This window comes from Acomys russatus, chromosome 25, assembly GCF_903995435.1.
Source record: "Acomys russatus chromosome 25, mAcoRus1.1, whole genome shotgun sequence".
NCBI classification, from domain to species: domain Eukaryota; kingdom Metazoa; phylum Chordata; class Mammalia; order Rodentia; family Muridae; genus Acomys; species Acomys russatus.
The window spans coordinates 4,047,737-4,333,230 of NC_067161.1; the positions used below are offsets into that span (position 1 = coordinate 4,047,737).

A 285,494-nucleotide genomic window follows, 5' to 3' on the forward strand; every position below is an offset into this window, starting at 1 on the left:
GCCTTGGCACAGGCACCCCACAACTGCAGCTCCAAACAAGTAGGGGTAAGCTAAGCAAAGAAAAACACTGAGGCCTTTGTAGGAAGCCATTGCACGGGAGTAGTCTAGTCACTGGCCAACATGGTAAGGCTCCCCATGCCCCTCAGATGAACAGTAACCAATGGAGCCAGAATCCCACCAAGCCAAACACTCCAGAGGAATGGAATCACGGAGAAAGAAGGCTTACTCTGCCACAGCTCTGGCTACCACGTGGCAGGGACACAGAATAAAGACACACTCTTCCTTGAGACCCCACTAGAAGCCTGAAGCAAGCAACAACTGTGCTGCCTGTATTTCTAGGGAGCAGTCAAAAGGATGGAGTCAAAGCTGCCAGAAAGAGAGCTCACTTCCTCTAAAGCAGAAAGCAGGCAAAGAGCAATCAGCTGGGGGATAGGGCACTGCATTTGTATCAGCATCACTACTACCCAAGCAGATGGCCATTTCTGAAGTTAGGAACCTTGGCAGAGAAAAGCCAAAGAGAAGGTTCCAATGGGGCCACCACTAACAAACACCCATTACTGACATTTGGGACTTACCACCTTTGCATGGTTTTCTCTCTCTCACTAGACAATCTAAAATTTGTTTACTATCCTTCTAGAAGTAATGTGTATCAGGCAGGTAAGTAACAGCTGGTGTAGATTTGCTTTTACATTATTCAAAGCACTTATTCCATACTTTACTGGGTACCAATAGGAAAGCCACAGTGCAAAGTCCAAGCATAATAAAAATCTATGAACCCATCTCAGCAGAGATCCAGAACACACACAATGTTCCATACCGCCCCTTATGATGCCATCAAAAACTGACTTTAGTGGGCTTTTAACACACCTTATTTTTTTGTTTTTGTTTGTTTTGTTCTTCGAGACAGGGTTTCTCTGTGTAGCTCTGGCGGTCCTGGAACTCTCTTTGTAGAGCAGGCTAGGCTAGAACTCATAATAATCCACCTGCCTCTGCCTCTCCAGTGCTGGGATTAAAGGTGTGCAGTACCATACCAGTTCATACCTTAGTTTTTAATGGTTTCCTTTAAAAACACTTTACTGAAGTCATGTCCACAGGTGGGTTTAACAGCCATCTGTCAGATCCAGCCCAGCTACTCCCCAACCCAGAGAAGGATTTGTGCATATGAAACTGGAGACTAAATCTAGGGCCTCATGCGTGTTAGGCCTCACAGCCCAGCTAGGGGGGTACTTCCCCAGTGCCCATCTGGAGGCATATGGGAAAATTCCAAGTTCCCACCATCCCGAACAGGCAGGCAGAATGTTTTGCAGCCTAGGCAGGCCTAAGTGCTGCTCTTCACTTTTCCTAGTGGAAGGAAACACATGCTTCCTTCGTCACCCTGTTTCCCAAGGAGACACCTGGAGCATTACTTACTCTTCATCCGTCTGCACACAGTTATCAAGTTCGATCACGTGGCTCCCAATGAACCAGACCAAATTGGAGAAATACGGAACAGCGGTTTTGTCTCTGATGTAGTGCAGCATGGCCTGGTTATCCACTGAGAAGATGCACGAAAGAAGAAACAGTGAGCCACCAAAATAAGTCAGGGACAGTTTTAAAAAATAAAACAAAACACCCAAACAAACTAAAACCACCATGAAATAGCCTTGCTACCATCTGAGACTCTCAGTCTTTCCTGTAAATACTTGGAAATAATTATCTTATTTATCAAACAAATCAGTACTAGTGCTATTCTCCCACTCAACACTCCACTGAGAGGCTACCTATCAGCACTGGGCAAGACCTGACTACATTGCAAATGCCGCACTCTCAAAGCAAGTCTCCTGAGTTTACTTGTAAGGCAAATTCAAAAAGAGGAAAACCAGAGGTTAATAACTTACATGACACTGGAATAAGGAACAGGAATCGGCATTGGAGGAAAGGCAAAAACAGACAACAGTTAACAGGGTTAGGAACTGGGAAGGTGAGACAGCGGCCCAGAGGGACAGAGCCTAGGCAGGTGGCATCTAAACCAAAAGACACAGTTAGAGGAGAGCAAGAGAAAACAGAGAGCATAGGGCAGTGGAACTGATTGTACAGGCCAAGGTTGCAAACTCACAAGTCTGCCAGGCCAATCGCTGCACAGTGAACCAAGTCCAAAGGCTGGGAACATAAATTAGGGAGTTGGAGCCCTAGCACAGAAAGGAGCAGCGGCTTCCAGCATTTGACCACTTACTTCCCCATGGGAGTGTGGCCCAGAACAGCCAGATGCACATTGCCAAGTCAGAAATGCAAGCAGTGTGAAATCTCCAAATTTTAAATTATGGGTGTGGATGGGGGTGGGGGTGTGCATGAGCACGCGCACTTTTTATTTTATTTTATTTTTATTTTTTGCGATAAGCTCGCTCCTGTTTATTCTGTATACCTTTTTTCCAAGACCATCTAAGCTAACTAAAACCTGTCTGAAGGCTGGTTTGGGTCTACAGACCCTCAGTTTACAACCTCTAGCTGAACCCCATAAGGTTCTGAGAAAGGCTCTTAAATTTACAGTAATAATAATCTTAGGGGACCTCCCCAGCCCCCAAGTGGGTGCCGTCTCAAGCACCACCTTGACTCATGAAAGTCAAAGCCACTGAATGGCCAAGAAACTAGAGGTGTAGTGCCACTGTGGTCACCACAAGGAGATGAACCAGGGGCAGTGCCAGCTCCAACACCTGCGGGCAGGCAGCCTGCGTGGCAGCACAGGCAGCACTCCTGGAGAGGCTGTCTGCTGGAGACAGTGTAGAGCATTAAGTACATTGAGAGGACGAGGAATCTGCTAACACTGGCCTTGGTGGCTGGCTGGGAATACAATACTGCCTCCTGCTGCTTATGATGTGAAATGCTCTCATGCATATTTAAAGATAAACTATAAAACAAATAGCTGTAAAAGTATATTTTATAAGCCAAAACACAAAATTTGAGAGCTAAAATTTTCATGACAGTTTTGCTTTATCTAACTATCCCATGGCCACTCTAAACCTCACAAAGACTCCTCAGGATAGCCTACTGGGGCAACAGCAGGGAGTACACAGATTTCCACAAGGGAACAGTGATATGCCTGCAGACCTACTGTGAGACAAGCAGCCATGAGTCATACTCGGCAACTCTCCAGTGATTTGGAAACCATGCTTAGGTACATGGGGGCCAGCACTTGGCCAACACCTGAGGCCCGAGTACATGAGGAAACTTACCTTTGTAGACGTTCAGGGTGATGGTTCTCACAGCAATTCGAACCATACTCTCAGGATGATTGAAGAACTTGATGGCTTCTGTGTACAGGGCAAAGTCATTGGTGTGCTAAAACAGGAAGTGGACCCAAAAGTTAAAAACCCCAAGACAGGCCTGCTCCCGAATCTTTCTGAAATTAGTCAGAGACTGGGATAAAAGAAACAACAACAAAAGGTGTTGCCATGGTGGGCGGAGAGGAAGCCAGGGGAGAGAAAAGGGTCCACAGAATGTCTGACCTGGCCTATCACATTGTAGCTGTATGAGGAGGTATTTCCAAGCCCGTTTCTTCATTTATAAAATGGGAGTTCTAGCACCCACTTTCTGGCCACTAGGATGAAATGAGGTCATTTCTGGTCCAGTGCTCAGCCCAGCACTTGATATCTACAGCACAGAAAATAGTGCTAGTTGAGGAAAGACCAACTTGGACAAAGTTCAGAACTTGTGGCTGCTATACCACTCTTCATTTGGAAACACTAAGGGGAGCGTTATCATGGAGGCAGAGAGTATCAGGAGTCTCCTGCTGTTAACACATTGAATGGCTCAGAAAAAGACATCCACTCACTGCCTTAGCCTGAGAAGAGAGGGCAGAAGCCCTGGGGCAGTGGACTCCGCTGCCCTCCTGTGGCCAACATTTCTACATCATTGAGAGATCCAGCCTGAGCATCTCAGTCAGCTCTAGGCTCCTGGAATGGAGCTGGAGACTCAAAGAAATAACTGTCTTGTAGGTGCAATTCCATTTTGAGGACTAGCAATCAAGTATGAATTTTAAAAGTGGAAACTACTAGCCTGGCTCAGACTACAGAGGACACTAAGCCCACCTTAAACACATACACACACACACACACACACACACACACACACACACACACACACGTGCACACACACGCACACACATGCACGTGCACACATGCACACAGCTCCTGGGATGAGCAGCTCTTCTATGTCCATGGCTTCTCCTCTCCTACCATGACTCATAAGGCACCTGGGCAAAGAATACCTAGGCCCTTGCTCTAGTCTACGTTTTCTTCCACTGGGAGAGCCTCTGAGTGACAGCTGTTCCCTGAACGTTTAACAAGCACCTACTATGTGCCAGGAAAAGGACATACATGTTTTGTGGCTCTTGGCTAGCATTTCCTCCTGAGAGAGACTACTGAATCATGAAAATCAAGGTTCAGACTGTTGCCATAGCCATGAGGGCTGATGGATGTTTTTTGCCCAAACTCAGAAAAAATCTTGGGATTGTGGTATGACTTCAAAAACAGGCTTTGAGCATGTGTGACACCCACTCAGGCGATACTTGCCACACAAATAACATGTGGCTATATGACAGCCAGCCTCCAGGATGGCCCCCAACCAGGCTCACCACCTATGTCACACTCAGGCTGGACCCACCCAGAGAGAGGCAGGTCATGCCTGTGTGAGCAGAGTATGGTAGAAGTAAGTGTGTTACGCAAGGCTGGTCACAGAAAGCAGCACTGCAGTGGTCTGTTGGTCACTCTCGAAAGTAAGAATGTTGGAAAGAGGTCCCTGAGAAGGAGCTGTGGTTTCCCATGCACAGCCAGCCTCAGGTAACCAACCATGACCATGAAGTAGAGCCTCCAACCATATTCCAGCTTTCAGGGGACATAAGCTTCTTGGGCACTATGTAAAATAGTCCTACTAAGCCAAGACTCAAGTCTAGACACACTGACAAGAGTGTACTGCAATTCTAATCAGAAGACAAGGAGAAATCTGGGGAGACTTCTGAGAGAGTTTTCTCAAAAAGGACACAAAAAAGGAAGTGATATCAGAATTCTGACTGTAGCATGTGACTGAGTGATGTCTGGTGCTGCAACAGCCACCATGACCATATGGGACAGAGCTTAGAACAGGTGCCTGTTGCAGTTACTGAGAAGGAAGTTGGAAAGGCCTTGGCCCTTGATCTAATGAGCCAGCATATAGACTGGGCCCAGCACAGCTGGATCTGTACTTTTAACTGACCTTATCCTCAAGCTCCTTGGAGCGATCAGAGTTGAAGTGATTACTTTATGTAAGTTGTTAATAGCTCTCCCAAGGAATGTGAAGGACCCAGGCCCTCAAAGACAGCAGGCATATTGCTTCACACAACTCTAAGATATCTCATTTAGTCCAATCCCAGAAGCTATATACCTATAGCCAGGTATATAGTTTTACCTTATTTCTCATAGGAAGGAGCTCAGAGAGGCCTAGGAGTTCTCTTATTACCCTGCAAAGGGTAGAAAAGCTGTGCCTAAACAGAGTTTCTGCTGTTTCCAACAACATAATTGCTGGATATTTCCCTCCCTGGTAAACTGGATTTTACATTAAAAATAGAAAGGTAACTTGTCCAATTAAAGGAAAAAGTTTATGGGGCTTAGCAGTTGAGAACTCGTACTATATAGTCATGAGACCAGAGTCCCAATCCCAGCACCCACTTAACAAGCCTGACCTGCTTCACACGCCTGTAACCCCACAACTGAGACAGGCAGAGACAGGGGGCTTGCTGGCTGCCAGCCTACCTGAAAGACACAAGCTCCAGGTTCAGGAAGAGATCCAAAGGAACAAAGCGGAGAGTGACAAAGGAGGATTTTTCAGAGGCCTCACTTGGCCTTCACGAACCCAGACTACACATACACACATGTGCACATTCTACACACACACACACACACACACACACACACACACACACACACTTAAAAAGAGAAAATTATTTGCAAGTATGCCAAAGCCTGTGTTGAGGAAAGTGCTTTGTAGACACACTGTTGACCACGCAGAGCAAAGGCTACCATGCTGGGATTAGCTTGACACCACCCCACGCCTGCCGGTCACCACTCACCTCATTGTAAAAGAAATGGACAGTGTGGTTGTTGAGCTTTAATGAAAGGGTTTTCAGGAACGATATGTAATACGCCATGATCTCCTCGTCGGAAAAGTCGAATTTATGGACAATGATCGAATTTACGTAGTTATTAGACAGCAAATAATCTAGAAGAGAGAGAACACAGAGGGAGGCTGGTGAGCTCATGCTGGAGGGAAGGAGTGAAGGCTGCCGGGTACTGAGCATAGGAATATGACTAGCTGGGCACAGGGCAGCTTGCCCTCATTGCTCCGAGAGTCACACACTGGGCAGGACCACCAGCAAGCACACAGGCCCTTCCAGGGAGAAGCCTGTAGCCTCCTTTGTGAAACAAAAGGGACAAACCCATGTATGTTTTCTGTTCTCTACTAGCAAAATGCAGTGTGGGGCTGAGAGGAGGAAAAACAGGCATTGGGTTCTGGTACAAGCCACCTGCAAATGAGGGTAAAAGGTGCCTCATTGTGTAGAAAAGAGCTGCCCCACATGGCCATCAAATGACACTGTCACGCCTGTATGCCAGAAGGGGCTGCCCGTGTCTTTAATCTTCCTGTCTACTGACAATTTCATGAGGGTCGCTGCATCCGCACCATGTGTCCAGCAGCAGGTTACCCACCGCAGGTCCCGATTCCCCAACTGACCTGGTTCTGAGGGAAACTGCACTACCCACACCCCTGGCTGAAGATGTCCCAGCTCTGCTGGGAAAGCTGGCCTTGTTGACAGAGCAAACCTTGCCAAGGGATACACCTAAAGTGTTGAAGGTGTCAACACCACTACCACTCACCTAGCCAGCAGGATTAGCCAAGCCCACCCTAGTGATCAATGTGGTGAAAGATATTGTAGGCAGACTGTCCTCACACCACCCCAGACACCCAAGGCAGCGCTTGCAGCCAGTTCCACAAGAGGCCACGAGGGTGGGGTGGGGTCCTAAAATCTTAACACATTGTAAAATGAGTCCTGGTTATAAGTGGTACAGGTGACCTTGCTTTATGTGGAAACGGAAGTGTGTATAACCTCACGTTCCTGCACATATTTAACACACAAGCACATGACCTTCAGGGTATTATACAGATCCACCTGCCTCTGCCTCCCTGTGTGCTAGGATTACAGGCGTGTGCTGTCAGCCTGGCTTAGTATTCCATTTTTTTAAACTGTCCCCAACTTATTTATCTACATTTGGTTTACCATGTAACATTAAACCTTGGTGTTTCAGAAAACTGGAACACTTGCCATGATGAGGCTAGGGACAACTGGGGAGGAGCAATGGGCTGACAGGAGAAGGGATGTAGGACATCTTAGTCAGCCCTGTATTTATAGGCCAGTAGCTCCTGGGCCACAAATGGCACACAAGATAGCAGCTTCAGGTATGTTAAAAACAAAAAACTAAAACCACATTTCTGGCTACATTCTACACCTGGAACAGCCAGAGGGTTCATCTGCTCCCCGTGGGGACTTTTCTAAGTCCTCTAAAAGATGGCTCTGTGGGGGTTAGGGATCAGTGACGGGCCTGTTGTGTGGCTGGGATTTTTCTACTACCCCCTCACTTGTGGCTGACATTCTGTGGTAATTCTGTTATAATAAACCTGGGAGTCAGTAAGTAATCTCAGTCTCTTGGGCCTCTGTCACTTAGGTCACCAAATAAACAGGCAACTGTGGCCTCTGTGCAATGGCTGCCTGTAATAGTGTAATAGCGAAAACCTGGAAAGCACCTAGACGCCCAGGCAGGTTCATTTGGTAACAGTGCAGCTGTGAGCCAGGCCAGGGAGAGTCACTTGCAGGAACAACAGGCAGTGGGATGGGATGGAAGTGGTGGGGAGAGAGTGACCAGCACAGCCTACCATGGCTGAGTTATATAGGGTGGGAGGCTACACACAACTAACTATACTTTTGTAATTAAGCTTTGTTGTTTTACAATGACCCCCCCCCAAAAAAAAACCCTGAAAAATAAAAATAAAATCAGCTGGGCATAGTAGCACATAACTAACACTAGAACTTAGATGCAGGAGGAACAAGAGTTTGAGGCCAGCCTGGACCACTTAGAGAGAAACTGCCTCAAAAACTGTTCTTAATAAACTGTCCAGAAAGACAGAAGTGTGTGTCGTCAGGGCTTCTTGGGCAGGGCACCCACACCACTCCCAGTTCCTTTAAAAAACATACACATGTATCTTTTTTTTTTTTTTTAAATAGAACTAAAATAGTTAACACAGATGCAGAGAGCAGAAAGGGTCATTAAGGCTGTGTGTGGAGGAAGCGGGGGAGGCTAGCTGATGGTCACAAGACCTTTGTGAGGCAGCTAAGTTCTCAATGCTCAGAATGGTGACTTGTGAGGACCACTAACAGCCCTGTTCTAGATGTCTTGAATTACGATGATAATATCCTAGAAGGTGATGAGTATGCCAGCTGGACAGCAGCGACCACTTCAAAGGATTCATGTCAGATCTTCAAGCTACTATACTAAGAAGCTAACACTTTTAAAGTACCAATTTTTAAATTCTTAGCCCCAGATGGACTGCAAAAGGCTCAAAAGAGATAAAACTCAATGGATGCCATATTAAAGCTCAAGACTCTGGAATTGTCCCGGCGGCCTGAGCAATATCCCTGGGTATGCAGTTCCGGCTGAGCCCTGAGCCTGCACCTCGGAGCTGGATCGTCCCCTCATAGCTCAGAAACCACACTTGTTTCACATCCAGCGAAACAGAAGGGAACCCTGCGAACCACGCAGGGAAAAGGGAATTAGCTCAGTCTGTCAGACTGCTGTGAGGGGAAGGAGACGGTCCCTGTGGCTGTAGCACCACCTAGTGGCCACTGCTGAGGTCACCACACAGCAGCTGGCAGGCCCCATAGAAGGGCTACTGCTTTTACCTAAGAGACCCTTCTCCAGACACTTGTCCCAGGAACTCAGCACCTGCCTTTGCTCTGGACACACCACCATTTCTCTCTCCCTTGAGAGCAGGGCTCTGCTGCATTTGGAGTAAGTACACTCAAAAGCATGATAAGCACGGGTAAGGGTCTGGTCTAGGTAATGCGTTGCTGAAGGTCTGTCCTAGGTGCTGCAGGGTGTTTAGCAGGCCCTGTATTTGGATGGACTATGACAACCAAAAATAGCCCCAGATGCCAGCAGTGTACCCAGGAAATACCAGCACCCCACTGAGCTTATTCTCTTGGGCTCTTTGGGCAGCAAAGCTGAAGCAGAGGGGTGGGGGCGAAGACCTCTCTGGTCTCCTCCAGGGCTCTTGAAAGTGCTGGATGGAGTGACTGTGGGCTACTCAGCCATTAGGCCTTTAAAATTGAACCATACAGAGGGAATGCAGCCCACCGCCAAGCGATTCACTCAGCAGAGGAGACCTTCATAGAGCCCTGCTCGCTGCCCCACCACATTCAAAGGCTGCAGTGTCACTCTCAGTGTGATAGGGCTTTCAGGAGTAATTAAGGTCCATTGCCAGTACAGTGAGAGGTAGCTAAGGTCTCATGTGTCCCCAAAGTCTCATGTGTCATAACCTCTATTCCTGTAATGAGGCAGTGTTAGGAGGTAAGGCTTAGTGAGCGGTACTTAGTAATGGGGTGGGTTAATGTCTTTCCCCCTTTCCCAGCTCTTAGCTAGTTAGCTATCTTAAGAGCAGGTTGCTGTGGGTGGGCAAGATAAAGGTTCTTGCCACCAAGCCTGCTGAGCAGTCCTGGAACCCACAAGGTAGAGGGAGAGAACCAACTCCCGTGAGTGATCTCCTTATTTCCACATACACTCTACATTATGTGTGGACACTCAAGTACATATATGCACACAAATTAATAAATGCAATACAACTTTTTAAAGAGACATGTGCACCTGTGCAATGTGAGGGTTACTTACACTGTAAAGCTCACAAATTGAAAAAAAAATCAGATCACCATGTGCTTAAGGAGCAAATACGTGGTCTCTGTCACACAGCCTTTCTGGCCACGAGTTGAAGCAGCAGGTGGCCCTCATGAGGAGTGGATGTCTATTTGAACTTCTTGGCCTTCGTATCTTAAGCCAAAATAAAGCTCATTCCTTTAAATGACCTAGTTTCTCAGGGATGGAGAGATGGCTCAGTAGTTAAGAGCACTGGTTGTTCTTCCAGAGGACCTGGGTTTGATTCCCAGCACCCACATGGTAGCTCACAACCATCTTTAATTTCAGTTTAAGGGGTATGCAATGCCCTCTATGGCCTCTGAAGGCACTAGACACCCACACGGAACACAGACATACGTGTAGGCAAAACACACATGTACATAAGAAAGAAAATATTTTTAATTACCTAGCCTCAGAGAGTTTGTTACAGTAACAGAAAAGAGACTGAGACAGTGGCAGTCTACAAGCTAAGAAGAAAGACCCAGCCAGAAAGCAGCCCTGACTTCAGCTTCAAAGTGGGCATCCATTCTCCAGAACCCAGAGCAAATATTCTCTATTGTTCAAGCCATAAGCCTCTTGGGGTAAAGCCTGAGCAAAATAAAACAGTGGGAACTGGCATGCGAAACCACCTGACACCTGGCAGTACACAGGCAAATGGCAAGCAGTGTCCTTACAGAGCGACGTCTCATGGCTGATGTTCTCAAAGAGGATGTTCAAGGTCTGCAACAGCTGAACACACACATAACGGCCCGACTTCTGCCGCAGAATGTTCAAGAAGAAAACAAACATATTCTTCTCCAGGAAGAAGCTGGGGAGAGAACAAGAAAGGGTCAGTGGGCGATACAATCACAGCTCATGTGTCTAGACTGTGACACTGGCCTGTACAGCCTCAGTGCCATGATGCCATCTGCAGCTGAGGACACACGGCACCCTGACTCTCTTCCTGTCTCAGCACACAAGGCCAGTGCTGGTTCCATGAAATAGTGAACTAGATTCTGACAGAAGGGGGATGCTCTTTACCTGCTAAGTGGTCACAAGCAGCCTGTGCCAGTGTGCCCTATGAGCACCACTCCCCAGCACATACACAACCTGTATCCTTAGTTTCCCCAACAAACCTATTTCCTTTGCACTCCCGTGTTCAGGGCAAAAACACAAGCACTGGGCTTCCCTACAGGGCCACAAGATGCTGAGTGACAGCAGAGCTTGTCACTTCTGTTGTCAAGTTTGCAGCTTCCATATCTCTGGGCAAAGAACTTGAAGAAAGGTCAAGACACTAATATGGTGGAGGGACCCTACAGAGTCCCCAGGTCTGCTTCTGCCTTTCTTGTGCTGGAAGGACACGTGTCTACACATGGCCAGGAGCACTGGCCTGGCAGGGGAGGCGGTACATGATGAAAATGGGACCTTCACTGCCTTCCTTTAAGAAAGAACATGTTGTCTCTATTTATTGTTTAGTGTATTTGAGCAAGATCAGTTTGGGATAGTCAGCAGAAATCTCGGCAGCCAAAGGCTGGGGATCCGGCTGGCTCCGCTTATATGTGATATAAGGCAAATGCGGGGGCGAGAGAATCAGAAGCTCATGGTTACATTATGAGTTCAAAGCTAGCCTGAAATACAGAAGACCCTGCCTCTAGAAAAAAAAAAGAAAGAAAGAAAGAAAAGAGAAGGAAGAGTCCCTGCAGTGACATAAGTCTACTGGTTGACTCAATTCTAGGTGCCTCCCTCCCTTCAACTGTCAGCTCCATAAAAGGGCAAGTGAATGATAAAATATGACCTTAACAACAACAAACCATAAGTTCTTTCCCCACTCTGACTCCAGGAGCCCATCTGCCTGTACACACTGCTCCTGCTGGCCCCAGAGCACTGCTGGCACCTGACCTATTTTGTCTGCCTCCACTTTAGGTTATACAAAGCAGTGACTGCAGAATCAGCACACTCACCACCACAGGGTGGCCAGTGGAGGGAGCCGCCAAATACCTGAGCCTGGATTTTGCTACAAGGGTGACTTAGTAATCTAGTGTGAGATTCTCAAGACCAGTGTTTTAATCTTTGTATGCATGCTATGTATGTCTGGGTTGGGACATGTATATGGCATGGCAAGTGTCTGGAAGTCAGAGGACGTCTTTGGATGTTGGTCCTTGCCTTCTGCCTTGCTTCAGACAGGTGTCACGGTTGCTGCGTATATCAGGCTACCTGCCCTGCCTTCTGTCTTTCAGGGATTCTCCTGTTTTGGCCTCCCACCTCACCATATGAGCACTGGGGTAACAAATGTGTGCCACCACACATCGCTCTTACATGGGTTCTTGACATTCGAACTCACGCTTGTATGGCAAGCATTTTCATCCTCCCAGCTTGGTAGACTCGGGTTTGAGAGGTTCTTTCCCTGTCTACCAGCTACACAAGGGAATACCAACAAGGCGTCCATGTGGGCCAAGGGGTAAATTTGCTAGACTGTCCTCTCAAAGCTCAGCACTGTTGCTGGCCCTAAGTAAACACACTGGGGACCGGGGAGACAGCTCAGCGGGTCCATGCTTGCCTCAGAAGCATGAGTTCAGATCCCTAGAACCCATGCAGAAGCTGGCTGGGTCTGGCAGCATGCCTGTAGCTCAGGCTCTCAGGAAGCGGAGATGGGAGCCCGAGGACAAGATGGCTACTTGGTCTAGACCAGCAGTTCTGAACCTTCCTAACACTCCAACCCTCTGGTACAGTTCTTCATGCTGTGCTGACCCCCAACCGTATAATAATTTTTGATGCTTCTTCAAAACTGTCATCTTGCTACTGTTATGAAGCATAATGCAAACATCTGTGTTTTCTGATGGTTTTAGGAGACACTGTGAAAGGGCTGTGACACGGCTGGGACCTTGTTTTAGTAAAGTAAGTGGAGAATGATAGAGGAAGACACCTACATCAACCTCTGCTCTCCACACACAGACATATGTGTGTGCACGTTTGCACACACACCACCTTTATATATGCCCACATGTGTTCCAACATCCATACATACCACGTACATACACATGCAACGCAATAAACTAAAATAAAGACACTAAATGCTGGCCTTAAGCAACTCTCTCAGGGCAGAACCTGTTCATTTAGAAGCTAACTATGCAGGACAGTGCTCTTGCCCTGGGGCAGATGATGGGCACAGCTTGGAATGCTGTCCACAACATGTGCAGCTTTTCTAGAGAAGCTCATTCCCACAGCTCTTCCATTTTTGGCTTGCACCTTTACATTCTCTCAAGGACACTTGATATAGATATTCAGGCAAGATAGAATTAGCATCAATTCTTGACTCCATCAGGAATGACTCATGGCGAACACTTGGAAAAACACTCAAAGCAAGAGGAAGGATCAGGAAACGGAAGCACTACAAGTCTTACTCAAACACAGAGCTGTCATTTTGATCGCCCCAAATCAGAATCTCAGTGATGGAACGGATGGTCTCCACCAGCAGGTTCCGGTTCTGTTCGGTGACGGTGGTATTTTTGGTTAAAACATGATACAGGTACCTAGAAGAAAGGGAAGAAAGAGGAGCTTACACAAACTGATGTGAAAGTCACGCCGAGGCCATTGGTAATGCTCATAGCACAGTGGTGGTGAAGTTTCTGTTAGCACAATTTCCCATTCAGTAAACAGACAGGAGATAGAGGTCACCACCCAAATGGCAGAAGCCAGGGACACATCTGCCCAAACTGAGGCAAGAGTGCTGGCAAGCCCTTGAAGGCAGCAGCCAAAAACTTCAGGGTGCAAACAAATCAGAGTTGGCAAAATCAGAGGGTGCTGGAGTGCACTTGGGGATTCCGATTGAGTGGGGCTAAAGGAAGAGCAAGCGTGACCAGAGACAGATGCCCAGGGAGACGGCAATTGGTGCTAAGAACCTAACACAGGACTCAAAGCAAGGCTGCTGCTGGGATCCCAAGAGACGGAGTCATAGTTAGGGACAGTGGGCCCTATAGTCAGAGCTTAGGACACGGGACACTGCTTTTGGAACGCCCACAGGTCCCCCTGCTGCAGCACACTCATGAAAACTAGGACTCGGAGGGGGACAGAGTAAGTACGTCCTGTCCAAGGGGAACAATCTCAGCTACTGTACGAAGAGTGAAGTGGGTGGGGAGAGTAAAGACCACGGGGCTTCACCTGTCAGAGCCTCAGGCTTAATTAGGAAGAAAAAGTAGGACCAAAAGGAGGACCATCTCTCAGGGCCACATGCAGTTTCTGAGTGGGGCTGGGAGAGCACGAGAGTAAAGTGACTCTCTCCTCTAGTCTAGAAAAGCAGGGAACACAGGCAAAACCATGAAGGTAGAATAATTTGTCCTACCTGCTCCCAGCGAGGTCTACATTTTAAAGACAGACTCAAGTGTTTAGCAGTCCATGTTGTTCTTACTCTGTTGGACAATGAACCTATTGCCTCAGATATGCTAGACAAGGCTCGGCCACCAAGCTACAACCTCCCCCTCCCCCCTGCTTTTATTATTATTATTATTATTATTATTATTATTATTATTATTATTATTATTATTATTATTATCTTTTATTTTGAGACAGAGTCTCAGTAATTTGACCCAACTGGCCTTGGACTGGCTCTGTAGCCCAGGTAAACCTAGAATTTGTAATATCATCTTGGTCTCCCATGCAACTGGGATTATAGTCATGTCCAGGCTACAATACAATTTTTAACATGCAACAAGTAAGAAAAGCATCCAAAAAGATAAATCACCCAACCTCGGGACGGGGGTCTACCCACAGTGGGGCATGTGAGGACACAAGTCCACTTTCCTTTTCAGTGAAATAACCCATCACCTGAACTGCCCTGGAACAAACTGTAGAGGCCTATGTGTCCACCGTGATTCCAGTGCCGTCGCGCAGAGGCTCAAGGAAGGCTTTTCCACACTGTGGTTCACAGGCCTCCTGCACAAGCCTTACCTGTTTGAGTTGTCCCTTATACAGCGCCTGTGCAGCCCTGATGAATTAGGCTAGTGGGTGAACGGGTTAAAATGGCGTGTGCATGTGCATGCGTGTGTGTTGTTGCGGGTCAAACCCAGGGCCTCTTACATGATAAGCTTGTGCTCTGTAACAGAGCTATATCTTCCGCAAAATCTGATGGCTGCTGCACCATTCCCAATGTGGCTATCAGTGACATTCTCCATAGTCCACAGGATAATGGACACTCTCCCAGGGACAAGGTAATGCTGGCAGCAGGGGTGGGGGCGGTGGCTGGGGGGGGCGGTGGCTGGGGCGGAGGTGGAGCGGGGGAGCAGGCAGATTCTTCCCACTCTGGAGATATCACACAGACATCCAGGAGGATGATATACATGCACTGGCATCACACACCACACTCCTGGCTCACTGGGAAGCAGCGACGTGAGTGAGTGCATCTACTGCAAGGGCCTCCACTGTAAGAGTGGCGTGAGTGGGCTGTCTGAATACACTGCCCTTGCTGCCCTCTCAGGCAGCAGCTGCTGCTCATACTTCAGGGCTCGGCCTACCACCTCTCAATAAAGCTTTCTTTGGAGGTTTTTTACCTCCAAAGGTCTGTCTGACTAAACTGGAACCTCCAGGTCAGGAAAATCATAATAATGATCTTGGTGACTCGATACATTCAAGAACATCTGGAATGCAGCAAGATAATATACTCAGCATATTTCAATATTTAAAGTAGCGAGGACAGTCCCCACTAATATGAACTGAGTATAGTATACAGGACTAGGTAAAGTAAGGCACAGGGCTGTGATAAAGAGCTCATCAGGCCTTGGATTCCAACAGTCTTGGGTATGACCCTGGCCCTGGCACCTCCTAACTGAGGTCTAGGACAGGCATTTCACCTCACCTCTCTGCAGCTCCATCTAAGCACAGCAGTTAACCACAGTAGTAAACACAGAGGACGTTTAACAGGGTTGTTTGATTAAATATGGAGCTACGAATAGCCAAGCATGGTGCCTGGCACACACAGTGTACCACACACAAGCCACCTTAGCTGCTACTGCTATACTGTGGCCGTTATGACGGGGATGTTATGAGCATCCTTCTTAGACTGTACAATTCCAGAGGCATCAGGCTGGCCCCAGATAGTCAGAGAAAGAGTACCTCAGGGGAAAAAATGAGGTGGGAGAGGTCCAAGAAACCTGGAGAGGAAGTGGAGCTTGTGGTCACTTCTGAGGAGGCAGTAGAGTATGTGGGGTATTAGGGATGCCTGCATTAGCACCCCTAGGTCTGGATATCTCCATCACCAATAGCCTGGTGGTCCTGAGCAGGCTACCTCACCTCTACCTTAGCGACCTCCCCTGTAAAATGGGAGCACTTGTTCTTGTGGTTATATTGGGAAGAGAAGATTAAGTAAAAGGAGAGATGACTGAGATGGGCATTGTATGTGCACATCTGTAATCCTAGCACTAAGGAGGCTGAGGCAGGAGGACTACTTTGAGTTCAAGGCTAACCTAGATGGACTACACAATGATACCTTCTCTCAAAGTTTTAAAGGAAATCCCAACATTCAGGAGGCAGAGGCAAGTGGAGCTCTGTGAGTTCTAGGCCAGCCAGAGTTACATAATGAGACCCCACCCTGTCTAAAAAGCAAGTGGGGGGGGGGAGGGGACAAAGTGCTAGTATGAAATTGCTTTTTGAAAAGTCCTATTAGGGAACTTTTCTCATCTGAGCTAATGGTTCACTTCCAAGAAGCCAATGACCACCCTGTAAAAACTCCAATTCCAGACACGAGAAACATTCTTTTGAGTTGCTGGCCAGGGCTATCTAAGAGACTACCAAAACATACAGCCTGTTGCTGTTGCTCTTGGTTACCCTGAGAGGTGGAAGGTATTGCTGAAGATACCATGCACTTCAAAAACAGGGTCCAAAACCCGTGAGCTGGAACTGCCTGAATGCCTCCTCCCTGAGAACTAGCTTCTGCGGTATCAGAAAGCAATGGAGGGAGCCATCCAACAGTCCCAGCAGCTCTGCTGCCTATAAAGCACATCAGCAGCTACATGGGCTGCAGAAGCAGCACACATACCTCGGTGCTAACTAGCCTCTCTCTAATTGGAATTAAGATCTGCTCAACAGGAAGACCATGCCTGGTACTACAGACCTAGCCAAGTGCTCAGTGCTAGTGAAGCCAAAGGCATCGGAGAATCTACAGCCACTAAGTTATTAAGCCAGCTTAACCTCTAACAACAATTTATACGCACTGTTCTTGTTTTGTTTTGTTTTTTGTTTTTCTGAGACAGGGTTTCTCTGTTAGCCTTTGCTGTCCTGGACTCACTTTGTAGACCAGGCTGGCCTCGAACTCACAGCGATCCGCCTGCCTCTGCCTCCCTAGTGCTGGGATTAAAGGCGTGCGCCACCATGCCCGGCTAAGCACTGTTCTTATACCCACAGATAAGTATAGTCTTCACCCCTAATCAAGGAAATGTCTCTTCGCAACAGAGGAGACCACTACAAAAAATTGCAGCCAATCAAAATGGAGAGTTTTGACACCCAGGCCTAATAGACACATCAAGAAAACACTCCTACACCTCAGGCTCATTGCGGAAGAGCAGGTGGGAACAACATAAGAGCCCAGAGGATGAGGGGTTTGCTGTGAGGTTATATCTCCTAGTAATGCCAGAGGCTACACCCATAAGGTCTCACCAGCACAACTGCCCAACATGACCTGAACAAGGATGACACCAATGAACTGGATGAGAAAAGCCCATGAGGCCTCAAGCCTGCACAAAGAACTATAGCAACTGAGGAAGGCTACAAGCAGGAGAGGTGGTCTTCTGGCCAGAGAAGAGCACACCAATTGATTGTCTACTGCCAAACAGCCCTGAAAGCACACATACAAGCAACATTACACAGACTGAACACATTATATGTAGCAATACATATGTATTTGCATGCAGTAACAATTAGTGGGAAGAGGCCATGAATTTGAAGGAGAGAAGTTTGGAGGGAGAAAAGAGAAGGGAAAAAATGTTATAATTAAATTATAATCTCAAAAGAAAACAAAAAGAAAAAGAAGAAATCTTATTAGAAGGCTTTTTCGGATATGAAGAACAGGTCAGTCAGTCGGCCCTTTGAGAAGATTCTAAGAGCTCCTATGAGCCTGGCACCAAGTGAAGGTTTCACATGACTCTCGGATTCACCCAACCACAGCATGTGCCCATTGTTACCACTGCAGGGACCAAGGCTGCAGCACATGGGGCTTAGGTACATCCATCTAGCCTGGGGCCAGCCCCATGGCTGGGAGGCATGCTCAGAGTTCACAGGTCTCACAGCCTCTCCAACATTTGTTTTCAGCTCTGTGTGTATGTGTGTGTGTGTGTATGTGTGTGTGTGTGTATGTGTGTGTGTGTGTATGTGTATGTGTGTGTGTGTGTGTGTGTGTGTGTGCACACGCGCGTGCTGCAGTTCTGCATGGTTTCATGGTGTCCTGTGAGGGCTTTACTTCAGGAAGATCAAGGCTAGCTACGCCTTCTCTTACTTGTTTGTGGGAATTTTGCATTTCACTTTGGGGGCAGGGCCAATTACAAGACTTGCCCACTTTATTTATCCCTGGTAACTTTTATTTATTAATGGAACCCTTTATTTATCCTATATATGAATCCTTTACTTATTCAATCTATGTACACAACCTTTACTGGATAATATATATTGCAGCTGTTCTCCCCAACTTTGGTGCTGTGACCACAAATTTAAGATTGACTTTACTGAAGGGACCAGGAATGAAGAAACTACAGATGTATGTACAGAAAAGCCAGGACTGGGTGGCCATTGCATTCTGATGGGGCCACACCAGCAACCAAGCATTACACAGCTGAATGAGGAAGGAGGTTAGCTAATCTTGGTAGGAGATCTCTGTAGGGCAGCAGTCTCAGGCTACAGTTAGTTATCTGGGAGGAGAGAGCTGCAGCAAATACTTTCTGCACACGCTGTTAACACCTGAACTCAAGCTTTGCCATTCTCCTACGCATGACCCAGGGAAAGACTTGCTATTTCCATTGGTTTGAGGCACTGGGGTCCTTGACCTGTCCATACTTATGTCCTGAATGCTCATGCATACAGGGATACACTTGATCCCTAGACTGGCTTGCCTTTAAAATTGTTTCATTATTTGTGTGTGTGTGTGTGTGTGCGCGTGTGCGCGCACGCGCATACGTGTACATCATAATACCCACGTGGAGGTCAGAGGATAACTTGCAAGATCAGTCCTCTCGTTCCACACTCGATTCAGGGATCGAACTCAGGTCATCAGGCTTGCACACAAGTGCCTGTACCTACTGAGCTATGCCACCAGCCTTCATTTTAATAAAGTTGAATGTACCAATCCTTCCTTTAGACGGCACTTTGAAACATTATTTGTTTACTTATTTCATTGTGTATGTGTTTGTGTGTATACGCATGGGTGCATGTATGTTATAAAATGTGTGTGGAACTCAGAGGATAACTTTAGGGAGCTGGTTCTCTCCTTCCATCATGTGGGTCCCAAAGCTCAAACACAGGTCATGAGGCTGGGCAGCAAGCACCTTAACCCACTGAGTCATCTTGCCGACCTCCAGACAGCACTCATCATGAGGGTCTTCAGAGATCCGTACTTACGCTAAGTTACAGAGGGTGCTACTCTCTCGGATAGTCAGCTATCAGCCCTCACTAATAGAGAGCCCCGTCGGCCCACCATCACTTACTAGGTCTTCATTCTCTACGTGCTCCAGTGCCACCTTTTTCATTAGTCAGGCGACCACATACATGAGTCTCTGATATTGCTCTAATTCAACTGATCAATTTGTCTACCCAATGCCAATCTGATGCTGTCTGATACTGCAGCTTCATGGTCAATCTTGCTCTGTGGCACTCTATGTCTTCCAGTTTCTTGCCTTCCATTCTGCCAATATTCTATTAGCCATTCTCAATCTTCTACATTTCCACAAATATTTTAAAACTGCCCCAATTTACACAAAAGTGCTGCTAGGATTTCCCTTGACACTGCCCTAAATCCTAGCTAAATTTAGAGAGCTGATCTCTTTACAACAGTTGGACGTAGCCTCACATGTCTTTTATTAGACTTACGCCCAGATAGTTGCTTCTTCTTCCTCCCCCGCTCCCCACTTCCCTCCTCTTGTTCCCAAACTCAGGATGTGCACATCAGTCACACACCCTGCCACTGAGCTACATGGCATAGTGTTTATGTACTGTTTAGCATGTCCACATCCCACATGTCTGCTATGGATACAGAAATGCCCACTAGATTTCAAGTGCTAAAGCCCTATGATGGCCACACCCGTACCCTGCACATCTTTTTGACTCTGCAGTACCTAGCACACTGCTTTGGGTAGTGCGTTAGGAAGAGACCCTCAAAATATGTAGTAGGGGAGTAGTGGGGGAAGCTGGCTAGATTAAATCTAGGACTTCAATGTTGCATCTCATTCCTGCATTTTGAAAGAAAAGGTTGTTAAAGTACTTTAGAAACACCAAGTTTAATAACTTCCTATTTTGCAATGTAATATGCATGTTAGGGAGATTGAAAACCTTGAACATAGGAAAAGAGAAGTGGAAACTGTCCATAGCCGTGCTGCCCGGGGCTGACTACTCAGCCCTGGCCTGAGCCCTGGACTTATGCTAAGTCCATTTTGTGTCATCCCCCACTTGGTGAAAACAAGAGTATGTTTACTACTGACAACTGCTTATGAGCACCTAATGAAAAGGATGCCACAGCGATGTGTTCTGCTTCTTCCAGGAGCATTAAGTCTCCCTACTCTTAGACGAGCATGGATGTTGCAGAGACTTCAAGGGCCAAGCTGAGTCCCTATCTGGTCAGTTTCAGAAGGCCAAATCATAACTTTCGGCTTTACCTACAGCAAATAAAGATGACTCTTTTACAAAGATAACAATGATGTGTGCCCATTAAATTGTGTATACACTTGAATCCTATCATTCTAAAGACAAGTATGTTTACTATTGCAAGCTCTGCACGTGACTCTGGAGTTGGTTCTCTGGGGAGCTGAGAAAGAAGCCTAGGGGCCCCACACCATGTGGGTGGAGTCATGATCAAAACCAGACAAGTGGATCCTGCTCTACTAGAGAAAAATACAAGTGATGGCTGAGTCTGTAGGTCAGTTGACAGGGTGCCTGCCTACTAAGCACAAAGCCTTCAGGCCCATCTCATCATAAAACACAAAACATAGCGATGCTGGCACACACCTGCAATCCCAGCACTTGGGAGATAGATACAGGAAGATCAAAAGTTAGAGCCATCCTCAGCGCTACATAGCAAGTGAGGTCAGCCTGGAATACACAAGAGCCTGTCAACAAACAAACAACAGCAACAAAAAACAAGAAGAAAAACTCAGGGAATAAAGTAAATAGAAAGAATATTTTTATAAGCAATGGCTTTGCATGGACTTAGGAGGGCCAAACAGGAAACCAAATACATAAAAGTCAACACAAAACAAACCCATGAGCTATGAACTCCCTCCAATACTCAGGAAACATCCTAGAGGATGGAGATTCCACGAAATGCTTTCCTGGTTACCGGCAAGAGCTGGGCATGGTGGCACCTATAATCCCACCACTCCAGGAGGCAGAGGTAGGTGGATCTCTGTGAGTTCGAGGCCAGCCTGGTCTACAAAGGGAGTCCAGGACAGCCAAGGCTACACAGAGAAACCCTGTCTCAAAAATAAAATAAAATTAAAAAAAAATTAACCCACAAGACAGGTCAGCATTCCAGCTGGTAGCACTAACTGGATTCAGTAGCTTGCAAAGAAAAGGAAAGAACACAGAGGCGAGAGCGGCTGTGCTGGGGAAAGAGGAGGGTGTGAGAGGAGGAACTCAGGAGCGAATAGACTCAAGATGCATTGCATGTAGGTATGAAACTGCCAGAGAATAAAGATAGTCAACAATGAGAAAAATAAAAGAAGCATGAAAACAGTATTGGATGGTATGGAAGGGCCTTGGGTAAGGAAGGTCATCAATGGCCAAGAGAAGCCCAGCAGACGTGGATCTCGGTACCAGATCCTGCACACTGGCAAGCTTGCAGCGCCTAGTCTGAAAACGTGTAGCCTTCTGCCAACGTGCACCAGAGGCTCATCACCAAGGACTATAGATGCAAACAAATCCGCCTCCTCCCCAGACCTTGCTTTCCCAAGAGTCTTATTTCACAAGTCAAACCACAGCAGTTAACAAAGATCTGTGTCGACGGAAATCAATCGTATGTCCATTTCAGAGAGAGAAACCTGAGGCCCAAGTTCTTTTTAGCACAGTTTCTGACGACATGTGCTCTGCATGCCTCTGGGAAGTTCCTATTGGAAAATATAAAAATTCCTCCATAAGCTGGACAGTGGAGAAGGTGTATGCAGCATGTCAGGAGGACTGAAATCCATTCCTAGGTCACACTCACCTGCAGATCTTGATGTCTTAGATATGAGAAAGATGTTAGGGACACTGTTTGGACTACTGAGCAGCTGAGATTCCCAAAACAGCCCCCAGAAAGCCTCATTCTGGGCCTTGAACTCATGTGGCTTGTGTCCAGCATCCTGGCCAGCAGGACCAGGAGGCACCCCACTCAGTGCGGATCATACTGGAGGGTTAGGGGAAGGTGCTAAAAGTGTGCTTCTGGTGAATCACCCCCAAAGATATCAAACCTAGCCAGATGGCAGGACTGGGTCTAGGATACAAGGCATGGGTGTAGGCAGGGCCATCTGCCTTAGAAAAAGCCATGCTCCTGCACAGACTCTACTACAAAAAAACAGACAGGCAGCCTCTTTGGTTCACACTATGACTTGTACTTGCTGACCACTTACTAAGTGTCTGACTCTGAACAAGGACTGGACAATCCCCCAGCTGGACAAACCGGAGTCCTGCTTTCATGAAGCCATGTGCACATGGAGAAGGACAAGCAGACTACACAAGCTAAGGCAGTTTCTTAGGGCAAACCACAGGGCAAAACAACAACCTGTGGAACCCCGGCCAACTCCCTGGGGGTCTCACTCAAGATCAGAAAGAAGCGTGGAGAATCCACAAGACACGGTAGCTAATCCAGTCCCAGAAAGAAGCAGCCAGTACATAATAGCGCGAGACTCTCAGTGGGTAAAGGCCTGGGGCAAGTTGCATCAAAGCGGGAGTAATTTAAGGCTAGCGATAGGTATGTGGATGGGCTGGAAGAAAAGAAGGGGAGAGCGGAAGTGGAAAGAGCAAAGGCTGAGACAGACGGCACACAGAGATGTGCTGCCCAAGTGTGGATTCCAGCCGGTACTACAGTAACCCACCAGGGCGTTGCTGACCCTCCAGGTCAGCCCTTCTTTACCCTCTCCAGCTCTCTACCTTCCTTGATGATAAAGGGCCCTTATTGTTTGCAGCATAAAGTCTCAATTCCCTAGTGTGGTTGGTTCACAAGGCCTTAGTGCCTAGGGTCCTAGACCTTACTGGACAGTTGGTATTCTGCCAGCATGAGCTATTCATCCAACCTCTCAGGAGGCTCTCTCAAGCAGCCTCCTGGGCCTGAGACATCCACTCAACTTGTTCCCAGCTCTGCAACCCTATTACCTGGAAATAACCACCCATTTCCTAAGATTCTGCAGTTCTGTATTTTGAGGGGTCTGCTCAGCAGAGACAGCCCTTGCCTGTTCTCCCAGGCTCAAGGGGTTGGGGCAGAGTCTAAAGTACTTTGAGACCTGCAAGAATTTAGCCCTTATCCGGATGAGACCTGACAGGCCGTGCCATGTGGTGGGAGAGGGGGTCTCCTTTTGTTAGAAGTCTAGGGAAAGGGAATGGGGTGGAAAAGAGAGGGAGGATAGGAACAGGAACAGGAAGACACAAATGAGGGAATGACAATCGGGATATAATCTGAATAAATTATAATAAATTAAAAATTTTTTAAAAAGAAATTAGTCTTTACATAGGATGCTTGGCTGGCCTGACAACTGAACTCCCCAACCTTTCACTGCTTTCTTGGCCAACAGTGAATATCCTAGGAACAGATGAGGGGCTGCTGGCCAGTGCACAGCTTTCTGGGTGGGGGACACTGCTTCTCCAGGGGCACCATCCTTGCTGGCATTCTCTGTGCCCTAGTAAGAGTGGAGCAGGTCCCACCTACGGCTCCAGGCCATGAGTGAGCAGGCAAGGCGAGTGTGCAGGGCTTGAACAATAAGAATGACACATACTCTTGACCTTAGCAGAGATAGCTTGAGCCCCAGGTTGAAAGGGACATTCTGGACTTCTGGCAACACTGGAAAAGGAGATCTTACTGGGGAGTGAAAAGGATCACAATGCATGGATGAAGCTGACAAAAAGAAATTTAAAAAGAAAAGGAGCTCTTTGTTCCCATTTGGATGGCACAGCTGGCACAGTGGTGCCCTGAAAATGCCGGGAATGAGACCAGAAGGAAGGAGGCCGGTTCCTGACAGTCTAAGCACCTGCTCTCTGCCGTGGTACAGCTAGGACACACCATTCAGTATCGGAAGCTATTCAATGGACGCCACTAACACTTAAGGCAACTTAGCAGGATCTGTTACTTGGACCAAGAATCTTGACATCACAGAATGACTGGAATTAAGACAATGATATAACAACCACAGTTTTATCAGTTTGTGGGCTTACTGCCCCCTTTTCAAAATGACATTTAGATAATATTCAAAGGACTCCACAAGTAGAGGTTCTGCTTGGGGCAACCATTTGTCAGTTAATGCCACAGCCTTGTCACTAGTCTGGGCAATACTCTACCAATGGTGTGTCCTGAATAACCACCTGACTATTCCATCAGCTGCCAACTAGATGACTGGCCCAACCGGGTAGGTAAATTACTCAAGTATAGTTTTTCACTATTTAGCAAAAGCAAAACCTCATGTAACAGGAAAGTTTCTTTCCAGTTTGTAAGATGGAAATGCTGTGAAGGAAAGAGTATGTTTAAAACAGGGTTGAGCATGTGGATATAGTGATGTGTATCTGTAATCTTAGCCCTTAGGAGCCAGAGTTTGAGGACAGCCAGAGCAAGCCTGACTCACCCCACCCCCCTTACACCTCTGTGTCCCCTGCAGAAAGAAAGAAATTAAAAAACAAACCACTAAAGAGCCCTATTCTCAGTCTTCCCCCAACACTGTGCTAGGTCGGGGCAAGAACGAATTAGAGGCCAGACAAGATGATGCCTGCCTAGGATCCCCTGACATAGAGACACTAGGCAGGAGATCATGAATTCTAGACCAGCCTAGGCTACAGCAAGATCATAGTTTTTTGGCTTGGCTTTGTTTTAAAGGATTTTGGGCTGTCACTTAATAACTAGGAAGGTGGTTTGTTCTGGTTTGCTTAAGACTTTCCTGGTTTTAGCACTGTCCCATGTCCTGGGAATCCCTCCCATCCCCCTACATGTCAGATAAAACCCTTCCCTTGTCACAGCCTTGCTTCCTATAGCAGCTACCAATCCCCACCTGGACCTGCCAAAACCCTGACTATGGTGCCCCAACTTGGCTGCCATATGATGACACTTCCCCATTTGGGGGGAGTCTGATAATAGTGTTGCCTCCTCCAGAAAGCTTCTAAGAAGAAATTCCACAGACCCTGGACCCGCTACAGTCCTGATATATGGCCCACTGCAGAGTCCTGACTCCATTGTGGTCTCCCAGCAACAGCCAGCAGACTCCCCCAGGGAACTAGCTGCTCTGCCCCAGAGATGCTTACTACCATACCCAGCTGAAGGGCAGCACAGCACTGGGGAGGGCACTAGCTGTCTCTGGCACCCTTTTCCAAGTCACCTTGGATCTTCTGAGCCCCGTTACCAATCAACACCGAAGATCCTGAGGCTGTGAAAGGGATTAAACAGCTCAGCCTGAACCAAGGCAGGCAAGCTCTTTTTTCAGTGACAGCAACAATGAACCTGAGATGTCCCCAGGATACTGGGAAGGAACCCCAGAGCCCCAAGTACGCACTGATTGGCCAGCGAACTGTACCACTGGACATGGCATGCAGCCTAGTCAAAAGTTTCCTCAAACTGAGAGGTTTCATCCAGAAAGACACTATAACAAAGAAACTAGAGTTGAGACCAGCCCCTGGCAGTCTTCAGCTGTCTCACCTTGGGGAAGATGACTTAAACTCCCTGACTCTTAGCCCCCATGTCTATATAATGGAAACAACAAAAGGTTCCGGAACCCATAGACTTGTGATAACTAAAAGAAAACAGGAAATCCTTAGCAAGACAACGTATGACAATCAGTGGGAATTTAAAGGGGCTACAGTTCTGAGTTAAGTGGGAGCCGGCAAGGGCGTGGGCTGGCAGGAGGCCCAGCCTCTCGGGATAACCACTCCCCTTCACAACCATATCCATGCACACACTGCTCACAGCCTTCAGCCACTCACCCACACCCGACTCCCTTTCTGGGCCATCTGCCATCCCGCTTAAACTTTCGGAATCCCTACCAATCCCCCTCCCCCCGCCTGCCAGTCTTGCCTTCTACCTCTTTCTTCCCCTTGTCGTCTCTCTCCACCCCAAAACCATCCTGCTCTCCACCCTTGGAGAGCCACAGACATACACTAAATGCTTGCTCCATGACAGAAGGCATTCTACACCGAGGACCAAATGACAAGCCCCATCTAAGTTTTAGCTTACAAATCCTTTCGAGAGATCCCCGTCTTCCATTCCATTGGTACTCCACCATCCTACCAGCCCCATCCCTTTACTTAGTATTAGAAAGCTTGTGAGGTTCCCTCTGAAAACAAGCTGCTTTCTTAAGCCTTTCTGGCGCCTCCACCTCCAGTATTCTCCCAGAAGCCTCTCCCTCCTTAAAGGTCCTCTAACACTCAATTTTGCCACCCTCCTCTAATCCTGAGAAACTGCTTAGGTCCTGGAAATACAACTGCAAAGAAACCAAGCAGGATCTTACGCCTTGGAAATATCCAGTTTAACAAACGCTAGAAAGTGAAAACAAACAGGACAACAGAAGACAGCAGGAGGATAATGAATCAAAGAATTGGGGTGGGCTGGGAAGGCTCGGCTACGATTGACCACTTGCTGTGGATCAATACTGGGTCAATCACTTTGCATGCACGGCATCGCCCAATTCTTGAACACTTCATAGTTCCCAGCTGGTTCTGTTTGAAGGACAGAGAGAGAAAATATGACCAAAGCTACACAGTCATTAAGTGGCTGAGTCAGGTTTTGAACACAGGTCTAACTCCCAAGCTAACCTCTTCTGTGTACTTTCCTGCCTCCCCAGGACTCTGTAAGCCACCTGTCCTCTCTCAAAGTGCCACTGCTGACTGTCTCTCTAGATTTCCTTCTGAAAATACTTTGTTCTTTTAATCACTGTTCTTTTTAGAGCATTTGTACATGTTCTGCGCGTTTTTTCATTCTCTTATCCAACCAATACTAAAAATAACCACAGAAAGTAGTACTGTCACTCTACTCACTTTACAGCTAAGAAAACTGAAGCCTATATGCATGCTGTTAACTAAATTCGAATCCAGGTCTGGGCCTCTGGCCTCTAAACTATGCAGTTCCAAGATGTCCCAACCCCGAGAAGCTCAGCGGCCACTACCGCTCCCCATCAAGACAACTCCAGTCCACAAACCGAAAACTCATCGATGCCTTACTTTTCAGGTTGGGTGGCTGGAGATTGAAAAATCACGCGACTTGTCCAAGGTCACAGGGCCAGGAGCGACAGGGTCAGGGCTCGAAACCAGGTGCCCTGACTCCAAAGCCTTGCGGATAACCAGCACACTACCCTCCCGCGGCGTCCCCTGTCCTCCTCACACCTCCGCGCCCCGCAAGCCAAACCCGCGTCTGGGCGTCCGAGCCCGACACCGCGGCCTCCCCGCCGCGCGCCCCGCACACTCACTTCAGGTGGTCCAAGGAGTGGATGTTGCGGGAGGACTTGCCGTGGCCCCCGCCCACCCAGCTCCGCGAGCGGCCAAACATGTCCGCAGCCCAGCCCCGTCGCCCGCCTCACGGTTTCATATCCGACCCGCCCAGCGGGCCGACGTCCGCGGCGACATCTCAAACCCAGCCGGCAGCGGCGGGGGCGGTGGAGACACCGCCAAGCACCTTCCTCCCCGGCCCACAGCCCCGCACTGACATTCAGCCGGAACCGGCCGTTCGACCGCCGCGCTTTACGGCAGCCGCCGCAATGAACTCTGGGAAATGTAGTTCTCGAGCGAGGCTCCCGGCTACAGGACTCTGCGAACGGACTACAAGAGCCTGCATGAGTCGCGCGACCGTAGAGATGAGGCGGGGCAAGAGAAAGAAGAAGGCGGGGCACTGTCGAGGTGGGCGGGAACGGTTTGCTAGAATTGGGGGTGGCAGGTGGGAGAGACTGACCTTATTGATTGTTAGCTCTGTGATTAGGAAAAGAAGAGCACGTATGGAAGTCGCTTTCCACCATTTGTGTTCTGGGAGGTGAACTCAGGTCTCCAGTTTTGCCAGCAAGTATCTTTTAACAGTTGAGACATTTTTTTTTTTTTTAATTTTTTAAAGAGTTAGGAATTTGGCTAATGCATTATGGGTTCAACCTTCAATATCACATTAATAAGAACTAAATAAAAATAAAAATATGAAGTGATGCAAATTATATGTCACTATCCTAAGCAATTTTCTACTTAATTCTCACAATCCTATGAAGTAGACGCTGTTATTAACCTTACTTTACCATCCAGGAAACTGAGTCACAGAGAAGTCAGCCACATGACATGTGGCAGAGGCAGAGTTCAAGCCCAGGTGTCTTTATTTGCTTCTGTCAACAAATTTGTTACATCCTTGTTTGTCTTTAAAACCTTTTCCTTTTGCACTTCGGTCTTCAACCACCTTGGAAAGATGCAAGCAGCAATGTGCGAAAGCTAACCACAATGCACTTTCTGGTCTTTATCCAAAACCCACGCCATTTTCTAAACTAACACACTAAGAAAGAAAGGGAACTCCAATATTTCCATATGAGCTTACATACACCTGCATTTCTTTCTCAGACTGGAAGTGGGAGCTCTGTGGAAAACAAGGCTTTGCGGCTCGGAGCCTACTTCTTTACTCGTTTTGATACCTCGCAGCTATTTAAGCCCTGTGGCAGCCCTTTAACGCTCCGAAGAGAGAATTGAGGCAGTGAACAATGTTCTCTCCAGTGCCCAGGACAAGATTTAGCACACAGTAGGTCTCAAAATAAATCCTGATAGAGTGAATAAATGACGGTTTGCATGGCTTTCAAGAATAAAGGAATAGAGGCCAGTGTCCTGTTAACAGTTTCCTCTGTGACTGAGCTAGAGAGGCAATAAAAGTCACGGAAGAACAAGAACAGGGTCTGACCTCCAAAGAAAATGGCCCAGGCTCAGCAGGTTTGAAAATCCATTTCTATGGGATTTGTTTCCTTGTCTGTGAAAAGGGAACATACTACAGTGCCTTGTTCAGCTTCTGTGAAGCAAAGCGTGACCTTAGATTAAAGGCTTATTAGGAGCTAAGGACAGCCCCAGCATGGTGGCAGAGGCCTTAATCCCAGCACTCAAGAGGCAGAGGCAGGTGGAACTCTATGAGCTCCAGGCTAGCCTCCTCTATAGCCAGTTTCAGGCTACATAGTGAGTTTCTGGTTTTTTAGTTTTGGGGTTGTTGTTGTTGTTGTTGTTTTCAAGAGCTGAGAATGCAGCTCAGTGGTAGAGCTACATCTTGTTTACATCTTGCACACACAAGACATTGTTTTGGTCCCCAGCTCTTTAAGCCCCGATGGAAGGCACCTTTGGCAAATTCCTCTTCCTTAAGGGAGCACAGGGGTTGTCTTTGACGCAGGAATTTGAACAGATATTTTCAACTACTTAGCATTATTAGTATTTTTTTTTTAAAACATGGACTACAAAGTAAAAAAGAAAAATTAGCAACCTTACTGGCAGAAGATTTGACCTGTCTGTAGTGCTCTCCATCTGGGTGTCATGGCAGATCTTCTGGCAGCTGTCAGAGACACTCACCGATTGATTTTTCTTACCATACCGTGGAAAAATAATAATAAAAGCGCTTTGGAAATATCTAACATTTTCAGTGGAATTGCGGCATCCCTTCTCCATCTGGCTTCATTTAAAATGGGAAAACCAAGTTCCAAAGAGGCACTATACTTAATAAGTTCTAGGTGCAGAATCTAGGGAGCCCATACTGCAGGAGAGCAATTTAGAGACTGGAGTACCTCCCATGGGGCGGAGCAAAGGAGTATCCGACCCCGGACAGCTCGAGCCAATGTGCGTAGAGTATTGAACTAGCCAATGAACGCGAGCGAGCATGCGACTGGCCAATGAGCGCAGAGCCTCTGGGTAGGCGGTGCTGGGAAATAGCAGAGCGACAGGGCGGCTGCAGAGATGGGCATTGAGCCTGCGGGGGCGCCGACAGGGCTTGAAGAGAGCCTCGGGGAGACGGCTGCGGCGGGGACCCGACCTCCACTCTGAGCTGCAGCGGGGGCGCACGAGCGTGCTGCACCAAGCGAGCCGCTGGCCACTTCTAGGGGACCCTGAGGGGCAAGCGGCCTGTGTGGGCCGTATTCGGAACCCGGGTCTCCGCGACCCGGCCCCGAGCATCTCGGGGTCCAGGCGCGTCTTCGGAGGCCGCCCGGGGCCCAGCGCTGCCGCCACCGAGCCCCGGGGCGCCCCCTGGATGGCCGAACTGCCCCCTCGCCGGCCGCCCGGGCGCTGCAGCGGCTGAGGTCGCTGGGATCGCCCGGCCGCCGCCCCCACTGCCGGCCCCTGCATGCCCGGCGCCCGGGTCGCAGCCCACCTGGACGCTCTGGGCCCCCTGGTCTCCTACGTGCAGCCACCGCTGCTGCCCTCTATGTTCTACGTGGGCCTGTTCTTCGTCAACGTGCTGATCCTCTACTACGCCTTCCTCATGGAATACATCGTTCTCAACGTGGGCCTCGTCTTCCTGCCTGAGGACTTGGACCAGGCGCTGGTGGACCTCGGCGTACTCTCCGACCCCGGCTCTGGTCTTTACGATGCCGACTCGGAGCTCGACGTCTTCGATGGGTATTTGGAGTGAGGTCTTAATAACTGTTCCCCACTTGCCCTCCACCATCGGCAACTCTTGGCTTGGACCAGCCGCCCATATCAAGCCACTGCCACTGGTTGGGGGCTCCATCTAAACCGGGATGGGACCCCAGGAAGAGGCCGGTAAGTACCCTTGAGATGAGAGTTGTTGCAGAGAGGGAGAAAAAGGTGGTGTGTCCTCAAGGCAGACTAACATCCTTTCTCCTAGCCTCTGATTTCTCTGGCCACCTCCTTTGGGTCTAACTCGAATGCTAGGAACAGCAGTGTCTGGAGAGATTACCCCCAAGGAAGGGGACCCAGGGCCTACATTAACATTTGGAGTGATCATGCAGTTTAACCCCATGACATGTGCAAAAAGCTTTGTGCCCAAAACCTTTTGAGGTAGAGCTGCCTGTCAGCTCCTCCCCCAAATCTCAGCCTGTCTTGTTGGTGACCTTGGGGGTTTAGGAAATGCTTCCTTGTCGTGGAAGAACAGTCTTGTGTGTCCTAAGAGGCACTGGTCACTTGTGTGCTGCGGCCTCGGAGGTGGGGGGTGGGGGCTTCAGGCCAAGGCTGTGAGAGTGGAAACCTTCAGCAAACAGCCGCACTTCCTTTTGGCAGTGCCTCCGCTGCTGTATTTGGAGTCGGGTTTCAGGGATCCTGGGTTGTTAGTGCCGCAGAGGCTGTCAGTTTCTTAGGGAGCAGGCAGGCATGGGCTTGGAGCTGGCTTTGCCTGCAGCATTTGCGAGGCCTGAAGGAGCCTAGGATCAGCAGAAGGAACCACAGGACGGTTGCACTGAAGACCTGCCTTTGGCCTCCTGCCGCGAAGCTTCCTTACATGCTACAGTAGGATACTGCGAATCCTAGGAAGAGTGAGACTGGCCTAAGTCTCCCAACAAGGACAAGGGGACCGCTGGGCTGTGTGAGAGAGAACATTTGTGCCAGGCAAGCTGTTGGGGCCAGTGAGTTGTCATGAGGTAGGCCTAGCCCTCTCGCTGGGTAATGCTGGAATTTGGTAGGGCATAGCGCCTGAGTGCCAATGAAGGGGCATATGGTAACAGATACTAATGTCACCCCAAAGAGGCCACTGCCCCTCCTCTCCTGTTAGTTGATTGCCAACATTGCCATAAGAGGGTGTCTTTGTTTTGGGTACTGTGCCCAGAATTCCATGGCTCAAACAGCAAACATATCATTCTCATAGTTTCCCAGAGGGCACTAATCCCATCAGAGGGCTCCACCCTCATGACCTAATCACCCCTAACTCCATCACAGCAGGAACAGGCCTTCCATCCACCCTGGTGACCTAATCGCATCCAACACACAGGCTTTCAACAGTGGGCTTTGGGAACACAGTCCGTCTTACAACGCAAGCGGGAGCTACTTGGGGACGGAGCAAGATCTCTTTGAAGAACTCTGAAGTAAGTTTAGTGATATCTAAGGCAGGGCACGGGCCAGCTGCTCCACATTCCAGCCAGCCTGACATCCATTCTTTCCTTGAGCAAATGCCTATTGGTTGAGCACTTGGTGAGCAAAGACAGATGGAACCTGCACACGGGCCTTCTGTGAGGAGCACAAGTGGGCCCCCAGAAGCACAGTGAGAAGTTTAGGGGCGCTGCTGCTGTTTGCACGGCACCCCTGCTCCGACAGATGATCTGTGTCGAGTGACCATGAGAGGAGAGGAGTGAGGGCTGCTTTAATTAGGGTCAGAGAAGGCCTCTCTGAAGGGATGACAAATATGGACTGAGGCCAGAATTGAGAGAAGGAGCCAGACAGAGCGAGCACTGGGGAGCAAAGCACTCTGGGAAGAGGGGATTCCTAAAGGAGGCTGGAGACAGGGAAGCACGAAAGAGGTCCGTGGTGGGACCTGAGTGACGTGGCCAAGAGCACTCAGCACCCAGTAAAGGTCCTAGGCAGGATATGACACATCCAACTCATGTTCTGTGAGGATGACTGACAGCTGTGAGCAGAATGGGCTACAGGGGCAAGTGTAGAAGTCCAGAAGGCCAGGACAGAGGCTGTTAGTTGTCCAGCCAGAGGTGACAGGGGATTTGACAAGACCAGGCCAGTGACAAAAGGGAACCAGACACACTGGGAACACCTAACAGAGATAGAATCTTCGGGATCCATTCAGAACCTGAGTAGAGACCACGCACCACTCCTGGTCCTAGGCCTTCTTTGTGTTCGCTCATGTAGTCATTCAACAAACACTGGCTAGGCCCCTTTGAGCCCAAGCTAAATCTCTGTCCCTGAGCCAAATAGATTCTCAGACAGTATGACGTGGTGAAAATGTCTTATTTTACCTTTTTACTGTATCAACAGAAACACTCCTGCTTCCAATGGAAAACATTGGCATATTCTAAGCTGAAAACCAAAGCCCAAATGCTTTGACATACTTTGCAGCAAATGCTATTTGAGCAGAAACACCAAGAAGCATTTCTTCGGGACACTCTTGCCTGACCCAGAGGGTAGGGAAGATGAGAAATATAGAAACCCCCCTCACCTGGGGCTGGATACTATTGAATCCCACACAACACACTCCCCCCAATCTAAGCTAGAAGACTTTGGTCACAGGGCCAGGAAGGCCAGACCCAGAGGATGCTGGATGCAAGATGACCTGGAGTGAAGTGACCCACCCTTGCCTCAGGCCCCTTTCCACACACAGAGGAGCCCCAGGCCAGGCATGCCTGTTCCCACTCATGCTCACAGACACCTCTGTTCTGATGAACCAGACCAGGAAACACTAACAAAGGGCAAGCACACAGGACACACCAGGAGGTGGGGTCTAGGGTGAATCTCAGCAGGAAAAAGGACAGGTCCCTCACACTGGTGTCTACCCACATAATTCGACTTCTCACACATTTAACTAAGCACCTATTTGTGGAGTCGACATAGAGTCAAGGTTAAGAGCAATGACCGTAAATTCAGGTTGGCTAGATTCAGATTGCAGGCCTAGCCAAGTTTGGGGAGTGCCGTTTAACTCCACCCCTTAGTGGCTCTTTTATAAAGCGGGTAATGAAAATCTGCCTTGTTGAGAGAACAAAAAGTTGGACCTCCCTGCCTGGTAACTGGCCGTGAACGTCAGGCACTGCTACAGACACGAAGTGCAGTCTGGAACCAACTGCTCTTGCCTGGCCTGTGCATGAATACTCATGGCCCATGACTAACAAAAGGACCGTCTCTGTGAACTCAGGGAACATACCCATTGGTGCACACACGCATGCGCATGCACTCCTACCTCTGTCCTCCTGCCTTTTCCTCATGCCCATAGTTGCCAGGGCACTGGATCTAGAACTCTGGAGAGTGGCCTCTGCAGTTTCTCGAGTGTTCAGTGTGGCTCAGGGGAGTAGGGAATGGAACTCCTTTGCTTGCTGGGTAAGGGACTGGGTGTAGGGCCCAGGAGCCTTGGGTATGAGTATCGGGTTGGGGTACCGACAGTCCATTTGCTAGGTTAGAGAGGTACCTTAGCCTGGTTGATGACTTCAGAGTCCTGAGAAAATGGCAGGTGCCTATTAGCCCTCGCTTGGCACATGAAGTGCTGTGGCAGTGGCACTGTCTCTGGCCTGGGAATGGGGGTGATGCCCCCAGAGTATGTGCAACCTCGTATAGTGTGACTGTAGAATAAGAATGGCCGATCCCTCCATCTGGCTTACTACCAGGCCTCAGGTGGCTCGACAGGAGACCACAGCTGCTTTCCCAGCCTGAACTGTCAACAGGATACCCAGCTGACCAAGCCACCGCCCATCGGGGATACCCACCCCTTCCATGGGGACACCCATATACTCAGGTTCCAGTTGTGGCAGACCCACAAGTAGCCTGTGGAGCTGGGTCAGGGCATGGGAAGGCGCAGGACAGCAGGAAGGCTACAGCTGTGGGAAGCAGGTGCACGGCCCTGGTCTGCTGTGAGCCCTTCGCCCAGCTGTGGGAAGCAGGTGCACGGCACTGGTCTGCTGTGAGCCCTTCGCCCAGCTGTGGGAAGCAGGTGCACGGCCCTGGTCTGCTGTGAGCCCTTCACCCAGATGTGGGAAGCAGGTGCACGGCCCTGGTCTGCTGTGAGTTCGCCCAGATGTGGGAAGCAGGTGCACGGCCCTGGTCTGCTGTGAGCCCTTCGCCCAGCTGTGGGAAGCAGGTGCACAGCCCTGGTCTGCTGTGAGCCCTTCGCCCAGATGTGGGAAGCAGGTGCACAACCCTGGTCTGCTGTGAGCCCTTCGCCCAGATGTGGGAAGCAGGTGCACAACCCTGGTCTGCTGTGAGCCCTTCGCCCAGCTGTGAGAAGCAGGCATACGGCCCTGGTCTGATGTGAGCCCAGAAGGGCTTCTGGGTCACAGTGCTTCAGCAGTCCTGGCCAGCCCTTTGGGAAGAAAGGTCTCCAGGCCAGCTGAGATGCCAACGCCTCATCCCCTTGGCTCTGAGCTAACACAGACTGGAGATTTCAGCGAGAAAAGCAGGGCCTAGGCATCGCACTGTCCTCCCAACCCTGAATGAGAAACAGGAAGGCTTCTGTCAGACATTACTGCTGCCCCCATTCGGGAACTTCTGAAAGCACCAGCTGCATTTGGGAAACCAAGATCACATTGAAAGAGACAGCCCTCCCTCCCTCTCTACCACTTCCTCCCTCCCTCTCCCTCCCTTCGTCCCTCCCTTTCTCTCAGCAGGGCCTCACTATGTAGCTCTAACTGGCCTCAAAACTCAGGGCCTTCTCACTCCTGCCTCCTAAGCAAACTAGAAAGCGAGGGGCCCAGTAAGATGGTCTGTCTCCTGCACAGCACAGTGACCACCAGGGAGCAGAAGAGCCTTCCCTGAGGGCCTGTCTCTCGGGCCCTGCCTCTCCAGGGCCATCTCATCTACGCTTGCTCCCTTTTTCCTGTATATGAAAAGGGGCCTGGAGGCAAGGATGGGTCACTTCATTCCAGGCTGCTACCAGTCACCCTGCATTCTGCATCCTCTGGGCCTGACCTTTCTGGCCTTGGGACCAAGGTCTTCTAGCTTGGATTGAGGGGAGTGTGTTGTGTGGGCTTCATTAGTGTCCAGCCCCAGGACTGCAGACTTTCCACAGAGTTGCGAGGAAAGTACAAAGAACTCCTGTGCTCCCATCACCAGCCAGCCAGCACCCTGCTCATGGCTCAGTGCAAGCCTATGTTCTCTGTGCAGACACAGGCATGTACATGCGCGCGCGCGCGCACACACACACACACACACGTGGACAGTCATGTGCTAAGCCATTTGAGAGTACATTGAATGCATAATGCTTTATATTGGTCTATATTTTCCTAAAACACTATCTGTAGTACTCTTGTCAAAGCCAGGAAAATGTCATTTTTGAGATGGGTTCTTCTGTAACCAAGACAGGCCTAGAACTCCTGATTCTCCTGCTCTGCCTCCTAAGCACTGGGATTATAGTTGGGTACCACTGCATCTGGCTGAGATCAGCAACTGGGACAAGGATACAACCCTCTGAGAATTCTGACCTATGGCTTGACTCACATCTTATCTTCTGTCCCAGGAATGTCCTTTAAGGATAAAAATGCAAGATTTGAGGTCACTGCTTTCTTTATTCTGGACTGACTGCCCAGTATGTCTGTATCTTGGTATGATGCTGGCACTTTTCAGGAGGCTAGTGTGGCATTTGTGGGGTGTCTGTGCCTGGGCTTGCCAGGTATCCGTCCAGGCTCAGGATTCTATTGAGGTGATGTGATTTTGACAGGAAGACTACAGTGTCCTCAGTACAGTGTTTTGCGAGCTACAGGTCACACACCATTGCTGGTCCTGTTGACTTCGGTGATGTGAGGCAAGTCTCTTCACTTGCGTTACTGCTTTTCCTTTTGTAGTGTCAGGTGAATAATACCAGTTTTAGTGCTTCATTTGTGAATAAACTTACAAGCTAGGCACACCTTCAATCCCAGCACTTGGGAGACAGAGGCAGGTAGATCTCTGGTTCTAGGCTAGCAGGATTAACAAAAACCCAAACAAACTAAAACAACAACATCCCCCCCACCCCAAAAGTCTGTTTTTTTATGTGGACTTGTTTGCTTGTTTTTTGAGGGAGGCTGGCTTTGTACTCACTGTTTAGCCAAGGGTGACCTTCGACTTCTTACTTTGCTGCTTCCACCTCCCAAACGCTGGGGTCATAGTCATGGTCACTACACCTGCTTTATGCTCATCCGTGTGTGCACAGTGCCTAGTTAGGTGGTGCCGGGGAGGGAGCCCACTCTGCCCCCTGAACTGCAATCCCAGGCCCTCCGGACTGTGTTTCACTTTTTTAAGGTGTTTCTGAGGATCCAGCCTCACACATCCTACACATATACCCTGCTGCTGAGGTGTGCCCCCAAGACAGTGTGGACCTATGTGTAAACAAATGCCATGTCACCATGAGAAGGAGACCACCCTCTCCTGGCATAGGTGAAAGTAAGTGTCAATGTCATCAGCTTCTGGCCAGGCAGTAAAGCCAGCGAGTGGCAAAGGCCACTGCTTTATCTGTCGAACAAGTACTGCTCGATGAAGGTTCCTGGCACCAAACTGGAACTGTCTCCGAGAAGTCGCAACGCTTGACCAAGAGCCGCAGAGCAGTCTGGATGTTTGCTATTGGAGGTGTGATGATTCTAACCAGATCATGTGACCTTTAAAATTGTTTTCTAGAGCTTTTGCAGTCACACACATTTGGAGTTCAAGCCTCAGTACTACCTACTTCTTAGATAAGTGACACCACCTCCCCGTGCCTCAGTTTCCTTCTCTGTAAAATGGGACTAATGGTACTGGTCTAGGGGGTCGCAGTGAGTCAGTGGGTTGGTGACTGCTGTATAGTTGACTTGTAAATGGTGTGTGCAGCACCCCGTGATGTATTAGACCCAGAGAACCCCTAAACCCAGGAACCTTTCCCCCTTTACTGGTATTCCTTGCTCTTCTGGGGCCAGAAATCAGTAGAGAGCATCATTGTGAACTGCCTGTGAACCAGCCTGGGGGTAGTGAGACTTGGTACCCACTGAGTGTCAGCTGATGCTCACCTTGTAGCTGAGTGTCACCTTGTCGCTACTATCCCAGGTTCCCAAAAAGAAGGCCTCTCCCACATAGCTTCCCCTGAGCGTCACCTTGTGATGTTGACTGGGAAGGGTTCATTAACTAGTGAGGGAAACTGAGGCTTGGGGCAGTCCGGTGACTCACTTTAGATGCCCAGCTATGAAGTAGCATCACTGACCCTCAAGCTATTCACAGTTGCACAGAGTTTCTGAAGTGGGGTGTGGAGCTGGAGGAATCCCTAGGAGGCACCAGAGGAGCGAGGCTCATGATGCCCTGGCCTTCCTGCTTTTTTCTTTCTCCAGGCATGGAGGCAGATGTGCGGCTTCCTCTTCACCGTCTCTTTAGCATTACCTCGTTACCTTCTTTTCATAGTTACGATATATATATTTTCTTTGAAACTTGTAGTTACTGTGGCGTATGCCAGTAATCCCAACACACGGGAGCCTGAGGCAAGACGATCACAAATTTGAGGCCTGCCTGTGGTTGTAGTAAAAACCCTACGTCAAAACAATAATAAAGATACTCTGGAATTGGGCCAGGGAAAGTGGCTAGTACCTCTAATTTCAGCACTGGGCAGGCCAAGGCAGGAGCCTTAGACGTGTAGTCCAGCCCAGGCTACACAGTGAAACTATCTCAAAGGTGGGGGGGGAGGGGAGTTGCAAAAACCTGCGTTGTTGGGGTTTGTGAGATGGCTCAGAAGGTAGCCAGCCACTTGCTGCCAGGCCTCATGACCTGAATTGGAGCCCCTGAACATACACGGTAGGAGAGGCCAGACTCAGGAAAGTTGTCCTCTGACCTCCATACTTGCGCCATGGTGGGTAGATGAAGTCCACGTCAGACCTGCATCAGTTCCTCTGGCCAGGTATTGTAGATGGGGGTACCCAGACCGTCTAAATAAGTAATGTCGAGGTTCTGTGTGACAAGCTTCAGGAGCTGTTCAGCAGACAAGTGCAGGGGGATCAGGGACCGCCACGCACACTATAGATGGCCCGATGGCCCTTAGTGATGAGCATTCACAGCCGATGTGGGGTTGCAGTACAGGCCCAAGAAGCCGGCTCTCAGCTGGGACTGAGCCTTGTGGAGACAGGAAACTTCTCTCTTCTGTTCTTGCAGCTGTCAGGGAGGTGGCCAGATTGCCACCACACCCTTGGGCACGAGCCAAGTAGCCTCCTGCTGCACACTCTGCCTCTAGCAGAGATCCCAGGTGTCTGCAAAGCTGGGCAAGCCATGCCTTTTGGGTATGTGGAGAAGGTGGGGTATGCTGTGGGCTTCTAGAAGGTTGTGTGTAAGAGAAGTGCTAAGCCCAGAGTTCTGAGAAGGCTCTCTCTGCTTTCTGTCTGCCGCATCTCTTACATTTTACATTTATTTGTGCGTGCAGGGGTGGGCATGGGTATGCCATGGTGCACATGTAGAGGCCAGAGAAAATCTTGTAGAAGTTTTTTTTTTTTTTTCTTTTACCACATGAGTCCTGAAATCAAACTCAGGAAGTCAGGCTTGGCAGCAAGTACCTTTATCAGCTAAGCCACATTGCTGGCCCTTGAATTATTCTTTATATAGTTGTTTTCTTTAAATCAACTTTTTAAGACTTATTATGTTCCTGTGTGAGTCCAGGTGCATGTTGGAGACCATGGAAGTCAGCCCAAGAAAGCATTGGATCCTCTGGAGTCATAGGTAATTCTGAGCCATCATGTGGGTGCTGGGAACAGAACCAGGGTCCCCTGCAAGAGCAGCAAGTGCTCTTACCCACTGAACCATCTCTCCAGTCCTTAAGTTAGCTTTTTGCTTGTTTGTTTGTTTGTTTGTTTCTAGAAATAGGGTTTCTCTGTGTAACAGCTCTAGCTGTCCTGGAACTCACTTTGTAGGCCAGGCTAGCCTCAAGCTCACAGAGATCTGCCTGCCTCTGCCTCCTGAGTGCTGGGATTAAAGGCGTGTGCCACTACCATCACCCTGCCTGGCCTCTTAAATTGCCTCTTAAGAGTTTGAGGTTTTTTATTTTTTTTTTATTTTTGGTGTTGTTGTTGTTGTTTTTAATGCTTTAAAAGGAGAGGAACTTGTGTGGACAGGCACCTGATATCATTAGCTATAACTGAGAGATTCAGCAAATGTACTGGAAGCCAGCAGTACCCACCAAAACCAAGGACAAGGTGTGGGCACAAGGATGGAGCTGGGACAGCAGGCTCAGTCAGACCAGCAGCTGTGGAGTCTGTGTGTAGTCACTAGGACTGGCAGGGAAGTGAGGCCTCCTTGGTGATCCTCCTCCTGACCACACTGGGGCTGCCCTGCAGGAGGCACCCAGGAGGGTGGATCTCCATACATTATTCTGCCTCCGGCTCCTGTCTGTGGGAACCAGCATGCTTCCCCCAGAGGGAAAAGCAACCACCAGTGGGCTCTGGTGTGATGGGAGGAGAGTCTCAGAAAGCCTTTCTGGAAGGCCCAATGTAGCCCTAGCCCCTGCTTCCCATAGGTTGGGGGGAGGGGTGGAGCGCCTCTCTGGGGGTCAGCAGGGACCACAGAAGGTTCCTAAGCCACGGTAGAGTGTATTCCCAGCTGTCCTTTAGTCTGATAGGATGGGAGAAACTTCAGCATATGGCTCCAACCCCTACCCTGTTCAGAACTGCAGGAGACAGCTATGCCTCGTCTCTCCATGGGCACCCTTCCTGTGCAGCACAACCTTGTGTGGACCTCCATCTATGCTCACACCTCGTCCCATCCTTGGGAGGATTACTCCAAGCTAAAGTTGCTCACATTGGCACAGTGCCTGGCCCCTGTCTTCTATTGTGGGGCCCAGCACGTTAAACCCTGGTATGCGAAAACTGAATAGGAGCTGATGGTACATAGCACTTGTTTGTGGAAATAGGCTCATACCAGATGGCCCAGCCTGGCCTCAAACTCACTCTGTCCTACCCTGTAGCCCAGGCTGGCCTCTAACCTGCCAGTCTCTGGCCTTGGCTTTCTGGTGCTGGACTCACAGGGCCAGGGCACCACAGCTGGGCAGATCTCCATACTTCTAAGCTGAGCATCTTTCAATGAGTATCTTAAGCTTTCTAGGCCTTGATGTCCAGTGGACATAACAACATCAGCTATGGGATAGTAAGGAGAGTGGAGATGCCCATGAGCCTGCATGCTTATTTGGGAGATCTCAGGAACTCCATGTGGAGAGTGGAAAGTGAGGCTGACAAGGTGGACCAGGTGGACACTCAACAGGTTCCCACTGTAGTCTGGAGCGCGAGCCTGTCAGATGCCCCAGGAGCCAAAGTGGGTATAAGAGGTGCCTCATTATCACCCCAGGTCCAGGTGACGGGTCTGGGGAATTGGTACACTACCTTCCCGGCAGTCCCTGGCAGGAAGCAGCTTGCTGTGGAAGGCATTAGTGCAACCCTGTTCTTGCAGTTGGGGGCCAGGCATTCTCTGGAGACAGGCAAAAGTCACAGGATCAAGGCACCCAGGGCTGGGAAAGGTAGGTGGAAGGAAGGGACGTCACATGGCAAGAGCACTGGGTGTGGTGGCCACCCAGATTGTGATTGTCCCCATTTGTTACTAGCACAGTGCCAGCTCTGCCTGCCCTACTTTTGCAACTGCGGACAACACCCTGCCTCTCTGAGCCTCTGTTTTGCAATCTATAAAATGGGGAGAGGCACAGCTCCTGGTAGAAATGGAAATAGGTGGGGTACAGGTTTAGCAGCCATGGTGACTAGAGGTGCCACAGCTTTTGCTGGTTGGGGGCCAGGGCCACTGCTAAGTAAGCGATGCCTATGATAGCCCCACACACCCCTGAATGTTACTCAGCAGGACACACTGCGTGTTTCTCATACACCGACTGTTGCATCTGACGCTCGGTTGTGTTTGTAGAGGAAGGGTCTGAGGGGCCTAACGGGAGGGGGGAACCTCACCGTTGCAGAGATGCTGGTGGCAGCTAAATATGGGACTGACGGGAGTGGAGGAGAGAACGTGCCACAGTGCCAGGACTTACAAGTGACGCTGTGTCATGACAAGAGGAGCCAGGTGGGGACACAGAGTTGACCAGCTGCCTTCCTGTAAGCATGGTGCACTCAGAGTGAGATGGGAGGCATTGCCCAGTCCCTGAGCTTGCTCAGCTGCCCCTGCTCGATCCCCCTCATGGCTGAGAACCTCCTCCCAGCCCTAGCAGCTCTTTCCCTCTCCTGATCACCCGTGGACAGCCCTACTCCCTCATGCAAAACTAGCACGGTTCCCCAGACTCTCACAAGTGAAGCAAATTCATTGCTAAGAACTTGGAACAAAAGCTATAACTCCGATGGTGGAACGCATGCTCTGTGCGTTCAGCTAGACCCTGGGTTCCATCCCCAGCACCACGTAAGGTCCCAGCACTTGGGAGGTGGAGGCAGAAGAATCAGAAGTTCAAGGCTATCCTGGGCTACCTACATGAGACCCTGTCTCAACAACAAAACCCAGCAGGAAATGATAGGAGATAGGGTGGGGAAGAGGCTATTAGTAGGTCAGTGACTGCTGGGGGAGGGGTCGTTTTCTTCAGTGGTGTGTAGCTACTAGTCAGTTTCCTGTGTTTCTGTAAATAACTCCTCAACCATGTTCATGCGGGCAACCCCAGTTAAACTCAATGAGTCATTAAAAAAAAAAAAGACATTAAAGTAGGAGGCAAAAGGAGTCCAGAGTCCAGAGGGAGGACAGGATCTGGAAGAGAAATGGGGAGAAAATATCCTAGTACATTGTATACACACATGAACTTGTCAAAGAATTAAAACTCATTTTTAAGAGGAAGGAAGGAAGGAAGGAAGAGGAGGAACAAAAGTATCTCCCGCCTGAGCATGAGCTTCTGGAGACTCCCAGGACTTGAGGATGCGAGCGAGGCGTCCTTGCCCCACCCGAGCTAGGGTGGCACCCGGGCCAGTGGTGCCATGGCCCCTCCCTGATGATGACTGTGCTTTGTCTTCTTGGTTAGGCCTGCTGGTGCCAACAACCGGGTTCCTACCCCAACCCAGAAGTCTGCCAGGAGAGCTGGGGACTCAGTGCCAAGATGGGGGAGTTGCCAGGCCCTACAGGAAGGAGAAGGCCTCCAAAGACCTCACCTACCACCCAGTCCTCCACCATCCTGGATCTGGCTTGTGACTCTCCGCCTTTGCAATGGATGTTTACAGGAACCCAGCCAGAGGTCGCCTCTCTGCACCTTACCCGCAGCTGCCACCCACCTCCCCCACTTGACCTCTGGAATGGACCTGCCGAGCTGAAGTGGGATACGAATGGGCTCATGCTTAGGCCGTTCCCTCCCATGCGGTTTTATGCGGGTGAGCCTTAAGCCTGGGTAGAATTCAGACTGTCGGTCACAGTCTCCGGGGGTCACTCTGAAGACGACATGCGAGGGCCCAGGGCAGGTTGACAGAACTGAGATACCACACTGGGGAAGACCATGCTATCTCTGGCAAGAAATCTATTTTTGGAAGTGTGACTGCTGTAGAAAGTGTGAGTGATATAGATACTTGATTTCCACAAACCTGTAAAAGCAATACTTAGAGGCTGATTTATTTCATTAAAAAAAAAATGTAAGCAACTCCAATCCGCCTGTCCTGTCTGGTTGCTGGGTTTTGTTTGTTTTGAATTTTGGAGAAGGGGCATCATGGTTGACGGTTTGCAGATAAATCAGATGGCCCAGTCTAGAGATGCAGCGGGGACTTGGGGACTCACTCTAGAAGACTGCTTCCTCATGCCTTCGGAAAGCTCAGGTTATGGTGGGAAGAGCTGGGGGGGGCACTGGGGAATGTGGGCCCCCACACAGAGCATACAATACACCTCCATTAAGAATGGGGGGACGGTATGGGGCGTGTGCATGCCTGTAATCCCAGCACTTGGGAGGCAGAGGCAGGTGGAGCTCTGTGAGTTCGAGGCCAGCCTGGTCTACAAAGTGAGTCTAGGACAGCCAAGGCTACACAAAGAAACCTTGTCTCGAAAAAAAAAAAAATGAGGTGGGGAGACTGGGTGTAGTGAGTGGTGCACACATTTAATCCCAGCACTCAGGAAGCAGAGGCAGGCAGAGCTCTATGAGTTCAAGTCTAACCAGCTCTAAAAGGTGGGTTCCAAGCCAGGCAAAGCTACAAAGCAAGACTTTGCCTTAAAAAAAAAAAAAAAAAAAAAGGAGGAAGAGACTGGAGATTTAATTCACTTGATAGAATGCTTGCCTGGCCTGCACAAAGCCCTGGGCCCCAGCATGATGTAAAATAGGCACAGTGGTGTGTGTTTAGAATCTCAGCATTCCGGAGGCAGAGACAAAAGAATCAAAAGTTCAAAGGTGAAAGCAAGAAGATCAGAAGTTCAAGATCATCCTCAACTACATGTCCAGTTAGGGGCCAGCCTGGGCTACATTGGATCCTGTCTCCAGAACACACACACACACACACACACACACACACACACACACACACACACACACACACACACAAATGCAGCCTCTTCACAGGCCAAACTGATATGTTGACTCCTTCCCCATAAACGCCAAGTTTCTAATGTGGGACCCACAACCTACCCACCTCGTGAGATGGCACCATGCTAATTACCAAAAGGCTCTCTAAACGGGTGCAGTTCCACTCCGGGCCACACTAGTGCGTAACCTTCATCGATCCACTGTCCAGGAGCCTTTGTACAGGGCACAGCCTGGCCAGCCACACTTGGCAGCGCTGTCCAGGAGGCATCTTAAATTTGCTAAGACACAAGACTTCCCGCACAGGAGCCTAGAGCATCTTATTCACCCCTGTGTCCTCAGTGTCCAGTTGTAGAATGACTAACGTGAGACTGTGCTGAGGGCTAGCCATCCATCCCATATTGACTGAGCACCTAACTGGGTGTATGGCACACAGCAGTGATCAAAGCAGACCAGCCCTCTGCCCCCCTAGAGCTCACATCCCACAGGCAGAGCAGACAACAGAAGCTCAAGTTGGAGGGTGGGGTACAGAGGAGTGAGAGACCAATAGAGCTGTCAGAGGAACTGTCCCTGCAGAGTCTTGTAGGAAGTCAGCCACGTACAGGTCTGGGAAGAACGTTCCAAGCAACTGAGGCAGGAATGAAACACAGAGTGGGAGAAAGAATGCGAGCCCCTGCACTAAGCTCTGTGCCAGGTTGTTGTTTGTTAAGACAGGGCCTTGCTTTGTAAATCAGGCTGGCCTTGAGTTCACAGAGATCTGCCTGCCTCTGCATTCCAGGCATTGGGATTAAAGGTGTACCCTACCACACATGACCTCTTGGGTCTTTTCAAGTTTTATTTGTATGTATGTTTTGCCTATATGTGTGTGCACCAAGTGCATGCAGTACTCATAGAGTCCAGAAGAGGGCATCAGAACTCCTGTGCCAGGCATTGTTTTTAACTCTTAATTTTTTTTTTTTTTTTTTAAATGGGCTGGAGAGATGGCTCAATGATTAAGAGGGCTTGCTGCCTTTGCAGGGGCCTGAGTTAGATTCCCAGCACTAACGTGGAGGCTCACAACCACCTGTAGCTCCAGTACATGCACAGTGCACAGAAAGTTTCAGAAGACAGCTTGGAGTTCATTCTCCATTCCACAGTGTGGTCCTGGGGACCAAGTTCGGATCACTGGGCTTGCGTTACCCACTTAGCCATTTTGTTGAACCATTTTAGTAACATTTTTGCTTCCACACTGAGTCTTCACATAACTCGAGAAAGAAGATACCGTGACTCTGCCCATTTTCCAGACGAGGAGGCTAAGGCACAGAAGAGACCTGCCTGCGTGTGATGAGATGGAGCATGAGACCAGGCAGCTCAGGCTAGAGTTGAGGTTGTAGAGTCCTAAGCCAGCTCCTCTTTGGAGCCAGAGGGCCTAAGATGCTGCCCAGCACACAGGATCCAGAATCAGTGAGGTTTATTGAGCATTTACTATGTCCCCGGCACTGTAATGAGTGCCTTATATAATCAACCCTTTAATAAATGGCAGCTGTCAGCAATGAGTAGCAAGAGACATTGCTGGCGTCTTCAGACAGACCAAAGGCGGAGGTACAGGTCTACCTTCCTAACTGACAGGTACAACAAATGCCTGCCTTCGTCGGAGAGTGCCTCAGTGCTGTCCCCTGGGCTCACACAAATGGGACTTCCATGTACTACCCCAGAGCCTGATGCCCTAACAATTCATAGTGTAAGCCTAAGCCTCGGCACAGATGCTCTCTGCAGCTGGGCCTGTCTCTTCAAGAATTGCCTGCACACAGCCATGCAGACCACCTTTCTGGGTCCTCTAGCCCAATTCCCACTTACTGGGATGCGCCAGTCCTGCTGACATCAGGGCTGGCGTACTGGAGCCACACAGATGGCTCCCTCTGCCAAGACAAGAAAGCAAGCTGTCACTGTCCCAGCAGAGGGATCGATGGTGCCTGAGCTCAAAGATGGTGCCCCCAGGGAAAACAAGATCAGCAGCACTGGTGCTGCCAAACCCCTTAGGGCTAGCTGCAGCCAAGGCCGGCCAGCTGGGCTCCAGAACTGCTCCCAGGATGCAACAGGGTGATAGAAGGGAACACTCACTCCCCTTTGGATCTGTGCAGAAGTGGACTGTCCGTGCACATGGGTGTATGGGGAATGTGGTAGAAACAATGTTGCGTGGCATTGAGGGCTATTATGTACAGCGCGCAGACTGTTTCTGGCCTGTGGCTCCTCACTTTCTCCTCTCTGGTCTCCCTCACTGGGTGGTCCCCCTAAAATACAGCTACAATGCTACAAGGAGGGCAAGCCAGCTCCCCTTGGAGTAGTCCCCAGCCAGCTGTCCCATTAAGGTCTCAGAACTCCCAGCCAGCAACCTGTGTCACACGCCAGACATGCATGACAGAGAGCCTTCAGATGATCCCAGCCTGGCTTCTAGCTGCCCCAACTGACTCAGAGGGTTGGTGGGGACAGGTGAGCTGTCTCATCTGAGCCTGCCCGAAGGGCAGAAATGTGGGTTGTTTTAAGCTGTTGTGGTTTGGGTGGTTTCCTTTGCATGAGATCAGACGGAAGGCATCCCCAAGACGGGACTTGTGGGATAAACCAAGCCCCAGAGCTGCAGTGAATGTAGCTGGTGTGTTTAAAATGTAGTGAGGAGGCAGAACAGCTCCAGCCTCAGCCCTGTAGTGTACCACTCCCTGGCTTCTGTCTCACATCCGGGATATGGGCCAGGCCTGGTTCAGCCTTGACATAAAGTTTGTGGAAATTTCGCCACAAGTAGACTGTCACGTTTAGAGGTCTGCAGGCTATGGTTAGCCTTGGCATCCTCAGAGCTGGAGCAGGCACTGTTGGGAGCGGCCAGGAAGACACGCCTTCTCACCAGGCTGGCCTGGCGTGGACAGGCAGGTGCTCAGTTGCGTCAGTTCCTCACTCTGGCCTGGAATGCAGAAGAGAAGGCCTTCGGCCTCCTGGGTGAACCCACCGGAGGCAGCCCCAGGCCTGTCTGCCAGTGTTCACAGCCGCCGGATGGGGCTGGCTTCCTACCTGGCACTGGAAGAGCCTGGAGCTGGGCAAGACATGCGTCCATCCCTCACTAGGCGGGGCCCAGCACCAAGCCTGCAGCGGCAGGGTGACGGATGCTGACGCTCATGGGATATGGTTCACAGAAGAGCTGAGTCCTCAGTGCCCACTTCAAGGCCCAGCGTAGTCAGTGTCCCCAGAGTACATTCTGTGGGGATCAGGATAGGCAGGGAAGTCAGTGAGCTTCCAGAGTTGCCTCCTTGCCAGAAAGTTAGGGGCTGTCACGAGGGGGGGACTAAGGGAAGGGCTGGAGGACAACTGTGACACAGGCCAGGGGAGAGAGCAACAAACTAATGTCTTCATGTTGCTGGCAGGAAATGTATTAATTTCCTATGAAAATGAACCCAAGAGAAACAGCAGCAAGAAAGACTTTTAAGTTTCAAAGGAAGGACTTCCCAATGCCAAGCATGGGGATTATAGGTGACTGGCTCAGCCTGTCTTTCCCAAAGTCTGGAGGACACCTGCCAATTTAGAGACAGACTGACTCCAGATGACAAATGGACTCAAGAACCAGCCTTGCTTGATGCCCTCAGTCACACCTTCCCAAGGACACTGACCCACATGTCCCTGAGTGAGATTCTCCCTTCTGTGGTCCAACATGGCTACCTTGTCCAGGGCACAGCAGGGTCATCTCAGGCTGATCCGGGCATCCAGCTGCTGCAGGTGTTCCTGAACCCCAAAGGGGATAGTGGGTGTCCACATTCTGCAGAGGGGGACATGGGACCCCAGGGCCAGGTTAGTGGGAGTGTAGCAAGTCTCCCGAGGGTAAGCCGCACGCAAGCCTCACCTCCCACTGTCTAGAGCATTAGCCACATCCCACTAGGCAGGAAACAGACCAGCATGGGGGAACAGAATGCTGGGAGACCCCTGCTCAGTACGGATTTGCTGAGCGCCCTTGAAAGTGTCTACTCAGTGCATATTCCTCTTCGCTGTAAAGCGGATCCTATTTTGATCTCAGTTTGGCCTGTCCTCAGCAGATTCATGTTTTGAATGCTCTCTTCTTAGGCTGTGACACTAGTTAGAAGGCTGTGGAATCTTTAGGAGGAGGAGCCTGGCTGGCCAGAAGGAGGTCGCTGTGGGCACCACAGTCCACCTTTGAACATGATAGCCAGGCCAGTTCTGGCAGCTAACTGCTCCCTGGCAGCCTGTGAGAAGCTGTGGGCACCAGCTCCTGCAAACAATACCTTCCCACCACAGTGGGGCCCGTGTGGCCATGAGCAGGAAGGCATCTTTCCTCCACAGCGCCCCACCCCCACCCAGTGCGTGGAGCCAAGAGCTCAATGCCTTCCCACCGCAGTGGGCCCCGTGTGTCCATGAGCCCGAGGGCGTCTTTCCACCTTTTCATTGCCTCTGTCGAGTATTATTGTCACAACAAGAAAGGAATCGAGAGACGCAACTATCTATCCGAGAAGACGGACACAACTGTGCCGAGGAAATACACGTGAAGAGCAGAAGACTGGATCAAACATCGCAGTAGCTTAAAAAGGAGACATTTAAAGGTGGGGCCCAGTGTGTGTGTCTGCAGTGCCCGTACTCAGGAGGCTGAGGCAGGGGGATCGTGAGCTCAAGGGCAGTTCCATTTCAAAAACAAAGAAAAAAAGTGAATTTGCTATTTTTATGTTCTAAGATGATTGGATTAGGCAATTTTGTATGATTCATCCTGTTCAAGTATTTATTGAGTGCTTTGGTTAGCAGCACTATGCATGGGGACATGGCTCAGGTAGTGGCCTGCTTACCCGGCACATGCCAAGTCCTGGCTTTGGTCCCCGTTGTCACAATGAAATTGGCCATGGCGGTGCATGCTTATAATTTCAGCATTTGGAGATAGAGGCAGGAGGGTCATCCTCACTAAATATCAAGTTCCAGGCCACCTTTGGCTACATGAGATATAACACAAACACACACACACACACACACACACACACACACACACACACACACACACCTTTCTATTTCCTGACTAAGATGAAGTCAGAGAAGACTAACATAAGTCTTCTCTGCAGATTTCACCATCCTTATCTCAGAGAGAAGAAACAGAGGCCTATGGGGCGAATCAGTTGCCATCTCAGGATCATATACTGCTTGCAAGGCTGAGATTTGAGTTCTAGAGACACCCCCGGGGCAATGCCACTTACGCCAGTGTTTCCACTTGAGGGCACTTCTGAAGGCTGGAGGCCAGCTGCTGGGCACCGGCAGCCGTGAACTTGTTGAACTGGACACTGAAGAGAGAGAGAGATCCATCCTGAGGCCTGGCTATGCCCATCTCAACCCTTCCCATGATGCAGGTGGGAGACCCTCTGCCTCCCCAAGTACCACTCAACCCCTGCACTCACTCCATCACCCGCAGGGACACCATGTCCGGAAGCACTTGTGCCAGGCTCTTGGCTCCTACGTCACAGATGCAGTTGTTGTACAAGCTGTGGGCAACAGAGGAAGGAAAAGGCTTTGGGGTGCTGGATCAACATAGGCCCAGGTAAGAGCCACATTCAGCTGAGAATACTGCTCCATCTTTATCTATCTATGTATCTATGTATCTATCTATCTATCTATCTATCTATCTATCTATCTATCTATCCATCTACCTATCGACAAGGTCCCATGTATCCCCACGCTGGCCTGGAGCGTGGTAGGTTCTCAGAGATGACCTTGAGCTTCTGATTCGCCAGCCTCCGCCTCCCAAAAACTAGGATTAAAAACATCACCTCCAGCTTATGTGCTGGGGATGGAATGAACTCGGGGCCTCATACGTACTCTGCCAAACGAGCTGTATCCTGAGGCAGGTTCTACTGTTCCATTTTACAGATAGACTAATTGAGGTCCAGAGAGTTGAGGCCACTTATCTGTCATTCCACTGTGTGTTTGAGAAAAAAAAAAAAAAACCCAGCATGGACAGAAAGTTGTACACTGGACTTGGTGGCTTAGGGCTGTGTAATCCCAGCTACTTAGGAAACTGAGGCAGAGGGATTACAAGTTCAGGCCAACCTAGGATACACGAGACTCTGTCTCAAAATAGAAAGCTTTTTAAAAATTTTTATTATTTGTGTGTATGGGTGTTTTTGCCTTCATGTATGTCTATATTTCACATACATGCAGTGCCTAGGAAGCCGAAAGAGGACATTGGATCCCCTGGGACTGGAGTTAACAGATGGTTGTACCATGTGGTACTAGAAATTGAATCCAAGTCTTCCACAAGAGTATACAGCATTCTTAACTGCTGAGCCATCTCTCCAGCCCCTCAAAATATAAGGTTAAGAAGGCTGTGGTCATAGCTCAGTAGCAGAGTGCTTGTCTGGTGTACATGAAGCTGCTCTGGGCTTCGTCTCCACTTACATGGGCACGCGCGCACACACACACACACACACACACACACAGGGGTGGAGGGAAAAGGAGTAGAGAGGAAGAAGGAAAGAGAGAAGGGGAGATGGGGAAAGAGAGGGAAGATAGAAGAAAGGAAGAGCTGGGCGGTAGTGGCTCACACCTTTAATCCCAGCACTCGGGAGGCAGAGGCAGGCAGATCGCTGTGAGTTCGAGGCCAGCCTGGTCTACAAAAGGAGTCCAGGACAGTCAAGGCTATGCAGAGAAACCCTGTCTCAAAAAAAAGAAAAAGAAGAAGAAGAGGAGGAGGAGGAGAGAAAAGGGAAAGAGGGAGGGAGAGAGGAGAAGGGAGAGGGAAGGAAAGAGAGGGAGAGAAGGGAAGAAAGAGATGAGAGAGGGATAGAGAGTGAGGAAGGGGAGAGGAGAGAGAGGTGTTTCCCAACCCAAAGCATGGAACCTCTTTAAAGATGTGCCTCTTCCTATCTAGGTGCACAGTTTGCTCCCATGCCGTTGTTTTCATTTGTGAATGGGTAGGAAGGCGTCACTGTAGGGCGAGCAGGTGGGTTCCTGCTGGTTTATGCAGTGGGCCACATGTTAGCCAGGGTCTCCGTGTGACACACTCTCAGAAACCACTGAGGGCCACATGAGACACCACAGAAGGGGTGACTTGTGTTGGCCATGGGAAGAAGAAAACTCAGAAACTGTCAAGACTCCGACAGGGACTTTGAAGTTGGAAAGAATGGATTTTGGATACTGAGGTAGCTATAAGCCATCTGTAACTCTGGTCCTAGGGCATCTAAGATCTTCTTGTGGCTTCTGCAGGCATCATGTGCGTTAACACATGGGTATATATCGAGACAAAACACACAAAATAAAAATATTTTTTAAAAAACTTAAAGGAGAAAGCTGGTTGAGCACCGACATTCATGCTTTCTGCCTCTTGACTACAGATGCGATGTCACCAGCTGCCTCCTGTTCCTGCCACTATGCCCTCCCCCACACGGTGGACTGTTCCCTCACACTGTGAGCCCAAATAGCCCCAACCTTCCTCATGTTGTCTTTGTCATCTGGTGGCATCGACAATAGTAGTCAGTAAGCTTGGCTGGCCCACGAGCACCTGCCCATATGATCTGGATTTTCCTGACCTCTGACCCTCCCATCTCACCTTCCGTCCCTCCCTCCATCCCCAAGGACATCCCATGGTTTGTGGTAGGGAATACTGTACACTTAGCACAACTTGTAGGTGTAGGGTAGGTATCAAGTACATACACCATGAATAGTGCACTGCACAGCCCATTTGTCTGCACAAAGAGGACCCGGTTGGAAGGATGTGGGAATAGCTGCCTCAGTATAGATGGGCAGAAGCCACCTTTCCTAGAACATGACTTGGGGAAGGAAATTCTCTCATAGCTGGTTATCCAGGAGTTGGTAGTGCTGAGCTGAGTGACTGGGACTCTGGTCCAAACTCAATTCCCAGTTCAACCCCTAGCACCACACCAAAGACATGCTGAAAGGAATTCAGAAGTCGGAGATGCTATACTGAGGCCCACCAGGAGGTGGCAGTGTAAGCCCTGAATGGAATGATGATGGAACTCCCAGAAGCTGGCACTGCCAGGCTCCAGTGGGCTCCCACGGGTAAATGGGTAAGACACCACCATCCACTGCTCACTAGGGATGGAGAGCACTTGGCTATGACACGTGATCCGTTCACAGGATCCGTATTTTCCAGAAGAGGAAATAGACGCTTGGAACAAGTAAGCAACTTGCCCCTAGACTGTGGTTTAACTCACCGTAGTTGAATGTATTACCTGATGATGCATGGGCCTTGTAGCCAGCAAGAGGGGATCCTGCACCCTCCCAAAAGCCCACTTCGAGGAGCACCTCACTCACCTCAGCCTTAGGAGGGACTTGGCTAGGGCCGGAAGGGCTTCGGCAAGCTTGCAGGCACCCACATCGGTGATGCTGTTCTGGGACAGGCTACAGGGACACAGGGAGGAAGTGGTTCAGGACCCAAGTGGAAGGCTCTCCCTTCATCACCGGCTGGAAATGCAGCACCTCACAGGTGGCCTGTAGCCATAGACCGTGACTGGGAAGGGTCCTGGTTAATGTGGAGGGACTACAGGGACCACTTACTAATATGAGGAGAGAGAGAGAGAGAGAGAGAGAGAGAGAGAGAGAGAGAGAGAGAGAGAGAGCGCTCCCCTCCTCCACCTGCTGTCTGTCTGAGTAGTGACCCCTTCCCCCCTAGGGCTGTTTTCCAGAACTCTAAGTTCACACAGTAGGTGGTTACATGTCCAGGAATAGAAAGGTCAGAAGGAGAGAGGAAAAGGGAGGGAAATCTATCTTGTAAAATCCATCATTGTAAATTATGGAGATGCCTTCACTGTACATCAAGGAAATTGCCACTGGTGAAGTGGTGACATGTGGCACTCTGGGGCTCACTGACTGGGTAAGCTGGCATAACAGGTAAGTTCCGAGCCAGAGAGAGAGACAGACAGACAGACAGACAGACAGACAGACAGACAGACCATGTCTTAAAAGAGGTGGACAGTGTTCCTAAGGTGGCCCCTGGAGTGTACACACACTCAGAAGAAGAGTGAATGGACAGCCAGTGACCAAACGGGTGAGGCATGGGTGATCCAGAACAGAATGAGTGAAAGACGGCAAGATGGGCAGATGATAGGTGGAGGTGACCAGCAGCACAGAGCACTGGGCTGGGTAACCGTTCTGTACCAGAAGCCACAGGGAGGCAGGTCCAGCATACTCACTTGAGTGTCTCCAGGACCTTCAGCTGCGGGAAGGTGGCTGAGAGCTGCGACACCCCCTCGTCCCCGATCTTGTTCTCACTGAGTGAGTCCAGGCTGCAGATGAGATCAGATGGTGGTCATTGACCTTCTGGTCCCAGATCAGCATCCTCCAGGCCTGGTCCTCTCTAATGCCATAAACTCATCTCTGAGCTTATGGGAGCTGGCCTACACCACCAGGGGGCGCCATTCCTCTGGCCAGGGAACATGGCTAAGCACCAGGAATGAGAACCATGGCTTGGCTTTGTAGGAGCCCACAGAGCTGGTCCACTCCCCTAAACTCTTGGGCCTCAATTATTAAGCTCCTTCGTGTTCCCACCTGTCTGCCCTTTACAGTTGCTAAGAGCTGTGTGGGGGAAAAGAATTTCGAAGCTTGCAAAAGAACTCCAAACTTTCCTTTTTAAATCTGGAAATTCCCATCCTTTGTCCCTCTCCTGTACTAGGGGTCAGAATCCCTATGGTGGGGTCATCTGTCTCCCCCACCCCCAGTTGCCCAATGAGGAAGCTGTGGGGAAGGGGGGGAAGGGAACATGAACAGGGAGAAAGACTCCTCATGTGTCCTGGGGACAAAGTCCAGACTTCTCAGAGCTCAGGGTGAGGAGGGTCCCAGGGTGAGGAGGGTCTCAGGGCTTGTCAGGGCACAGGGTGAGGAGGGTCCCAGGGTGAGGAGGGTCCCAGGGCGAGGAAGGTCCCAGGGTGAGGAGGGTCCCAGGATGAGGAGGGTCCCAGGGTGAGGAGGGTCTCAAGGCTTATCAGGGCACAGGGTGAGGAGGGTCCCAGGGTGAGGAGGGTCCCAGGGCGAGGAAGGTCCCAGGGTGAGGAGGGTCCCAGGGTGAGGAGGGTCCCAGGGCGAGGAAGGTCCCAGGGTGAGGAGGGTCCCAGGATGAGGAGAGTCCCAGGGTGAGGAGGGTCTCAGGGCTTGTCAGGGCACAGAGTGAGGGTTTGTAACTCACTCCAGGTGCTGCAGGGAAGAGAAGGCCGGAAGGATCTTTGCCAATGTGGGGAAAGCCTGGGGACCCAAGATGGGGCCCAACCTAGGAAGCAACCAATGGCAGAGGTTAGACACTGAACCTGGAGACAGTAAGGACGGTCTCAGGCCCCTTCCCAGCAACCCCTTTCACCGCCCCCCCCCCAGCTTCTGTCATCTGGGCTCCCAATGCCTCCTTCTCAGGACCCCTGAGAGGCCTGCTGGGACTCCCCCATTTTACTTTCTGCTTTCAGCAGCCGGTTCTCACCCTGCTGATGTCCACAAGCACTGACCCTTGCCCTGCAATGAGGTCCCCACACAAGCCAAGGTCTATTCCTATGTCACACCAGATTGCCTACCTTTGTGTTTTAAATATCTGTTTTCCTTAAACTCGTTATCCCACTGCCTCAGTGGATCACAGGCATGCACTACCATATCTAGGCTTAAGATTGTTTTTTTAATGACAAAAATTGAAAGATCACTGTACATGGTAACTTAAACTCCTTCTGGAGGCTCCTGGAGCCTCGAGCTTTCAGGAAAGGCCCAGATGGGCACTGGGCTCAGCTTTGCCCTGGGGCCCACGCCATTCCCTCACCTCTGGATCTTGGCTCCTTCAGTGCTTAGCCATGATCCCAGGAAGAGAAGAGGTCACTTCAACAACTAACCTCATCACTTGTCTGCCAGGTACCAGATCAGGGCAAGAAAGCCATGAGCAAGCAGAAGCTCCCACTTGCGTAGAGCAGGCATTAAGGGAAGACAGCTAATCAAAGAAAACAGTCCACAGTCTGGACTGAGAGTTCAGAAATGCTATGGTCAGACATGGTGGGGGAGTTCAGAACGGGCCTCGGAACCCTGAGGTGCAGGGACACGGTGCCTGCATGCAGCTTGCCAACCTGAATTTGATCCCTGAGCCTGGCATGGTAGAGAGAACCAACTCTGACCTCCACAGGCACACCACGGAACGCACACACGCGCACACACACATCTAAATAAATGAACAGACAAAATAAAATATAATTGTAAAAAATAGGACAGAGGGAAGTGCGGGCCTGGGTGGGTCCCCTGTGAAAGGAAGAGTGTTCAGGGCACAGCCGTGGCAAAGGCCTGGGGCTGGGACTTGTTTCAGAAGAAGAAGCGTAGCGTAGGGAGGGCTGAGGAGGAGAGTGGAGAGGAGGGAACAGACAAGGAGTGATGAGGTGAATGGACTTGGGGCCTAGGCCCCAACTTGCTGTATAAGACACCATTGAGCCATTCTCCTGTCTCTCCCTCCAGATGCTGAGACCGCAGGTGCGCGCCACCATGCCCAGCATAGGTAGTGCTGCGGATTGAACCAAAGCTTTATGCATACTAGGAAGTCCTCTGCCAACTGAGCCACATGTACCCACCCCCACCTACATACATGTGGGTGTTTTTTTTTTTTAAGTGGACGGATCAGATAGTAGTCAGAGAGACTTGCAAGGTGGGGAACACGGAGGTGGCTGCAAAAGACACACACCCAAAATAGCCCTTTGTTTCCTTCCTTTCTTCCGCAGAACTGTCTCAGGGCTTCCAGCCTACTGTAGGTGGCTGTTGGCCTGGGCCCTGGCCTGTTCCACTCCGTAGCCTCTGGTACCCAGAGTGCAGTTCCGACCACCAGGGAGGGGCTTTTTAAGCTGAAAATAATTCAAAGCCAGAAAGCACCCTGTGGCTGTCTTCAGACATTTCCTCTTTTTCAGCAATATTTTTACCTCTATATATATTTGGCATCTTGTATCCTGTTGAAAACAAGAGGGGTTTGATTCTCTGGGGGGCGGGGCACAGTGAGCTGGCCAAGAGTGTGGGACCAGCTAGGGCTGCAGGGACCAGCCAGGGCTGCAGGGACCAGCCAGGGCTGCAGGCAGCTCGCTAACATCACCGAGCCTCAGGTTCCAAGTCAGTCCAATGGCTGTCTGCCAGGGCAGTTCTTCTCATAAAGGGACCTTAAGTAAAAGGCACGGAGGAGCTTGTGGGTGGCTCTCTGTCTTTGCTTTGAGACAAGGTTTTCCTATGTAGTCCCGAGTGGCCTTGAGCTTGTTACCTTCCTGTCAAAGCCTCACAAGCGCTGGTATTATAGATGTGCGCCGCCCTGGTCTGACAGAGCTTTTTAGTCGGCTAGGCAAGCTAGCGTGGCGTTTACAACTCTGAAGAAACTGCCTCATCTCTCAGGTCCAACTATGCCCATGTGTAAATGAGAGTTGACATCAATGGCCTCCTCCACCATTGTCGCAGATGTCACAGAGTAAAAATGCTTTGCAGTTGGAAAGCTATGTTAAAGCTGGGTGTTGGAGCTGGTGTGCAATCCTGGGTACTTGACAGGGTTGAGGCAAACGGAACAAAAGTTCAAGGCTAGACTAGATATCAAAACCCCTTTTCAGCTGGGCACAATGGTGCATGCCTGTAATCCAAGCACTTGGGAGGCAGAGGCAGGCAGATCATTGTGAGTTCGAGGCCAGCCTGGTCTACAAAGCGAATCCAGGACAGTCGAGGTTACACTGAGAAACTGTCTCAGGGGAAAAAAAACTTTTCAAAATAAAAAAATACATGGACTGGGCTGGGAATGTAGCTGAATTGGTGGTGTGCAAGCCCTGGGTTCTACCCCTTGCACTGCGTTAGCTTGGCACAGCTTTAACCCTAGCATTTGGGAGGCAAGTTTGAAGCCAGCCTGGGAAACATTAAACTCCGTCTAAATAAACAAACAAATATATGGGTTGGGATGTAGCTCAGTGATAGAGTGCTTGCCAAGTATGTACAAGGCCCTGGGCCCAATCCTCAGCACTTGGTGGGGGGAAAAGGGGAGCTGCTCAGGCAGCCAGACCTAAATATAACTCCTGGGGCTCCTCAAGGCTCATGCACTAGAGGGCAGTTCCCCTATCATAGCCCAGGCACCCTAGTCTTTCTAGAACCTACTGTGTCCCATCATCTCTATTCCCGCCGGTGCCACTGCTCAGGATGGTGGCTCCCAGGCCTGGCTGCACAGCTCCCAGTTTGCTGGGATGGAGTGGGTCCTAAGCATGCAAGACTCTCAGTGTCCAACCAGACCAGGCCTCAGCAAGCTGGACCCTAGCCCACTGGAGCCACACACCCAAATTCCTCAAGAAGGATCCTGCTGAGGGAAGACCCAGAAAAGCAAGTATGAGGCCGATGGGGTCTGAGCATGCATATGGCTGGGAACCCCAGTAAGACTATTCAGCCGCGAGGCTGGGCCCGGGCCCTGCAGAAGGTAAGGGCACCCGAGTTGAGGAGACTATGGCCAGGCTGTGCATTCCCCCTGGGGGAGAACATGTGGCCAGGGCGGTGATCCACCCAGGAACAGGCTCAGGGTGCAGTTCCTACTTCAGCAGGGAAAAGACCCAAGCTGAAGTCTTGGAGGCTACGGTCTGGGGCACACTGGGCTCTTGACAACCATTTGCATTCCTTCAAGGCTAACTTTCTCTCCAGCAGCCACCCCACCCCCGACCCCCCACCCCCACCCCGGCTCATTCCCAAGTTCTCAAGCTTCTGGGAAGATGTCACCTTTGGTGGGCTTTGGTCTGGTGCTGTGTATTCTATTACTGCCCACTCACCCCCCACCCACCCACCCTGCCCAAATCTGGTTGCCACCCAGATGAGCACATTCTCCGGGCACCTGTCTTTGTTGTGTGAAAGTTGATTGGTTAATAAGGTTGCTGAAGCCTGTGACTGGGCAGAAGAGAGAAGCAGGCTGAGCTGAGGTTCCCGGGCTTGGAGGGACAGTGAGGTAGGGAGGAGAAGAAAGAGGAAGCAGAAGGTTATAGCAGGAGGCAGCCGGAGAGAAGGAAGTCACCATGAGGCAGCAAGGACCATGAGCATGTGGCCATGAAGGCTGGCCTGGGGGAACAGAAGAGCCCAGGCAGGAACGATTAAGGCAAGCAAGTTGGGGTGTGTAGCTGGGAAACAGCAAAAATAGCTTAGAGGGTTGACACCTGCCCAGTTACAATGCCTTAAAGTTTTGTTTTGTTTTTTTTTTTTTATAAATCCAAGAGGTCTCTGCCTCAATTATCCATCTACAACACACCTCCTCTAGGAGGCTCCGCCAGCCCGCCCTGCAAGGGAGCTTGCTGGGAAAGTTCATCATGGACAGCAACCTCTGCTCCTCAAAGAGCCGTATGATGGCTGAATAGGCATGAGCTCCTGTGTGCACACGTGTGCATGTGTGAGAGTGTATATATGCATGTGTGTCTGAGTGTGAGCATATGAATGTGTGCTGTATGTGTGCAGGATGTGTGTGTGTGAATGCCTCAAGTGTGTGTGCACAGTGTGTGTATGTGTGTGTGTGTGTGCGCGCGCGCGCATGTTGCCCTGTAAATGGGCCTGTTCTCTGCTGGTCTGAGCATCCCCTGCACTCAGCAGACAGGCCACACCCCAGGAGGCGGAAGCTGCTTTCCCAGTGGAGAGTGAGAGGGCAGGAATCATCCAGGCTCTCACCTCCCGCTCACCGTGCCTCTGGCCCAAGATCAGCTAAGATGGCAGAAACAACCTTGGGACACTGAGGCAATCGCCCACCCCTCACTTACGCGAACTCTAATTTCTTAAGGTCCCGGATGGCAGGAAGATCCTTAGCTGCATCCTCTGAGGGGTTTCTCAGCCTACAGAGAAAGGACTTCGGTAAGTAGGTGTAGCCTTACCTGTGTGCCCCAGTGCCCACATCCTGACCCCCAGGGTCCACTTCCTCGGGAGCTGTTGTTGACCCTCCACTGAAAAGAACAATCTTTGTCTTTGAGTGCTGAAGAGGTAGCTCAGTGATTAAGTTCATGTTGCTCTCCCAGAAAAACTGGAGTTTGGCTCACAACTGCCTGTAACTCCAGCTCTTGGGGATCTGATGCCCTCTTTTGGCCTCCACAGGCACTACACACACACACACACACACACACACACACACACACACACACACACACACACACAAACACATACTTAAAAATAAAATACTTTTTAAAAGGACATCTTAGGGCCAGGGAGAAAATCGTGGACCTATTTTACCAGATATTTGAGAGGATGAGGCAGGAAAATTATAAATTGGAGGCCAGCTTCAACTGCATATCCAATTCAAGGCCAGCCTGAGCGACTTAGTAAGACCCTGTCTCTAAATAAAAATGAAAAGGGCTAGGGTGTGGCTCAGTGTTAGAGTGCTCGCACAGGATATGCGAGGCGGGGGCGGGGCTGTGTTCCTGTGTCTGTGTCTGGCTCATGGAAGACTTGGAGCAGGCGCTTAGCAGCCCTTAGGTCTTAGACAATGCTGTGCTCTCCTCTCCCTTGTCCTCTGCACCTTGGTTCTGTAATGGTTGAAATGGTGCTGACACTGCGGCTGCAGCTGCCTGAGGGGCTGGGAGGCCCTTCCAGTTAGTAGATACAAAGGGACTCCTTGTTAACTCCCACCAGGTGATGTCTCATGGCTTCAGCTGTGAAGGGTCTGGTACAGGGTGTCAGGCTTAGAATGGGGCAAAAGGCAAAAATCTGGGTCCCTTCCCGGGTAGGATTCCAGCAGAGAGCCAGAGGGTCATAGCAAGAGTCAGGGCACTGGGAAACTCCATAGACAGGATGCGCATGTGACAGATGTAGCCGACCTGCACAGCCTGGACCTACCTCCGACCCCTTAACCCCTCACCTCTGGGTCTGCACAAGGCTGTCCAGGTCTTCCACATCCTTGGGAGATTTGGCCTTAAAGGGCTCAATGGTGAATTTCCCCTCTGCCGCCTGGAGTAGCTGGGCTTCTCCTCGCTGCCGTAGGGACTCCCATAGCACCATTGTGTCACTTAAGGAGGCCCTGTAGAGGGAAAGCCTCAGACCCAGGCACAGTGCTCAGGCTAGATCACTGTGGGGGTGTGCCTCCACGAGGGACCCCCCCACCCGCCTCCTCAGATCCTTTTCTCTCCTAGCTTGGGGTCCCCCCTTCCATGACCACATGAGCCCTTATCGGCCTGCCTTTCTTGACAAGGCACACTGTTACTCTGGCTGCCAGGGAGCTCAGTGCAAAATTCTGGGCACAACTGTGACAGACCTTATAACTTGAGTAAAATCTATCTAGCAGGAACGTTTTTCTGGAGATTACCCCCAACGCGCTCAAGCAAACTGCAAAAATGTACTTGAATGAGCCAAATGGAAGTGTTTAGCCCCCATCTGAGGGGTACAGGGAGTCCCTGCTGGCTGCAAGCAATGCTGGACTCTGTCCAGAGTCACATTCAGGGAAGACTGCTCTGCTGCCTGAATACGAAGAGCAGTGGCTGGCATGTCACATGACAGAGAAGAGACTGGGGGCAGAGAGAATGGTGACACATGCTGGTGACTGAAAGGTGAAAACAGTCTGAACTCAGGCTAGGCTGAGATTGTAAATGTGTTCAGGACCTGGCATGTGACAGGTATTCAGACATTGGTTAGAAGAACAGCATGCTCCCTCACGGGCTGCATGGCTAGTGGCAACAGTTACGTCATCTTACAATTGGAGGGGACTGTTCTGTCCCACCTGATGCTGTACTTGTGGAACATGGGGCTCCCAGAGCTACAGTCTTCGCCTGCCCACACCTGAAACCTGTAACACAGCTGAGTCCCACGAGGCTCCCCAGTCCAGAGGTCTCAATGCCAGTCTGACGAAGGTCCAGGGAGAAGTCCTGGCTGGCCATCTCTAAGGCCCTGCCCAGTACATGCACATCTGGGGGTGTGAGCCGGGTGCCCAGGAAGGAGAGGTGCCCAGGGAGTTGGTGTGCCACATGCTCCCAAATCCCAGGTTCCTGTGTCTCATGGGCACAGTGTAGCAGCTCCAGCAACCGCCCGGCCCGAAGTGTCCTCAGCTTCAGACGCTTCAGGTATCTGGTAAGAACCTTCCGTTTCCTGTCTGCCTCTGCAGCCACTGTGGGCTCCACCAGGGCTCCCAGGCAGTGGGCACGAGGCTGGAAAACCAATCCAGTCAAGAAGCGTGGTACACCCTCCAGCCAATTGTCATAAGGTCTCTTCTTCCTTGGGGTCAAGGCCAGGTACTGCGGCAGCTCCTTGTCTTTGATTTCAGTGCACTGTGCCAGCCACACAGCACCCAGGAAGCACTGTAGCAGAAAACTGGAGAAGACCAGCTGGGCCTCTGTGGTCCCCAGGGTGGGCTGCACTAAGCCTTGGGTCACTGCCCAGGTTTTCACCTCCATGGATGAAAATTGGGTTTCTTGCAAGGTGCTTTGGTGTCTGCGGCCCAGCTCCCAGGCCAGCTTGGCCAGCTCAACTAAGGCTCCTGAAGGACTGTCCCGGGCTGCAGGGCCTAGCAAGCCAACATAGAGTCCTGTAAGTGTGCAAGGCAGCTTGGCCTCTGTGCCCCGTTCCAGCAGGGCCTTGGAGAGCTGGCACATGGCCTTACACAGAACAGGGCTATGACTGTGGGTGAGGAGAAAAGGCTGGCCCTGCAGGAGGCCCAGGGCCTTGTCTTGGTTCCCTGCTGTCCCTGAGTTCTCAAAGTATTGCCTCACATAAGTCAGAGCCTGTTTGGTAGAGAAGCTGGGTACCTCAAAGATGGCATCTGCCTTGCTCAAGCTCTGAGCCAGTCGGCCCCGAGGCCGGGCTGTGAGAAGCAGGGTACAGCCACGCAGCAGTTTCCGCTGGAAAAGCCCAGCTAACAGTCCTCGGAGGGAGTAGGGCTCTGGGGACAGAGGTCCATAGGGTCCATGCAAGAGGCCTTCTTGGGCCTCTAGCTCCTCAAAAGCATCTAGAATGAGCAAGACACGGTCTGGCTGCTTCACAATGTGACCAAAGACCTCATCATCCATGGCCAATGGCTGAAGGCTTGGGGGACAAAGCAAGTCCCGCAGCTGGTAGGTGTCCCCTGGACGATCCAAGCAATGACAGGGAACATGAAAAACAAAGTCATATTGTGGCAACTGGTCACAGGCCCAGGCGTGACTCACTGTCCGGGCCCAGTGGCTCTTGCCCTGGCCAGCCTTTCCCAGCACAGCAACCACCTTTGTCTCTCGCAGTCGCCTATAGTCACTGACAACCTGAAGCACCTCCGCCAGACCACCATGGGCTAGCTGGCGCTCTGTCCAGTCTGGAGTGGCCAGCTCCCTTTCCTGACTCTTGTTGCTGCCTCTTTCCAACCTGGCCCGCACCAGCTCCATGGCTATCAGGGGACCACTCGGGCTCTCCGGCAACGCCTGGTACTTGTCCCGCAGGGAGTGCTGGAACTGCTCCACAGACTCTACAAAAGCCAGGGTAAGGCAGGATGTGTTAGCAGATGAGGGGATTGGGGAAGGTAGGGGTGGCCAGAGCTGCCCTCATCACCAGTTTTGCCATGCTCGCTGTTTCCAGCCACCAGCTCACTCATTCGTCCACACCTTCCTGCTCTCCCATAAAGGGGGTGTATATTGACTGGGGATGTAACCCAGGGCACATGATCTGCCACCAAGCTGCTCCAAGCCCCTTTGTAGTAACCCTTCAGTTACTCACTAGGTTGGGCCTCTCATCCCTCTGGGGTTTGGGAGAGGGAGTTGGTTATTGTGGATTCAGCATGTTAAATGAAATGTACCAGGCTCAGAAAGACATATAGCACGTTTCCTCTCACAGACACACACACACACACACACACACACACACACACACACAGAGAGAGAGAGAGAGAGAGAGAGAGATAAACAGACAGACAGAGACAGAGACAGACTGAGACAGAGAGAGACATACAAACAGATAGAGAAAGAGACAGAGAGACACAGAGAGAGAATAAACAAACAAACAAACAAACAAACAAATACGTTTTGTTTCAATTCTTTAAAAAGGTAGTGGAGGCGGTGGGGTTGTAGCTATTGACAGAGTGAAGCCCTGGGTTTCATAACCAGGACTGTGGTGTGCTTGCCTGTAATATCATGACTTGGGAGATAGAGGCAGGAAAATCAGAAGCTCAAAGTTTTCCTCAGCTACATAGCAAGTTGGAAAGAAAGAAAACAGAAGGAAGGAATGGAAGGAGGGAGGGAGGGAGGAAAGAAGGAAGGAAGGAAGGAAGGAAGATGAAGGTAGTGGGCATGGTGTTGCACACCTATATTAGTACTCAAGAGGTTGAGACAATAGGGATGTAAGTTCAAGGCCAGCCTGAGTTACAGACTCAATGCAAGGGTGTGAACTACATAGTAAAACACTGTCTGGAAAAAAAAAAAAAAAAAAAAAAGCAACAGCAGCAACAAAAGGTTGAGACTTGGGAGCCCACACGTTTGAATTCAAATTTTGGCCCTGCCATTTGTGTGCCCATTAACACCTGTCTACCCTGCTATGAGTCAGGCCAGTTCATCTGTGAGATGGCGGTGACAATGGGACTGGGGAGGCTGTCATGCAAAGCCCGGGAAAGCACTCTGAAGGAGCATCCAGTGGCTTGGCTATCCTCTCACTGCCCCGACAGCCTCCCTTCTACACTGCCACATTTAACTCCTTTCATCCACTCACTCGCTCTCCCTCACAAATGCAAGGTCATTTCCCACAGGTGACTTCCAGGGATAGGGACTTATGGCCTTGTACTACTGCTTGAATGGCAGAACAGGTGTGGCAACACTGGGAGATGACCAGGGTGCTGAATGAACGAGTGAGCAAGAGAGGCAACAGACAGACGAGGGGCTGACTAAGCAGTGCGTGATCAGAGTGAAGTGCTCCAGGACAAGGACTGTCACTCACCTGGCCATTTTGGAAGCTTGTTGGAAGACTCAGGACTGACTTGGCATGGGGAGGGGGATATTGTGTCCTCTGAGGGAGAAGGAAACATCAGGTTAGAGTCTGGGGAGTCCCCACGGACTCTTCTCAGTGGTAGGGGCATGCAGTTGGCAGAACTACATGCCCGAGCCTCCAAGACCAGGTTACAAGGAGGTGGCCCAAGACTATCTGACATCTCTATTTTAGCCAGCTGTATTTTCAAAAACCGTTTTAAAACCAATGCTTTAAAGGGTGTGGTAAAGGGTGTGGTCCCTGTAATCCCAGCTTTCAGCAGGCTAGGTTGGGGAATTTCTGCAAAGTTTAGAGTTAACCTAATAGGCATGTATCGTCAAGTTGCAGCAGAATTTAAAGCATGCCATGCAAATAAAGCCTGGGCCTCCAGCTTCTGAAGGCCCGGTCACGCTGGAGCTGTTTTCATACCCTAAGGATCAATAGGAGCTTGTGGCTCCGATTGATGGACAGACATGTTCCAGCTGTCACCCAGCCCTCAGTTACACTCCCAGCTTCACCAGTCTTCACACGCCCTCCCTTATGACCAGTCACTCATGAGCATGGTTTGCCCATCTCCCCTGGCAGCTCTGACTGTCTGAGAAATATTCTTCCCGAAGCCCTCCTTCCTGTTTCTGAAGCCTCTTTCAGGGTCCCAGTCCCCACCTGTCTCATTTATTCGGGAGGTCAGCGCAGGTTCGGGCATACTGGGCAGGTCAGCTGCAGATGGCGCGAAGGGGCTGGTGGAGCCTGGTCGGTCTGGGGATTTGGGAAGGCTGGGGACAGTAGGGCTGCTTGAAGGGAGTACTTGGTTGGCCTGGGGCATCTCACCTACACCAAAGGTAAAGAGGAGTGAAAGAACCATTAGGGGCTCATCCAGGAATGCACAGGGATCATCTCCACATCAATCAAACTATAGAGTGTGAGCTAATAGGGTCAACTCCATGTCAATCAAACTGTAGAGTGTGAACTGGTGGGGTCATCCCCATGTCAATCAAACTATAGAGTGTGAACTGATGGGGTCAACTCCACATCAATCAAACTATAGAGTGTGAACTGATGGGGTCATCTCCATGTCAATCAAACTGTAGAGTGTGAACTGATGGGGTCAACTCCATGTCAATCAAACTGTAGAGTGTGAACTGATGGGGTCAACTCCATGTCAATCAAACTATAGAGTGTGAACTGATGCCCTGAAGAGGGGCACTGCCTATGTGTTAAGTGCTGATAGACTATTTAGAATTTCTGTGCCTCTGGAGAGCTGGAAGTCTGTAGGTCCAGAGCCAAATTATCTTGGGGTGTCTTTAGCATCCAACCCCATAGACACTAATGGCCCACCTATGTGTTTCAGCTACCATCCTTAAGACTTTCCATAAAAATCCTTTTGGGACTGTACCAGGAGATGCTATTTCCACCAACCCAAATGCTAAGAATGACATCAGATAGCATCTGGGGGGTTCTAGCTGAGGCACCCCACTTTGCCGTAATCTGCCTGAGGTTTCGACTGGTGTATTTGAAAGATGTCTTGACCTACAACTCTCTCTGTTCTGTTACTATAAAAAGCTCATTTGGCTGTTTCCATGTTGGAAGGCAGCATTTGGGGCACCCTGACTCTGTGTCCCCAGCCATGCTTACTCATATCTGGCTTCAGAATAAATGATCTCTTATTGCTCTTGAGCTTGATGAGTTTGGAGAGAGGGAACTTCCCAGTGAAGGCCTTCAGGGTGAAACTGGGGGGAGACCTCCGCAATACATCCAGCTCCCGGCTGTGAAGTGGGCACAGTGAGTTCACAGGGCGCTCGGAGCAGAGGGCTCCTGGCATTCCCACGGTGTGCTCAGCACCCATTCTCCTACATGTTACAAGTTTCTCCCTTGTTTCTGAGACACCCTTGTCTTACACAGAAACTGCCATGCAACCCTGAAAGGAGGTTATAGCCCTGGATGGAAGCAGCCCCCCACCTCATCCTTAGAGCCCAGACATGCCTTCCAGAGCTTATTGGCAGCCTCTCAGTATGATGGATCGACAGGCACCATTTAACTGATCAGAGAACAAGGCAACTTAGAGAGCTGTGCAAATATGCATACCAAACTGTTCACACCGAAAAGAGGTAAGGAGGCGTTCCGTTAATGCTTGAGTCTCCTGTCATTTGGGCTTAATAACAGGTTTTACTGATGTCAGGGTTTAAAAATAAAGCTGAGGGTTTTGTCTGTTTGTTTTTGGGGGTTGGTGGGAAGGGGCTGGAGAGACAGCACAGTGGCTAAGTGCATGTACTACTTTTCCAGCAGGCCCAAGTTTGGCTCCCAGCATCCGTGTCAGGCTACTCACAACAGCCTGTATGTAACTCCAACTCCTGAGAGATCTGCCACCTCTGGCTTCTTAAAGCATTGCAGCCATGCACTCTGATGTGTGTGTACACATACACAATTAAGATAAAATAAATTGGGCCAGGCGTGGTGGCGCACGCCTTTAATCCCAGCACTCGGGAGGCAGAGGCAGGTGGATCGCTGTGAGTTTGAGGCCAGTCTGGTCTACAAAGTGAGTCCAGGATAGTCAAGGCTACACAGAGAAACCCTGTCTCAAAAACTAATAATAATAATAATAATAATAATAATAATAATAATAATAATAATAATAATAATAATAAATTCTTTTTAAAGTTTTTTTTCAAGGAAAACACTAAGAGGAAAGGAAATGGCAGCACACAGAAGGCTGCGGGAGTGGTTACATGTGCAGACCACCTTAGAGGCGCCCTTGTGCTTTGATTTCTTGAGGGAAATGAAGATAGAGAAAGGCATTTGTTGAAGGAGGATTTATGAATAGGTATCTTGTCAGAATTGCCGAATGCCTGCAGTGGTAGAGATCAAGGTGAGGGCCGAGGGAGGAGGGAGAGGCAGTCAGCTCGATGCTGGGATCACACACTCTGGGCTCGCAAATTCTGAGCTCGCACACTCTGGGCTCCCACACTCACCGTGGTAGATTAGGACACTGGAGAGCCCTGTGCCAGTCCCTGAGATTTGCCAGAGCCCCTGAGGTACAGCGGTGAGGATCTGGATGTGCCCAGCGGGGAGATCCAAACAGTTCAGTGAGGACCTGGAGGGGGGCACTGCAGGAGACAGAGGCAGTGAGGAGGAGGACCATGCACAGGCCATCTTTGTACTTCTGTTTAGTGATGTGGGGTGAAAGACTGACTTCCTCTCAGGGGGCTCTCAGTTCTCCAGAAGCAGCAGCTGAGCCTGTCCTGCCCATGGCGGTATCCCTAGCGCCTAGCAGGGTGGCTGACAGAGGCAAGAAGGGGTGGAAAATGAACAAAGCTGGCAGCAGAATTCCCCCCAGTAGTATGCTTCCTCCTGAGCCAGGCATGCTGTCCAGCAGGGTGTGAGTGGGAAGGAACCTTGAGGGTGACCCTGATGGGAGAGGAAATTCCTGTTTCATCAGGCCCCTGCCTGGTGCCAATTCCTTAACCACCTGTCAGAAGGGAGGAGGTGCATCTTCTCCAGGCCGTCAACATACCAGACATCTGAGCAGCTCCCTCTAGGTATATTTGGCTGGGCACTGGCTCTTGATTGGACAGAGTGGGTGATGGGTAGGGCACGGTGGAGAGGCTTGCTGGCCCCATCAGGAAGCTGCCAGTCAGCATAGGCACCCTAGAGGACTCAGCTGTGGGGGAGGGGTGGATTAGAGGCTGCATGGGCACTTGGGCCTCCCAGGAGAGCAGGGGTCTCTCTCGTAGCAGTTAGGGGAATCACCCAAGTATCTGGGTTAGTTAGCAGCTGATCCATGCCAACAGTACTCAGCCTTTCCTTGTGACTGGGCCCAGGGGCCTCCCTAGGAACCCCACAGAAAGAATTAGGGTCAGACTGGAGAAACCTCTGCCTGGGCCCATAGCTCCAGCCCTTCCCACCTTCCCCAGCATGCTACTTGGGAGACTCAGTGCCTCCCTCAGCCTTCAGGGTCTGCCCAAAGAAGGGGGGCACTGCACCATGTGCTCCCGGTGGGGGGGGGGGTGGTGAGCAGGGCACCACTCTCCTCTGCTGAATGGCGGAGCTGTGAGATGGGCTAGATCAGGCTGCGGGTTCCCTAAGGACTGGGGCTACCTCTCCACCATCTTGGGGGATTGATTCATGGAGGCTGCCAGGGGAGAGGTTTTTGGAGAAAAATGAGGGGGAAATGCCCCACAGTGCAGGCTGAGGAATCTTCATCTTACTTTGTACCTCACCCATGCGCTCATGACTGTGTGATTGGCAGCAGGTAACTTCAGCCCTCTAAACTATCGCCTTCCTTCCTTCCTTCCTTTCTTTCTTCCTTCCTTCCTTCCTTCCTTCCTTCTTTCCTCCTCCTTCCTTCCTTCCCTTCTTTCTTCCTCCTTCCCTCCTCCCTTGCTCCTTTACTCTCTCCCTTTGTCTTTTCCTTCCATCCCCTCTTCTCTCTTTCTTTCCTCCCCTCCTCCCCTGCCCTCATCTTTCTTCCTTCCTCCACGATGCTAGAATTCAACAAAGGCTTTGTTTACAATAGTCACACACTACCTCTGAACTTCTCCCACCCCACTCCCTAGTGTTCAGCGTGGCTTGTGCTGCATTTGAGGGGGCCTGGGCTCCCCCAGATGGGACCCTCTGGACCACCTGCCCATCTTACCTAGCTTCCTTTGCTTTGAGTCCATAGCGTGCTCTTCTGGTAAGCCTGCAGAGAGAACCCTGAGATCAGTGGTCCTGGGTTGGGCTGTCCCTAGCCATGGAGATTTCTTGGGTGCCCACAGGCTACGTGGTCTTGCCTGAGGAATTGAGAAACTGTGTCCCACTTTCTCCCTAGTCCTCAGGGTACTAGCCAGTTCAGGTGCTTGAGCCCAAGTCTCAGCTATAAGCATCTTGGCAGGCAGGTAAGAGTAGGGGAGAGGCGGAGCCACGGAACCACAGGTCAGATGAGGTTAGAGCTACAAAACCACTGGGGCAACAGCTCTAGGCTCTGCCTGGGTTGCCCCGTAGCCTGCTGGAGAGCCTTAATACTTCCTCTATGGATCGTATACCCTTGCATGCACATGTTCACTTGAAGACAATAGTGGAAAGCAGAAAATGTCTTGACAGATTAGTGGTGAAACCATGTCCCTCAGCAAGAGTTGCACAGAGCCAACTATGGGGCAGCCACCCAAGGATGCAGCTTGGGCCAGATGTGAAAGAGCCAGGATGCCGGAGGGCATGTTGCAGAGGGAATCACAGGCTGTGCTTCACTGGAAAGGCACCAAAGGAGATGGGTAGATGGACCAAGGAGTCTACCACTGGGTAGAGCAGCGCAAGGCAGTAACCATGGAATCCAAGCAAAGAGATGTTCTCACAGAGGGACTCTTGCCTTAGCTCAGTGTAGAGGGAGGGAGGGAGGGAGGCGGGGTGTAGGGAAGGAAAGAAGAGAGGGAAGAAGGGAAGAGGGAGAGAAAGGAAATCGGAGGAAAGAGAAAAGAAGGGCTGGTGAGATGGCTCAGTGGGTAAAATACTTGCAATGCAAGCTTGGACACCCGAGTTCAACCCACAGGAACACATAAAGGAAGAAGGAGAGAGCTGAGCCCCGAAAGCCATCTGACATTGACGTGCTCATCACAGCATGTGCAAGCCCATACACACAAAGTGAGAAAGAAAGAAATTTGCGAAAGGAAGGGAAGAAAGGAAAGAGGAGGAAGAGGAGAAGAAAGAGGGGCAATTTTGGAGACAAACCCTTGTGTTCTCCAGCAGTAATCTAGAAACGCTCCCCCAGACTTGATAAGGGCAGAGGGCAAAAGCTGAAACAGTGTATGCATATGTATGTGCGTATTTGTACATATGTACATGTGTTTGTGTGTATATGCATATGCACACATGTATGTGTATTGTGTCTCTGTGAAAGTTTATGCTCATATTATGTTGATGTGTGTGGTGTGTGTACATGTGTATGGGCATGTGTGTGTGCGCGCGCGCGTGTGCATGCGTGTGTGTGTGTGTGTGTGTGTTGGGGGCGGAGCGTTCTGACAAGGCTCAAAGGGAGTGGTAGACACAAACTGCCTCCAGAAAGAGATGCTGAGGCCAGGAACAGGAGTGGAGGCAAACTCTGCCTCTGACCATTCTCAGCATGTTAGCTGTTTATAGTATATACCAGAGTCCCATGTCCACCAGGAAATAATAAATAAATATGAGGCACCTGAGGTGCAGTTCAATTAGAGTGTTTACCTGGCTTGCAAAAGGCCTGGGGTTTCATGCCCAGCAAAACACACACACACACACACACACACACACACACACACACACACACGTGCGTGTACACATACACGCATGCGTGTACACGCACACACACATGCATGCACAAACACATGCGCACGTGCACACACACATACATGCACCCACACACATACCACAAGAAAAACATAAGCATACAGGGACTGGAGAAATGGCTCAGTGGTTAAGAGCACTGTCTGCTCTCCCACAAGACCTGAGTTTGATTCCCAGAACCCACATGGTGGCTCAGAACAATCTGTGACTCTAGTCTTTGGGAATCTGATGGCCTCTCCTGACCTCTGCAGGCATCAAACACACATGTGGTACAGAGACATGCGTGCAGGCAAAACACCCACACACATAAAATAAATACATTAAAAAAAGAAATAAGCATAAATAAGACAGTGGCTTATGTGGATGTGTGTTCAGGGAGGACTTCCTGGGCGAGGTGAGCTACAGGCTTTGAAGGACCCAACTATAGGAAGAGTGAGAGGAAGGCTCTCCTGGAGGAGGCAACAGTGGGGCAGGCTGAGCCAGAACAGAAGCAAGGGCAGGCCTCACAGAATTCATCCTATGACAGCTGGAGGGTCAGCACAGGAAATCACAATGGCCACCAGGCAAGGACAGACTAAGGAGATGGAAGACTCAGAGAGGTGTAGATACCTAGCCAAGGTAACACAGCCCATAAACAGTAGGCCCAGAATTCCAGCCCAGCCCTGAATGAGGCCTGACTCATTGCTTAGAGAGATCTCTCTCAGAGACCCAAAGGGAAATAGGACTCAGTCACTGAGGGACAGGAATCAAAGCACCCCACACAGACCCTACAGGGGGATGGACATTTGCTCTAGAGCTGCCTGTTTCCTCCCTAAGGAGCTTGGGCATGTGATGGGGAGGGCAGGTGGGACTTAATGAAAGCAGCTAGGACCCCAGCAGGTTGCGGACAGAGGTAAGGAAGGACCAGATTTGGGTCCAGGAGGGGCTCACTCACGTCTCTTCTGAGGCCTCTGTCCTGCATCTACAGGGACTTCTGTGTTCTCGCTGAAGCCTTCCTCCGCGCCAATGTACTCTACTTTGGAGAAACACCAGAGACCTACATCACAATCACAGAGCCCACACTGCACCCCGCCCCATAAAGCCGCTACTGCCCCTGCCATGAGGAGGTTAGGCACTTATTTAGGTCAGAAAGGAATCGACGCTGAGCCAAGATCAGCTTCCTCAAACTTACTAAAGAGGTCCTTTCTGAGGCCCTCCAGCTGGGTGTCCTGGAACACGTACTGATCCAGTTCCGCTGCCAAGTGAGGAAACACACAGTCATTCAAGAGGGTTTAGGAGGAGGGCGTGGTGGTGCACGCCTTTAATCCCAGCACTCAGGAGGCAGAGGCAGGCAGATCTCTGAGTTAGAGGCCAGCCTGGTCTATAGAGTAAGTTCCAGGACAAACCAGGGTTACACAGAGAAACCCTGTCTTAAAAACAACAACAACAAAACAACAACAACAAATCCCCCAAACATACAAACAAACAAAGATAAAAAGGGCTTCTAGAAGTCCTACTGTGTGTAAAGCCTCAGGCCATGTGCCTAGAACCTGCAACTCCCTGGGCCTGGTCCACAGTAGAGTCTCTATAAATGTTGCTGAGTATAAGCTGAATGAATGAACAAACATTGTCTTTCATGTGCTTTTTCTCTCATTAAACAAGGAAGGCATGTGCCCATGGAAACATGTCTACCATCATAAAGTAGCGCAAAGCAGGGCTTGCACTGGGGTTGAGCTCAAATTCTCCACAGCTCCATTTGCTGGGCAAGATTGAGCTGGTTATTGAATGTTTCTGGTTCCTGTTTCCTCATCTAAATGAAGAGAACAAATAGTTGATACTATCCAGAGATGAACAGTAATGGTTAGAAGTATGTTTAAAGCATTTGACACAGTAGCCCATAGACACTGTATAGTAGTAAGTGACTTGGAGCTAGTGGGAAGACATTAGCATGGCCTGGAACCCACTATGTATGACTCTCTATGTGTGTGTATGTGTGTGTGTGTGCACGTATGTGTAAGTGTGGGTATGTGTGAGTCTGTGTGTATATGTGAGTGTGTGCATGCATGTGTAAGTGAGTGTATGTGTGAGGGTATATGTGCATGTATGTGTAAGTATGTGTATGTGTGAGTGCATGCACTCATATGCACAAGTGACATGAATGTGTGTAGAGGCCAGAGAGCAAGTGACAGGAGTCAGTTCTCTCCTTCCACTACCTGAGTCCTGGGGCTTAAATTCAGGTCATCAGGCTTGGTAGCAAGGGCTACCTCGATGGCCCTGAATTGTATTTGAAGGCTGGACATGCCTTAGCAAACTGCTCAGTCTCAGGCCCTCCTTTCTCATGCTTAAGTCAGGACTTGGAAATGTGGAAGCCTTGGCAGCAGATTTCAGATCTGCCATCTGACTCATCCTTGAGGCTGCTTTGCCTCTCTCGATCTCAGTCTCCTCATCTGCAATCAGAAGATTCTCACATCACAGCTTTCATTGGTTGCCTCAAGGCTTCAGTGTGGTCTTACAAGTGTGGCAGGGAAACCACTGCCGGAGTCAGCCACTGCAGTGCCAGCTTGCTGGCTTAGGCACTGGGGAAGGGTGCCTAAGGGTGTGTGGTGCAGTGATGGCTTTGTGGGAAAGAGGGGCAGAAAAGAATGTGGAAATGGAAGTGTAGAGCTGGGGGTGGCATGTGCCTGTGACCCTGCACTTGGAAGGCTGAGGCCAGAGGATTGCCATGACTTTGAGACTGGCCTGGGATACAGTGCAGGCCAACCTGGGCTACAAAAGCCTCTTGTCTCAAAAAACAAAATATAAAACAAACCTAGCAATCAAAAGGCAGAAAGAAAAGGAAAGAAAGGAAGGGGAGTGCCGTAAAGAGACATGGTTGGCTGGGTAGTCATCAGAGAAGGGGCCTGCATCCCTGAGTCTCCTCCTCCTCCCTTCCTCCCAAAGTGCCCAGTCTGCTGTCCCTAGCTGCAGTTTTTGGTGGGAGGGACTTTTTGTTGCTCCAGGTGACTTAGTGAGCCCTTTCTCTGCCCACCCCCCCACCCCGCCTCCTTACCGATGTTGGCATAGGCCTCCCGGGTCTCTTCATCCCCTTCCATGTCCTCTAACAGCTTGCTGAACTGGTCGCAGTTGATGGTGTCTGTGTCTGGCTCTGCAGTGGAAAAGAAAGCCCCTAGGATGAAGCCAATCTGGGAGGAGGGGTGATGGGGGGAGGAGGGAGACAGCCAGCACAATTAGCAGGGACCCGGAGCTGTCCATGGTCCTGACAAGCAGCCAGCGCTTTTCTTCAGTTTGCTGTAGGGAGCCAGCAGAAGGACCCAGAAGACCAGGAGAGGCCAGGGAACATGGCTCACCTGAGCTGAGCTCGATCTCGGTCTGCCCCGCCAGGTCCATCTGGTCATAGAGGTGGTAGAGGTGTAGGGGGTCGGCATCGCTGTTAAGGAGCTCCAGGTAGCTGCCCTCCAGAGACCCCAGTTCCATGGTGGCGCACAGGTTATGGCCTGGGAGGAGAGACACATTCAGATGTCTCATTGGATGGTAGGAAAAGGCAGAGAATGAACATCCACTGTTGTTAAGGGCTGGGTGTGGGAGGAGCCACAGGAGATGAAGAAAGGGGCTCCAGACACCAGAGAGGAGTTTGAGCCCCATCTGTGAGGCCATAGGGAAGTGACATAGCAGGGGAATGCTCCCTTGGAACCTTGAAGGGCCAAGGGTGGCTCTGTACCAAGAGACTGTCACGTGAAAGCGTGCAGACAAAAAACAAACAAACAAACAAACAAACAACAACAACAACAACAAACCCTCAATATGTCAGTGAAACATCAGAGCCAGGACTCTTCACTCAGGTCTTGGCTTGGGATTTCCTGTCACCTTCAGGCCATGCCTCCTACGTTTCTGCTTGCTTAGGAATCGCTTCAAAGGTCTCCCAAATAGGCCTTCTTCTCTGCCAGCAGTTCCAAAAGGGACGAGAGACAGAGATGACCTTGCTCACTCCCCCCAGTGTGAGGGGTCCCCTTTAGCTGCCCCAGCCATGGCAGGCGGTGCTGTCCACTCGGCTTCCCCACTCTGTAGCCATGCCTATGAGGGAGTTTCCAGACTGTATTGATTAAGGTGGGAAGACACATCCTAACTGTGAGAGCACCACTCCACAGGCTGGGAGTTCAGGACTGTTTCGAAAGAAGAAAGTGAACTGGGCATTGACATTCATCTCTCTCTCTGCTTCCTGGGTGCGGATACAAGGTGGCCAGCTGCCTCGCGCTCCGGCCGCCATGCCTTCCCTACACAAAGGACTGTATTTCCAAACTGTGAGCCAAAACCAGTGCTTCCTTAATGCTTCGTCAGGAATTTTGTCACTGCAGTGAAATGAGTGACTGATTCAGTGACCCACCCCGAGTCAGCCTGGGCTCTCCCCACACATGGGAATGGCAAATAGCCAGAACTTGCAGATGTCCCGAGTTCCTGGAATTGGATGAAGAACTTCACATGTGTCTCCCCTCAGGTGTACCACACATCTTCGCAATTATGTTCCTATCTGAGATGAAGACCCAGATTAGGGTAATGGGTGGCAGGCCACATCCTCTGCTGCCACCACTTTAGAAGGGAAGATGTGGGTAACAAGAACGTTTCCTCTTCTGAAGAAAAGTCTGGGCACACAGGGTGGGTGGTGGTGGACGGCAATGTTTTTAGAAGGCCTTCTGCAAACTGCCCTTCCCCGAGGCTTCCACACCCACCCTAGGACACATCCCTGGTGCTATTCGCCATGAGTGCTTTGGGAACATTTCTGTCTCCACTGCACACCACAGTGGAGAGTTTGGGTTTTTGTGGGTTTGTTTTTGTTCGCCTGGGCTAATGATCGTGCTGTGAGCTGAAGAGCTCAATGAATTCAAGATTTAAATGTTCCCAAAATGTCCAGGGAAGGTGGCTGCTGCCTTGCTTCAGTCTTAGAGGTAATGATACTTTATGTGCACATGTTTGTGTCTGTGCACATGAGCGAAGTGCCCACGGACGTCAGAGAAGTTGCTGTAACCCCTGAGCTGGGGTTACAGACAGCTGTGAACAGCTTAATGTGGGTGTCAGAAGTGAGCTCTGGCTGGTCCTCTGGTGGAACAGCAAGCCCTATCAACACCCGGGACACCTCTCCAGCCCCACTATAATGTTTTAAATGAACAATCCTCTGTTTTTGCCATCCTGTAAGCTGTCTAAGATGGGGGTCGGGCAGAGGTGGGGGCAGGGTCCTGGTCCAAGGGCTCATGGATGAAGATGATGACTTAGGACTGGGCAGGAGGAGGCAAATGTCATAGATAAAGGAGGAAGTGGCTTTCAGGCCTTACGTCTCCTCAGAGCGGGCAGCTCGGGGACAGGACACGGAGGAGGCTGGCAGAAACTTCTAGTCTCGGTCAAGACTTTCACTTCCTTCAGGGGCTTCAGGTGATCACAAGAGACAGAAACAATATTGAGAAGTCTCTCATGCATGCGGGCAGTGGGGGTGGAGGTGGAGGGATGGGGTTGAGGGGTAGGGGTTAGGGGTGGGGAGTGTAGTTCAGTGGTAGTGATCTTGCCTCACATATGAGAGATCTTGGGTTCCATCCATGCGCGCGCGCATGTGCGCGCGCGCACACACACACACACACACACACACACACACACACACACACACACCACAAAAGGTAGTGTTGTGGGACCTTACAGTCTGGAATAGAGTGGGAAGTCTGGGCATTTCTTTTGAAAGCAGGGGGATAAGAAGACCCGTGTATGAGAAGTTTCACATGAGGAGCATCTGAAAATACTGCTTTTGTTTGGTTCTAGGTTGGCACTGTGAATGGTGGGTTGACGTGTGGCTTCAAACCTGGGGCTTGAGGTGGGTCCTTGGCTTTGTTTTCCAACCTGATGTGTGTACTCCAGTGTGTGTGTATATACGTATGTGCATGTAACCATCACAATGTTTCTATACAGAGCATATAATCTACTATTGCCAATGGCCCCAGTTGTTGACTGTCCTCTGCTGGCTAGTATTTCTCAAACCAGGCTCTTCAGCTCCTGGTCTGCACCTTTTGCTTTGAAGGCTGTCTGAGGCCCTTCTGGCTTGGCCTACTGCAGAAGATGGCTCAAGCCAGAGAGTCACTGGGACAGAGGCAGTAGGAACAAGATGCTTGAAGCTGGGAGGAGCCTGGCCTGAAGACCACAACTGCCCTGAGCCACAGGGGATGGCACAGGGAAACACAAGGGCTGCAACTGCGTGGTGCTAGAATCTCACTCCCAGCTCATTAGGGAAATGTGAGTAAGGGATCTGAGATGCTTTTGTCTTGCAGTTGTCTTCAGCCTGTTGCCAAGCTTGCTTTCTGTGTCTCAGCACCCTCAACCATCTTGGCATTTTTGTCCCAGCTCCCTAGCTCCTCTGGGCTCAGAGAAGCCATCTAGTCTATGGTAAGACACAGTTATTAGAAAAACCAGAAATAGATTTGGCCTTGGTCCCCGGCAGCAAGCCACAGGGCTTTTCCACTGTGGAAGTGGGGCAGAGGAAGCAGGGGTAGTCGAGCCAGGGGACAGCTGAGGTCACAAGAGCCCAGTGGCAGGATCAATACAAGAGTCATGGGCCTTGAGATCCAAGCCCTGCTCTGCTCTGGCAGGGTGTGTGACTCTGGGAAAGCCCCTTCCTGTCTCCAGTTCCCAGGGCTGCCATCTGTTAAATAAGAGGGTTGTAGCCAATCAGTGGCTTCAGGTGACATTTCACAAGGATTCCAGATCCTTTATCACATGAGAAGAAGTTTCTGGCTGAAAGGGCATTGAGGGCCCCAGAACCTCTTTTTCTCTAAGAGGGGCTTCACAGAATAGTCTAACAACATGATCATGGCTGGGTGTGATCACACAGGTCTGCAATCCCAGCTGCTCAAGATGCTGAGGCAGGAGGATCACGAGTTTGAAAAGGGCAACCTAGGCTTTCTAGTGAGACCTTGTCTCAAACACACAAAACAAAACAAAATAAAATCAAGATTCAAGCCTGGGGAATACCAAGAGTACTGTAACACTAGCTTTAAGGGGCAGCAGGAAGACTTGGGGTATGTAACAAAAAGTAAAAACAAAACAAAACAAAACAAAACAACAACAACAACAAAAAAAAACAGGGTTGAGGTACACAGAGCCATCGCTCAAAATGCGAGAGGCCCTGAGTTATAGCCTCAGGACTGCGAGACAAAAGCGAACAGGACACTCCCCACCGACCCAACTTGTATAGTTCCACCTTCACATTATCCAGGAAAGGCAGATGTGGGCTGATGGCTGCCAGAGGCCGGGTGGGGCCAGAGAGGGATGAGTGGGCGGAGTGCCGCAGTTTGCAGGGCAGTGAAACCACTCCAGAAGACTCCGCCATTATAGGTATGCATTCCTCAGGGAACCCATGTCCACACCCAGGGAATGTGTCCTAGACCAAGCCCAAACTCTGACTTTGACTTTTAAGTGATAATGAGGTGCTGTTGTAGATTGAGAGATGGCAGCTGTTCTGGGGTAAAGGTGGGTGGCTGGGGAGGCTGTGCGTTCACGGGCATAGTGGATGAGAAAAACATCACTGCATCGTCTGTTAAATATTTCTGTAACCCTAAAAATGTTTGAAAAACAAAAAAGCAAGCAAACCAGAGAAGACCAAGGCTAGCAAGATGGCTCAGTTAGTAAAATACCTGCCATTTGTCAAACTAGAGAAGACCAAGGCTAGCGAGATGGCTCAGTCAGTAAAATACCTGCCATTTGTAGCCCCAGGACCCACATAAAAAACAAGGTCATGTATGTCTTATTCATAGTGCTTGGGCAGAACTCAGTCAGTCAATATAGCCAATTAGTGACCTCCAGGTTCAGTGAGAGACCTTGCTAAAACTTTAAGATAGACACATGCTATACCCTTGCACTCACATGCACATGAGCACACACAAACAGCACAACGCACAACAGCACAGCTCACATACACACACACACACACACACACACACACATGCACACCCACCCCATAGAGAGACAGACAGACACAGAGACAGAGAGAAACAGAGAGACAGAGAGAACAACCAATGACAACAACAACAAAAAATGTTGGGCATGGTGTTAAGTGCCTAAAGCCCCAGCCCTGGGGAGGCAGAGACACAGCAGGAGTGTACTGGCCAGCTCTGCAGCCTCATTGGTGAACCCAAGATTCCAGCAAGAGGCACTATCTCAAAAATGAAGGTAGACAGCTCCTGAGAAATGACACCCAAGGTTGGTCTCTGCCACACGCACAAGCACACGTGTACACATGTTTTAAAAAGAAAAGAAAGAAAAGCAAACAAGAAAAAAAAAGGAAGGAAGGCAGGGAGAGAAGAAAAGAAGAAAGAAAAACGAGAGAGAAGAAGAGAAAGAAAAATGAAGAAGGAAGAAAAGAAGAGAGGAGACAGAAGGAAGGAAGAAAAGAAAGAAAGAGGGAGGGAAGAAAGAAAGAACGAGAGAAAGGAAAAGATGAACAACCGTTTCACAGAACAGCTCAAGTGTGGCCTCCAGCTTGATGTGTCAGCCTGTGTCGATGCTGTAGTACCATCCAGACCGCCCTGTAAGACAGTCTGTAAATGGACCAACAGCTTGTGGTTCCAATAGGTCTCCCTGGGAATAACCAAAGCCACATCACTTCTCCATATGATGTCTTTCAGAACTCATGTGCCAGTCTCTTAACCTTATCCTGCTGGTACTCAGAGGTGGGGGAATTAAGGCTCTAATGAGGTCACTAGGGTGGGATCTTTATGCTTGGGTTAGCAGCTTTCTCAAAAGAGGAAAAGTCTGGAGTGGTACACTGGCTCCGTCTTGTCACATGACATCCTCTGTCACACTAGGATGCCGCAAAAGGTAGTGTCCACAATCATAGGCTTGAACTTCCCAGCGTTCAGGCTTTAAGCTCAACCCACCTCCACGAAACTGTGACTCCAGGGGTGGCTCACACCCAAGCAGAGGCCCGCACAGGGTACAAAGGACTCACTGTCGCCTCACTTTAATCTGAGACACTGCTGAGAATCAGCTCCAACGCTCCCTGGTGGGTTGCCTGTGTCTGCATGGTGACCCACTGAGGCCGAGTCCTCTCTCTGTCCCTCAGTGCACCTCTCTCTGAGCCCAGGCAGCCTCTGCTATGATCATCTCCAGCTCAGTGCTGGGTCCCATGACAGCCTCACCTCTGATGTTTTTTTTTTAACATATTTTTTTTTCCCAAATATGACCAGCAAATCATATGGAAACCCACAAAAGACACCATTGTGGCTGCTATAGACAAAACTCTTCCACTGTCCTCTGAGCCATGAATGGAAACACCCACTGAGCCACAAATGGAACAAATGCAGCCTTTGCAGATACTGGTAGATGGCAGGCCTCTAGGGTCTGGCACAGGAAGAAGGGCATACATTGGGAGAGCTGCAGCCGGAGGGCCGGCGGTGTCAGTGCCAGTGCCATAACAAGAGCCCCTCCCCAGCTTCAGGCAGCCCAACAACTCTAAACATCCCTGAGGCAGGTGGCCCGGAAAAGAAAATTCAGTGTACTTTCCTAGAAAGAAACCCAAGCCAAATGCTGAGGAGGGAGGAGGAGGAGGAGGAGGAGGAGGAGGAGGAGGAGGAGGAGGAGGAGGAGGAGGAGGAGGGGCCTATGGCTGCAGTTTAGCAAAGCAGGGTCCCAGGCTCCAGTCTCGACCCTGAGGTGAATTGGGAGTGGTCATGCTTTCAGGGCGCTGATGGCAGAGAGCCAAGGGTGTCAGTGAGGGGCTCGCACAGGTCTAAGCATGGCTGCCCTGGTGCTAGCAAGTCTTGCCCTCCCTCCTTCCCTGTCCCATGTTGAGCCATTTGGTTACATTCCTAAAGTTAGCCACCAAGATCCATCCCTTATTTCCCCAAGTCCTTATGCCTAACTCGTTCCTGGTGCCCATCACCAAGGCCCAGCAATCAAAATGCATCATTTGGCTACTCAGACTGACATATCCCATCAGGAATTACCTAACACAGACTCCCGTCTTCTCTCCTTGAAAACTATTTCCGCAGAGACACCTGTTGCTTGCTGTCTTTGCCAGATCCAGAGGCAGATCTCTCCCCCTGCCACTGCTTGTCCCTTCCAGGGTAAATAAGTCTCCGCTGTGCTGAGAATTTGGCATATGCCGTGTTCTGTGCGGACTCCAAGATCCCAGCGGTGGCCTTGCACAGATATCAAGGCAGGGATCACGTGCGCTGCACGGGGTGTGGAGCTGAGCCTCGGATCTCCACTTTGTGGGGTTTGTCGTTTGTCTGTTCGTTTTTTGTTTTAAAAGGCAGGGCCAGGCTATGTTCTATGTCAGTTTGGTCTAGAACTCACAGTAATCCTCCTGCCTCAGCCTACTGGGTGCTGGGGTTACAGGTGTGCACTGACATGCTTGGCACTTAGCCTGATGTTTTCTGGTGGTTGGGGAGTACTCTGACAATGCCTGACAAGTCTGAAGCTTCATCCAGATAGTTTGGCTGTGCTCTGTCATTTAATATGTGTCTCCCCCTTTCAGAGTGTGTGTGGGGGGGAGTGGTAGGGAATCTGGGGTCTTGTGTACACCAGACAAGAGCTCTATCACTGAGCTATGTCTCCAGGCCTTGGTTTTCTTGTGGGGGAACTTTTTGGTTTTGCTTCTGAGAATGCACCCCGCTCACCCCATGTAGCCCAGGCTGTCCTGGGACTCCATCCCCCGCTTCAGCCTCTCAAGCTGGTTATGAGTGTGCACTAAGTATGCCTGGTAGCAGTCTGCATTTGAAACCCACTGTCCCCCGTTATGTTCGTCACCTCACACTGCTCCCTGCTGATGCAGAATAACACGTTAGGCTGGGGCTGAAGAGATGGCTGAGTGGTTGAGAGCACTCGCTCCTCTTGCAGAGGACTGGAGTTTGCATCCTAGAACCGGTGTCAGATGGCTCCCAGCTCTCTGTAACTCCAGCTCTGGAGAATCAAATGCCTCTTACCTCCACGGGCACCTATGCTCATATGCCCACGCCCACATGTACACACACCTATGCATAATTAAAATTAATCTTAAAACTTGTTTTTGTTTTAAAAGGGGGAGGCTTTATCTTCAAGGTCACATGCCTGTCCTCATGACCAGCAGACTGCACCCCTTACCTTACCTGGCTCCCCCCTAGTTCTGATCCTGCAGTTTTCCCTGCATTCTGCCATATTTTCCATACTCCTCTTCAGCTGGAAACTTCAGAGGCAGATCGGATACTTCTCCCAGTCTTCTGGGTTTCTTTTTGAAAGTTTCTCAGCTGCTCTCCTTGACTGTTGCCCCCATGTAGTGACCTGTCTCTTCCTGGATTTCTCTATAGCCTCATTTCTTTTTCCTCTAACTCTGTGTCACCTGGCCTGCCTGGACTGTTGTTTTGACAAGATCTAATTTGGCTACCTTTGTATCTTCCTAATTCTAACATTTTGAAGAAACATAAATGTGGGGTTTATTGTTTGGGATTATTGTTTTTATCATCATCATCATCATCATCATCATCATCATCATCATCCAGTATTAATATTTTGAGATCTGGTCTCACTATTTTACCTGGCTGGCCCAGAACTCATTAGGTAGACTAGGCTGGCCTTGAACTCTCAGAGATACACCTGCCTCTGCTACCCAGGAGCTGGGATTAAAGGCAAGTGCCACCACATCAGGTTGTTTGGGGTCTGTGTTTGTTTGTGAAAGGGTCTCCATGGGCCTCGTAAGTGCTGGATTACAGATGTGTGTCACTATGCCAGGCTCAAATATGCTTATTGTAAAAGAAAGCTACTTGGGTGGTAGAGATGACTCAGCAGATAAAGGGGATCCCCAGGACTCACAAACTGGAAGGACAGAATTGACTTCCACAGGATGTCCTCTGATCTACACAGCTGTGCCATGGTCGACCCCACTACCCTACACAACCAAGTCAATGAACAAATGTCAAAATAAATGAAAAACATGGACCTGGGCATGGTGGCTCATGCCTGTAAATCCAGCACTCTAGAAGTCGAGGTAAAAGATCATAGTGACCTTGAAGCTATTTGGGGTTCAAAACAAAGAAGTGGATTTTTGTCATCAAAACCAAGTAGCCAGACTCCTTGACACTGGTATTTAAAGCTAGCAACATTCCAAATTGTCCATAAGCTGCTGGGCGTGGCACTGCACAATTGTAATGTCAACACTTTGGGGTGGCAGAGGCAGGAGATTGCCAGCTTGGGGTACAGAGTGATGACCTTATACCCCAAGGTCTCAAAATTATAACCCAAATAGCTACAAACACACAACAAAACAAGATACGGTAAGCTGAGTGCCTGCGAACACACCACATGGCTTCCTATGTTAGAATAGTCTTCTGCCATTATGTTCAGACCTGGGGCGCAGCAGAGATGAACCCCGAAGTTGTGCTAACAAAGGAAGCCAGACACTGAACGACCACACTTATACTAAGTACTTAAAGCAGTCGGAATTAGAAGATGGTAGGATGGAAGTCACCAGGGACCAGGAGGAGGGGTTCGTGCATCACTGCCAGAGTCTCCATGGGGTGGGGGTGGGGGGTAGAAAAGTTCTAGGGACAAAGATAGTCATGGTTCTGGAACACTCTAAACATGCTCAGTAATAAATTTCTGGTGCATATTTTCACCATAAATTTCCAAAATCACTTTTTATCACTGCCTTGAACAGCAAGGAAACGATGGTGCCACCTGCCACTATCGAAATAGTGTATATTCTTAATCCCTGTGTTAAAGTGATGGCACCTTTCCCAGCGCTTGGGAAGCAGAGGCAGGCAGATTTCTGTGAGTTCGAGGACAGCCTGATCTACAAAGTGAGTCTAGGACAGCCAAGGCTGTGCAGTGAAACCCTGTCTTGAAAAACCAAAAAAGAAAAAAAGAAGTGGTAGTGCCTTTCTGGAACACACACACACACCCAGCTCTCAGGGGGGCTGGGGCAGGAGGATGGCATGTTTAAGTCCAGCTGGGCTACAATCCAGGCCTTGTCCCAAAACATGGGAGAGAGAACTAGTGAGATGGCTCGGTGGATAAAGGTGTCTGTGGCCAAGCCTGAAGACGTGAGTTCAATCCCCAGGACCCACATGGCGGTGGGAGAGGACCATGACCTCCCCATATGGGCTGATCTCTTCCACACCATAACTAGATAAAGAAACAAAATGTAATTACATTTTTAAGAGGAGAGGGAAAGGAGAGGAAGCGAAGAAAGAGGGAAAGGAAAGAGAAAGAGAATGAGGAAGTGGAAGAGGAGGAGGAGGAGGAGGAAATCACTAGCCTTGTTAAAGACACCGACAGTGAAGTCCAGACTCTCTTGAATAAGAACAGAGGAAGACATCTGTTTCTCCCCAGGCACTGCCTCTTTGTGAAGCGTCATTGGTGGGCCTCAGGTCTCTGGAAGCGCCTTGATCCTAGCACACGCTGGCAGCTTTCCAAAGCACTCCTACATAAACCAGATAGTTGTCCAGGAGTCTCTCCTGATTTGACCATTTTTCAGAGGACTGATGGAGAAGGGAAGCCGCTTGCCAGCCAGGCTGCCTGAAGGCAAGCCCAAGCATTAAACCTAGAAGCTTCCCCTCCCTGATTGTCTGAGACTGCCACACACTCTGCACAGCATCCCCGCCCTCACCCCATCACACCAGCTTTGTTGTGCTATCAGGTCTCACTTTGACAGCCTGCTCAGATATCACCAGTATTCATGGAAACTCACATCTGCCACCCAGGCAACAGACAGGGTTCTCAGTCAATAGATGTGGGTGCAAACCTGACTCTCTCAACACCTTGCTACGTGGCTTTTTGCAAAGCAAAATCAGACATAAGCATATTAATTAATTAATAAGTGTTATAATATATACCACTATAGGTTATGTATATAAGTATATATAAATGACTATGTATTATTTGATCGTAAGTATAAAGTAAATTAATATATGTGAATATATTAACATGTCTTTAAAAACAACAAAAGACTGCTTCCCCAGACTCAGTTTCCACAGATCACATAGATAGCAAGGAGGAAGCATAAATCAGTGCCTTGGAAGGCACTAGAATCACCGGGGTGTGGCAGCTTAACTCAGGTTCTTAACTCAGGTTCTCAGGGACCATGGGTAGGACAGAAACAGAGCTTGGTATCCCAGGGCCTGCCTAGACCTTAGGGGAGGGTGTGGTACCCAAGAACAGGTCCTGGGTGGAGCTAGGGACCTTGAGTGGGCCTGGGCACCCTGTGGCCCTGGGACCTGTCATCAACAGCCTCCCAGAAGATTTCCCGAGTTTGAGCTGCTGGGACTTCCTTCCTGTTCAGGCATTTCTGTGGGCTCCTCCTCAACCGCATTCTGAGCCTTCTGGGAAAGCGGGTTTTGCAGCCTGAAGGGGACGCTCTTTGGCTACACCGGGCTACAGTGGAGGAAAACCCCATTTTCCTTAACCTGCCTGAGAAGTCGTATTTTTTTATTTGGAAGCACAGATTTAAGACTGGTCGGAAGTGGGAAACTCCAAGTGTTGATGGGCAAAGGGCTACACTGTGGGGGACTAGGTGCGTGAGGCCTGGGGTGGAGAAAGGAGCTATGGTACTCTTCAGGAAGAGATTATATGCTTAAGGTCCCATTCAAAGCTAGGCATAGTGGCTGCAGTCCTCACTATCTGGGTCCTGAGAACTGTATCTACCCACTTCCTCGGCGTTTAGCAACTCTTATTAAAGGATGTGGCGAAGGCGGATACCTCACCTCGCCCCCTAGATGGTCAAATAAGTGCAGACATCTCCAGACCCCTGCACCCTATGCTGTCTCTGTGCCAAGTTCTCTCATGTCAATACGCAGACTCCAGAGTCAGAAGTGGTCTGTTCCAACCGGCAAATAAAGGTGCAGAGAAGGGCGGCCCCTGGTCTGAGGTCCTGGGCGTCCCTGGGTACTCTTAGATGCAGAGAGCTGGTAGAGTGCACGCCTGCCCCGTCCGCGCCCCAGAGCTGCAAGCGTTTCCCGCCACCTGGCTCATCACGAGCTCTGCAGCTCTGCGCAGAGACGCGGGGGCTCTGGCTCCTAGCTCGCAGGTCCTGCACGCAGTGGGTCCAGGATCCGAGAAGCCTCTCTGCTTTCTGAAGCTACACATCCAGCTCTTTCTGGCTCTGCTGTCTGTTCCCGGCAAATAGTTGCTGCTAGCCCCTGAGCCTCGCATTCCTAGCCTAACTTCAGCGGCTGCAAAGGGGACTTTAGAGACACCTACCGGACTCCTGCACGCTTCTGGTCGTCTTCCTGCCACTGCTGGTTGTCTTCTTGTCGCCAGCTCCGTGGCTCCTGGGAGCTTGGGACGGGCAGTCTATTGACCGCGTCCTCACCTCCTGCTCTGTGGAAGCTTCCCTCCCCCTTTCACTTTCTATTGCACCTTCAGCTTTGGGCCGAGGGCAGAGCTAAGTAGGAACCGCCCCCCCCCCCCTGAAATCGACATCTACCACGTGCTTTCTCAGAAGCATCCACATGCAACCCAAGTTAGCCTAGACTGAGTGCTCCCAGAGGACTGACCCCCACCCCCCAGGCAGCTCTCACTTATACCAGCCTCTGCTCAGGAGGAGGGGGCTGCACCGTGATTTAGGTGGTACATTTCAGGGTATACGGTAACAGCAATATTACCCTGGGGACCTCTGATGACTGTCAGTTACTACAAGGTCCCAGATACTATGTTGAACTCTTTGATTCGCAGCATTGCCTTACCACACAGACCTTCCCCCGGGGGCGTGGGCGGGGGCCCACTGAATGACGGCTGAGGAAAACTGAAACTCAGAGGTTAGCGATGGTTCAAAAGGCACAACTGAGACGCAGCCAAGAGTGGAGCGAGGTGATGAGCCCACTGTGCTGTTTTCGAAGCAGATGCCACATCACACAGTCAGTCTTCACCATCTGTACCCATTTCTTAAAAACCACTCAGAGACTAGAGAGAGTGGAACCTGCCAGAGCTGATTACAGTTTGGGGGTGCCAGGCTTCCCAGAGATAGGGTGGAGGCCTCCTATAGAGGCAAGAGAGGTAGAGAACTTGTCTAGCATGCAGAAGGTTCTAGGTTCAATCTCCCTATCAGGAAGGAGAAAGGAAGAAGGAGGAAGAGGAAGAAGGAGAAGAGGTGACAACAAACTGGGTAGCCCCAAAACCTTGGCAGAGCTGAGAGTGCCTAACTTTCCAATAGGCCCACCCAAGTGGGACACAGATCTTCTTTTACCTTTACCTCCACTTCACAGCGGGGTCTCTGTCTGCTTGGCATGGTGGAACCAGCCAAGATCTCACTATGCTCAGGAAAGCTCTAGTCTTAACCATTTTCTCTAGCCCACATTTTTACCTTGCAACTCCGGCAGGTAAGGCCCAGAAGGGCAAGGACCCGGGCAACGCATGATGTGGAGGGCGAGTGATGAGCGACGTTTGCGGTCCAGCTGCCCCTCCTGGTGTGCTAGACTTCTCCAAGAAGGTTCTCTTGGATGCCCATGTGAGAAGCAGGTCACCTGCCTCCCTATAACAGTTAGGAGCCCAGAGCTTACCAGGCTCAGCTAGCATGCAAAGCAAGCAAGCAAGGGACCAACTGAAATTTCTCTTATGACAATGTAACCCAAAGAGTTCATATCCTGATTTCAGATACTCTCTAGTTTGCCCATGCTCCCTTAGCCACCCACAGCTTCTTATGTTAATTTCAGTTCCTTCTTGTGGGCCAAATTGGGTGACCACAGAAGGCTGCACCTTGACTAGGCACTCTGAACTGATGATTGCAGTGAACCCACACTGGTGCCAGCTGCCATCTCTGCCATTTCGTGCAGGATAGGGCATGTATTGCATTGCCAAACACACCTCCAAAGATAGCAAAAAGCTGTTAGGGATGCCCCGAGTTCTAGCTTCTGCTCACAGAGAACTGCTTTTGTTTCTCTGGAAGTACCATCATTTTTTAAAAAGATTATTTCTTTATTTATTATTTATGCAATGTTCCACCTGCTTGTGTGCCTACACACCAGAAGAGGGTACCAGATCTCACAGATGGTGTGAGCCACCATGTGGCTGCTGGGAATTGAACTCAGGACCTTTAGAAGAGCAGCCAGTGCTCTTAACCTCTGAGCCATCTTTCCAGACCAGCACCATTCTTTTTATTCCAACATGCTGAACTAAACCTAAGTTGCACCCAGCGTGTTGACTCTAATGCAATAGATAGCCTGAGAGCTAGCTGGGTCAGGGTGATTAGGCTGTGGTGACAAGCAACATTGACTCACACAGGGAGAGAGTGAGTACTTATCCTTCTGATGACTTCAGTGAGAGTGCTTTAGTCTGGGGCTAATCTGTTCATTCATTCATTCATTCATTCATTCATTCATGTAATACACACACACACACACTGTCTTCATTCACATCAGAAAAGGGCATCAGATCCCATTACAGATGATTGTGAACCACCATGTGATTGCTGGGAATTGAACTCAGGAACAGCTGAGCCATCCCTCCAGCTTGGCTCATCTGTCTTTAATGCCTCTCTAACACAAGACTTCCTTTGCCCGCAGATTGCAGCTGCCCATCAGGATGTTAAAACATCGCTCTAAGCCGGGCGTGCTGGCGCACGCCTTTAATCCCAGCACTCGGGAGGCAGAGGCAGGCGGATCGCTGTGAGTTCGAGGCCAGCCTGGTCTACAAAGTGAGTCCAGGATGGCCAAGGCTACACAGAGAAACCCTGTCTCGAAAAAACCAAAAAAAAAAAAAAAAAACATCGCTCTATTTTTTTCTTTAAAACTTAGCTGCTGGGACTGGGGTTGCAGCTCGATCGGTAGAGTCCTTTCTGGCATGCGCAGGTCCTGGGTTTAACCACAGCACCACACAAACTGCACGTGGCTGTACACACCTGGGATGCCAGCATTGAGGATGTGGAGGCAAGCGAATCAAAACTTTAAGGTGACCCTCAATGCTGTAAAGGACTGGAGGCCGCCTGACTACCGAAGACCCTGCCTGAAAACCAGCAAGCAGCACTGCTTTTTGAGCACTTTCCCCTCCTTGTGGTGGAAAATAAAACTTTCTTTTAAAATGAGTTACAAATGTGTTTGGGGAAAACATGTCAAGTATACAAAAAAAAAAAAAAAAAAAAAAAAAAAGTGAGGACTGTGGCGGTGGCACTGAAGTGGTTGTGTTCTGGGTACCAGCCTGGGAGACAAAAGGTGGCCTGGCTGTTCCTGGCAGGCGGGTGACTTTGGATCCGTTAATTCCCAGTGGAGAGCCTTTGTTTCCCTGTGTGTAAAATATGTGCAGTAACTGCCTTTGTATGGTGACAGTTCGAAAGCCGTCTTCAGTGCTTGCAAAAGTCCCAAGAAGGAAGTCAGACAGACAAATGAGAAATTCTAGGAGTCAATTTGAAACAGTCTTTGTTTGGTGGGGGTTGGGGGATGGGACACAGTTAGTGGTAGAAATCTCACTCTACCTGTTCTCATCCTCATGACCAAGGAGAGGTACTGGTGTCTGACACTGCTTTTCTGAGACACTTGTCTCTGAGAGTCCTTCTTGGGTTTAGAGGCAGCTGGTTCGGATGGCTCCTAACTGCCCTAGGGTCTCATCACCAAAGAGGGGCTGTTACAGTGGGGCTCAGCCTGAATACACCTGGCTGGCAACAGCACCTCTTACCTGTCCTGTTACCGGGTCTCCCTACATCCTCTCTGACACCCCTTGGATCCCAGACCCATGTATCAGAGAGCTAAGCAGGAACATGCCCATGTCTGTGCAGATGATTTCCGAGCAGGACAGGGATATGTGCACTGACAGGTGCAGTGACTGACAGGTGCCATACATGCTCAGCAAATGCCAGAGGCAGTTTGTCCGCACTCAGGAGATGCAGAGCTATGGGACCATCATAGGCCAGTGGACATGGGGAAATGTGAGGAAGGGAACAGGATAGATTAGAGGGCAGATTACCGCCTGCTGAGGTGAATAGAGAGGACAAATGGAAGGAGGATCTTCCTTGCAAGACCTGCTTAGAAACTGGAGAGATGATCCATTGGCAAAGTGTTTGCTGTGGGAACACAAGGTCCCTGAGCTCAGATCCCAGCACCCATACTAAAAACTGGCATGGTGCCCCGCCTCTGTGACTGAGAGCAGGAGGGTCCCTGAGCTTTGCTGGCCTCAGTCTTGAACGATCAGTGATCTCCTAGTTTAGTGAGATGCTCTGTCTCAAAACAAAAGGTAAAAAGTGATTGAGGAAGACACCATTGACTATCTCTGGTCTCTATACACAACACAAGCATACACATGTGCATGCCCCTCCAACAATGTGTGTGTGTGTGTGTGTGTGTGTGTGTGTGTGTGTGTGTGTGCGTGCGCGCGCGCACGTGCACATCAAGTACACACAATTCTGGAATTGTCTGAATGAATGGATGGCACTTAGTGTTTTAGTGATCAAAGATGGCCTGAGTCCCAAGGGGATAAAGATGGCCCCTTAGCATGCTGAAAGTGCCTTGCATTGTGTTGGCAAAGCACATAACTCCCAATGAGTGCTAAGTAAGTGGCTAAGGAGGAAGAGATTTTTAAAAAGTGAAGGGTAGGCAAATAGGTAGGATAAAGGTGGCATTTTGCAAATTATGAATGCAGGAAAGCACGTGAAAATGCAAGGTGGATGGGCATGTAAATGGATTCACTGGAAGGAAGGTAGGTAGCTCTATAAATATGCACAGATGAGTGAATAGGCAAATAGAAAAACTAATGAATTTGGTAAGTCAGTGTGGGTTATAAATGGCTTAATTGAAAAGTAGATTGAAGAAGGTAGGGGCATGAAGAGAGTGTGCCGGGGGTGGGGGAGACAGGAAGTGGCCAGGAGGTAACCAGAAAGAAGCATGGATAAGTGTGGCTCCAGGTGGGCCACTCCAGGCAACAGCAACAGTATCAGAAATAGTTCCCAGCTGGCAAGAGGGTACAGAGCAGGCTGGCTGGAGGAACTCTCTGGAAAGTACCATTTCCGGTACTGGCACTTCTCCTTGTGTGGCTCCTGGGAGTGAAAGGACCACAAGTTAGCTGCCAAGTGGAAAAGCTGAGTCCTCCTTGCAACGTGCCGCCCCCCACTTCCTACCCCACCCTCCACTGCCCCCCTTTCAGGAGTCTGGGAGCAGGGCAGGAGCTAGGATGGACATCGGGAGAGGGAAGAGTCTGGAGGAGGGGAGGAAGCTGGGATCTCTAGTTCCCTCACCCTAACCTCCAATGGGGAAGGAAGCCGGAGGGAATTTCCCTTTCCAACAAACCAGGCGGCATCCTAGAGGGAGCTTTTATGCTGTGGCTCCCAGAATGGAATCCACACGAAGAAAACAGTGTGGTAATATAGTTCTCAGAACAGAGAATAGTGCAGTCAAAGATGGCCCGGAATCAGGAGCCTGCAAGGCGTGTCCTGCAGCCCAGAGAAAGATCAAAAGACCTAGCTCATGCCGGGTGTGGTGGCGCATGCCTTTAATCCCAGCACTCGGGAGGCAGAGGCAGGCGGATCGCTGTGAGTTTGAGGCCAGCCTGGTCTACAAAGTGAGTCTAGGACAGCCAAGGCTACACAGAGAAACCCTGTCTCAAACAAACAAACAAAAGGCCTAGCTCATTGACAAACCTGACCATGGCCACCTAGGACACCAGCCTTGATGCCTCTGAGTCAGAAACAGCTTCCTGTGGCTGAGAACGTTTGTGTCTCACATCAGATGATGTCCCCAAACCTGCAGAACGGTGGCTCTGTGACTACCATTGCACCTCCATTTTTATAGCTAGAGCTTTTTCCTCAGGACCTTTCCTAGCTCTCGCTCGCCCGGTCTGTGACTACCCTTCCGGGGTCATCATCTGTGGCTGGCTGACTTCTGTCTGGGTATCTGCTTTGATTTCTCCTGAGCCCATTGAGTCCCCCTCAGGATGACACCATGAGCTGCAGACTCTCTGCACCTCTCTGGGACTGTGTGCACACAGGCTGCTCTGTGTAGACCAGGGCCAACCTCAGTAAGTTACCAACTTGTTTTTTGTTTTTGTTGTTGTTGTTGTTTTTGAGTTTTTTTTTTTTTTTTTTAGGCAAGGTTTCTCTGTGTAGCCCTGGCTGTCCTAAACTCTCTTTGTAGACCAGGCTGGCCTCAAACTCACAGAGATTCACCTGCCTCTGCCTCCCGAGTGCTGAGATTAAAGGCATGCACCACCATGTCCTGCATAATTTACCAATTTGTATGAACACAAGACTATAGAGTCTTCTTCCAGTATTTTCATACAAAGAAGACACTACAATAACAGAAGCCTTCAAAGACAGGTCCATCAGGACAAGCACTGTCTAGCTGTTACACTTAATTTCTTTCCTACAGTTTTTATTTCCTTGACCAAGAGAATTCCCCCTAAACGCAAAACATGCACAGGTCAAAATGTTCAGGTGAAAATTGAAAATGTTATTTCAAATGCATGTAATAGTTTTATGTTTGTACAAGTTGGTAATTTGCTGATGTGTCCGTATAGCATTTTGTACACCACTGTCATAGTCCAATCTATTTCTTTCGTTGGTACTTTGTGTAACATACTGAATCCATACGTTGAGCGATTAAGCATGTCGTGATTAAAACATAGACATGTGTCTGTTTGGTGGTCCTTCTTCACAAGCAATAAACAACATACAACACACAAAAAATAAATTATATGGGTGGTAAAAAAAATGTTAGTCTGAAAAAAAAAATGTTAGTCTGGGCAAGGGCTCTGTGTGTGCTTGCATGCATGCGTGCATATGTGCCTGTGTGTGTGTTGAATGTATGTGGCACATTTGCAAGTGTGTGCGGGCAGGCATGGAGGCCAAGGGAGGACACTGGGTGTCCTGCTCACTTTCCACGTCTTTCCCCTGGGACAGTCTCTCACTGAACCTGGCACTGGGGTGACATCCAGACCCTCCTGTGCCTGCAGCATCAGCACCGGTTACGGCAGGGAGGGATTTGTTGCACATGGGATGTTCAGGGCAGGCTTTGATGATAAGTGATGTCTGAAGCGAGAGTTAAGAGACATTTCAAGAGGCTGGAGAGATGGCTCAGTGGTTAAGAGCACTGCCTGCTCTTCCAAAGGAGCCGGGCTCAATTCCCAGCTCCCACATGGCAGCTCACACCTGTCTGTAACTCCAAGATCTGACACTTTCACACCAACGCACATAGATTAAACCTAAATAAAATATTTTTTAAAAAAAAGAGACATTTCAAGAGGCTGGTCAAGAGAACACCCAGGAACAAGTACTCCAGGCAGAGAAGGGGACATCCAAAGGACCTGGGGAAGGCAGTGAGCAGCTGTCTGGGGACACCGAAGGCATAGGAGGAGACAGCAGCAGGGAATGAGGCCAGAGAGACCAGAGCATCAGAATGTGAAGATCTTCTGGGCTATCATCCAGATTGAGTGGCGCAGGGAGCCATGCAGCCTTTAGTGCCCACATCATTGCCGAACGAGGGCAAAAGCTACACTACTGGATCCCCTCTTTGCAGCACCCCGTTGGATTCAGCCAGGGCTCTTCATTTCCAAACCTCATGCCTTCCTCCCCTGTGGGTGCCCCCCACCCCCATTTTCCATCTCTGCCTGTATGCCCGTGGAAGGGTCAAGCCACAGTCTGGGGGGGGAGAGGGCGGCAGGAAGAGGGAGTGGGCACTATGCCCCTCGGTCTCCCAGCCCTTGATGATCACTCCCAGAATCTACTTCCACTTTTCTGAAGTCACGTGAGATCCAGAACAAAATATTACGCCCCCAGGGAGGAAATGGAGTTTAAAAACCCCCAAAAAACAGGAACCAGTGCACACAGAACGTAGAGGGGCTGCGCCACCGCGATGGGGACAGCAACCATCGGAGCGAGCTGCCCTTGGTGGCTCTCCAGAGAAAACAGGAAGGCGCTCACTGCTTCCCCAGGGGGCCAGTTGCTCTAGTAGAATCACAGTGGCTGCTTGCACCATGATGGAAATCCAGGGAGATTATAGGGACTAAACGCTTCCCTCATTGTGTCCACGTTAGGAGGGAGAGAATGAAGCTGTACGAGGGACAGAAAAGACACCACCCACCTGGGTATTTATACACAAGAGCAGCCAGCTCCATTGATATAATTAATGTTTATGGCTTAGCAGAAACATGCAAGAGTCCAGCATTATCTAGTACAGAGTCATCAAAAATATTGAACACCCCAGCCACTACCCCACCCTCCCACCACCCACCCTCCCACCCACCCTCCCGCCGCCTGGCCAGATTGAGGAGACACCTTGTCTGCCTTCCAAACTGGTCTCTGCTACTTCCCATGCCAAGACATCGAGCTTGTCTCTGCTTTGTGCTTTAGATGAGGGACACATGCTTTTGAAGGGCCAGGATGGATGGGAGAACTAGGAGGGGTGCCTGATCGTGCTTCAGCCATGCCCTGCACACTGCGAAGACTCTGTAGGGACCAGATGCAGGGTGTGGCTCATGTTTCCAAGTTGGAAACACGATTGGACCTGGAGGCTGGAAGCCATGACCCTGATCTAATACCAGAACAGCACATGTGGAAGACAGAACATCGCTCTTCCGTGAGCACCTGCTTATTCCTGGGTAAGAAGCCAGATGTGCTGGAGGGACAGGAGCAGGGACAGGCGGCACCAGCTTCTCTCCTGTCTTAGGAGGCAGAAGCAGGCCAGCATGGAGCATAGTGATCCATCACACGCTTGGCACACACAAAGCCCTGGTTACATCCTCAGCACCAAAGAAAGTGAACAAAACAATGCATTCGACTGTTAGCAGTCTGCTCAAAACCAAGACACTAGGACAGGTGAGATGGCCCCATGGGTAAAGGCGCTGACCACCCGAGTCAACCCCCGGAACCCACACGGAAGGAGAGAACCGGGTCCCGCAAGTTGTCCTCTGACTTTCACACACATGCTGTGACTCTCCCTCATGAAGAAATAAATGTAATAATAATAATGATTTTTAAAAAGCGTCTGTTCTCTCTCCTTGTGGGTCGACTCTATTTCTCTATGTCTCTGTCTGCCTCCTGCCGCTTTTTTGTTCTTCTTCCTTCTAGTTCCTTTTATTTCCTCTCTCCTTCCCTTTTCTCTCATGGTCCTTCTGGGCATCTCTGATTTTCTTTGTCTCTCTCTCTCTCTTTGTCAGTCTCTGTTTCTGTCTCTGTTTCTCTCTCTCTCTCTCTGTTTATCTTTCTCTCTCTGTCAGTCTCTCTCTCTCTCACACACACATACGTGTATGCATGAACACACAGATGCATGTATACAGACAGACATGTAGTTGCACACACACACACACACACACACATATGTACTGCCCTCTGATCTCCAGCTTTTAGCCCTCTATTTACATGACTCCCCCTTTCTCTACATTTTTTTTGAGATGGGTTTCAGGTAGCCCAGGCTGTTCTCACTATAAAGCCAAGGATGAGCTTGAATTTGTAAGTCTCCTAACTCTGTCTCCCAAGTGCTGAGATCACAAATATGCACTATTACTTCCTGTTTGAGCAATCCTGGGTCCAAACTCAGTGCTCTGTGTCTGCTAGACAAGCCCCGTAGTAGCTGAACTGCATCCTCAGGTAGAGTTTCTCTATTTTTGACTTGAAGTGACTAATTGTGCCTCTTTCTGTCTTCCCAGTAGATTGTGTGCCTGTTGGAAGCAGGGGTCCCCCTGTCCACTGTGCGCCTTGGAGCCCATTGTTGATGGAGGTTAGGCATAGACCAAGCAGGTAGTCACCAGTGTGCCCCAAGGATGCTCTGCTCAGCATGGGAAGCATGCTGCACTCCCGCAGCATCCCGCCGCCCAGGCTCTCCAAGAGCTCCCCCTGCATCCTGTACACGGATTTTCCTTTCAGAGAGGAAAGGTCATCTTAGGGCTGGCCACACATCATTGCCCTTGACTCAAAGGGATGCTAGCTTACCTCCATGGTCCCTGTAGCTGATGCCCTTCTCTGCCACGGGGACCTGCAGTCGGCTGCAGACCCAGCTCAAGAAAGGCAGGTCTAAGTCCCCTTTCTCCAGCAGGGTCAGGGAAATCTTCCTGGCCAGAGCTTCGCCATCAGGCTCACGAAGCAGGGCACAGTGGTACTCCCTAGAGAGCAGCTCTTCTTCCAGCAGGCCATCCAGGAGGGCCTGCACCTGCCTGGGCTGCTGGCTGGAGAGCAGCGCGCGCACCTGGGCCAGGATGGCCTGGAAGTGGTTCATGGCGGTGTCCCGGCCTGGAGTCTCCTCTCACCCAGCCTTGCAGCATCCAAAACATGAAGTGAGACCCAGGATGAAGGAACCTCTGCCGTCAGCGCAGCCTATTCCTTCTTAGGAATGTTTCCTCATTCGTGAGCAGGCCAGGGTGCCTGAGGAACGGAAATGGGTTCGGGGTGATTCGGGTAGCAATAAGAGTAAGGGAATTTCAGCTTTTAAATTTTATTTTATCTAGATAGAGAAGAAGCTCTCCTTTTCAGGGAGCTGGCTCTCTACCTCAACAAAGCCTCCTTGCCTTCCGGTGTTCTTACTCCTTCTTTGAGACGCTAAGACAACAAACCCAGGAACCACTGGCTCAGAGTGACCTGGGCAGACATTGGGTTTCTGAAACCCTAGTTCTCTGGGTTAAGCCTATTAATCCCGGGCTGTCACACTCCCCTGCGACACTGGGTACTGACCACCCATGTGCAGATGCTTGAGAAGCCCATAGGCTGGGGATTCCACGGGAGCCAACCCAGGACACAACGGAGAGGATCCTGACTCCGACACACCCCACAAGCACTGTGCTGTCAAGGCTGGCTTCAGAGCTAAGCTTCCAGGCCTCAGCTCCCAAGCCCTTCACGTGCTAATATAAGGTACTAGCCCCAGCCAGGTATGGTGGCACACGCTTTTAATCCCAGCACTCAGGAGGTAGAGGCAGGTGGATCACTGTGAGTTTGAGGCCAGCCTTGTCTGCAGAGTGAATCCAGGACAGCCAAAGGTATACACAGAGAAACCCTGTCTCGAAGAAAACCAAAAAAAAAAAAAAAAAAAAAAAAAAAAAAAAAAAGATACTAGCCTCTTTCTAACTGAAAAGGTGACATGCTACTCACAGCGCTTAGCATTGGGAAGGTTAAACGAAATACTCTGGGCCACCTGCAGGGTGACAATAGTTCAGTTGTTGATTAACCATAATAATACTCCGTCACCTTGAGCTTTAACCCAGTTAAACTCATTCTGCTCTCTAAAAGCACCCCATTAAACACCCTTGTCTCAAGATGGACTGGGGAGCCCTTGGGCCATTGGTCATTCTGGAATATAACCAAGTTGCTGACACGCTAAGCTGGAGATTTGCATGGCAGCCAGGCTGCTGTAGGGTTTAAAACTTGCTTGACCTCCATCTGAGGTCAGAGGACAATTTCTGAGTGTTGGTTCTCTTTTTCCACCCCTGTGGGACCAGGGATTAAACTCAAGCCTTGAGGCTTGATGGAAAGCATCTTTAGCACCCGAGGCATTTTGTGAGCCCCCTCACCCTCCCTGCCCAAGTCTAGTTTTTTTTTTAATTTTATTAATTTATTCATATTACATCTCAATGGTTATCCCATACCTTGTATCCTCCCATTCCTCCCTCCCTCCCATTTTCTCCTTACTCCCCTCCCCTATGACTGTGACTGAGGGGGACCTCCTCCCCCTGTATATGCTCATAGGGTATCAAGTCTCTTCTTGGTAGCCTGCTATCCTTCCTCTGAGTGCCACCAGGTCTCTCCATACAGGGGACGTGGTCAAATATGAGGCACTAGAGTTCATGTGGAACTCAGACCCCACTCTCCACTCAACTGTGGAGAATGTCCTGTCCATTGGCTAGATCTGGGTAGGGGTTTGAAGTTTATGGCCTGTATTGTCCTTGGCTGGTGCCATAGTTTGAACAGGGGCCCTGGGCCCAAATCTGCCTATCATGTTCTACTTGTAGGTTTCTAGGACCCTCTGGATCCTTCTACTTTGCCATTCTTACCAAGTCTAGTTTTTAAATCTCAGCAGATTGCCCCTCCTACCATCCTGAACTCACTGTGTCCTCCTTTTCCTCCTCCCAGCCTCAGCCTTAACATCTCTCCAGGGAGACTGTTTGCATGGTTCTAAGATGCTTAGTGACTCCTGTGGAACCAACTCTGCTACAAACAGCAACTCTGAGCTCAGGGCGATAGAGGACAGATTTCTGCAGCAGGGAGAGACACTGAGGGAGCAGGTATGGCAGGGTGTCGGTCCATGGCTATGCAAATATCATTGGCGAATTCTCCAGGCTGTGAAGTCTGCCTGAAGGCAAATCCCAGTTAGTTTTGTTAAGGGTCATCAAATTAAAAAGAAAAAAGAAAAAAAATGTAGCTCACTTGGCTACAACCCCTAGGGTTCAATCCCACATAAACTGAATGTGGTTGTACAACCCCGTAATCCCAACACACTGGGGGTAGAGGCAGGAAGATCAGGAGTTCAAGGTCATCTTTGGCTACCCAGTGACTTCAAGCCTACCCTGAGCTTCACAAGAAAAAGAAAAATGGAAGCTTTGTTGCTTAGAAGCTCTGAATAAGTGCAACACAAACACCGAAGCTGGAGCCAACATGGTGGCTCACATCTGCAATCCCAGTAGTTGGGAGAAGGACCCTGGATCATCAAGGCTAGCCTCAGCTACCCAATGAGCTCACCTTCAGCCTGGGACACTGGCTTTAAAAAGGAGCTGGGAAGTGGAGTGGACACAGAGAATAGGAACATCCAAGTGGTCCAGCAGGCAGATCCACGTGTATATTGCAAAGCAGCATCCAAGAACCTCAGTCAAAATGTTTTCAGAGAGATTTAACTGAGAGGGCACGTGGGTGGCACCATGCCATGGCCCATGAATTGCTGTCTGTAGCGCCTGCTGCCATGCCTTCCCCACATGACTGACCGTATCCTCAGACTGGGAGCCAGGAAAGACCCATCAGTCTCTAAGTTTCTTCTGTCTAGTATTTTATGACTGCAACAAAAAGGCAACCAATAACAGAGCCATAATAGCCAAACTGTTGGAATGTACAGACAAAGGGGAGAGTTATGGTAGCTTCGAATGCAAATAGGATATGTGGGAAAACCTTCCAGAGGGGATGGTCCCGGGAAGGGAGGATGTTCACACTGACTTCATTAGCTGAGTTGAGACTGGAGAATAGTTTTATGGTAACTTCTTATATGTCTAAAGCCGTACTAGGTGTTTGAGTCATATGAAATTGCTGGTATTTGTCCTGATTTATAGAAATGGCTTTCCAGGGCTTAGAGAGATGGCTCAACAGTTAACAGCAAGCACCGCTCTTGCAGAGGACCTGAGTTCTGTTCACAGCATCCACATTGGGTACTTGGCTCACAACTGTTGTCTGTAACTCCAGCTCTTGGGGGACCTGATGCCTTATTCTGACCTATGCAGACACCTGCACCCATGTGCACATACTCACACATACACACATACATATAAATAAAAAATGTAAAATAAATATTTGCTTAAAATCGTCTTTTTATACTGTGAAACTCAAAGAGGTGGTTGTGGTAGTGGTGGTGATGGTGATGATAGTGGTGGTGATGGTACTGATGGTGTTGGTGGTGATGGTGGTGGTAATGGTGGTGATGGTGATGATGGTGATGATGATGGTGTATTTGTGGTGGTGATGGTGGTGGTGGTAATGATGGTGGTGATGGTGGTGATGATGGTTGTAGTGATGGTGATGATGGTGGTCATGGTGGTGGTGGTGGTGGTGAAGGTGGTGGTGGTAATGATGGTGGTGATGGTGGTGATGATGGTTGTAGTGATGGTGATGATGGTGGTCATGGTGGTGGTGGTGGTGAAGGTGGTGATGATGGTGGTGGTGGTGGTAGTGGTGATGGTGATGATGGTGGTGACGATGACTGTGATAGTGGTCGTGATGGTGATTATGGTGGTGGTGATAATAGTGGTGATGGTAGTGGTGGTGGTGATGGTGGTGATGGTGGTGATGATGGTTCTGGAGGTGATGGTGATGGTGGTAGTGATGGTGGTGATGATGGTGGTGGTAGTGGTGTTGATGATTGTGGCAGTGATGGTGATGATGGCGATAATGGTGGTGGTGGTGATGATGGTAGTGGTGGTGATGGTGATGATGGTGGTGGTGGTAGTGATGGTGGTGATGATGGTCGTAGTGGTTTGAAAGGGGACTGGCTCTCTTTCTTTGAGGGATTGGCTATTTAATGCCCACAGGTGAGCCATTCTTCCCCTAGTTAGCTGGTTACCAGCAGGCTGGCACCAGAACTCAGCCTGGAAAAACTCAGCTGTAGGGCCTGCCGTCATAATTGTGTCATAAAATGAGACTTGGATCTTGATTCATAGACTCGTGGGAGACTTAGGAGGAAGGAGCTTGGTGCCTGGGGGATACAGGTGGTACTGAGGGCAGCTCTGGAAGAGACAATGTGGCCACCACATGCTCATGTTGCAACTTTCAGGGAAGGCTGGGGCTGTTCTTGAGCTCACCCACCTGTTGAATGAGAGACAATTGTTCCTCTTTACTTCTTGCTGTGGCTTGGGGATCAAAGATGATGAAAAACCCAGATGATTCCGCCAGTGAGAAGAGTCGGGGCTTGGGTACTTCCTTGCTGTGGTCCTGTCATCCCCCACGCTGATTCAAGGATGACATTCACCAAGGTACCGCATGGAAGTATGTAGTCACAGAACCTGGCCTAGAGCCGTGAAGGAGAGCCTGCTGTGGGTTTGTAAAGGAGAAGAGTGCCAGGAAGTTAGCAGTCATCACAGTGGCTGCTTCCTTCTGAGAGGCCGGGAGGCCAGCTCTCCAGGTCTACAGGAGGGCTGGCAGGTCCTTGTGGCTGCTGCATGTCTGCCCACAGGCCAGACTGATACATTGCTACATCTCAGCCTGAGTCACCTTGGCCACTGCTTGTGGATATGTGCCACAGTCGCCTCTGGTTCTTGGACTCCCCCTCCCAAAGGCACTCCTGGCTTGTAACTGAAGGGATACAGGGAGAGTGAGTGGGCAGGGACAGACTGGCACACCACAAAAAGACAGCATGATCTGTGACAGCGTGCAAAGCAGGAGTGCTAGTCAGGAGACAGAACTCCACTGGACGTCTCAGAATCCATCTCACTGCCACTCTTCCTCTCCTGCCACCGTCATCACCACCATCTCCACAGCCACCGCAGTAACTGTTGCCACCACAATCTCCATCGCCGCCGTTTTCACGGCTGCTTCCCCTTCTACCACCTTCACCCTCCCCACCTACCATCTGCTTCTCCTTCGCTGCCATTGTTACCCCCATCATCATCACCTTCCCTGCCCCTTCCACCATCCCCATCCTGTCCCCCTTGCCACTGCTCTCATTTTCTAGGCACCATCATTTCTACTGCTGCACCTCTCTGCCATCTGCACCACCATTCCCACCACTTTTGTCATTTCTATTAGCCCATCATGGCTTTACCAATGACACTGCCTTTACCATCATCTCCTCTGCAACTTTCCTCCTCCTCCTTCTCTTTCTCTTCCTCCTCCTTCTATTCCTCTTCCTCCTGCTCTTCCTCTTTCTCCTCCTTCTCCTTCTTCTATTGGTTTTTCAAGACAGAGTTTCTCTGTGTAGCCTTGGCTGTCCTGGACTTGCTTTGTAGACCAGACTGGCCTTGAACTCATAGAGATCAGCCTGCCTCTGCCTCCCTGAGTGCTGAGATTACAGGCATGGTGGCTTCTCTACCTTCTTTTTTGTTTTTGTTTTTGTTTTTCGAGACAGGGTTTCTCTGTGTAGCCTTGGCCATCCTGGACTCACTTTGTAGACCAGGCTGGCCTCGAACTCACAGCGATCCGCCTGCCTCTGCCTCCCGAGTGCTGGGATTAAAGGCGTGCGCCACCACACCCGGCTCTTCTCTACCTTCTTGATGGCCACGGTTCCTCTAGCTCCAGACTTCATGGTCAACATTGACCCTACCACAAGGCCTGCAGTGGCCTCTGGCCCCATGGTTCTCTATGACGTAACCTCTACCATAGCTAGGGATCTTATAGTCCTGCTTTCTCTGTGAGATAAATGTGGACAAGATTCAAAGTCATGAAGTGTAGATCCCCTACACATGGAAGTATGGGGGACCACTCATCTCTCTCTCTCTCTCTGTCTGTCTGTCTGTCTCTCTCTCTCTCTCTTTGTGTGTGTGTGTGTGTGTGTGTGTGTGTGTGTGTGTGTGTGTGTGTGTGTGTGTGTGTTTCAGGTCTAGAGACACAGAGCTCACCAGCCAGTTTTCTCTATAAGAAGCCAAAACATAAGAAAGAAACCTGGGCATTATAGGAAACTGAAGCTCAGAGATGTCAAGTAACCTATGAAAGATCACATAGCCCACAAGTGCTGGGATTCAAGTGGAGCATGGATATCAAGGCCTGCTAGACTTAAGTCCTTTGTGAAATATCAAGGTTGTGTGTGGCTAGGGAGATGGCTCAGATGGCTCAGTCAAGCAATGAGGGCCTGAGTTGTTTGTTTAAAACAAACAAACAAAAACAAACAAAAAACTCTCAGTATAGTGGCATGCAGTGATGATCACAGCACTGTGAGGTACAGGCAGGTAGGTCTCTGTTGCCGGCTGGCTAACTTAGGCAACTCTGTAAAGCTCCAGGTAAAAATTCAAATATCTGAAGGCAGCTGAAGGCAGATACCTGAAGTTGACCTCTGGCCTTCACCCATGTGCACAGGGACCCACACACAGGAACAAGTATACACACATTCACACATATTCTGATAATCAAGGCTGTGGTCTCTGAGGAGATGTGACTCACTGGTCCCTTGGTGACATGGGTGCCATGGGTGACAGCCTCTAGCTTCCTGAGGGTGTGCACAGGCTCTTCCTCAGCTTGTAAGAAGACACTAGGTGCTTCCTGACCAGCTTTGTACAGTGAGAAGGACAATGACACAGATCTGGACATGTCTAAACAGTGTGGCCCTTTCTGTGGCCAACCCAGCTGAAAGCCTTTCTCATAGAACCCCCTCTTTTTTCTACATCAGACCTATTGACTCTTCTGGAGCGTCTGCTCCCCAACCCCACTGGCCTTCAGAGACACTATGCCAAAATCCTCTGGTACCCAGACTCTGCCTTGGTGTTTGCTTCCTGGAGGCTCTTAAATGACACAAAGGTGTGTGTTTACACTGAAGGCATAGAACTCTTTTCTCTCCGCCCCCAGTCTGGACTTCCGCCAGATAATCTTCAGCTTCAGGCAGAAGGATGCCACGGCACATTGGTTCCTTATTGCACCTATAAACTACTGTACGTGGACTACGGTGGTGGAATGCCTCACACCAAAGAGTAGCCAGGATGAGGAGGGAGAGCTGGGCTTTGTTCCCAGCATCTCTGAAGTTCTGTGTGTGTGTGTGTGTGTGTGTGTGTGTGTGTGTGTGTGTGTCTGTGTGTGTGTTCATGTGCATGTGTGTATATGTACGTGTTACCTTTGAATGCCTTCTTCAATCCATGTCTGCTTTGGTTTTCTAAAACAAGAGTTCTCACTGACTTGGAGGTTTCGGCCCCAGGGATCTGCCTGTGCCCACCTCTCCAGCACTGAACAACAAACCTGTGCCACCACACTGGGTGTCTTTTTTTTTTTTTTTAAGATTTTATTTATTTATGATTTATACAGTACTCTGCCCCCATGTGTGCCTGCAGGCCAGAAGAGGGTACCAGATCTCATTATAGATGGTTGTGAGCCACCATGTGGTTGCTGGGAATCGAACTCAGGACCTTTGGAAGAACAGACAGTGCTCTTAACTTCTGAGCCATTTCTCCAGCCCCCACACTGGGTTTCTTTACATTGATTCTGGGGAACAAACGCAGTTGCTCATGCTTGCAAGGTGAGCGCTTGACCAGAAGATCAAGCCATCTCCCAGAACCTCTCTTTTCTTGCTTATAGTAATGAAGATAGAACCTGAGGCCTCCACCTGTCAGGCAACTGCTCCACTACAGCGCCACACCACCCACTTGATCTCTTTGTATGCTTGGCTTTGAGACAGACTTTCACTAATTCATCCAGCTTGGTCCTGAACTCATTATGCAAACAAGGAAGGGCTTGGACTTCCCCCTCCTCCCTCCCTAAGACCTGGGATAACAAGCCTGTGCCGCTGGACTCTGTTAATGAATACGGATTTAATCCATGACCTAATCATGAACAAGTTTGACTTTGAACGCCTCTGTGCCTCAGTATCTTCATCTGAGAAATGGCGTCAATCATTTAATAACTACCAGGGGTAGGAAGACGGCTGAGTAATAAGAGTCCTTGCTGGGCACACGTGAGCATCTGACCATAAGTCCCCAGAACCCATGTAAAAGGCTGCATGTGGTTGCATATACCTAAAACCAATGCTGTTGGGATGGAGACAGGAGGGTCACCGGGTGGCCTAACTCCAGGAATAAAGCAGAGAATGATAGAACCGGACACCAGTTATTCTCTCTCTCTCTCTCTCTCTCTCTCTCTCTCTCTCTCTCTCTCTCTCTCTCTCTCTCTCTCTCACACACACACACACACACACACACACACACACACAGACACACACACCATGCCCCCACGACTCAGTACATGTAGGCATTGACATATTTATTATTTACTTGCTATGGACATGGGGGAAAGTGTGTGTGAACAGAAGACAAAACCCCTGCCTGTGTGGAACGTATGTTGTTGGTTACAGCTAAAGCTGCAGCCTCTTGAACATTTCCTACTGGAGATAAACCAAGCAAGCTAAGTGCCCTCTGAGACAGGGGCAGAGAGGTGCCAGAACCATGTACAAGTGGCCGCTAAGACAAAAGCAACTCTAGTGAAAGGCAAACCAGGAAGCTCAGTGAGGGTGCTTGACACCCAGCTCCCAGTGACCCTCTGCTCAGGAATGTTAATGGGGCCTCAATCAAACAATCAAAGCAGCTAGTTTGGACATAGTAAGGGATGGTCAGTGCTTCCGGATCAGAGGGCACTCTTTCCTTTTCTTACGATGTTCTTTTATTTCGTCATCTAGAGAATGTGTTTGAATGTCCTTCACTGGGAGCAACTTCATGTTTCATCTCACCTCACATTACATCACACCGTAGCATAGCAGAGTCCCCGGAACGCGCTGTTACACCTACCCTTCGAGACCCTTTACCATGATGTTCATATTTTTACTTAGTGAACCAGGCTGGCGGGGTGGGGGGTGGGGGGGGAGTGTAGTTTGGTTGGTAGAGCATTTGCTAGCATTTGTGAAGCTCTGGGTTTGATCCCCAGTGCTATGTAACTGCACAAGCTGGCACCACCAGGACATCACAGAGCAGTTGGCACTACTTCTGCCAACCCTTGGATACTATTCCAACTGCAACAACTTTAAATAAAGCATATGAGGGTTCTTTGTCTACATAAGTGGTGCGAGCCCGGCCACAATCCAGCATGACAAGCTACGTGAAGATTCCCAGGCAATGTGGCTTCCTTCCCTTTACTCTAATAGAAATACCCCTTCCCCGTGAGAAGTCACTTGGCACACTTAGAGGTTAATTAAGGAAAAGATCTTTGTTGGAAAAAAATGAGCACAGCAAGCTATGGCTAATGCCCAAGGAAGAACTGGCATAGCACAGAAGATTTCACTAATTTACATACGTCTTAGGTTTATGCGTCCCAGATAAGATGCCATCCTTAAATCTCTTTAGGTCCTGGCCCCAGGTTACACTTAGAACAGGAGACTGCAAGTCTTGGCCATGTGGGTAGATGGGAGATTGACACAACACTGTGTTGTCCATAGCGCTGTACAAAAAGTACAGAAGTATACAAAAGTACACCAGGGTTGTTCTTTTCAAATAGCCATTACCCGGGTTCATCTTGCCTACCTGGCACAATTATGCTTCTCCTGATAAGAGCTGGGTGGGTGGGTAGGAACAGGACTTAAATACAGACCGGGACTTAAGGGTCGCTGTGGCCTTGTGCTGCCCGCTTGAGCTGGCTATTAGAGATATGTCCTGGGGGGACGGGCCTAATGTCTGGTCAGCCTCAGTGATCCCAGTGTCACAAATGTTACCCACCTAGCATGCTACTTACTCATCTTTGGGTACTCTGGAGGCAGCACTCCCTCAGGTAAGTTCTCCTTGTGTGGTATAATATGTCCTCAGAAAGTCTATTAGTGAATGAACCCTTTGTGACATCAACTCTATCACTTTGAGTCTCTTCAACATGACTAGGGACAAGCAAACGTCACCCATCCTCATGGACAGGATATGCTCCTTTAGGCCCCCGATCTGTGTGGTAATCCATCACTGATACATGCTATGTTACGGTCATTGTAAGCTTACAACAGGGTGAAAATTTTCCTCACGTATGTTCCATGCTGGCCTGGAACTCACTGTGTAGCTGAAGGTGGACTTGAACCCCAATTCCTCCTGTTGTCACCTCTTAAATGTTTAGCATTACAAGACTCTGTATGGATTTGTTCAGCACTAGGAGTCAAATCCAGGGCTTCCAGCATTCTACCAAGCGAGCCACATGGCCAGCCCCACAGTAAATCTTCTTATCTTTATGTTACTGGGAAATGGGGGTTCTGTCTCATGGGCTGTTAGTCTTGTTAATAAAACAAGTCAGAAACAGACATGAAAGCAAGCTAACTGTGTTAGCATTCAAAAGCAAAATTATAGAACAAGAGAACTGTTTATCTCAGCAATGGCCCAGATTAGGAAGGTGAGAAAGGGAAAAGTTATGCCTTTGTGATGGAGGCTGGCTAGCAGAAGGACAGGGCAGTGAGGTGAGCTTCAGCGAGAAGCAAGAAAGCCCAGAGCCTTATGGGACAGCACACCCCAGCTTCGGTCAAGAGCTGTGGGGGTTTGAACGACACTATCCCCACAACCTCATCTTTAAATGCTCAGTCCCCAGATAGTGGAACTGTTTGAGAAGGATTGGGAGGTGTGGCCTTGTTGGAGGAGGTTTGTCACTGTATGTGGGGGGGGGGCAGATTTTGAGGTTTCAAAAACTTGTACCATTTTCACTATGCTCTCTGCTTCCTGCTCGCAATTTGGAATTCGAGCTCTCAGCTGTCCTTGCTGCCACACCTTTGCTGCACCATCATGGCACAGCTGAACATGTTCTTTTATAATTTGCCTTGGGTATGTTGTGTTATCATAGAATTAGAAAAATACCTAATGCAGTATAGAAGAAGAAGGAGGAGGAGGAGGAGGAGGAGGAGGAGGAGGAGGAGGAGGAAAAGTTAGGACTCCAGAGTGATGGAAGCCCCAGGGAGGGACTTCTGGGAAGGAAAAGTGTGTCCTCTCATCAGAGGATAACTCATCTTTCCTTCTCTTTATCCAGCCGTGGAGTACTCAGATTTCCTGGGGCAGGTGAGCTAAGTGACAGCTGAACTGATTCTTCAAATGAGAAGGCAACAGTACCGGATGTTTTGGGCAGCTCGGGGTCAGGGCTCACCAGGCTGGAGTTAGCACTCAGATTCTGTTCTTTTGAGCAAAAGTGACATCGCCTTAATAGGTCTCATCAAAGTCACCCAGGTAGCCTCCACCCTTTTATATGGCAGCCAAGTCCTACAGAGAGGCAAATCTAGGGATATCAAGGCAACAGGGTGTGGGCTTCATCAAAACCTCATGGTTTCCAACGCTCCTGTGACATCTCCTCTCACCAATGAGGATTTCGAGGCATACGGTGAGGGGGTTTGTTTGTTTGCTGCTGAGACAAGGTATCACAGTGCAGGCTGGCTTCAAGCTTGCCATCCTCCTGCTTCAGCCTCTCCCAACTGCAGAGATACGTGGATGCACTGCTGCACTTGGCCAAGGTGCAGCACTCTACACACTCTACACAGCTGTTTACAGCAAGCAGCAACTGCCTCCTTCCCACACCTCCTCTCTACTCCTTCACGTCTTTGGGGATTTCAAGTCTGTTTCAAAGAGCAGTCCCCGGCATGCATCTCATGGGTGGACCCAGAGTCCTCAGGTTTTCAGCCTCGTCCAAGGTGACCAGGATCCTTGTGCCACCACAGCCCCAGGAAGTATGATTCTGTGGGCATGCTCATTTAGCAACCAACCCCACAGTGTGGCAAAGGCATTTCCGGTCATCTCCCAGAGATGACAAATGCATTGTTCCTGATCCCCCAGCAGGCAGAGGCAAAAGCCACCATCATAGTGCCTATGCTAAACAGGGTGTGATATTCAGGACTGTAATCCAGCACTTGGAAGACAGGCAGGAGGATTAGAAATTCAAGGTCATTTTAGTGAGTTTGAGACTATCCTGGGCCACACGAGAGACCTTATCTCAAAATAAAACAAGCCATGTGCTAACTCAGCATTCCCTTTTGAAATCTAGGACTTTCTCCTCTTCCTCCTACCACAAGGAGGTGCTAGGACAGGGAGGTCTCCAGCTTCCTTTAATGGTAACCCCAGATGCATCTCAGCTCTTATGTGTCTGAAAGAGAAGGCTCTAGAAGGAATACCATAGAAAATAAGCAGTGAAGAGTTCAATCAGGGCCTGGTGAGATGGCTCAGAGGTTAAGAGCACTGACTGCTCCTCCAGAGGTCCTGAGTTCAATTCCTAGCAACCACATGGTGGCTCACAACCACCTAGATTGTGACTTAATGCCCTCTTCTGGTGTGCAAGTGTACATGCAGACAGAGTACTATACACATAATAAATAAATTGTTAAAAAAAAAAAAAAGAGGGTTCAATCAGGGCAAGCAAACAATGGAAGAAGTATAGTCTTCAGAAGAGGGGCGGGGCCAAGCAATATCACCATTTTGGAGGTCAAGGGCTTAAACTTCTCCTTGTCCCGTCTTTGCTTCTCCTGGAGTGGATACTTCTAGAAAAGAGGTGTCTTTTTTTTTTAAAGCCCATTTTACCCAGAATTTAGTCTGTGTAGATATATAAGATGCAAGAATATATATATATTAAAATTCTACTTAGGGAAAAGGTAATGGCACATTGTGTGTGCTCTCCTAGAGAGCAAGTCCTGACCTTTCTGGAATCTGACTTAGCTGACTTAGCTGTCCTGCCTTATCCCTTGCATCTCTTCCTGGCCTTGAACTGGCCCTTCTAGAGTTAGCAACCCTACTATCTTTATTCCCAGCTTCAGGGCCATGAGCTGGCGCACCTAGTATTCTCTGTGCCCTCTGTAGGGAGCCTGTTGGTCAGTCCTTCCCAAAACTGAGCTCTGTGTATTCAGTAGACACTCAATTTGCACTTATCTGAAGCTGCCATGTCCAGACAGATTGAGGATAAACACGTGTGATGGTCATCCACAGACCCACAGAGGAAGACCGTGGGCGAGGGCCAGCTGCTTGCTCAGGCTGACTCAGCTCTCAGCTGTCCCCACGTTAGGCACCACTGGGGTATTAGATAGAGGCTAATTCTAAGTATCCAAAATATTTGGGGAAAAAAGTATTTCAAAAAAATTTTTGTTGTTTTGCACAGAACTTCCTCCTGAGATAGAAAAACCACAGGGGTAACTTCTCCTTTCCAAATAAAACACGTTCGTCCGCTTCTCCAAATTTAAGCAGGGAAGGGCATGTATGAAGCCCAGCTAGGTACTGGCTTTATTCCTTGACAGTAATTTTTTAATCAACAAATAGCAAGAGAGCCTGAAAATTTTGCTTTTTGGGAGATGAGCGTGCTTGGCAAGGAAACCAAATTGTTATGTGATTGATTGATAATTGACTGATCGGTTGATGACACGGTCTTGTTATGTAACTAGATTTGAACTCCTAATATTTCTGCATCAGCAGCTAGTGTCCTGGGACTATCGCCACCATGCCCATCTAAACTTCGTAGACTTGGATAAGCATCCGGAAAGTTTGTTAGGCTCTAACTGCAACGACTGGTGTCTCTAACAGTGGGAGAGGCTTAAAGCACAGACGAGTGGGAATGGAAAAGGAGGGCATGTGAGGCGGAGGCCAGGCTGGGAGTCCTGTGTCTACACACTGAGGGACAGGATTGGAGGCCCCAGCAGCATTAGAGGCCGGGGGGAAGTCCTCTCTTGCATGGTGTGTGGGGTGAGGGGAGCATGGCCCTACTGATATCTTCGTTTCCAGAATGGTGAATGCATGTATCAGTCATTGGGTGTCAGTTCTTCATTACCACAATCCTGAGGATACACACAGCTGGGTTTATAGTCATGATGCCATCAAAACGTATCCAATCTTTCAGTTCCTGCTGCCATGAAACAGGCTTTTTTTTTTTTTTTGAGACACTTCCTAGACTGGCCTAGAACTCACTATGTAGCCTGCGCTGGTCTCAAATTCACACCAGTCTTCTTGCTCATCTCCCAAATGCTGGGAGTATAGGGGTAAAGTCATCATGTCTCGTTTATGTGGCACTGGGACGAGACACCAGGGTTCCATGCAAGATGCCAGGTTCCTAGGCAAGTGCTCTTCTAGAATAGTGGGTCAGTCGGTCATAAAGACTTTGCATCCTAGGGACATTGGAACTGTCTAAGACACTTTCAGTTAATGCCAGAGAGTGAGTAGGCTCCAGCAGGTGTGTAGCCAGGGATGCTGCTAACTGTCCTCGATGTACAAGATGTCCCTTACAGAGAGATGGCATTTGGCCCAACATGGGAAAGTACAAAGGCTAGAAAATAAGCCTTAAAGTAGATGTCTGCACATGTCCACGTAAAGGGATCTGGGAAGCTTCACGAAGGCCTGCTGCCAGCCTGCACCTCGCCTATGTTAGGTACTTTTGTGTCACTGAACCAGAAAGCCTGGCATGAATAGTGTATGAGAGGAAAGCTTTGGTTGACTATTTATTTCAAAGGGTCTCAATCCAGCCCTGGAGGGAAGTCCAGGCTGAGTCTGCTTGGCACACAAGCTGATCATACTGTAGCCCACAAGTAATCAAAAAGCAAGGACCTAAGACCCACCCTCTCAAGGCCTAGTTCCCCCATCAGATCCACAGCTTCTGAAACATTAGTGGCTAAGAAATGAATAGTCAAAACATAAGCTGGGGACAGTTCACATTCCCCCTAAAGGACCCACTCATTGGACTAGAGTGAAGGGTTCCTTAGAGGAACAGAATTAATAGAAGGATTTATTAGAGCAGTTTACAGTCAGTGATCTCATTGTACAGGAGACAACAATGGCTGCCTGCAGATGGGAAGCCCAAGAATGCAACAGTTGTTTGGTCCACAGACTATAGATGTCTCAGTTGGTCTTCAGCATATGCCAGAATCCAGAAGGAGCATCCACTAAGCTAGTGAAGCAATAGACTTGCCAGCAACAGTGAGGGCAAGCAGCCAAGCAGACAAGCAGGCAGGCAGACAAGCAGACAGGCAGACAGGCAGGCAGGCAGACAGGCAGGCAAGCAGACAGGCAGACAGGAAGGCAAGCAGACAGGCAGACAGGCAGACAAGCAGACAGGCAGGCAGGCAGGCAGGCAGACAGACAGGCAGGCAGGCAGGCAGACAAGCAGACAGGCAGACAGGCAGGCAAGCAGACAGGCAGACAGGCAGACAAGCAGACAGGCAGGCAGGCAGACAGGCAGACAGGCAGGCAGGCAGACAGGCAGGCAAGCAGACAGGCAGACAGGCAGGCAAGCAGACAGGCAGACAGGCAGGCAAACAGACAGGCAGACTGACAGACAGGCAAGCAAACAGACAGGCAGACTGACAGACAGGCAGGCAGGCAGATAGGCAGGCAAGCAGACAAGCAGGCAAGCCGACAGGCAGGCAGGCAGGCAAGCAGCTGGACAGGCAGACAGGCAGGCAAGCAGATGACAAGCAGGCAGGCAGACAGACAGATAGGCAGACAGGCAGGCAAGCAGATGACAAGCAGGCAGGCAGAAAGACAGACAGACAGGCAGACAGGCAGGCAAGCAGACAAGCAGACAGGCAGACAGGCAGACAGGCAGGCAAGCAGACAAGCAGACAACAAGCAGGCAAGCAGACAGGCAGGCGGACAGGCGGACAGGCAGACAGGCAGACAGGCAGACAGGCAGGCAAGCAGACAAGCGAGACCCCATTTTTGTTGTTGTTGTTTTAAATCAACTCTGATTAATCTGTTCTTCAGAAGGCTGAGACCAACATCAGGGCAGGGGTGCTAAGAGCAAGGTTGGTCACGTTTCACGCACATATGAGGTCTTGCTACCACCCGAGACTCCTCAGAAGTCATGAATATCACGTGTACTTAGTTAAGTGATCGGGGCTATGACAGCCACAGAAGCCAGGTGACATTTGGTGTGTTTGGTTTATTTTGTTTCATTCATGAGTTCTAACACGGAAGCCTCCAAGCAAGCCCCCAACCTGTGGCCTCACCACCCACAGGGGCCCAGAATCCCCCACTTCTAGAAGCCGAGGGAGAAGAACATCGAGCAGAAGATGTTCCCTCCCCACTGCGAAGTAAAGTCCTGGCATTCTCAGCAGCTGAGACTCCACGTACCTGTGCATTGACAGGGAAATTCCAAAGTAGCTTTCAGAGCTGCGGTTCTCAACCTGTGGGTTGTGACCCCTTTGGGAGATCAAACGACCTTTTCATAGGGATTGCCTGAGACCATGGGGAAACACAGACATTTATGTTCATAACAGTAGCAACATTACAGTTATGGAGTAGCAATGAAATAATTTTATGGCTGTGGGTCAGCGTGACGTGAGGAACTTTATTAAAGTGTCACAGTATTAGGGAGGTTGAGAGCCACTGATCTAGATTCTTTGGGCCACATCCTCATGTCCTATCCAAGAAAGCTCAGTACTGCTGTAGTTTACCATGGGCCTGCAAACCCTCTCTCTCTAAGGGGAGTCATTTGCAGTTCTGGTTGCGGGCATGGCTCAGGAAATGAAGTGCCTGCCTGACAGGCATAAGGAGCTAGGTTCAAGCCCCAGAACCCATGTGAAAAGCCTGGTGTGGTGATGTAGGTTTGCAATGTCACTGGCTGGAGAGGTGGAGACAGGAATACGCCTGGGCTCAGTGGCCTACCAGTCTGGCCAGTTTGACAAACACCAGGCCAGTGAGAGGCCCTATCTTAAGAAGAAGGGCGTGGGCAGCAAGATGGCTCAGCAGGGTAAAGATGCTTGCTACAGAATGGGATTGCCCTTAGTTCAAGCCCTGGGACCATGGCAGAAGGCAAAGACCAACTCTGAAAGTAGTCTCCTGACTTCTGCACACTCACCGGGGCAAGTGACACACACACACTCACATACACTCATACACACACACACACACACACACACACACAGAGAGAGACAGAGACACAGAGAAAGAGAAAGAAAGACGGGTAAGTAAATATAATAATTGTTTTAGAAGATAGAGGGCTCCTAAGGCATAAACAATACTCAAAGTTGTCTTTGGGCCGCCACATACATGAACACATATGTGCACACTCACACACATACTAAAATGTCTTGCGAGCCCCAGTCCTGGGAGTGAGAGGCCATGTAGCCCATCTTTGGTTACTTTTTTCTCCACCCTTTCAACCCCCTAAGACTAGATAGGAGAGAAAGAAAGGGGAGAGGGAAAAGGGGGTGATGTTATTGTGAGACTACTTCCTGCTGTTCAGGGGTGTCGAGTTCCTTGGGGGAGGTTCGACCTTAGCTGTCAGGATATGTAATTTCCTCTCCTCTTGTTTCTTCTTTGTGCACAGCTACTTAACAAACTGTGACCAGCAGCAACCAAACAACAACTAACAACCCACCCTGCCTCTCAGGGCTTTAGCATTTGTGTACCCTCTGAAAAGTCCCCAGAATCCCAAATGTCATACAATCACAGAAACTATCTGTTGGCAAAATCACATTCCTGCTAGAGCCCAAGGCAAATCACAGTCAGCTGCTGTGGACAATCTGAATCAGCCCATATCCCACACCTGGGATTAAAATGAAAACATTTTTATAATATTTCTCTCTCTCTCTCTGTGTGTGTGTGTGTGTGTGTGTGTGTGTGTGTGTGTGTGTGTGTGTGTGTGTTAAGAAACCAAAAGTTTAAATTGTCAGGCCAGACCTGGTGGCAAATGCCTTTAATCCCAGCACTTGGGAGGCAGAGGCAAGTGGATCTCTGTGAGCTTGAGGCCAGCCTGGTCTACAAAGTGAGTCCAGGTCAGCCAAGGCTAACACAGAGAAACTCTGTCTCAAAAAACACCAAAACACCAAACCAAAACTAAACTAAACAAAACAAAAGTTCAAAATTGTCACTACAAGGCCACGTTTGCAGATGGCCATCTTGTTTCAGCTTACAGTGCTGCCTCCTGTCCTGAACACACAGATCTCTCTCTCTCTCTCTCTCTCTCTCTCTCTCTCTCTCTCTCTATATATATATATATATATATATATATATATATATATATATATATATGAAATTAACAAATCCAGGCAGACAAGGCCCATTTGACACTGACATGATGTCATCCTCTAAACGCAATTGAGTTATCATGAAAACTACAGGAGTTGGAGAGATGGCTCAGGAGTTAAAAGAACTGGCGACTCTGTATTCAGTTCCCAGAACTCACATTTAACTCCAGTCCCACTAGTCCCTGTGCCCTTTTTTTTTGCCTCCTCAGACACTGTACATGCATGGTGAGCAAACATATAGGCAGGTAAAACACTTGTACATAAAAATAAATAAGTAAATCTAAAAATTTTTTATATGAGAAAAAGTCTTAAAACTGAGTGAAAAAGTGCACACCTGTAATCTCAATGCTCCTCACCTGTAATCTCAGTGCTCCTCACCTGTCCTCACCTGTAATCTCAGCATTCCTCAACTGCAATTCTAGTGCTCCTCACCGGTAATCTCAGTGCTCTTCACCTGTTATCCCAGTGCTCCTCACCTGTAATCTCAGTGCTCCTAAGGTAAGATGGGGACAGACTGGAGAGTTCCAGGGAGCTGTTATGGCAGCTGGCCTGGCATACTCTGCAGTGAGACCCTGTCTCAAACAAGATGGAATGTGAGGACCACTTCCAAGGTTGTCATTTACATGCCACATGCATGCCAGGGCACTTACATATGAACACATTGTATGCATACATATATGCTCACTCTGTTTCTTAGCAATTAAACTTTATTATACAACCCAACTAGCTTATACAAAAAGGAAAAAGGTTAAAGAGACAAAAGAGTGAACCTTCCGGTAGCCGTTCCACGGGATGGGTCCTTGGGTGTCTCTCTGGCCCACGTGCTGGTCCAGCTGGTCCGCTGCTCTTCCCACTCTCTCTACAGCCAACTTTGTTATTCTCTCTTCCCCAACTGCCTGAGTCTTGTGGGAAGGACCGTCTCCTTCTCCCGGTGAGGGTCCATTAAAAAGACAATAGTCCAGGTGGGGTTCCCAGGTCTGCTTCCTGAATTCCAGACCCGGGATGGCTCCACTCAAGTCTGTCACAAGGTGTTCATGGGGTGCCGCCAAGACTGCTCCCACCTGTGACAAGGCTTATTCTTTCTCACACATATACCAAACAGACACACAGACACACAGATACACACACACACACACACACACACACACAGGCAAGGTTTAATCTTGTGATAATTTGTTTTATAATTTTTTATTGGGTTCCATTCATGGCTATCCCAAGATGCATGTAGCCTTTGGGCTATAAATTGGATGCGTCTGGAGGAGTCACAAAGGCCTCTTGATAATCCTTTTCTACATTTTCTTGAGCCTTTTATGGACACCACCATCATCATCATCACTATTGGAAAAGATAGTACTGGGGGTTGAATGTAAGGCCTTGCATGTGCTAGGTAAATGCTTTCCCACTGAGGTGTGTCATTCATCCTCCTGCTGTTTAAATTTTGAGACAATTCTTCAAGGTCTATGCTACCCTTAAACTCACTCAGTAGTCAGGTAGGCCGTGAGCCTATGATCCTTGTGATAGCTGTTCTTGGTCGCCAACTTAAGTATATCTGGAATAGCCAGGCACACCTGTGAGGGATATTTTTTTCCTTAATTAAATCATTTGAAGTAGGAAGACCCACTTCTAATCTGGATCCTTGTGTTAAGGAAGACACACCTTTAATCCTTATCTTTTGAGGTGGGAAGATACACCTTTGATCTGGGCCTCCCCTTCTGCCATATAAGGACATGGAAGAAGGAAGCTTGCTCTCTGCTTGCTCTCGCTTTTGCTGGCAAGTCCGTTCCTTCACAGGCATTACAGCGTACTTCGTGATTCCAGTGTCTACTGAAGACCAGCTGAGACACCCAGCCTCACGGCCTGAGCTACTGAGTTCTTGGACCCTTCTGTTGGCCTGCAAGCTAGTCTAATAAATCCCCTTTACAGAGAGAGATCCATGCTATAAATCCTGTTCCTCTAGAGAGCCCTGCCTCGGTCTCATGAATAGCCTAGACTACAGGCATGAGCCATCAGTTCCTGCCCAGCCTCTGCTGTCAAAGAACTGAACTGAGACAGGTCAGACTCTTCTGCATAGCAGCAGTTAATGAACTGGTATCAGTTCCTAGTGCCAGTTACCCATCCTCTTTGACGAGGAAGCCAGAGTATCTACGTGCCCATCGCTGTCCACTGTCCTCAACCCACTAGTCTCCTTCTGGGTGATGGGCATTGGGGTTACCCACTAGTCCCACTCTGTTGCAGGCAGCACTTGGGGTAGGAGTTTGGAGAAAAAGAAAGATCCTCTTTGGAAAGCAAAGAAGTCAATCCCTGCTCCCCTGTGTCTGTGCTGAGAAAGGCTCTCTGTCTGTCATGCCTCAGGCTATACCTAAGTCATTAGTATTTCTCCTCATGTTAGGTCTGGCAGTTTTTAGGCCATGTGAGTGTAGTCTCTGTGGTCCCGGCGCAAATACCTGTGAGAAAAGCTACTGCCCAGACCGGAGGTCCCGCTTTTAATTTCAAGCTGAGGATAAGAAATCAAAGCCAGAGCTGAAATCAAACACTCTGGAAAAGACTTCTTTCCTGCTTGACTGGCCTCTGGAAAACCCCAGCAGGTGGGAAGGCTCAAGGACCTGCTGGCTGGAAGCCCTTCTCCCAGTCCAGGCCCCACAGTGTGACTTCTCTACTGCAGCTGTGTGCCCAGCCTTCTTGACCTTTTTGCCTCCTCCCGCAGGGCAGAGACAGGAAGAGATCCTGGGAGACCTGGAGGAGTTTAGCTTTATTGTGGAGGCTTCTCTGGTTAGTCCTGCTGTGCAAATTGGAGAGAAGCTGAAAAGTAGTGGGAAATACAGTTCAAACCTGAAGCTGTGGCAAGCATTCTCTGCCAGCCCCCACTCCCCCCCCTCCACCCCCCACCGCTCCTCGCCCCACTGATGGAAGGGCTGCTGTCCGCTGGTGGCGGGTGGGAGATACTCAACTTCCAGAAGAAAATGAGCCTATGCTCTTGGAAGATAGGGCCTCCTGGAGCAGGGGTGGCTGTGCATGGGATGGAGGTGGGGTTGGGGTAGGGGAAGCATGTATGGACAGACACCCACAGGAGCTTCTGGGGAGACTGACAGTGTCCTAGTTTGTTTTCTGTGAACTGGATCTATGACTTTGCATTTTCTCCCTTGAGACAGGGTCTTTGGATATAACCCAGGCTGGACTTGAACTGCCTCAGTCTTTCCAGAGCTGGAACTGCAGCCAGGTACCACTGCCAGCAGGATTTTGAGCTTCACTGGGTATGTATTTATATGTTCATATACTTCATATAGCCAGAGAATGATCACATCTCACACACACACACACACACACACACACACACACACACACACACACAGAGAGAGAGAGAGAGAGAGAGAGAGAGAGAGAGAGAACTGGGATGTAATGCACTTGGTAGAGTAGTTACCAAGTGTAAATGAAGCTCTGGATTCAGCGTTGGCATGGTGGTGCACACCTTTAATCTCAGCACTTGGGAGGCAGAGGCAGGAGGAACCGGGAGCTCAAGGTCATCCTTGGCTACCTAGGGAGCACGAGTCCAGCCCGGAGAAGAAAATTCAGGAAGGCTTTGGAAGACAGTCTGATAGTTCCTTAAAATATACACAAAGGCAAGGCTATTGCTTGGTGACAGAACATTTCAGCATGTATGAGGCTCTGAGTTCAAACCCTGTACAAAAGAAAAGTACAAAGGAGGTTGACAAGAATTCACATTGGGCAAAAATGATGGACCAAAAATCCAAATCCAAAACAAAACCAAGACCTTCACCTTGGTGGGAGGCCTGGTGGCACTCAAAGAAAGAATAAGCAGGTTACCAAGATGAGACTTGATAGCCTATGACCATATAGTGCGGGAGGAGGTCCCCCTTGGTCATAGACTGAGGGGAGGGGAATAGCGTGAGAACAGGAGGGAGGGAAGAACAGAAAGATACAAGTGATGGGATAACAATTGAGTTGTAATCTGACTAAATTAATTAAATAAAGAAAAGAAAAGAAAAAAAGCCAGTCATGTTGGCACATGCCTTTAATCCCAGCACTCAGGAAGCAAAGGCAGGCAGATCAGATGTGAGTTTGAGGCCAGTCTGGTCTACAAAGTGAGTGCTGAACAGCCAAGGCTACATAGAGAAACTCTGTCTCAAAAAAACAAAACAAAACAAGACAAAAGAAAACAACTGATGGTCCTATGAGCCTGACAACCTGAGTTCGATTCCCGGAACTCACATCAAGGTAGGAGAGCAATGACTCCACAAAGTTGTTCTCAGGCCTCTACAGTGAGCCATGACACGTGTGCATCCTGCCACACCCTTCACACACACACACACACACACACACACACACACACACACACACACACTTGGGGTCATGGGGAATCAGGAGTTTAAGGACAGCCTACATAATGAGTTCAAGGCAATCCTGGGCTAAGTGAGACACCGCCTTAACATTCTTCTGAAAAGAGACAGAAAATCTGTGTGTGTGACCTTGGATGGGAATGCTCCAGGCAGTTCTATTCATGGTAGCCCCAGAGTGGAAGTTACCCAGTGTCCTGCCTTGGATGAAATGGCCTTAAAAATTTATTGTCTTGAGCTTCTGATCCTCCTGCCTCCACCTCCTAAGTGCTGGCATCACAAGTATGCACCACCATGTCCAGCCAAGAAAACTTGAGATTGCATCAGAGATCTACAAATGCATTGGGTTGTTCCCATAGTGCCATGGAATGTTTAATTTATTCAATTCACATCCTGATTATAGCCCCTCCCTCATCTTTTCCCAGTCCCACTCTCCCACCCACACTCCCCTCTTCCATCCTACTCCCTTCTCCCCTAATCCTCCAAAAGGGAAGCCCTCCTCCCCTATCATCTGATCTGGAGCTTTTTCAGAAAATTTGGAATAGTTCTACCTCAAGACCCAACTATACCAGTCCTGGGTAAATACCCAAAGGACATTTGCTCAACTATGTTCATGGATCTTGATTCATAATAGCCAGAATCTGGAAATAACCTAGATGTTCCTCAGTTGACGGATGGATGAAGAAACTGTGGTACATTTACATAATGGAATACTACTCAGCTATTAAAAACAAAGAAATTAGGAAATTTGCAGGCAAATGGATGGAACTAGAAAAGATTATCCTGAGGGACCCAGACCCATAAAGACACACATGGTATATACTCATAAGCAGATATTAGCCATATAATACAGGATAACCACACTACAATACACAAACCTACAGAAGCTTAAAAAAAAAAAAAAAAGAAGAAGAAGACTCTAGAGAGAATGCTTAACTCTCATTTAGAAGGGCAAATAGAACAGACACTGGAAATGGTTGAAGAGAGGGAACGGCATGGGAACCTACTATAGAGGTCCTTTGAAAGACTCCACCCAATGGGAGATCGAAGCAGACGCTAAGACTCACAGCCCAACTTTGGGGTGGAGCGCAGGGGGTCTTATGGGAGAGTTGAGAGATATAAGGACCTGTAGGGGACACAAGCTCCAAGGAGACCAATGGAGCCAACAAACCAGGGTGGCAGGGGTAGGGGTGGGGGATGTACGGGTAGGGGTGCTGCAGAGATTGATGCATCAGCCAAGGACCATGCATGGTGAGGACTCAGACCCCTGCTCAGATGTAGTCGATAGGCAACACAGTCTTCTTGTAGGTCCCATAATATGGGGAGTAGGGGCTGCCTCTGACATTGACTCCGGTGCCCACTCATTGACCATGTTTCCCTGGCCAGGTGGCCTTGCCTGGCCACAAAGGAAGAGGTTGCAGGCAGTCCAGATGAGACTTGATAGACTAGGGTCAGATGCAAAGATTCTTTTTCAAGGTAAAGCCATATTCTGCCATGTTAGGGTGTGGACATATCATGTTTGAGGACCACAGATCAACCTGCTATGAATGTGGTGGTAGGGCTGACTCCTAAAGGTACCCGTTGATGAAAATCACTAGAAGATCAGGGACAGAGTCTCAGCCTCATCAACACTGCCCACACCCAGAGATGGCTGATCTGGGTTGGTGTGCTGCCACTCACTCTGGACACAGAATATTTTTATGGATAAAAATGACCTGATACAAAGAGCCAAACTGACAGAGAAGGCTGAGTATTATAATAACATGGCAGCCTGCATGAAATCTGAAACTGTACCCAGCTGGAGCTTTGTAATGAGAAGAATCTTCTTTCTGTTCTTAGAGGGTCACCTCAAGTATTGAGGAAAAGATGGAAGGTGCTGAAAATAAGCAGCAGATGACTCAAGAATACAGAGAAACATAATGAGTGAGTTAACCCAGAAGCAGAAAGACTCAAATGGTATATACTCACTTATATCTGCATACTAGCCCAAGGGGCATGTTCCACGAAAGCCTTCACTTACCAGGAAACTGGGACAGAGGGGAGGACATCCTATTGGGACTCTAGATGAGAGAAGCATGGGAGAATGGCAAAGTAGAAGGATCCAGAGGGTCCTAGAAAGCTACAAGTAGAACATTATGATAGGCAGATTTGGGCCCAGAGGTCCCGCTCAAACTAAGGCACCAGCCAAGGACAATACAGGAGGTAAACTTTAAGCCCTTACCCAGATCTAGCCAACAGTCAGAACATTCTCCACAGTTGAGTGGAGAGTGGGATATGACTTTCTCACATACTCTGGTGCCTCACATTTGACCATGTCCCCTGGAGGGGGAGACCTGGTGGCACTCAGAGGAAAGACAGCAGGTTACCGAGAAGAGACTTGATACCCTATGAGCATATACAGGGGGAGGTAATCCCCCTCAGGAAAGTCATAGGGGAGGGGAATAATGGGAAAATGGGAGGGAGGGAAGAATGGGAGGATACAAGGGATGGGATAAACATTGAGATGTAACAAGAATAAATTAATAGTAAAAAATTAAAAAAAAAAAAAGAAAAACCTAAAACAAACAAACAAAAAAAAGAATACAGAGAAAAAATACAGAGACTGATCTAAGAGACATCTGCAATGCTATCTCTTTTCGAAAAGTTCTTGGTCTCCAGTGGTTCGTGAACAGAGAGCAAAGTCTTCTATTTGGAAATGAAGGGCGACTACTACCTTCCCTTGGCTGAGACTGCTATGGACCAGTTTCAGCAGGCACACACCAAGAAGCATTTGAAATCAGCGAAAAGCAAATGCAGCCAACACATCCTGTCAGACTGGGTCTGGCCCTTACCGTCTCTGTGTGTCCTATTATGAGTCTGCTCTCCTGCAAAAACAGCCTTTGATGAACCCATGGCCAACTTGATGCATTAAGTGAAAAGTTGTACAAGATGGCACGCTGATAATGCAGTTGCTGAGAGACAGTGACATTGTGGACATCCCATACCCAAGGAGATGAACCGGAAGCAGGAGAAAGGTGGGGGCGGGGAAAGGGGAGGAGAATGAAATGGCCTTCTTTTTTTTTTTTTTTTTTTTTTTTTTAATGGTTTTTTGAGACAGGGTTTCTCTGTGTAGCCTTGACTGTCCCAGACTCACTTTGTAGACCAGGCTGGCCTCGAACTCACAGCGATCCGCCTGCCTCTGCCTCCCGAGTGCTGGGATTAAAGGCGTGCGCCACCACGCCCGGCTGAAATGGCCTTCTAAGCTTTGTCTGCCTCATTCTAAAGTTTACACAGCAGATTATTTTTCATCCATGCTGTCCCACAAATATTTTTGTTTACAGTTTATGACAGGTTTATGTTACTTCTATTTGAATTTCTATATTTCCTGTGTGTTGTTTTGTTTTGTTTTAATATTAGGGGAGTAGAGCTAGTTAACTTTAGGGAGTTACTCGTTTTCATCTTGAGGTGGCCAATATGGGTTTGTGGAATTTTTCCATGAGTGTGTCAGAGCTTCAGAAGGACCAGTGTTAGAGCTGCTGTGCCTCAGCAAAGAAAATTGCCTACATACTGGTTAGTTCCAGCGGGAAATAAAAGAAATAATTGGTTCCTGCCACAAGCATAGTTATTATGGACATGTTAAGGTTTGGAGTGCTTTGTGAGGCTGCAGTGCAGACATCCAGTGGACGCATGTTGGGATGGTGTGTCTCCGTGTTCACCCTTGGCCATAGTGCCAGAAGTGGTCTCTAGAGAAAGCTGTGACCCAACTTACTCTCTAAAGGCACAAACAGTTAACCTTCCATGATTTGTAAAGTTACCTGCTGTTTGCTTTCATTTTATTTGATTATTTTTACATATATACTTTATTTATTTATTTATTTATTTATTTATTTTGGTGTTTTAAGACAGAATCTCACTTTGAAGCCTTTGCTGTCCTGGAATTCACTTTGTAGAGCATGTTGGCCTGAAACTCCCAGAGATCTGCAAGCCTCTGCCTCGAGAGCTGGGATTAAAGGTGTGCATCACTACCACCACCAGAAGCTGCAGCAGCAGGCTTGCAATTTGCTCTCTTGCTCTCATTATTTTTGCTACATTTTATTTGTACTGAGCTTTTTTTTTTTTTTTTTTTCCTAGTTTTTCGTTTTGTTTTTGCTTTGCTTTTATGGGTTTTTCCTTTTTGATACTTGCCTAACATAGAAATATTTAAGAGGAAAAATAGCTTGAGATGACGGCTAGCTTTGTTCTAATGCCTCATGAAATCTTCATGAACAATCCAGGCACAATTGTTAAGAACACATGTACTAAAGCCCATGTTAGTGGAATTCCTGGACTTGGTCTGTAGACCAGGCTGGACTCGAACTCATGAAGATCCGCCTGCTTCTCTCCCCCTAGTACTGGGATTAAAAGTGTACCCCGCCACTCTTTTATAAATGGACTTTTCACTACAGCTTTTCATGTAAATTAGTCTTTGGTTTCAACTGCTTTTCTCTACAGCTTTTCATGTGGGCCTGTATTGGTTGCTTTTGTGTTGTTATGACAACATATCTGATGGCAATGACTTAAAAGGAGGAAGAATTTATTCTGATTCAGTTTCAGAGGGTCTCAGCCCACCATGGTGGCAAAATGAGAGGAGCTCAGCTCCCAGCAGTGGGAACACATGAAGGAGGCTGTTCACATCATGGTAAATCATGAAGTCAGGAGCGAAACCGGAAGTGGGGGGGGCAGGTATATCCTTCACGGGCTCTCAGTTACCAGTTTCTATTAGTGGGCCCCCACTTCCTAAGACAGCATCACCAGCTGGGGAACAATATTTGACACCCGAGCCCGCGGAGGACATTCCAGGGTCACACAACTAGGCTGGGGCAAGATGGCAGAGATTCCGGGGCTGAGTTCTGGTGAGTGGGGGTGTCCAGTCAGTTGGTAGTGGGCAGCCTTTGAGCCATCTGCTACTGGAGCCGCTTCCCCTCAGGTGTGAGCTGGAGAATGGGCCGCTGGGAAGGAAGCACGAGTTTCCTCCCAGCCTTCCCTGCCCTTTCCCGGGCCCGCAGCCTCCTGCATGGGACTGAGACTGGGAAGCCCTGCCTCACGAGATGCTAAAGGATGCTTGGTGCCTGTTGGGCTCCCACAAGTGGAAATACCCAGATCCTCAATGGGAGGGTCTCTTGGATGTGGCAGTTAGAAGTGGTCATGTCTGGGCTATCAAGTTCAGGGTGGGGCCTTTCTCCAAGTCTCACCACTTGGTTGGGGTTTTTCCAAAAGTATTAAAATGAAGGCTCCTGGGCACCGTGGTTTGGAGAGGACTCTGAGAAATGAAAACTTAGCCTTGAGGTGCCTGGCCCTGGGCCTAGGTGTCCATCTGGACGAGGGCCCTGAGAGAAGATGACATAGCAACCGTGTCTCTGTGGCTGGCATCCTGGCACTGACTCAACCTTTGCAGTGAAGCAAGGCTCATCTGGATTCTGGGTAACTGGAGGTGGCTGGGTTTCCCCCAGGTGAGATAAAAGTTCAGTTCCAAACTTCAATGTGCTCTGTCCAGCCTTGTTCACGAGTCTCCTTCTTAAATACACCCCCAAGCCCCAAGGGCAATCAGAGAGATCCATTGACAATTGGATGCTGACTTATGAAGAACCCTCTGTCCGCCATGCTCTGTGCCAAGTATTCTCAGTAAGAAGGGACTGGCAGCATTCTCATTTGAGAGTTCCATAGTCCAGCTCTGAGACGTGACACCTTCTGGAAGATGCAGGTAGGAGGCCATTGAGACCCACAGTCTCCATCCTCTATGGAAAATAGGACTGGGGGCTGGAGGTATGGTTTGGTAAGTAACACAATTGACCTGCAAGGGTGCAGTTGGAGTTCAAGTCCTCAGAACCTTTATAAACGCTGAGTGGGTATAGCCGCCTGTCTTGAATCCCAGCACATGGGAGGCAGAGACAGGAATCCCTGGAGCAAGCTAGCTGGTTAGTCTAGCCAAACCAGTGAGCTCTGGGTGCCAGAGAGATCCTGCCTCAAAATATAAGGTGGAGAATGATGGAAGAATACACCTTACACCAACTCTGGCCTCCAGATGCATGCTCACACATGTGCGTTCACACTTGCATGCACACATGTACCCACATACACGTGAATAAGCATACATTTGAAAGAGTTAAAAAAAGAAAATAGGACTGTCTAGCCAAGATAAATGAACCAAGGTATCCATCAATGAATAATAAAGAAAAATGTGGTGTACAACACAGAAACATGCACATTCACACACACACACACACACACACACACACACACACACACACACACACACACACACTTAGTGGGACATTACTCGGCTGTAAAAATGAATGACGTTCTGGCCTGGGGATGTAACTCAGTTGATAGGATGCTTGCTTAGCATATAGGAAGCCCAGATTTGATCCCCAGCACCGTATAAAGCTAGGCGTGGTGGGGCATGCCTCTCTAATCCCTGGCACCATATAAAGCTGGGCATGATGGGGCACGCCTCTAATCCCTGGCACTTAGGATGTAGAAACAGAATCAGAAGCTAGACATCAGGTTGAACATTGTAGGGCACATCTTTAATTCCAGTTACTTCAGAGGCAGGGGCAGATGGCTTTCTGTGAGTTCAAGGCCAGCCTGGGCTATATCATGAGTTCCAGGCTACCCTGTCTCAATAGACAAAAACAAAAATTATAAATCCCCTCTCGTTTTCCCCAGACCCAATCCTCAGGGTTGCCCTTAGTATTGCACCAAAACACCAGCTGCAGCTTCCCCTCTCTCTTGCCCATGCCTCCTGTGGATCCCAGACACGCCCACATGTACACACACCTTTTCCTTCGTGCCTTATCACTGTGTTCCAGCCCCAAGCTCAACCACAGGCCACACCTGCCAGAAGACCAGGTACACTGCCCCTGGGTCTTCTCCACTCTTTCTATTCTCCCAGACCTAATCCTAAGGGTTCCCCCCCGGGGCTTCAACACACCATCCCCCAATACTCTTCAAATTATTCCACAAAATAGAAACAGAAAGAATATTGCCCAATTCATTTTATGACACCACAGTTACCCTCCTACCCAAACCACATAAAGACACAACAAAGAAAGAGAATTATAGACCAATTTCCCTTATGAACTTAGATGCAAAAATGTTCAATAAAATACTTGTGAACCTAATCAAGCAACACATCAAAAATATCACTCACCCTGATCAAGTAGGCTTCGTTCCAGAGATGCAGGGATGGTTCAATATGTGAAAATCAGTAAATGTAATCCACCATATAAATAAACTGAAAGGAAAAAAAAACAAACAAACACATGATCATTTTATTAGATGTCAAAAAAGGCCTTTGACAGAATCCAACACCCCTTTATGATGAAAGTTTTGTAGAGATTAGGAATACAAGGCATATGCCTAAACATAATAAAGGCAATTTACAGGAAGCCTATAGTCAACATTACATGAAGAGGAACTCAAAGCAATTCCATTAAAATCAGTAACAAGACAAGGCTGTCCACTTTCTCCATATCTATTCAGTATAGTACTTGAAGTTGTAGCTGAAGCAATAAGACAAATGAAGGAGATCAAGGGGAAACAGATTGGAACAAATAAAGTATCTTTATTTGCAGATGATGTGATAGTGTACATAAGTGACCCTAAAGATCCCACCAGGAAGGTCCCATAGATGATAAGCGCCTTCAGCAAAGTGGATGGATACAAGATTAACTCAAAAAATCAGTAGCACGCCTACATACGAATGACAAATGGCCTGAGAAATAAGTCAGGGAAACAACACCCTTCATGATAGCCTCAAGTAATATAAAGTATCTTGGTGTAACTGTAACCAAGCAAGTGAAAGACCCATAAGGTAAAAACTTCAAGTCTCTGAAGAAGGAAATTGGAGAAGATATCAGAAGCTGGAAAGATCTCCCATCCCATTGATTTGTAGGATTGGCATAGTAAAAATCTCCATTTTACCAAAAGCAATCTACAGATTCAATGCTATCCCCTTCAAAATTCCAACACAATTCTTTACAGACCTTGAAAGCAGTTCTCAACCTCATATGGAAAAACAAAAACCCCAGAGTAGTTAAAATAATCCTGTATAATAAAAGAAATTCTGGAGGTATCACCATCCCTGATTTCAAGTTGTACTACAGAGCTATAGTAATAAAAACTACATGGTATTGGCATTAAAAAAACAAAAACAAAAACAAAATAAAACAAAAGCAGAGATGTTGATCGATGGAGTCAAATCAAAGATCCAGAGATAAATCCACACACCTATGATACCGGATATTTGATGAAGGAGCCAGAAATACACAATGGAAAAAAGGCAGCATCTTTAACAAATAGTGCTGGTCCTACAGCAGAGCCCTAGCCAGGCTCCCCAAGTTCCTGAGAAGTCATGGACAGAGAAAAAGAAATACTGCAGGGGTGAGATAATAGATGGGGGGAGGGGAGAGAAGTACTGGGGGAGGCGGGCAGGCTCAGAAGTCACTGGACACTGACAGGGACAGCCCCACAGTGCAGTCACTGAATTATCCTTAGCCTGGGTCAGTGTTCCAGATGAATGACACCAACAGGAAGTCCATGGTGTCTCTCCTATTCCAGAAGGCCGTCCCTCCCAGCAGCCTCCAGAAGCCTTCCCGCCCTAGCCAGAGACAGCTCCCTACCCTCCATCAGTATCGCTGCACTCTCTGCTTTGCAGCCACAATTAACCAGTCACCTGCCCTGTGCTAGGTGAGGCACAGGCATTTCTGGGCAGCTGGGTGTGGGATTGCATCAAGGGGTGTGAGTGGCGTCTTTGTGTCCCATTGCAGGCCACCTTTCAGAGTGTGATGGGCACTGGTATTCTTTTTTTTTTTTTTTAAGTAGTTCCTAGCCTTCCCTCCCCCAGTTTTTCTCTCTAAGATTTTTTCTAATTTTAAATCACTGGTATGTCTATGTATCTGGGTGGGTATGCACATACGAGTGCAGGTGCTTAAGGAGGCCAGAAGAGGGCATCACATCTCTTAGAGCTTCCTGATATGGGTGCAGGGAACTGGACTCAGGTCTTCTACGAGAACTGTATATGCCCTTAACTGCTGAGCCTTCTTGCTAGCTTCTGGAACTTAAAACAAGCAAGCAAGCAAACAAACAAACAAAAAACCAAACCAACCAAATCCCCCCAACAAAAAACAAAAGCCCCCAAACCCAGTATTTTATTATTTCATACATGCATTTAACATATTTTGATTGTCTTTACCCCTATTCTTCTCTCTAACTGTCCCCACATCTACTCCTCACTCCCGCATCCTCTTCCAACTTCACTCTTATTTTTTGTTTGTTTGTTTTTTTTGTGGGTTTTTGTTTGTTTGTTTGTTTGTTTGTTTTTCAATACAAACTTTCTCTTGTAGCCTTGGCTTTGCTGGGCTCGCTTTGTAGACCAGGCTGGCTTCAAACTCACAGAGGTCCTACTGCCTCTGCCTCCCCAGTGCTGGGATTGAAGATGTGTGCCACCATGCCTGTCACATCCTTGTTTTTTAAAATAACCCATTGAACAGCCAGAGCTGTTACACAGAGAAACCCTGTCTCGAAAATGATGGTGATGATGATGATAATTAAAAAAAAAAACAAACAGTGCTGGTCTAACTGGATGTCTGTATGCAGAAGAATGCAGCTAGATCCATATCTATCACCCTGCACAAAATTCAAGTCCAAGTGGATCAAAGACCTCAAAATAAAACCAGACATACTGAATCTGATAGGAGAGAAATTGGGAATAGCCTTGAGTGCATTGGCACAGGAGACAGCTTTCTGACCATAACCCCAATAGTGCAGGCTCTAAATCACCAATTAATAAATGGAACTTCACGAAACAGAAAAGCTTCTGTAACAAAGGACAACATCAGCTGGACAAAGCAGCAGCCTACAGAACGGGAAAAGATTTTCTGCCAACTCCATATCCAATAGAGGTCTAATATCCAAATTATATGAAGAACTCAAGAAACTAGATATCAATAAAAAGGAAACCAAATATTCTAATCTTAAAATGGGGTACAGATCTAAACAGGAGTCTTAATAGAGGGATCTCAAATGGATGAGAAACACTTAAAGAAATGTTTACCATCCTTAGCCGTCAAGGAAATGCAAAGCAAATCTACTTTCAAATTCCAGCTTACATCTGTCAGAATGGCTAAGATCAAAAACACAAGTGACAGCTCATGTTGTGGAGTAAGGAGGACATTCATCCATTGCTGGTGAAAGTGCAAACTTGTTCAACCATTATGTAAACCAATATGGCAGCTCCTTAGAAAACTGGGAAAAGTTCTACCTCAAGACCCAGCTATGCCACTCCAAAGGATGCTCCATCCTCTTACAAGGACATTTGCTCAACTATGTTCACTGTGGCTTTATTCATAACAGCCAGAAGCTGGAAACAACCTAGATGTTCCTCAACTAAAGAAACAATAATGAAAAATGTGGTACATTTACACAATGGAGTATTCTCCAACTGTTTAAAAAATGACATCATGAAAATTTGCAGGCAAATGGATGGGACTAGTAAAAAGCATCCTGAATGAGGTAACCCAGTCCCAGAAAGGCAAATATGGCATATACTCACTTATAAGTAGACATTAACTGTTAAGTAAATAATCAAGTAGAAAATCCACAGACCCAGAGAGGTTAGGTAAAGAGGAGGGCACTAGGGAGGACATATGGGTCCCCCTAGGAGGAGGAAATAAAATAGATTTTTGCGAGTGGGCTGGAGTGGATGGGGATGCGAGCAGGAGGGATCACGCTGGATAGGATGGAGGGAGGGAGTATGGGAACTGACATCTGGATTGGGGAGCATTTCCAGGACGGTGTGGAAACCTAGTACAGTGGAAACTTCCTGGAGTCTATGAGGGTCAGCGCAGTGAGCACTCCTAGCTATAGAGGAAATGGAGTCTGAATGGACCATCTCTTACAGCCAGGCAAGGCTCCAGGTGGTGGGACTGGGTTGCATTTAGTTGAGTTGTTGCCTGAGGGAATCCTGTGGAGATTCCTAAACAACTCAGGCTGATGCTAGGACAGAGGGTTCCTCTCCAAAACCTGACAGCAGGGGCACCGCTGCTGAGGACAACAGCCACAGAACTCACTGAGCATAGAGACGCCAAGCTGGTGCCTGCATGGAGCATTCACCACCACTTTCTAGTTTCTTTGGTGTGGGATGGTACTCTGTAGACTACCGAAAGAGAAACGCGAACGCCAACCCAGCCACAAAACCCTCAATTTGCAATCTGTCTCCCCCCCCCACAAGATGTGCCGGGGCAGCTGTGGCGCAGAACTTGTGAGAGTGGCCAACCAATGTCTGGTTTAACTTGAGGCCCACACCAGGAGAGGGATCCTATGCCAGATACTGCCTGAATAGGCAGGAACCAGAGACTGGGTAGCTCAGAAACCCAGAGTAGAACCAAACACAACTGGTAAAAAAAAAAAAAAAAAAAAAAAAAAAAAAAATCAATGAACTGATTCCTAATGATATTCTGCTATACTCACAGATCGGTGCCTTGTCTAGTCATTTGATGGGACTGGGTGCAGAGACCCATAGCCAGACATATGCAGAAAGAGAATCTAAAATCGGGTCTCTCCCCTGGGAACCCCTTGGAAAATGGGGAGTCAGGGTGGGGTGGAGGACACCAGAATAGCACAGCCCACTGAATCAACTAAGCAGGGCTCATGAGGGCTCACAGAGACTGAAGTGGCAACCACAGAGCCTGTGTGGGGCTGCACCAGGTCCTCTGATTATATGTTATGGCTCTTAGCTTGGGAGTGGGGGTGGGGGACTCCTAACAGTGGGCATGAGTGTATCTTGACTCTTTTGCCTGCTCTTGTGACTTTTCCCCTTCCTATCGGGTTCCCTTGTTCAGCCTCAATAGGGGGGCTTTTTGCCTTGTCTTATTGTATTTTCTTTAGTTGTGTTTGTTGTCTCTTGAAGGTTTGCTCTTTTTTCAAGGGAAATTGAGGAGATCTGTGGTGAATGGAAGGTGTTGGGGGCGGGGGGTCTGGAAAGAGTGGAGGGAAAGAAAACTATGTATGAGAGAACCTATTTTCAATAACAACAACTACAACAAACCAACTAAAACTCCCTGACTGAGGGGCTAGTGATGGCTTCTAGGGAGGTGGAGTCAGTTTTCTTTAAGGGTGTGGTCCCTGGTAGGTTGACCATGCTCCGGTGGATGGCCACACCGCCCCCCCAATGTACAGCAGCACAAACTGGACTTGGTGGGCAAGAAAGGAAAGAAAGATAAAAGAAAAAGAAAAAGAAAAAAGTTAGAAGAGGTGAGAAGGAGGAGTGGGTGGGTCTTGGAAGAGTTAGGGAAAGGAGAGAGTAAATATGATCAAAATACATTGTATACATTTATTAAGTTATTAAAGAATTAATTAAAATATTATTTATTCTACAAAGAAGTTAGAGGGCATCTTCAGTTCCCTGTCTCTGAGGACAACCTGGCCTTCAGGAGACCCTGTCTCAAACAAGTGAGGTCTTGTCAGTTCGAACAGATGACTAGATGAAATCATGTCCAAACAGAGTAGTGTCTGCCATAAAGATGATGTCTTATCATTTATGAAACATGGATGGGACTGCAGGTCACTACATTGGCTGCACTACGCCAAGCACAGAAAGACGAAGCCACATGTCTCTCATATGTGGAGGGTGGTAGGAGGGCTCAGTGGGTAAAGGCTGCCAAGCCTGAGCCCCACCTGATGGAAAGAAACAGCAACTTTCAGAAATGTTTCTCCGAGCTCCACATGAAAAAAACAAGTAGAAAGCCAGGTGGTGGTGGTGGCGCACACCTCTAATCCTAGCACTTGGGAGGCAGAGGCAGGTGGGTCCCTGTGAGTTCGAGGCCAGCCTGGTCTACAAAGGACAGCCAAGACTACACAGAGAAACCCTGTCTCAAAAAAACAAAAACAAACAAAAAAACAAAATGTAGAAAAAAATACATGCATAGATAAAATGTAAAAACAAACACAAGTGTTAGCTAGAGATGAGGAAGGCCAATGGGAGGAGGAAGGCTAAGAGATTCTGGTTGGTGAATGTAAGGATATAGTTAGGGAGAATTCAAGTTTTCAATAAGTCCCAATAAATTATTTTCAAGAATGTATTCTGTATCCCAAAATAGCCTGAAGAGCAGAGGTTGAAGGTTCTCTGCAGTTGGCTTGAGCACGTAATAAACTCTGAGTCATCAGAGATGCATCGCTGTCTCATGAATACAGAAAGAAATCGAAGCCCTTGGGGTCATTTAATCAAGAGTGAGCTCAAGTTTGAGTTCTCTGTTTCTGCTCCCTGGGTCTTCCGCCCTCTTGTCTGACTGTTGCACGGGTCCCTGAATCTATGCCTGCCTGAAGGCTGCCATGCGGATGTGTCCCAGTGTGTCTGTCTGTCTGAATGTCTGTCCCTAACAAAGGGCTGCTCTGTTCTTATGGCACAGCACAGAAAGCGTCACTTGGGGAAGGAGTGAGGGACATTTACAGAAATCTTAGCTTTACAGAATACTTTACAGAATTCTTTCCAGGTTTACAAGGGATTAGCTCACTGGCTGCAGCTGGCCCAGATGACAAACAGTATTACAAACATTGTTGCTTATCAGGCAATATCTGAATATTATGTTCAACCTTTATGGTAGTTGTTGATTTTACAAGACTGCTTTCAGCCTATATTTGCTCATTTTGGCAAAGCAACACCATAACACACACCACACGCATTACCCTGGTCAGGAGCATGGAGGTTACAGCCGGGTATTAGCGTATTAGCGAGGCTGGAAAAGGTGTTAACATGGGAAACCCGAGGCAGGTAAGGTTGGTTGTTACAATGTTTCCTTAAAGCCAGGTTAAACAAACAGGCTGAGTACACAGTAAGAGGAACTCGCTCTGTAGACCAGGCTAGTCTCAAACTCACAGAGATCTCCTGCCTCTGTTTCTCAAATGCTGGGGATTATAGGTGTGCGCCACCGCATCTGGCCAGGAGAGCAGTCCTGGCGACCTCAAGATGTATTATTATCTTAACTGTGAGGTTCAGAAAAAGTTCCGGTCTCTGGACATTTTTATCATATTGTACTTCCGGTTCTCAACACAAAAAAATCATCTTTAAGGGAAAAAAAAAAAAGGTTCCTGCCATCACCTCAAGTGGACAACTAGCTGGATCCAAACAGTGGCCAAGATCTGGAGATAGTTAATAGCTTTTATAGGTTAAAACCCAACAACAACAAAAGATTAAAAACTGGAAAGCCTGTCAAAGAGTCTCCTGGAATCTGTTTTAAAAACACTTCATGCAAGGAATAGATGTGGGTGGATGCTTGCAGTTCCACCCCTTGGGAAGTGGAGGCAGCGGGTAGAGACTTTGAGGCCTAACTCGGCTGCATAGCAAGATGGAGGCTAGCCTGGGTTACACGAAGCCCTGTCTTTAAAAGCACAAGTTATAACATGACCTCACAATACTGTAAAGAACAAAATGGCCTCATGCTCATAGCAAACCGTGGCATGTCTTTTTGTACCCCAGCCTGAGATTTTTTTCTAGTTGTGTATATTCGCTTTTGGTCAACGCACTCCCACATTTCCCATGTGATAGCAGGATCTGTGGAAGCAGAGGAGAACTCTGGGAGAGCTTGCACCCCGCGGAAAACATCCTACCACATGTGTGTCTGGAGTAAGCGGGATGGTCTGGCTTCAGTGTGGTCCCTGGGGAATTGTGCCAGGAACAAAAGCATGCTGGGTCACTTTACAAGCCCTTGTCCCTTTAGGGACTAAAAACCGGAGTCTCCTATTATTGAACAAAAAGCAGCAACGACTGTGAATTTTCTCTAGCCAGTCAGTTCCCTGTTTTCTGAAAGAATCTCTTGCTCACTGTCTCTTACGTCTGTCTGTCTTCTGTCTTCTCTGGTGCTTTTTTCTTTCCCTGTCTACGCTTCATCCCTAAGGCTCTGAGGTCTCCACCCTAAAAACACCTTGTTCTCTTTCTCTTCATTCTAGCTGGTTTGTTTTTATTGGCAATTTGATAATACAAAGAGAGAATCTCAGCTGGGAATTTCCCAGATCAAAATGGCTTGTCGGCAGGTCTGTAAATCGTTATCTTGATGGGTGATTGACGTGGGAGGGCGCAGCTCACTAGGAGCCCTAAGTTGGTGACAGGCATTGCTTGGGAAAAAAAGACCCCACTCGATCCCAGTCACTTCTTTTCTTTCTCCAAAGTGGCCTGGTTTGTGTAACAAACCTTCGTGATGGCTTAGGAAACTTGATTCTGTGCCAGGAACCCCCTTTATAGCTACTGATTTTTTTGCCCTGAAATTTCTATAAGCTCCTGGTGGGGACAACACGGGGCACAGTTGTTTTTATTGCTGTGTAACTGGGAGTGAGAGACAGCTGAGAAGAGTAAAGCAATTTGTCACACAGCTTCGGATCCCACACAGAATGGGGTAATTGTAGTGCCCACCTTTAAAAAATTTCTTCCTCTAGCCCCTTTGAGTGGCACAGCTTCCACTGGACTCCAAGGCTGTTGTCCTGCTGGTGGCAATAATAAATTCATTTAATTATAATTGGGATTGATTCTTTGGTTTTTTTTTTCCTGGTGGATTCAAACTCGATAACACCTAAGATGGATGGTCCCGGGCTGTCTGAAGCAGCCGAGTGTTCGGGGCACAGCGGAAAGGTCCTTGTGTCCGTGGAGCACCACAGAAACCAGGAAGGAAGGGGGGATGGGAGGTAGGGGGTACGGGGTGTGTCTCACCATAGTGACATATAATTAGATATTGGCCAGAAATGCCACTTGTTTAGGTATTTACTGGATGGTTTGAACTTACTAATACAATTCAAACATGCCTGAAGGTCAGAGGTGGCTTCCGGCTGTCAACTGTATGAGCTGCTTTTGGCAGAGACCTCCTGTCTGCATTCTGTCTTTGGGTAACAAAAGAGCCAAGAGCAGAAAGCGAGGGACCCGAGACCCCTCATCACCCAGTGGTTTCTCTGGCTTCTGAACCTCCTGACTTAAGTGTGGACGCTCAAAGAGCTCTCAATGCCACAGTCTCCCGGCTACACAAAGGAACCTTCTGGAATGGAAACAAAAACAGGTTGCTGTCATTTGCTTCCTGTCCTAGTTGGGTGTTTTTTTTTTGTTTGTTTGTTTTTGTTTTTGTTTTTTTTTTTTGTGTGTGTGTTATTGTTGTTGTCATCAACGACAGAAGTTAGAGGTACCTAGGAAGAAGGAATCTCAGTTGAGGAGGACTGGCCTGTAGACACGTCTGTGGGGGCATTTCTGGATTAGTGATTGATGGGGAGGGCCCAGCCCACACTGGGTGGTTCGCCACCCCTGGGCGTGTGGTCCTGGGTTGTACAAGAAAGCAGGCTAAGCAAGTTATGAGCAAGCAAGCCATTAAGCAGCGCCCTTCCACGGCCTCAGTCTGGCTCCTGCTTCCAGGTTTGTGCCTTGAGTTTCTGCCCTGACTGCCTTTGATGACTGACTGCGACCTGAAGAGTTGTAAAATGAAATTAACCTTTTTTTCCCCCATTTTGTTTTTGGGCATGGTGTTTTGTCACCACAACAGAAACCCTAACTAATATGCTTAGCAAAAGCCTGGTGTATACAGTTTACCTTCTTAGTGGGTGCTAACTAGCGTTGCTTATTCCATTTAACTGCCCCAGCAGTAGGCACCATTAGTCTCATTTCATGATGAACCTGAGAGGGTTTAGTAACTTGCCAGTTATCTCAGTTGATAGGAGGCGAACCTACCCTCAAACCCAGATTAGCTGATGATGTCAGTGTAAGGAAGTGGTTACTTTCTTCAGAGACCAACTGTAGTGCTTCTGTTTTGTGTTTGTGTTTGGTGAGGGGGGGAGGCAGGGTGCATGCCCCTGGGTCATTCCATGGAGCTCTGTCACACTGCCCAGGAAGAGCGGGTGGGGTGCATGAGGCTTCCTCATCCACTTTGGATAGGTGCCAGGGCCTAGTAAACAGCCCTTTCTCCTCAGCGGGTACATTTCCTGTAAGTGGTCACTCTTGTCTGCTGGCTTTGCTGGCTCTGCTGGCTCTGCTGATTCTGAGGCCTGCCAGCCCTTTTTGTCAGGACAGTGTAATCCTGTTGCCTGCTGGCCAGGGCCTTTGAACTCTTTCCAAATGATAACAAGGATCTTGAGAAACGTCCTCAAAACTGGACTCCGCTGCTCAGTCCACCCCAGTCCAGGCCAGCTCCATTGCTTCCTGCCCTGAATCTCATTGCTCAAATGTGCCCTGGGGGACTTGGGGATTCACACAGGACTTGGGTGGATATCCAGGGCTCTTTGCTCCCTGATTCTATAGTACCACCATGCTCTCTAGGCTCGGCAGAGACACTGAGGGGCATACTTCATTGGGTTGTTCACATTTTCCCCACTAACCATACAGCACCCCATGGCCAGAATATGCTGGAAGCCTCCCTCCCTCATCGGTCACAAGTCACATTCATTCTTCTAAAGCAGTGGTTCTCAGCTTTCCTAATGCTGTGACACTTTAAGACAGTTCCTCATGCTGTCGTGACCCCAACCATACGATTACTAACTGCACTGCTGTTTCATAACTGTAACTTTGCTGTTGTTATAAACTGTAATGTGAATATCTTTGTTTTCTGATGATGGTTTGACCAACCCCCCCAGGGGTCTTGACCCACAGGTTAAGAACCACTGTTCTAGAAGTCCCAGATGGAGTGTGGGGAGGTGAAAGGTCAGCAAGCCAATAAGACAAGAGGATTGCAGATCACCAGAAAGTGCTAGAACAGGAACAAACAAGTCCAGCTGGGGCTTAGATCCTAAAACTAGAGAGGGTCTTAGCCTGTAGGTAGATGTGAACCAGGTGAGGGAAGGCCCTTGACATGGGGTCTCCTGCCTTTGGCCCTAGGGGAGTCAGGCAGACCAAGGCATACTGCTAGGGAACAGCAGGTGCAAAGGCCCTGAGGTACCAAAGAGTTTGGAACTTTCTGGGAATCGAAGCCTGGCTAGTATGACCAGAGTATGGAGAGAGTTAGGGGCCATGGCAAGGAAGAAAGGTCAAAGGTTCTGGCTAGGCAGGTCACCCTCTCTATGGGGATAAATTAACTGGACCTCTAGCTGCTAGGGTTAGGGGTGGCCCTGACATCCTCCCAAGCACAGGAGTTATGGAAGAGCTGTTGGACTCCAGCTGCTAAGAGGAAGCCAAAGGTCCAGAAAGCACCCTCTCATTGGGTGACAGGCTCCACTCTCCCAACCAGTTGCAGAAGGCCTGTTCACATTACATCTCTCCCTCTTGAGGGACATGTGGCTTTCTTGGGCCTGTTGGCGCATACTCACACTGTCCTGACCAAAGGGCAGGTTGTGGGTAGACCAAAGCTATATCAGAGCTTAGCCTGTCTCTTTTGTGCTCTTCCATTCCCACCAGGGAAAGGTCTTGGCAGGATCTGGTCCTGGGAATAGCCACGTAGAGGGGACAAGAAACAGCACCCTGGGGATGACCTTCAGTGGGCACCGCCCTCCTCTAGACAGGTGCCATGTGCCCTACTCCTACCATCCATGTAGACTCTCACAATACTCCACAAGGGAGAGGCTTGAACTATATAGCCATTACAGATGGGGACAAAGGTTGCACACAGGCTCTCTATCCTGACAGTGAAAGGCATGTGGCACTGAAGGCCAAGTCTGAGTTAGAAGTCAGACAGGAGAAGACCCTGAGCAGGAGCAGCCAGACAGGATGGAGGCAGAACCCCCACCCCAGATACAGTAGCTGACCACTCTGATCCCATAGCAGCACGGCCCAATATCCCAGTGACACCTGGGATAGTGGGACCTGGGTTAGTGAGACCTGGGATAGTGGCACTTGGGATAATGGGACCTGAGTTAGCAGCACCTGGGATGGTGACACCTGGGATAGTGGCCCCTGGGATGGTGACACCTGGGATAGTGGGACCTGGGTTAGTGACACCTGGGATGGTGACACATGGGATAGTGGCCCCTGGGATGGTGACACCTAGGATAGTGGCCCCTGGGATGGTGACACCTGGGATAGTGGTCCCTGGAATGGTGACACCTGGAATAGTGGCCCCTGGGATAGTGGCCCCTGGGATGGTGACACCTGGGATAGTGACACCTGGGATAGTGACACCTGGGGTAGTGGCCCCTGGGATAGTGGCTCCTGGGATGGTGGCCCATGGGATGGTGACACCTGGGATAGTGGCCCCTGGGATGGTGACTCCTGGGATGGTGGCCCCTGGGACGGTGACACCTGGGATAGTGGCCCCTGGGATGGTGACACCTGGGATGGTGGCCCCTGAGATAGTGGCTCCTGGGATGGTGGCCCCTGGGATGGTGACATCTGGGATGGTGGCCCCTGGAATAGTGGCTCCTGGGATGGTGGCCCCTGGGATGGTGACACCTAGGATAGTGGCCCCCTATGCACAGGCCCTGGGAGCTGTGGCTGCAGATTGGAGGAGTCTGTGCTAACTGCAGTGTGGGGTGCCAGAGAGGGGAAGAGGTTCTTGTGCACACAAACAAGCCCTGGAGACGCAGGGGAGACTTTAACACACAGGTTTATGTCTTCAAACAAAGGACCTGGTGATCCTTTGATGTCTGTAGGGCCAGGCTTCACCTATATCTGCCAGAATTCTGTTTGCTTATCTCAGACTCCCCCCGCCATGACCCACCCCCCAACCTTTGCCCCCAACCTCTTCCACACCCTAACCCCTACCCCAACCCCGATAAATCTTGAGCTTTGCTCCTCAGTCCATAAAACTCATCATTATCAGATGTCACTTGTGCTTACAACAGCCTAAGTAACTTCTGTTTCCTCAGGGCCAGGCCGATCCTGAGTCCACAGGTATGATGTTTACCCCGGTCATTCTCCCTGCACCCTTATCTTGAGCACCATTTCTGAGTTAGCACAAAGGAAGAAGCCATGTGTGCTTTTAAGAGTTTCAATGCAGGGGCTGGGCATGGTGGCGCATGCCTTTAATCCCAGCTCTCAGGAGGCAGAGGCAGGTGGATTGCTGTGAGTTCCAGTATACAAAAGGGAGTTCAGTACAGCCAAGGCTACACAGAGAAACCCTGTCTCAAAAAACAAACAAACAAACAAACAAAAAAAAAAACCCAAAAACCGAAAACCAAAACAAAAAAACAAACAACAACAACAAAAAAGAATGGTGAAAATAAACCACCTGGTGTCAGACACCAGAAGTTTGGCCTAGCACCGGCTAAGTAAATCTGGCTGAACTGAATTTTGTTCTTTCCACACTCTCACTCAGGGACTCTGCACTGTGAGAGAAGGCGAATGCCCCTTGCTTGTTGGGGACATCCTGCTCCATCTCTGTTCCAATCACTACCAAGCAGGCAGCAAGAAGGCTGCAGAGAAGGCTCAGCCTTCCTGCTCCCTGCCTCTCTCGTTCCATCCCAGTTTCCAAAGTTACAAGGACACTCTGTGTCAACCGCCTGTCGCTCACCAGTTGTCCCAGGGGTAGGCTGAAGTGATACCCTCAGGATGCCAGGCAGGGGTATCTGTTGTGAGTAGCACTCTCTCATCTCAAAGGCACTGCTCTACGAACACCGATGGAGGGGAGCCCAGTCCTTGTGGGGATGGCACATAGGGGAGGGATGGGTGGAGAGAGCCCCCTTGGTTTAAGGCATTTCCCTGGCGCTGTTGACCACGTGCCACATACAACAGGTATGCAAATTCAATTTAAACACACTAAGAAACAAAAGCATTGCTGGGCATGGTGGCGCACGCCTTTAATCCCAGCACTCACGAGGCAGAGGCAGGGGGATCTCTGTGAGTTCAAGGCCAGCCTGGTCTACAAAGCAAGTCTAGGACAGCCAAGGCTACACAGAGAAACCCTGTCTCAAAGAAAAAGAAACAAAAGCATTTATGGGACAGTCAGGGTGATACCTTGTGGGAGTTGAATAAGTTGCCTGGCGGGGTTGAAGGCCTGTTCTTCTTGTTGCTGCTGCTGTTTCTTCTTTGCATCTTCTTGCCTTGGCTTCTCTAGTAGTAGTAGCTGGGCTTACGGGTTTGGCTTTCATTGTCCTTAATTTTTTTTTTTTTTTTTTTTTTTTTTTTTTTACTTTTTAAAAAGATTATAATTTTTTTTATTAATTCACTGAGAATTTTATACATACACACAATATATTTTGATCATATTTATCTTCAACCCTCCCCATCACCTCCTTATCTACTCCCATCTTCATTTCCTCTTTTTAAAATAATCTTCCAAGTCCAGTAGTGTTGCTCATATACCCATGATTCTGGGCTATCCCCCGGAGCAAGGCTGACCTACCAGGGATCACATCCTTAAAGAAAATGAACCCTCCGTGTCTTAGTTAGGGTTCTATTGCTGTGGTGAGACACCATGGCCAAAGTTGGGAAGGAAAGGATTTATTTGCCTTACACTTCCACGTTACTGTTTATCATTGAAGGAAATCAAACAGGGCAGGAACCTGGAGTCAGGAGCTGATGCAGAGGCCACGGAGGGTACTGCCTACTGGCTTGTTTTTTGAGACTTGCTCAGCCTGCTGTCTTATAGAACCCAGGACAACCAGCTCAGGGATGCCCTTACCCACAAAGGGCTGGGCCCTCCCCCATTGATCACTAATTGAGAAAATTCCTTACAACTAGATCTCATAAAAGCATTTCCTCAACTGAGGCTCCTTCCTCTCTGGTGACCATAGCTTGTGTCAAGTTGACAAAAAACCAGCCAGTAGACCCTCTCTCTAAAAGCCATCAGCTGTCAATAGATCCTCAGCTAGGGGTAGGGGCTCATGAGCCTCTCTCCCCTTTAATGTCCATTTTTAAGGGACAGTGATAATGTTGTGCCTTCAAAGCATTAATATTTAGAACTGGGTAGAGGTGATAGCCAAAGTACTTAGTGAGCACATGCATGCATGCGCACGCGTGCGCGCGCGTGTGCGCGCGCACACACACACACACACACACACACACACACACAAACACACACACACACACACACACACACACACACACACACACGACTGAGGGCCAGAGATGTCACTCAATTGGTTCTTGTTTGATGTTCATTAAGCCCTAGGTTCGGGGTGCAGAGCCAGGAAGACTGGGTGAAAGGTAATTCCCAGCTACAAAATGAGTTCAAGGTCAGCCTGGGATCCATGAGACCTCAATTTCAAAAAAAAAAAATCCAATTTACATTTCCTTATCTTTTTTAAAGATTTATTTATTTATTAAGTACACAGTGTTTTGCCCGCATGTGTGCCTGCATGTCAGAAGAAGGCACCTGTTCTCGTTTAGATGGCTGTGAGCTACCATGTTGTTGCTGAGAATTGAACTCAGGACCTTTAGAAGAGCAGCCAGTGCTTTAAACCTCTGAGCCATCTCTATAGCCCCCAACTTACATTTCTTAAATTCACCCCTTTAAAGAGTGCCACTGCAAAGTCAGACACCTCGTGGAAGGTTAGACACAAGACTTGTGTCATTGTGCTGTGGCCCTACAGGGCTTCCTCAGATCCCAGGTCCTCTGTAGATGGCCATTAAATGGCTGTCTCCAGGACATAGTCTGCGAAGCCTCCACTGTGTCTAGTCCTTGTCATCCTGGATGGGCAAAGTGTGGTCCCACGTTATAGATGTGGACACTGAGGCCAGACAGATGTTTCTCCTGCACCGGCCACCCATCCAGGCCTGCTAACAACCAGATGTTGAGCTCCGAGGATCTTCAGAGCCCCGTAGCTGAATAAGCCTGGAGTCCCTCCAGGGGCTGTTTTGGTTTCGGGTCTAAGCTACGGGACCAGAGATAAGACTGGAGCCTCAAGGCTCTGCTGCCTGTCCCAGGTAGGCTAAGAAGAGCAGAGAGTATGGAGAGAAGAGTTAGCCTTTCCAACAAGTCTCTTCTGCTCTAAGTAGTCCCTTTATCCTAAATACTCCTGGTAGTTCTTTTATGGAAAGTAGGTTCCCAGCCTCCTCCCTGGAGACTCCAAAGACCTGGAATCAAATCCTCAAACCTACCTAGTAACAGGTGACCCAGTTACAGGCTGCTCCTCCATCACTGAGAACAGAGGGCAGCCTGGCACCTCTTCCTTTATTTTGTTGTCTGTCTCCTTGGGCTGTTTCTGATGCCTGTCTGATTCTGCATAGACATGGAAATTACTAAGACCTGCCTGTCTGCCTCCATCCCCAGAGGCACCCAGGACTGCAGACTGTCTGCCTCTAACCCCCTTACCCCCCCCCCCCCCCCGAGGCACACAGGACTGCAGACTGTCTACCTCTATCCCCCTTACCTCCCCCCGCAGGCACCCAGGACTGCAGACTGTCTACCTCCATCCCCAGAGGCACCCAGGACTGCAGACTGTCTACCTCCATCCCAGAGGCACCCAGGACTACAGACTGTCTACCTCCATCCCAGAGGCACCCAGGACTGCAGACTGTCTACCTCCATCCCAGAGGCACCCAGGACTGCTGAACAGCACACTTCTCTGGCAGACCAGCTGTGGATGAAGTCAATCTGTGATGCTGAAGCTGTACCCTGCAACAAGTCACTTTGGCAGAACCAGGTTAGCCTCCCTGCAAGCATTGCTGTACCCAGATCGCGAGACACCCCCCCCCAAAAGAAAACCACCAGGACTCCACACCGATGCAATACACATGAGGACCTTTAATCGACTCGGAGCCGGGCTCTGACCAGTCACCAACACAGTAGTACCCAGAAAGAGCCCTGATATCTGGGCTGAGGGTAAATGTATAGGTTCCTATCCCTCCCAGTGTCCCAAAGCAGGGGAGTTCCAACCTGGCAAGCGCCTATTGGTTGAGTAACATAAAGAGGCCTAATGTCTAAAGTGACAAGCTACAGAAAAAGGCTCCAAGACCACCCATGGCTTAGCTTTCTTTGTTTTCTTTGTTCACTACGTTGTCCAGGGAAGTGTCTGGTTTCTTATTAACCCTATCTCCGGTGGGCAGCAAGGTATGCGGCCATAAAACTGGATCTCTTATCAACTCTATCTCTGGCGGGACCCTTCGGGTCAGTCACTAGGCAACAAGCTATCTCTAGTGGAGGCTGCTCTTTGTAGCTGGCCAGATTATCTCCTGTAGGCCTATTTCTTACCATTTGCTCCAGGAACCCTGAAATCCAATTTTAGTTCTTCTGGTATCTCACCATCACTGTTAAGAGAGTAACAACATTTCAGACCTACTGGCACAAGCTGAACAGTGAGGGGCAGGACCACACCTCAGCCAGGACTACTTAACTGGGCTCCTCTTGCTCCTGTCCCAGATCTTCCTCCACTAAAACTAAAGCTTGTGTCTGTACCCTGAAGATGAACTCAGGGTCACTAGACCCCTGCAGCTGCTTCTTCCTGTAGTGTGGCTGGAGCCGGCTTCAAGGCTGATGATAAATTCCCTGCACAGTTCTCGGCCTTCCCCCCTCCCATCCTCTCCCCTGTGTGGACAGGCCAAGGCAGGTAGAGAACAGAGTAACCTCGTCTTCTTAGGGTGACCTTCATAGCAGATGAAGGGGTCATTCCTGAAGTCCCCACTCTGAAAATGTCAGTTAGCCCCATTGGGGCTTCCAAGGGGTTTTCCCACCTCCTAGCCCCAACTCAACAGACACTGGCAGCTGCTGGTCTTCAGGGTCAGAGGAAAAGCCCCTAAATGCACTACAACGGCCTCTTACCTCCACCTGGCCTCCACTGGGGACACTCTCCCCACACCCACTCTTGGTGGCGGTGGCTGCTTAGTGTCACAGTCCAGAGCAGCAACGAATGGGGAAGAGACAACAGCACTTTCTAGAAAACCCTCCTTGGTGGTCTTAGACCCTGATCCCTCAAGGACAGTCGGGACCTTGGGAATTGTAAGGAAACTGAACTCCCTGCTGCCCAGATAGTGGAGACAGACTTCATTGGAGCAGACCCCCAGGCCCTCCCGTGAGCCCTGCCAGGTGGGAAGCCCAGAGAAGGCACAGGGTCTCACCTCTGGAGATTAGGCAAGCTGCTGGCCTGATTTCAGTGGACCATTTTGTCAGCTGAGTAGTGGAGGTCTTAGAAACTACTAGAACTGATGCTGGTTTGGAAGTGTGTGTGTGTGTGTGTGTGTGTGTGTGTGTGTGTGTGTTACTGGGGATTGAACCAAGGACCTCTTGTATGCAAGGCAAATACCTAGCACACTACCAAACACACACACACACACACACACACACACACACACACACACACACACCCCTCCCTACCCTACCTCCTTTTAAAAATACACTTTTTGAGATAAGGTCTTGTTAAGTTGTCCAAACTGGCTTTACACTTGTTTTGTATTTCAGGCTAGCCTAAAACTTGTGATCCTCCTGCCTCAGCTTTTCTTAGTACTGTGATTACAGGCCATCATCACCACTTCAGGCATGGGCTGGAAAATATTCCAAAAGGCTTGGCCCCTGAGGGTTGTATTGGCCTTGCATACAAGAGGTCCTTTCCCCTCCCCTCCCAGACAACCTCCAGACAACATTGCTGTGGCAGAGAGAATGGAGTATGCAGCTGGCAGCCTCTGGCACAGCCAGAGAATCAGAGGGGAGGCAGCTCCTCACTGCACCCCAACCTGGGCCAGCAGGGAAGGAACTGCCCAGACGCCTGTGGGCAGGGAGAACATGGGAGGGGGGGAGGCAGCAAAGGAAAGTCAACAGCCTTGCCTTCCTGCCACTCAACTCTCTGTCCCAGGGCAGGCATGTGGGGGCTGAGGAAGAGGCTGTGCGTGTAGTGGGGTAGGAATTGAAAATGGCAGGGGGAGGCGGTAGAGGAGGTAGAGTGACTGTCCTGGGCCAGGAGACGGCCATAAGGCCTTCACATGTCGATCGCTACTCTCTTCAGTGTGCCCATTTCTATGATGATACCGCAGCCCCCAAGTCAAGCAACACATCCTGATCACATCGGGTTTTTGTTTGTATTCTTGTTGTTTTTCTTTGCCACCAGCAAGCTTTTGCCTCAGATTTCCAGGTGTCCGAGTCACAGGCCTGCACTACTATGCCAGGCCTAGAAAAAAAATCTGCTTTTCGTAGAGCCTGAAAACTCAGCTTCCAACCTGAGTGCAGCTTCTAGATATTAATGTACATTCATGCTTTCAACCCTTCTGGTATCCCCACAACATTCTTCTCTCTCTCTCTCTCTCTCTCTCTCTCTCTCTCTCTCTCTCTCTCTCTCTCTCTCTCACACACACACACACACACACACACACACACACACAAGCACCCTGCGTGTTGGGCCCTGCTCTCACTGTCTGACAGATGCCCCAGCATCCCTGAGGATCCTCTCTGGCCCTGCCCCAGCCCGCGACTGCGCACTGAGCAGAGCCCCTCCCCCACGACAGACAACCAGAGCTGAACTGCAGCGCTTAGGCTGGGAGCACCTCTCAGGCCGGCTGCCTACTTGGCATACTAAACCTTGGGCAGTGAAGGGCGGAGCTGAAGCCTGCGCTATAGGGTCAAGTGGTACCCAGGAGGATGAAGCAGGTAGGGCTGCGGGGGGGATGCCGCGCTGTGAGGATGATGAAAAGGAGCCTGGGATTAGAAGATAGATGCTTTGGCCTTGGTGCCTAAAACTGAACTGGGCCCCTAGTGGTAAAGGAGGGTGGGGAAAGCCCAGGGTGATTAAAGGAATAATGCACGGAGATGCAAGGAGACCAGGCCCAGGAAGGAAGGGCACTCTCTACGGAGGCTAGGTGTGCACTTTGGGATGGCCTACCAACTGTTCCTGGTGTCCCCCAGGGCCTAGTAGACGATACTGAGGATGTGTCCCTGGACTTCGGCAATGAAGAGGAGCTGGCCTATAGGAAGGCCAAGATCAGGTATGTTGAGACTAGGCTTTGAGTCCCAAGCTGAAGATTCGTTCATTTGCAAACTCATTCATTCAAAATACACGGAGCAACTACTGTGTGCACGAATTATACAGACCCTGCCTCCCTGAAGCCTACAGTTGTGTGGAGGGACCGCTAATGTATTAGGCAAAACTATTAAGAGCACTAGGAAGAAATTAGCACGGTAGGGCAAGAGATGGTTCCAAGGGCTGTTCTCATGCCTTAGCACAGGCTGAGGGGAGCTCCTCAAGGGGAGGAACGTTTCAACTGAGACTGAATGCTGAGAGGCAGGAAGCCAAAGGAGACAGGAGGAAAAGAGTTAGGAACAGAGGGAACAGCAAGTGCAGAGGTTCTGCAGCCCTGTTGGAAGGTCAGAGAACACCGAGGCTATACAGCAGTGGCAGGTGTAGGAGAGGAGTCAGTGGGGAGCTGGGGAGCTGGGCAAGTGCTTGACGTCCCAGCTAGCCAGACTTATCTTCAGTCAGGTCACACACCTGCTTGTCGCCTTCAGCAGCCAGAAGGAGCAGGATGAAGGTGGAGGAGGGACTTGGAAGCATGCTGGCCAGCAGCCTAAACCCCAAATCCTTCTAGAACATTCCCAGCTCAGCTGCACCCAGGTGTCTATTTCCCTCATCTTGTCTTCTAACTTCTCCTTTATGTTTTTCCTACTGCTGGGGATGGAACCCAGGGCCTTGTGCTTGCCAGCAAAGAGCACTGCCCCCCCCCCCATCAGATCTATAGAATAGTTTCTTGGCATGCAGTACATACCTATGATCACTATAACAAATTATCATAAACGTGTTGTGTTCATGTAGCTCAGTTGGTGGAACTCCTGCCCAGCATTCACAGAGCTCCGGGCTCCATCCTCAGACCAGTATAAACAAGGCATGGTGGTGCATATGTGTGCTTACACATGTGCACGCATGTACACACACACACACACACACACACACACACACGCACATGCATATGCACACAGGCTCCTTGTACTTCTCAATATAAAAGTATTTATGACAGTATCTCAAGCCTAGTCAGAGATCTAAGATAATGTACAGCTCAAGATTCTTTAATATGTGAGGTCAGCGTGTGTAGCTCAGTCGGTAGAGTGCTTGCTCAGCATGCAGGAGGCCCTGGGTTCCGATCCATTCCTAGCACTAAATAAACTGGGCCTAGTAGCACACGCCTGTAATCCCAGTGCCAGGGAGGTAGAGGCAGGAGGTTCAGAAGTCTCTGGTTAGCGCCATCTGCACTGTGAGTCCAGGACCAGCTTAGACTGCATGAACCTCTCTCTGTCTCTGTCTCTGTCTGTTTCTCTCAGATCTTTTACCAAACAAAGATGCCAAATCCCCTTTTCCATACAATGCAGCGTCCACAGGCTCCAGAGATTGGGACCCAGATATTGGAGGCATATTATTCATTCTTCCATACTGTAGGACTTGGAACCTAAGTGACCGAGTTTATAGAGCATCTAAGTAATTCTGTGTTCCATGCCTGGTGAATATCACCTGTATGCCTGGCCCTGGGCTGGTGGCTGGGGCTATGCCATGTACAGATCAAGTTGACAGTTAAAATCAGGCAGCCCAGATATAGTCACCAGATGTAATGTGGTGGTGGTCACTAGCTACCTGTAGCTACTGAGCTTTGGAACTGTGCCTAGAGTTATAGAATTTGGTTCTGTTTAATTTTGATGTAAATTTAAACAGCCATGTGCAAGAGCTGTTTTTCCAGGGAAGGATTTTGTTGGGCAGTGTTGGAGTTAGGACTGTAGGATGAAGACAGTGCCTCAGTCTCGTTCCTGTTCCTGTGATAAAATGCCTCTGACAACTTAAAAAGGGAAGCATCTTGAAGAAAGACGCGTTTAGTCTGGTTCACAGCTCAAGAGCCAAGTACGCCACATGGCGGGAGTCACCTTGGCAGGAGCTCGGTGTGCTGGCCACAGTAAGTCTTAGTCAGGAAGTCGAGTGGAATACTTGTGCTCAGCTCCATCTCCCATTTTTATAGTGGCTAGAATCACAGCCCAGGGAATGGCGCTGCCCACAGTGGGTGGTCTCCCTACCATCAGTTTACTCAGGATAACCCACACTGGGCACACTGAGAGCTCTGTGTCCATGGTAATTCTAGTTATCCACAAGTTGACAGTTGAGATCACCCATCCTAATCTGCTTTAGGGGCAGAAGAAAGCAGAGGCTGGGAGGGTGGCCCAGGAAGGACACCCGGGAGGTACAATCCACCTTTACTGTATGGGGGACAGAGAGGGAACTGGGGAGATGGATTAGTGGATAAAGCACTTGCTATGCAAGCCTGAGGACCAGGGTCAGGCCTGAGGATCCCCAGAGCCCTCATAAAAAGTTGGGTGTGACTGTGTGTGCCTATAACTCCAATGCTTGGACACTGGAGACAGGGTTTCTGGCCACTAGCTTAGCCCCTCCCAAAAAAGTGAGGTGCAGGCTCAGTGAGAGACCCTGTCTCAAGGTTAATACTCTCTTCTGCCCCCCCCCTCACACACACACACACACACACACACACACACACACACACACACACACACGCGCGCGCGCGCGCGCGGGATAGAGACAGGTAGTGGTCCAAAGTTAAAGAAGCATTTGTAGAGCAGGGATGCTGAGCTTGGAATGTTTCTTAATGGCCTTCCATAGCCAGTTTCAGTGGGCAGGAGGAAGGACCACCTGGGAGCTGGAGGAATTACACTCACCACAGGTCTGGAGGCAGCTGCTCACCACTCTGTTTGAGAGCTCCCAATCCCAGAATCCTCTGATGTGCTAATGCTGATTCATCAGCCTGCCCAGGAATTTATGGGATTCACAAAGGATCTGAAGTGTAGGCAAGCCTGACAATGAATGCACTCAGCAATGTGGAGAATTCGGCTATTTTGTTTTGGTTGTAGTGTGGTTTATTGAGACAGGATCCCACCCAACTGCAGGGTTCTCCTGTCTCCACCTCCCAAGCACTAGAATTATAGATGACGCCCCACACCTGGCCTGAAGGGGATCCTATTTAATTACTTACTTACTTACTCTTACTTACTTACTTTAGTGAGGGTGGGGGTGGGGTGGGGGAGAGAGGGTCTATGTAGCCCAGGCTAGTCTCAAACTTGCTATGCAGTCAAGGATGATCTTGAACTTCTGATCCACCTGCCTTTCCCTCCCAAGTGCTGGGATTACAGGTGTTCACCGACACACCTGGCTCTAGAATGCCTTAGTTGGAGTTTCTATTGTTATGATAAAGCACCATGACCAAAGGCAATTTGGGGAGGAAAGGGTTTATTTGGCTTAAACTCTTAAGTCACAATCCATCCCAGAGAGGAATCAGGGCAGGAACTCAAGCAAGGCACGGTCCTGGAGGCGGGAACTGAGGCAGAGACTCTGGAGGAGAGTGCTGCTGATCAGCTGCTTTCTGGATGGCACCCAGGACCATCTGTCCAAGGGTGGTACCGACCCCATTGAGCTGGGCGCTCCTCATCCATCGCAATCAACAAGTTCTGCTTCCCAGATGACTCTAGCTTGCATCAAGTTCACATAAAACTAACCACGCAGGGCTTGGACCCAGGACCTAGGCAAACATTCAAGAAGTTCTTAACTGAGGTGTCTGGGTGGGCTTTGAGGGTGGCGGCGGTCCAAGAGCCTTTGAAAACTCTTATCTGAGATTCACATAAGTTATTTTATGAACTATGTGAGACATATCCAAATTTTAATTTAATTACTAAAGAGGCCAAGGCCCCCCCCCCCAAAGTTCAGAATCACTGGTATGAAATGAAAACCATTGTTTGAAAATTTCTTCTTTATTTTGCATTGTTCAACAGAGAATTCCTAATCCCGTGTCAGTTGCATGTTGGCTTTGACGTCAGATGCTGTTGCAGAAGGGGGCTACAGCCAGAGTCCACCTCTTCCCTCATCACTCAGTGGCTTTGGGACTGTGGACAGGTCACCATGCCTTGCCTCCGCTGACCTATCTGTCACACACAGAGGTTTGGGCCAGCTTGGCCCTGATGTGTGGCTGCTAAGCAATTTTCTCAGTAACTGTCCAGCTACTGGGTGCTTGATGTGTGTCCATAGTTCCAGGTCAGGGAGGTACAGAGCTATGCCTGGGGTTTTTTTGGGTACCAGTGGAGGGTGTAATTCCACAGCATAGCTGGAGACGACATACTGCCATCTTGTGTGAGTATGTGAGTGTGTGTGTGTGTGTGTGTGTGTGTAAGAGTGTGTATTATGAACATGTGTGTAATACTGTGAGTGTATGTATGTGAGAATGTGTGAGTGTGTGTGTGTGTGTGTGTGTGTGAGTGTGTGTGTGTGTTGTCTCCCAGGTGGCTTTGAATTTCTTTTTAGCTAGTTTTTCAGGCAGGGTCCCCATATATAGCCTAGGCCAGCCTTGAGCTAGCTTCATGCCTTGGCCTCTGAGTGCCAAGATGCGAGGCTGTGCTACGGCACCCAGTCCGGTTTTTATTTTCTTTTACTGTGATTTTCTTTTTTAAAGACAACACGTCTAATCTGTTTCCCCATTGTGCAGGACTGTTGTGTTGGGTAACTTCGCATAGCTGCAAATAAGAATTTCTTAATCCTGCAAAAGTGAAACTCCTTGCCCATTTTTTAACTGTTCTCCATTCCCATTAACCACCTGCTAACCACCATTCTACTTCCTGTCTCTACGAATCCCAGTAGTCATTTCATGACCGCGGAGCCAACGTGTGCCCTTTCCGGCAGCTCCTTTTCCAGACTAGAATGTTCTCAAGACTCACCCCTGACACTTTGCCTCACTTTTTTGTTTGTATGTTTGTGTTCTGGGTTTTGGTTTTTGGTTTTTCGAGACAAGATTTCTCTACGTAGGCCTGGCTGTTCTGGAACTCACTCTGTAGACCAGGCTGGCCCCGAACTCACAGAGATCCACCTGCCTCTGCCTCCCGAGTGCTGGGATTAAAGGCGTGTGCCATCACTGCCAGAATCTTCTCCTCTTTTGAGGCTGAGTAGCAGCCCATTTTGTGAGTCTGTCACACTCACTCACAGACAGCTGGTGCCTTCCTCCTCTTGTCCCTTGTGACTAATACTGCCCTGAAAATGGACCCCACCTTTGAGACCCTGCCTCCGATTCTTCTGCGTGTATTTCCAGCAGCAGGCTGTGTGGGCTGTGTGAGGTTCTCTTTTTATGTTTTGAGGAACTTGTGAACTGTTCCCCAGAGCAGCCAAACATTTTACAGTCAGACTGACATCCGAAGCGCCATCTCTCCACATCCTTGCTAACTTGGCGTTTTCTGTAGAGCTTTTATTTTTTTTAGTTATCTTTGTTGGTGTTGTTTTAATTTTTGAGGTAGGGTGTCACATAGCCCAGGCTGACCCCAAGCTTCCTATGTAGCCCAGGAGGAGTCGGATTTCTGGCTTTCCTGCCCAGTGTTGGCACTCAGGACCATGCCTCTGTATCAGCCTATACAGTATAGGACTGAGCCTAAGATTCCATGCTTGGCAAGCACTCTCCAGCTGGGCTACACCCCTAGCCCAGGAGACATTTTGTTCTTTTGAGACAGGGTCTCATTATAGACCACATGGGCCATATCATGTGTATGTTTAATCATAAGACACCTGGCATGCCATGTATGAGTGTTCGGGTGTATATGTAGGAATATTGTGGGTGTGTGTGTGAGTGAGTGTATGTATATATGTGGGTGTTGGTGTAGGTGTGTTATGTGTGTGTGTGTGTGTGTGTATTGTATATACATACGGAATCAATAATTGTACATCATGTATATGGATATTTATGTATGGAGATTTATTATAAGAGCTTGGTTCACATAAGTTTGGAGCCTAGGATGCAGGCTCTATTAAGAAGCTGGAGCTCAGAGCTCCATGAAGTCGGTGAGCACCAGTCCAAGTCTTTGAGAGCGGGAGCCCAGTGTGACTCAGGGGCTAGCACTCTCCGCACAGAGCAGTCTGTGTGAAGGCCTGCCGTGTTCTGATGTGTGAGAACAGATATTGCCTGCTCTCTTCCTCTCCCTGTTGCTCTGTGCTCAGGCCCTGATAGAAGTTGAGTCCGTCTGCTGGGGTGAGGAACTCCTTTGCTTAGCACCCCATTCAAATTCTAGTCCCTTCTGGAAACTTCCTCCAAGACATACTCACAAATAGTGTCTAATCATCCAGGTAGGCACCCTGTAGCCCAGTAAAATTATACAATGTGTGGTCTGTGTGTGTATTTGCACGTGCGCATGTGTGACAAGCACCCCCACCCCTGCACCCATACATGTGCTCAGGTACATATGCACATGTATGTGCATATGTGTGGAGTTGAGAAGTCAATCTTGGCTCTCATTCCTTGGGACCAATCCACATTGTTTTTTGAGACAGGATCTCTCATTGGGACCTGAGATCTGCCTTTTAGGCTGGGCTAGCTGGACAGGGAACCCCAGAGATCTGCCTGTCTTGTTTCCCAAGAACTGGTATTACAAGCAGGAACTACCGCACCTGACTTCTTATGTGGTTGCCAGGCCTTGAACTCGGGTCCTTGTGCTTGCAGAGCAAGTCATTTACCAACTTAGCCATCATGGATTCCAAGTTTGTCTCTATCTGGGTATTTGGCTACATTGGATTCCTTTTTATGACCAAACACCAGTGTTTGGGTGTGCCACATTGTCTTTACCCATTCATAAGTTGGTGGGTACTTGAGTTATTTTTGCTTTTCAGTTCTCATTAATAACGTGGCTGTAAGCGTTTGTGTCCATGTTTGGGGATATGGCTTGTGTTTCAGTTCTCTTAAGTACTTACCTAGAAGTAAAACCCCATAGTGCTGTGGTAACTCTGCTCTCAGACACTAAAGGAAGTCTCATGTTGCAGATACACGGGCAAGCATCGCATGGAACGAACGCTATCCATAGTGGATGGATCTCCCTTTGTTGTGTACAGAAACTGTCCTCACAGTGAGGCTTAGGTGATACACATAGGGTGCCCAGGAACCAGGCACAGGTTGTCCAGCACTTCCCACATACAGGCACCACTCGATGTATGCAGATTCGTTGCCTCTGCAGGGCCAGCCTGGGCTGTGGATACTAATATATTGTAAGGTCAAGATTAGGAAAACTGAGGCAGAGAGCTGAGTTGCTCAATATCACAATGGTATTAAGTTCAAGGATCTAATGTTGACCAGCTCTCAAGCCCATGTTTTATGTTACATGAGGCTTTGTAGAGAGCATGTGGGGGGTGAGCTTGGCTGTAGGGGGACACTGGAGTAAGAACATCTATCTTTGTTCCCTGGGGAAGATTATGTCCTGTGTATAAACAGAGACACTATGGAGTTGCCCCTGCTGTCTTTTGGGGGGAGGAAGGTGCTGGCTTGCAACTCCCATTGTAGCCAAGGATGACTTTGAATTCCTGATCCTTTGACTTCCACATCTCCAATGGGATTGCAAGTGTACAATGCTACTGCCATGGCCAGATCACTATAATCGCCCAGATTATAGTGGGGTGACCTGTGCACTGCAAGTCATTAGCAGAGTTCCTGCCTCTGCCCACTAGGTACCAGGAACATCCAAACCATCATTTGGTGTATTCAGATACTGTACGTGTCCCCTGTAGACAAAATCGCCAATTCAAAAACATGAATGTAGAATTGGGGGTTTGGGGAGTTTTGTTCCTTAGTTAGTTGGTCTGTTTTTTTAGATCAGTTTCTAGCCTGACCTTAGTTCTCTATTTAGCCCCAAATGGCTGACACCCTCAAACAGCGCCTGAGTGCAGAGGTTGTAGGTGTGCACCACCACGCCCAGCTTCTATCTAGAGTCTGGGTCTGGATAACTTAAAACTGGTGTCTAAGAGAATTGGAACTGTTTCCTTACCTCTATGTGTGACATGGAGCCAAGGGAAGGTGGAGACAGGAGCAAGGGAGGCCAGGTGAGTGGATGGCAATGCTTGGGGTGGCTTGGTTGCCCAATCATTCTTGCAAAACAATTTAAACACAGCCCTATTTGCTATACACTTCCATACACACACACTCACACACACATACTCTCACACACACTCACAAGCACACACACACACACTCACACTTGCACGACCATGCACACACATGCGCACACACACACACCCTTGTACGTGCGTGTGTCCGCACACACACTCACACTCGCATGCACACACCCTGCTCCAGGATAATAAGGAAATTATAATTTTGATTTTCTTATTAATCCCAAAAGTCCATTCATTCAGTTGATGAGGAACCTCACTAAGACTCCCAGGTGCCTTTGGAGAGCAAGTCATATTTGTCCCTAGCTCTCTAAAATCAATTTTGAAAAATATAGAAATAAGACACATAAATAAAAAACATAAAACCCTGGAGGAGAGAGAGCAGGAAGGAGAAAGACGGAGCCATGGGGACAGCACCAGGAACATCAGGAGAAGTGAGCCGGACCTAGGAGATGAGTGAAAAGACCGGAGGCTGGAAAAGACGGCACAGTCAGCCTAGAAACAGCTGGCTTCAGAAGAAAAGAGCCGAGATTCCAACTCAGGTCCCAAGCCTCATGCCGAACTGCCTCCTGGGAATTCTCCTCTAGTCTCACCCTTCTTCATGGATACAGTTTTTTTTTTTTTAAAGCCACTCTTCCATAAACTGCACCCACTTTCAGCACTCTCCCTTCAGAACTTCAAGCTGATGGTGCTCACAACCCACTTGACACTACTGGGGCCTCAGTTGAATAAATAAGGCAGTACGTGAATTGGAAAACAACACCAGCCACAGCCCCCGGCCCAGTGGAGCACACCTTTCACCCCAGCACTCAGGAGTCAGAAGTAGAGGGAGCTCTGTGATTGGAGGTCAACCTGAGGCCACAGAGCAAGTCTGCAAGTTTGCAAGTTAGATTTAGCTAAAGATCCTATCAAGCCCTCTCAAAAAACAAAAAACAAAACAAACAAACAAACAAACAAATCAATCAATCAAACAGGCAAAAAACAAAACCAAACATAAGCAAGTAGCATCAAGGCTTAATTTTAAGGAAGGTTCCGGAACATTCAGGAAAATAATCCGAAAAATCAGGGAAGTTATGAGATTTCAGTTCTCTTTGATCAGGCACATCATTACTTGTTTTGAAAGGAATCTGTCACATCTCCAACAGCTCCACTTCCCCTTACATGTGTATTTCTTGTTCACATGAACTTGCCTGTATGAGCTGTGTCAGCAGTAAGGCCGCTGGTGGCTAACTGCATTGAACCTTGACTCCTCCCCCCGCCCCCCCATGTCTGGAAAGTTTTGGAGAGAAGAGACGGGTATCGGTCAGGGTTCCTGGGTCTTCGTTTTAGATCGGGATGGGGAGATGCTGAAATGTTGGTACAAAGCTCAGTCCTACGTGCCAGCCATGGATGCTGATGACAATGCCTTCGTAAAGATCAATTTAGGAACTCCTGGTTGAAATCTAGGTTCTTTACAGGCCCCTGTCAGATCCTGGTCCATTGGCCAGACGCTGTGTCCACATCTTAGGCCCCTGCATTTACTAAAATTTCACTCGGCCACACACTCTGGCCCGGAACAAGCCTCTATGACTAAGGTGTCAGTGCGCTGGTGACGCTGTTGTCTGCTCAGACAGGACAGTGGAGGTGCTGGGACATTGTGATGGAGGCCCCATTGACCCCATCCACGTTTGCAGAAGTCCCACACTGGCGTCCATGTGGCTCACAGTAGAAGGGTTCACATTCCATTTTGTTTGGTGCACTCTGGCCTAGCCTATGCCAGGCAAACAGTAGGTACCCAATCAATGGGCTATAGTTTAAAACTCAATTTGTTTAATGGTATTTCTGAAACAGCACTGAAGAGCAAATGAAAAAATATTTTAAGCCAGGCAGTGGTGGCACACTCCCAGCACTCAGGAGGCAGAGGCAAGTGGATCTCTTTGAGTTCACGGCCAGCCTGGTCTACAAAGTGAGTTCCAGGACAGCCAGGGCTACACATAGAAAACCGCTGTATTGAAAAAAAAAAACAAAATATTATAAAATTCTGTCTTCTTGGGCAATTTAAAGAAGTTCACATTAGGATTAGTGATTATTTCACATTTAAAAAAGGGGGTGCGCGTGCATGTGTGTGCGTGCATGTGTGTAGAAGTGGGTGCATATGTGTCACAGCACTGTAGAGGTCTGAGGACAACTTATAGGTGTCTGTCCTTCCATCTTGTAGGTCCCAGGTGAGCTCAGGTCGTCAGGCTTAGCGGCCGCCCACTGGCCTATCTGTGGTTACTTTGAATGCCAAATTAACCTGCCAACAAAAATACACATAGACACCAAATACAAAATGTACTATTTTCAGCATGGTGGGACATTTTAATGCTCAATGAAGCTCCAAATAAAGGAACTGTAAAATACCGCCACCAGATATGTTAATTTGAAAAATAATGCTTTGAATTAATACTCATAAAAGTATTTTAAAAATATCTTTCAAAAAGATTTTCTTTTAGAAATTAAAATATATGTGTGAAAGTGTTTGGCTGTGCATATATTGTGCACCACATCTGTGCCTGGTGCTCATGAAAGTCAGAAGAGGGAATCAGATTCCCTGGGATTTACAGACTATTGTGCGCTGTCATGTGGGTGCTGGGATGTGAACCCAGATCCCTGGAGAGCCATAAGTGCTCTTACTGGTGAGCCAATCTCTTCAGCCCCATAAAAAGATTTTGAAAACGCTATTTTAGAATAGCACTACAAAGGCAGGCACGAAGGAGTGTTCCTGGGATCCCAGCACCTTGGAGACAGAGACAGGAGGATCAGAAGGCCAAGGCCATTTTCATCTATACAGGGAGTTCAAGGCTAGCCTGGGCTACATGAGCTCCTAACCTCAAAATACATCAACAAAAGAAAGGCACAAATAGCTAACAAATGCCCTTACCATGCTCACTCCCCCAAAGTACTTCACTGTGCGTTAAGAACAGAAAAATCTAGAAGCAGAACACAGGGGTAGAGCCCCAGGCGTTATCTAGTCTACGGTTTCTATCTGTGGGTCCCTTATAGATTTTGTCCTGTCGGGAGTCAGTCCTGGCAATGCTGCCTGGCAGAGACACTACTCAATGTTATGTCTCTAACAGTATGTTTCTATTCCTGAGCCCGTCACTACCACAAAGGGCCCACTCTCACCTCCGCTCCTGTTTACCTGCAGTCCTCACGGGTTTTGCCTTTGTGGAACAAAGTCTTGCTGTGTAGCCTAGGCTGGCCTCGAACTCACAGATATCTGCCTGCCTCTCCCCTCCTCCCCCCGAGTGCTAGGATTAAAGGCCTGCGCCACCACTGCCCGGACAGATTTGGGTTCTTAATTATCTTTGCCACCCAAAAGACCCACGATTCTTCCAAGAGAGGAAGTAGGTTGCATATCTTTATTTTTCCCCTCAGGATGGGGCTTGCCTGGGACCTTGTGTGTGCTAGATAAACTATATATGTTTCCCTAGCTCTCTCTTTCTACTTTTTGTTTTCGGACACAGACTCACTAAATTGCCCGGATGGCCTTGAACTCAATCTGTAACCCAAGAAAGATAGCCTTGAACTTCTCTGATTTTTCCACTTTGGCCTCTGCGAGATTCCAGGCCTGCCTCCTGGTGACATGTCGAGGAAGATTTCAGAACTCAAAGCAGAAGCCATTCAGACTGGGTCTTGAACAGCTTTCCTTGCTGAGCAGTAGGAATATTTTTGACAACTGTCATGTGGTTGTAGAACTTAAAAAGCCAGCCTGTGGGGACTCCCACATCTGGTAGAGGTGAGGACTCAGCGCTGGCTGAGTGGACAGGGTGTCACTCAATTCTCCCGTCATGTAACCTCCAGGGCTGTCCTGCCCAGAGATGGTCTCTGCCTCTGGGGAGCCCCCCATCGGAGGCTGTGCTGATGCTTTTGTTTTTGGGGAGCCAGAGCCGAGGATTGGACATGATATGGAAAACGTATAGCCAGACTTCAGCTAAGCACTCTGATTGCAGAAACAGTGAAATGGCTGGAAGTGGGCTGGAGGGCTAGGGACAGTTAAAAACATCTCCACTCTTCTGGTCTGCCATGACCAGTCTCCACTATGTGCCCCCACCACCCTGCCCTGTCCACCTAGATGGACTGGGAACATCTAAAACTGAGATAACCCTCTCCTCACCCAGTCTCTGTCATGTACTCCGTCATGTACATGTAGTGAGGTGAAAGTCGCTAAGCCAGCCTCCCTTCAGACAGTCAGTTCCTGGGAGGCATACTTCATAGAGGAAATTCAAACACACCCCTGGATTCTTGCAGATCATTTCCAAGTGTGTCAGGGCCGTGAGCCAGTTCCTTGCATCCCCTAGTGGGTGACCAGTGACTGAATTTAAACTATATCTGTGAACTCACAGATGAAAACGATTGATTCCATGTTTAGTTCATTTTCTGATTGGTTGGCTGATGCAGCCCACACATGGCCTGGCTTATGGAGGTCAAGTAAACAGCCTGTGTGTCTTAGGTAGGTTTTATTGCTGAGACTAAACACCAAGACCAAAAAGCAAGTTGGGGAGGAAAGGGTTTATTTGGCTTACACGTGCAGATCACAATCCATCATTGGAGGAAGTTGGGACAGGAACCCAAGCAGGATGGAACGAGGAGGCAGGAGCTGATGCAGAGGCCATGCAGGGGTGCTGCTTACTGGATTGCTCCCCCACGGCTTGCCCCCCATGGCTTGCCCCCATGGCTTGTTCCCCCATGGCTTGTCCCCCCATGGCTTGCCCCCCCATGGTCTGCCCCTCCATGGCTTGCTCCTCCATGGCTTGCGCCCCTCATATGACCTCCTCAGCCTGCTTTCTTACAGAACACAGGACCACCAGCCCAGGGTTGGTACCACCCACAATGGGCTGGGCTCTCCCCCATCAATCACTAATTAAGAAAATGCCTTACAGCTAGATTTCTTGGAGGCATTTTCTCAACTGAGGCTCCTTCCGCTGTGATGACTTTAGCTTGTATCAGGTTGATACAAAGAACCAGCCAGTACACTGTGGAGTCAGTTCTCTCTTCCCACCTTGACAATCACAGGGATTGAACTCAGGTGGTCAGGCTTGACAGCAAGCATCCTTATCTACTCAGCCGCCTTGGCCCACCTTGGCTAATGTGTGCTTCTGTCTTTATGAGTTGTCTCTCACAGTGTAGCAGTTTCTTTGTTCTTTAGAATACCCCCAAATGCCCAGCCTCATCATATCTCCATCTCCTCCTGGGAATCCAGAGGCCATGCATGCAGTTACCTGTGCTGTTAGCCACACATGCACTCACCTGCGCTGTCAGCCATGCATGCACTCACCTGTGCTGTCAGCCATGCATGCACTCACCTGTGCTGTTAGCCCTGGATTTTTGGCTAACCCCGATGCTCTGGAGAACTCAAAGGTAGCTACAGTGTTCAGGACTGTCCAAATGGGCCAGTTTCTCTCCAGCTATAGGCAACTGCATCCTGCCACCATCTGTCAGCAAACTAGAAAGGGCAGACACCTCTCAGAGGACATGGAGGCTCACCCAGTGTGGAACTAGGCAGTGGATTTAGCACTGTGCTTCCACCACACCCCCACGCAAGGCTCTGTGCGGCAGGCCACCTGTGGATTGCTCTTTTGCTTTGAATCTAGGCAGTTTGTGTTTGCTCTAAGCACCAAGGGCCTTGTCTATGAAAACATTCACTGTTCCCTTCTTCATGTATTTTCTTTGGATTCAAGATAAGTGTTGTGGGTTGAATGAGGTCTATGCTGAAGGAAATGTTAGGATTCCTTCACCCCAGAGTTTAGCTGAAGTATCTTGCCAGCTGAGAGCCAGGAATTACAACACAGTTAAGAATATTTACTGTGAAGGCTGCCTACACAAGACAATTTTCTCTCTATATTGAGACATTTCAAATATTGTTGAGCTGGGGACAGCTCAATGGGTAAAATCCTTGCCATGCAAGTTTGAGGACTCGCGTTCAGGTGCCTGGAAAAGCCAGGCATGGTGGCCCACTTCTGTGACCCTAGTGTTAGGTGGGTAGAGGTGGGGGAGTGTAGAAAGTGGGGGTGAGTGGGAGACAGGAGGAATCTCTTGACTGCTAATCTAACTAAAATAGAATGTTTCAGGTTTAGTGAGAGACTTTTGTCTCAAAAACAAGGTGCTGAAATGAAGATGACACCAGATGCTGACCTCTGGCTTACACGTGCACACGCATGGGCACGCACACACACACACACACACACACACACACACACACACATATACACACACATACATACATAGACACACACACACATATATATACACACATACATACATAGACACACACACACACACAGTATGTATGCTAAAACAGCAATGCCTTTCTTAGTGGGTGGGAACCCATTCCATAGACAAAAGAAGCAGGGAGGACTTCACAAACCCTTTAACATGTTCCCAGATTGTATACATACCTGGTTTCTACCGCTAAGACCTGAGAGTGTGGCTTTGTCTGGGGGCCCACACCTACACTTGAGTATGGACCCTTTTTTCCCAGAAGCCCCCATGGCCCCCAATGTCCATTCCTTCTTCAGTCTGTTAAAAATCTCTTCTTATGTCCATCGTCTCTGGCGCTGGGGTGAAGCTCAGTTGTACACTGATTGTCTAACAATCCTGAATCCCTCGGCTCATTCTCATCATGCACTTGGGAGACAGAGGCGGGAGGGTCAGAACGTCAGAGCTCCTTGGGCTGCTGAGGCCATGGAAGCGTGACTCACTTCCCACACCCCTCAGCCACCGCCAAGGCCCTGGTCATTTCTACGTGGAGAAGCACTGAGCTCAACAAAGGGAAGATGCAGAGTAGTTGGTCCCCAGTACCAATGCATTGTTGTCCCAGGTCCTGGCCATCAGGCAGTAACCCAGGCCCTTTAGGGTGTCATATTTCTGGTGTGATTGTCCCGGCAACTCCATCAAGCTGGTGCTGCTGTGGCTACACCTACATACCTTCCTCTGCTCCCAGGAATCTAGCTCCCACAGACTGTGGCTGAACAGGCTGGCTCGTCTCATTTCAGGCAGCAGACGGCCACAAGAGGTTCATTCACCTGTCCAAGACCATACAAGTCCTCAGTGGAGGCGCTTGGACATGGGCAACCACCAAGTTCAGAGTCTGGACTTGACCTTCTCATGGCTGCCTACTCTGTAGTCTTCTTTCTGAAGGACAGCCAATGACGTCAGAGCCTGCCCTCCTCCCAGGGTCCTTTCTCCTCCTTTCTGTCCCTCCTTTCTTCCTTTTAGCAGCACTGAGTACATTCATAGTACCATGCACCCTTCCCCCTAATTCTAGAATGTTCCAGTGCCCTTCCTCATAGCCCCTGGCAACCACTGACACACCCTCCGTGTCATTTGCCTGTTCTTGATAGGCCATAGAAATGAAAGCATCACACCTGACCCCTTTGTCCAGCTTCTTTCGCTTAACATGGTGTTTGTAAGACTCAGCCACATAGTTGGGTAATTGTCCTTCAGCACCCAGGGGGCCTGGTCCCAGGACTCCTCTTGAGCCACAATCTGGGCATGGACACATCCTCATATAAAATGGCATAGTTTTTACATGCAATTTATGAACATCCTCCCACGTGCCTTCAGCCACATCCGGAGGACTTGCAACATCTAATACAATGACACCTACACAGGCAATAGGCTGTCTGTATTGCTTAGAAGATGATGATTTTAAAGTCTTTACGTGCTCAATATATTATTTCTGCATTTAAGTTTGGGATGGGATGAGACTGGGGGGATCAGAAGTGGGCAATCACCTTCCACCTTATTTTGTGAGATGGGGTCTTCTAATGATCCTGGAGCTTCCTGGCCAGCAAACCCCCAGAAGTTGCCCCCCCAGCCCCGTCTCCATCTCCCTAGCACTGGAACTCCGGGTGCAGCTGCCATGCTCAGGTTTCTAGTTGGGTCCTGGGGATCCGAACCGGGTTCTCATGCTTGTGTGTGTCCGCACATTTGCACGTGAGGGAGGCACGGCGTTTGTACAAAGGTACTTCATTGTCTCTCTTCACACTTGCATTGTGACACAATTGACCATTGTAACCATTTTCTCTTTTTAAAGATTTTTTTAAATTATATTTCCTGGGCCAGTGAGATAGATGGTTTAGTAGGTTAAGGCTCCTGCTGCTAAGCCTGAAAACCTGAGGTAGGTGCTGGGCCCCACAGGGCAGAATGCAAAGACTAAAGAAGGCTGTCCCCTAACCTCTATGTGTGCTGTGGCACGTGCACACGCGCGCGCGCGTGCGCGCGCACACACGCACACACACACACACACACTGAATATGTAATAAGCATGAACAGTTGGTTCTTTCCTTCTACCATGAGGGGCCACAGGGATTGGACACGGTCTGAGTGACTGTTTTAGTTATTTTCAAGTGAGCAGTTCTGTGGTAATAACTTTTGTTTTGTGTGGACACCACCACCTGTCTCCAGCAATTCACCATCTTTCCAGACTATACTCAGAAAGCAGTCCCCACTGCTCCTACCCCAGCCTTCAGTGCTCAGTGACCTCTCTCCTCCCCCCCCACCCGTGTGTGTGTGTGTGTGTGTGTGTGTGTGTGTGTGTGTGTGTGTGTGTGCCTGCCACATGTGTGCTGGTGTTCTCAGAGGCCAGAAAAGGGTGTCCACCTTCCTGGTGCTGGAGTTAGACAATTGTGTCATGGCTGATGGGAACCAAAGGTCGGACCCTGCAGGAGCAGGATGCGCTCTTAACCACTGAGCTGCCCAGCCCCAGCCCGTCTTTCTATCTCTGTCTCCATGATTGTTCCGGGCACCACATACAAACAGAGTCATGGGACATCTGTCCTTTTGTGGCCGCCTTCTTTCATTTAGCATCAGGTTTTCAAGGGTGGCCCACACTTTATTATAGCTGATGGTATTACACTGTATGGTTAGATCACAGTATGCTTATCAATTGGCCTATTGGTGGACATCTGTGGTATTTCCATTTTCATCCATTGTGATTAATATTGCTGTGATTGACTATATATAGTACATAGCTTTTGATCTCTGCTCTCAGTTTATTTATTATGTATACAGCATTCTACCTGCATGTACACCTGCACGCCAGAAGAGGGCACCAGATCTCATTATAGATGCTTGTGAGCCACCACATGGCTGCTGGGAATTGAACTCAGGACCTTTGCAAGAACAGCCAGTGCTCTTAACCTCTGAGCCATCTCTCCAGGCCCTGATCTCAGTTCTTTGGGGCTCTATATTTTTAGAAAACCCCAGAGCCCTGGCCAATAGATGGCTCCAGGGGCCCAGCGGCATCAGAGAGCAGATCAGGCCTGACTTGGTTTGCACTGGTGCCAGGCTGAGAGCTAAGGACCTATAATCCGCTCTAGCCTGAGCTGAGCAACCAGGGCCTGCTGTGTCATCCTCATGAGCTCCCCTGTGTTTGACACCGAGCCAACTGGCTTCTAAGGTTGGTCTATCTCTTTAAGAAAAAATAAAGAACAGAAACAAAAGGAGAAATGTGTGGTGGCTGGAGGGAAGTCTCCTCTGCACGTCCACACAAGGCTCGCTGTGCAGACTCTTTAGTGGGAACTGAGCGCTTGGCAACCAGCATCCACCGCAACATCCTCATGGCCTCAGAATCCACCCATCCAGGCTCAGACAGGCTCAGGAGGCCATGTTGTCATCTGTTATGATGGAGACAGCATTGCACCTGGAGTATTTTGGAGAAGAACGAGAAACAAGAGCCTTGGTGGCATGTTCTGGGTACACACAGCCCCTGGGGGCTCCTGGAGGGTGAGAGAGATCTCTGCCTCCTCAGACTTGGGTGCCCTGTGTCCCCCACTACCCCCTGCTTTACTCTGGGCTCTGAGCCAATGCTGGAAGTGAAGAGGGCTGTTGGCGACAAGCTGAGATGGCACTGGTGCTGCAGTCGCAGCAGCTTTCAGGATGCCAGAGGGAGCAAGCAGGTAGAGATGTGACTGAGCTCAGCACCAGAGAGCACTCCATCTGCAGAGTGCTTACCTGGCAAGTGTAGCAGCTAAGTTCAACCCCCAGAACCTATGGAAAAATCCAGGCATGGTGGTGCACATGTACACGGTGCAGCCCTGGGGAAAGAGATGCATCCTTGGGGCTCCCAGCAAGCCAGCTTCCTTGGTAAGCCCCAGGTCCCAGAGAAAGACTTTGTCTCCCAAAAATAAGGCACACGGTTTCTGAGGAATGGCAGCTGAGGTTGCCCTCTGTCTCTGAACACACACACACACACACACACACACACACACACACACACACACACGTCTTTTATCTCCTTCAGGGCAGGATTAAGCATCTGGACTCTGGCTGTTATTGTGCCACCATCTTTGGGAGGCTGACATTTGTACCTCACAGCGATGTCACTGCCCCCCCCCCACCTCTTTTAAAGAGGAACTGGTAAACCCAGAAAAAAAAGACTTGTGTTCTGGAATTTTCCTCTGGCATCCAGCTGCAATGACCAACTACCCAGCTGGGGATTTTTAGGTGTGATTTTTTTTTTTTTTAAACCACGGATAGGCCACCAAGTCACCAACCCTATGAGTTGGTCTGCCCTGAAGGGCTCTTGTATCTCCATTCTGAATCCAGAGCAGTGTCCTGTGATCTTTCCTGTTCTACTGTCTCATTCAAATTTGCATAGAAAAACAAAGAACAGTGACACTGGTACCCTCTTTGCTGAGGTTCTTGTCAGTATGGCTGACCTGTCTTGTTCCTCAGCCCTCACTCTTGGACTCAATTGAGACATAGTCCTGCCATCCTCTCAGAGGCTAATGTTAGCAGGAAGGCGACCCAGAAAGGAAGATAATAATGTCTTGCCCAGAAATCTTGACGAGCTGAGTGGGGCCACCTGCCCCCACATACCAACTAAGAGACAAGAAAGACCTCGGTATGGCCGCATTGGAAGAGAATCAGAAAGATGGGTCTGGGGCCCCCAAGTCTGGCCTCATGGTATTAACAGGATCATTGGGTTTACCTAGAGAAAGAGTGGAGACAGTGCAGGCAAGATGTCAACAGGGCAAGGTAGTTCTGCCTCTCTCCCTCTGGAAGGTAGGACTCAAACATCACCAGGGTCATGCCTGGCATGTGGCCTCACAAGCCATGGGAACGCCCCCATGTAGACGTGGCCTGTGCCACAGGTTCACCTTGGCTGGGTAGTTTTGAGTCATGTGTCACAAGGTTCTAGACAGGGACAAGGTGGGATTATGCCAGGGACAAATGTCCTTCTTCATTCATGCCTGTGCCACACTAAAGAACAGAGCATTCCAGAATGCCTCTGGGCTGATGGAAACTAAAATAGAATGTTTGGTGTGGAATTCGTGCCAGAGATGGTTTTAAAAATCCCATGTGCAGGTCTGGGGAGAGATAAAACAGCAAGCCATTACTGGTTTACTCTTCTGCATCCAATGCTGTGGAGGTGGAGGCAGGCTGGGGCTCACTGGCAGGCCAGCCTAGCTCGGTGGGTGAGTTCCAGGCCAATGAGAGTCATTCTCTCGCCAGGCATGGTGGTGCATGCCTTTAATCCCAGCACTCAGGAGGCAGAGGTGGGGGGGGGGGCGGGGTTGTTGTGAGTTCGAAGCCAACCTGGTCTACAAAGCGAGTCCAGGACAGCCAAGGTTACACAAAGGAAACCCTGTCTCGGGGGAGAGAGGGAGAAAGACACACACACACACACACACACACACACACACACACACACACACACACACACTCCCTTGTGCAAACTAGGTTCACAGCTACAATCAGAGAACTTGGAGAGTGAGTCATGTGGAGTCATGAGGCCTTGTCTCAAAAACCTGGTGGGGCTGAGGTGATGGCGCAGTGGGTAAAATGATTGCCCTGCGAGCATGAATACCTGAGTTCTGAGCCCCAGCACCCACAGAAAAGGCAGGCATGATGGCATATGCTTATAACTCCAATGCTGGGGCACAGAGATAGGCAGACCCCAAGGACTCACTAGGCAGCCAGTCCAGCCAAAACTGCCAATTCTACGTTCAAGGAGAGAGGCTGGGCATGGTGGTGAACGCCTGTAGTCCCAGCACACAGGAAGCAGAGGCTCTGCCAATCCCAGGCCAACCAGGGTTAGATAGTAAGACCTTGTCTATAAATAAATATTTTTTAAAGATAGTAAGAAAGAGGTAGAGTTATTGAAGAAGAAATTGACCTCTGACCTTTACAGAAGTGCACACAATTCGTGCACCTGCACACACATCTGCAAACACAAAAAGAAAACTAAGAATAAATCCTGAGTGCAAATTTTGAAGGTAAACAAATGAAGAAAAGCCCCCCATCTTTGTCTGTCTGTCTGTCTGTCTGTCTGTCTGTCTGTCTGTCTGTCTCTTCTCTCTCTCTCTCTCTCTCTCTCTCTCTCTCTCTCTCTCTCTCTCTCTCTCGCTCTCCTCTCTTCTCTCTCTCCTCCTCTCTCTCTCTCTCTCCCGTCCGTCTCCTCGTCTCTCTCTCTCTGTGTGTGTGTGTGTGTGTGTGTGTGTGTGTGTGTGTGTGTAACAGAGTATTCACACATGTGTGGAGGTCAGAAGACAACTTGCAAGACTTGGTTCTCCTTCTACCACCTGGGTCCCGGGCTCAAACTTGGATCTTCAGGCTTGGTAGCAAGCCCCTTCCCCTGAGCTATCTCAACAACTCCAGAGCAGGTTTTAGAGATCCCTGTTAGATCCCTGGTGCATTTAGGATGGCATCCCTTACCCTTTGTTTAGAGCTGGTTAGAAGGGGCTCCATGTGCCAAGCTGAAAATGGTTCAGTTGCCTTCTGCACAGACCACCTTCTTGGCTCTTTTGAGTACCACTTAGGCTGCCACTCAGCCCTGTTTACTCGCTACTCTGTATGTGTGCACACGGAGCCCTACCCAGCCCGTGCCCATACCCTCTTATTATATAACTTGTGCCCCTATTCTTTAGACTGGCTTTAGGTTTACAGGAAAACTAAGTGGGCTGGGTATATGGCTCAGCTGGCCCTGTGCGTGCCAAGCGTGTGCAAAGCCCTGGGTTGGATCCCCAGCACCTCATAATCTGGGAATGCGAGTAGGACCTGCAGTCCCAAAACACAGGAGCTGGAGACAGGAGGATCAGAAGATCAAGTTTATCCCTGGATACATAGTGATGCACAAAGCTGACTCAAAAAAGAAAAAAGCAGCAGAAGCTGGAGTTCATGTCCCCTAGGATGCCCATCGCATGACTGTGGCACACTTGCCACAGCTGCTGAACCAATCCCTTCCTAAGCAAAGTCCAGCCTCTCCCAGTCTTCTTTTTCTCTTCCAGTCACCATTATAGTACTGCAAAGAAGAATTTCGCTGACCCAAGTCCCCTGTGTGCCACCTGTGTCCTCTCGTCACCTCCCAGAGCCTCTGGCAGAGTGGCCTTTTCACCATCTCTGTAGTTTTGTCTCTTCTGGAACATTGTCATTTTGTGATCAGCTGACACAGCCGATTCCTCTTCGCCGAGTGTCCTTCACACGCCTCCTGTCTCCTGGTGGCTGCCGAGCACATTTCCTTGGTGTGGCTGCCGTCCCATGGGCTGGCTGTACCACAGCCTGTGCGTTCCTCTACCAGGCACAGATTAATAAGACCTCCAGTGAGGCCTACACACACTGCAGGTTGAGAACCAACCTCGTGTCCCCCCACTCCCAGGGAAGATGACAGTGAGTGTCCACTCTCAGGCTTAAAACTGTGAAACTGGCTTTATGAATAACTTGAACAAACCCTCTCAGGGGGTTGTCTCTTTTTCTCACTGAGGGCACTTTTCCTTCTCTTGCCCTTGAGATAGCAGGCTTCTTGATGGATCCTTGTGGGGGAGGGGTGGATACGAAAAGAAAACACCATCTGTGGGACAGAGGAGGGACCCCTGGGGATGTGGGGGCATTAGGAGTCCAGGGAGATCCCTCAGAATGTCCCCCCTCCCCCAATGCATCATAACAAAGAGAAAGTTGTGGTCTGAGGGGACTTTCACTGTGGCTCCTTGGTGGTGGGACCACTTTGAGTGACACCAGGCTGGATAACAGTGGTTCCCAATAACAGAGCAGTGTGTGTTTCAGAAAACTGCGCGTGCCACCACCATACCATTTCTTTGGGATCCTAGAAAGAGACACTGTACCTGTTTCACATGGAGGAAGAAAGAGGCCTTTCTGTGCACGTGTGTTCACTCATGTGTGAATGAGCGTGTTCCTACATCACAGTGCATGTGTGGGCACAAGGCAACCTTGGGGGTTGATCCTTAGCACCCATCTTGTTTTGAGAATCTTCTATGTTGTTTTTCCTCCGCACAGGCCAGCCTAAGCAGGCCCAAGAGCTTCTAGGGATTCCAGTGTCTCTGCCTGCCCTTTATCCATAAGAATGACCAGACAGCTGGGCCCTGGTGGCGCACCCCTGTGATCCCAGCACTCGGGGAGGCAGAGGCAAGCAGATCTCTGAGTTCGAGGCCAGCCTGGTCTATGAATCTCAGACATTCCTGTTATACGCCCCACTTCACTTGGGTTCTAGACAATCAAACTCAGGCCCTTACCTTGCATAGCAAGTACTGTCACTTGAGAACCTGTTCAGCACCAGAAAGGCAAGGGAGCTACAAAGAGAATTAGGATCCGGAAGGCTGGCCCCCAGGCAGCGCAGAACCATCCTGCCACATGCCTCTCCCGGTATGGATCAGGAAGCCTGCTGCCCTGAGCAACCTGTGTATGTGCAGGCCTTGAGCCACTGCGTTCAAAGCTTAGAAGTTAGTGTCAGGCTACCTTAGTGTTCACCTGGCACTGACAAGCTGGCTAAGTCCAGATGCAGACCGAATGGCATGCTGGGGGACCAGAGAGAGCAGCCTGCACAAGCCAGAACTTAAGCCATAGTTGGCATCTATCAGGCTCTTATTTGAGTAGTAGTAGTAGTAATAATAATAATAATAATAACAACAACAACAACAACAACACCTTCCCATAAGAATTAAGGGAGCAGCCGGGCGTGGTGGCGCACGCCTTTAATCCCAGCACTCAGAAGGCAGAGGCAGGCGGATCGCTGTGAGTTCAAGGCCAGCCTGGTCTACAAAGTGAGTCCAGGATGGCCAAGGCTACACAGAGAAACCCTGTCTCGGAAAAAAAAAAAAAAAGAATTAAGGGAGCAGGGAGGGCAAGAGGACTCAGGAGTCAAGACCCAAGCCTGACAACATGAGTTTTAACTCCAGAACTCATAGTGGAAGGAACGAGCCAATTCCACAGCATTGTCTTCTGACTTCTACACATGTGTGTTCCCAGTGACTTTTTTTTAAAAAAAAAGATTTCATGTATTTTACATGTACAGGTGTTTTGTCCTTTTGTATGTCTGTGCACCACATACATGCAGCACCAGAAAGGGTCAGAAAAGGGCATCGAATCCCCCTGGAGCTGGCGTGACAGGGTTGTGAGGCACTGGGAGTCAAATGCTGGTCCTCTGAAAGAGCAGCCTGTGCTCTTAACCACCGAGTCATCTCTGCAGCCTCTTCCTAGTGACCTTCACTGACTATTCACACTATTTAACACAACAAATATATTAAGTTCCAGGAATTCTTCTCAGCAACCACTAAAACATTTTCTGCATGTGTACATGTATTGTGTTCACGTGTGCAAGGAAATGTGTGTGCAGGTTTGTACACGGGCATATGTGTGTGTAGCTGAGGTTGGCGTCAGCTGTCCTCTGCCACTCTCCACTACCCGAGGCAGGGTCTCCCACTGAACTCAGGGCTGGCCATATGGCTGATCTGGCCAGCTAGATTTCCCAGGGGATCTTGTCTTGGCTTTTTGAGGCTGGGATTGAAAGCATGCCACACACTCACTCTTTTCTGTAGACCTCTGGTGATCTAAATTCCAGTACTGAAACTCCACTGAGACATCTTTCCAGCTCTGTTGGATGTGACTTTGCCCTGGAAATGCCCCAGGGATGAGTGTATCTCTAGTATTACTTGGGCAAAGAGCCAAAACTGTATTGCCTCAGCTGAATTCAAAATCACTAACAAGGTTCAAGGTCAAAGAGTATGAGACCCACAAGTCTTATCTTCTGGAATATTCTAGGACCTTTTGAAGTGACCCATGATCATGTGTAATCTGAACCGCTAGGGACACCTCCTGGCCACAGAATAAGCCTTCACCTGAAAAGCAAAGGAGAATGTTCTGGAAAGCATCCGTTCCCATGCAGCAGCTTCTCCTTGCAGAACATGAAGCGTAGAAGATGTGATTCTGTTTTGAATCTTAACCCACATCCCACTGTGGGCCAGGCACCACTCGATTTTATAGGTGCCTCCTGTTTCTCCCTGACTGCATTCCTACTGGTCAGCAGGCCTCCCCTGCAGCTCCGCTGTAGTCTTTTTCATCACTCCCTTCTACCTGACAAGTTAATATATATGCACACATATGTGTGTATGTATTTGTGTGTGTGTGTGTGTGTATGTGTGTGTGTGTGTGTGTGTGAGAGAGAGAGAGAGAGAGAGAGAGAGAGAGCATTTGTGTGCATGTATACATGAGCTCTGTGCACTTGGGGCTAGAAAAGGGTATTAAATCCCCTACCTCGCAAGCTGGAGCTGCAGGTGGTTGTGAGCTGGCAGACATGGGTGCTGGGAATAGAACTCTGGTCCTCTGGAGGGGCAGCAAGTGCTCTTGATCTCCAAGACATCTCTCCAGCTCCTGCCTGCCATTTTTAAAAAGCCATGTTTTATAACTAATGCAGAAGTGGCATGTGGACAGACCACAGGCTAGTGAGGAACATAGTCTGTGATATTTTACTAAAAGGATTAGATGTTTAGAAAACCAACAAACACACGCCTTTAATCCCAGCACTCGGGAGGCAGAGGCAGGTGGATCGCTGTGAGTTCGAGGCCAGCCTGGTCTACAAAGTGAGTCCAGGACAGCCAAGGCTACACAGAGAAACCCTGTCTCGAAAAACAAAACAAAACAAAACAAGAAAAAAAAAAAAAAAAGAAAACCAACAAACAGACAAACAAACATCTTTCCTATCTCCCAGACCGGCCTCCCCATCCCTATGTAGTTGGTGACCTTGAGGCTCCAGATGTGTGCCACCACACTATAAAGTGATGGGATCAAACCCAGTGCCTTGTGCAGGCTGGATGACCACTCTTGTCAACTAAGCAACACCCCCAGCTGCCACCCATCTACGCCCCAAGCCGAAGTGCCTTTCTCATTGCCATTTGTCACAGAGCTGATGCTGTGGCTCTTGCTTCATCCTATTTATGTTCATTCTACCTGGGTGCTTTTTGGAAACTGAGACACCCCAGAGACAAGCCATGTCCTCTTAGTGTCACCCACTACTGCCATCCATGTGTCCCCTGCAGCCACTGCTGTCTACTCCAGATGGGAGCTGCTGCAGGCTGAGGGCCTCCCATGGCTTGGGCTGGCATCTGAAGGCACGGTGCTCAGGAAGCATCTTCTGAGGAAACGGCTCCATCTAGTTCCCGCTTGCTGCCAGGCAGCTGGCATGAGCTGGATCTCACCCTCCAGGAGTGCCTCATGCCTTGCCCAGTGAGCTGAGCGATCTGCCGCGTGAGCGCATCTGTGCTTGTGGAATGACCCAAACTTTACCTTTAGGGAACTGATTGTTGTAGCCACTGGGTGGGAAAGCAAGAAATCATAGTCTCACTTCACTTCAGAGATGACCTTGTTTCAAAGAGAGTGGATGATGTTTGGAGTCAGATGAGGGGAAAGTCCTGGGTTCTTTGAGGGAGAAAACACAATAGTGTCGTAATGCGTTTCTGGGGCTGGGGTATAGGTCAGGTGAGGTAGCCTAGCATGTCTAATCTAGCACGGGGAAGGTAAAGTGAGGAGAATCAGAATTTCAGGGCCATCACTGGCTACACACTAAGTTTGAGGCCAGCCTGGGATGCACGAGACTGTACCACTGGGCAATACTAACATGTGCACACAGTAGGTTGCCCAAGCTCTGAGCTGAACCACCCAGGGAAAACTGTCCCACTGCTGATGCCAAAGCGAGTTCAATGACTTGGCTCTTGGGTCTGAGTCAGGGCGCCTATGGGGGGGGGGGTTCTCTCTAGGCACCCGCTGGCCACATTCTTCCACCTGTTCTTCCGAGTGAGCGCCATTGTCACCTACGTGTGCTGTGACTGGTTCAGCAGGAGTTTTGTGGGCTGCTTTGTCACCGTGCTTCTCCTTCTGTCCTTTGACTTCTGGTCTGTGAAGGTAAGGCTCCCTCTCTCTCTGGGGACACGGGGCCTTACTCCCCAGTATGGTGATGTCCCTTATGCATGCGGGACCAAGGAGGTGCTTTGGTCTAAATTGTGGTTACTTATTAAAGAACACCAAAGGGACAGCAAGATGGGACAGCAGGTGAAGCTGCTTGTTGTCAAGCTTGGACCCAAGCTCTATCCTTGGAATCCACACCGTTCAAGGAGGGAATCAATCCTCACAAATTGTCCTTTGACCTCCACGAGTGTGCTGTGGCACATGAGTTTGACCCCCTACACAGAACAAATGTTTAACTTTTTTTTTTTTTTTTTTAAGGATTGCTAGGCCCATGTCACAATTAGAGGGCAAAAATGCTTCAAGTAAGTGGCTTCCAGGATTAGTTGTCACAGGTGCACAAATGCACTATGGGAGTGGTGACTCCATACGGCTTTGGACTTTGTATAATCTCTCTCTCTCTCTCTCTCTCTCTCTCTCTCTCTCTCTCTCTCTCTCTCTCTCTCTCTCTCTCTCTCTCTCACACACACACACACACACACACACACACACACACACACAATGTGAACATGTGTTTTACTTTTGGGTCAGAGTCTTTGCTTTTTGAGACAGTGTCTCACTACGTAACTCCAACTCACAGAACTCTGTCTGCCTCTGGCTCTGGAGGACTGAAATTCAGGGCCTGTGCCACCACACCTGGCTAGAATCTCACTTTTCAAAGTAAGTAGGATCTGGCATAGTGGTACACAGCTCTGATACCAGCACTCAGAGGGTGGGGAGATTAGGGTAGGTAGGCAGAGGCAAGTGGATCTCTGAGTTTGAGGCCAGCCTAGTCTCCAAAGCAAGTTCTGGGCCAACCAAGTCAGACCCTGTCTCAGAAAAACATAACAAAGCAAAACAAAACAAAATAAGCTTAAAGGAAACTCACTCAGGAAACAATTACAACTCAACATCTTTTTCCCCTTTTCTTTTTTTGTGTGTGAATTCACATGTGATCTGAGGACAACTTGCAGAAGTCAGCTCTCTCCTCCCATCACAAGGGTCATGGGGATTGAACTCAGGCCATCAGGCTTAGCAGAAAGCATCTTCACCCACTGTCATCTTACCAGCCTCTCAACACCCTTCTCTTTTTTTTCGAGACAAGGTTTCTCTGTGATAGTTTTGGCTGTCCTAGACTCACTTTGTAGACCAGGCTGGCCTCGAACTCACATTGATCCGCCTGCCTCTGCCTCCCGAGTGCTGGGATTAAAGGCGTGCGCCACCACGCCTGGCACAACACCCTTCTCTTAATGCTTTCTGTAGGGGGTTACAACAAACGTTAGACATGTGCGTTGGCACACACCTACTACTCACCACCCAAGAGGCTGAGGCTGGAGGCTTGAGAGTTCAAGGCTACCCTGGGCTACATAGGAAGATCATTACAAGAACAATCAGCCATTTTGTTCCTTGTGTGTTCACGGCCCTTTTGCCCATTCTCCTCAGAACGTAACTGGAAGACTCATGGTGGGTCTTCGATGGTGGAACCAGATAGATGAAGACGGAAAAAGCCACTGGATATTTGAAGCCAGAAAGGTATGCTCTGAGACAAGGCACACTGATGAGAACACTGTACCACATTTACACAGGCTCCCCAAGTTCCAGGACAGCCAGGGATGTCACATGTGTGTGCCAGACCCAACTCTGTGAAATGCACACAGCAACAGTACTTGGTAAAACAAGTGAGAGCAAGAGTCACTGCATGTAAAAGTACAATGGCTAGCTGGGTGGTGGTGCCACATGCCTTTAATCTTAGGCAGAGGCAGGTGGATCTCTGTGAGTTCGAGACCAGCCTGGTCTACAGAGCGAGTTCCAGGTCAGCCGGGGCCATACAGAGAAACCAAAACCAAGCAACAAACAACAGTGCAAACCAATGGTTGTCCCCCTAACAGGTGTCTCCAAACCACGTGGCTGCCACTGAGGCAGAGGCCCGCATCTTCTGGCTTGGTCTCATCATCTGCCCAGTCATCTGGATTGTGTTCTTCTTCAGTACCCTGTTCTCCTTGAAACTAAAATGGCTGGTAAGACGCACCTTAACCCTCCTGCTGCTGTGACAAACCAGGGGCTAGAAGTGGTCTGACTCTGTGACCACTCTGACAGCTTGATGGGTGGTCACATGTAGAATCTCGATCCTTTCTCGGAAGCCGGCCAAGGAAAACTTGTCCCGAGAACCGGTCACACAGGGGGCTGAGAATCACAGGGAGACGAATGTGGCCGCCCGCCCTTGCCTTCTCAGTCAGTAGAGCCAGATTCTTGCGCTATCCTCTGCGGGTAGTAAACCCTTGCTTTTGGGTCCTTCTGAGCCAGTCCAAGCCCTGGACTTGAGACACAAGGTAGCTGAGTGCACTTAGCAGAAATAAGACAGCTGGGAGACAAAGAACTAGGTTTTTATTTGTTGACTATCTTCCTTGTGTTCTTCTCCCAACCAGAGTTCAAACTAAGCTTGAAGATAAAAGGAACAAGGACAAGGGACTAGGACAAAAAGAAGAGGCGGGAGAGAGTACACCCACTTGGGGACTCCTGGTTTTAAAACCCTGGCATGTAAATTACAGGAGGCATACCCAGGACACCCCTGGGGGTCTGCCTCCTCTGGGGTAGCTATGAAGTGTCCAAATGGAGCCAAAAGAATTACACCTTTCTTTCTTTTTTTTTAAAGATTTATTTATTTATTTATTATGTACACAGTGTTCTGCCTGTAATGTACACATGCATACCAGAAGAGGGCACCAGATCCCATTATAGATAGTTGTGAGCAACCATGTAGTCGCTGGGAATTGAACTCAGGACCTCTGGAAGAACAGACAGAGTTCTTAACCACTGAGCCATCTCTCTAACCCGGAATAATAATACCTTTCCACCAGATGGGATTTTATGGGTTTCTCTCTGGAAACAGAAGAGCGTTGCTCCCCTTATGCATGCTCAGCTAAAACAGATAAAACCCACTTTTTCCAGAGAGGAGCTGACTCAGACCTCTGCCCAGAAAAATCCCACAGCCACATAACGATACACTCACCATTTGAGGGCCATATTCTGTGGCTTCTGTCCTCTTTTTAGTTATATACCATCATAATCTCAGGATTGTTTTAGAAAATATTTTACTAATTGTGTGTGTATAGGGGGGGTATGTGCAGCAAGCGCGGGTGCCCTCAGAGGCCAGAGGGTGTGGGCTCCCCTGGAGCTGTAGATACAGGCAGATGTAAGCTGCTGACAGATGTTGGGCACCAAATTTGGTCCTCTGTGAGAACAGCAAGTTCTTTAGGTGCTGAGCTAGCTCTCTAGCCCATTTTAGTATTTTCACCCCTGCTACACACAAAAATCTATATTCTGTAGATATTGCCCTCTGGGCCATTTTCCCTGGCCCCCGGCACTCACCTTCCTACATGAGTTTGTTCCAGGATGTTACATAAATGGCATCATACAATGATGTTCTTTTCTAAGTGGCTTCTTTCACTTAACACATGTTCAGGTCCATCCGATCTATCCTGGGTATCAGCTTCACTTTCTTTGCATGGCTAAGCAACGTCCTATGGTATGGGTGTACCACATTCTGTCATTCATTAGTGGGTAAGGATGAATAATGCTGATATGGAATTATTTTTTGTGCCTGGGGTGCTGGGGAGGGAACCCAAGGGCCTTGTGCAAGCTGGGCAAGTGCTCCACCACTGAGCTACATCTTTAGCCCCCAGGAAGGAGTGTCTGTTTTAACAGCCTTCCTTGGGTAGGAAGGCTGACAGTACTCACTTTATTTGGGAGGGCTGTCCATTCAGCGAGGACACAGTAGCAGCACTACAGTGAACCCAGCACTCAGGAGGCAGAGGTAGGTGAACCCCTGTGAGTTCGAGGCCTGGTCTACAAAGAGAGTCCAGACCAACCAACACTACTGTACTAAGATTGCTAGACCACCCAAAAAAAGACCACCAGGACTCAATATTGATGCAATACACACAAAGACTTTTTAATTTTTTTGACTCGAGCCAGGCTCTGACGGTCACAAATACAGTGGTATCCAGAAAGAGCCTCAATCTCTGAGCTGAGGGTAAATTTATAGGTTCCTGTCCCTCCCAGTGACCCAAAGCAGGGGAGCTCCAGCCTGGCAAGTGCCTATTGGTTGAGTAACATAAGGAGGTCTCATGTCTAAAGGTGACAGGCTACAGAAAAGACCGCCCATGGCTTAGCTTTCTTTGTTCTCTTTGTTCACTACTTTGTCCAGGGAAGTGTCTAGTTTCTTATTAATCCTATCTCCGGTGGACAGAAGGAAATGTGGCCATAAAACTGGGTCTCTTAGCAACTCTATCTCCGGTGGGACCCTTCGGTTCAGTCGGTAGGCAACGCTATCTCTGGTGGGGCTCTTCTTTGCAGCTGTGAGCACAAATGTCCTTACAGCTGTGTTCCTACCTTTTAAGTCTGTTTCTTCAAGGGACTTTATGGCCCTGAGATAGATGCCGAGGCCATATCTGGTTCCAGTGGTCCACCCAGGTATATGGCCTTTGGCTATAGTTTCAGAGACCATCCGTGTTAGCTCAGGAAGGAATGCAGCCCTGGTTAGTCCCTGCAGCTGGCCAGATTATCTCCTGTAGGCCTATTTCTTAACCTTTTCCCCAGGTGACCCTGAAATCTAATTTTGTTTCTTCTGCTATCTCAAGGCTACACGGAGAAACCCTGTCTCAAAAGAAACAAACAAACAAAAACCACATAGCTTGGCTTCTGCCTCCACCAGCATCAGCTCTGTAGCTTTGGGCTTGTTCAATCTGGGTGAAGGACCATGGCCTCAGCCTCTCAGTTGCTTCGGTGTCCATGAGTGTTCGCTGAGAACAGAGCAGTCACGGCCACTCCTCCCCACTCAGTCCGTACCCTCAGCAGGCTTCTCTTTGCTTTACCCAATGCAGGCTCTTGTGATTGCTGGCATTTCCCTCCAAGCTGCGAACCTCTATGGCTACATCCTTTGTAAGATGGGGGGTGAGGGCGACATCAGCACAGTTGCTGCCAGCTTTCTGTCCCAGACGGTGTTCCAGACGGTGAGTTCCTCCCTGGATTCCTTCTCCCAGGTCCTCAGAATGAACATTTGTTGGCAACTGCTTTTTTCTAAGTCTCCCTACCAGCCAACTCACCATTGTTTTTCTAAGTCTCCCTACCAGCCAGCTCACCATTGTTTTTCTAAGTCTCCCTACCAGCCAACTCACCATTGTTTTTCTAAGTCTCCCTACCAGCCAACTCACCATTGTTTTTCTAAGTCTCCCTACCAGCCAGCTCACCATTGTTTTTTTACTGTGTACAATCTACTGTGTTGCCTACTTCCCATGTATAGTTCTAACTGAGCATGACACTACACACCTTTAATATTGGTACTCGGGAGGCAAAGGCAAGTGGATGTGAGTTTTAGGCCAGCCTGGTCTACATGAGTTCCAGTCCAGTCAGGGCTATTTAGTGAGACCCTGTCTCAATAAACAAACACTTTAAAAAAGCACAATAGGCCAGTTAGTTCTAGGGACAGCACTGCACAGATGCCGCACAGTCTAGCTCCAGAACTTTCTCACTTTAGACAGGAGCACTGTCCTTTAGACACTAGCTCCCCATTTGTTCCTAGCTCCTGGCACCCACCAGGGCACTGCTTGACACCTTCTGACTATTGCTTAAAGTGATATTTAAAACTATAGAATTGGGGGCTCAGCAGTTTGGAGCACTTGCAGCTCTTGCAGAGGTCCTAGATTTGTCTCCCAGCACCCACAAGGCAGCTCAGTCATCTTATCTGTAACTCTAGTTCCAGGGGATCTGACACCCTCTTCTGACAGCCACCAGCACCAGGTTCACATTACACATACATACATTCATTCAGGCAAAACACTCCCACACATAAAATTAAATAATTAAAACAAAACCTGCAGAATGGGCCAGCGGGATGGCTCAGTGGATAAAGGCACTGGATATGTAAGCCTGATGACCTAAATTCAATCTCAAGAATTCACAAAAGCCAGATATGGTGGCTATAATCACAGCACTCCAATAAGACAAGAGGTAGATACAGAAGCTCATGGGCCAAGCAGCTTGGGGGTACACAGTGCAGACAAATGAGAGACTCTACCTCAAAAAACATGGTGGAAAGAGAGAACTACCTCTCCAAAAGTTGCCCTCTGACGCCCGACAGGTGCATCATGGAATGCACAAGCCTGCACATATACACACGCACTAAAGCATCTCTCCAGCCTCTGCCTGGTTTTTTCTTTTTCTTTCTTCTTCTTCTTTTTTTTTTTTTTTTTTTTTTTTTTTTTTTGAGACAGGATCTCTCTGTGTAGCCTTGGCTGTCCTGGACTCACTTTGTAGACCAGGCTGGCCTTGAGCTCATAGCGATCTGCCTGCCTCTGTCTCCTGAGTGCTGGGATTAAAGGCATCTACCACCACGCTCAGCTTTTCTGCCTGCCATTTTAAAAGCCACATTTTACAAAAAAGAAAAACAGAACAACACACAGGCATAGACACACACGCATGCACACACCCTTACACAACACACACCCACAGAATTAAGGAAAGAATGACAAAGCCTTGATTTATCAAAGGGAGGGACAGATGAGTGTTTGGTCACTGTGCAGTGGTCAGATGGATGCTGTCCGTGGCTATGGGTCCACCCAGCGAGCCTGGTCTTCGTTGGGACAGAGATGGTTCTTCTTGCCTTGCAGGCTTCCCCAGGTGACTTTCAGAAGCCCAGGCTTGAAGGGTTGGACATCCACCAGCGTTAGGTGAGCAAAGGATGCAGGGCAGGGCCTGGGCACTCGTGGGACATGCAGCTCCTGGCCAGCTGTGCCACAGGGTTAGGTGGACTCTGCCCAGTCCTCCAAGTTGACCTGGAGCAAGTCCAAGCTGGACCCTAATGCTTAGGGCCTGCCCTGGACCCATGGACCTTCAGATAGGTTGCATCTGCCTCACAGGGGCTGGCACACCCCAGGAGCACACTTGTAAAGGAGAAGGGGAGGACAGGGCAGGGGCTGCCCGCCTTCCAGTCATGCCACAGTGGTGTGGAAATCTAGAACGACTTCCCTCAGCAGCTCTCAGTTCTACATCTTGGTCCCAGATCCTTAGGACAGTGACATCTGTCTTTCACAGAGCCAGGAAATGGTTTGCCTGGGACCCAGGGAATTACCGGATGTTTTTAGGGTACCCATCACCACACAGGTGGCTTACAGGCTTTTCTAAGGGTTTTGATGGCCCCTAGTCAAAGAATTCACAAGGATCCCAGCATGATACAGGGCTGGAGACCAGTGTGGGCAGAGGCTGTGTTTGTTCTCCCTCCATCACGTGAGGGAGGACTGTGGCCTCTGTGTGAGACCTCCCTCTATCTGTCCCTAGGCTCATCACCTGAGGCAGAAACAGCTCCTGGGAGTCCTGTGACCCAGAGGGTTGCTAGTCTCTTGGATTCCAGAAAGCAAGGCCTAAGGGACAGCTTCGAGGAGACAGTTTTATTTGATGGCGAATGACACGGGGATGCAGAGTGCCTGTACCTTTGATCTTGAGGAAATATGCAGATGATGATTAAAGTGTCTTAAGGAAGTGACTTCAAATCTGGTCAGTATCTGGTGGCCATAGCCCCATTTGTCCCCCGTTGACCAGGTGTGGCTGGATGTGTGGCCTGCCAGTTCTGTAGTCAGCGGGTGGTACTTGGTTCTGCCCCACTTCAGGAACTGATGAGGTTTTCATTATGTGACTGATGAGAACTACAGAACTCTCGGATCCCTGAAAGGCAAGTCGAGGGGTGAGTTCTCGCCCATCACCTCTGCCCATGGCTTGCTTGGGCTCACCAGTTAAGATTTTAATCAGTTTTACTGGTCTTAGTGGCGCGCATTTCCCATACTATGAACTTCATTCTCCCCGCACTTCTCACATTAAGAATTAGCTTACAACACTGACACACGAGGACAGTCTTGTGGTCTCCTGGGCTGAGAAGCCAAGCTGAGCATCCCGCTGCCACCCTAGGGCTGGCAGGGTAACCCACTTCACTCCTCTAGGTGACTGCCTGCTGTAAAGGGCTCAAACACTTACTTTGAATTATACTTCTGTAGGCTGCTGTGGCTGGTGAATCTGGGGCTTCAGCAAAAAAAGACTGGCCTCTGTCACAGCTCTTACCTTAAAGAGACAAGAGAAATGAGCTCCTTCTGAAAACGTCCCTCTTTTGTGCTTGCTGCAGCATGGCTGCCTGTGGCCTGCCATGCAAGGATCCTAGGAGACCCAGCATGGTCCCCAATAGCACGTCAATGCCAGCACACTGGAGCTAAGTGGGCTGTTCTCAGGGCAAGGGCCTGCAGTCCTAGGTGGGATGTCATGGAGTTAGATTTAAGGCCTATCCCAGGCCTCACTGCTTCTCTCCTGTGGCTGCAGCCTCTAGGAGCTCTGTGAGGTCTGGCTCTGACCCATCACGGCTGGTCCTGCATACCAAGCCCTTGAGCTACAAGATGGCTGTGCAAGTAGCATAGGCCCCTCAGAAGGGCAGTGTTCAGACTCACCTATGTGGGGATCCAGCGGCACTTTGCCCAGAAGAGGGATCTTCAGGTCCTGGCACATGGCCTCTGCACCCCCGGTCGTAGGGGGGAAGATCTGAGACTCTTTCTGTGAGCAGAACAAGGAAGAAGCTGTGCCTGAGGAGACACTAGTTTCCAGGCGTTTTACACAGCGGCTTATTTTAGATGTGAAACTCCAAAGCATCTTCACTCAGGCAGTAGTAGAGGGCTTCACAGAGACCCTGCCTCCCCAACACAGCAGGTAGAGCAGACATAGCTCCCGAGAGAACCATCCTTGCCCTCTGGCTCCCCACTAAGACACAGGTGTGCTGTGAGCCAGCGCTAGGGACCCTCACCTTGCACTTGGGGCAGATGAAGCCGCTCATGTTCTCCACCACACCGATGATAGGCAGCGCCACCTTGTGGCAGAAGCTGATCTCCTTCCGGACATCCTGGAGGGCTACTTCCTGGCAAGGGTCACAGAGCAGTAATCTCACATGTATGGCCCAGGGAATGGTGGGACACCACCGTGGGCACACCATCAGAGTACAGGGGACCGTGACCATGGCTTGGTGCTCACTCACCTGAGGGGTGGTGAGGATCACTGCCCCATCAATGTGTGCCGCACCCAGATACTGGACAACTGAGAGGTGCTCATCAGATGTGCCGGGTGGGGTGTCTATGATGAGGTAGTCCACATCTCCCCAGTCTACGTCTCGGAGGAACTGCTTGATCATACCTGCAAGTGGGCAAGGCTGAGTGTGCGCCTTCCTGCTGGCACACATCTCCAGGAGCATCTTTCAGTCTGTGTGAGCACTTGGCCTACATTCACAGCCTCACCAAAGTGACACTGCTGTCCCCAGGGGGACATGGTGGCTGGCCATGATGAGGTCAGGGATGCCACTATCATTATGTATGGCAGAAACATGTTGCCCCAACATGTGGCTGAAGTGTCAATAGTGAGAGAAGGTGCTTGCCCCAGCCCTGCTTTCTGAGATTTCCCCAGCACTGAGCCAGCAAGGGGTTTTCACTCCACACTTCCCTCCTTGACACAAGCCAGCCACATGACACCACATCACAAATAACTTCAGGATCTTCCAAGTCTCAAGGGCAGGAAAACTCAACAGTGGCTAATAAAATGTCTACACTGGACACTGGTGTTTGCCACAGTTTTCTTTAACAGGGAAGGTGGGCACTTAGACAGAACACACTGCAGGCCAGGATGTGGCTCCAGGGCAGAGCACTAGTGTGCGGGAGGTCCTGGGCTTCCTCCCCAGAATCAGAACAGCATCAGCACAGCACAAAGCCCAGCAGGCGCCTGCAGCCTCCCCGCCCAGCAGTCTATAGATGTGACAGAGCCAGGGATCTGAGGCCGAGGAGCAGAATGACAAACCGTTCTTCTTGGGTCCCCTCCAGATGACAGCATCATCGGGGCTGCTGAGCAGGAAACCCACAGACATCACGCCCAGGTTGTCCTCCACGTACTGCAGCAGGAATGAGGGTTAGGGAGAGAAACATGGTTGCTTGCAGGGAACAAGGGCATGACACATCTACACAAAACCACAAGTGGGCACTTCCCAAGGAACTGGTTAAAAAAAAAAAAAAAGCAGAATAAAGGTTATCACATGCCTCGCACCTGCATTTGCTCTTCGCAGCTGCAGACTCAAAACATTTTTGAGAACCACGTGGCCATGGAGCACTCTACAAGAGGCCAAGTGTGGCCTTTGCCTCAGCAACAAGTCAATGAAGCTAAAATATGTCTCCTCGGGTGTCCTAACAGGGTCAGCTCAGACACACTCATCCAGTCTTATGGGTGAGGTTTGCCTGGACACACTGGGCATTCAGCCGCACAGCACCACCTTGAGGCTATGGAGCCCAAGAGCACGGGCCCATGAGCCCCGTCAGAGAAGGCCTGCCAGTCCTTGGTCTTACCTCTATACCCGATAAACAGTCTCAGTAAGCCTTCAACTTGAGCAATTGGTTTTGCCAAGTCCCACTTCCAACAGCTCATCAGAGACACCAAACCCACACACTCTGCCTCCCCAGTAAGGCCAACTCACCACTGGAGACCAGCCCGAGCCACTCTGGTGAACCTGCAGGAACACAATGGTCATTTTTGTTACTGTGCACTCTGCTACATCATCACCGATGTACAAAACCCAGCTTCACACTGTGCAATTCCCCATCCTGTACCGCACCCCTCAATCAAAAAGCTCTACTTTTACTTAGTGTGTGTGTGTGTGTGTGTGTGTGTGTGTGTGTGTGTGTGTGTGAGTGCGCGCGTGCGCGCCTATACATCTCATGACAGGATGTAGACAGAAGTCAGAGAACAACCTTCAGGACCCTCTTTCTACCATGAGGATCCCAGAACTCCGGGCATCAGGTTCGGCAGCAAGCACTTCACCTGCTAGCCCTCAGCAGGTGGAGGGTTACTGGAGGGTTGAGAAATGAAGACCAGGGGCTGGAGAGATGGCTCAGTGGTTAAGAGCACTGGCTGCTCTTCCAAAGGCCCTGAGTCCAATTCCCAGCAACCACATGGTGGCTCACACCATCCATAATGTGATCTGATGCCCTCTTCTGGAGTGCAGGTTACATGTAGGCAGAACACTGTATTCTTAATAAGTATTAAAAAGAAAGAAAGAAAGAAAGAAAGAAAGACCACATTTATTACAAGCGCTCCATCCCTGTCCTTGTCAAGGGACCATAATTAGTCAACTTCAGGCACAGCTCTGAGGCTGGCCAGCTGCTGACTCAAAGATGCCCTGAGGCAGTAGCAGAAAAGGCTCAGCAGTTAAAAGCACTGACTGAGCTTCCCAAGGACCTGGGTTCAGTTCCTAGCACCTGCATGGTGGGTGCTCACATCTGTCCACAATTCCACGTCCTGAGGATCTGAGTCCCACTTCGGAACTTTTGGGGCACTGTGAGCATATGATGCCCAGACACACATGCAGGTAACCCCCGCCCCACATGAAAATATATTTTATAAGCTGCCCTTGGGTGTGGCGTGATGGCACAAACCTTTGAGACCAACACTCAGGAGGCTGTGGCAAGTGGATCTAAGTTCTAGGCCAGCCAGGGCTACTCAGTGAGTTTGTCTAACAAACAAACAAAAATGTACAAAAATACCCTGGCCCAGTCAGTGGCCCGAGCCCTGACACAGGAACGCTATCCACAGGGGCAAGGGCCCATTGTCGTCTGGGCCTGGACCTCTAGGGTTAGGCTATGCCTTGCTTCTTATGAAACTAGAACTTAGGCAACTGCCACCTACACATCAGGCCGGCCGTGCCTTCTCCTCTTTCAGTTTTCCAGACAGAGTCCTGACATCACCCTCCACCCCCAAACCAAGTAGTCCTCCTGACTCACCCTCCCAAGCTGGGCGACAGCCTGCACCACCATGCTTGGCTTAACTTTCGTTCATGAGACCCCTCATGCTACAGTAGCCTATCCCATGTTGGCTGACTGGGGCACAGTGCTGCCGCCTTCAAGATGGGGGCCACTGCCCATACGAGCTCCCTCAGATGCGCACCGAGGCCTTGGCAGTGCTACCAACAGGAGCCTGGGTGAACTTCCTATTTGCTGAGGCTGAGGCTGCTGTTGTTTCCTCGGCTCTATATACGGGAAGCCTGTCCCTCCACTCCTTGCTGAAGCTGACCTCTCTCTAGCCTTGGCCTCCTGTCCTCTGTGCTCTCCCATCTGCCTTGATGGACACTGTATGCCTGGAAGAGACCTGGAGCTATGGAAACAGCACTGCCTGTGGCATCTGAGGCCCAGCCTGGCTTCTGCACACCACCAGGGGGTCCTTCCAGAATGAGGGCAGTGGCAGAGAGCTCTATTGCTCTGCGCTGTGTCACTCACCAGCACCATAGTCAGGGGCTCGGCTCCCTAGAGGAGACCACGGCACTGACAGTGTGGACCCAAGCTAACCCTGGCCCCGAGTTACCTACTGCTCCGAGCTGCATTTCCGCCTCTCACTTCTGCATTCTGCTTGCTGTTTCCCTCTCCTAGCCATAAAAGGTCCCAAAGCCAATGCTTCTCATATACGTGGATGCACTTTATATCTAACCCCAAACCTCCATATCCACAGCTGATGAGAAAGGAGGCAGAGGGGCTATATTGTATGTGTTTGCCCAGAGAGAAGCAGCCGAGCTCTCCGACAGCCATCACCTTCTCTCCTTCTAAGCCCATGATCTTCGGAATCGATGGCCCACAGATGTCGATGTCCAGAAGAGCGACCTGCAGAGGAGGAGAGACAGCGGGCCTTCACTGACCGCTAGATCTGGAGACATGCACAGTGGGGCGGGGCAGGGACGGCACACAGCAACAGACGGCTGAGCTTTCACTTTCTCATGGGAAAGATGGTAACTCAGACCTTCCAGTTAGTCCTGGGGCCACAGTCATCCACACAGCCCCCAGTGTGGAACAAGGTGATCTTACAGCAGGCCATCAGAACACGGAGAGATTTAGTTAACTCAGCCTAAGAGTCTATCGTGGCTTCTGCATCACAGAAGATAACGCTGAGGTTCAATGAGGCCCAGGGACTTGTTCAATGAGCAAAGAACAGAGATGGGACACAAGTCCAAGTCTCCAGTGCCGGTGTTCTGTCCAACACAGCATCAGGCCTACACGGCGAGATGGCTTAGATATTACGAGAACATGCTTCTGTTAACGAGAGCCTGAAATGGACATGTTGGGTGGCTCAAGACCCTCTGGAACTCCAGTTTCAGGGGATCTGGCACCCTCTTCTGGCCTCCAAAGGCACTGCATTTGTGCACATACCCCACCACACACCTTTTTAATTTTATGTGTATGGGTGTCTTGCCTATGTGCATGCATGTGCACTTCATGCATGCCCGGTGTCCATGTGGGCCATAAGAGCACATCGGATGCCTGGAACTGGAGTTAGACAGTTGTTGAGTCGCCATATGAGTGATGAGAATTGAACCCAGATCCTCTTAAAAGGCAGTCAGTACTCTTAACCACTGAGCCATCTTTCCAGCCCATATTTTTTTTTTTTTTTTTTTTTTTTTTTTGAGACAGGGTTTCTCTATGTAATAGCCCTGGCTGTCCTGGAACTCTCTTTGTAGACCTTGAACTCACACAGATATGACCGCCTCTGCCTCCCAGTGCTGGGATTAAAGGCGTGCACCACCATGTCGAGCTATTTAAAGGCTGTTTTGAAAACTGTCAGTTTGGTCACAGGAAAATGGGGCTTGCCTAGACGTCAGCCATAATCTCTGCTCAGGCCTGCTGTGAAGGCCAGATGGTGTGCTGGGAAGGGCACAGGCACTGGAGACTTGGACTTTTGACCCATCTCTGTTTTAACCCTAGAAGAATGAGGAGGAGAAAGAGGGAGACAGGGGCTGGCGGGGTGGCTCGGAAGGGAGGAACAAGTGTTGCCCTTCCAGAGTACTCAAGTTGGGTTCCCAAAACCCATGTTGGGCGGCTCACAGCTGCCTGTGACTCTAGCTCCAGGGGATCCAACACCTTCTCCTGGCCTCTCCAGGTAACTGCACACACTTGGCACTCACAGACACACGTACCTATAAAAATATTCATTAAAAATATGAGAGGGATCTGAGAAATTCTTGTTGGGGACTTAGGTAGTCTCAGAAGACTTCCATCAAGTCACTCCCTGACCTGCCTGACAGCTGAAGCCAGCAGCAGCACTCACAGCCGGTGGTCAGGGACACAGAGCGCAGCACCTCAGGGGAACTCTGGACCTTGCCACGTGCTCTCCTTGGTCCCACTTCCTCTATCTTCTGGCTGAGAGTGCTGCTGGTGATGGAGAGGGATGCGGATTTCATCACTAAGATCCTGTCTGTCTCCTGCGTCCTCTGCTGGCCTGGCCCAAAAGTACAGCAGAGGGACATCTGTCCCCTGGGGATGGGACCCAGGTCTGTAAGTGGGAAAGCTGAGCACCTCTGCAACCCACCTGGCTCACTCATCCCTTTTGAGGAAAGATTGTTCCCACAAGCCAGAGAAGGGGATGAACCAACTGACACCAGGATGCACTACCCAGATTGACAGTCATCCCTGGTCCAGGAAGGCGGTGACAAGCTGTGCCCAGGGTCTTCCTGGGGTGCTCCCCATGGGCAGACTGTGTCTGAGTTGCCATCACAACAACTAATTTCTTTCCTCTTCTGCCTAGGTCAGGCTCATGAGCGTCTGCTGAGAACCAAGCCTGTGCCTATCTCTCCCCAGGATCTCTCAGCTGCTGGTGACCAGGAGGCCTTCTCACAGGAAGCGGGGAATGGCGGTGCTGTGCAGCTGTCAACTCTGACCCCTTAAAATATGAACTTTCTTCCCTAACAGAGTCTTGGTTCTAACTCTGCAGCTTCTCCCTCAGTCTTGTCTGAGCTTCTGGCCTGTAAAGTGATTGCTTATGGGTTAAGGCACCTCCAGCTGGGACGCCTATAAACCCCAGGGAAGGATCTCGGGTGCTTTCTCGAGTACCCTAAATGACAGTACTGATGTGGTTCCCTTTTGGCCCATGGTGCCCAAGGTCATCCATCGGTACTTTCGGGAAGCGGGGGGGGGGGGGGGGCTGAATCCCTGTAGTGGAAGCTGACATGTGACCCTCCTAGTCCTTTGGCTTACACTACAAAGGCTCCTAGTTCATTTAAATACATCTTCCTCCCTCTGCCTACGAATGTGCATGTGTGTGTATGTAAGTATGTATGTGTGTGTCTGTCTGTCTGCGAGCACATGTGTATGAACACGTGTATACGTCAAGACTCAACTCCACTTCTGCTGTCTTTACTGAAGGCCTTTTCCGAACAAGATGACTAACAGCAACTTGGAGGAGACTGAGTGCCAGGCTTCTACTGTACCACAGGAGGCACCCTAAGAGCTGGAGAAGTTGTGCGGTGCTCACTACACAACACGGTGCACCGCAGACAGTCCCGCAGCCACTGCCATGACGCTTCCCAGAGAATGCAGGCTTTCCTACAAGCTGCTTTCATTTGTGAGACAGTCTCACTCTGTAGCCCAGGCTGGCCTAGAACTCTTGGCAACCCTCTCAAATTCCAACAATACAGGTGTGAGCCAGCACACCCACCTCTTTTTTTTTTTTTTTTTAAACAACCATACTGCATAAAGAAATACAGCTTGCCAGGTTGTGTCTCCACACTAGACTACATACTGAAAGATCTGGACAAGTGTGTATGGAGAGGCTCCTGTAAGGAAGACAGGCATGTGAACACAGCTTCCCACGCCTGACTGGGGCAGAGGCTGTTGTTACACAGCTGTAGTGATATTCCTGACAGCCCAGGTCCGAAGCTCATCCTGGCCAACACAGGTCAGTTTTTGTTGTTTTGGCGGGAGGATAGGCAGCTGCTCTGGGGATGAACCAGGGACCTTGCACATGTCAGACAAATGTTCCACCACTATGCTCCAGCCCCAGCTCCTGAGGAAAATTCAGACAGTGTGATAAGAAGATTCCACTGTACTAGGCAAGGCAAGTCTGACCCTCTGGCGGCATGAGATTGTGCCCTAACAGAATCATGAACAGATAAGTCCACTTAACCTGTTCTGTGCTGTGGGTTGGGTAGGCTGCAGCCCAGTTCTAGAAGCAACCATCCTCCGGATGTCAGTTAGCAAATGCAGTGAGGAGGATGAGACAATGGAGGCAGAGAGAGTCTGGGAACAGCACGGGCATCCGTGGTGACGTGGTAGAGCTGGGATATGAACCTGCGTGCTCTTGGCTAATACTACCCCTTTATTAAAGTGGGCACCCGAAGCACAGGACTGGGAATTTGAGTTAGCTTGTCTATTTTGAGACAGAGTCTCACTCTGTAGCCATGGCTGGCCTTGATTTCAAAATCCTCCTGTTCCAAAATGCTGGCAATATAAGCACTGCCACATGGTCTGGTGAGGTGATTCCAATTTCACGCTTGTCTGTACACTTGACATGAAGGGCCTGGCAAGGGTAATTTCTGTCAGAAGCAAACAGAAAATAGCTTCTGCTTTATGGATAAAAAAATCCACAAGTAATAATATATAGGTGCTTGTATGATGTGAGAAATGACCACTTAAATATGTAAATACCATTGTTAGCTCACAGGAGATGGACCAAGAGACAGTTGCAGGATCTGGACTTCAAGACAATAGAAAGAAAAAGAAAGGAAAAAAAAAAAAAAAAAAGACAACAGAAAGAGCTTTATAAGGGGCAGATGTCCCTTATAGAGGCCCCAGTGTTAGATAACAGTCAGACTTCGAAGAGGCACGCTCCCCTCTGTCCTCTTGGTTAGAGAACCCAGTGAAACCCCTGAGCCAGTGGCCAGGCAGCTCATCTCTGCAGGCTCAAGACAGAGAGACTGGGGCTGGAAAGGTGGCTCAGAGGTTAAGAGCACTGTCTGTTCTTGCAGAGGTCCTGAGTTCAATTCCCAGCAACCACATGGTGGCTCACAGCCATCTATAATGTGATCTGATGCCCTCTTCTGGTGTATAAATGTAATAAATAAATAAAATATTTAAAGAGAGAGAGACAGAGACAGAGACAGAGACAGAGACAGAGACAGACAGACAGGCTGGTCGGCCGGCCCCCGGAGTCTAAGAATCAGTCTCTGAAGCCCTGAGGAGCTTCTGACACAGGTGTACCTCCCAGCTCAGCCCAGGCCCCACCTGTGTGTCTCCGTCCTCCGCCAGGCCGTGGGCAAGGTGGGCACTGAAGGTGCTTTTTCCAACGCCGCCTTTGCCAGACAGCACCAAGACTTTGTGCTTCACGGTCTTCATTTTCTCTTTGATTTTCTCCACAGCTGCAAAGGATCAGTTGAGGTGATGATTTCCCTGCCTGCCTCAGATCTGAGTGTCCCTCTTCCAAAGGGCCAGGATGAGAGTCGCTCTCTTTAAGCTGTCTCTAAGGCAATTTATGAGACACTGCCTCAGCAAAATACTAATAAATGTGCTAGGAAGACAATATGGTTACTACCAGCCTGCAATCGTCTTGTTTGATTTGCACAGTGCCTCATCCTGTAGGACACAGGCTTCCAGAAGGGCAGGGTTTTCAAAGCCCCAGCTCCTGCACAGAACCCTGCAGACAGCAAAGCTTTACAACCCAGGGGACATGTGTCAACATCTGCAGAAATTATCTGGATGTCACAAGGAGGGGCTACTACTGGCATCCGGCCGATGCTAAGTGTCTTAAGCACAGGAGAGCCCCAGTAACGAGGAATGCTCAGCCTCAAATGTCCCTAGTGCCGAGGACGAGAAACTCTGACAGACAGGCTCACAGTTAGCACCCATCGCAGTAACTCACTACGCTCCCAATGTCTTCCTATACTGTGGCGTAACTATTCTTCATGAGGAAAGCATTCAGAAGTCTCGCTCAAGGTCAGTTTGCAGGTGAGCCGACAATCAAGGCCAGCCTCTCGGAATCCCCTCAAGACCCTTCCAGGTAGGCCTTCAATCCTCCTCCTCCTCTCTTATCCCTGACGGGTTGCATGTGTTTGCAGTTTCTCTCCCCTGCTTTGGCCTCACTCTCACAGCTGTCTCTCCACCAAGGTAATAACCACCCATTTCTGTTGGACGCACTCCTTAAAAGGAAGGATTCTTTTCCCTGCCACAGCCAGACCCTCAGTGATCTGTGACAGACGCATGCGAGGACTCAGGCCTGGGAAGACTAAATATCCACTCTCTCCTCTGTGCTCGCCCTTATGTAGGTCAGCGGTTGTCACTCAAGCTCTGGCCCTGCCCCACATCACTTTTTTTCTATTCTAGTTTTCTTTAAGGTCCTCTATTTAGTTAGTGAATTTCGGTTTTTGTTTGTTTGTTTGTTTGGTTGGTTGGTTGGTGTTGAGGCAGGGTCTCATCTAAGCCCAGGCTGGCCTCTAACTCGCTATGTAATCAAGGATGACTCTGGACACTCTCTCTCTCTCTCTCTCTCTCTCTCTCTCTCTCTTTTCGAGACAGGGTTTCTCTGTGTAGCCTTGGCTGTCCTGGACTCACTTTGTAGACCAGGCTGGCCTCGAACTCACAGCGATCCGCCTGCCTCTGCCTCCCGAGTGCTGGGATTAAAGGCGTGCGCCACCACGCCCGGCTAGACTCTGGACTCTTGATCCGCTTCTAAAAGTGAAAATTTAACTGCTGAGATTACAAGCATGTGCTAACACGCGTTCATCCATTCATTTATACAGGGTTTCATCCTGTAGCACAGGCTGCCTTCGAACTGGGAGGGGGGCGGGGGGGTTGAGCCAGCAAGCTGACTTTAGCACACCTTTTGGTTCCCTAACTACCACAGATCAGACTCAGCCTCCATTTTCACCACTTTCCTCCGCTAAGCGACTTTTAAAGCCGCCACTCGGGGCACAAGCCCCGCCTCCCGCGCCAGCGGGCCCCCACCCCTCCAAACAACACTGCCCACTAGTCGCTGTCATTCATCCCTCAAATCCCGCCCCTTCCACTTCCTGATCTGCCCGCCGCTTCCTCACCCGGGTCCGGTGCGGCGCCGGCTCCCGACGCGCACAGCCTCTGGTTGGGGCATCCCTGGCACGAGGCTCCTCGGCCCGCCTGGGCGCTGTCGGCCCCGGGGCAGCCTGCGAGGAGACAAGGGCACAGTCAGAGCGGCTCGGTCCCGGCGGCACCACCCACGCGCCCTACGCCAACTCACCGTGGGGCGCCTCCTCCATGCTGCAGCTCTTCCCGTGCGGCGCTCCCGGAACTCCAGGGGCGTGTTTCCGCCTCGCAGGCTCAGTCTGACTCTCCGGCCAACTGAAAAAGGTCTCGCCAGCTAAGACTACGCACGCGCAAGACTCTGTGTGCCGTGGGTGGGGCACCCATGTCCCCTCTGAAATTCAGCTGAGCCGGTCTTAAAAATAGTTCGCCGCCTGAACGGACGAAGTGGCTCTTCGAGTAAAGGCGCTGTTGAGCAAGTCTGACCGCTTGCGTTCGAATTACAGAACTCATATTGGTGGAAGGGAAGATGATGGAGTCGGAGTCTTCCCAAGTTGTCCTCTGACATAATGCACAATAGTAAGGTTTTTAAAAGTATGGATTCTGTCGTCAAAGAACGTTACTCTCCATGACCTCAGTGTTGATGCAGTGTTACTAGTAAAAGTGCAACCAATGTCAATATTTACTCAGTTTCAAATAATCCGCCCTTTCCTCGATTTCGTTACAGGCTGCGCTAGAGGCTCAGTTGGCAGAGTGCCTAACCTCTCATACCTGAAATCCTGTAGTCCAAAATACTAAAAATTGAAAAACAAACAAACAAAAACCTCTCCCCTCTTCTCTTCTGCCCAGGCTGACCTTGATGGTTTTCCTGCCCTGCTTGACCGAGAAGTGTAGCTCAAGGGTGGAGTACCTGTCTAGCAAACAAGACGCCATAAATTCAACCCCCCGGGAGGGCAAGGTCTCATTGTGCCTCCTGCCTCCACCTTCCGGCTGCTGGGATTACAATGTGCACCACCACCTCCTGGCTCCTGGGCTAAAAAATAAAAATAAAAACAAATTCTTTAAAACTGTTATGCTAGCCGGGCGTGGTGGCGCATGCCTTCAATCCCAGCACTCGGGAGGCAGAGGCAGGCGGATCGCTGTGAGTTCGAGGCCAGCCTGGTCTACAAAGTGAGTCCAGGATGGCCAAGGCTACGTACACAGAGAAACCCTGTCTCGAAAAACCAAAAAATAAAAAATAAAATAAAACTATTATGCTATTAAGAGCAATACTTTGTTTTATGTTTTGTTACCTTTCCCTCAAAAGTAAAAAGTGTGAGCCAGGCGCGGTGGTACAGGCCTTTAATCCCAGCACTCGGGAGGCAGAGGCAGGCGGATCGCTGTAGGTTCAAGGCCAGCCTGGTCTACAAAGCGAGTCCAGGACAGTCAAGGCTACACAGAGAAACCCTGTCTCGAAAAACAAAAACAAAACAACAACAACAACAAAGTGTGAGGGTTCAGTGAAACCTTCAAAACCCGCTCCTGTGTCCTTTGGATGGTCACCCCGGTTTCTGGGAGCTCTTCCTAGCCTTCTTTGACTTGTCCAGGCTCCCACTGTTCTGGCTGCACCCATTTCACCTGGGAGCCTGGCTGCTTCGGTGGAGCAGTGTTTTAGACACATGCAGGTATCCTGTTCAGGGGCACAGCTATGGGAGCATCACTGAGTGCAACTTTGACATAAGGTGGTGGTGGTTGATACCATTTTAATTGAATGATCCGAAACCTTTTCATTGATTTTTGAGATAATTACATCAACTCTCCCTTCCCTTTCCTCCCTCCAAACCCTCCCATATATCTCTCCTCGCTGTCTAGCAAATTCATAGCCTATTTTTTTTTTTTTTTTTTTTTTTTTTTTGTTATTGTAACAGGGTCCCAGACCTCAGCTGAACTGACTCCATGAGGGAAGTGCCACTCAGGCTGTAAAACTCAGCACGTAGACAGCACCATCTGCCAAAGTGAAAACAAGACCTAATCCATCAAAGTCCATATAGTTCTGGAAAAGTCTCTGAATGTACCAATACTGCTCTTTAGCTTCTTCTTATGTATACAGTGCTCTGCCTACAGGTACACTTATAGGCCAGAAGAGGGCATCAGATCACATTATAGATGGTTGTGAGCCACCATGTGGTTGCTGGAAATTGAACTCGGGGCCTTTGGAAGAACAAACAGTGCTCTTAACTGCTGAGCCACCTCTCCAGCCCCTGGGTTTTGTTTTTGTTTTTTGTTTTTTGTTTTAACATTTATTTATTTACTATTGTGCATACAGTGCTCTGCCTGCATGTACACCTGCAGGCCAGAAGAGGGCATCAGAACACATTATAGATAGTTGTGAGCCACCATGTGGCTGCTGGGAATTGAATTCAGGACCTCTGGAAGAGCCGGCGGTGCTCTTAACCACTGAGCCATCTCTCCAGCCCGCTCTTTAACTTCTTTAGGTCCGTTTCTGGCTAACTATTCTTGTTAACTGAAGTGTGTCAACCCAGAGCATGCTGTTTTGTGCTTAAAAGCTTGAGAAAGGCTGAGTGCTACACTGGGATCCTGAATAATAAAGACTTCCTATTGGCAGTCTTCTCTGGTAAATCCTCCACAGCATATATTACATTTTAAACACACACACACACACACACACACACACACACACACACACACCTTGAATCCCAGCACTCGGGAGGCAGAGGCAGGTGGATCCCTGTGAGTTCGAGGCCAGCCTGGTCTACAAAGTGAGTCCAGGACAGCCAAGGCTACACAGAGAAACCCTGTCTCGAAAAACAAAACAAACAAACAAACGAAGATGACTGTTTGGTATTGGGTCGCCAATTGGTGTGCTCTTCCCTCCAGAAGAGCATTGCTCCCGTTCCCAGCATTCCTGTAGGATGCTATAGGTCTTCGTGTAGGGTTGAGGCCTGCCCCTGTCCTCTTTGGCATGTGTATTGGTGACATCCTGCTTCAGCTAATGTTTATGTTGGTGAGACTTTATGCATGTAGCTTCTGACATTAGTAGGAGACACTGTAACAGGCCTGAAAGGGTATCCTTCCAACCGGGGGCCAAGGCGTGCCGCAAAAATCACACCACACAGCGGACCTCATGCAAGGCATTTATTGGAGCAGAGCATAAAAGGCCACATCTGAGTGGGAATGGACACATGGAGAGGTAAAGGGAGGGGGAATGGAGGGAGAGAGAACAGGCAGGCGGTGATGTTGCTGGTTTATAGAGGGTATGGGGCATGCACATAGGGAAAATGTGCAACAGTGATGACATTGGAAATGTGTCCGACTGGCCTTTAGTGATGATGATTGAAATCGAGGTGGATGTTGAGGGAGCATCTGGTTCTGGAATGTGGGCAATTTTCAGTTGACTAACAAGACCAGTGGAAAATCATCCTGCCCTGGCCTGCCCCTGCTGGGGGATGGCTTTGTGCACTTTGCATTGTATCTGGCTCCAGTCCAGATGTTGGCACTGTCATTATTATTGAAGCATCTCCTGTCTCAATGTTGTGTAAAAATTGTCCCCCATTGTCTCTGATTGGTTAACAAAGAGCCAAACATCCTGTAACTGAGCAGGAGAGGTAAAACCAAACTTCCAATACCATGAGGGGGTCTCAGGTGAAAGACAGAGATGAGAGGTTGCTATGACGGAGTTACCATGAGGACAAAGATAAACAGGGAACAGCCAGGGCACTACAAAGGTGGCAGGTATGGAGCATGTGTCTGGGATGTAATCCAGACCATCATAGTCAAGTTAGAATAGCTGATTATCTGCCCAGCCATAGTGCTTGAAGCTTATTAATAAATATAATAGGTCTTCGTGTCATTATTTGGGAACTGGAGTGGACATAGAAAATCCTTAATTTTACATGTCCCAGAAACTGCCGCTGTCTCTGTTCCCACTCAGAGGCGGCCACCATTCTGTGTTTTTTTCCCCCCAGTAAATTTCTTGTGTGAGGTTTCTTGTATGGTGTGACTTTATAATATTCCTTAGCTCCTGAAAACCCTTTTAGAACCAATCTCTTTTGCACTAAGCCATCCCCCAACAGGGACAGGCCAGGAGCAGGATGATTTTCCACTGGCCTTGTTAGACAGTCTCCCTAACCCACCTGCCCTTGCAGTCTTTCCGCCCCCTCTTCTGCAGTGTTCCCTGAGCCTTAGGGCAGGAGTGTTTTGTAGATGTGTCCATTAGGTCCAGGCCCCACAACTCTGCATTTTGATTGCCTGTGGTTTTCTGTAATAGTCTCCAACTGTTGCAGTGAGAAGTTTCTTTGGTTAAGGATGAGAACTACATTATCTGTAGGTATAAGGACAAATGTTTACGTCGCTGTTAAGGACTATGCTGATTTAGTAAAGTAGTGTGGTTGTGGGTTACCCTCCATGCATGACTTCACCAGCACTGGGGTATTGCTAGGTTTCCAGTATCAGGGTGTTTGCCCTCTTGAGTGGGGTGATTTGAAGAGGTATGTGTGATTCTGAGTCCTGCTTCCCTTCTCTGGGTGACTGGGCACCTGCACACCAAACTGGGAAGAATGAAGCGGCGTCTGCAGGATCCAGGTCCAGCTGGGCGTGCTGTGGGGGTGGGAATTTAAGTTTAAGTGTTACAGAGCTTTTGGAGTGGAGCAGTAGGACGGCCAACACAGCGAGTGGTGCAGGCAGGAGCAGTTTGGTGGTGGGCACTGGACCGGGCGATGGCAGGAACTTGGCTCCAGTGCCAGGCCTGGCTGTGGCAGGAGCTTGGGCCCGGCAGGCAAGGCTGCTGGGCGGGCAAGTTTGAGAGTCCAGTGGTGAATGTCGGGAGAGAGAAAGCCCTCTCCAAAATAGCCCTTCAAGTGTTGCAGCCCAGTGACACAGCAACTCTTACACTGCCTTCAGTGAAAGAGCTTGTACCAGTTTATCTGTGGTGGACGAGGACTTTTGTATGAACCATGGGGAGCGGGAGAGATTCCAGGATGGGTGCACATCATTGGCTGTGGCAGGGATGCTGGCAATGCTCTATTTGCATCCAAATACCAGGCTACATGACCACCTGTGACTACCTTGAGAATTGTGGGGTTGGGGTTGGCAGGCTATGTGCCCCGGGGTATGCAGGCAGGAAAGCAGAGAGGGAATGGGCGGCGTACTCCTACTGGTCTCAGACCTCACTCTAGCCCGATGCCTATTTTCCCTAGTCACCCAGCTTATGTACCCCACAGGTATGGCCCCCATAGACTCATGTGTTTTAAATGCTTGGCCCATGGGGAGTTGCACCATTAGGAGGGATGGCCTTGTTGGAGGAAGTGTGGCAGTGTGGGGTCAGGCTTTGCAGTTTCCTATGCTCAGTCTCTGCCCAGTGTGGAAGACAGTCTCCTTTTTTGCTGCCTTTGGATTAAGATGTAGGACTCTCAGCTCCTTCTCCAGCACCATGTCTGCCTGGACGATGCCTTGTTCCCCACCATGATGATAATGGACTAAACCTCTGAACTGTAAGCCAGCCCCAATTAAATGCTGTCCTTTACAAGAGTTGCCTTGGTCATGGTGTCTCTTCACAGCAACGGAAACCTTAACTAAGACAGAAGTTGGGACCAGGAGACCGGGGTATCGCTCTGGCAGGCCTGGCCATGCTTTTGTTTGAAGAAATGTAGAAAGCAATGGAGTGCTTTAAGTGAGGCTTAACGGGCCGTGCTACTAGCAACACGGAAGACAGTGGTGCTGCGGGTGATTGGAACTGTGGAGGCCTGCCTCAAAAGGCATCAGAGGAGAACTTTAGGATGTTGCCTCCTCTCATGGTTTAGTTCAGTCTGGATCCTCCAGAGGCCTCTGCCTATCTCACTCTCACTCATATCAACAATAAAAGCCTTCTCCTCAGCCATACCTAGGAGCAGTCATGTCTTCATTTTCATTCAAATACAACAGAGCAAGCTTTTTAGGTCACGTGACTAACAGGGCACTAATTCTCAAATTGAGCAAAGCGTTGGGTGCAGTCACTTTGACAATTGCATGATTACAGTGTGATAAACACTGTGACAGAAAAGGACCAAGGTGATGAAGGATGCTGGGGTGGGGGGGGGGTGCAGGAGCAGGGGCAGGGGACCAGAGCATAAAGGACCAGGGTAATGGGCAGGGAGAAATTCCTGGGTCAGGGTTGTTGGCTTAGGTTTTTCAAAATCCTACTTTATTCACGGTTCTCAAATGTTTCTACCTCCCTTCCAGCCCACCGACCAGAGGTAGGAGAGGACAGAGGTTAACAGGAGCGGGGTGGGGGTGTGTGGGGAGTGTGGGGGTCGGGGGTGGGGATGGGGACCTTTTTAGACTTACTTCCTTGGGCTAATTCCACTCTGCATTGTCAGGACACCAGCAGTCCAGTCCAATAGCAAACACCAAACAGCAACAGGAATCAGCAGTGGCAGCACAATCTGTCAGAAACAGCAAGTCTCCGCCAAACCGGCACAAGTCAGCAGAAGAGGCCGGAATCAGCCGGACACCACGAGGAGTTCTCCGGCACATTTCTCTCTATAAATTGAAGACCAACGAAGCAGTGCGTGGCTTCGCAGTGCACAAGCATCATCTCGCTGTCTGTGCTGTTCTGTTGATTTGCTTTCTAAACATCACTCACGCGTCTGTTTTCAACATCACATGCCCTCTCACAAGACAGCTTCTGGAAAAAGATCACGTGACACAACTGAGTTGGTTTTGTTTTTTGGTTTTTTGGTTTTTCGTGACAGGGTTTCTCTGTGTAGCCTTGGCTGTCCTGGACTCACTTTGTAGACCAGCCTGGCCTCGAACTCACAACAATCCACCTGCCTCTGCCTCCTGAGTGCTGGGATTAAAGGCGTGCACCACCGCACCCAGCCACAACTGAGTTTTTAAAGAAACCAGGAACTCCCACTTCACGGTGTAGATAATACACATTCTTTAGTATAGTGTTGTGTGCTGCTTGAGTGCATATGGAAGCTGGTGCTGCACCAGGTTTGCCTTCCTCGTACTTCAGACTCAAGTACGTGTACCTTAGAGTGTCCTGCACTGCCCCACGTGTGGGGATAGGCAGCCTCCTACCCCACCCCCAGCACTGTGGGAAGTGGGAGTGAGAATGGCAAACTAGCCAAGAGTGAAAATGCGAACAGAAGGGGAGTAAATCATTAGAGTAAAAACATGGCCTTGAACATAGCTGAGAGCTAAGTTATTCCCTTTCAGAGCAAAAGACTCAGTCAGTCCCATGATAGATATATATATAAATGCCTGTGGGGGAAACTGCTGATTGGAAGTGTCACTCAGAAGAAGATCTTCCGTCTAGGACTCTCCTTGTCAATGAGGACTGTCAACTCTAACCGACTCTTTTGGCCCCCAGGACTTCCTTGGGGGCTTTCTGAGACCATGTCTAATCCCATGCTCTCCTGTTTTCCTGCTGCCTGCTGCCTGCTGTTTTGTTTCTTAACTCCTGCCTGCTCTATGCTTAATCCCTCAAAAACAAAAGCATTAGACATCGCAGCTCACTCTCTGCACAGGACAGGGTGGTGGCAGGGACTTCTCAAAATGCTAAACTCAGTTCCCTTGCTCAGGAGCAATCAATCACTTTGCCAACGGTCCCATCTTCGCAGATGCTCAGGGCAATGTCTGAAGGCCTGTGCCCACGGGAGGTTCTGTTCTTGGGCCACCTCTTGTCACGTCCTATCTGGGTGAGGCCGCCTATCGTGGGATGACGATGTTCCTTGCCCTCCAACTCCATTTTATCCCCCGATTGTGCCACTTGGATCTTTTGGCTTTGTGACCCACAAATGTAGGCAACGCCCACACAATCTCAAGGTGATTTCTGCTTCTTGGATTTCTTATCTCTGAAAACAGCTCCCTGGGGCTAAAATCTCAAGCCACAGATCTGAGCATCAGCCTTGTCTGGAGTTCACCCTGTAGCTGTCACAAAGTACTGCATAGCAACTTAGCCTGATGTGTACTGGGGTTTGTTTTGAGACAGGATCTCACATGTCCTCGAACTCAATATATACCCAAAGATGACCTCAACCCCTGGTCTTCCTGCTTCTACCACCCAAATGCTGGGATTACAGACATGTACAAGCACGTCAGGTGTTATGGGTTGAACCCAGGGCGAGGCAAGCACTTTATCCACTGAGCTATGCCCCCAGCACTACATTCCCCCAGCACTACATTTAGAAATGATTAAAGCTTTCGTTTGTGTTCAAAGTTTTTTTTTTTATTATGTATACAATGTTTTGCTTGCATGTACCCCTGCAGGCCAGAAGAGGGCACCAGATCTCATTAGAGATGGTTATGAACCACCATGTGGTTGCTGGGAATTGAACTCAGGACCTCTGGAAGAGTAGACAAGTCTCTTAACCGCTGAGCCCCCTGTATTCAAAGTTTTAGAAGACCTAAATCTACCCTTTGTAGGCAGGGCTTCCCCACCCAGGCAGATACTATAGTAATTTTGCAAGTCTTAGCTCCTGAGTCTTCCTCCTGCACAACCTCTCAGCCAGAATTGTGGGGTAGGGTCTGAGCATAACCGCAACACTTTTGAGGGTTTGTGGACCGGCATCGAAGACTTCTGAGTGAAGGTTGGTAAAGAGGATGAGAGGAGTAAGATTATTCAGCGGTGGCAGGCATGTGTCGGGTCAGACATACACGCAACACTGACCCCCAACTTTCTGAAGCTGAGTAACAGAAGAGACATTTCTTGTCTCTAAGCCTCAGTTTTCTTATCTGCAGAAGGGGAGGATAAAGATATTTGCTTTAGAAGTCGGCTGGGGGGTCATCAAACAGGAATTGGCAAGATAGTTCAACGAATAAAGGTGCTTGTCACCTAGCTCGATGACCTCAGTTCTGTCCCTGGGACACACATGGTGGAAGAAGAAAGCTGTAAGTTGTGTCTGACTGCCATATACCCACGGTGGCACACGTGTGTCCCCAGACATAAATTTTTATTTGTGTTTTGTTATTTAAAAATTTAAAAAATACGTCGGGCGGTGGTGGCGCACACCTTTAATCCCAGCACTCGGGAGGCAGAGGCAGGTGGATCGCTGTGAGTTCGAGGCCAGCCTGGTCTACGGAGTGAGTCCAGGATGGCCAAGGCTACACAGAGAAACCCTGTCTCGAAAAACAACCAAACCAAACCAAAACAAAACAAAAAATTTAAAAAATACATGAAGCCAGAGCTGGCAAGGAACAAGGGTCTCATACCTTTGTAGTTTCGTAAATTCAGGGTTCTCAGCAAGAGCTGTAGAGAGCAAGTCCTGCACTTTCATTAATAGAGGAGAAACTGAGGCCGATATCAGGAAAGCTACATTAATCACTGTAAATGAGCAGATGAAACAAGGCCTGAGCAGAAAGGATCAAGATGCAGCTGCCGGTTCAGATGGACAGGTTGCGTTAAGACAGTGCTGATCTAGCTGGGTGTGGTGACACATGCCTGTAATTCCAGAACTCAAGGAGACAGAGGCAGGCGGATCGCTGTGAGTTCAAGGCCAGCCTGGTCTACAAAGTGATTCCAGGACAGCCAAGGCTACACAGAGAAAGGGCTGATCTTGGGGCTGGAGAGATGGCTTCATAGCAAGGAGTACTGGCTGCTCATGCAGAGGACCTGGGTTCAAGTCCCAGATGAACATGACAGCTCACCACCACCTGCAACCTTAGTTGCAAGGGATCCAACACCCTCTTCTGACCTTCAAGGCCACCGACATGCATATGGTACACAGACAGACAGATGGACATACAGACAAAACAGCCGAGACAATTTTATATATAATATACACATAAAATATATGTATTATAAATATAAATTTATACTATAAATAGATGTATTATATAATATGTATTATATATTATATAATTATATATGTGTATATATAACTCTTTCTTTCTTTTTTTTTTTTTTTTTGGTTTTTCGAGACAGGGTTTTTCTGTGTAGCTTTGGCTGTCCTGGACTCACTTTGTAGACCAGGCTGGCCTTGAACTCACAGCGATCCACCTGCCTCTGCCTCCCGAGTGCTGGGATTAAAGGCGTGCGCCACCACGCCCGGCTTATAACTCTTTTTTAGAAAAAGAGGAAGAAAAGGAGGAGTAAGACAGTAGGTAGAAGAAAGAGAAGAAGATCTGGTGTGTGGTGACTTGTGCCTGTAATTTCAGCCACTAGTTCAAGGCTACGGGGTGAAGCCCTGTCTTTACAAAGAAAAAAAAAAAAAAAAAAAGAGAGAGAGAGAGAGAGAGAGAGACTTACAAGAAAGGAAAAGAGAGGGTGCTGCTGGCAGATGGCACAGAGGTAAAGTCCCTGCCGTCAAGTTTGAGAACTCAATTCAACCCCCGTGTGCACAGAGTGGGAGAAGGGAACTGACTCCAGCAAATCGGTCTTTGACCTCCATGTGTACACTATGGCACCTGCGTACCCTGTCACCATCCGCCAACATATATATGTATGTGTGTGTGTATATATATATATATGTATACACACACACACACACACACACACACACACACACACACACACACACACATTCTAATCTTAGAATCAGCCAGTAGGTGGAGATGCTCTCCTGTCTATCATTAAAGTAATCAGGAAATGGAATCAAACTGAGCTTAGTGGGTAGAGAAATTTTCATCCTTTCCTTTTGGATTTAAAAAAAAAGTGTCTGCTGCTCTCTCGGTGTTAGGGCTTCCAACTTCTAAACACATATTTAAAAATCTACCCTTTCCCATTAGTTATTCCAGGAAGACTGATAAGGATGAGGAGATACTCCCCCCCCCTTTTTTTTTCAGTTCATCTCAAAACTGTGGCTTGTGAAACTTGTTTGTCTTTGTTGGCCCATTTCACCTGCCGAGATTGTCAAGGCAAAGCAATCGCTCCACATTTAGCCTTTGTGATTTAAATGCTCAGAACCACCACAACTTTCCTGCTGGTGTGAACACTACTGCTGAACCATTTTAAACTATTTGCTGTTTAGACTCAGTCACAAGTAGCCCAGGATATCCTCAAACTCATGAGCCAAGGGCTTGGGATGTAGCTGGTAGAATGCTTGCCTAGTGTGCAGGAAGCCCTGGGCTCAGAATCAGCACAAACTATGAGAGGCATAGGCCTCTAATCTCAGCATCTGGGAGAGCCACAGAAGAGAAACCAGAAGTTCATCCTCAACTTGAGGCCAGCCTGGGTGCGTGGAACCTTGTCTCAAAACAACATACACACACACACACACACACACACACACACACACACACACACACAGCTAAGGATGTCCTTATATCCCCATCTTCCCGCTACCACTTCCCAAATGCTGGAATTGCAGGCAGGATTGGGCCATTTTGGAACAAGGAAAGAAAGGCAGCTAAGGCTGCCCCAGCTGATCCCAGGGGAGAGAGATGTGGACCACATTCTGTGTGCTCCCTTCCGAGACTGATCAAGCTCTGGAAAGGCAGACTTTTGTTGATCCAGAGTGACAGACATCTGCCATTCCTTTCAACCCCAAACCTGTGGGCTGTCAAACTCAACTTTTTAAAAAGGTGGCACACACCTTTAATCTCAGCACTCAAAGAGGCAGAAGGCAAGCTGATCTCTGAGAGTTCAAGGTCCGCCTGGTCTACAGGGAGAGTTCCAGGAGAGGCAGAGCTGTTACACAGAGAAACTCTGTCTAAAACAAAAACAAAAACAAAGCAAAACAAACAAACAAAAACAAAGCAAACAAATAAATAAAAAGCCTTTTTCTTTTTTTGAGTATGTGTATTTCTGTGCGTGGGTTCCTGTGGAAGACAGAGGTATCAAACTCTTTGAGCTAGAATTACAGGCTGTTGTGATGTGGGTGTTGGGAACGCGGGTCCTTTGGAAGGGCGCTTTGTGCTTTTAGCCGTCAGGCAATCACTTCATCCCCAAATGCACTTCTCTTTGTTGAATGCTATTTATTTGGATCATAGGCTTCCAGCCACCCGGAGAAGAGGACTTGCCACAAAGACCCTGTCCCACGCTTTATGACACCAGCACTGAGTCACAGAGGCCCCGCGGCGCTTGGCTGCTGCGTTGCTCTGACCCTTTGGGTGAAGTTTCCCCTGAGGGGGAAAGATGGAATTTCTGGGAACTACTCAGACAGCCAGTTACTGTGGCCCCAAGAAAGACTGTGGCTTGCAGGTGCTGCCCCCTGCTGGTCAGGCCCCTGTGGTACAGGAGTGCTACCAACCCTATCACCTGCCTGGGTACCGCTACCAGAACGCATGGAAACCCAGCGTCTTCTACAAGATCGCCACCACCCAGACATGCCCGGAGGAATGCCAAGCCACGCGGCGTCCGCCCACCATCCTGCCCTCGCTCCGCTCCGCGCTCTTCTGTCGCTACACTCCACGCGACTGGGACCGCTCCAACGAGCTGCAGATCAGAAGCGCAGAGGCCTCGCGGCTCTGGGCCAGTCGGCTGACTGGAGACTCCCTGAGGATCATGCAGGATAAGGACCAGCTGACTCACCAGATGCAGGAGGGGACCTCAAGGAACCTGAGCCAGAGGCTGTCCGACATCGGCTTCTGGAAGTCCGAGTTGAGCTATGAGCTGGACAGGCTTCTGATCGAGAACAACAACATGGACACCATCAAGAGGCGCTTGGAGTGCGCCGCTGAGGAGGTGAACTGTCCCCTGCAGGTGAGTGCACCTGCGTGCTGTCGCTGAGTCCAGGTGGCAGACACCTTGCAGGTGGGTTGAATTACATTGCCTCTTATGATCAGGTTTTTAAGGTGAAAATGACTAGAGCCTGAGAGACAGACGGCTCAGGGCTAAGAGCATCTGTTTTTCTTGCCGAGGACCTGCATTCGGTTCCTAGTGCCCAGGTGGCTGCAGCTCACACAGGGCTAGTTTCAGGGAATCAGAAACACTCTTCTGGCCGCCTAGGGTACTGCATGCATACAGCATGCAGACATGGAGGCAAGCAAAATACTCATGCACACATAATAAAAATAAATCTTTAAATTAATAATCTTAGTCAACTCAGAATTACCCCAATCAGATGGACGGTTTTATTTAGACTAACTTCAATCAGATTGATGTTTTTTTAGATTGAATCAATTTCCTTTCTCCTTAGATGTGCTAGTTAGGGCTCTATAGGAGCAGGGCCAGTAGATTGTAGATTGCAAGGGGACTTGCTGGATTGGTGGTCAAACAGTGGCCTCTGAAGGGGCTGAGGACCCTGTAGCCATTCAGTGTAATAGGCTGGCTGCCTCAGCAGTCCCAGTCTGCTGATGGGTGCCTGGAGGGGTTCTGGGGAGTCGTAGGCCTTCAGCCCATGTTGGAAGGCTGAGTTCTGAAGGAGAGCAGCAACAGCAGCTGCAACAGAGTAAGTGGACTCATCAGCAAGGGATGAAGGCAGGCAGGCAAAGGCTGCACAGCTTTCCTCCAAATCTTTGTATGTGGGTTATTGCAGGACAGGGCTGCCCAGTGTCGGGGAGGGTCCCCCACTTCAGGAACTAGTTTCACACACCTTCCCAGAGCCTTTTAGCTGCTCCCAGAGCCAATCAAGTTGACAGCTAATAATCAATCATCCCATTAGGGGTCCCATCAAGACATTGTATGCCTGCTTATGCAAGTATGTGCACATATGCTGTCGTCATCATCGGGACACCTAAGATATCTTCTTCTAACAGACATCACAACTGATTTTGTTATGCTGTGTATGTGTGCGCATGTGTGTATTTGGTTGTGTGTACAACACACGGAGGCCAGAGGTCAGCATCAGATGTGTTCCCCCTCAATTACCTTCCAGTTTATTCTCTGAGACACCACAGTCTCTCACTGAGCTGGCAGCTCACTGGCCTCTGGGCACCCTCATCCTTGCCTCCCCAGCACTGAGAGTATACCTACTATGTGCTCTGTGCCCTGCTGAGCTCTTGCTTGCATAGCAACCTGTGACCAAGCTGCTCCCCACTCCCTAGCCCCCCGCCTCTGTTGCTTAGTTTTCTGTGTGCACTGAGATGAGGCTCCACCAAGTTGGAGAACGCCTGTGCTTTCTCATGAACATGTTCAGGAATGGGACCTGCCTGCTGCTTGCCCTGATGTGTGTTTGTGTCCTTAGCAACCTGTGTCCGTACTGATTGACTGCTGTCTACTCAGTGCTTTTGAATATACCCCCAGCCTAAGATGGAGTGTTGTACCCAACACTCATGGTGTGTGTGTTGTGTGTGTTGTGTGTGTGTGCTCATGTGCACACGTGTGTGTATGGTTCCCTAGGTGTCTTAGTTAATGTTCCATTGCTCTGAAAAGACCCCGTGACCAGGGCAACTCTTATAAAACAGTTATTTGGGCCTTGCTTATGGTTTTGAAGAGTTAGTCTATACTTGTGCTGGGAAGCAGACAGGCATGGCGCTGGAGCAGTGGCTGAGAGCTTTATGGCCTGGTGTGCAGGCAGCAGGCAGAGAGAGTCACCCTGGGATGCATGTGGGCTTTTGAAATCTCTAAGCGCAACCCCAGTGACACACCTCCTCCAGCAAGGACAGACGTCCTAACTAACCCTGGGCCACAACATCAGTCCTCTTGAGCCCTCCTTCATGCCTCCTCCCCCTCCATCACGGCCCCTCCTTTCCCTGATGGTCCCCGCCTCTGCTTTACTATCAAACAGAACATCGCCTATTATTTCCCATCTCCTTTAAGATTTTATCTTTACCTCTCAGATCCCCTTTTATATCTTTGCTCAAGTCTTAGCACATAGCAGAAATACAGTGTGCTCTCTCTCTCTCTGCTCTCCTCCTCTTTTCTCTTCTCTCTCTCTCTCTCTCTCTCTCTCTCTCCTCCTCTCTCTCTCCTCCCCTCTCTCCTCTCTCTCTCTCTCTCTCTCTCTCTCTCTCTCTCTCTCATAATCTAGCTTACAACAGAGAACATACATTTTCTCTAAACCTGGTTTATTTCACTTAGCGTGATTTCTAGTTCCACTCGCGTTCCTACTGATACTATAATTTCATTTTTCTTTATGCTGCATAAAATTCCACAGTGGAACATGCCACATTTTCTTTATCTAGACTGATTGCATTTCATAATAATGCAGCTAAAGCCATGGAGAGGCAGGCACTTCTCTGGGTGGGATGCTAACTTTTGTCATTCAAATACATACTAAGTGTGGTATAGCTGGGTCACCATTTTCAGTTTTTGTTTTGTTTTGATGGTGTGTGTGTGTGTGTGTGTGTGCGCACGCACACACCCATTCTGCTTTCCTTAGTGGCTGCAAGAATCAATGGATACTTTTCAGTAAGTGAATATATGTCTTCATGTGGACATTCCTGATACTTCTTGACCTCCCAGACTCCTAGTTTTGCATGGAGTTAGGATGTCTTTGGGTTTCGTGTACTGGATGCTCAGCAGCTGCAGCTGCCATGACGAGGATTGAGGAGACCAATGTAGAGCCAGTTCCATGCACGGGACCAGGCTCCTCCCTTCCCCCTCTCCACCTCCCCCTCTCCCCACCCACAGTTCATGGCTCTTATTCTGATACTAAAAGAAAGGATCATATTTCACGTGACAAGTTTCTTCATGCAGGGAGCAGTTGATATTCTCATTTGAGGCAGGAAGTGGGGGGTAGGACGAAGGACAAACTGTCAACTCTGGCCCATACTAGAATCCTGTTTTCCTTTTTAGCCTATTTGCCAGAGCTCACAGGGGCCTCCTGGCTGCAGAGGAGTCTGGGTAAGAGAATGTTTTCCTCTGCACCCTGGCGAAGGTTTTGGCTAGTGGGCAGGGAAGCTGGGTGCTGGGGAGGGAAGTGGCTATGTCTGTCTCCCACTGTGGGAATTAGTTCTGGGGTGTACAGGGGCCTGGGCTGGGGACTGCTGCCTGTGGAAGCCTTCTACAGCTGGCAGCTGTGTCTGTGTCAGCTGGGACACTGACAAGAAAGGTCAAGACATAGATTCTTATTATTCTAGAACTATCACATCCATATGGTAGTGCTCTGCTGTCCCCCACTCCCCAGCCCTTCCCCCTCCCCAGCCTGTTCCTTACCAAGGAGTTGGGCAGAGACACACAATATCATGGGATGTCTATTGCTATCCTGCCCCCTCTGTTTTTATTCTCTCAGCTTGTGCACAGGTGACTGAACACACCTGAGTACTCCCTGTCTCCTGGGTACCACAGCCCAACTGCTTCTCAACAGCAGAAATGTCCAGCCTCTCCAAGGCTCCTTACCTCTAGTGGCCAAGGGAGGGAGGGGCTTCAAATACCAAACTAGATTGCATCCTTCTCCTCCTTGGCTTCCTTAAATTTTAACTTCCTGTTTTGGGTGTGCTGTGGAGTGCTGGTTCATGAAACCTAGGCTGGCCTCAAAATCCCTGTGGAGCCCAGGATGACCTTGAACTCTTGACTCTCCTGCCCTCGCCTCTCAAACTCTGCGGTTCCAAACCTTCACCACTTTGCCAGGTTTATGTTGCACCTGGAAACTGCAGAGCAAGCGCTCTACCGACGCAGCTGTAGCTCCAGGCCCGTTTTAACATCTTCACTCCTGGTTCTCTTCCTCCATAGCCTAAGGTTCTGGCCTTCCTCTCCTCGCTCCAATCCCGGTGGCTTCCTCGTTCCTCCGACCTCAGGGCCCTTGCACCTGCAGCAGCCGCTTCATCGCTCCTACTCATCTTTGCCTTCTCTTCCATGTTTCCGCCTGCGACTGTCTTTTCCTCCCTGACTACCCCCTGGATACTCCCCACCCACCCAAAGTGCGGGTGCATGCGTGCGTGCATGTGTATGTGTGTTTTTATGCATTCATGTGCACCATGTTATACACGTGGAGGTCAAAGGACAGCTTGCAAGGGTTGCTTCTCTTTTCCTACCATGTGGGTCCTAGGGATCAAGCTCAGGTCTCTAGGCTCTGCAGGTAGGAAATGCCTTTTACCGGCAGCTGAACCATCTCACTTTTCTTTAGGTCTGTTCTCTTTGCTCTTTGGAGTGCAGCCTGCATTGCGGCAGGACGGTCTGTGCAGCCACCGTGCTCTACTCTAGCACAACTAAGCAGCTCTCAGAGGAGGGCCTCCAAAGCTCGTAGGCAGCGAGTCACTGGATTCCCCTCCTCTCTGAGAGCCTCCCGCCTCAGCTCCTGGACCCTCTGCTCCCTTCATGGGCCTGTTGGCCTTTATGGTGCCACAGGCAGGCTGGTGGCTGGTCACCATTATTCTCAGCCCCACAAGAAATCACAAGCAAACAGCTCATTCTCCGGCTTGTCTTATGCTCAGGTGCCCAAGGCAGCCTGGGGCGGGGGGGGGGGGGGGGGGGGGGGGGGGGGGGGGCCAGGGGAGGGGAGAGGGCAAAGAGGGCGGGGCATTCTCATTCACACCATCACAGGGACCGTTGACAAATTACATTTCTCACACTATGACAATTTCCATGCAAGAGCTGCAGAGGGAAAGGGTCTGTTTTTGAGGGGACAGTCCATCCTGGTGGGGGAGAACATGGTGGCAGGAGCGTGAGGCCATGTCGTGTCTGCAGCCAGGAAGCGGGGAGAAGGGTGTGCTGGTACCCAGCTCACCTTCTCCTCTTCAGTCAGTCGAAGACCTCAGCTCCAGTGGTGATGACGGTCTCATCCACACTCAGAGCTGACTGTGAAGATGCGCTGACACAGACGGGGTTCCGCGTGAGGGCTTGCCACTTGTGGGTGGACGTGCTCTGCTAACCAGTCTGATTGGTGAGATCATGCATCAATCCTGAGGCCGTGTAGGGATGAAAACACAGGGTCTGAGAGGCTACTCAGCTTGTCCATGTGCACAGGGCAAGAGGTGGCGGCTAAGCCTGAACTTGAACCCAAGAAATAGGACAGCAGCTGACACGTCACGTCACGTCACGTCTGAAGTGATATTGGCTCTGTTTGCTACAGCTCACAGTGGTAGAGCGTTTCATCCATGGTCTAGCGCCCCGTGCATCTGGTCCAAATGTCATGGCAGTGGGAGTGTGTGACAGTGGCTGCTCACTTCCTGGAAGACAGGAAGCAGAGAGAAAACACAGGAAGAGGCCAGGGCTTGTGAGATATGCTCCTGTAACTTACTCCCCCAAGATTTCACCTCTGACCTGAATCCATTGATGAAGTCCAAGGCCTTCTGAGCTAATCTCCTCTGAGATCTTTTCTTTCTTTCCTTTTTCTTTTCTTTTTTCTTTCTTTCTTTTTTTTTTTAAAGATTTATTTATTCATTATATATAGTGTTTTGCCTGCATGTACAACTGTACGCCAGAAGAGGGCACCAGATCTCTTTAGATACATACATACATACATATATAGATATATATATATATATTTATATATATATAATATATATATATATTATATATACTGGAAATTGAACTCAGGACCTTTGGAAGAGCAGCCAGTGCTCTTAACCTTTGAGCCATCTCTCCAGCCCCTCTGGGATCATTTTCATGGATACATCCAGAGGTGTGCTTTGGCAGTCTCTTACATCCATCTATCTATCTATCTATCTATCTATCTATCTAATGCACTCTGTATGGCTGGCCTGGAACTCAGAAATCCACCTGCTTCTGCAGGTGGGATCAAAGGCACGTGACACCACACCTGGCTTCTAGGTGTTTCTTAGACCCATCAAGGTGAGTTCAAGGTGAGCCATCACAGGTTCCCTCCCAGTTATGTTGCTTCCTGGGACACATTGTTGTCCTGCTCTGAATACACCGCCTTGCAGTGGCCCTGGCCCAAGAGCACAGTGAAGAGGCCCCGTGGAGCACCAAGTTCCTCACAGAACAGAGCAGATGAGGCATAGGTTCTGAGTGACCTACACTCAGGGCCTGCCCAGGCCTCCACAGGACACATTCTTTCCCGTTGTTCCCATAGGTGGCCCTGGAGTGTCTGTACAATCGGGAGAAGAGGATTGGCATTGACCTGGTCCATGACAACGTGGAGAAAAACCTTATTCAAGTAAGGTACCCCTGGAAGTAGGAGAGAGGACAGAAGGTTCTGAGTGGCCTGTCTGGAGCAGAGGTCGCATGTGATGCCCCACGTGAGGGCTTATGGCTCAGAGAACATGAGTGGGGCACCGAGGGCCTCATGCATGACTGTGGAGAAACTGAAACAGAGCAGGATTATTGGATCTCAATTTGTTATTTTCAAAATGACTATATGAATGGCCCCATGATAATAGTAAAAGCCCATGTGTATTTGTTTTTTGCTCATTTATGCAGAGTCTCATGTAGCCTAGGCTATCCTCAAATTCACTAGGTAGCTAAGGGTGACCTTGAACCCCTGATCCTCCTGCTTCTACCTTCTGAGTGCTGAGATTTCAAACATACATCTTCACATCCAGCTTATACAGCGCTGGGAATCCATCTGATGGCTTCATGTGTGCTAGGCAAATGCTACTCCAGATCCTAAAGACAGCGTTTATTAAGCATATACTATACACTGTAAACCATAACCACTCAGGTGCACGGTTTAATTTGATGATAAAATAATCAGTGAGCACTCTGCGCGTAGGTGGGTGCGAAGTTTTGTTTTAATTTTTAAGTACATTAAAAAAGAAAAGATGCCAGATAGTGTAGCACATGCCTGTAATACCAGGTATTCAAAGGGTTGAGGCCAGAGGATCACTAAGCCAAGGCTTGCATGGGCTATAAAATGAGTTCAAGGCTAGTCTGGGCAAACTCGTGAGCTCCTGTTTCAAACTAAAATGAGGGAATGGGGGTAGCTCAATTGTAGAACTGCCTGCCTAGCTTGTATGAGGCCCTGAGTTCAATTCATGAAAAGAGAGAAAGTGTGGGGAGGAAAAGGAAAGAGGAAGAGAGAATAGAGGGGGTGGAGGAGGAGGAAGGAAAGGAAGAAGGAAGAGAAGCCCCATGTTTGATGACCTCCTCTTTGTGGGGAGCCCTGGCAGCACTCAAAGACAGAATAGGCAGACTACCAAGATGAGACGTGTTAGCCTGCGACCAAAAAGTGGGGGAGGAGATCATCCTCGGACATGGACCTAAGGGAGGGTAATAGGGTAGGGGAGGGAGGGTAGGAGGAACAGGAGGATACAAGTGATGGGAGAACAATTGAGTTGTAATCTGAATAAATTAATTTTTAAAAAAAGGAAGGAAGGGAAGGGAGGAAAGAGAAGGGGAAGGAGAGGGATGGAGGGAAGACGGGAGAAAAGAAGAAGGAAAGAAAGGAAGCCTAGGTATGGTGGCCCATGTCTACAATCCCAGCCCTAGGGAGGGTGAGACAACAGGGATCTGTCTTGAGTTCAAGGCATCTACAATTCACTCTTGGCTTCAGTGGTCCTGGGATCCCCACTCTGGTGTTTCCCCACATGGGGTTCCCGCAGTAGGGCTCTGACCCATGAATTTCCACCCATGTCATCTCTTTCTGACATTTTTTTTTTCCATTTCAGGAAGTAGATTTATTAAAATGTTGCCAGGATCAGATGAGAAAATTAGCTAAACGAATCGATTTCCAGATACGGTAAGGAGCCTTCTCCTTCAGGATTGTTTGTGGGTTCCCAGATTCCTGGGGAGCTTGTCTCTGGGTAGCTCTTGGGGTTCATGGTGTGCTCTTAGATGTTTAACACCAGCTCTGTGGGGTGGGAAGGGTCGGGGCGTGTCCTGATTTGCCGATGCTGCTGTCAGTGGATGGGACCATTGAGGGATGTCATCTGCTCTGCAGAGCTGCCTCATCCCAGCTGTTGTTGGTCCTGAGAGAGGCACCAGCCTTCCCAGACCCAGACTCTTTTAGCTATGGCTTCCCCAGGCCAGGTCTGAACTTAGGAAAGGTGGCAGGTGATGACATTAGTCAATAGGTCAAGAGCCTGGGACATCTGTAGGGTGCTGGTGGACGCTTGAACAGCGAATCTTAAAAAGGTACCAGCTTTTGTTCTTAGACCATGATCTAAACTGGCATCATGCCAAGCTGCGGGCCTCTTGAGTAATTAGAGGGAGGGCTGTGCTTTGCTGGGCTTGGGGCCCCTAGGGAAGCCCCTGGGCCTCTCAGTTCCCATGAGGCAGCCTCTCCCCGTGGCACTGGAGGTTGGCGGTTACCACTCCTTGCCCAGGGCACGCCGCTCTGCTGGTTTTTCTTCTTTGCTGGCTCTTGTCATAGAGGGCACAGTTGGGGCTCTCCTTCCTGATATGGCCAGCAGGGTGGCCTGTGGCTTTCTGGGAGGCTCCAAGGCTGCCCTGCTCAGGTGGCCATGGGTGAGGGCTCGTGGCTCATGGTTTTCTCGGCCAGGACTGAGACTCGCTTCCAAAAAAGGGGGTGTTCTCATGTACAGACACTCCCAAAGAATGGAAGCGATTCCTCTTCACTGGGCATGAGCCAAGCCTGGGCCCTTCCTGGGGGGCTGACAGCAGGGTGAGGGTATGTCAAAAAGAGGAGACAGAGGCCTTTCCCTCCTTCATATCTCACCAGCACCGAGCAATTGCACCCTGATGTTCCGCCAACCCCAGTTCCCTTCTGGCGTTCTTACACCCAAGTTCATCATCCAAGACAGAACCCAGTTTCCCTATCCTGGCTCAATGTAGAAGACCCCAGGGTGGGTCCTGGTGGGGGATCCTGACAGGATCTCCTGTGTATCCTCATGGGTGAGCATCCACCATTGGGAGCTTCCATTTCCTTTCTTCTGAGTCCTTAGACAGCCCTCAACAGCAACCATAGCCACAGGAGAAGGGGAGAGCAGGGGAAAGGGGAGGGAGACCTAGGAGGGAGGAAGACATGGAAGGTTCTAGATGGAGAATCGGGAAGAGCCAGAGGTTAGGATGAGAGGGGAGGGCAGAAGGAAGGGAGGGGAGAAGGGAGGCTAAAGTCGAGGCTGGTGTCTTGCTGAAACCTTATTAAGGGAAGTTGTTGCCTTACCACTTCAAGACAAATGTTCTGACCCTGCCTGTCATTAACGAGAACTCACCTTCAACCAACAGAGAAAACAGGAAGAGGATCTGGCTTAGCAGCTTCTAGAGGACCTAGATCCTCACTAGGAGTTAGTGTCTGCTGGGTGTATTTATAGCTAAGAATTACTTTTCCTTTAAAAACCAGAATCTGAGCCAGGCGTGGTGGCACACACCTTTAATCCCAGCACTCGGGAGGTAGAGGCAAGTGGATCGCTATGAGTTCGAGGCCAGCCTGGTCTACAAAGCAAGTCTAGGACAGTCAAGGCTACAGAGAGAAACCTTGTCTCGAAAAAACCAACCAACCAACCAACCAAACACACCCAGAATCTGAATTCCCCTTTCAAAATGAAATGAGAGAAGCATGGAGAATAGCAAAGTAGAAGGATCCAGAGGGTCCTAGAAACCTACAAGTAGCACATTATGATAGGCAGATTTTGGCCCAGGGGTCCTGCTCAAACTAAGGCACCAGCCAAGGACAATACAGGCGGTAAACTTTAAACCCCTACCCAGATCTAGCCAACGGTCAGAACATTCTCCACAGTTGAGTGGAGAGTGGGGTATGACTTTCTCATGTACTCTGATGCCTCACATTTGACCATGTCCCCTGGAGGGGGAGACCTGGTGGCACTCAGAGGAAGGACAGCAGGCTACCAAGAAGAGACTTGATACCTTATGAGCATATACAGGGGGAGGTAATCCCCCTCAGGAACAGTCATAGGGGAGGGAAATAATGGGAAAATGGGGGGGGGGGGAGGGAAGAATGGGAGGATACAGGGATGGGATAACCATTGAGATGTAACAAGAATAAATTAATTAAAAAAATTTTAAAAATGCATTCATTCCTATTTTAGACATCATTTGAAAAGATGGATAATAGTAAATAAAGGAGCAGGTACTCGGCATTTGGCGAGAATGGTTGCCAGGGGTTTCAGAAGCTGTGGCCTTGGCCGAGCTTCTTAGCTCTGACTCCAGCAGTCTAAACTCAAGTCCTGCTCCACCCCTTGCCTCCTCTTCATTTCACCCTGACTCTGACCCCACCCAGTCCCTGGTCCCAACCAACCCTTCTCTAACTCTAGACACCAGTCTCTGGCCCTCTTCCATCTCCGGCCTCTACCCAGCCCCTCACTCCGTCCAGTCCCTCACTCTTGAGCTTCTCCCTGGTCCCCAAAAACCTGTTTATTTCTAGCATTTTCTGCATTTTCTAGCATTTGCCTTAGCTTGGATTTCTCAGTCGCCTGCACAACTTTGTCCATAATCCCTATTCCTACTGGATATGAGCACCCAGCTCAGACACAGGCTCCACAGGCTCAGACACAGGCTCAGACATAGCCTCCACAGTCTCGGACACCAGCTCAGACACAGGCTCAGACACAGGCTCAGACACAGGCTCAGACACAGGCTCAGACATAGCCTCCACAGGCTCGGACACCAGCTCAGACACAGGCTCAGACATAGGCTCAGACACAGGCTCAGACACAGGCTCAGACATAGCCTCCACAGGCTCGGACACCGGCTCAGACACAGGCTCAGACACAGGCTCAGACACAGGCTCAGACATAGGCTCAGACACAGGCTCAGACACAGGCTCAGACACAGGCTCAGACACAGGCTCAGACACCGGCTCAGACACCGGCTCAGACACAGGCTCAGACATAGCCTCCACAGGCTCGGACACCAGCTCAGACATAGGCTCAGACACAGGCTCAGACACAGGCTCAGACACCAGCTCAGACACAGGCTCAGACACAGGCTCAGACACCGGCTCAGACACAGGCTCAGACACAGGCTCAGACACAGGCTCAGACATAGGCTCAGACACAGGCTCAGACAGCCAGCCTCAGACACCAGCTCAGACACAGGCTCAGACACAGGCTCAGACACCGGCTCAGACACAGGCTCAGACACAGGCTCAGACACAGGCTCAGACACAGGCTCAGACATAGGCTCAGACACAGGCTCAGACACAGGCTCAGACACAGGCTCAGACACCGGCTCAGACACAGGCTCAGACACAGGCTCAGACACAGGCTCAGACATAGCCTCCACAGGCTCGGACACCAGCTCAGACACCGGCTCAGACACAGGCTCAGACACAGGCTCAGACACCGGCTCAGACACAGGCTCAGACACAGGCTCAGACACAGGCTCAGACACAGGCTCAGACATAGCCTCCACAGGCTCGGACACCAGCTCAGACACCGGCTCAGACACAGGCTCAGACATAGGCTCAGACACAGGCTCAGACACCAGCTCAGACACAGGCTCAGACACCGGCTCAGACACAGGCTCAGACACAGGCTCAGACACAGGCTCAGACACAGGCTCAGACACCGGCTCAGACACAGGCTCAGACACAGGCTCAGACACCGGCTCAGACACAGGCTCAGACACCGGCTCAGACACAGGCTCAGACACAGGCTCAGACACCGGCTCAGACACCGACACAGGCTCAGACACAGGCTCAGATGTGGAGCTCCTCCATGATGACTCTGTGCCTGCTTTAATGGCTCCCTCCATGGTATTCCCATCTTTTTAAAGACCCCCTGGCTCCCCTACCATGTTCATTATATTTACTTTTGCTATATTTATTTATTAAAATCTGAGCAACTTGATGTCAGTGAGTGAGTGGGCTTTATGCTTTAACCCGTGTGCTCAGAGCAAACAGCCTCTCATTTCACAGTGATGCATTTGTGATGGAAGTGACTCCATGCAGACTTTGTCTAAAGACAGTTTTGTAGCTTCTAACTCTGGCCTGCTGCTGTTGTTTTTTTATTTTTTATTTTTATTTTTATTTTTTTGAGACAAGGTTTCTCTGTGTAGCCTTGGCTGTCCTGGACTCACTTTGTAGACCAGGCTGGTCTACACAAAGACCCACCTGCCTCTGCCTCCCAAGTGCTGGGATCAAAGGCGTGCATCACCACTACCTGGCAATACAGGGATTTTTAAAAGACCTATTTTTATTGTGTGTGTATGAATGTTTGTCACATGTACACATGTGTACTGGATGTGTGCCTGGTGTCTGCATAGGCCAGAAGATGGCATCAGATCCCATGGAACTGAAGTTACAGATGATTGTGAGCTGTGGGTGGATACTGGGAACTGAATTCCTATCCTCTGGTGAGTGCTTGTTACTGCTGGACCAAAGCCTTGCCGTGAACCTATGTGTTCTCTGTGACTGGTTCAGTGGATCCAGCTGAGATGCTATGTCACTCAGAGCCTGAGATGATGACTGTTTGGCCTTTTATAGGAAATGTTGTCCCATCCTTTTGTTTTTTCCAATTAAGTGTGTGTGTGTGTGTGTGTGTGTGTGTGTGTGTGTGTGTGTGTGCAGGCACACACTCACAAGCCATTTGGAGATCAGAGGACAACTTTCAACTTTCAAGAGTCAGTTCTCACCTTTCACCGTGACTTTGGGGATCAAACTCAGGTCACCAAGCTTGAGTAGCGAGCTCTTTAACCCCCTGAGCCATCCTGTTGGCCTGACTCATCTCTGTTGTGCAGACAGGGGCTGTGTTTGTCCTGGAGTGAGCCTAGTGGCTCTAGGTATGAGGTGTGCACACCAAGTGGAACTATTGCCGAGAAGCCTCTGGGTGTTCACGGAGCACTTTCCTGGGAGGATGCGGACTGAGCTTGCAGCCTGGGCCTTGCCTCCGCCTCCGGCATGGTGCTGTTGGTGGAGAAAGCTGGGTGACTACACCTTGCTTCTCCCTACAGTGATAACCGAGATGCCCAACATGCCCTAGAGCGAGACATCGAGGACAAGAGCTCGACACAATGTATCGATGAGAAGTGTTTTAACCTAAGAAACACATCCGACAGCATCTGCTTCTTCTATGGCATGGAGAAGTTTGACGGAATGTAAGTACCAAGTGCTCTCTCTTTGTCCAGCAGGAGTAAAGGGCAAGAGGCATAAAGGGTGTTGTGTGCCAGCCAAGTGACCTTTGAATGGGATCCTCTGTTGCAAGGGGCAGGATCTTAATTTGGCCAACAGGTTAAGATAAAAATTCACAGGAAATCTGTAGGAGAGAGCCAGAGCCAAGCAGAAGGCTAGAGGGAGGGGTCTGCAAGTCATCAGGAGCCGAGGAGTGGGTGTGACTGATCTGTGTCCTGGGAGTCTCTGCCCTTACCCTGCAGCCCACATTACCATCTTTTCATCCTTGGTCCACCCTTCCCAAGATCCCAGTTATGTGATTGGCATAGCTGAGAGTCCCAGGGCCACAGTGCCAGGGTATGCTGGGAATACCACCATTGGGAGTTACACCAAAGCATAAAACATAATGTCGGTCGCCAACAAGAGCAGGGATTCCATTCAGTAGTGTCCATCAGCACTGTGATGTGTGGGAGAGAGGGTAATGTCCACTGCACTGTGAGGTGTGGGAGAGAGGGTAGTGTCCACTGCACTGTGAGGTGTGGGAGAGAGGATAGTGTCCACCAGCTCCGTGAGGTGTGGGAGAGAGGGTAGGTTCTTGGGGACTGGAAATAAGGCTTTAGTGCTTGCCTAGCATGTATGAAGCCAAAGTTTAGTTCTCAGCACACACACACACACACACACACACACACACACACACACACACACACACACCACACCACACCATGTCTGGAACCGTGAAGAGACCAGATGCTACAATGTTGCTATAGGGTCTTGTTCAGTCTTTGATTTTGGTCTTTTTGAGACAATTCACAGTTCTCCCACCTCAGCCCTCTAAGATCCCACCATGACATCTGTTTTTTCAGTACATTCATACAAACTTACGATAAGGATTGGCTTATAAATGAGGCTCGGGCAAAGGTTAACAGTAGCCATGAATAAAACAGAATGATCACAGCAGTATATTGCAGTGGAAGATATTGAAAACTCATGAACTGGGGTGGGCAAGATGGCTTAAGGGGTGAGACTGCTGCCAAGCCTGATGACCCAAGTTTGTTCCTCAGGAGGCACACTGAGGAGGGAGAGAATCAGTCTCTGCGGGCTGTCCCCTGACTCCACCACGCACACACCAAACTGAATAAGTAAATGATGTAATCTCATTAAAAAGTATTGAAACAAGGAAAAACAAAATGTATGAATTGTTTATTTCTGGAAGTCCCCATGTGGTGTTTTCATATCTCAGTTGAATTCAGTAGTTGAAGTGCAGACCTGACTCTGTCACTGTCAACAGCTTTTAAATTCCTTCCAGGGACACACCTGAGTGTGTGAACATCAGCTGTCTTTACTATTCTTTCCTCCTCTGGATATGAGTAGCCCTAGGGACCTAGGTGCTGTCACACTTACTCATGGCTCCATTGCTAATGCTTAGAATAAGGCTTGGCCCCTGGTGGACCTTCAGAGTATGATTGGGACATGGGTGTGGCTCGGCATCAGAGCACTTGCCTAGCCCGTGCGATGCTCTGGGTTCGGTTCTGGTACGGCAAAACCAAAAGAAAAAACACTAAACCAACACAAAACCACAACAATAGCAGAACTAGGTCCCTCATCTGTTGAGCAAACAGGCTAGTTAGTGGCACAGCCACATGCTTGTCACTGAGTTGGGGGCCTTGAGCCAGTCTGGGCCCTACTGCCTGCTTCTTGGCCTGGTTATGTTTTTGTTGGCAGTAGGAGGGCAAAGCTCCTTTGCACCACCACCTGCCCCATCCATTCCCAAGTGCCTATTGAAACTCATAAGCCCCTTCGGCTGCATCTGTGCCCTGTAAAAGAGGGATGGACCAGAGCTGCTATCCTTAACACAGACGTTTGTGGTCATTGAGGCTGTGCTGGGAGCTCCTGAAAAGCGAAGAATGGAGGCCAGACTTATCCTCCGGCGCACAGAAGCATCAAAGAGCCACATGCTAAGGTTGAGGAGCCCCTGAACGCAGAGTCCCCAGGACCTGTCAGCAGCTGCCCAGTCCCCACCTGACCACAGCTTGCCCTGGACTTTTGCAGGGTCTCTGTCCCTGAAACCTGGTCCAAATTCAGCAATGACAACATCCGGCACTCTCAGAACATGCGAGCCAACTCCATCCGCCTGCGAGAGGAGGCAGATCACCTGTTCGAGACCTTGTCAGACCAGATGTGGAGGCAGTTCACCAACACCAACCTGGCCTTCAATGCTCGCATCTCTGAGGAGACAGATGTGAAGAACAAGCTGCAGACACAGCTGGCTAAGGTAAGCAGGTGGTGCACCCAGGTGCTGCATCCAGGTGGTGTGTCCAGGTGGTGCATCCAGGTGCTGTGTCCAGGTGCTGCATCCAGGTGGTGCATCCAGGTGCTGTGTCCAGGTGCTGCATCCAGGTGGTGCATCCAAGTGCTGTGTCCAGGTGATGCATCCAGGTGGTGCATCCAGGTGCTACATCCAGGTGGTGCATCCAGGTGCTGCGTCCAGGTGCTGCATCCAGGTGGTGCATCCAGGTGGTGCATCCAGGTGCTGCGTCCAGGTGCTGCATCCAGGTGGTGCATGCAGGCGGTGCATGCAGGTGGTGCATCCAGGTGCTACGTCCACTCTTGTGCGCTGCTGCCTGTCCAATCCAGAAGAGGCCATGAGCTTCCTAGGCAATTGTGGCTTTGATGATGGAAACTAGAGCTTTGGCTACAGAGGTAGCACCCAGGGCACTGCTAAGGCTCCTGGCACCCTTCCTTCTCTGTCTGAAGAGCATGTAGCTGAGTATGAACAGGACATCACTGTCCCTGAGGGTTCCAGCACAATCTGTCTGCCACCGCAGCACATTTAAAAAGACAACTTTTGGCTTTCAAAGGCTTTTCCGTGACATAATGTCCCCCTGCAGAGGGGTGGTTGTGCTTTCTGAGTTAGAGGATAGCCCAAGGCTGTGTACCATCTCCTCCTCTTCCAAGACAACACACCTTCTGCTTACTTTGTAACTGGCCCACAATATGCCAATTCACACCCCTGGGGTACCCTTCCTGCATGGACCTGATTAGCTCTACTCAACACAAATGTGGACTGCACCCTGGCTGCTGAAGGCCACACTGGGCACTTGGAATAAAGGGAGGGGGGGCCTTCCAAACGTGCTACCTATCTGCAGGGGAACAGTCGTGGGTGTGGAATTTACACAGAGGTGATTTAGGGGTATGGGTCTTGTTGTAGTGTATGGGGAAGCTGGAAGGACTAGCCCTGAATCTCTGTTTGCAACAGCAGCTCTTTTTCTGTGCAGCTCTTTGTTGACGGTGTGGTGGGCTGCAGACAGAGCTTGAGGGAATTTGCCAGAGCAATTTATGCCCACCCACATCTGAACACATCTGGCCCAGGTGTGCAGACAAAATGAGTTTCTAGAAAATAATTGCAAGATTGTAATGAGGGAGGCAGCAGGGAATGAGTCAGAAGAGGGGGCCCTCCATGGATGCAACAGACAGATAGGGGTGTTTACAGCAAAAACAGTCTGAGGGGCAAGGGGGATGGCTCACTCAGCTGCCAAAGCACTTGCTGTACAAGTGAAGGCCTGAATCCAGTCTCCGGTACCCATGTAAAAAGACATACTCAACAGTGCGTGCCTACAGGCCCAACACGATGGAAGCAGAGGCAGGGCGATCCTGAGGTCACTGGCCAGTCATATTTCTGAGCTCTGGGTTCAGTGAGAGAAGCTGCCTCAAAAATTAGGGTGGGGAGCGATTGAGGAAGACCCCTGATGTCAACCTCTGGTCTCTACTTGCAGCTGAATTCAACAGGACGTTGCAGAAAGTAACCCATTAATATAGGGTTTCATACTCACCGGGGGAATGATCTAGGCCCTCCTCTGCTTTAAAGACTTAAAAAAAAAAATGTTGGGTGTGGTGGCACACACCTTTAATCCCTGTGCTTGGGAGGCAGAGGCAGGTGAATCTCTGAGTTTGAGGTCAGCCTGGTCTACAGAGTGAGTGCCGGGACAGACAGGGCTGTTCAGAGAAACCGTACTTTAAAAAAACCAAACCAAAACAAACAAACAAACAAAAAACCTTTATTTACAAAGCCGCTGATTACAGTGGGCCAGGCTTGGCTAGCAGGCTGTGCTTCTGTCCAAGCCCTGGAATTTAGTTCAATAGAGGATTCCTCTTTCCTGAACTCGCCTCTTACAATCACTTATCTTTGGGGTGCTGCAGAACTTGGGAGGTTTTTTGTTTTGTTTTGTTTTTTGTTTTTTAAATCTGACATCAGACTTTAGGATTTTAAAATTTGTGCTAAAGGCACTGAACCAAAAATCATGATAAAACACTATTTCAGAAAGCAAGATGCACTGGTGATGGGTCATTCACTGCTCTTAATCCCTCTACGCTTCATAGAGTGTGGACTCGGAGCCTGACCATTTGGGTACAAGTCCCTTATAACCTTGCACAATTTACCTCCTTTTTGAAAAATTTTGTGTCATTTATCTCCATCTCTTTCTCTGTGTGTGTGTGTATGTGTGCATGAGTGTGCATGTGCATGCATGTTTGCACAAATGTGTGTGTGTGTGTGTGTGTGTGTGTGTGTGTGTGTTTATGTACGGGCACCTGTTCCCTCCTTCCACTGTGGGATCTGAGGATTGAACTCAGGTCACCAGGCTTTTGTGGCAGTGCCTTTTCTCTCTAAGCCAGCTTGGTGCCCCAAACCTGTAACCTGTCCTGGGGCCTGGTCCTTAGGGGAGGACATTGAGGCTTTAGGCCATGTTTTGGGCAATGCTAAGAGAGGACCTAGAAACCATTCTGGGTGGAAGCAGTTGCTGGCCCCAGAGCCGGAGAAGATCCTGTGTAGGTGGTCTGAGTTCTCAGTCCTGGGATCCGACGTGTAGACAGCTCCCTCGCTAACATCCAGCTGTTCACTCAAGTGTGTTAGGGTGTAGCTCAGGGCAGGATGAGGAGAACAGATCCACAGATGCTCTATGAGGCGGATGTTGGGGCCTGCGACCCTGCTACAGCAAGTGCCTGCTTGAGACCAGGCACAATGGCTCACTCCATTGTATGATGCTTGAGTGATCCCAGCACTCGGGAAGGAGAGTCAAAGGGATCAGAGATTCGAGGTCATCCTCAGGCTACACAGGGTATTGGAGGCTAGCCTGGGCTAATGAGACCCTGTCTTAACAACAACAACGTGCTTAGTCTAAAGGTGTTGAGGGAAGATCCTTTCAGGCAAGATGACATTAGATGTGTTTTGCTAAGGGACCGCTAGTATGCGTGAGCAGACAGTAAGTGTGTGCTTGGTCTCTTCTTCCATCCTTCAGCAGCTCTCTCCGGGTGCAGGCAGGGCACAGTGCCAACTAGGTCCCAGCAGCACATTTTTGCCTTTGTCTCAGTTTAATGCCTTGCTAATGTTCTTCCCACGTGCAGCAACGCTGTCTGATTTACACCAATGATAGGGACAGAAAGTTTTAGTTTTAAAACAAACGCTCTTTTTTTTTTTCTCTCCAAAGTGAAGTTGAGCTGAGGGTGGAGACTCACACCTATAACCCCCCCATGTATGGGAGGCTGAGGCAGGTGGATTGCTGTGAGTTCAAGCCCAGCTTGGTGTACAGAGTGAGACCCCTTTTCAAAACAACACTAAACCCACAAAACCAAAACACTTAGAGTAAGGAAATGGCTTGTGGTTAAAGGCCATCAAGCCTGCGGACTGGAGTTCCGTCTCCAGGCCCCAAAGGGCAGAAGAAAGAGAATTGAACTTTGAAGCTGCCTTCTGATCTCCACATGAGCTGGCTGTGGCGTATGCATCTGTCACCACCCCCCCCACACACACACAAACAAATACAATTAAAGATATAATAATAAAAAAAGCCTAACAACAGTGACATATAAAATAAACTGAATGGATTTGGAGAAAGATTAAGCTAACCCTGCTCTGACTTGTACACAGTAAGGCAAAAATGGAGGCCCAGTGGGAATAGGGGCTGCAGACCTGCACTTACCTGGAGCCAGTGGGAGGGGCCTGGGAATCAGCATTCTGAATGAGCTCCCAGCCTGCCACTGCTGCTCTCCATGGGAAGATCAGAAGCAATATGTGTTGGCCAGGATGGACATCTGGCCAAGCAGCTGTCTTCTTCCCTCCCTTCACCGCCCCCTCTCTCTTCCTTGGGGGGCCAAGCCAGTCCTTCCTGACCTAGCCTAATTTGTGCAGAGATGTGAAATGCCCCTGTCGGGTTTGGCCTCCAGGGGACATGTAGCAGCCTTTAGATCCAATATCACTTCCCTCAGAGATGTGGCATCGGCATCGGGAGGTGAGCACCAAGAGGAGCCAGACAGGCCAGAAGCCCAGCCTCCGTCAGGCTGAGAGAGATAGGCCTGTTTGCCTGCTGGCTTTCGAAGGTTCCTTTCCGGAAGACAGTGTTGTGGATTGCCTATTGTCAGGGGACACACAGAGGCATGAGACAGATAGGTGTAACCATCACTGAGGGGAAAAGGTAAATGATTTTTTTTCCTCTTGGAGATACATTGTATAGCCTAGGCTGCCTAGAACTTGCTATGTAGCCCAGGCTGGCCTCAAACTATGATCTTCGATTCCCAATGCTAGAACTCTGGGCACGCACCACAGGCAGGCTTGTGTGATTTCTTCCTTTTTCTTTTCTTTTTTTTTTCCCCAGAAGTTCATATAAGCACAATATTTACACCATTCTGCCCCCTCCCTAAGGTGGTTATTTTTCATAGCTCATTACAGCCCCATTTGCTGAGTCACACCCATTTGCTTTGGTCCCACACCCAGCTGCATGCCCACACCTGCACTTGGATATCTTTTTTCTATGTGTATGTGTGCTGTGTGCTGTGTGTGTGTGTGTGTATGTGTGTGTGTGTGTGTGTGTGTGTGTGTGTGTGTGGTGTCTGTGTGATGTATCTGTGTGTGTGTGGTGCATGTGTGTGTGGTGTGGGGTGTGTGTGTGTGTGTGTGTGTGTGTGTGTACATGTATAAGCCAGAGATGTCTTTCTCAATCACTCTCTACCTTACATTTCTCATCAAACCTGAAGCTCACTTATTCAGCCAGACTAGCTTGTCTCCTGGTTTCCCAGCACTGGAATTAGAGTCATTCCTTGGGAGCTGGGGATCCTAACTCAGTTCTTCACGCTTGTGGGCAGCCATTTTATCTGTGGAGCCACTCCAGGCTTGCACTTGATTTTTTGGTTTTTGGTTTTTTTTGGGGGCAGGGTTTCTCTGTGTAGCCTTGGCTGTCCTAGACTCACTTTGTAGACCAGGCTGGCCTCGAACTCACAGCGATCCGCCTGCCTCTGCCTCCTGAGTGCTGGGATTAAAGGTGTGCGCCACCACACCCGGCTCAGGCTTGCACTTGAATTTCCAAGAGGCTTCTTCTTAACAGGCTCAAACCACACCCCCGGGACCTCAGCCTCTTGCTTGTTCCGCTGAGTGTCTCCCCTGTCAGTTTAGTAGCTCTGACCTCCTGATGATGCTAGGGCTTTCCTGGGCCTTCAAGTCCCTAATGCTCACCTGCAAGCTTTAGAGTCCTTCTGGCTGCTTCTCTCTCCCACCGTGCACGCACTCCACTGCCAAACCTACTCTCACTCCGGCTCATACAGTCCTCTGTCCCCCACCCTGAAGAAAGGAACACCTCCCTGTCTTGCCTGGGTTATTGCTGTGGCCTCAAACCCCACCCCCTTGTACTTCTGAGATCACACCCCTTTGTGTTTCAAACCCCAGAGTCTACTGGTTGACTGGCCACTGGTTTAAAGGGACTTGAAGCCATGAGCAGGTGACTACACAGCAGGGAGAAAGCATTCAGTGGTGTTTGATTCTTCAGGGAGGGCTGAGGATGGAGCTCAGTTGGCAGAATGTCTTCTGCCTGCCATGCGCGATTCAGTCACCAGTAACGTATAGACCTGGCCCAGGGGTACATGCCTGTAATTCTGCCACTGTGGAGGTGGAGACAGGGAGTTAGAAGTTTGAGGTCTTCCTCAGTTGTATTAAAAAAAAAAAAAAGAAAAGGAAGAAGGGAGGAAGGAAGGAAATAAAAAAGAGAAGGACAAAGGGAGGGAAGGAGGGAGGGAGGAAGAGAAGAGGGATGGATGGAGGAAGAAAGTTACTAGTTATGGAAAGAGTTTAGCCAGACCACAGAGGGCTGTGGGTCTAAACCCTACAAGGCTTTCTTTTCTGCTGAAGTCTTTGGCACTTTGACTTCCAAAGGGCTGTTAGCGTCAGCAACACTACCTCTTTGGATGGGAACTGGCAGGAAAGTGAAGAGTCTGAGGGCTGACAGTCATGGGGAGCCAAGGCCCCAGCTCCAGCCATTGGCCTCTGTTTGACAGTGAGGTTTCTGTGGAGGGGAAATGCTTTTGTGCTTTGCAAGCAGCCGGATTCCTTCCAGCACTGGGGCGAGAGGCCAAGCTACTGATGGCTGCCTTCTGAGTCTGGTGGAGTCCTAGGAAGCAGACTTGCTGGCCTGGCCCTGCCTGGCCCTCAACACCCCACTCAGTGTGAGATAAGAGAGTCTCAGCTCTAAACATGGTAGAAAAGAGTGGGGAGATAGCTCAGTGGTTAGAGCATGGGCTGCTCTTCCAGAGAACTTGGGCTCAAGTTCCAGCACCCACATCAGTGGTTCACAAACACTTGTAAGTCCAGTCTTAACGGATGTTCGCACCATCCTCAGGTCTCTTTGGGTTGTGCATACATTCAGGCAAAACACCTATGCACACAAAGTTTAAAACATAAAACTGTAGAAAGGCTAACTTGTGTGCGGATAAGCAGAGCGACTAAGTCTGATGCACCTGCCTCAATTTGGGTCCAGCCAAGGGATTTTGCAAATTAGTTTTAGAGTTACAGACTCCTGGGCCATAAGAAGGGACTGAGGAGATGGCTCAGTGGATAAACACTTACTGTGCAAGCACGAGGATCGGGGTTCGGACCTTCAGCCCCACATAACAAGTTGGCAGGCACAGTGGACCACCTGTAATCCCAGCACTTGGGAAGCAGAGGCAGGCTCTCCAAAGCAAGCTCGCTACCTATACTCGCTGGAGAGCTGGAGAACTCTGGCTTCTGTGAGAGACTCGACCATAATAAATGAAGTGGAGAGCAATCAAAGAAGCCATCTAGGAGAAGAAGGAAGGAAGTGGAGGAGGAGGAGGATGTCGGCGATGATGATGGTGATGATGATGATGATGACAATGATGACAATGACGACGACGACGACAACGACGACGACAATGACAACAACGGTGACAGGAAGGAACAAACACTCTTAAGAGCTGTGCAGAATGGGAAGTCAGAGAATATGCATGACGGGCAGGCGACCGATGGGCTGTGTTGGAGGAATGAAGACGGCCAGCTCTGCCTCCAGGGATCTCATTGAGTTGGTGTCTTTATTCCGTTTCTATTGCTGTGAAGAGACACCATAACCAAGGCAACTTCTGAAAGAAAATGGTTAACTGGGACCTTGCTTACAGTGTCAGAGGGTTGGCCCATGATCATTATGGTGGGGAGCAAGGCAGGGAGGCGGGTGTGGCTCTGCATCAGTAACGAAGATCCAGATCCACAAGTTGGAGGGAGAGAGAGAGAGAGAGAGAGAGAGAGAGAGAGAGAGAGAGAGAGAGAGGGAGAGGGAGAGAGAGAGAGGGAGAGAGAGAGAGACAGAGACAGAGACAGAGACAGAGAGAGAGAGAGAGAGAGAGACAGACAGACAGAGAGAGAGACAGAGAGAGAGAGAGAGAGAGGAGAGAGAACTGGCATGAGCTTTTTGGAATCTCGAAGCTCACCCCCACTGCACACCTCCCCCAACAAGGCCACACCTAATCCTAAGTAGTCCACCAACTGGGAACCATACTTTCAAATACAAGCCATGGTGGCCGTTCTGATTCAAACCATCACAGTTGGTTGGGTACAGTCTTCCATAGTCCTTTCAAAAATTCCCAGGTATGAGAGCCGGGCATGGTACGCTTACATTTAATCCCAGCACTCAGGGAGACATTGGCAGGTGGATCTCTGTGAATTCGAGGCCAGCCTGGTCTACAAAGAGAGTTCCAGGGCAGCCAGGGCTGTTACACAGAGAAGCCCTGTCTTGAAAAAACAAAAACAAAAGCAAAGTTCCCGGGGATGTGGCTCAGTTGTTAGGGCTCTTGCCTGGTGTGCATGAAACCCTGGGTTTGATCCCCAGTGCTGCAAAAAATTTAGACTGTGTGTATGTGTGTGTGTGTGTGTGTGTGTGTGTGTGTGTACACTTCCACACTTGTAATCCTAGCAGTTGGGAGAACAAGAAGTTCAAGGCTATTCTCTGCTATGTGTAATGAGTTGAGACCATCTTAGGTAGTGTGAGACCCTGAAGAGATAGAAAGAGCTAGAAGATAGATAGATAGATAGATAGATAGATAGATAAATGAGACAGAAGAGGGAGGGAGGGAGATGAGAGAAAAGAAAAATATGTTAAGAAAATCTCCTTGAAAGCTTCAGATAGTGGGTTTCTGAAAATCTACTCCTGCGCAGTTTAAGTACCCTGCCCCATTACTTTTTTGTTTTTCCAGTTGTTTATTGGTGGAAGTCAGAGAAGAACTGGTGCAGGTCAGTTCTCTGCTCCCACCCTGCAGGCTTGCTTGTAAGCACCGTTACCTACTAACCCCTCTGGTAGGTTCCACTCCAACTCCAGGGTCGAGCAGGGGTTTCAGGACCCTTGCTCCAACAGCCTACAAGCGTGCTTCCCTGGCATGTTGTGGTCAGGGCTGGCTCGCAGCCGAACATCTGAGCAACCATTTGCAGCCCAAATTTACCCCTGGCAGTGCCTGTCAGAGTTTGGAGACATTTGTTTTGTCACAGTTGCTGAAGGTGTCCTGCTCTATCACACCCCCACCCTTACGCCACCCCACCACTCCCACTCCCACTCTAGGTCTCTCACTGAACATGGTGGCACTGAGACGAGTCCCTGCCATTGTGCCTGGGTCCTTCTCTCTCTCCATTTTGCTCCTGGGCTTGAGTGAAAAAAAAAAATGTCCCACTATTTGACCCCTCCCCCAAATGATTCCAGGCTTCTTGCCCCTTCTTGAGGCTGAGGAGTTTGTTTGGATCGAGCCAGGCATCTCCTTGGAAATCGCTGGCTTCGTGCAAGTTGGGAAAACAATAAATTTGCAAGGTTGCACAAAGCTGGTGGAGGTTGGCTGCCAGCTGGAGCTAAATTCATCCTCTCTCCACATCAAAACTCAGTCCCTGGCCTTGGAGGAGGCTGCTGCTGTCACAAGACGAGATGCAGGCAGCTCTGCCAGAAAGCACCCTCCCCCTTCAAAGCCATCGCGGTGGCCCCTGTTCCAGCAGGGAAGAATCACGCAGCAAGGTCCCTTTGCGTCTGTCTCTGGCTATTGGGATTTCTGCCTGCCACACTGTACAGGGCCAGACCATCCGTGGCCCCCAAGATGGAACCGGGGGCTTTGTGTGTGCTCTGCAAGCGCTCTGCCCGTGAATTACATACACCCTCTTGCTGTGAGGAGCTTTCTGACATGACAGGTGGCTGCCTACCAGGTGCTGGTGTTTCCTCCCTCTGGAAACAGGAAGAGAAAGCAGAGACTCCTCAACCTTGTCACTGTTGCCAAGGTACAGATGGAGAAACTGAGGCTGGGAGAAGTTCAGGATTTGCCAGAGATCACACGCAGTGGAGGTGGTGCCCACTTAGGAACAGTTTATTGGCTCCAAGGCCTCTCTTCTAGAAAGTTCCTTTGGGTTTTGCTGGGTGGGCAAGCGGCAATGGTACTGGTCCCAGCCCCGTCTCATGCTGCAGTCTGTGAGTTATCAATCCCTTCCCGGCTCCACCTTTCAGATGTTCTCTTATTCTTTCCACCTCTGTCCTTCCCGTTCCTTCAGATCCCAGTCTCATCCCTCCGTCTTGCAAACTTAACTCAAGATTGGTCTCAAAGCACACATCAGCCCCAGCTGTTATCCTTGGACACGCAGGCAAATCACCTGAGAGCCTCGTTGGCATGCAGATCCTGTTAGCAGGTGTAGGCTGGGGCCAGGCAGCCTGCCCTTTCCAGCAAGCTCTCAGACTTCAGTGGTCTCTGGCCCACACTTTGAGTTGCAAGGCTCCAGAGCAGTGATTCTCAACCTGTGGGTCGTGACCCCTTTGGTTAACCTCTGTCTCCAAAACCATATTACAATTCATTAACAGTAGCAAAATTATAGTTCTGAAATAGCGCTGGATGGTGGTGGCGCATGCCTTTAATCCCAGCACTCAAGAGGCAGAGGCAGGTGGATTTCTATGAGTTCGAGGCCAGCCTGTTCTACAGAGAGAGTTCTAGGACAGCTGTTACATGGAGAAACCCTGTCTCAAAAAACCAAAAAAAAAAAAAAAAAGGCAAAAAAGCAATTTATGGCTCGGGGCCCGGGGGTGGTTACCACACCATGAGGACCTGTATTAAGGGGGTACAGCATTAGGAAGGTTGAGAGCCCTGAGCCCCAGAAGCCTGAGGAGCAGCAGCTCTGTGCCACTGAGGGGTCAGGACTCCCTTCGTGATGGTTTGTAGTGAAAGAATTACAAACAGGCCTAGGGCTAACTTCTGGCCCCTATCTGGTTGTACAAGTAAAGTTTTAGTAGAACACAGCCACACCCATCTCCACACAATCTGGCAGCCCTTACACTGCAAAGGCCAAGTGGAGCCATCTGGAGAGGGCCGACTTATTAAAAAAAATACATGTGGTGGTGCATATTTGTAGTCTCAGTACTTGGAAGACTGAGGCAGGAGGATCACCATGAGTTCTAGGTGAGCCTAGGCTACAGAGTTGAGATGCTGTCTCAAGAGATGGCACAGTGGGCAAAAACACTGGCTAGACAAGCCCAGCAAGCCTGAGTTTGATTCTGAGATCTCAAGATGGAAGGAGAGAGCTTGACTCCCAGACCCAGAGCCGTGCTATCTTGGGCTAGCTTGAATCCCCTTACTACTGTTCACTGTGCACCTCTTGTCTGACCTACCATCCTGTAGCCGTAGCCGGCAGGTGGAACCTTTGGAATGGACCTCTGTAGAAGCAAACCTCTAGCATCTACAGTGGTCATCAAGCAGCACCTGCAACCTACAGGGGAAGTTCCCCACTCCACTGCGACCTGCCAACCTGGTGTCCCCAGCAACGAATTTGGGGAATTCGTGACTGTTTTATCCTATGATTATGAAAAGTCATTTCTTTCACTACGCGACTTGAATTCGAGGTCCTCTGTCCATGGTCACTGCATATTTAGCTCAGAGTAAACTGTACCTTATTCCCCGCAAGTAAGAACTGGATTTGTGCTACCAGTAAAAAAACGCACTTGCGTCTCCAGGCAAGGACCTGTGGTGCATGCAGATGTGGGCCTCAGAGCTAACGAGGAGAAAGAACCCACCTTTTCTCTGTACTTTTATGCAATTTGGGTTTTGATGGATGAGATGAGGCCCACTAGGCATACCCACTGGGCATTGATCCTGGTGGACTGTCTTCTAGAATTCACTCCCAGATATATCCTGCCGTGTTTTCACCAGCTCTCTGAACACACAGGAATTAACCACCCCTCACACTATCTCATTTCGTTCCTCATCACGACTTAGTGGCCTATTGTAATTCTGCCAGTCTAAAAAACAAAAGAAAACGTACCCTGCTGTCTCTGGCAACTAGGAAGAGCTCTGCAGAGGTTGAGTAAAGATTGCATTCAGCTCAGAGAAGCTAAGAACCTCTCCAGGTCGCACAGCAAGTAAGAACAGTAGCTGGTCTATGAAGCCGCGTGTGGTGGCAACACTGCACAGTTTCAGGGAGATGCGCAGCACAGGGGAGGCTTAGGACACACCCTTCCTGGCCTCCTTGTTTTGAGTGGCAGGCACCCTGCCTCGTAGGGATGCAGAGGAGGGAAACAGGACCCTCTCCCCTCACTACCCTTCATCATCTGAATTCCCACTGCCAGCGAGGGCAGGGAAGGCTTGGCAGCTGCCTGACCCAGTATGCCAAGACTCCACCCATGGGGTGACCCCATGGGCCCAATCCCCAGAGGCCCCGCCCAGTCTCTGGGGTGAGCCAAACTGTGCCCTGAGCCTCTTTCCTGAGCTTTGTGGGAACAGAAGGATGAACATTCCAGGGAAGCCCCTCAGAGCCTGGGGCTGTGTGTGTGTGTGTGTGTGTGTGTGTGTGTGTGTGTGTGCTTGAGTGAGTGTGTGGTATAACCAGCGCCCTCTGGGGGGTGTGGAAAGAGAAGCGGTCTTTCCTGAGGGCATCCATCTCTGCTCTGAGTGTGGCTGTAGAGCAGGCCTTGCCCCGTCTGTGTCTTCAAGAAAGCGGCTCACTTTTGCTGAAGTTTTAAAGCATTGTTTAATGGGGTACATAGGAAACAACCTAGGCGAACTAGCCGCAGCCTGAGGGAGGTGGATGAAGTGAGCCTGCCTGTCTGTATCTGAGAAAGAATTCCTCCGACAGAGGGGTCAGCTCAGCTCTTGCAAAGGCCCCATGATAAATGCCTGCTTGAATTTCTTTGTTCTTGTTGAGAGAACAGCTTTCAGCACTTAGTCTGGGCGGGACCTTGACTTGTGACCCTCTGGAGTTCTGGGATGGCAGATGCGCCACACCCTGCAACCTGCTGCATTTGATATAAATGCGGGGGATGTCACAGCTCTGGGGACAGGTGTGGGGTGGCTTCAAAGGCGGTAGAGTGTTTGAGACACTCACTCTGTGTAGGTGGGCACATATTACATGTGGTTAGTAAGTACCTGCAACTTGAGGCTCTGAATCAGGAGCATGTGCCAACTTGCCCAGGCTCTCTCTCCTCTCCAGAGGCCTCCTGGGCTCCCAGCTTCCTGCCTGGGGTGTCTGCAGAGTCCGAGCCTCAGAAGAAAGAGCTCTGGCCCAGCAGCTCTGGGCCTGGGGCTGGGGGGGTCCAAAGTTGTCCATATATCTCTCCCAGAAACCTGCAAATGTGGGGTGTGGCCATCTGCCTGTTCCAGTTCCCTTGTGGGAGGCACCTGTGGGTCCTCATGCACAAATCTTAAATAGATGTGATTACCTTGCTTGGGACCCTGCTGCGGCAGACAGCCTGGGCTTAATACCACATTCCCTCCTGCAGCAAAGCAATTAACACCCCGCCCGCTTCCTGTCACCCTCCACCTCCTGGTCCTGCACTTATAAGAACCCAGGGGCTCTTCTGTGAGTCCCAGGATTCTGTGAGGTTTCCTAGCCACAGGGTCAGGACCTCAGTGTGGCAGAGCTGTTGAGTTCACAGAGCATTTCCCAGTGTTCAGACTGACTTTTACCGTTTAGATAATATTTTTCCCCTTAAACTATAGACTTTTTAATTTTATTTATTTATTTAGGTTTTTTGAGACTGGGCTTCTCTGTGTACCCTGACTGTCCTGGACTTGCTTTGTAGACCAAGCTGGCCTCAAACTCACAGCGATCCACCTGCCTCTGCCCTGGCCAGCCCATACTGTTGTTTGCCTTGCAGCCTGTGGGGAATCACAGGCCACAGACTTTTGGAGGCTAGCTCTCCCACTGGGGAATCTGGAGACACGCAGGATTCTGGAGACACGCAGGATTCCAGAGCTTGAGCAGGGGTTGGAATTCAGTGGAACTTGTGGCAGGCTAGATAAGAGGCTGTGGGGAACATGTTTTTTTGGCAGCAGGAACACCCACCTGGGCCTGGGCAGATAGATGTGCCCCGGGGTATGAATCATCAGTGGGCTGCAGCAGAAGGTTCTGGAAAACCCCAATGTTTTGGAAAAACCACAGACAGGTCTGATCAAGACGAGCAGCCAGGAGGGGCAAAGGTGTGTGAAAGAAAGAAGCAACCATGGGCCCAGAAGGGAACAGGAGGAAAGGGATTCCACACACCCTCCTGTCCTCACACCCTCCTGTCCTTACACCCTTGTCCCATGTCACCACCACTGCAACTCCACCTGGACTCCATCCCTGCTTTATGTTCACATGAAAAGGACTTCCAGATTCATTCACCCAGCCACTTTGCAATTTTGCCACACCCACCTGTACTGTTAACTGCTGTACACCTCAGTTGAAATAAAGTCACCTCAATCTTGAAATTATAATTTATTTAGAAGTGACAGTTTATGGACCAGGTGAACTAGCACATGCTTATAATCCTAGCTCTCTGAAGGCTGAGGCAGGAGGGTTGTCTTGAGTTTGAGGGCAGCCTGGGCTACATAATGAGGTTGTCTTTTTTTAAAAAATCAGTAAGGAGAGGGCGTGGTGGCACATGCTTTTAATCCAAGCACTAGGGAGGCAGAGGCAGGGGGATTGCTGTGAGTTGGAGGCCAGCCTGGTCTACAAAGTGAGTTCAGGAGAGCCAGGGCTACACAAGGAAACTCTATCTCAAACAACAAAAAAAACAAACCAAAAAAAAAAAAAAAAACCAAACAAACAAAAAAAGAGAAAAGAAAAGAAAGAAGGAAAGAAAGAAAGAAAAAATCAATAAGGAAGGCTGCACAGTGGCATGCATATGCCTGTGGTCCAGCACTCCAGATCCTGTTGCAGGAGGGTTGTGAGTCCGAGGTTTACCTTGGCTCTATACTAAGACCTTGCTTAAAATAACAATAGAGAAGAGGAAGTCACTGGCAACAGATACAGACTTCCAGGCCCACTGTCATTCATGTAGTCCATCTACTTACTGAGTGGGCTTCTCAACTTTGCAAACGAAAGCATATGCCTGAAGGTCAGAGTATGCCAGTTTTGAATATCAGAGTGTGCCATGCCATAACCGGGGCAGGTCTTGGACTGTTTGGGCTGTTTTAAGTAGCAAAGACTCGGTACTTTATAAATAGTGGATTTTTCTCGGGGGGGAGGGGGGAGCAGAGGCACACACTTGGATTCCCAGCCTTTGGGAGGCCGAAACAGGAGGGTTATGAGCTCCAGGCTAGCCCTGATACATAGTAAGGCCCTATTTCAAAGAAAAGCAAATAAACAAAATCACACCTGGACAATGAAAGTCACAATTCAATATCTCCACTACCAGAGAGACAGCCTGGCAGGGGTCTGGTGGATTCCGTTGGTTTCTTGTTGGTTTTTTTGGTTTTGTTTTGTTTTGTTGGATGACAGAAAGGTCTCCACCTCCTGACCTATTCAATTTCCAAATGCTCCACCTTCAACAGCCAGCAAACAGTGAGGGTTTACACACACACACACACACACACACACACACACACACACACACACACACACACTTTGTATATACAGACCTTGGAGAGTGGCAACATTCTGTCACTGTTGCAGGGCACACGCTACTGTGTATCTGGCATTCAGAGGTACCCAGGTGTCCTGTAGTGTAGCCGGTCACTCTTCTGATGAAGTAGGCTCCCGCTACCGGTTCCTGTGTCTTTCTAGTCCTCTTGGTTTGGCTGATGGGACTTTTCCTGCAGTGTTTTACTAGTAGTTTCTTTGGCTTTTATGCTCCTGGCTCATTAGACTGGCAGAGTAGGAACAGTGAACAGCCCTTCACGAGTTGGGTCTGGTTTCAAGATGGCAGCACACGAAAGGCAACATCTATACAATAAAGCTGGATTGAGCAGGGTCAAACTGCCGTGGTAGGGAGGCTATACGTATTTTTTTTCTTTAAGCATTGCTGAATCTCTGGCCACATGAAATCGGACTTTGTTGTGATAGGTAATTGCAGAACCTTCGTGGAGAGCGGTGCTTTTAGGCTCAGCAGGAACAGAACACGTCCATCTTTGGTACTGGGTAATTCCAGGGCTGGAGTAAGTCAGCACATCGCATCCCCAAAGAGCCTTCTCACAGGAGAGGGCCCATGGGGAACAGCTGGCTGAGGGTGCAGTGTGGGCATCTCTTTCTTTCTTATAATTTATTTACTCTTCTGTACGTTAGTGTGAAGGTGTCATAGCCTTTGGAACTGGAGTTACAGACAGGTGTGAGCTGCCATGTGGGTGCTGGGAGTTGTCACTTCTGTCAGTGAGGAGATTTCCGGTACTACCAACTGTTCAGCCTGAGGCAAGGTTAGGACGGCCAGGGGCAAGGCCACGTCCCTTCAGTGATAGGTCAGCCTGGTAGGTCTGTTCTTTGTTGACACTCTCTTTATCTTGTACTGTTTTTATTTGTGTGTTAATTTTTTGAAGCAAGGTTTCATGTAGCCAAGCTGCTCTCAGATTTCCTTTGTAGTCAAGGATGTCCTTGAGCTTCTGATTCTCTTGCCTTCATCTCCTGAGCGCTGGGGCTACAGGAGGGTGCTGGTACTGGAGACGGAAGCCAGGGCTTTGCACAGGCATTTCCAGTTCATGTTCTTTTATTTTATTCATTTATTTATTTATTCATTCATTTACTTATTTATTTATTTATTTTTCTTTTGGTTTTTTAAGACAGGGTTTCTCTGTGTAGCCCTGGCTGTCTTAGACTTGCTTTGTAGACCAGGCTGGCCTCGAACTCACAGCAATCCGCCTGCCTCTGCCTCCCGAGTGCTTGGATTAAAGGCATACACCACCATGCCTGGATCTTTTTTTTTTATTATTATTATTATTATTATTATTATTATTATTATTATTATTATTGAAAATTTCAAACACCTGGAAGTATAGAAAGATGGATAATGACTTCCAAGTACCTAGTACAAAGGTCAGCTCTTCACCGATCTTTTCATATGTGACCTTATTCTTGCTTTCTCCTGCCTGCTGGGCAAGCCCTCTACCACCCAGCTACATTCCAGCCTTTCATCTGCTTTTCTATTGAGGGGTAACAGTCTGATTTTTTAAAAAATGCATACAGCCCAATGAATTTTAATGAGATTTTTTTTTCCAGGTTCACACCTCTAAAACCTCTATCCACATCAAGACATGGCATTTCTCATCCCACAGGCTCGCTCCTGCCTACTGGGATTCACGTTCTCATAGAGTGGAACATGGCAGCATTATATGGGGAAAATTGTTTCTGTGAATAGATTTTAAACACCCCCACACACGCATCTTTTCTTCCTTCCCTCTTCCTCTCTTTTCTTCCTTTCCTTTTCTTTTTCCTTTCACTTTCCCTCCCTCCTCTCCCTCCTTCCTGTCTTCCTATTGAACAATAATTGGCTCACTCCAGCAGAGTGTCAAAACCAAAATCAGTCTTGGTACTGGACCAGCCCCAGCACTCAATGTCATGGTGACCAGCGGTAGCGGTGGTGGTTTCTGAAGGTCATCCAAATCACACTCCCTGCCCCAAAGGTGTTCAGGGTTGGGGAAAAGTCCTGAGGTGACTTCAGTCCCCTGCCTTGCCTAAGAAGAGGAAGCGAGAGGATTCTGGCAGGCTGTGACAGTCGTCTCCTCGTCCCCACAGATACTGCAGGAGATCTTCCAGGCAGAGAATACCATCATGTTGCTGGAGAAAGCCATCACGGCCAAGGAGTGTCCCCTGAAGGTGGCCCAGACCAGGCTGGCATGCAGGACTCGGCGGCCCAACGTGGAGCTCTGCAGGGACATACCACAGTTCAAGTGAGTGGGGGTGGAGTGGGACTACCGGGGTCCAGGAAGAGAAGGGTGGGTCCCAGAAGCTTCCCTGTGGCTGGCGTCCTAGGTGTCAGAGCCTGGGCTCTTCATGGAAGTCCCAAGCTAGGTTTGTCACTGGTCGAACAGGCCAGTTAGATGAGCAACTGAAAAGTATAGGCAGGAGATTTATTCAGTGTGGCCACACTGAAAAAAGGAACACAGACAAAGGCCCATTTCCACTACTCCCCCAAGTCCATCTCCAGGGTCCTGACCTGAGGTTTAGGTTTAAACAGAGGGCAAGAGGACCACAAAGCAGCCCTGGTCACAGCAGTCTCACCCATCACTGAGCTCCTGTCTCTCCTGCAAGGTGGTCTGATAGATATTAGAACTGAGTGAAATCTGAGCTACTTCTCTGTCTTCAACCCTTTCCATGCTGAATCATCAGACTCTGCAGGGGCGGGGATGGGAGAGGTGGTCAGTTTTGTGGGAGCTGTAGTTTCAATCGTGTGGTAGTCAAAACGAGGGACACATGTCGCTTTAGGAGTGTCTTCTGTCCTGCCTTGGTGGCTGTAGTAGGAACCCCGTGTCTGAGAGCCAGACCCTGAGTGAAAATCAGGACACCTGGTCCACACCTCAGCCGTGGGCTGGATGGAGGTCTAGAGTTCTGGAGTTCCACCCTGTCTCTCTGTCTCTAAAGCTCCCCACCCTCAGCACCACATCTCTGCCCAGGAAACCCTCCTGCTTCCTCTGAAAGGCCAAGGAGACCTTAGCAGCTGAGAGAGGCACAGTCCTGGCCCCCTTCGTGCCTTCAGCATCCCCCCCCCCCCCCCGGATCTGATGGAAGAGGCATCTGCTTGCATTCCCTGCTCAGCTCCGACCTCTCTGCCACCCACTTTGCTAGATAATTGGAGAGTGGGTGGAAAGCTCACGCAGGTCTCCAGAAAGGGGGCTCAGAAGCAGAGGGTGGGGGTCACGCCTCTTTCTGGCTTCTAGTGGCCCCACGATCCCGGAGCCATTGCTTTTTACAGCCTCAGTCTATTCTTGGCCTCTTTCTGTTTCCTGCTTGCTTGCTTACTTTTCTTTTCATGTAGAACTGAGGATTGAACTCAGGACCTTACACACGCTAGGCAAACCCTCTATCAACTGAGCCACATCCTCATCCTCTCAGACTTAACTAATTTTTAAATTAAGGGAAATGGGCTGGAGAAGGAGCCCAATTGGGAGAGTGCTTGCCTATTGTGCATGCCGTACTGAGTCTGTCCCCAGCACCACAGAAACTGTGCACAGAATCCCAGCACACAAAAGGGCCAGAAGTTCAGGGTTATCCTGGGCTACCAAGAGTGTGAGGCCAGCCTAGGCTACATGGGACTTTCCCTTTAAATTTTTTTAAATTTTAATTTAAAAGGTAGATTATGAATTTAACGAATGTAGGGTTTTGGGTGTTTCTTTTTTGTTGTTGTTGTTGATGATTTGTTTTATTTTGAGACAGGGTTATGAATGGAGGGTTTTGTTTTTGCTTTTTTGAGACATAGTTTCTCCGTTTAGCCGTGGCTGTCCTGGAGCTCATAGAGATCCCCCTGCCTCTGCCTCCCGAGTGCTGGGATTAAAGGGGTATGCACCACCACCAGGCTTGAATGGAGGGTTTTATTTTATTTTATTTTTGTCAGCTTCTGAATCAACAGGCCACATTTTAAGTGCTCTTGAGCCCCATGAGGCTCCTGGGCTTGTCATGGGCAGAAAGCATGAGCAATTCAGAGTCCCTCTTGGCACTGCTATTGTAGAGCCTTTTCTCCCTGGCCCCCACATGGGCTGGTCACTCCTGTCTATCTTCTCTGCTCCAAAGTCCCCCCCTTAGAGCCCCTCCCAGGACTTTTGGAAAGTTCTACAGAGGCATAGTCTGGGGAGATGAGGTAAGGTATGAGACAATATGGGGACTGGCCTTAGATCCACCTCCTGCCCTGGCTCTGAGGCACAGAGTCCACTCCAGGGACTTTTCCAGTGTGCTGCAGTCTTCAGCGCCTCTGAGTCAATGGCCGATGGCTGTGGGCTGCTGGGAGGGGCTCTCTTCCAGGATATGTGGCTTCCCCTTGGTTCTCTAAGGTGTAAACCTATGAGCCGAGAGGAACTAAGGCAGCACGGATGTGTGTTCTGGCAGCTGGAAAAGAGAGCTGAGCAAAAGTAACCGGTGCACCTGATCTCATAGGCAAGTGAGGCTGCCCGTTCATTATCTAAGAGACCGTGTTTTCCAAGTAGCCAACCCTATAATCTCAGCACTTGGGAGGTGAAGGAAAGAGGATGGTCACTCTTGGCTATGTAGAAAATATGAGGTCATCCTGGACTATGTGAGACCAGGAAAGGGAAGGAGAAAATGGTGTGTGTGTGTGTGTGTGTGTGTGTGTGTGTGTGTGTGTGTGTGTAGATGACCAGAAAGGACAAAGGCAAGACAAAACAAGTCACATAATAATAGGTCAGGTATGCTTGAGTGGCTTAAACAGGAGCACAGCTTGAGCACTAGAGTGGGTGACACTGTCACCATGGGAGACAGTGACACCATCTTAGAGACAAACAAAGCACACAGCACGAATCATTCCTTTGTATTATGGCTCAATAGTTTCCCACAATGTGACTATGCCACAGTTTGGCTTTCCTTCCTCTGGGCCATGATGGACAGTGTCGCTGTGGACACTTGGTGTCCTCAGTTCGGGCTGGAGAAGCAAGGGCGAGACTACCAGTCTTGGGAGCAAGCCCAGAGTTAACTTATTGACAGATTCTGCTCTCTGTACCATGTCCTCCCCCTCCATGCTTTGTCAGTCTTGGTGAGCCTCCCAGAGGTGCTCGTCCGCCTGTGTGTCCTCCCCTCTAGGGCTGAGGTCTGCACTGCAGTGGACACGCGAGGCACCTTCCCTGCCACACAGGGGTAGCTGTGAGGAAAGGAGAGTAATGGAGGCTTCTCTCTGCCACACCAGGATGGTGAACGAAGTCTTCACCATAGACGACACCCTACAGACGCTCAAGATGAGGCTTCGGGAGACGCAAAACACGCTGCAGCTGCTGGTGATGACCAAGTCCCGACTGGAGCACGAGCTGGCCATCAAGGCCAATACCTTATGCATCGACAAGGAGAAGTGCATGCGCATGCGCAAGACCTTCCCCAGCACGCCCCGCCTGGTGGGCTTCACCTGCTCTGGCCTCTACTCAAGCCCGTGCTCCAGCCTAGTCCCCTGTGTTAACCCCGGCTCCTGCGGCGGATCCCCCGCCTGCAACGTCTCAGCGCCTCATGGAGGCCCCGCCCCCTGCAGCGGCCCCGCCTCTTGTGGAGGCTCTGTCTCCTGCGGAGGTTCCGGCCCTTGTGGCGGGACCCAGCTTGGTTCCCACTCTGTGGCTTGTTCCTGCCCTAGCTCCCGCTTTGCGCCGGTGTGTTGAATGGCATAACGTTGGAAAAGGCTGAAAAGAAAATAAAAGAGTCGTTTTCTCTCTTTTCTGTCTTCATGAAAATGTGAAGATTACAGAACCGAAGTCAATCAGAGCTCTTGGAGCAGATGGCTCGGTGGGAGGTCCTGGGATTCCTCAAGGATGAAGCCTGGACCCCTGGGGCGCTCCAGGTACACTGAAGGCTACTTTTCTGTTTCCCTATTTGTCTTTCCTCGCTATTTAAGAATTCAGAATTTGAGCGGGGCATCTGAGTCTGATGGTGACTTGTCTAGCATGCTGAAGATTTCCCAGTAGTTTCAGATTTATAGACAAGTGCTTCTCAAGCCTGGCTCCCTGCGCTTGATAGCCAGGACACATGTTGAAAAGCTAGATGGCATGGTGCACACCTCTATAACCAGCCCTCCTACAGCGAGAAGGGAGGCAGAAACAGGATTGCCAGGAAGCTCGGGCACAGGGCAGCTAGCCTGGGGAAAGCTCTGCTGGAAAGGTGGCTCAGCAGCTAAGAGCATGCTTGTGTTGAGGACCCAACTTTGATTCCCAGCATCCACACCGTGGCTCACAACTGTCCATAACCCCTCATGGTGCTGTTCACCTAGTTTATCTGAATGTAATTTCTTTTTCTTGAGACAGAGTCTCACTGTGTAGCCCGGGCTAGGTTTTTTGTTTGTTTGTTTTGTTTTTTTCGAGACAGGGTTTCTCTGTGTAGCCTTGGCCATCCTGGACTCACTTTGTAGACCAGGCTGGACTCGAACTCACAGCGATCCGCCTGCCTCTGCCTCCCGAGTGCTGGGATTAAAGGCATGCGCCACCACACCCGGCATTTTTTTTTTTTTTTAAGAGAGATTTTATTTTCTTTATTGAGAAGCTCAAGTCTTGGGTACATCAAAACCAAATCTGGGAGAGGGAAATAATCAGAATCCACAATAGAAAAAAAAGTTACCACCATCTGGGCCACATTGCCTGTGATCTCTCATCTATGATCCTGCTTTTCCTTGCCGTGTGTGTGTGTGTGTGTGTGTGTGTGTGTGTGTGTGTGTGTGTGTGTAGGATAGAGGGTGACTTTGTAAAGCCTGTTTTCTCCTTCTGCCTTTTGTGGGCCCAGGAGATGGAACTCAGGTCACCAGGCTTGCATAGCCAGTTCCAGCTTCTGCAAACACTTACAATGCACTTGAAGGAAAGCTTCCTCTCTTTGGCTGCTCTGATGAATTCTTTCAGAATTTAGCATGGCAGCACAGGCTGTGTGTTTCTCCCATGCCTTGAGTTCAAATCTGATGTTCTGATTGGCGATCAAGGGGCCTTTAGTGCAGTGGTTCTCAGCCTGTGGGTCACGACCATTTCATCTCCCCAAATCTTTACATCACAGTTCATAACAGTAACAGAATTACAATCATAAAGCAGCAACAAAATAATGTTGTGGTTGGGGCTCACCACAACGTGGGGAACTGTATTAAAGGGCAGCAGTCTTAGGAAGGTGGGGAGCCCAGTGCCTTAGCAGATGACGGGGTAGAAACCACACTATGGATGTTGTGCAGGAGCATTTTGAGAAATGGATGCTTAGGAGGTTTTGGATGAACTTGGGAAAAGACCAAGCAGAGGGAACCAAGTGCCTGAGCCTTCCATCATCTCTGCGTCTCAGTCACTGCACAGAGTGGTGTGTCATAAACACGTCATTGAGTGAGTAGCAAGTGGCCACATCAGTGCATACAAATATATCGGACTCTATCCTGCATTTGGGAGCTAACACCCGAGTAGGAGAAATGTGGTTGTACTGAGTGAGCAAAAAACAGCAGAAGGCTCAGATGATGGTGGACCCCCCCAACATACACGCGCGTGCGCACACACACACATATACACATGCATACACACATATACACACTTACACAAACACACACATACACAAACACACACACATACACAAACACACACACACACACACACACACACACACACACACACACACACACACACACACACATCATGGCTCTCAGAAGCCAGCAGGGAGCTTACCACTGTCACATGGAGTGGTGCCTCTGTATAGACAGGGCCCATGGCAGGAAATGGCAGCAGGAGCTCCAAGGCTGGCCCCATGCCAGGCCCAAGAAAGGGACTCCTAGCTGACCCACTTTCCGGGCTGGGTCAGAAGTGATGCTGTCCAGCTAGCTGGCTCCAAGAAACACTATTCTTTAAGGAGTGTAAGTGTGTGTGTGTGTGTGTGTGTGTGTGCGCGCGCGCGTGCGCGCGCGCGCCTGTTGCAACATTTTGCCATTTCCCTGAAGATCAGAACTGGTGCTAGAACTCTAGGAGATTTTAGAGAGAGAAAGGTAAAGAACTGTAAAGAAAAAAGGGTAAGTTCCCTGTATAAATGGTGGGTATGGGCCCAGACCCCTATTTCTAGAGGCTTTTCAGAACCCACCCCATTTGGATAATGAAGGCTGCATTCATATGCATCTATGTGTACATTTGTCTTCTTTGAAAAAAGGAGCCGGCTGTGGTGGCCCGTGCTTTTCAGCCCAGTGCTCGGGAGGCAGAGGCAGGCAGGTTTCTGTGAGTTTGAAGTCAGCCTGGGTTATGTAGCAAATTCCTGGCTCTCCAAGGCTGTACAGCCCTGCCTCAGGGACAGTAAAGGGTTTGTATGTCTACCTTCCACCCACATTCCGTGGTGTGGATGGTACAGAGCCAGCGATTTGCCACAGTCCTCTGTGCTGCTTACTGTTTTTCAGTTGTTCTGCTTCATAGATGTCACCTGCTGACGTGGCATAAGCCCGTCATGCTGGGATCCAGTAAGAACTCTGACCTCTTTGGGTCTGGGAGTGTGGCTCACTTGGTGGAGAGCTTGCCTAGCGTATGTGAAGCCCTGGGCTCCGTCCTCCAGTACTACATAAAAGTGGGTGTGGTGGGTCTGGAGAGATGGCTCCGCAGTTAAGAGAGCTTACTGCTCAGGGGTTCAGCTCCCTAAACCTACATCAGGGCTCAAGTGTATAAATCCAGTTCCAAGGGAGTTAATGTCTTCCTCTTCTGCTCCTAAGGACATTGGGTGTACATGAACTCACGCAAGCGCCCGCACACACATACACACACACTGACACACACACACATATACACACACTACACACATGCACACACACACTGACACACACACATACATACACATGCACACGCACACATGCACACACACAAACACACACACTGACACACATACATACACACACTACACACACACACTGACACACACATACACACACTACACACCTTTAACCCCAGCATTCAGGAGATAGAAGCTGGATGATCGGAAGCTCAAGGTCAGCTACGCATGGAGTGTGACACCAGCCTGGTCTAGCCTGGTCTAGCCTGGTCTACCATGTTTGTCCTGGGGATCAAATTCAGGAGTCACCAACCCTGGGGCGCTTCTTGCTGATGGGTGTCACACACATCCCTCCTGGTGCCGTGGACTTTCTTCTACCAATGGCTGAGTCAGAGGAGATACAATCAGGTCTGAACCGCCACAATGCTGTGCTTCAACCTGCTCTGCTGTGGGGGGAGGGGTGCTTACCAGACCCAGTGTGAACCCAGGCTACTGCCTTCATGTCTGATCACTGAGCCAAAGTCTCCTCCTGTGTGTCGTGCATTGGGTACCTTTTAAAAAAATATTCAAATAATTTATTCAGATTACATCTCAATTGTTATCCCTTCACTGGTATCTTCTCATTCCTCCCACCCTCTTTCACCCTATTCCCCTCCCCTAGATCTGTGACAGAAGGGGACCTCCTCCCCCACCATATGATCACAGCCTATCAGGTCTCATCCTGGTAGCCTGCTTCCCCTTCCTCTGAGTGCCACTGGGCCTCCCCACCAAGGGGAAGTGGTGAAATAGGGGGCACCAGAATTCATGTCAGAGTCAGTCTCCGCTTTCCACACAACTGTGGAGAATGTGCCGTCCATTGGCTAGATCTGAAAAGGGGGTCTAGGTTTACTGCATGCATTGTCCTTGGTTGGTACAGTAGTTTGAGCAAAACCCCCCCAGGTCCAGATCCACCAGCCTTGGTTACTTTTATACTATTGTGATTAAAATACCCGAGAGAGCTGACTCAAGGGAGGAAGGGTCCCTTGTGGCAGGGAAGCGATGGCACAGCGGCTCTGTCTGTGGCAGTGGGAGCATGCAGAGCAGCTGTTCACATCATGGCGGGTCTGGGACTAGATAGCCAGACCAGGAGAAGGACTCATCCTAATAATGCGCTTCTGCCATCCAGGTGCCACCGCCCACAGTTCTGGCACCTCCCAAGATATTGCACCAACTGGGCAACCAAACATTCAAAACATGAGCCTGGAGGGGACACTTCAGACACAAACTATCACAGCAGCGACTAATAAATAACCCATCACAACCTAGTCACTCTGTCCAGTGTTGGGGTGCTCTGTGGTTCTGTCTTGCACCCTGGGTGGAATCAGTCCATCAGAAGCCCCATTGGGTTGCCCATCTCGCCTTTCCTGACCACCTGCTATTCCACTCTCTCTCCCATCGCCCATGAAGACAACCAACCACCTTTCCCCTTTCATTGGGTCGAAGGGTACGGAGGGGAAAGGCGAGCCAGTTCTGTGGCCTCCAGCCTACTTATAAGTGTGCCTATGTGGAACTGTGTGCACGGCAGGTGTCATTGTTTGAGCTGCCACATGCAAAACCAATAAAGACAATGGTTAAGGACAGATTAAGAAGGCAAAATGCCAGCATTTCACACAGACATCTGAAGAGCCTGACGTCTAAAAGCAAAGCAAGTCCTCACCACTCTTAAGATAAAAGCTGAGAAGGAAAGAGCAAGGGGGTGGAGCTTTCAGAGACAGTAGGAGCCTGTGCTGTCCTTGAAGACCAGGTTTTTGAATTCTTCACAAAGAGCTGATCTCTCCATAGTGCTATGGAAAAGAATTGGTGAACACTGATAAAACTTGGTAAAACAGAAAAAAAAAAAAAAAATGAGAGTCGGCAAGATTGCTGACCTGAATAGGGGTCCTTGCTGCCGAGCCTGATGATCTGAGGTCAATGCCTGGACTGACAGGGTAGCAGCTGTGCTCTGACTGACACACATGTGTGCCCTGGCACACACACACACACACACACACACACACACACACACACACATGTGTAATTAAGAAACAAGACTACAGAAATTAAAGTACAGAGAGGGCAAGGAACGCACCTATAGTCACAGAAACTAAGTGGGGGAGATAAGATTTCAACTCAGATACAAGAGCCCTTAATAGCTGGACTCAGATTCCCAAATAAAAGAAAGCTATTGTGTGCAAGGCCTCTGGTAAAGGTAAGCCCCACAGGCTGTGTAAAGGAGCAAGGCACCACAGGTTTATCCACTGGCTAGCCTCAGAGAGTGTTTCTTCATCCTCTGGAGGCCTCCGTCATGACCAACGACAACAGCCAGATGGTGAGGAGGGTGCCAAGGGCTGGACTCGAACAAGTAACCCCACACTTGCCCCATGAAATGGGCATTGCTCACCCCGTTTTACAGTTCAGAAAAATGAGGCACAGAGAGGTGAGGCCATGTGGCCACTGTGCCCCAGTGAGGATGAGCTGGCCCTGGCTCCCCTTGGGTACTCCAAACATCCCACCCTACTTCCTCGTTGCTTTGGGTGCAGGCTTAGAGAGTAAAGTGGCTGCGTTGTTTAGCCTGGCCCAGAAATGTCAGTGCGTCACCATCACACAAAGTCTTGGCTGTTCACTCCTGTGGGTCCAAAGTGCTCCAGACAAGTACTCCCACCCCCATCCCCCACCCCCAAGCAGGCTGGGTGGAGGGTTCAGAGCACAATTGAAATTCCTAAGGGCTGCTGTGGACTCCTCCTCTTCCTCCCTTGAAGACATACAGAACATTCCTGGTCTGATATGGGACTCGGGTTGAGCTTCCAGTCTCTGGTTGCACCTTTCTCTTCCATATCATGTGACCTCAGACGTGCCCAGGGATGGAATTCTCTGTGTCCCCAAGATACGTCCAGCTCTCTCTCCTCCCCACCCAGCAGTACTACTTGGCATTCTTGGCACTCCTGTGAGGGCAAGCTTGGGGTGTAGGCCCAGGACAGCCGAGATGGGCATGTATGTGGCTGCTGGCCCCTTCATCACCATACGGCCTGTGGGATTGCAGCTGGCGGCATGTGTGTTCTGACAGGGGGTGTCAAAAATGCTCCATGCTGGCCTCAGGTTTGGTGATTTCTGATGAAGGAGACCAGTTAGCTGAGAATATGGGTGAGAGAAAATTACTTTCTTGGGAGGTGGTAGTCTCTTTTCCACATTTGGGCTTGTACTTACGGACCATGGACGGGCACGTCTGGCACGACCAGGTAGGGAGTCTAGATACCCTGTTGTCCCTTAGGGTCAGGGTTAGGCTGACTCAGCTAATTTTTTAAGTGTTTGTTTTTTATTTATTTACTAGTCAGGGAACACTCTGCCACGTCTTTTTGTGGAAAGCAGAGGACAATCCCAGAGCTGGCTGTCTCTTCCGCCTTCCCATGGGCTCTGGGAATTGAATTCAGATTCGCAGGCTCCAGCAGCAAACACTACAGCTTGCTGGGCCAACCGCCATTTGGCTCTTATGGTTCTGCAGTGAGGTAGAGCCAGCAGCTGCCCAACAGCACAGGTGTGGGTCTTATTTGGGTAATGAGTGTGGTTTGGTGATAGCTAAAGGGGGCAGGGGGACTCACGTGACCTTGCAGCTAGGTCTCAGTGGTACACTGAGCTTAAATGGCTCAGTTTGGGCTGAGCAGGTAGAGGCGCTTGCTGAGCAAATTTGTTGACTCATGTAAAGATGGAAGGAAAAGAGCTACCCCATAATCCTCTGACTGCCAGAATTGTTCATTCCATCACACACACACACACACACACACACACAGAGCCTTCCTCATTGTACACAAGTGAAGTACATATTCCCCCTCTCCCTCTGGCCCCTGCACCACACCTTGATGTGTCCTCGAGTAGAAGCTAAGCATTTGCCAGGGCCGTGCCAACCAAACCCAGCCCCATGGGCCCTCTTACTGCACACCAGCCTCAGGAGGGGGGAAACTGCGGGAGGTGCGCAGGGGTGGGGGTGGGGATCCTGGCTGAGCCATGTACTCAGATGGGCAGATGGGACTGCTGCTCTTCTGCTCCCGTTCCCTGGCTTTCTCCGCCAACATCCCAGCAGACAACGCCTGAGCTTGAGGAGGGGGCAGAGGGGGTGTATAGTTCTGACCCTGCCTTCTAGGGGCAAGAAGGCGCCAGCATCTTGGCATGGCATCGACAACAGGTTCCCACTAACCACTAGGAATCAAGGGAAGCTAAGGTAGCAGTCAGAGGGGTAATGGAGCTTCCTGAAGGTGAAGCTGGGCAGACTCAACCCTGTCTCCAAATCCCCCTTCCAACTGTCTGGGCCCCAGAGCTGGGGGAGGGAGTTGGGAGAGAGGCCCAAACCTGGCAAGGAGCCTGAGGTTCAAAGCTTGTCTCTGCTTAGTGTCAGACCTTCCACAGAGCAATCACAGCAGCCCCTTCTGCAGGGCTCACAGGCCTCTGGTTCTGCCTGCTTCTCCAGTTCCAGTTCCCCTGGGCTTTATTCAGCCACAATGCCCTCTGCGCATGCTCTTCTCCCTACCAGCAACCCTGGACCTGTCCACAGCCGCCTGCTTAGCTCTCACCTCTCCCAGCACAGTATTGACTGGTGTAACTCTGGAGTCTCTTCCCTGTCTTTTCCTTCCCAGTGTCTACCCTAGCAATAGAGTCATGTGACATATTTGGGGAAAAAAAAATATATATGACCTGCTTTGGTTGCACAGTGAGTTTGAGGCCAACCTGGCTTACGTGAGACGGAGTCTCAAAACACCAAACCGACCAAAACACGTGCAAGTTTCTTGTACCTTCCCCATCTGTAGAGTCAGAAACTCCAGGGCAGAGCCTGGATGCGGTTAACTTGCCCTCTGAGTGCCTTGAGACTGGGCCATCTTTTTCTTTTCACTTTGCAATTTCACCTCCTGTACCAGCGTCTGGTATGTGGTGGGGGGGAAAAATGTAGTCCAAACTGTAGTCCTGTAGCCCAAGCTGGCCTTGATCACTAGGCCAACCTGAATCCATTCTATAGTTCAGGCAAAACTTGAACTGACTATATAGCCCAGGATAGCCTTGGACTTGTGGCAGTTCTCCTGCCTCAGGTTCCATATGCTGGGATTGCACCCATGTACTCTAGCCATGCACTCAAGGATGTTCTTGACAGGTGAATGGATGTCCCAGGGCCAGTGACACTATGTATTAGGTAATGTCCGGTGGAATTATCACTTTGCCTGAACGAGACAAGCATCCCACAAGGATGCAGGATGGAGAGGGAGCCTCTGAGAGTTGGAGCTAGGAGAGGGACCAGGGCATTAATAAGGCTAAGGCTGAAGGCCAAGAGGAAGCTGGCGACTCTCCTTAGGTGGTAGGCACTGGGCTACTGAAGCCAGACGGGCCTCCTGCTCTGGAAAGGCAGATGTCCCCCAGTTCTGTAGACGTGGGGGAGCTGAGTTCACAGAGAGTAGAGTGAACACTCCATCGTGGTCATGATGCTGGACACTTCAAGCACCTGGTCATGCTAGGCGCACAGGAAACCCGGGATAAGTCAGTGCAGCAGTTGTCCTGAGCACCCCCTCTCCTCCTGCACAGCTACTCACCGTGCCCTTCCCCTCCCCCCAGCGCTCCAGGTATGCGCTGCAGGCTGAGGCTGCTCCTTCTAGCATGGAATGGGTTTCAAACAGCTTGCCTCTCCACAGAGACACTTCTGGAAAGCCAGACTTCTGCAAACATTGTAAATGCTCTCAAGACCAGGAGGGGAGTGGCAGAGGCCCCCCTACTATAGAGGGCATGTGCAAGGGGAAGGGGACAACAGAGGGAACCAACTCCTCTAACCCAGCTCTCCTCTCCCTGGACACCCACCCCCAGGCTTGGCACCCACAAGAGTGCTGCTTGCCTCTTTGGAGCTTGAACTTGGCTGCAAGCCTGCATGCTGGCCTGCCTGAAGTTTACTATGCAGGGGTCAGAGATGGGCAGAGAGGGAGGGAAGGACCGAGGGATTCCCGGTACCCTGCCTGACCGAGTGGGTGATGTCTTTGCTATCCTAAGCCACCCAGCCAACACTCTGGCATGTGGAGCCAGCCACCAGGGTTCCTCGTCCTAGGAGGTGTGGGGGTCATGGGGAAGTTCAGAAGCGGGGTTTCAAAAGAGGGCTAGGGTGGGAATGTGGTTACTGTCAGGCTCCACCCCCAGGGGACAGAAGGGCTGGGTAGGCTGCACTGGACACTGAAGGTTTGTTTGCCTGACGCCCACAAGCCTGGGCTGCTGAGCACCCTGGGGCTCCTCCCTTACACAAAAGCCTAGGCCAGGCACCTCCCCTCATATCCCTGTGTCCACTGTGAGCATGCCCCAAAGGGCAAGGCTCCCTGTGTGGTGACCTTTAGGGAAGGGTGGGAAGGGACCAGTAAGAGCTAGATCCCCTGGACTTTGCCAGGCCTGCTAAACAGTGCCTTGGAGGCAAGGAAGGCCGAGGCTCTGCCAGCCCCACCCCCTGAAAGCAAGGTGCTAGCCAAGTGGGTGACTTGGGGGGGCAAGGGGGTGAGGGTGTGGGCAGGCCCCAACATATCCTTGCTGGTTTCCTGGAGCAGGTCCCAGAGCAGAGATTCTCAGTCCCCACTCTGCTCTGGGGAAGGCTATGGGAAACCTACTCTAAGACCAGTGGGACGTAGGCAGCAGGCAGCACTTGGCAGGTGCCATTCTTTTGCTGTCTTGCTTGTCACTCAGCCTGGTGCGGCCAGCACACCACAATGATGTTGACACTCTTTGCTTGTTGCGAGTGTTCATTTCTGCAGTGCTTAGGGTTCTATGAGCTGGGGATCCCCTCCGCAGTGCTGTACAGGGTGGTGTGCCAGGGCACTGGGGGATTTGGGGGGTTAGGCAAACTGCCAGAAAGTCACACAGCCAAATACAAGTAACACATCTGAGCTTGGAAATCATTGCTTGTGTTTTGGTTTGAGTTTGGGGAAGAGTCCCATTATTCCTGGGCTGGCCTCAGACTCCATATGTAGTAGACCTTGAATGTTTATTTTATGCATATGAGGGTTTGGCCTATGTGTATGTATGGGAACCATGTGTGTGCCTGGTGCTGAGGAGGTCAGAAAAGGGTGTCAGAGACCCTGGAGCTGGAGTCACAGGGGGTCGTGAGCTGCCATGTAGGTTCTGCGAACTGAACCTGGGTCTCCTGCAAGAACAAACGTAGGGCTGGAGGGTTGGATAAGTGGTCCGATCATGGATGGGTCTTCCAGAGCACCCAGGTTCAGTTCCCAGTACCCACATTGCATCTCACAACTATGTCAATCTCTAGTCCCCGGGGATTCCAGTGCCCCCTTCTGGCCTCTGTGGGCACTGCACATATGTGGTTTAAAACCTTCACACATTAAAAAACAAAAACAACAAAGAAACAAAACAAAACAACAATTAAGGCTCTTAGCCACTGAGCTATCTCTCCACCTCCAAGGAACCTTTTCTATTTTTTTTCACATTTATTTCCTTATTCCTTTACTTATTTAGTGTGCATCTGTCTCTCTTTCTGTTTGTTCATGCACACATGGAGGTCTGAAGACAACTTGTGGTAGACCATCGTCTACTTCCACTATGTGTGCTCCCAGAAATCAAACTGAGATTGTAAGGCTTGGCGGCAAGCGCCTTTACAGCTGATCCTTCTCACTGACCCAGCCTTGAATTTCTGACTTTCCTGCCTACACCATCTGAGTCCTGGGTTACAGGTGTGAACAACCATGCTGGGTTACAGGTGTGAACAACCATGCTGGGTTACAGGTGTGAACAACCATGCTGGGGTACAGGTGTGACCAACCATGCTGGGTTACAGGTGTGAACAACCATGCTGGGTTACAGGTGTGACCAACTATGCTGGGTTACAGGTGTGACCAACCATGCTGGGTTACAGGTGTGAACAACCATGCTGGGTTACAGGTGTGACCAACCATGCTGGGTTACAGGTGTGACCAACTGTGCTGGGCTACAGGTGTGAACAACCATGCTGGGTTACAGGTGTGAACAACCATGCTGGGTTACAGGTGTGACCAACCATGCTGGCTTACAGGTGTGAACAACCATGCTGGCTTACAGGTTTGAACAACCATGCTGGCTTACAGTGTTTGTGGGATAAGCTACAGAGCCTTGTTGCGCATGTTAGACAAGCACTTCACCAGCCCTTGTTTTTTGTTTTTATTGTTATTTTGACATAGGGACTCAACTGTATAGCCCAGTCTGGCTATCCTCATGGCGATCCTCTTGACGCAGCCTCCTGAGCACTAGGATTACATGTATGGGCCACTACCCCGGGCTTAGTCCCATTTTATGTGGTGCTTTTATTCTCTCTCTCTTCCCCTCCCTCTCCCCCTCTCCCTCCCTCCCTCCCTCCCTCCCATCCCTCCTCTCTGTGTATGTATGTAGGAGTGCTTTGTGGAGGCAGATGGAGATGATGTGTACCACAAAAAAAGTGTTTGGGTTCTTATCTTATCCACTGGCTCCCCCTTAATCCATTCTCCACTCCCCAAGAGGACTCGGAGACTGGGAGGGGATTCACGGTGCCCACCTAGTGGTTCAGCATGCTAAGACAGGGCATGCCAAGGCCAGCTTTCTGTGGAATACAGTTGCCCTGTGCTTTTGAACATTCTGCGTTGTCAAGACATTCCCCATTGGCTAAGGGCTTGGCGTTGGATCTTTGAGTCCATAAGAGGTGTTCTGGAGACCCACCTGGCAGGAGCCCCACAAGACAACACTCCTCGGAGGGAGCCGCTTTCTGTTTACATTGTCCCCTCATTGCCAGCCTGCTCCCTTCTTCCCACCCTCTTGGATTCTGCCCCCTTTGGCAGAACAAAGCAGCCTGGGCAAGGGTGCCAGGGCCCCAGAAGCAGGCCGTGCTCCCAGCTCTGCTGGGCTGCTTTTTCAGATAGATGAGACACTAGCTGATCTTTGGGGAGTAGTTCACTAGAACACAGGTCGGGGGATCCCAATGAAGTTCTTCTATTTGGCAAGGCCTTTGCCACCTGAGGTGTCACTCCAGCCCCGGGATGGGCAGAGGGACTAGCAGGCGCAGGCTACAGGGCTGGGGAAGAGAATATTTATCTAGAAGGTGGCTCCAGGCACTTAGTGTGACGCTTAGGAAAGGGATTTTACTGTGAGGAGAGCTGGCCTATGAGAGGGTGGGCACTGGAAGGCCAGCGTCCAGCCAGCTGGCTCTCAGTCTCTGCCATACCTCCAACTCGCCCACAGCCCATTCTTCCTCTTCCTCTGGGAAGCCTGCCCCTCCCCCATACCTATTTTTCAGTAGAGACCCTGAACTCTTTGGCCTCCCAGCTCTTAGCTTTGAACAATTGCTTGGGCGAATGCAGTCCAGAGCGCACACTATTTGGAGCATGGTTCCAGGAAGGCAGCATCCTGACCACGCCAAGAGCAGGATGTTGTCCGTGCCCTGCACGAGGGCTATGGATAGGGCTGAGCAGTGAAGAATCAGACCCACTTCCTGGAGGAATGAGCAAAGCCTTAGGGGCCACAGAAGACTCAAAAGGGACTGCATCGAAGGTATCTTATGATATGGAATGTTCTACCTCAACTTGCCTGGGCAAACTATAGCAGCTAAGAATGGATTGACGTTTCCCAAGCATGCTGTGAACTTCACATCAATTGAGATTTTAATTTGTATAAAGTGGTTGTGTGTCTGTGTGTGTTTCTGTGTGGGCATGTGGAGAGGGCAGAAGCCTGTGTTAGGTGTCTCCCCCAATCACTCTTCACTCTGTCTTTTTGAAGTGGGGGGTCTCTCTCTGAGCTTGGACCTTGCTAGCTGGCTGGCTAGTGAGCTGCAGAGTCCCCCTGTCTCCACCCACCAGAGCCGGGATTGTAGGTGTGTGCAATCATGCATGCTTTTTAAAATAGGTGCTGGTGGTCTGAAGTCAGGCCCTCATACATGTGTGGCGAACATTCCATGAACTGTCTCTTCAGCTCTCGTTCACTCAGGCTTCACAGCATCCCTTCGAAGTAGCACTTACTACTATTGCTATTTTACAGATGAGGAAACAAGGCCCCAGATACCCGAGTCATGGCTGAAGTCCTCAAAAGACAAAGGGGTGTCATTGAGTAAAGCAAAGCAAATCTCCCTGTAGCCTGGAGAGAACACTTCCATCAGGTTTGAGACAATCCCATCGTAAGAATTCGAGGGAGGAGATGGGAGAGACGGTTAGAATGCATACTGCTCTTCCAGAGGACCTGAGTTTTGTTTCTGGTACCCACTTCTGGTGCCTCACAACCCCAGGGATCTGTGCCTTCTTCTGGCCTCTACAGTCACCTGAACTCACACACTTGCAAATTAATATATACTATACCTAAATATTATGTATATCTGCGGAGAGAGAAGGAATGAGGCTACCAGAACCTCCGGCTCTACACAAATCTTAAAATTAAAAATTAGATCCTAATGCTCTCAGGTTCCCTCTTGCAAATTTGGAAGTACCGGTTCTTGCATCCCATCCTTATATCTCCTTAAGGCAGCACTAGTTATTGGAAACAGCAGATGTTTCATCAATGGTTGTGCCAACCATCGTCTGCTGGACACATACCACCTCGGTCTCATGCCCATGGAGGGTAATGGCTCTGTAGACATAGACATAGAAGATAGTGTTAAATAGGCCACTGGGTGGCTAGGTGGGTAAAGGCAATTGCCTAGTAGAAATGGATTTGAACAGACTTTTTACAAAGATTCATTTATTTATTATTATGTTTACAGTGCTTTGCCTGCATGTACACCTGCTCGCCAGAAGAGGGCATCAGATCACACTATAGATGGTTGTGAGCCACCATGTGGTTGCTGGAAATTGAACTCAGAACCTTTGGAAGAGCAATCAGTGCTCTTAACCTCTGAGCCATCTCTCCAGTCCCCAAGATTTTTTTTTTTTTTTTTTTTTTTTTTTAGCCTACATAGACACTGAGTCCCCAGAAGGAGCCACTCATGGTCACAGAATAAATTGCATGCAGAAAATCTACGTATGTGTGTGAAGGGTTATTGTGTCTGCCTGTCACTTGGGAAACTAGTTAATGTGCAGCTTCTTAGGCCCTTTCTTCAGAGGGTCCAAGGCAGGGGACCTTCCCCGGGGGGCAGGAATCTGTGTCCTAGAAGCATCTCCCCTTCTTCCTAGGATTCTTTCCTTGGAATCAAATTCGCTATACCATACCATTTAGTCTCCTCCTGAACCACACCTTGCGGGGGGGGGGGTGACTTTTGTCCTTGGACACTCAGAATAACTGTGGTACCCTAGCAGGTGACGCTAGACTGAGATGCCAAGGGCCAGGTCTTGTCTGTGATTCCTATGGACCACAGCCAAATCTGTCCAAAATGCACCCAATTTAAGAATCTTCTAGCCGGGCCCAGTGTTTCATACCTGTAATGCCAGCATTCAGAAAGCTGAGGCAGGAGGATCACCCATGAGCTCCAGGCTAGCCAGAGCTGCCCAATGAGATCCTGTCTCTGTCTGGAGGGTTCGGCCCAGGCTCACACATCTGGGCTTCTGTCCTAGCAGTTTTCAGGACTGCTTAGCCTCTCCCTGCAGCTGAAGGTGCCAGGCCTGAGTGAAACCTGTTTTCCTGCTTATCACATGGGTTTGAATGAAATGACTTGGGCCGGACTTGGTGTCAGAGCCCTGCTGGCCATATCCCCCCTACCCCCACCCCAGCACTCCATAACTCCCACACGATACAAAGGGGCGCTTTACAGAGATGCGCAAGGTCTTGCCATGGCTTCGCGAGTTCATAGGCATCAAAGCAAAGCTTGTCTGTCACTGGACAGAAAGCACAGAATCAGCTGAGGAATCACACTGGGTGTGTGAGCCGGGAGCTCTAATCTCAAACTCAGAGCGGCGGGGCAGGATTCTCATGGGCCACACCCTTGCTATTGCGTTGAGTTACTCTCCCCTCATCACCATAGGTCACAGATAAAGCCACCAAATGGAGACCTGGCATCTGGTGAGCGGTTCGGCCTCTAACTGCAGAAGAGAAAGGCTCATTGTTTTCAAGACAGTATCTTGCTCTGTAAGCCCAGGCTAGCCTCAGACTTGAAATCCTCCCGAGTGCCATGATTGCAGTTGTATGCCACCATGCTTACATAGAAATGAAGACTTCACAGGGCTGCGTCCCCATAAGCTGTCTCTGATCCTGGCCACGCTTGTGGCCCACTGTAAATCCACAAGCCAATAGAATTTCTGCATTTTCTTAGTATTTTTAAATGTTGTTTTATTTTTACTTGTGTGTTTACACATGGGTGTGCATACGCACATGCGTGCAGTTGCTCATGGAGGCCAGGAGAGCATACTGGCTCCCCTGGAGGTGGAGTTACAACAGCTGAGAGCCACCTGTGGCAGATTCTAGGAATGACTCAAGCCTTCTGCAAGAGTAGTAAGCAGCGCTCCTAATCTCTGAGCCATCTTTCCCACCACCTTACCTTTTCCTACCAAGAGCAAAGACCAGAGATGGCAGCCTGGGAAAAATCAGGCCACAGCCCTCTGCAGTCTGCACCTAGAACAACAAAAGGACAGGCACCTGCTGGGATATTTAGGCCCATGGAAAAGCAAGTCCGGTTCTTCTCCTTTGAGACTGCACAGATTTACGGTCCTGCCTAGTGCCTGCCTCTGTGCCCACTGGCACATGGACTAAGCCAGGCAGAGTCACGGACTGTGGGAGTCTTCATCATCTCTTGAAAACGTGTCAGAAAACCACTGTCCAAGGGACTTGGGGTGCTTTCCTTTACCTTCCTCCATCCTCACCTTGCTATACATGGCAGCTGCCCCTCTTACTGCAGCACCTCCCAGACGGTTAACACAAAGCCCGTTCTCCCTTGCAACCCCATCACCTTGGCTATGATGCACTAATGGGGCCCTTCCGGATTCTCCTCTCCCTCCCTTCCTGTGGCTATGAGGCTCTCTCTCCTAACAGTGAAGAAATATATATATGTTGTGGGTCTCAGCATCTGTTTTATTTTTTATTTATTTTTTAACACATTTTTAATTGAAAAATAAAATAATTCATATTACATCTCATTTTCTATCCCATCCCATGCATCCTCCCATTCCTCCCTCCCTCCCACTTTCACCCCATTCCCTATGAAGGGTGTTTTTGTGTCAGCTCCTTTCTGGGCCAGTAGTTACGACTTCTAACATTTAGGGTTCACATGACCTCAAAACCAACAAAAATACCCCAGGGGGATATTGAAACGACTTGACTTCATGGATGAGGGAACAGGGTGCTGAAGGGGTCCCCTCTGGGATAACCGTTGAGTTTTTAATTTAGATTCTTTTAGGTCCTAGAGAGCTTTACTTCAGCGGATCCTGGTCTTCCTGACACCCAACCTTGGTCAAACAGCTGGGTGTGTCCCAGTTAGTTTGGAAAGCTCCCTGAGAAAGAAGGCTTGCCTGTCCAATATGGGACACTCAGCCACACACAGCTATTCATTTGGAACTGACAAGGACTCCGAGTGTTAAATAAACACCAGGGTTTCAAGTGTTATTCTTCAGATAAAAAGGAAAATATTTCTGTACTTTTTACTTGCTTTAATAATAACACTTAGAATACAATGAGTTAAAGAAAACATACTAAAATTTAGAATTTGGTTCAAAGCCCAGGTTTGGCTTGAACTTGCTGTGAGGCCTAGGCTGGTCCCGGCTCCTTGATCCCCCAGCCTTAGGCTCCCAAGTGCAGGCACTGAAGACAGCTTACACATTTGCTTATGTACTATGGCTATTAGAAAATATAAAATGACATTTGTGACATCTCAATTGCTCCGATGCCCCACAGCCCTGGAGCTCTGTATGGAAATTTTTCTAACTACAATCCCGGTTTCCTTGAAGTGGTTTACAACATGGGAGGAAGGGAAGGGACAGGTGACTCACCTTCCTTTGCACACAGAGGCCAGGTTAGAAAGACAACACCTACATTGTGCTTGGCCATCGCTTAATACGGTGGGAGCAGGGCTTGAGGCTCTGAGCCAACGGTAGAGTGCTTACCTAGAATGTGTGAGGCAAGGACAAAATAAAAACGAACAAAAGAGGCCGCTACCATTGCAACAAGTTTCTACAATCTAAGCTACGTGTGGTGCTGCTGTCTAACACAGTACTGGCGGTATAGAAACTTCTCTGTTCTTGTCTCTTCACAAGGAAGAATTCGGTCAAGAGATGCAGGCAGTTTAAGGAGTTTCTGTAGCAAACACTCCAGAGAGACTGCAGTGGGCTATACCAAGATGGGGCCAGCACAGTGGGTTCTGTGTTGTGAGTCTGTGGATTAGAAATATTTTTATGAATATTTATTAGGTGGGTAGCATGTTGATGAGGTAAAGTGACTCTTTTTCCTCCCCAGTCATGGTGGACTGGATCAGCCTTTTGGAATATTCCCATGATCCTCTAGGAAAGCTCACAAGGAGGGTCAAAACCACACAATAAGTGACACTGTAACGAAGCCGGGGTCTTTGAGGATGCAGATTGCTCACTAGAGCACGTGTGTGGGCGAATGTCCTGGCCTCTTGGTTTCTGACATGGTGGGGACAACTGTCTGCAGCCGTGAGGGTGTCTAATCACAAAGGGATGTTCTGATTGCCGAGGTTTCCTGCCTCCCTCCCATCCAGCTCCTCTGAGACGTCACCAGGGTCATGGTTGATATCACTGCTGTCTGATATATTCATAAATACATACAAATACACAGGAAGATGTATGTAGGTATACCTGTAAACTGTGGGTGTGTGTGTGCGCTGTATGCGTGTGTGTGCATGTTGATATGCTTTCTCACACATGCATCTGTGAAGGCAAGAAGTGGTCACTTCATGTCTTCCCTCACTACGCTTAACTTTTAAAACAGGTTTTATGTGTATGAGTCTCTGCACAAATGGTCTTTGTCACTGTTCTATTGGTCCGAAGGGAAACCATAGCCAAGGCAACTTAAGGAAGAAATCATTTAACTGGGGCTTGCTTCCAGCTTCCCAGGGTTAGCGCACTGTCATGGCTGGGAGCAGGTGGAGCATGGTGGGCAGCAGGCAGGCAGGGTGAGGGAGAAGTAGATGGGAGCCACACCTTGATTTGTAGGCAGTGAGCAGAGACAGACAGAGAGAGAGAGAGACAAAGGCTGGTGCGAACTGTTGAAACCTCCAAGTCAGTAACACACCTCCTCCAACAAGGCCACACCTCCTCCAACAAGGCCACGCCTCCTAATCCTTCCCAAATAGTTCCACTAGCTGGGGGTCCGAGCATTTAAACACATAAGCCTGTGGGAGCCATTCTCATTCAAACCACCACATATGTGCATGTCTGGTGTCCAGGAAGGACAGAAGAGAGTATTGGAGACCCCAAAACTGGGGTTACAAATGGTGGTAAGCCACCATGTGGGAGCTGGAAACTGGATTCAGGCTCTCTGTAAGGACGGCAAGTGATTTTAATCACCCAGCCATCTTCCCAGCCCCTCCTCTTTACTTACTTAAATAATGTTTTTGAAACAGGTCTCTTACTGAAGCTCAGTGATTGGCTTGGAGCCCAGAGGCTCCTGTCTCCAGCTCTCGGTTCTGAGACTACAGTCATGTGCTACCATAGAACCACCACAGTCCAGAACCACCGTAGAACCACCACAGTCCTGTACACCATAGAACCACCACAGTCCTGTACACCATAGAACCACCCTTTACCTGGATCCAAACTCAGCTCCTCCTGCTTGTGCAGTGAACACTACCCACTGAGCCATCTCCCCAGGTTGCTGTTGTTTTGTAAACTGATACAAGCTTGATACACACACACACACACATGCACACACACACATGCACACACACACATGCACACACACACACACACACACACACACGCACACACACTTCAGGATGCAGACACACATGGGAGACGGTTATCCTTTAGGGAATGTTTAGTAAACATACTGCTATTCCTGAAGTCGTGTGAGCTCAGTTGTCACTGTTCTCAAAGATGCAGCTGCCTCTGCAATGTTCACCAAAGGATAAGACACATGAGCAGTTGGGCTGAGAAACTGAGTTCTGAATTCTTCTACATCAGCAAGTACAAGGTCACATGACAGTCTCCCAGGGAAATCCTCAAGAGAGAGAAATATGCTTCCAAGATGAGTGGCTACAGAAATGGGACACGCTCCTGACTTTCTGGTGTACCCATGAGGAAACAAAAGCACAGAGAGGTTGAGTGACTCCATCAGAGGCAGCACAGCCTGAAACAGGGGAGAGCAAACATGTCACCTTCACACAAAGTGGAGATTTCAGGAGGAGAGACCCCACAAGAAGGGAAGGACCCTCGGATGATGGGAGGTCGCAGCCCCTAGGGATCCAGGCCTGGATTGGGGTTCTCTCCTGGCAGACACTGAAGGGGTGAGGAGGTCCGCGAGTGCCTGTTCCTCTGGATGAGCCCTGTGTCCTTCCCAAGACCCAGCAGGGCTCTGGATCTGGGTGTCCTCAAAACCCGATGACAGATGACATTGATTGCAAGCAGACACATTCCAAACCTGGAAGAATGGTAACAATGCAAGCCTGAGAGGAGGCTGGGGAGTGGGCGGAGTCTAGCAAGGCCTGCTGGGCACTGTATAAGTCCTCAGCAAATATTTTCAGTGCCTACTGTGTGATGGGCTCCCTACTGTGCGCAAGACTTGGGGTTGAGGCATTCCTGGATTCTAGCCCAGAAGCTAGCTCTGTGGCACTGGGTGGGGGGTGGGGGTGGGGGTGGGACTCTTCAAGGAGTGGAGGCACTTCTACCCTCCCCATCCCCCCCCCCCCTCCACCCCACCCCTGTCATCACCTCATACCCAGTCCTCTGAGGCCAGCTGTCCCCAGGCTGGGTCCACAGACTTGGGGCCCTTGACACTGCTCCTTGCTCTCAGAGGCGCATTCCTCTCCAGCTGGAATCTGCACCATGACCAAGAAAAACATCTCCAGAGAAGTATACGCTCAAGTGGCATGGTGGCGACAGGTGTGGCCTTGAGTCAAGTAACCCCCCCCCTCCCCCCCAGTGAGGTGCTCTGGAGCAAAAGAAAGGCCAGGGCCTAGGTACAGGGTGGGTCTTCCCTTCCGCCTGCCTCCCTCAACGGCTCTGTGGTCCAAGGACCCTCCCATTCCTGATGTCCAGCCTTGGCTCTTCACTATGGGGGCGCTGGGGAGGGGGACAGGTGTACAGCAGGCCTTTGCCTTGGTGTCCCGGCAACTTCTGCTCCAACACTTGGCCTATGGACATGCAGTTCGGTCTTGTGGCAGCCGTTGCTCACGCATCCGTCTGTGACTTCATCTGTCCCTTCGTTGCTCTTCACCGAGAGCAGAGCAAACCCAGAGAACAAACACTTAGGAGCCTTCATGGCAGCTGGTTCGTGGAGGCTCATGCCTGCCATCCCAGCACTGAGGAAACTTAGGCAGAGGGATTGTGAGTTCCAGGCCAGCCAAGGCTACACAGCAAATTTCTGGCCCGAAAGAAAAGGAAAAGGAAAATGTAAAGAAAAGAAAAGAAAGGAAGGAAGGAAGGAAGAAAGGAAGGAAGGAAGGAAGAAGCTTTCATTGGAAATGGCTGCCATAGTGAGGCACCTTCCTTGGGATTGGCTGTTGGTCTGATGCTCCAGGAGCTATGATGGCTGCTGCTTAGCAAGGAAGGGCTACTTCATGAAGACCTGAAATTAAACAGACACATGGGTTTCTAGCCCTTACCTACAAGTAGTCTAACAATCCCTGAGCTATGGAACTTTCCAACAGGAAGCAGTTTCCAGAGCTGTCTGGAACGGTCTGGGCCACTGACCTTCCCTCTTTCCTTTTTGTCTCGCAGACCTTGAAAAACACTGGAGACCTACCAGAGCTTCCGCAAGGGTCATGGTGTGGGTGTGTCTCTGGTGAAGTCCTGAGAATCCTAGGCATGCCTCAGTGGAGCCAAGGATCCTGGGCTGCAACACAGAGGGGAGATCCCAGAGGAGAACTAAGCATCTCTTGTCCAGGGTGCTCTATGCTGGAAACAGACATATCTGTGTCTTTCCACAGTGTTAGAATGTATAGAATTGAGGCAGAGACAGAAAGCTGCTTCAGATGAAAGAGTCACTGCAGGATGCTGATGTGACTCATTGATAGAGTGCTTGTCTGGTGTGCATGACATCCTGGGTTCCATCCGTAGTGCTACATAAACTGGGCGTGGTGGTGCACACCTGTAACCCCAGTACCTGGGAAGCAGAGGCAGGGAGATCATAAATTCAATGTCATCCTTTGATACACATTGTGTTTGAGGTCAGCTTGGACTACACAAGACCCTGTGTTAAAATAAAAAAAATCAAATGGAAGATGGGCATGATGGCACACGCCTTTAACCCCAGCACTCAGGAGGGCAGAGGCAGAGGCAGGTGGATTGCTGTGAGTTCGAGGCCAGCCTGGTCTACAAAGTGAGTCCAGGGCAGCCAAGGCTACACAGAGAAAAATCAATAAAATAAATTAAAATAAAAACTCACAAAGAGTCACTGACTGGTTAAAGATAGTAATGAAGCCAGCTGGAGAGCTGCTGCTGGGGGGTCACAGAGCCGTGGGACTGCCGAGGGGAGGTTCAGACCTCGGTCCAGATGGACAAAGGCAAACTCAAGCAGAGGGGCTGTGCAGAGCTGAAGCCCCAGGGAGAGCAGAGAGTGCACAGAGGCCTCAGGTGACAGGTCACCAGAGTGTGAATGAGAGTATCACTAACATCTGCAGACCTGTGCATCCAGAAGGTTCCCAGGACTGGTTTCTCCTACAAAGTCTTATCTTAATTTAAAAAGATTTCTGAATCATCTCTGCAACAGTCCTCTCCTTCCACAGTGTAAGTCCCGGGACTGGACTCAGGTTTCGGGCTTAGTGGCAAATGTCTTCTCCCGCTGAGCCCACCCTGATAAGGTTTTAATATGTCCTCATTCTACTGTGATCCCATAGACTTTGTCCTCCTTTTACTTTTGGAACAGACTCTCAGTTTGTGCCTGTTATGCAGCTGTAGTGAGAATTCTGGTTTCTTTAAAAACTCAGTTATGTTATGTGAATGGGTTTTTTGTTTTAATGCCAGGTGTGGGATAGGAGGCTGCTTCCTAGTAGGTGATTTGTCTTGTGTACTAGCAGGAGCGCGTGCGCGCGCGCGCGCGCGGGGGGGGGGGGGGGGGGTGCTTTGCTAGTTACCCATAGTTTAATTCCGAGGACTCTGGAGAGAGTACAAAAGCCAGAGTCTCTAGATGGGTGGGGGTGGGAAACCCTGAAGAAGGCAGCTGCTGCTGCCCCTGCTGCTGGTGCCCCTGCTGCTGCTGCCCCTGCTGCTGCTGCCCCTGCTGCTGCTGCCCCTGCTGCTGCTGCCCTGCTGCTGCTGCTGCTCCTGCTGCTGCCCCTGCTGCTGCTCCCCTGCTGCTGCCCCTGCTGCTGCTGCCCCTGCTGTTGCTGCTGCCCCTGCTGCTGCTGCCCCTGCTGTTGCTGCTGCTCCAGCTGCTGCTGCCCCTGCTGCTGCTCCCCTGCTACTGCCCCTGCTGCTACTGCCCCTGCTACTGCTCCCCTGCTGCTGCCCCTGCTGCTGCTGCCCCTGCTGTTGCTGCTGCCCCTGCTGCTGCTGTCCCTGCTGTTGCTGCTGCTCCTGCTGCTGCTGCCCCTGCTGCTGCTCCCCCTGCTGCTGCCCCTGCTGCTGCTGCCCCTGCTGCTGCTGCTGCCCCTGCTGCTGCTGCCCCTGCTGTTGCTGCTGCTCCTGCTGCTGCCCCTGCTGCTGCTCCCCCTGCTACTGCCCCTGCTGCTGCTGCTCCTGCTGCTGCTCCCCTGCTGCTGCCCCTGCTGCTACTGTCTCTGCTGCTCCTGCTGCTCCTGCTGCTGCTGATTCTTCCTGCTGCTGTGTTTGCTATTTCTGGATTGCTGGTTTGCTGGAGTGCTGAATATTCTGATAACAAAGATTGGACTTGCCTCAAGGAACTCTATGTCCCTAATCAGCAGAAAGTAACTTATAGAGTTCTACACCCGCTTTTCCCTCTAACCTCCCTTCTCTCCTACCTAGTGTTGGGGGTTGGGGTTGGAAGGGATTATGGTAGAATAAAGGTTGGAAGGGAGGTAGAGGTATAAGAATCCAATAAAATAGATTTTTTTTTTTAAAGTATGCCAACATGTAGCAGTTCTCTATGGGATAAAAACCCTTTATCTTGAAGAAGATTCCTTAAGGCAAGCAATGTTCTAAAGCAGCTGTTCTCAAGCGTGGGTTGTAACCCTTTGGGGTTGAACAACCCTCTCACAGAGTGCTAGGGTCTGAAACTCGATGAAGGAAAGACCCCAGACTCAGATAATATGCAAACAACGAAGAGCATTTATTTCTGCAGAAGTCCAGCATGCAGGGATCACCACTCAGGCAGAATGGCGACCTCAGGGAGGTGAGCTCACGGGCTCCTTTTAAAGGCAGTTAGGGGAATTCCAGATGCAGTTAGGTCATCTTTGTTCCCATCAGTGTAAACTAGAAGCACGGATATGGGTGCATTGGGGATTGGTACCAAGTCAGGAGTTAGTCAGGAGGTAGAGGCTTTGGCTGGCACCAAGTCAGGAGTTAGTCATGAGTTAGGGGCCCTGCTTAAACCAACAGTTGAGCAACCTTATCTCCTCTGGCCAGATGTCTTGGCCAGTTCCGATTGGTTGCCCATTTTCTGTGTTTGTTTTTTTGTTTTTTGTTCCCTGTAAATGAAGTCTCTATTCATGAGAAAGAGAAACTTAGGCATAGGTTGGCTCAGTGAGAAACTGAAACTTGTCTTGGAGTTGGTTAGGCTTATTTAACCAGGCCCCCTCAAGGGGTAGGCTAAGACCAGTGGACAACACGGATGCTTACATTATGATTCATAACAGTAGCAAAGTTACAGTTATGAAGTAGTAATGAAAATAATTTTATAGTTGGGGTCACCACAACACGAGGCACTGTATTAGAGGTTGCAGCGCTAGGAAGGTTGAAAAGCCACTGTTTGAGGGGCTTGTTGAGCGCAGGAAGTAAACAGCGCAAAGGCTTCAGGAAGTCCCTGAAACTGACCAGATTTACTCTCCAAGTGTTGTATGTGCAGCAAAGACTGCTGAGAGACACTCTAAGACCAGCTGAGTTGACTCATCTGAAAGAGATGCCGCCTTAGTTAGGGTTTCTATCATGTGGTAAGACATCCTTTTATCAAGGAAAACATTTAGTTGGGGCTTGCTTACGTTCAGAGGCTTAGTCCGTTATCCTCATGGTGGCACGGTGTCGTGCAGGCAGACACAGCGCATGGCACTGGAGAGGTAGCTCAGAGTCGTACACCTGCATTGGCAGGAAGCAGGAGGAGAGGGAGACACTGGGCCTGGCTTGAACATTTGAAACCTCAAAGCCCACCCGACAGTGACATACTTTCTTCAGCAGAGCCACACCTCCTAACAGTGCCACTCCCTATGAATCTATGGGGTTCCGTTTTTATTCAAAGCACCGCAACTGCTCTTCAACCCATTGAGTTGCCTGCAGGTGGTACAGAACACTCCAGATTTCTAGTTTTCATGGTGTTTGATGATGGAGCCATCCATCCTTGTGTCATTTCTGCTCTAATAAGTAACTCCAATAAAATTAACTGGTTCACAAAGTTGGGCGTTCATGGTGTCCTTATTTTGGTCTGTCATCAGTTCCTTATCGACTTTTCTCATTCTCCCCAGTAGTGTAACGCAACAGTGCCCCATGGGAGATGCTGGACAGGGGTTGGTGTCCGTGTGCACAAACATGATGTGGAATTATCTTGCTTCAAGTTAAATGCTGCACATGAGAACCCTTTATTCCCAGGGGAATGCCAGGTCTTGCCTTTCGCTGGGACAGAGTGGTGCTCACGGAATGATCTGGGTCTTTCCTCATTCCTCACAGACAGAACCCTGTCTGCGTGCTATGAGCTGAAGAGGGCTCTCAGATGCACCAGACAAGCTGGGCCACGGGAGCAGCAGCAGGAGGAAGGATGCTCTGAGCCTCTCTCCCCATCCCTACCCCAACCTGCACCTGTTTCCTAGGCAGGTCTGTCTGCCTAGCCTCCTAGGTAGCCTGGCTTCAGCTCTTTTTGGTTTGGGAGATTTTTCAACTTCTCTGGGTAGATGAAGGAGTTTGCTTTTGAGGTCTGAGGGTCGTGACCCCGGCAGCCCTCTTCAGCTATTACAAGGGTACCTGCCACTGTGTAACAAGTGCTCACGTTAGCTCACAGCTCTGCAGGCCTCAAGTTCGAGGGCTGTGTCTGGGTGGGTTCTGCTCTTCTCTAACAAGGCTCCTCAGGGTGTGGTGGGACGGTCCTCTAGCCCTTGGATCTAGGAACAGAATCTGCTTCCCCCTGCCCCCCAAAAAAAGTGGTCATTAAAGCCTAGACTGATCACGCAGGCTCATTGTCCCTACTCTGGGAAGTGGCAGGATGACAATTTCAAGGCCTGTCAGGACTGCAGAGTATTCAAAGCCAGACCAGTCAACTTAATGAGACTTTATCTTCAAAGAGAAAGGAAAAAACCAGAAACAAAAAACAAAAGAGGGCTGGAGTGCATCTCAGTGGCAGAGTGATTGTAAGGCCCTGGGTTCAATTCCCACTTAAAAAAAAGCCAATCAAAAAAAAAATAAAAAATAAAAAATAAAAAATAAAAAAAAGCCAATCATTGGGTTGTCAGAAGATCCCTATTCACTACAGTTATTAGCTGAGGACACCACTTGTCACTCCCTTTCAATGGGAGTCACTGCCTGCTCCTGGAACCTTCTAGAATTCCTTCTCATGTGGACCTATCATATTTAAAGAGCCCACAGACTCCTCCATTTTCATTCTCTCTCTCTCTCTCTCTCTCTCTCTCTCTCTCTCTCTCTCTCTCTCTCTCTCTCTCTCCCTTCCTCCCTCCCCTCCTTTCGCCCTCTCTGCCCACTCCCCTTCTTTTTCTCTATTTAATATTCACATGTATAGCCCAGGCTAGCCCCATCTCTCAATTCTTTTCCCTCAGCCTCCCGTATTTCACTGGTCACTGTGCTGACCCTCTCAATCTGCTGAGCCTGTCTCTCATCATCTCTCTGCTGCCAGCCAGAGAAGACATTAGCTTCCTCGCTCCCAAATTTATTTACTTAATTGATACATAAAAATAGTTCATATTTTATCCTATATTTTGAAAGGCGCCTATAGATTAGAATGGCAGAATCTGCTGTTAACTTCCGCACAGTCAGCGGGTTTTGTGGAGGCAGTTAACCCTGCCCTCTCAGCATGCGGCAGGAACGCGCTGTGCTGAAACGGCACTGTGGCTTGAAGGTCAGGGCTTGCCTGGGCTCCAGAAGGAACTCAAGACCAGCCCAAGCATCTTGGAGAGAACTCGCTGGAAGTTAGAGAAAAGGGGATGGCAGAGAAGGCTGAGGGCATAGCGGGAGCGTTGGCCTAGGATATGCGAGGCCCTGGGCTCAGTCTCCAGCACCACGGAAGAGATAAAGCAGACAAAGAGCCCAGGGAAGAGAGGGAGAGAGAAGGGAGAACAAGCAATGTATTTTCATTAACTACTTGTCCTCCTGCACCACAGATCTCATGGTTGGTTGTTTTGAAGACAGTGGTTAATGTAGTCCAGGCTACCCCTGAGCTCACTGTGGATGAGCCTTGAACTTTGGATTCTCCTGCCTCTGCCTCCAGAGTTCTGGGTTCCGAAGTGTGTGCCTCATGCCCAGTGTCTGCAGTGCTGGAGACAGAGCCCAGGCCACTGAGCATGTCAGGCCAACACTCTACCAGCTGAGGCCCGTTCCCAGCTTTGGTACCACATGACTCTTGACCTTATTTGTCATGTCTGTTATGTTCTGCAAACGGCAGCTCTCTAGCTTCTAGCCACCCAACCTTGCTTCCTGCTCCCTGCCTTCTGCTCAAACAGTCTGCTCAAACAGTCTTCTCGACACCTCCACCCTCTGCACAGGCTCCACCTACTTCTGGGATTATACAGGGTGTCTATCTCCCCAACTAGCAGCTGTGCCCCCATGTTCACCCTGCCCTTTGCTGGCACCTCCCAGCAGGGCTGAACTGGCCTGGGAATCTGAGATCTTGGCTTTGAACTCTGCGTGTCCAGTAGTTGGCCACAAGACCCTAGACAAACTATCCCCTTTTCCCCTGGGACTCAATTTCCCTATTTGCACATCTGGGAGATTGGAATATGAGAGCTTCTCCACCGTGGTCACCTTTGAGGATCATCTGGGCTACTTGAGGAAAATGTAGCAGGAAGTCTTAGCAGTCCAGGCTGCTAAGCAGGCCACTCTAGGGTAGGGCCAGGGCAGGGTTTATCACAAAGCCATCCAGCTGTCTGACAACTGTGAGATTGGAAACTCCCTAGAGTGGCCAGGCAAGAATGTGGCTCCCATTAGGACCATCAGGGGGAGATGCTTTCTAAGGTCCTGACCCAGCACTCCTCCCCAGGGCCTGATGGAAGTGGCTAGAGGACACTCTGGGAGCTGCATCTTTCAACATCCTCCACCCCAAGTGCTACTAGTGTGAATTTAAGAGCTAAAATTCTCAATTCCCGTAGATTGGAGACAAGAAAGCGGCAGGAGGGAGCCAGGCATGGTGATGCATGCTTGGATTTCTAGCACGTGGGAGGTTGAGGCAGGAGGATTGCTGTGAGTTTTAAGCTAGCCTGGGCTACCATACATAGTGACAAAAAAGAAAGGAGGAAGGGGAGGAGGAGGAGGAGGAAGATAGGTAGACGTACACCCATAATTCACCCACTTGAGAGAAGGGAGCAGGAGGATTAAAAGTTAAGGTAATCCTTGGTTATAGAGTAAGTTCAAGGCCAGTCTGAGCTGCATGAGATGGTGCATGTATACGTGTTTGTGTGTGTGTGTGTTTGTGCACACACGCACACATGGCACGCAGGTGCCCTTACTTGTGTAGGTATGAGCAGCTGCCAGAGACTGACATTAGGGTGCCTCCTCAATCACTTCTCTACTGTACTTATTTGAGATCTGGACATTTTGGCTAGACTGGCTGACTCTCCAGCTCTGGGACACACTTGTTGCACTTGTTGGTGTGTTTTACCACTACCACGATTACCACTATCACCACCACCACGATCACCATCATCACCATCACCGCCATCACCATCACCACCATCACCACCACCCCAACAGTGCTGAGGTTAGCAATATGCACGTACAGGCTTTCTTCCTTATGGTTTTGAAGGACCACGGTCTGGCGTGGCCTTGTGCTCTGACGGTTCGTGTCCACACCCACCCTGAAGGCCTGCTGGACCGGGGAGGGAAGCATCCGGGGCCTGAGTGTCTATGTGGCAAAAGTCAGCTGTGTAGACCTTGAAGGCTCCCCAGCTTCTCAGGCCAGGACCGGGCACTGTGCCCCCAGTACAGTCCATTTGATGCTCCACAGCACTCAGCTCACTCTGCAAGGTTTCCTTCCAAACAAACAGCTTCCCCTTCTCAGGGGTTATCTGGTCACAGCCAGGTGGGCAGGGCCGGATTTCTGTGCTGGGCCCTCCCTGGAGGTGGGAAGGGGGCCAGACGGTGGGGTTGAGGCAGGGCTCTGGCAGGCCTGGAGGAGCCCGGATGCTCTTGGCCTGGAGTTCCGGGTGGGGCAGCTTGGGCTGCAGTTATATGCCCAGAATCGTTGGGTTATGGGGAGCTCTGGAGCTCCTGCTGGCTGGTGAGGTTATCGGGGTGTCTTGCCTTCATGACCCCTGGGTGCCCCAGGCCGTTCTTCATCTGGGGTTTTCCTCATCAGTTAGTATTTGCTGAATGAATGAATGAACGAACAAAAGAAATTGACAGATCACTTTAACAAATTCTGAATGTCATATGTGACAATTCTAATCACTTCTAAGTGCTTCAATTCTATTCTAAATGTGTCATGGCTGTGGACCTACTTAGGAGTATCCCCGTCTTACAGGTGAGAAAGTGATGGCACAGAGAGGTTAAGCCACCTGTGCAAGGTCACACCCTCCACCCACAGCTCCCTGTGTGGGGAAAGCAGGGTCCTAGGCTCTCTGTTTCTTTAAATTGTGGCCACACTCACATGAAGGCAGTAGGGCAGAGGAGAGGACAAAGCGCCCCTCAAGAATTCTAGGCTCACAGCCTGCATCAGTTTCCCCATCTCCCAGCGTAACAGGACGGGGTTGTGGTTCTCCTGAGTGACAAACAGATGACACCAACAAGGGTCCCAGAAGTCTGTGGGGCAGAGGAGGGGCAATGGCTGAGTGTGGGGCTCTGACACCAGGAAGGGGTCCAAACGGAGGTGGGGCCCACGAAGCCGTGGTGCATTGTACCGATCTGTGGACCTCCCGTCTTCCTGTCCAGCCCCTCTGTCTCCGAGGCTTGGTCTCATTTGCAGGCTATCCTTTGGTCACCCCATGTAGATCTAGGAGTCAGTCCAGTGGGGTCTGTTGTCTCTCAACTACTCTCCAAAAACAGAAGGACTCTGCAAACAGTCCCAGGAAGCCAGCAGAGAAAGAAAACCACAACCTGGCATCCAGGCCCCTCCCAGGCCTGCAAGGCACTGTAGCTGGCAGGCAGGGCCGGGAACCTGTGCTCTGCTGTGTGGCTCTGTGGAGGCCATTCCCTTCAGGCCTCCTCTACTTCCTCCTACCTTCCTCAGTATCGCCCTTTCTGCTGCACTCTTTTGTTCTGTACCAGGCAGGGCATTTCTTACCCCAGGACATTTGCACACGCTGTTCTGTCCAGTCCCATTCTGTGGTGACTTCTTATTACTGCCTTATGGCAGGTGTCCTAAAAATGCCCTGTAGGTCAGGACAACTGTAGCTTCAGCTGGATTTCGTTCAAGTCAGCCTAGTTTATTTTGTTGAGTGATTTAAAAATTTGTTTACTGGCTGTCTCAAAAAAAAAAAAAAAAAAAAAAAAAGTACTTCTTTTGTGTGTGTAGGTGTGTGCACCATGTCCAAGGACAATTTAGAGGACTCAGCTCTCTCTTACTACCGTGTGGGCTGCAGAGTGGGGGATAAGGCGAATCAAACATTAAGCATGGCAGCAAAAAGAACCTTCACCCACTGAGCCGTCTTACTGGACAGGACAGGAACTCAAGCAGGCTAGGAACCTGGAGGCAGGAGCAGATGCAGAGGTCATGGAGGGGTGCTGCTTACTGGCTTGCTCAGCCTTCTTGCTGTCTTATAGAAACCAGGGCCACCAGCCCAGGGGTGGCACCATCAATTGATAAATGAGAAAATGCCCTACAGGCTTGCCTACAGCCCCATTTTACAGAGGCATTTATTTCCTCAGTTGAGGTTCTCTCCCTCAGATGACGTTAGCTTGTGTCTAGTTGACATAAAATTGTCCAGCTCAGACACAGACCCCATGAGAGCCCTTCTCTGAGAGTTTTGCCTTCTGTTGTCTCCCAAGGCTGGGCAGAACTCCTGGAATTTGGCAGATACAGGGATGGGAAGTTTGTACAAATGAAGGAAGGAAGGGACAACAGAATGCTCAGATGACAGCGAGGGAGTTCATCGTCTTGTTCTGCAGTGACAAAACAAGCCTAATGATCTGCCTTCCTCGCGGGACAGTTCATTGATGATCCTCGTGGCAAGAGTGCTTGAATTCTGGGGTAACTTACCCCCAGTTGTGAACTCCCACCTGGTCAGCCACACTTTGCCCTGCTCGGTGCTTTCAGAATGGAGCCTATGCTTCTGTTTCTGAGGTGATCAGAGCACCCTCATGAGTAGATGAGTGTCCCCTTGCTTGCAGACCTGAACCTGGAGGGCCTGGAAGGAGGAGGAGCGCAGGGAGTGGCAACTGGCCCAGGCATCAGACAAGCTGGGTCATGCCTTGTGCCCGGGGATCAGGCTGACATGGGGGTGGTGTGGCCTGACTGGTTGGGTGAGTGTAGGGTGTGGGATGGTGAGAGTAGAAGCCAGGGAACTGTGACACTCATGCTGTGGAGACAGGGGGACTCGGTGTAGACAGTGCCTCCTGCGCTGTCTCTAGCTCTTGTCAGTACTGATCCTGGGATTGGGGTCATCCACTCCATGGCCCCCACAGAATTCTGGCACTCTTCCTAGCCCCAGGGTGGTGCCAGGAACAAAGTCACTCCCAGAGGATTTCCCAACAGCATTGTCCCTTTGGTAGAGGGTGAGGTCAGGTGTTGGGGGCAGAACAGGCAGAGGCTGGGTCAAGAGAAATAGACCTGGAGGCTGGTGAGGAGAGGATCCCCAAAGGGAGGTGAGGGAGCTGGGTGTAGTCATTAGGAACGAAGGGGCCAGAGCCTTGAGTCCTGGCTCTTACTATGTATTTAATTAGCCTGTCTGCGTCCTGATTCCCTCTGATCGTAGTATCTACTTCATAGAGCTACGTGAGGATTAAAATCGTGGACACATAGGTAATTAGTATATGGTAGGTGTTCACATTTTTTTCACAAAGGGGAGGAGCTTAGGGGCAATTGCTCCCAGTATACTTGCTAAGTTTCATTTTCCTAGAAAAGGCATAGATGGTGGACTAGCAAGATGCCTCAGTGGGTGAAAAGAGTTGCCACCAAGCCTGAAGACCCCCCAGGACCCATATAGTAGGAGGAAATAACCTATTTCTGCATGTTGTCTCCTGACTTTGCTCATAGATAAATCTCGTAAAAGAAACGAAAGAAAAGAAAGGGGGGCGGTTAATGCATAGATGAGTCAGTCTCCTCCAGACCCATCTGTTAGTCAATTTAAGAGCTAATTGAGAAATGCCTCAGCAGGCTAGGTGTGGTGGCCTATGCCTCTCTAATCCCAGCACTTGGGAAACAGAGGCAGGCGAATATCTGTGAGCTAAGGCCAGCCTCATATATACAGTGAGTTCCAGGCCAACCAGGGCTACATAGTGAGATCCTATTTAAAAAAATCAAGCTGTGAGAATGTTTCTAGCTAAGGTATTAGTGGTTGCCTTGAAGCTAACAGAACAGTGAGTAGCTTGAGAAGCCAAAGGAACATGCTTTGTAAAGTCTAGAAGGGGAGGGGAGTATGAGGAAGAAGTTTGCGCTCAAGGGGGCTCCTGAGTCCCCCTATATCTCCGACAGCCCTTCATTCAGCCTTGGCTATATGAGATGGGCCACTATTGGACACACTCTGAAAGAAGGAAGATGGAAATTAAAGAAAGCCCTGGCAGGGCTGGAGAGATGGCTCAGTGGTTAGGAGCACTGCCTGCTCTTCAAAAGGACCCGGGTTCAATTCCCAGCACCCATACGGCAGCTTACAACTGTCTGTAACTCCAAGATCTGACACCCTCACACCAATGCACATAAGTTAAAATTAAATAAGAAAGCCCTAGCATCTCCTTGGGAATCATTGACTCCCTCTTTGGTCTCTGCAAACGGATGGGTCACCACAGGCTCTGCATGGGAAGAGGCCCCAAGGTTCCTGTCTCTGTCCTCTCTCTGTGGGTGTGGCCTTGGTTCTTACCCTATATTTTCAAAAGAACCCTTGACTGTGCCCATCTCAATGCCATCTCAGCGCCATCTCAGCGCCATCTCAGGGCCATCTCAGCGCCATCTCAGCGCCATCTCAGCGCCATCTCAGCGCCATCTCAGCGCCATCTCAGGGCCATCTCAGCGCCATCTTCATGGTCACTGTCTGTACTCGTGTGTGGAGGGTTCATGTGCATGTGTGTGAGCCCGTGTGTAGGTGCATGTGCCCGTGTGCATGCATAAGTGTGGAGACCAGAAGGTCACTTTGGGTCAAGATTTGAGCTCTCACCTGTTCCTACTGCCACGATTTGGCTTTACCACCACGGACTCTAGCCCTCTGGGACTGTAAGACAATTAAATGGTTTCTCTTAGAAGTTGCCTTGTGATGGTGTCACAGCAATAGAAAAATAACTAGGACATGGAAAGATAGGTATGCACCACCACTATGTTATACAGTGCTAAGGGCTGAACCCACGACTTCCTGCATGCTAAGCAAGCACTCTACCAAATGAGCTATATCCTCAGGCCCTATACGTAACTTTATGAAATCACAGCCACCCCGTTCCTTTATAGCTTGGTTGTGGCCTTCTGAGTAAGGTTTTTGTTCTCTGGCTCTTTACAGGGGGAAAAAAAAAAGCCGCAGCTTAGTTTTACTCCATCAAAAATAAATAAATAAATAAATAAATAAAACTACCTCTGTAATCTCCATACTGAGGAGGCTAAGAGTTCAAGTCAGGCTGTGGCAGGTGCCTTGGTCCCTGCCTTCTGCTATTATTTGAGTATGGAGTGTCCAATGCTTGGTCTCCAGACTGAGGAGCCTCTAAGAAGTGGGGCCTGCTGGGAGTAGATCACTAGGGTGGGCCTTCTCTGAGAGTGAGAGTCATGTGCAAGGTCCCACAGAGGCCAGAAGGGGCCATCAGTCCCTGGATCTGGTGTTACAGGTAGTTGTAAGATACCCTAAGTGGGTGCTGGGAACACAACCATGAGAGCAGCAAGGACTCTTAGCCGCAGAGCCATCTCTCCAGCCGCAGCTTATGTTTTTTTTTTTTTTTATTTTGGCTTTTCGAGACAGGGTTTCTCTGTGTAGCCTTGGCCATCCTGGACTCACATTGTAGACCAGGCTGGCCTCGAACTCACAGCGATCTGCCTGCCTCTGCCTCCCGAGTGCTGGGATTAAAGGCGTGCACCACCACGCCCGGCTGCAGCTTATATTTTTAATGTAAAAATATTTACTTTAAAAGTAAAGTACTTTACTTACTTTAAAAGTAAAAGTAAGATGGACCGTGCTTTGTTCTTTACAGAGGGGCTGTGTTTTGCCTGTGTTCCAGTGCCAACCCTGACTCGAAGCTTCCACCTAGACCTCCAGCCTGAATGGGAGGAAATGGGCAAAGCAAACACAGCCAGAGTGAACCAATGAGCTTCCATTCCATCCGCAGGCTTCTGGCCAGCTGGCTTCTGAGCCCAGGCTGGCGGGTCCTCCAGAGAGAACCCCACAAAGCTGCCAGAGCATGGCTGGAGCACTCAAGCACGTGGCTCTCACACTGCCTCTTGCCCTGCAGCCTTGGGCAAGTGAAGCCCCGTTGCTGGGCTTGCTCCTTCTGTGTGGTCACAGGGTCACTGGGCCTCCACATGGTAGTTGTAAAAATGGTAACTACTGGTCTGACTTCAGTGATTCTGGGGTGTGGGAAGTGGGTTGTTGACGACGCCCATCTCTCAGCCTTACTCAGATGATCACCCTTCAATGAAGTCTCTGGAATCTCTCCTAGTCAGTGTCAGAGACAGTCTCTCTCAAAACAAACAAACAACAACAAAAAAAACAAAAACAAAAAACAAGCAAACAAACAGTTAACAACAATGGCAAAAACAGACAACTTGGCAAGATGGCTCAGCAAGTAAAGACATTTGCTGCCAAGTCTGATGACCTGAGTTCTAGTCCTGGCAAGAGACCCACATGGTAAAAGGGAAAAACTGACTCCAAGTTGTCCTTGGACTTACACACCTGCACACACACACACACACACACACACACACACACACACACACGACTACACCCAGGAAGACACACATACAAAGTACTTACTTCTACTCTGGGAGCAGGTGCTTGGAGAAAGTCCCAGGGCCCCTTGGGAATGAATGTTTAAAAGTCATCTCAGAAAACACAAAACAATTATTGTTTCTTTTATCTTTAGCTCTAAGCTCGCTTGCCAGTTTCCTGGGATCATTGCTTCCTCATGCCTGATGTGCTGTGATGACCTGGAGGGCAGAGGACCGGACCACACCTTATAGGTGGGAGGTGTGGACCACCACTGCAGGATGGCTCATGCTGTCTCCTTCTCCAGGAATCCATGCCTGAGCCCTGAGCCTGTCATTTCAGTTTCTAGTTCAACACGGACAAGACTAAGGTGTCCATGCGAGGGTCTTTAGAACATTCCTTCAAGGGATACCCACCTTCCCAGCCTAAAACACTTGCCTTCCAGAGGCCTTCCCTAAATGTCGTGACTCTTTTCCTTTAACCTTGCAGCTATTCCATCTACTACAGATTCCTCCCCCATCTATTGCTTATCATAAAACCTTTATCACAAATTATTCTTGCCCTCGTATGTGTGTTTATTTCTTTACTTATTTTTTTACCCAAGCTCCCTTGCCTGACTGTGCCTTCTCCTGGGTCAGAGATTACATTGTTTTCACTCGTCACTGTTCTCCCAGCGCCAGAACAAAGCAGAGTCTTTGGAAGGCCCTCAGTAAACAAGCTGCTGTTAGGTAGCGTGTGTTGTACGTGCCTGTGGTCCAAGAACACAGAGTGGAGGCAAGGAGGACCAGGAAGGAGCTCCAGGCTAACCTGAGAGACACAGAGAGACTCTGCCTCAAAAACTAGCCAGTTAGGGATGTGACCAAGTTGGTAGAGTCCTCACCTGGTGTACTGGAAGCCATGGGTTCAAGTCCCAGTGATAACAAAAATGTGCATGGCCACTCACATCCTTGAAAGATGGAAGCAGGAGAATTAGAAATGTAAGGTTATCCCCGCCAACTACACTGTGTGCATGAAGCCAGCAGAGACCCTGTCTCCAAACAAAAGTTGGTAGTGGTAGCCTGGAGAAAGGATGCTACAGTTAAGAGTACTTTCTGCTCCTCCAGAGGACCTTGGTTCAGTTCCCAGAACCCACATCAGTTAGCCTGCAACTCCTGCTTCAGGCGGCTGTCAGTCTTCTGGCCTCTGCAGGCATCCATACACACTCACAAAGACCACAAAAAGTCCTCACAGGATGTTGAATAAATTAAGACTCACTTGCAGCACCTCTCAAACTTTTGGGCATACACTGGTTATCTGAAGATTTTGTTAAAATGCAGGTTCTGGTTCAACAGAATGCTGCTGCTCCCACCGTGGGCCACACCTTCGGTAGTAGTAGCCTAGGCTGAAGTTTGTCCTAGCTGGCTACCCATCTCCCCAACTCCTCTTTCCCTTCTCATTGCTCAGAAACCCCAATGGAGTTAACCAAGGAGCGAGAGACACTGCAGAACACAAAGCACCGAGGCTCTGGAAGCTGAGCTGAGCCAAACAGCCCACCTCTCCAAAGCTGCCCCATTGCGGCATGCCCCAGTTTGTCTGGTTCCAAGAGCTAACAAAGATGATCCCATCGTGAGTACCCAGGAAAGTTGGCCTCCTCCCATTTAACAGCTTGTCTTCCTTCCTGTGCCAGGCTCACTATGCAGGGCCCAGCATCTGCTTCACACAGCCTGCCTCTTGCTCCCCCTCTTCCCCTCCCCACCCTACCCCCACCCCCCATCCCAGACTCAGACTCAAACCATTTTCTCTAGCAGCAGTGAAAGTTAAAGGTAGCTGGACTGAGCTAACAATGCCCTCCCCCACCCCCAGCACACGACCCACCTCTGTGGGAATGTGTGGTGACCACTTGTCCTCCAAGAACCCTTTCTCCATGGAATTCTGCGTCCAGTGCTCACCCACCCATGTCACTTTGGGTGCTCAATCAGAAGAAGTGTGCTTATGTGTGAAGGTCCAAAGCAAGGTTTCTCCAAATGTGGTCCCTAGGGGCTGGGGAGATGGCTCAGTGGGTAAAGGCGTGGTCTGCGAGATGAGAGCTGGGGTTTGGGTCTGCCTTTAAGCTTCATTTGAAATCTAGATAGGAGGAGTGAGTGAGTGCATGAGCCAGCACCCCAGAAAAGGTCATGGGGTGGCATGTGCCTGTAGCCCCGGTGCTGGGAGGTACGGGGACACGGAGGATCCCTGGGGGCTCGCTTTCCAGCCAGTCTAGCTGAATCGATGAGAGATCCTGCTTCAGGACATAAAGTGGAGAGTGACTGGAGGAGACACCAGACCTCCATCTCTGGCTTCCACCTGCACACTTGTTCACACACGGCTGGCTGCACACATAGACTTATAACCCACACACATGCACACACACGTATGCACACACATGCACACACACACGCACATGCACACACCTTCCATTCATCACCACATCCGAACCCTCTGCAGAGGAGGGGGGCTTGTTAGGCATACAAGCTCTGAGCTCTGCCTCAGCCTCTTGGCAGGCTCATTAGCACCCTTGGAAACAGAGACTTGCCTAGCTGATGAGTCACAGATGCAAGGGTAGGTGTGTGGGGCCTCTAGTTTTTTTCTTCCTCCTCTTTTTTATTCAGGTTGTGTTCCCTTGGTGCCCACTCCATTGTGTCTGTGTTTTTGATCATAAGCTCCCTTAAGCCTCCCTTTGGAATCTACACAGGAGGAGTGAATACACGAGCTTCTCACGTGATCCGGTGCTGAAGGGAGATACCAGGCACCCAGGATGCTCTTGTCAGCTAACCCACTACAAAGCACACCTCAATAAACAGTTGTCCAGAGAATCCATCCGTAGAGCCTCAGCTGAGCCAGTGGGTCTCCAGACCTGCATCCAAGGAGCATCCTACACCACCAGACCAGTGAGAGCCATGCCTTCCCATTTGGCCCCAGAGAAGCATCCATTGCATCTGAGCCCTGGAAATAATGCGGTTTTCTCTAGACAGCCTTGTCACTGGGAACTTTGAGTCCTCTTTGGGTTATTCCTTTCTCAGGTCCCAGAATCATTCCACAGAGTGAATGGGGGCTAGGGCTGTAGCTCAGCTGGTGCAGTGTTTGCTCATAGGCAGGAGGGCCCTGGATTCTATTCCTAGCACCCCATAAACCTGGTGCAGTGATGTTGTCTGTAGCCCCAGCACTTGGGAGGTGAAGGCAGTGGCGTCACAAGTTCAGTGTTACTGTCAGCTGCATAGTGAGTGTGAGGCTAGCCTGGACTGTAAGATACTCTGCCTTAAGCAAACCAAACTGAAAGTAAACTAAGGAAAGTGTGACTGGATCCTGAATTCTGGGTTGCTGTTGTTCACATGCCCAGATTTCTCCATCTGAGCACAGGTTCACCCTCCTGTCCTTATCTATATAGCAATCCAGCATAGATCCACCCCACCTGCCCTCTCCAGCCTCTCTACCACACTTTCCCACAGGGCTTTTGCACTCACAGACTCTTGTTTGCTGAGCCAATTCCCACCAACCCTTCAGATGTCAGACCAACATTCCTTGAGGAAACCCTCCCCGGTAGCCTGTGTGTTGGGGGTGGGGTTGACAGTTAACACTGATTGTCAGTTTGACAGGGTCTAGAATCATCTAGAACTTTGAGCATGTCTGTGAGGAACTGTCTAGATTGGGTTAATGAGGGAGGCACATGGGGGGGGGGGCTAAATCTGGTTGGCACCATTCTGTGGAATGGGATCCTGGCCTGAATAAAAGGAGAACACCAGCTGAGCACCAGCGTTCTACCGTCTTCTTGACTACAGATGCCACAAGCTCCTGCTGCTGTGACTTTCCTGTCAGGACAGACACTCCCGCAAACTGTGAGCCCAAACAGACCTTTCCCTCCTTAAGTTGCTTTTGTCCAGTGTTTTATCACAGAAGTGAGACAAGCGGCTAAGGCAGGGAGTGAAATCCCCAGGGCTCCCTCGTAAAAGGAACTGTTATTCTCCTGCTCAGTTGTCATCTGGGAGGCTCACTGCCTCCTTCTGCTAACCTAGGCCTAGTTCCTGGAAGCTTCTAGTCTCCATACAATCTAACGGAGGCCTAGAATGTTTTCAGCCTCTGAGACTTACTGCTAAATAAGCCCACCCTTACTTGTTCTTTCTGAGCTCGGGGCTGGCTGGTCCAGCTCAGCTGTTCTGACTCAAACTCCTCTCTCAGCTGATTTACTTAATTCTTGGCCCCTGGATTGCTCTGCTTGGCCTCAAACTAACTCAGCAATCTGCTCTAATCTTCTGACTTCTTCTCGTTTTCTGGCTCATTCCACCTTCACCTGAGTTCTCTCTCTGCAACCCATCTCTCTATTACTGTCCTGGTAAGAACTGCCTCCCCTCTCTGTAAAACTGCCTCTTAAGTAGCTTCCCTTTCCTCTCTCTTCTCATGAGAATTGGACCTATCTTATTCTGTCAAATCTGCTCTGATTTGTCACCTTTTCTGACACTCAATTAGGCATCACTTTCAAACATGGGTGCTTCCTTCTACAAACTTACTTTACCTTTGTTTGGGATTAAAGGCATGGACCACCATGCCTGGACCTAAGCTTTTCTTCACCTGATACCTGCTCTATACCAGGCTGGCCTTGAACTCAGATCTGCTTGCCTCTGTCTCCTGGATTAAAGACATATTTGTATTCCAGCCAGATCACACAGACCTAGGTCTTTGGATGTGATCTCTTTCCAGCTGGATCACAGAGACCTAGAAAGTCTTTGGATGTGATCTCTTGCCAGAACAGCCATGTTCTAAATAAACATTCCTCTATACTCCCTTTTGTCATAGCATACTGTCATGTAGCTGAGGGGTTATTATTCATTACCTCTGGGTGATAACACATCTGTTTCCAGGACACTTCCATGCTCACCTGTGGTCCAGTGAATGATCTAGTTATGAAGGCAGGAGAGGGACCTTTGTCTGGGTCTCAGGCCTGTCTTGGTGCACAAAGGTAGGTGCCCAGTAAGCAGTCCTCCAGAGAAACAGGTCATCCTGCTTCCCCTCCTATGACTCAGTCCTAGAGAGCCACATAGTAATAACCATCATATTCTATTGGTGGACCAGATGCCAACTGATGACATACCTCTCAATAGGCTGAGTGTCAGAGACCATGAAGATATATTTTAAAACAATCACATCTTCTCAAGAACTTGAAATTCACCCATCTGTTCATCCACCCACCCATCCATCATCTGCTTATCCATTATCCATCTATCCTTCCATCTGTCAGTCATCCATCTATCCATCCATCCACCCATCATGCACCCACCGTTGGTCCATCATCCATCCATCATCCTTCTGCCCAATGATGAATGGGACTTTGATGCCCACTATGCATCAGATGGTGGTGACTAAGGAGTGAAAAGATAAACAAGGTCTCTGCTTTTAAGAAGTGTATTCTCTATTGGGGAGTGAAGATGATGCATAAGAGAGAGAATGAGAGAGAGAGAATAAGAGAGTGAGAGAGAGAGAATGAGAGAGAGAGAGGTATGTAAAACATCATATAGGTAATTACAGGCTATGAACAGTATTGCTATGACTTCATGGTTCAGATATGGTCTGTTCTCACAAGGGATGAAGTGTTATATGTTGTAACCCCAGTGTGGAAATGTGAGAACCTGGTAAGACCTTTAAGAGGCAGGGCCTAGGGAATGTCTTTGGGGCTCTACCTTGGCAGGAATTAGACAGTTTTGTTTTGTTTGTTTTTTCTCCTGGGAGCTCTGATTCTTTTGAGATAGATGTTACAAAAGAAGATGCCTGGCCCATCCTTTGTTTCTAGCCCTTTCTATCACACCTCTCACTTTCTTGCTCAGGCGCCCACCATTGTAATGCCATCAGCCTAGAAGACTTCATCAGAGTTGAGCTGATACCAGCATGTGCCCTTGAGCTTCCAGAGCTGTGAGATAAGTAAGCTACCTTTTCATTGTAAGTTTCCTGTGGTGGTTTCTGTGTAATTGGACCCCACAGGCCTATAGGGAGGGACACTATTAGGAGGTGAAGCCTTGTTGGAGTAGATGTTGGCCTGTTGGAGTGGGTGTGGCCTTGTTGGAGTGGGTGTGGCCTTGTTGGAGTGGGTGTGGCCTTGTTGAAGGAAGTGTGTCACTGTCAGGGCAAGCTTTGAATCTTATATGCTCAAGCTACACCTAGTGTGGAAAGGCAGTCTCCTTCTGCTGCCTTCCGATCAAGATGTAGAACTTCTTCTCCTTCTCCAGCCCCACATCTGCCTGCTGCTGCCATGTTCCCCACCAAGATGACAATGTCCTAAACCTCTGAAACTGTAAGCCAGCACCAAGAAAATGTTTTCTTATATCAGAGTTGCTGTGGTTATGATGTCTCTTCACTGAAATAGAAATCCTAACTAAGACACATTCTCAACCATTCATGAAGCCAGAATACAAATGTTGTTGATGAAATAATTAGCAAAATAAACACACACACACACACACACACACACACACACACACACACACACACACGTTACCCAACCTCAGGTATTTTGTTATAGTTATAAAAAATGGAGGGTTACAAGTGGTATGGGAAAAAAGTCTTTTTAATGAGCACACTCTATGTACTGGCTGCTGGAGACAGAAGACTGAGTCTAGAGGCCAAGGCTACCTAATCCTAGAATCCCAGATCTCTAACCTCTGGGTGGGTCGGATCGGGGAAGAAGACACAGACTGTAAGCAGAAATACCTCAGGTCCATCTAGGAATGGAGTAAGGCCTTATAGACCAAAGGTTGAGTTGGCCATAAGAGTTTCAGTAGCTGTCTGCCTAGAAGTATAGACATGACTTAGCTGAGAAAGAACAGGTCTCACCTAGCCCTGTAAAGCTGTGACCTTTGAACTCTTGCCTGGGGTTGGCAGGGTGACTCCTGTCTTAGTTTGATTCCTTATAAGTACTGTGAAAAAAGCAGCTGGTGGGGGTAAGGGTTATTTCAGTTAGCACTTCCAAGTCAATCATCAGTCAAGACAATCTCTCACAGACTCGCCGCTGGCTGGCCCGTTCTGACTGTGGTGACCCTTCACCTGAGGTTCCCTCTTCCCAGGACTCTAGGTTTGTTTCAAGTCGACAAGAAAACCTCACCAGCACACTGCTGATGCTCAGAGCTTCGTTAGGACTCATGGGCCATCCCAGGTCTTGTGGTTAGATTTACCCCAGAGGGAGGGGCGCTGAGGTCTGACCATGACCTTAGAGCCTAAGGGATAATGCTTACACAAAGCTCCCTAGCATGCTTGGAAAGAAAACACATGAAGCGACAAGTGGGTAACAAGTAGAACTTTCCAGCATTGGTTACCACATTCCATGAGATGAGAAATGTGGGGATTCATGTATTCACGGCTGTAGTGCCTGGCTCAGTGTCTAGTGCACAGAAGGGCCAAATTAAGCATCCCTTTAGTGAATATTGTTTCCCTAAGTCATTGTTTGACAGAAGGGAAGGATTTTGTTTTGAAAAATAGAAATATTTACAGAACACAAAGGATGCTCCCACAGGCTGAGGAAGTACATTCGTGGTGGTACCAAAGACGTCTAGATGGCAAGTGCCCACCTCCGGAGCATTAGTGACAAGGACTTTGTTTTTCTTTTTGGCTGGGTTTCATGTATCCCAGATCCTTGCTGGACTCAGACTTACTATATAGCAGAAAATGTTCATGGATTTCTGTTCTACTGCCTCCACCTACTAAGACTACAGGCATGCACCACCACACACATCTCATGGGATGCGACTACAGGCATGCACCACCACACACATCTCATGGGATATGATTACAGAAATATAGCTTCACACACAGCTTATGGGATGCAGGGCTCAGATGAGATATTGCTAGATAAAGTACTGTATTAAAGAGCCACATTCCTAGCCTGGGCTTTTTTTCTCCTTCTCTTTTTTAGGGCTTTTCAGTACCACACTGTGCTCTGCTCGTTCTCACCGAAACAGCCTCCTCAATGGGCTGAGGACGCACTGGGGCTCTCTCCCATGAGCCATCCTGGTCTCCAGATATCTGGGCTACGGTGAGGTTGGTGGTAGAAGATAGGACCCAAGGTCCATTTCTTGCTTCCTGGTACCCTCTTGACTTCAGAGAACTTGAAGTCAGGGAGAAGACAGCTCTGGTCCTATGGTGCCAAAGACCTTGATAAACGTGGGAGCCAGAGGCAGAGCAACAGGTGTTTTGGGTGCATGTGCCCAACAATGACAGTGGGAAAGCCCTGAATGCACCTTTTGTGTTTCACAGTACACTCCGTGTCCCATATCTGTTCCTACTGTAGCTTTAAGACACAAGCCAGCCCAAGGCAGCATGCTTTGAGGCTGTGTCTGCCTCCAGGGACTGGGAAATCCTGAGAGCATTGTCTTTGGAAATTATCAGACCTCTTTGTCAAAAGTCAAGCAGAAAACGCCATACCATTAATCTTTCTGGTTCAATTTCTGAGCAGACAACCAATCGGAACCAAACTCCACATCCCCGGGAACCCCACTTCACTGGCAGCTCTGGAACCCCTCCCAGCATGCTCTTGGAGTGCCAATGGTTGTGGACAGAGGCTGTAGCTTTCCTGGCACACAGAACCCTGGTGTCACACCCAGAGCCACACAAGCTGTGCATACTGATAAATGCCTCAACCCCAGCACTCAGAGGGAGAGGCAAGAAGGTTGGAGGCTCAACAGCAACTTTGGCTACTTAGGGGTTAGATGCTACACTCGCCCCGACTCAAACAAAACAAAATAAACAAAACAACAAACCCAAGCAAACAAAAACCCGAGTCCTGAGGATGTAGGGTGCTGTGTTCTGACGTGGGACTCAGAAGGTCGTTTATGGATCTCCAGATAGACAGGTCTATAATAAGCAGGTGCAAGCAGCCAGAGGAATGTAGCAGCCCATCTACTTAATTAGCCCCCTTATTCGCAGGGAGCTTCATGGAAATGGATTATAGGTATTTCTGCCATCCTATCAGACAGAAAAACCACATCTTGCAGGTATGGCTCATTGCCCAACTCACAGGCAGAATCCACGAGACCCAGAACTCACAGCCTGAAGCCAATGTCTAGCAAGACTTGTATTTTCTAGTCTCTGCTGGAAACCGTTGTCTGTAAAGTGCCCTTCATGGATAGTGGCGGTAGGTGGGTGATGAGGGGAGAGGTTCTCAAGACAGCACAGCACAGCCTACAGCAGGGCCTGGCAGGGCCTACGGTCCTGCCTACCGTTTTTCACATGCCAATGGACAGCAAGCTGAACCACACCGAGAAGTCTGGGCCTTGGTGTTTTGTGGTGTTGGATTTGTTTTCAAAAACAAGGTTTTCAAGGCAAGGTTTCATGCAGCCCAGGCTGGCCTCAGACTTACTACAGAGACAAAGACAACTTTGACCATCTCCACCTCTGAAGTACTGATCACTCTCCAGATTTCTCTGCGAATTCCTTGTCGGAGGATCCTTCTCCATCTCTGGGAGAGTGGCCAGGAGGTGGGACTGCTCAGGAAGCTTGGAAGGCATTTATTCTCTTCCTGTAACCAGAAGCGTAGGAAGCTGTAAGCTAAACGTAAAGCTGACGTGAGGTAGGAAGCTGTAAGCTAAACCGTAAAGCTGATGTTAGATGAAGCAAATGCCATGGGTCTGCAGAGGGTGGCCTCTCAGCCCAGCCTCCCTCTTCCTTGAGACTGGGCAGCTTTCAGAAGGAGGGCGATCCATCAGGAGATCATTGACATCAGTTGTCACCTTGGCTGAGTCTAGACTCATCTAGAGACAGACCTCTAGGCATGCTCTGAGAAACTTTATGGATTGTGTCCATTGAAGCATCAAGAGTCACCTTAAAGTAGGTGGCACTGTCCCATGGGCTGGTTGAAAAGGGAACCAGGAGCTGAGAACCAGCTTTACCTGTCTCATTCCTGACCGTGGATGCAGTGTGACCCACAGCCAGCTAATGCACCAGACATGGTGGACTGCACTCTCAAAGTATGAATGAAATAGACCCTTGCTCCATTAAGTTGCTCTGTGAGATATCTTGTTACAGCAAAGAGAGAAATAATAGACACAACTGGCCTTTGTTCCCAAGTGAAGATGACACAGACCATGTGTCTCATTTAATCCGAGATGTACACATGACACGTGCGAGAGGTATGGACACCTGTAAGCCATTGGGATGCACAATCTTGCTTTATGCTAATAGGTGCAAAGGCGACAGCTAGAACTCAGCCTTCAGATCTGAGTCACCAAAGTTTATTCTACTCTTTGTTTGTGTGTCAGTTGTCTATTGCTGTGTAACAAATAGCCCCACACTCGCATCAGCTGTTACGATTGTAACAATTGTATCCCCAAGCAACATCTGTTCATTATCTCACAGTCTGAGTGGATCTTGAGTATGAGCAGGTCTTAGCTAAGCCCTCTACCTCAGTGTCTCACAAGGGTTCCATTAAGGTGTTGTTCATAGCTGGGGTCTTATCTGAAGTCTCAGCTGGGGATGGATTCACTTCAAAGCTCACATGATGTCGGAGCACTGTGCTCTTTTTTTTTTTTTTTTAATTTATTCTTGTTACATCTCAAAGTTATCCCATCCCTTGTATCCTCCCATTCTTCCCTCCCTCCCATTTTCCCCTTATTCCCCTCCCCTATGACTGTGTCATTGTGGTCTTTTAGAGGGGGACAGGATGGCTAGGCAGTGGTGGCGCATGCCTTTGATCCCAGAATTCCCGAACCAGAGGCAGGAGGATCTCGGCGGAATGGTCTATATCGAGTTCCAGGGCAGTCAGGGCCACACAGAGAAACCCTGTCTGGAAAAACAAACAAAAAGGGGGTGGGGGTGGGTGGGCTGAAGGTTTCAGTTCTCTGTTAGGTGTTGGCAGAAGCATCTGTCACACAGATGCATGCGAGCCTAGAAGGCAACAGAGAGAGTTGGCTGGTGACACAGAGGTTACAGTGTTTTGCAGCTTAGTCAAGCGACACCCATCTCATTTAGTACACTCACCAGAAGTAAGTCATACTATCCAGTCTGCTGCTGGGGAAGATGCATGCACAGGACTGAATGCACACAAATACCAGGCACCTTGGGCATTAGAGGTCAGCACAGAAGTCTAGTCTGTTCTTACTGAACAGAAGTCAGTAAGCCCTCCGGCATCTATGAGGACTCAGCACCCCAGCCATGATGCTTGAACCACATTTATCTTTGGTTATTCCCTAGTGACATATGTACCTATATCACAATTACTTTAAAATTTCTATCCTTTTTGGCAAGGATCTATGCTGTCTTCAAGATCTATTCTGCTAGGCTGTGTGATGGTTCCTGCCAATTATCAACCTGATGGCATCTAGAACCATCTAGGAGACAAAGCTCTGGTCATGTCTGCCGAGGACTTTCTAGATTGAATTAGCTGAGGTGGGAAACCCACTTGAATGTAGGCAGCACCTCCCAATGGGCTGAGATCCCAGACTGAAAAAAGAGGAGAAAGCGAGCTGAGCACCAGCACCCATCTGCCTCTCCAGGCTTTCTGACAGGAGCCAGCGTGAGCAGCTGCCTCGCACTCCTGTTGCCATGACTTCTGAGCTGAGCACCAGCATCCACTTTTCCTGCTTTCTGACGGGAACAGATATAACCCCTTCTTTCCTTAAGAAGGGGTTTTGTCAGATGTTGTCACAGCCATAAGACAAATAACAAACACAGGCTGCTTAAGGCTGTGTTCAGATGTGGCCCACACTTGGCTAGCTCTGTGCATTCCTTTTGAGAATAAAGAAGAGCCAACAGAAACACTGACAAGACTGTGAAACGTGTCAGCTGGAACATGCCCAGTGAGCTAGTGCCCTCTCTCTCTCTCTCTCTCTCTCTCTCTCTCTCTCTCTCTCTCTCTCTCTCTCTCTCTCTCTCTCTCTCTCTCTCTCATCTTACTATGTAGCCCTGCCTGGACTGTGTTATGTACATCAGGCTAGCCTCAAAGTTATGGATATTTATCCACCTCTGCCTCTTGAGGGTTGGGATGTAAGCCATGAACCACCAAGCCCAATGGTCTCTCTCTTTAAGGAAAAAAAAAATATGTGCCTGGAGCAGTGGCATGTGCCTGTAATCTGAGCACTCAGAGAGGCAGAGGCAGGTAGATCTCTTTTAAAAAATAAGAAAATAAGATGCCAAGCAGCAGGTATTATATGGAGGTTTATTGCATGAGCATGGGGAGAGAGGGAAGGGGAGAGGGGTACCCCAGAGAGAGAGAGAGAGAGAGAGAGAGAGAGAGAGACAGAGGAAGAGGGGACGAGGGAGAAGGAGGGAGAGAAGTGAGAAAGATGAGAAAGAAAAGGGGCAAGAGGGAGGGGCAAGGTGGGTGTGTCCCTTTATATACTGGGCAGGGGCCACACCCCTGTGGCAGGTAGGCAATGACATCATAGGTAGGCAGACTGAAACAGAATCTTAACAATCTCTTTGAGTTCAAGGCCAGCCTGGTCTACAAAATAAGTGCAGGATAGCCAAGGCTACACAGAGAAACCCTGTCTCGAAAAACAAAAAACAAAAAAAGGAAGAAAGCAAATATGTGATATGTGTGCATATCTATGTATGTGTACACATGTGTGCACGTACACATATGGAGTCCAGAACAGCATGTCAGATGTCCTCTTTAATTCTCCACCCATATCTTTGAGGCAAGCTCTCTCCCTGAACACGGGGGCTTTTGCTCAGTTAGAAGCCAGCACCCCCCAGCAATCCTCTCGTCTTGCTCTGATCTGTAGTTGTAGGTGTTTCCAGGAAAACCTCGCTTGTTACGTAGGTGCTGGGACCTAAACTCCAGGCCTCATGATTGTGGGTTAAGAGCCCT

The 285,494-nt window shown here is 49.5% G+C and overlaps 6 protein-coding genes and 1 pseudogene across 15 annotated transcripts in view; 4 read left to right on the plus strand and 3 right to left on the minus strand.

Moving 5' to 3' along the window:
- The window catches only part of Clec16a (C-type lectin domain containing 16A), a 188,686-nt gene extending 160,711 nt beyond the window's left edge, over positions 1 to 27,975 (minus strand). For 4 of the 8 annotated variants that reach the window (XM_051168139.1, XM_051168137.1, XM_051168134.1 and 1 more), the window contains exons 1-6: positions 27,758 to 27,974; positions 13,346 to 13,474; positions 10,640 to 10,773; positions 6,080 to 6,228; positions 3,210 to 3,315; positions 1,411 to 1,534 (exon numbers count right to left, since the gene is read on the minus strand). In XM_051168139.1, the coding sequence (XP_051024096.1) occupies positions 1,411 to 1,534; positions 3,210 to 3,315; positions 6,080 to 6,228; positions 10,640 to 10,773; positions 13,346 to 13,474; positions 27,758 to 27,837 (722 nt within the window). In that variant the 5' untranslated portion in view covers positions 27,838 to 27,974. Of the gene's footprint in view, positions 1 to 1,410; positions 1,535 to 3,209; positions 3,316 to 6,079; positions 6,229 to 6,881; positions 7,046 to 10,639; positions 10,774 to 13,345; positions 13,475 to 27,757 lie in introns of those variants that run through there. The other 4 variants (XM_051168140.1, XM_051168135.1, XM_051168138.1 and 1 more) reach the window with 3 other exon arrangements.
- A 2,556-nt stretch (positions 27,976 to 30,531) lies between these two features.
- Positions 30,532 to 43,148, plus strand: Dexi (Dexi homolog). Of its 2 annotated transcripts, none has more exons than XM_051167607.1 (2): positions 30,532 to 31,043; positions 42,847 to 43,148. In XM_051167607.1, exon 1 carries the CDS (start codon positions 30,625 to 30,627, stop codon positions 30,910 to 30,912), a length of 288 nt encoding a protein of 95 aa, XP_051023564.1. In that variant the 5' UTR covers positions 30,532 to 30,624; the 3' UTR covers positions 30,913 to 31,043; positions 42,847 to 43,148. The 2 variants fall into 2 exon arrangements, with proteins under 2 accessions (XP_051023564.1, XP_051023565.1); XM_051167608.1 differs by lacking the exon at positions 42,847 to 43,148 and adding an exon at positions 37,161 to 37,248.
- A 4,690-nt stretch (positions 43,149 to 47,838) lies between these two features.
- On the minus strand, positions 47,839 to 95,561 carry Ciita (class II major histocompatibility complex transactivator). Of its 2 annotated transcripts, XM_051167407.1 has the most exons (18): positions 95,273 to 95,561; positions 73,776 to 73,922; positions 73,478 to 73,573; positions 71,621 to 71,683; positions 71,384 to 71,464; positions 68,795 to 68,839; positions 67,131 to 67,265; positions 64,828 to 64,992; positions 64,138 to 64,206; positions 61,030 to 62,680; positions 60,116 to 60,274; positions 59,028 to 59,099; positions 54,464 to 54,544; positions 53,475 to 53,567; positions 52,597 to 52,683; positions 49,725 to 49,808; positions 49,527 to 49,610; positions 47,839 to 48,094 (listed from the first exon to the last, which is right to left on the minus strand). In XM_051167407.1, exons 1-18 carry the CDS (start codon positions 95,553 to 95,555, stop codon positions 48,019 to 48,021), a joined length of 3,471 nt encoding a protein of 1,156 aa, XP_051023364.1. In that variant the 5' UTR covers positions 95,556 to 95,561; the 3' UTR covers positions 47,839 to 48,018. The 2 variants fall into 2 exon arrangements, with proteins under 2 accessions (XP_051023364.1, XP_051023363.1); XM_051167406.1 differs by lacking the exons at positions 68,795 to 68,839; positions 71,384 to 71,464; positions 71,621 to 71,683; ... (1 more) ...; positions 73,776 to 73,922; positions 95,273 to 95,561 and adding an exon at positions 67,673 to 67,855.
- A 16,612-nt stretch (positions 95,562 to 112,173) lies between these two features.
- On the plus strand, positions 112,174 to 122,985 carry LOC127208600 (14-3-3 protein zeta/delta-like; annotated as a pseudogene).
- A 21,265-nt stretch (positions 122,986 to 144,250) lies between these two features.
- On the plus strand, positions 144,251 to 178,166 carry Tvp23a (trans-golgi network vesicle protein 23 homolog A). Its single transcript, XM_051168479.1, has 7 exons — positions 144,251 to 144,366; positions 144,622 to 144,701; positions 170,674 to 170,818; positions 172,301 to 172,390; positions 172,747 to 172,875; positions 175,741 to 175,869; positions 177,526 to 178,166. Exons 1-7 carry the CDS (start codon positions 144,358 to 144,360, stop codon positions 177,583 to 177,585), a joined length of 642 nt encoding a protein of 213 aa, XP_051024436.1. The 5' UTR covers positions 144,251 to 144,357; the 3' UTR covers positions 177,586 to 178,166.
- Positions 178,167 to 178,316: 150 nt separating this feature from the next.
- Nubp1 (NUBP iron-sulfur cluster assembly factor 1, cytosolic) lies at positions 178,317 to 190,024 on the minus strand. The gene is made up of 11 exons (XM_051168476.1): positions 189,944 to 190,024; positions 189,765 to 189,869; positions 187,960 to 188,093; positions 183,502 to 183,570; positions 181,398 to 181,430; positions 180,731 to 180,821; positions 179,922 to 180,076; positions 179,694 to 179,804; positions 179,344 to 179,446; positions 178,883 to 178,966; positions 178,317 to 178,576 (listed from the first exon to the last, which is right to left on the minus strand). The coding sequence occupies exons 1-11, from the start codon at positions 189,960 to 189,962 to the stop codon at positions 178,518 to 178,520; spliced, it is 963 nt and encodes a 320-aa protein (XP_051024433.1). The 5' UTR covers positions 189,963 to 190,024; the 3' UTR covers positions 178,317 to 178,517.
- Positions 190,025 to 201,674: 11,650 nt separating this feature from the next.
- Tekt5 (tektin 5) lies at positions 201,675 to 238,285 on the plus strand. Its single transcript, XM_051168478.1, has 7 exons — positions 201,675 to 202,348; positions 208,503 to 208,586; positions 210,037 to 210,107; positions 215,240 to 215,383; positions 217,446 to 217,668; positions 234,652 to 234,806; positions 237,767 to 238,285. Exons 1-7 carry the CDS (start codon positions 201,782 to 201,784, stop codon positions 238,221 to 238,223), a joined length of 1,701 nt encoding a protein of 566 aa, XP_051024435.1. The 5' UTR covers positions 201,675 to 201,781; the 3' UTR covers positions 238,224 to 238,285.
- Positions 238,286 to 285,494: the final 47,209 nt, after the last annotated feature.

What these genes read in the sequence shown, in the direction of transcription:
- Dexi (XM_051167607.1), top strand. Translation starts at nt 30,625, where the DNA reads ATGCCCGGCGCCCGGGTCGCAGCCCACCTGGACGCTCTGGGCCCCCTG.
- Ciita (XM_051167407.1), bottom strand. Translation starts at nt 95,555, where the DNA reads ATGAACCACTTCCAGGCCATCCTGGCCCAGGTGCGCGCGCTGCTCTCC. An exon ending in GGAGGCCTATGCCAACATCG is followed by an intron (nt 71,684 to 73,477) that starts GTAAGGAGGCGG and finishes CTCACTTGGCAG; the next exon opens with CGGAACTGGATCAGTACGTG. An exon ending in AAGTCCCTCCTAAGGCTGAG is followed by an intron (nt 49,809 to 52,596) that starts GTGAGTGAGGTG and finishes TGTTGCCCACAG; the next exon opens with CTTGTACAACAACTGCATCT.
- Tvp23a (XM_051168479.1), top strand. An exon ending in TATAGGAAGGCCAAGATCAG is followed by an intron (nt 144,702 to 170,673) that starts GTATGTTGAGAC and finishes GGTTCTCTCTAG; the next exon opens with GCACCCGCTGGCCACATTCT. An exon ending in TTGACTTCTGGTCTGTGAAG is followed by an intron (nt 170,819 to 172,300) that starts GTAAGGCTCCCT and finishes CATTCTCCTCAG; the next exon opens with AACGTAACTGGAAGACTCAT.
- Nubp1 (XM_051168476.1), bottom strand. An exon ending in GAGGGGACCCAAGAAGAACG is followed by an intron (nt 180,077 to 180,730) that starts GTTTGTCATTCT and finishes GCCCACTTGCAG; the next exon opens with GTATGATCAAGCAGTTCCTC. An exon ending in TGATCCTCACCACCCCTCAG is followed by an intron (nt 179,805 to 179,921) that starts GTGAGTGAGCAC and finishes GACCCTTGCCAG; the next exon opens with GAAGTAGCCCTCCAGGATGT.
- Tekt5 (XM_051168478.1), top strand. Translation starts at nt 201,782, where the DNA reads ATGGAATTTCTGGGAACTACTCAGACAGCCAGTTACTGTGGCCCCAAG. An exon ending in CGAATCGATTTCCAGATACG is followed by an intron (nt 210,108 to 215,239) that starts GTAAGGAGCCTT and finishes TTCTCCCTACAG; the next exon opens with TGATAACCGAGATGCCCAAC. An exon ending in ATGGAGAAGTTTGACGGAAT is followed by an intron (nt 215,384 to 217,445) that starts GTAAGTACCAAG and finishes GGACTTTTGCAG; the next exon opens with GGTCTCTGTCCCTGAAACCT.